Source organism: Anser anser, assembly GCF_964211835.1.
Source record: "Anser anser genome assembly, chromosome: 3".
Lineage (NCBI taxonomy): Eukaryota > Metazoa > Chordata > Aves > Anseriformes > Anatidae > Anser > Anser anser.
In genome coordinates this window covers 36,406,924-36,688,397 of record NC_139722.1, presented here as the reverse complement: position 1 = coordinate 36,688,397, position 281,474 = coordinate 36,406,924, and the positions used below count along the sequence as shown (strand labels likewise).

Below are 281,474 nucleotides of genomic sequence, written 5' to 3'. Positions count from 1 at the left end.
ACCATTGTAGGAATATTAGGCAAAAAAGACATATAAATTGGCACTTTTCTTAAAGATTTCTGCACATAACAGCACATTTTTTCACAGTTATATAAAAGGCAACTTTTCTTGAATATTTCTGAGAAAACTAACACTTTTCTTCAATATCTGGAAATGATTCCTACATAAAATAGTGCATGTCTTAAACTTCCAAAGTTTAAGAATATTAAAAACAATGTCCATATGGCATATTTCATAATACTAGCCTATTTTATTCATACCCTTACATCAGTCAGCATGTTGGTATCTAAATGCACCAAGAGAAAAAGGAAAAAATAAGAAACAACTTCTCAGAGATCGAAGAAAGTAACTCCAGATAATCAGCAAGAATTTGTTCTAGTCTTAGCATTAATCTCTATCTTTCAACATGAACTAATATATACATATATACATATAGGTGGTAAAATGACAAATGGGGGGGGGGGGGCAAAACAGTTAAACCAATTTGGATGAAAACACAATTTAATCCCACCAAATGCAAGGTGATCCACATAGGAAGAATGAACACAAATCACAGTAATAAAATGAGGTTTTTTTCCCTGAAAATCAGTGACAAGCAGGGTCTTAGGATATATGATGTAGTAGAACTAACCTGATGGTCACTGTTGTCCCTTGTTTTCGTAAAATTCTGTGAAGCTGCAAAATGTAGAACCAGTCTTGGGACCAAACAACCACAAAATCTGCTATGCTTTTTCAGGATTATGAAGAACTAAGATGCCCATTTTGGAACACCATGATACTTAGCAAGTTTTCCATTATATTACTAAGCAGTGCATTTGGGTAACACATATGCACAGACGGTGTGAAATATGCCACCTGCACTGCATTTACTGTACATGAACAATACATGACCTATGCATGCATTATGAGCCTAACTATAGTTTCTGTCTGTACAGCAGCCTAGCTGGAGCTACCCAATATTCACAATAGCATCCAACCTGCTAGAAGCTACCAAACTTCCAGAGGATCCTAGGCAAGAGTAAAGTATCCCCAAAATTTACTCAGAACTGAGTGGGGGAAATAAAACATGATTCAAGCTCCCCTTCTTCCCCTGCTTGTTGGAAAAACACTTTAATCAGGCTTTAGTTTAAATGTGGAAACAGCCCTGGTCAGAGATGCCCTGGTCCAGGTGATGGCCCTAGCTATTTACAGCTGTGCTCCGACCAGCTATCTTTTTCATAAAAGAGCACAACAGCTTAACTTGCACACCAAAATGAGCTGCCCTTCAGCAGCTCAGAAGAGACGATAACTGGAGGGGTACTATGAGAGAGATGAACAAGAAGTACCTGAGGCAACAAGGGAAATTACTGGATCCTGGGCAAGTTGCTGTCAGCTAAGTCTTGAGAAGAAAGGTATAGAAGAGGATGGCACTCCTCATGTGGGTAGCACTCCTAGGCAAGTGGAGGTACTTCCTTAGAGCATTGGTTTGGAAGCTCAGCTCTTTCATCAGCTTCAGATAGCTCTTCACTGGTTAGGAACACTGAATTGTAAACTCAGCCATGGTCATTCTCTTCATGACTTCTCTTCTTGTTTTTCCCCAAATACTGAACAAGGAGTCTAGATTCTTCACTGACAGTCTTGAATTTGACTCCAAGGATCCCATGAGTTTGGCAAAGAGAATACTGTCTGCTAAAAAAAGGCAAGTCTGCTAAAAAAGGGAAAGAGAGAAAGGGGAAGGGGAAGGGGAAGGGGAAGGGGAAAAAGGGAAAAGGGGAAAAAAGGGGAAGGAAAAAAATGAGAAAAAAAAAGGAGAAAAAGGGATAAAAAAGAAAAGGGGAAACAAAAAAAATAAATAAAAGAAAAAAGAAAAAGAAAAGATACCCTAGTTGTGCACCATAGAACAGATCTTCTCAGGATGGGTTAAAATTGATGATGACATTGCTCATTTAGAAGAACTGTTTCTCATTAGATCCCAGAGCATTCCTCCTACAAATTCTAATGCTGATTCAACTTGGTCACTTCACTCTCTGAAGAGAACCATCTGTTTCTGATAAAAATCCACAGTGGTCTTACTGTTTTTTTCACCACTTCTGCAGTACTCCAATCATTTGTTTGTGTTCTTATTTAGCTGGCTTCATTCTTCTAGGCCACTGAGTGTCATCATAACTTTTGTTGCATTTAAAATGTATTTGGAACACTTTCAACAGATGAAGAAACTGAGATGAGGCAGTCTGACCTGTCAATACTATGAAGTAAACTCTTTGGTCCCTCTTTTGGTTTTGTGTTTGTCTTCCATTTCTTCCAGCCTTTGAGTGGGATATTAATCACACACCACCTGACTGATCACCATCCAGTTTCAGCCCTTGTGGAAACTCAAGTTTTTATTAAATGACACCAGAAGATGAAGCTGGCCTAGTGTGCAGAGAATGTAGAATGACTGAAGCCAAGGAAAAATGGTAAAGAAATCTAATGTGATGTAAGACAAAAATCCTTTGTGTATATAACAACTTCTATAACTTCATTTCCTATTAGAACCATATACATACACATAGTACAGAAGGATGATTATTCATCATTTATCTTGACAGCAATTTTCATGTTACTTCATTAGCCGTAGCACCAGATGTTCTCACACGGTCCATCAGGAGGAAGAGCTAGGGAATGTGCACATATATGAGTCTGCAAAAGTAAACTAAAAGAGATAATTGTGCAGAAGTCTGTAGCCTAGATTCCTTATTAGAAATACTAGATTTAAATACTCTTCTGAAAAGGAAAGGTGATATTTTTTTCTTCCAAACCCAGAAGATTCCTAAAAACACATCTCATTCTTCAGAAGAAACCAGAAAGCTCCCACATGGGGCTTGCATTTCATCCACAGAATCTGATTTAAACTAAGGGAGTCGAAGACAAATATTTTTCTAATTTTATGTGTGCCTCTAAACCAAGCTTTAGATGGAAACAAAAAGAAAATGATCTTATATAAATAACTAAGATATTCAAATTTGTGGTGTATCATAGAATATTTTTTTAGGAATCATTGTCTCGTCACTTTCCAGTGATAGATTGTGGCAGGATATTTTGATTTCTAAGACAGGCAAATTCCTGGACCAAGGTAACCTACATTTGAGGTTTTAAGGGGGAAAGGAGTTGGTGTCTTCACCCATTATAAAGTTATTTAATTTGTATTAAGACCTGTAAACAATACTTTATGAAGTACTGCTGTTATTTAAAGTTTGTGGTGTTATTTTTTCATTTTATTTTAATGGAAATCCATCTATTAATTGGTTTTATTTTCTGCAGGGCGCAATGCCAATTGCTTGATACCACAAGAGAAATCTACTGTCATAGCCACACAAATTTCAAGCAGTTAGCTAAAAATTCCTTAAAACCATTTCAGAGGCTTGATTTCAAGTATGTCCTTTGGGACTCTCAACTACAGTTGTACATTTTGATAAATGAAACTAACAACTGGAACCCAGATCTTCCATCTCTGTTTATACACTTTAAAAAACAAGGGCAGCAAAATTTGAAAAGGATGGAAAAGGAAAGGGGAAATAACATAAATGAGACTGAAAAGAATAACAAAACAAAATCAAATAAATCAAAAAGAAAAAAGAGCAGCAGGCCAAGGTTATGTATCCAGCTTTGCAAAGTATTATTTCCTGATGCATATTTTCCCACAGAAGTGATTCTGTAAAGTAAGAATACCCAGGGCAGTCATTCAGTTCCTTAAAGAAATATCTGAAAGCCACCATGTATTGCTATCCTTGCAAGATAAACAGTTTTCTATTTGTTGAAGACACAAACCAAAAGATTTGAAACTCAGAAAAGACATTAAATATTCAGCTATTAAAGATGAAGTGCAGCCTTGTCAACTTCATCTTACTTAAATATATATATGCCTTATAATTTGGGATTGCACATTGTGATTGCACATGTTCATTGTGACCTCCCTTAGATAAAATTTTAGATAAAATCTTCAAAGGGGGCTCACTGAAGCCTGTCTTGTCTTGAGAAATCCATCACAGTATGTGTCCCAACTCTGCCTTTTCATCAAAACATCAGCATGTTAAATGATGTTCATACTTCCAAGCCAGATCACTATTTGAGGAAGGTGAAATATATGTCTTCAAGTCAAAAACCTGTAATTTTGACTGAAGCTGACAATATTCCAAAAAAATTATCTTTGGAAAGACATTATTTTCAAAGCCTTTCAGTTTTGCATCTGAACTTTCTTTGACTGTCTTGGGTATACACTCTCCCATTCCTGCTGCTGCCAGCCCTTCTCAGTCCCCTTTCTCCATCCCTTCTTTTCTCTTGAGCTGCCCTTTGTTCAGTTTTCATCTCCTTTCTTGGTCATTCTGTTTTCTGTTCTCCATCGGATTGCTTCTGCAGCTTCATCTCTGGTTTTTGTTCCTGCCTTTCTCTTCTCTTGCTTTCACAAAAACCCTCCATTCACGAGGGCTGAACTCATCTTCAACAGCCTGAGCCACTGGTTGCTTGTTGCTTTACCCTCTGCACTTCATTTGACCTACAGTCCCAGCTCATTCCAACTTAAAAATGAAGGTTTATTCCATTTGGCCAATTACAAAATGCACCTTTCCTGTCTGATCTCTTTGCTGCAATGTTTCCCTATTGTGACATCTCAAATCTGTTCTGCTTTCCTTTCAGTCTGATTTACCAACTTTTAGTTTATCAGCATTTAGTCTCCCAGCCTACCCACACCAACCATCTCCATTTCAGTTCTCCATAAGTAACACAGATTGTTCACAGAAGTGAAATGTGAGGTGTCCTCCCCCTTGTTTTCTTAAACTTCATCCTTTACATAGAATAATAGAATGGTTTGTGTTGGAATGGACCTTAAAGATCATCCATTTCCAACCCCCTGCCATATCTCCCATCAGACCAGGTTGCCCAAAGCCCCATCCAGCCTGTCCTTGAACACCTCCAGGGATAGGGCATCCACAGCATCTCTGGGCAACCTAATCCAGTGCCCCACTGCTGTCATAGTAAAGAATTTCTTCTTTATATCTAATCGAAATCTTCCTTGATGTTAGCTGCTCCATACCAACCACACTGCAACAGAAGCAAGACTTTTGGCTGGCAAGAGCAAGGAATATGAAGACAAGCTAAAATCTCCCTCCACTTGTTCATTGTCCCAGTGGTGCAGGCTCAGGCAGAATCACAGAAGAACATTGAGACCCCCCAGGTCTGTCAATCAGGAGGCAAATCAGCTTTGAGCAAAAGGCAAGACTGCTAATCCAGCAACACTGAGATTATAAAATTTCTTGTCATCAAGGAGAGAAGTTGTGTTCCTCCTATGCACTTATATTGTGCAGGACAAAGCTGTACTGACTCTGCTCTGGAGTGGTTTCTGTTCAGAATGAAAGCCCATGTAGCATCCAAACCAAGGCAATATCCACAGTCTCACAACTTCTCATTTCTTAAAAAATAATGTGCCTATAATATTTGCAGAAGTTAAAAATAAGTTTTCCTTCTTAAAAAATGAACTAATGGAATATCTGTATTCAACAGCTGTACAAATGTACCAGACATAGACCAGCAGTCTCGTATCTGTAGCATTGTGTCTGGTACCCAACAAGGTTTGTTGCAGGGCACTGTTACTGTTTCCATTAAATAGCCGAGGCACAATTAGTTTTGAAAAAGCTTGTTAGACTTAGTGATGTGGGATATTTAGGCAGGATTTGGAGTTTGCTTTTGGACGATTCATACTGTGGTGCTATTATTGGCATATTTGGTGTTTAGACATTTTTTTACTGTCTTCTGTAAACCCATAACTCTAAATAATCTAATTTTTCTGCTGTTTTTCTACTGGGATATTATTTCCAGCGAAACCGACCCATGTGCACTCCATTTGATTTAAAAAAAAAAAAAAATGAAGTGGAAAAACAAATCCTGGCAATTTTCCTGTTTTGAGATCTTGTCAAAGGCAAACGCCTTTTCTTCCCCAAGACTTTTGCCTTCCCCACCAAAAAAATAGATTTGGACTTAGATTTTTTTTCTTGGATTTCTTAATTTCAATTCTTAATCAAATTCTTAAAGAAAACTGGTGGTTAATCAATGGAAAACTATACTGAGAAATAGACTGCTTTATGTCCCTACTTAACCTTTCACAGCGCATAACTGAGCACACACTCAGTGTGTTCTTGGGAGACAGAGCAGAGCTTAGGGTCTAACCCCAATTCATTAGAATCAGCAAGCTTTGAGTCAGGTTGAAAAACGGATTACTACAGAATCAGTCATCAACTGCCTAAGCAAAAGAAAAAACAGTTTTTATCACAAACCTGCCTTCTCATGTCAGGAATCTCTCAGTTGAAACACCAAGTAGCTAAACACAATGTCTGGAATACATTCTCTGATTTTAGGAAAGCTCTGGACAAAACAAATATGTTTATCTTCCAGTCACCGGACAACCCAAACCACTAGAATGAAACAGTACTGTGGTTTCGTGTTGAATGCTTGTAATTAGAGCACAGATTGATAGTTACTTCCTTATCATCCTTCAAATTCTTCCTTAAGCTGTTTTTTGCTAACACAAAAAAGAAGTGGCAATGCTATTATGACTGCTTATAAAGCTAAGGTATATCATCTCCTTGTATTCCTGATCAGACTGTATCCATCTATTGTTTTATACATAGAAGTTCTTTATTCTATATTTATAAAGTGCCTATTAAAATGGGCTCCAGACCCATGACTGGGAGTTCAGAGCATCAGAACAAGATGAAGACAAGTCAACATCAGGCCTTCAGACTTCCCAAGTTCAGAAGGTGTACAATCTGAATGCATTGCAAGTTTAGCTTGAGACATAACCCACCTGAGCTTATAAAATAAGTGGTTTTACATTCTCATGGAATAAAGAAAAAAAATGCATGATCCTCTGGTTTTGATGTATTCAACAAACCATATAGTTTATCTCAAGTGCATGATATGCCATTATCATTCATGTTGTGGATGTCTCTGTTAACAGATCTTCCCATATGCAAGCACTCCCTTCCTCTTCTCTTGGCTACTACCACCACCCCACCCATGGTGAAAGGAGGTAGTTAGAGTACCTCAGGTGGCCACCAGCTGGGGATGAGATAATGGCATACTCAGTTGAACAAGAACTACAACCTTGGGCCTGCAACACGAGTAGCCAGCTCCAGATAGAGCACTACCATCTCTCTTTCAGCAGCATTTTACCCATATTGGGAGAAGGAGGAAGAACCTGAGCCTAGGTTTTGCCCAGATAATTATAGAAACAGTAAAAAAAAAAAAATAAAAAAAAAAAGACAACTTTCTAGTGAAGGATTTAACATTCAAGCAATGTGAAGGAAGCTTAGGGAATACACTTCTGTTACTTTTGTTAACAAGTAAAAGCTTATTGGTAGCACTATTAGGAATAGGAGAGACTACCCCAAGCTGCTGGTAGCCATCCTGAGTTTGTTCTTCACTCACTGGAGGGAAAAGACGATTCTCCAGACCCAATGCCGTTGATACATACTTACCAGTCCTTCCCAGGGGAAGCATATGACGATACAGCACTGTTAGCAATGGCTGACAATGGGAACACTCTGCTTTATTATATCGTTCTTCCCTAACAAAGATATGGCTCTCAGGAATCAATTTTCCTTAGTCTTCAGGACTTTCTTCTCCCTGGGAGGTGTGGGCTTGCAACTTGTCACAGGAGAAACTATCACAGTGGGTGGAATGCCATGTTCCCAATTTCTGCTCAAGTGCAACCCGGTGAAAAACAACACAGCATCTGGGAAGGGTCTTTCTCTCTCTTCCAGTGCTGGCTTTTCATTTCATTTGATTCTTTTTTGGAAACCACAGTCTCTCGTATATTTTTAAGTCCCAAGGAAAACCAGTCCAGCTTGTTCCTGAAATAGCTCCAGCTCTGTTATGACAAGGCAAGAAGTCAGGGATTTGTTTTTCTTTCTTTCCTGGTTTGGTGTTTAGTGCTTTTTATGAGACATGCAAGTGGCAAACATCAAATTAAAATACAATCAATCTTGCACTATATTGACAGTGAAGACAATGCTTTCCTTCATACTCATTTGAAAAGTGTTTATGTCTGTAACAATACATGTCTGTCAGCTCACTGCATGCAGAACTCAGTGCACCACCTTTTCAAATTTACAGGGAAAGGAATAAAACACTTTTAATAAAGTTTTATTTCCTCCAAAACTGAAAACCAACATTGGAATAGATATAACTACACGTAGCCAGATGCAGATGTATACAATTAAGCAGAAAAAGAATATTTTGATGAAAAAGCTGTAGATGAATCCAACAAGAAAGACTTGGAAAACACCAGAGGTCACTCATAATAGATGTGTTGGAAATGGTATCTATACTTGAATTACTCAGTGAAAATGTACTTCTGTGTTTAAAAGTCTTGCCTCCCATCTTTATATCAAAGGCATTAAAATTGGCAGAAAGGCTGTACTATATAATAAAATAGGAATGATATGCACAAGAAAATTTGCCCAAAACTGGCTACAGTTCTGAAAAATAAAAGGTAGATAGATAGATAGATAGATAGATAGATAGATAGATAGATAGATGAAAATCGAATACAAACACTTTTTAGTGTTTGGCAGCAAAATTATCCTAAATGTGTTTCACTTAGCATGTTCCATCTTGTATTGATAAGATTTAGTAAGTACTTTACACGTAATTGCTCTTACTCTTGCTAGAGCCCCCTGTAGGAGCAGACACAAGAAATGACAAGAGGCAGTTACTCCCTCCTGTTCTCTCTCCTGAATTTCCTACAGTCATCAGAGAGAACATAAAAACAGTTGTCTCAGAGGCAGAGGAAGGTGACCTAGATGGATAAGACTATAGCAGCAGCTATGAAGTGGACAAGAATCAGCAAAAAAAGGCTGCAGAAGGAATGTGGCCAAGGAGATGCCATGGGGAGAAGAACCAGAGTGAGTTATGGGGAGGGGAGACTCATGCATAAACTTCATGGTTATTTTGAAAAGTAAACACAGTTTGCTTCCAGAGCCTTGCAGGCATTGCACAATTTCTACCTTCCCTTTTCCAAAAGGAAAGATGAAGCCAGCTCTTTTGCCCAAAGTCACAACTGTGGTATTTAAACAGATGTAGGCTGGAGCTCTGAATTCAGGTTTTAGAAAAATTTGGCCAGCACACAGGGGTGTACCTATCAGTGTGGGAAAGACAGGCTTTCCACTATTCCCATCTCTGTTTGTCCCCTGGCTGTATCAAGGGCAGCAAAAATCAGCAGCATGCTCCAAAGCTCATTAGGTGGGATGAGGTGGCACGGTGGGGCTGGTGGGGTAGGCATTGGTGTGCTGCTCACCACGGGGCTCTGCGCTGTCATTGCCACTGATGTTCACCACCCCTCTCTTGCTGCCTCCATCTTCTGTGGTGTTTCTGCTTACAGCTCCTTTCTTCCAGCTTCTTTAATCTTCGTCTCTTATATTTGGCATTCTGGACACATATTTTTGTCCTTATCATGCCATTCAGATTTGCTCAGAAACATTAAAAATAATGAAATAACCCGAATCCTGCTCTAACCTACCAAAGCCTCAGCTTTCCAGTAAACAAAGGAAACTCCCATTTGGCCATATTCTGGTAGGAAAGCGGTTGCAAGTAAACTAACCTCAAATTACAGTGGATATTACCTCTACAGCACATCTTCAGACAGAAAATTTAATCACAGTAAAACCCTCCTGATTTACAAAAGACATTCCTGAAGTAAGTACATCATTTTGCTCTCCTTCAAACACAAAACACGGGTCTGAGGGAGCTTTTGGCAAGGTAGCAAAGGTTAAAAAATATTGTGGGATCAAATTCAAAATTCAACATCAAAGTCAAATATAAAATTTGACTTTGATATAGAAGACTGACAAGATGATTTGCACAAACTATTTTACCTTTAATCTAAATACTCTTTTAAAATGGGAAGGTGTTTTTGTCTTTTTATTTATTTGTTTATTTATTTTGGAAGAAGAACCATCTGATGCTAATTAATTAAAACTTTCACTGGGCAAACAAAAAGATACATATTTCTTTTACATCACAAAATAGCTGGGGGGGTATTTATTTTCTGAAGACAGCAGTTCAGCTGAGAAATGACATTTTCTCAGAGCTGACCTGAGCTGAACATCAGAACTCTGCTTCAGTCCAATTCAAGGAAGGCTGTAACTGGAATAGGGGCAAATGTGTCTGCAAGAGTTTTTTCAAGTTTTCTTAGTAAGAACAAGATCCTTTCATTTCAATTAACTATTCTAAAAGTTCTTTAATTTTTCAAAATTCTATAGCAATGTCAATTCACCCATGAAAACTGGAATATTATCAATAAGGGGATGAAGAAAAATGTATGTCAATGCAAAGAGCAGAAACTTACATGAGTAGCACTGGGTCACACTTCTTTTTAGTGACTAGATCAATAAAATTGCATGTCTTCCTAAAATTTTTCTGGTTCTACAAATAAATTACCGATAAACTGCTTGTCTAATGTACATCATGTGTGACAACCCAAAGGCAAATTCATTTTCTGCAATTAAGAGCTCAACAATTTCTAAAAGCAAGCCTCCTGTAACTAACTTCTCAACGTGTTTCCAAAACATCGCACCCCAAGCCTGTGGTCCTTTTTTCATGTTTTGAAATCTCCGTGTTAAGAAAAATAAGCCCAGGTTTGATGTATGAAAATGCAAGGTGCATTTCTGCACATCATTGTGGCCAAATTCCAGATAGGGGAAGAACTTTGCACTTGCAGGTCTACCTCTGCAACTGGTGTCCACAACTGGAAATTTCATCAGGGCTCCAGTCAGAAGAATGGCCAGAAGAAACATGAGGCCACATCAAGAAACATATCCCAGAACAAATCTCCATGGTCAACGGCTAGAAGTTAAAAACCGATGAATTCATATAAAAACAAAATCCATAGTCTAGCAATGAAAGCATAGTTGCAAGGGAGTGGGAAATTCTCCGTCTCTACAGAGCTCACAATGAGGCCGATGTTTCTGTAGAGAACTGTTTAGCTGAGCAAAAGTTACTGGGATCAATACTGCATTCATTCAATGAAAATTTATGCCCAGTGTAACAGACTCATCCCTTCCCATTTTATAGCACACATAGGAGATTGAAAGTGGCAAGTATAAGCCTATTTTCTAACAGACAGTAGACGTTACGGATATGCTGTCAAACTACCACAGGGAACAAGATGAGGTGCATGAGATGGTCCATACTTATTTTCCCCAGTAAAAAACAAGTCAGTTATTTTATATTAAAGGCAGAGCAAAAGTATGCAGAGGCGCTATAGAACAGGTGACATACAAAGTCCCATATTGTCACACTCTGGAGTAATACAAGAATGATGACAAAACGCCCATTTGTGTGACACCTCTTGAGCTGTGTGGATTGCTGCAGTTCAGGGAAAGCCCTTGGAAGAGCAGTAATTGACAAGGGACACGTTTCTGTCCCATCCTCTTCACTGTTACAGAACTTAGGAACCCACTTGCTTTCCTTGCCCCGGCACCTACATTTCCCTAAACTGGCTGCCCTTGATGACAGGCAGTACTCCAAATGGCAATGCTAAACAATAAGCATTCCCTCTACCAGCTGATGAAAACATATACATAGGAAGTTAAACCAGAGTAATAGAAGCACACTGTATTAAATCTGAAGTGCCCCCATCCTTGGATTTCTTAAGACACTGCCAAACACAGCAGGCCAGTATTTATTAGCTGATGACTAGACAGTGCAACTTCAGATGGCTTCTAAAGTGAAATTGGTTGTCTTAATTATTTATCTAACCAAACAGTACCTATCAATATTTATGAGTGGCAGGAAAGTAATGCAGATTTACTTTCAAATAAATTTGAGAAGCACTGAAGTAGCTATATAATAGAGAAATAACCACTGTAACCTTTACTTGCTTTTCCCAGACCACTTACCCAGAGTGAGTGGTCTGTGCAGAGAAAGGAAAGTAGGCAGTTCTGTAGAGGAACTTTGTACTACAAAAGACAGGATGCAGTTTTCCATTATACGTAAGTAATATAACATATCAGTTAAAGCTTAACAAAATTGTGTAGTCTATATGAACTCATGGTCATTTCACATCATAAATTAATTTCAGTCCAAAATGCAGTCTGCTTTGCTGTATTCTATATCTCTTCTGGAAACAGTGCATTTCAGCAGGTGATGTGATAAAGCAGGAGGAAGGAACCAAGTCACAGGCCAGCTTTCTGCTTTCAGGCCCCCAGCACACAGGAACATTAAGGTTCAATAGGCACTGACGCTAAGCCAAATAACCCAGATGTGTGTGCATGGTGGAAGAGTTTATGAGCATTTTAAAGATGTGTTCGTGCTTCTGGGAATGTTGCTGAAACAGATATTGTTATAAAAAATTTAGTAGAACTGAATGTTAACAACTCTTTTATGCTTAAAACTTCTGAACAGTTGCTGATTATTATTTCTACACTTGATGAAATTTTCACCATCTCTTCCAATAAGTGAACTGAGGAACATCGACTGAGACTAGGAAGGAACAGACTGAAAGTAAATAAAATAAAATATTTCTTTGCACAACAGGACATTCAGCTGCAGAAGGCCCCTCTGCAATATGTTGGACATGCTAAAGCATACCTGAGCTTGGCCATGGATCTGCATGCTGCAGCATCCTGTCTCCAGTAGGGTCTCTAGCCTAAAATAGGAGTCTCTCAATACACCTGTTCTTACCTTGTTTGGCAGCCCTTCCATGCAGACAAAAACAAATAAATCTATGCACAGTCTGAGTCCTTGTGCGTGGACACTTTCACTGAAAATATCTCCAGAAAAGACCTGAATTTGATTTGCTATATAGCCAGATCATCACAGGTCATCCAGGAACTTGAACACTTGAACTAATTAATTTCTGTCTTAAAGAAATTAAAAGCAAGGTACATGGATTGAAAGGGAAATAGATTGGAGGCACTGATACACAGGCCCTCTACATTGGCAAAAAAAAAAATATATATATATATATATATATATATCACAGAAAATCTCAGATCGTTCCACAAAATGAATTAAACCTCAAGCTACCAAGTAAGTGTGTGTGTGTATACATATATATATATATATATATATATCACATCAAAATCCCTGTTATTCTTCTGAAGATAAAGGCAGCAGAGAAGATGGCCTCTCAACTTCAGGTGATGAGAAAATGGAGACATCATTCAAGCAACAAAGCCAACAGGATTTGCCACACACACAGCCTCAAAGGGTTCATGAATCCTGTCCAGCAGCCAGCTGTTGGTGCTCTGGAGACACATAAAATAGAAATAATAATAATAATAAAACCAACAAAGAGAGAGCATGTCAACACAGATGGGGCTTCTTGGAGAACAGCTCTTCCTTAACCTGCTTAAGAAGACCTGCAACTTCTCCTTTGCTCCCCAGCACTGTTAAAGCTTGCCCCATGAGATAGTTATTGCTTGCCCACCAGAGATAAACGGTTGCAAACAATATGAAGGCAGGCATGTCAGATTTCTGAAACCACTAACAAACTCTCTCTCACCCTGGATTACATGCCCAAGGCTCATTATCATTCTCGAGCCACAGCCAGCACAACATACTTTTTTAATAACATTTGTCCGATTTAAACTTTGCACAGCATATGTTCAATCCTTCAGTCCAGAGAGGGGTAGGAGAGGAATATTCCAGATGGTTTAGCCCCTTTTCATTGAGAGAAAGCAATTTCTTATTTTTGGGGGGGGACCTGGCTTGAAACCTCATCTATGTTAAATCAAAGAAAACACTTCTCTTGGCTTGAGAGAGGTTACTGTCTATGAATATGCTATTCAAACGTGGGGTTGGAAAGAAAAGGCTGTAAAGCTCAGGCAGCAAGCAGCTCTGCAGTATAACTGGACCTGATCTTCCTAGAAGAAAGCACATGTTCCTCAGCCCCATAGGTTTGCCAAGGTGCCTTGACCTTCATACCACAGCCCAGAGCCCAACTGCCTCCATGGCATGCAGGATTAAGGGTACCAGAATGCATGCAGGGAATGAGGCAGGTATTATGGCATCTCTGGGTGTGGAACTGCTCTATCAGGTTAAGATACAATGACCCATCCACAACACAGCAACATGTGCCGCAACTTGCCGCAAGTTTGGGACATGCCTGGAGCCGGGCTCAGAGACTCCTCCAGGAGACAACAGGAATATCGGCTGCCACAAGGACCATAGTCTTGGATCAAACTTTTATTAACTACACATCAAAATCTGCTGCTGAGATTTAGAGATGCTGCTGCATGGATTCACCACTGGCTGACGGGAGCACAACACCCTCTGGTCCCGCAGCCACTCCTGGCTCGCGTGCCCGGTGGTGTTTTGGCAGGATTTGGGAGGCAGCTGGGGTCTGTGCAGATCTGGGCAGTTTTCACGCCTGCTATGCATGATAAATGATGGCTTCGCTCCATTTCACTTTTGAATTCACATCCAGAGTACTCTGTGTGTTTCACCTGACTGTCTTTTATGCTGGTATTTGCAGTATAAAAGAATTCAGGTGAAACAAAAAATGCAAAGCCTACTTGAGAGACTACACTATACATCTCCTGATGTATGTAGACTGCATAAAATGTCTGCCACTGAACCCTCTCAGTGTCCTGAGAAATTTAGTAAATGCCCCTTGCTGGCTCCAGACCTGAGTCAGAGGCTGAGACACCAGTTTGGGAGCCCACTTTCCCAGCAGTCCTGAGAGTGGTGAGGGTGTAAAGGACTCTGGAACACAACAACAGCCCCTCTTGGTCATGATTTGCTCAGATCAGCCAGGTGTGCTACCACATTTAGTGCACAAATGGCTCCTCGGTTGCAATCACTCGTGCCACCTGAGGTCTCAGATGCCACCAAGGCCCAGCTTGAGCACTTTGCTTTCCCCAGCTGTCCTCACCTCCCTCCCCCGGCTCTGGGTGCTGTAACTTGTCTTGTGGGGAGCAGGGAGCAGGGGTGGAGAGGGAGAGGAGCAGTGGGGCCCTGCAGCCACAGCCAGTGCTGGGAAGGCAGCTCAGCGAGCTCCACACCCAAAGGGACAAACCTGGCCTGAGAGGGGCAGAGAGGCACAGTTTGCTGTCATGCAAGAATGGGTGGTAGAGGCCACAAACGCTGCCCGGGAGTGTTTTAATTTTCTGTTGGAGAGCACCAGGCTGGCATGCGAGCTGTGGCTGGGGTTAGGACGTCAGCCGCTTGGAAAGATTGAGCGTGCGGCCTGGGCCGAGGTTTGGACACAAACCTGCGGTGCCGGAGCCGGCGCCAAGGCAGAGCCGGGGCCCAACGGGGCACAGGCACGTCCGCGTGGACGGAGCCACAGCGGGTGAAGCGGTGGCCGGAGCTGGTGTGGCAGTCCCCACGGCCCGGTGTTTTCCTAGCTAATATTTAGCTGAGAAGCCTCCAAGGAAAACCCATAGGGCTCTGGTGCTGGTGATTCAATAAGTGTCATTCTTCCCTCTGAGTCAGTGCACAGCCATTTCCCATAAACGGGGTTAACAAGTGCTCGACAGTCGGGGAGAGACGTCTTCTAGGCCAGACGCGAAAAACAGAAGTCCTGAACAGTAGTGTGAAAAGCATTTGTAACTACAGCAAAGCAAAGGGATTTTCCTAGTTCAGTATAAACAAATGGGTTCCCTTCTGCACATTTGGTTAGAGCAGTATCAGGCCCATTTTCCATGGAGAGCACGCCAGCTTTAGAGCGAAGCTAGCCCTGGTTTAGGGTGAAAATGACTTTTTTATTATGTATGAACAAGGTGATATTTTTGTCTGGGTTTTGTCCTGCTTTGAGGGATCCAAGGTCAGGCAGCAAAGGCGAGCATTTCCACCGCAGGCATGCAGGAGGCCATGGTGAGGGAGAGGCACCTCCACACGAAACACTGCAGCAGGGTGCAATCCCCTGCTTGAGAGGATGCCTCAGTAAATGCCACTGAGCCAGCATGCCAAGGTCCCCAGCATCCAGGGACAAGCATGGCCACCCTGAGCTCCCCATTTTACCCCCCTGCAGTTGGGCTGGGGAGGAAGGGTTGTGCTGGAGTTGCCAGCAGCTCCCTGGGAGAGGTTGATGAGCAAGAGTTATAGCACAGCCCTTGGTTGTAGATGTCCTTAGAGATTCCTCCCGATGGGAAAATTAGTAGTTTTAGGGCAAGGCTTAGGAAAGAAAAAAAAAAAAGTATAAATAATAATAGTGAAAAAATTTCATGCCGCACCCTGAGCTGGGGTGAACCCCTGGAAGGCTCCAGGCTGTTTGCAATTGGTGGCATTGGAAAAACAAGCCAAACAGCACTGCCTGTTACACCCAGAAGCCATAGGCTGGTTTTACAGGGTAAGGTTTCCTGAACTTTGTTCAGCTGGCTTAAAACAGTCCAAGCAGTCTTGAGCCCTTTGCTGCCAGATCACTCCACTCGTGCTTGGACAAGTCTTCTCCGTCCTCCCCTTGTCCAACCATCTGCAGGTTTTCGTTTGACCCATGTTCTCCCAGCTTGCCCTGTGCGTCCTTACAGTATCCTGACTGCCTGTTTCCAGACCGCTCCGTGGTGCTTCACACACCTCAGAGGCTTCCCCTACTCCCTCCAGGGTGCCCATGAAGGGGATGAACCACAGCAGGATGAACCTCTGCTCTCAGGAGGGGAGGGACAAGGAAACCTCCCACACCTGCTTATGCCACACCATAGCATTGGTTATACTCACTTCCAGCAGTCACCTATCAGGCTATTGAAAACATTACCATCAGCCATTATCTGCTGGACTTCACCTGGCATAGGATCAGCTGCCCTGAAGAGATTCAAACTCTCCAGCCACATATAGCTCAAGTCAAAATTAGCGCAGGTTCTCAGCCCCTCTGGAAATCAGGTACTTGGCTTTCTCCCTGCAGCCCAAATGCCACAGTTCCCTTCTTTTCATCTCACATTAAACAAAAGCTTAGAGACCCTCACTGGCATTTTTCAAAAAGTTTTAATGTTTACGGTTTGAAGGTTTAAATGTAATGAGAATTTCTGTTCTCGTTTCCTGCAAAGGGAGCCTTGGACAGCCCCCTTGCAGAGCTTGAAAGAAACTGGTTTGCTCAGAGAGCCTGATTGTTCAATTGCAGGCGGTCATTAGAACTCATTGTTCATCAGATTATTTCTTCCTGTTGGGCTTTATTAAATTGCTATTTGGTTTCACCCCTGGGTGTGCTTAAAGGAGTTTTTAAAAGAGCAGGAAAAAAAAAGTCTCAATTGCACGAAGCTGTTGTTTCTCCCAGCGGGAATGCTTCAGCCAGGATGCAGTTCAGGGTTAAAACTCCTAAATCGAAGTGCCTGCATGTGAAGTAGGTGCCTGAATTCCCATCAGAGCTGCAGCTCCGAGGCTGACTCAACTTACTGTAAACATCCTCGGGCTGCTCAGCCAAAGCACGACGCAAGCTCCGTTCACGCTGAGGGTAGGGTCCAGAGCAGGCATTTTCGGTGCTTTGGGGTATCCCCTTGCTGCAGCTGAGCATGGAGAGGATCGCCTGCCCTGTGCGCTGAGTGCAACTGGTGGGACCCTGCGGGGTGAGCAGGGGGACAGCCCCAGGCACCCACACCTCCCCCTGTTCCCGGCCCCACTGCCATAAAACTGCCTTCACTGTGCAACAGCAGTAGCACGCTTGGCACACTTGGGGTTTGGAGAGCTGAGTTCACCCTCTGACATTGTATGAGCAATCATCTGCCACTTTGATTTATTATTTTCAGATGTGATGCCTCTACCGTTTTGTCAAGAAAACTCGCCCTCTGACAAGTTTTGTTTCTCTTTCTTTCCCTGGTTGTGTTGTGACACAGCCGTCCCTTTTTTCTGTGATCTCTTTACATTGCACTGCAGTGCTGACAGGACAAGGTACTGGGGAACAACACATTTTTAATTTGCTTGCCACTTGCAAAAGGGAGCTCATTTCTTGTTTTAGTACACAGTATGGTTGTTGACCGTCACACACCTAGAAGGTTAAATTTAATTGGAGAGCTGCAGCCTTTTGCACCTATTTCACAGATATCTAAATGTCTCTTCTGTTTGCTCCCGCATCTGCCTGTGCTGTCAGCCATGGCCCATCCATTGCTGCAACACAATGCACACAAGAATGGGGTTGTAATCCACACACGTTTTGAGGAAAGGTGGAGTTTTGCTGAAGGCATGAGACCTTTATGGGGTAACACAAATTGCTTCTGGACAGAGAGGTACTAAGGAGGAGTTGCTGGTGGGTCTTGGTCTTCCCCTTCCACACTTCCAACAAAAAGAGAGCTATCAAAGGCAAATGCCTAATTACTGTGAAGAATTAAACAACTACCCACATCCAAACATTTACACTAATGAGAACATTCTCAGAATTTCTTGATTAAAACATCTTTTCCCCAATTACAAGCTCAAAATTCTCCAAGCTGCAATAGAAAATATAACATGGGTTCAGGTGAGAGAGGTGGGGGACTAAGGAGACACTTCAAAAAGAAACAGCTCTTGACGGAGAGGTGCTGAGAGCCATCCTCTGCCCACCCTTCCCTTTTGCTGAGTTCCACCTTTCCCATTACACCACAGAGAAGTGTCTTCTTTGAGGAGAAATTGCACACCCCTGCAGTGTGTGGCCCAGATGGCCCTGGGGATGTGGATGCAATCAGCATATCAGGTAATTGTCAGGGATTTGCTCATAAATGAGTATTCATACATACGAAACCATTTCATTTACCTTCAGGTTTTGCAGACCTAGAATTATAGCTTAGATATATCGGTTTGGTTTTGGGTGGGTTTTTTTTGGTTGCCATAGGTTTGACTAAGCAGCAACAGTACCTTTGGGAAGAGGTACAAGCAATCAGAAAATACTTGTGTAGTTAAAGACAGCTCATGAAATCAGAAGTGCTGGCAAGAAGCATAAGCACAGTGAGTTCACTGGGGGAAAGAAGGGACGTTTCTGGAGCATCCCTTTGACAGCAGTAAAATGGCCATTAATGCAACCAAAGTTTCATAACCTGTTGTTTCCAAGATCAATGCCACCAAAGCTTGCAGGCAGCAGCTAGGCATTGTATGCATCCCTCACGGCTGTGGCAGGACAGTGCCCCAGATGCTGACTTTCCATAAAGTAACTGCACAGACACTGCACTCTGGGGTCCCTTTCAGCCAGCCTCATGAACAGCAGGCAGAGGAACGTGTTTACGAGCAAAAAAGTGTTACAGGAGCTGAGTGTGTGTATATGAAACAGTGACACAAACAGGTAAATAGCCATTACCTTTAACATTTGGCTCCACAAAGACCTTTCTAAACAGCCCATAGCTCCATTTGAATAAAAATAAATAAATAAAATAATGAAATAAAATAAAATAAAATAAAATGAAATGAAATGAAATTAAAATAAAAAGAGCAAACGAGGCTGAGTGCTGATAATATCTGCCCTTTATAAAGGATATTTATTTAGTTCATGCCTCAGGTAAATTGCACAACATCCCTCATTGTCTTATAGTAAATAAGTCAGCATGGTTATGACATTTCCATTTTGCAACACCACAGAAGTGATCGTTTAATAGGAAGTAATGGGATATTTTACTTCCATTTTCAGCACAATGTGCCATCACTGATTTTACAACACACTGACTTCAGGTATACTTTCCTTGTTTAGAAGAGGGGAAAAAAAGGACTCAGCTTGGCTCAAAATTTACATTGGCTCCTTGATTTGGAAAAAATGCCTAAGAGGGACTTGGCTGAGATTACCAGTCCATTTCCATTTGTGACATTGCACAAACCTGGATCTTGATCCAGAGCTGAAATCCTCACAGTTATCAGCAACATGCCAAATGTCTCTGCTAGAGCCAGGCTTTCTGCCCCAGGTGATGGCGGTGGTACATGACCCTACAATGCTTTGTTGTGTTCTCTGTCATTCCTTTCTGTCCTGGAAATATTTGGTCTTGCAGCAGGTTCTCAGGGCACCAGCCCAGCAAGACTTGATTTAACCCTCAGTGCCTAAAACAACGCCAACTTCACAAAACATATACTAACAAGCTCCTTTCACTTAAAAATAATAATAATAATAATAATAATCAAACAGAAGTGATGGGGTCTTAATTACCTCCCAGAATTCCTTTAGCAAAATTAAACACAATGAAGAGTCCAGGGGAAGGGGAAGGAAATGAGCTCCGCTTCCATCATACTGGCAACATTTAGACCCACAGGAACATCTCCCACAGCAAACCTACCTTGTATTGATGCTGTATTTTATCAGGCAGTTCATCTCTGATGCTACACAAGGCAGCTTTTGCTTTTGTTCTTTTTAGCGGAAGTTACTGTTGTACATCTCCAGTCTCCATTTGGTTACCAGTGAGGAGGAATCTTTATGAGCAAATTGTCACAACTTCTTTTTATGACTCTAAGTTTTAGTACCATAAGGGAAGCCTTAAGCAAACTGTCCTAAGGATGGCCATGGGCACTTAGGTCCCTTTGCCCAGGTGGCGAAGCCACGCGAGCTGTACGATGCCACGCTGTCCCTGGGGATAACAGAGATGGAGCCAAGTGTCCTCTCCTAAGCCTAATCTGATACATAGGATTAGAAAAATCAGTGAGTATGTTAATAAGATGACAGATTTCCCTGATGGCAATGCATTAAGCATTAAGGCACTCATCTGAGCTTGTCTGACAGCTCAACATATATTGGAACCAGAGTAAACTTCATTAAACTATCACGCATCCAAGCTCTGGTGCTGTTGAGTTTCCTGTTGATGCAGAAGTCACAAGAGTTTCTCCTGCTGTTGTAATTGCAAATTTCTCCTTTAAACATGCAGAAAAGAGTCATAACTCCCTTGTGTAATCACCTATTACAATGCTTACACTGCCACTACAACCAGCAGCATAATTTATGTAACATCATCACTAGGTCTGACAAAGATAGATTGATAGATAGGGAATGACTTTGGAAAAGCAAAGGTAACAAGGATATGTGACATGTTTAAAACATACACTTGATATTTCTTCAACAACATGAGCCTGGGGCTAAAAATCATAAATGTGTCATATGAGACTTCAGCTCCGTATTATTTTCTGATGATATCTGTAAATGAGAGATAAACTATGTTTTATTACCATGTGAGTACAACCTTCTAAAATGCCCCAGTTCAATAATAAACTAGCAACTATTTTTGTAGGTGAAGAATTGCATGAACATGTAAAAGTCTCAGGAAAAAACATGTTTCCAGAATAAATATTGTTGTGCAACTCTTTATTTAGTTATAAGATGTTTTCCATTTTTTTAATTAAGATCTTATCTAAACTACATTTTTAGACAATAGTTATACACTGATGTTCCTACAGAATTTATTCTAAAATGCAGATTTTATGGATTTACCTGCATGAAATCTGCATGAAATAAAAATAGACCAAGTTTTTGATTGCATAGCCTTTTTGAGGGGTTTCAGCAGGTGAAAATGTACTTATAATATGAACAAAGTTATTAAGATATTTTTGTATTGGGAAAACACTTAAGACAAAGTTAGTGCATCATTAAAATCCCATGGAGGGAACTTCAAGCTATTTTACAAGCTACGTTGCAAAAGAAAAACTGAGTAAGATTTTCAGTGTAAGTTGCTTGAGACATATGCAATACCTTGTGTCCCCAGTTCTAAAGTCTTTTCCCGTACAAAATAATTTACTATATGTGTAAGACCCCTGAAATCTGGTCATTATGACCGAAGGGTGTTTCACCGCCTATGACTTTTCAGCAGCTTCATTTCCAGAGGGGATAGGTGGGCATGGTGGTGCATGGAAACATGGGTGGCTGCCCAGGGATGAAGGCCTGGGAATGGTGTTGTTTTGCTTTCAGCAGAACTGTTTGGGCCTCGTGACTCACCGAAGGACTATTTTATGGCTCGATGTCCGTCCACATTTCTTAAATACATTCTACATTCAGCACGAACTAAAATAGGCACAGAAGCAACTTACCATAGAAATGATGAGTGCTGCAAGCTGAAAGTAGAAGAAAAGTATTATTTTTAATCATGCCAAATCCTGCCTACAGCTCCAGAGTTTACCTAAGTTCAAGCTAAAATGAGGCTCTCAAACCCTTGCTGAGGAATATAATAACCTGCAGGAAAAAAGCCTTCCACAGGCACTTTTTTAACTAGCTAATTCAGGGCCTGGGAAGGGACAAGAGCAATAGCCCCTTGCAGATGACATCATGGGCAGGATTTTGATAGGTACCAAAAATTTTGGGGAAGGAGGTGGGAGTGCAGGAACCTTGGTGAGAAGATGTCCATGAGAAGAGGAAAGCGAGGAACAGCCAGTGGCAGGGGGAGGTGGGCTGTCTTCGCAAGTGAGGGCACTGTTGACTATCAAGTCAGATGGTGATTAAATGACATTTAATTAACAGTTGCTGGTTGCTGAACAGAGAACAATTACCCTAGAAATCTATAGTTTTACTTAAGTATGCATCAGGAGGTGAAGTTAATTCTTCTTATAGAGAAAATCAGTGAAGTTGTTTTTACACAGCTCAGGAAAAGCAAGATAGCATGGTGTCCAGAAATGTGACTGGGGACAGTCAATGAAGAACTAGCTCATTAAATGTGTTTGTTTTGTATACATACATACGTACTTATATATAGTTTTATTTTTACACCTTCTTGAAGCATTTCTTCACCACACTAATCAGCGTGTTGCAGTACCCTCTTTATTGCAAAAATGATCTCCACAAACATTACAAAAATGATCAACAACAACATTACAGTGACACAATAATCAGATTACAGAATATAGTTATAATTTGGCCTTGAGTTTTGTGACTAATTAAAAATAATTAATCAGGCACTACAGAATTAAAAAGCAAAAAAATGAAGTAATAATAATAGTAATAATAACAATGACAATAACAACAATAATAAATGTTATTCCTGCCATCCAGTTCAGGGGGGTCCCAAAAGCTTGGGAAGGGAATGAAGTAACCCCTACTAGTTGTCTGCCCAAGACATCAGCCCGCAGAGTCCTCAAAACAAAACCAAAAGGTCTCATGCTATTGAATGCCTTGAGAGAGAAGGAAGCTGGAGCTACCTGACAGCAGCTTGTACTGTCTGCAGAAGATCTGTAGCCACTCTGTGTGACTTTCTTTCTGGGTATTCATAAACTGCTTGTTTTATGGGGTCTTACTGAAATATGAGGCTGTAGTTCATTGAGGAAACCCGTTGTTTTGCTGTTTCTGAGGCTCTATCAGGAATGAAACCTGCCCACTGCTCTCCGTCACTCCAGACCACGTGTCCATGTAGCATCCCATGCAACTGCAGCAAAGCAACGCAGTGGAGTTGTAGGGCCTGAGTTAAGTCCTTGGGAGAGATGGGGAGAGAGGGGGCAGCTCTCGTATTTCCCAGCAGGTAACCAGGGTCTGTGGGGAAACATGGCGATACGTTCCTCTATTTGAAAGCCCTCAGCAGGGAGCAACTGTTTAGGGCTGACGGTGTGTGAACAAATACACAATTCACGCTGTTGTGAACTCAGAAAATGAAGGAAGGGGAGTTCTGCAGCTAATGCATCCTTTTCTCATGTCCAGGATAGAGTGAATGGGAATTTAATCTACAGGTGTTGACTCAGAAGTGATCACAGAAGTAATTGAATTAAGCAGACAAACAGCAATGACAGCCCCCAGAGCCCAAACATGTCTTGTTCAAAGAACAAGTACTGGCAATGCATGAGCTGTGATAAAACTGATTAGGCTGCTGTCTGGGAGAAAATTGGTCTTTTTTTGTTGATGTTATATTGACCAGATCCTCTGAGTCTATTAATTCCTTAGAGTTGTGCTTGGGTAACACTTAGAACACTGCAGGACATATTCTTTGAGGAATAACCTAAGTAAAGCCACAGATGCAACACATGCAGAGATAAATGAAACAGAAATTGGAGTCACACAGATAGGCTCTGTTCCTTTTATCAGAAGTCAGGTGAAAATCATTAACTAGTTCTCAGAGCAAAACAAAAGCAGAAAGCCCGAGGATGTGGGTAGGGGAAGAGGTGATCTTTGTAAGCTCTTTTGTTTTGCACCCTGGGGGCTGGGCAGGAGAGCTGCAGCATAGCGCTGCATGCTTTGGCTGGCAGAAGACTCTCTGCAGCTAGTTTGTTCCACTTTTCATTTGGGAACAATTAAGTTTCGATAATTTGCTTTCATTTCCTGAAAACTCCAAACAGCCACCAAAGACGAGTTATAACGAATGTAACCTCCAAATAGGTGTCTGAGAGAAACATACCAGGGACATCCTGAAGACAGTCACCAGTTTGAAGAAATCATGGTCCTCCTCCTGTCTGTCTGCGGTGTTTTTTGTAGTCCTCAGGAGCCCTACAAGCAGTATCCAAACTACACAAACAGTGTCACTTTTCCTTCCTGTTTACATGGAAGTATACATTTGTACAGATAAACTTAGAGCAGCTGATTATTGTTTTACTGACCTCCAGTGAGAGGGAGGGAACATCTGGACAACAATAACGTTAACCTTAGCTGCTGCTGCTGAGAAAGCAGAGAGGCTTTAAAGCAATCTTCTGAAAGCCAGAGGACAGAAACTGGCTTTGTCTTGCAGGCAGCAGCTTTCCGAGCAGTGTGTGCTGCAAGCAGCTCTGAGAGACCGCAAATGAAAAACTGAGCAGAGCTTGTTGCGTGCTAGAGGGCAGAGCGAGGCTCTGGAGTACGCAGCAGACGTGCACAGAGGTGTGGGAGAAGCACCCAGAGCACACCAGCCTCGGGTCAAGCAGTACATCCATCCCCTGCTCTCTTCTTCCCAGTAACCCTCCAGAGGAGCAGATGCAAGAAAACAAGATTTCTTTGCCATCAGAGCGAAGTCAGGTCTGGATTTTCAAACGCAGCTCAGTGATACAGGAGTAAAGGTGCCTCTGGTTTTCAACAGGGCTTGTTCAAAGTTACCTGGGGGCTTTGGGAATCCCAGCCCACTTGCCTCAACTACTCATACGGCCTTCATGACTGCACCACCTGAGCACAACACTGCTGTTACTGCATTAATCTTCCCAGCACTTCTGCTAAGAAGCACAGCTGTATCAGCTCTGCTTTATAGCAAGCAGTGGACAGCAACAGAGACCAAAGGCTAGTGCCACAAAAAGACTTAGGCATTTTGTTGCCCATATAAAATGTAACACAGATCTGGCAGCATGTACAGCATGAGTGTATATGCTCACCCCCTGCTTTTACAGTATGTGGGTTTGTATTTTTGTTCTCCTACTGACATTATCATTTCACCTGAATGATTCCTTTATTTCTCCCTATTATTTCACACAATTTATTTTTCCAGAAAGGTCTTGCTTTCTTCATTTTGTTAAGCTAAGCAAGTCACTTGCTCTCATTCCCCATGTGGATGATAGAGTTCCCATTCCCTTGATCACCCTTAGAGCCTTTCACCACATTTGTTCCAGTTTATCTTAAAAAAAAAAAAAAAAAAATCACAGCTGATCAGAGCTGGAAGCAATTTTCTAAACAAAATCGTACATAAAGCCTTGCACAGCAGTGTTAATGCTTCCCATCTCTACTGAGAAGATGTTGTCTGTCTCATCTTAAAGCCTGACTAGATCTTTTTAGTCCAAGTTTTGTCTGCAGCTGGAAGCTCTTCTGCAGCTGGGCTCAGCTGTTTTGACTGCTTGAGAGGCAAAAAGAGGCAAGCCTGCCTCGTGCCTCGCTTCTTGATTTACATGTAGCAGACCCATGATGAGTACTTACTTCATACTTACCTTCTGGGGCTTTGCCCACTGAGGTCTTTTGTGAAATGTGTCTGTGGGCACCATGGGAAGGAAAGGGAGGGCAAAGTGGCTGCTGTTGCCTTTTGCAGGACACTCCCCTCACCCCCAGATGTGATTATGACCTACTTCATTTTTGCTGTTGAATTCAGGCCAAAGAAACCTATCTTGCAAATCACCAGGAGCCCAAAATAGTGAAGAGGCTCAAAGATGGTTCCCCAAGCTTTTGCTTGTAGACATCCTTCTGTTCTGAAGGCACTGGAGATTTTCTGAAGGTGCAGAGACATCACAGTTCCTTTGCTGCTCTGTGAGACCCCATCCCCTCTCCTCTGTCCTCCATGTGCTCCAAGGAGAATGCCCCAGTGTGGTAGGAAACAGCTCCCTGGAGCTCCTTGTTCTCTTCTTCATCCATCTACCTAAGCGGTTAGTCTCTCTCTTTTTTTTTTTCTTTTTTTTTTTTTCTTTCATTAATACAATTCTCTTTGGTGAAATAATCCAGTTTTGAATAGGCCTCCCAGAATATGGACCCAAGTGCTTTATGAAACAAAACGCTAAGGACTGTATTACCTTAAGAAAATGACAGGAATACCAAAGCTGTTACGGTGTCTAATTCCAGCCTTCCTGTGCTTCTGAGGTTCAAAGAAAACAAACAAAAAAGGTAAACACAGCAGAGAGAGCACAAAATAAAAAGTAATGAACATACCAAGGTGCGGTTTGATAGAGGCATCAGATGAGCAAGCTGTAATTGTTCAGCTTAGTTCTTAATGTAAGAAACTTCTAACACCAAAAAGTGTCTTTGATCTTAACAAGGGAACAAGTGTCTTTGATATGGAGAAAAATAAGTGTGTTTGGAGAGAGATGTATCTCGCATAATTACAAAAATGTAATCAAAACAGAGCTCTTTGGTGAGCTACAGGCAGCATTGATGTGATTTGTGCAAGGACGTCATTAGACAGAATCTGGGAAGCTGTGGGCCTAGACTTCACTGCACTTGTGAAGAGATGTATTGTGGTCTTTAATCTGCCATCAGTGGTTTGGAAAAAAAAAAATCGAGGTCTAAGCAGAGATGATTATGCAGAAAGCAGATTTAGAACTTATTTTGAAGTTGGTCCAAATTTTATTTCATAGCATTTCTTGACCACATTCCTAGCATTGCGTTGGAATGATAATTAGAAAGGGAACTACCTTTTCTAGTGGAAAGCCAAGCTTGTGTTCAGCTGAACTATTTGAAATGATCTGGGGAGGAACCTGCCTTATACTTCTGGGACTGTGGTAAGCAAGAACATCCCATGGTTGATCACATCAAAATTTGGTTCAGGATAAAAAGTGTCAAAGCCCTGAGACTCGACCTCTTTGTATAAGTAAAAGATGTTTTGACAAGAATCATACAATCATTAAGGTTGGAAGAGATCTTCAGGAACGTCTGCTCCAACCATCCCCCTACCACCAATGTCACCCACTAAACCCTGTCCCTAAGCACCACGTCCAACCTTTCCTTGAACACCCCCAGAGACGGTGACTCCACCACCTCCCTGGGCAACCCGTCCCAATGCCTGACTGCTCTTTCTGAAAAATAATCTCCTGGAGAATGCAGGCATCGATCCTGCTACCTCTCGCATGCTAAGCAAGCGCTCTACCATTTGAGCTAATTCCCCAGTTGACCATTATTGTTTTTTCTCCCACTTTGTGTAACATAGTCTTACTGTTTTGTTACTGGCAGTGACAGTCACAAGTGCTATATGCTGCTATCTTCATAAACAAGGGGAAAACACTAGTACACCAGAGACCTCCCCCCTCAAGTCAATGAGCACAGAAGTGATGGAAAACATCAGATCCATCAGTCATGCTGATGTCCTCATCTGCCAGGCACCAGAAGTCTATTAGTGACTGAGAAACCATCGGTGTCACATACTTAAATTACTGTGTCGTGGTGGCCTGCAGTAACACCCCATAAAAGGCTCTCAGAAATCTTTCCCCAAACTCTCAGGAATGTGACATAACAGGCTTGTCCTCAGCCAGGCTCCAAGCAAGCCCAGCACGTCATAAAAAGCACAGTTCATAACTTGCTGCATCCCATTCTGTTACAGACACATGTGCAGCCATGCACACAGATCTGGCTGTGAATGTGTGGCAGCTGTCACCTCTCCAGCTATTATGGCACTGGGACGGAAAGCTCTGCTCCACAACATGCAGGGCTCAGGATGAACAGTGACTTCAGGGAAAGGAAAGTATCTGGAGCTGAAATGCAGTGGGATCCAGCAAAAGCAACCTGGCTTAGTAATGTTCCAGTGTCTCACCGTAAGTGTAGTAAATAGATTAAATGAAAGCAAAGGAACAGCCCGAGGTTCCCATGTACACTTAAAGTCACTGGCAATCAGATTCAAAAAAAAAAAAAAAAAAAAAGCAATGCAAGTGGTATGACTTAAGCTTCGAAGCATTACACTTCTTTCACTTCTTTTTCTGGGTGTAAAAAGACCTATTTTTCAATTCACAAATGGAGTGAATCAGCAATACAATACATGCACAATAAATTAGTGGTTCATCCCTGACCCAGCATGCCATAACCGTGACTGCCTGGTTCTTCCTATCTGGTTTTAGTCTCTATGACACATAAACCCAACAGATGATTTCTCCCAAACCGCAGCCTCTGGCCCTTTCATCTAAATCTTTGTAGCTGATCTTCAGCTCATTTAGGTCGTTGTTAATGTTTTGTTGACACAATGCTCTTGGTCATCCACAGTCTCTTCCCAGACATTTTCCGGACTCATGTTGGCTGTAGGACCTTGCCTGCTTTCCACCTCACTATGTGCCTGACCTAACCAGCTTTTCTACCATAGCTTACTGGCTCTTGTCCAGTTCTCTCAACCATTTCCAGACCCATAATCTAGCATGTTCCCTCAGCTTTTATCCTCTGTCAACATTTTGAGATGAAGTAAACAGCTTTAGCTCTCACCAACCATGTTTCCACCAGAAAGCACAGTGTTGGTATTTCACTGCTTTGCCTTGCTACTTGTTAAAGGGCTTCACCACCCTTTCTCCTAGACTTTTGCTCTGGCCTGTCTGTTGTTGCCATACCTGTACAGGGTCACCAAGGAAACAAAATTCCTCAGTGTTACTGACCTTTACTGCCTCTTGTTGAGCTGCATCTGCTGTTCTCCTCCGGCAAAAGCAAACAAGACTTATTTAGGTCTCTCTCCTGTGTCGGACACTGCTTGGCATCTTTGCCTGCATGCCAGGAGTAAGTGCCGTGAGGCATCTGCTCTCCTGCCAACCCAGCACCACCCCAGGGCTGCTGCCTGAGGCATCCCTTAGCCAGCCCAAAAAGCAGAGGCAATTGCCATCACCTTTGCCCAATTTCTGTCACTACCTTAAACCAATTTGTTAGTTTGGGGTTGGGGTTTTACACCACATCCACTGCTGGTGTAGAGTTGCAGTGTTGTTTCTCTATTTCTTCTGCTGTTTCCCAGGTGCTATAACCTTCCCTGGGCTCTCTCCATGTTCATGGATGGTCCTTGGCTCTCCAGCGCATTTCCTAGAACCCTTCCAGAATGTATATTTGCTCCATACATCCATCCCTGAAACCTGCCTGTCTATCCCTGACAGCAGCTGCTGTCCCTTTCTATAGACTAGCTTCTTCTGCTGCTTGGAGATCTTGCTGGGATTAAGTATGAAACCATGAGATTCCCAGTTATTATAATTACTGCAGTTAGCGTATGTGCCTCCGGCCTGGCCAAGCCACAGTGTTCTCCACTGTGGGATGCCCCCTGTGGACTGATTGTTGTTTTCTTGATAATTTGCACCACATTTTCAATAAAGTCATTGTGCTCAAAGGTGGTCTCAAGCAAAATTTGGTATTTTTTCTTACAGGACAGCTCACCTCTGCAAACATTTGTGGTGAGAATCATGCCTGAAGCATCTGTTTTACCTTTCATTTACGTAATGTCTAAATGCCTTTCTCAGTTTGTATCAAAATGTAAAGTGGGATTTGGGAGAACAAAATGAAAAATAATACTTCAAGAAATTACAATTTGAAAAGGTTGCTACAAGTTTCTGGCACAGAGATCTGAATTAGAAAACTTCAAGTATGTAAACATCCCCAAAACGCTACAAAAGATCAGTCTGATCATATCTACCACATGACTGACTTTGTTATAACCGGAAGCCATATAGGTACTGAACTAGGATTTTTTTTAATACTTGCAGATATTCTGTGAGCTTCAGAAGGAAATGCTCGGCGTAAATATTGCTTGCAAAAGGGCTTGTCAGCAAATTTATTAATCTTATGGGATGTGCCAAGGTGAAAAATACAGCTATCTTTCCATGGATTTCCTGTCTCTTTTGGCATGTTCATACAATAGGAAAGCTTTTAGCTTTTTTAATAATTATTATTATTTTGGAACATCAATAGAGCTCTCAGGACTTTGATCCTGGTAACTGTATTCCCTTGTTGCAGTGAAACCACTGACCTGTGTACTACTTGCAACCTAGGAAACCTACAAGGTACTTGATAAAAGTTATTTCTCTCTGCAAAGCCCTGAAGGCGCCAGGTAGGTCTGAGTCGTGGTGACCAGACCCAGCTTATACTTGAGGACATGGAAAACAAGGAATCAGCTCTTATTTTCACACTGAGCTTGCCTATAAAAGTTCACAGAGACTATAGCCTTCTCAGCCAGCCTTGCTGAATTCAGTTGAAATAACATGTTTGCTGCAGGATGTAAAAATAGAAATATACGGATATGATAATCCCTCCCTCAAAGCCCGGACAGTGTTGCTTAGGGAATGAGTAAACATGTAAGCTAACACCTATCACACTTTCTTGCATGCTTTTCATCGTTTTTAGCTGTACCTATGCTGCAAGCTGAGGGCAGCCAAGTCAGAGAGGCAGTGGCGAGAAAAAAAGTAAATCAAGGGCTTTGTTTAGACAGATTTTTCTGTTAAAGAAATTGTGTCAGTTTGGAAATTTTACATCTGCGTGAAAGTATTTTTAGCTACTATTGCTATGAGCCCTGCCGTAAGTCTCTGGAGCTAAAAATGGATCCCAGAAAACAACCTAAAATATAACCCCTTTCTTCCAATGCATTAACCTGGTTGAATTCCAGCTTCTGGCAGACTGGCAGAAACTTGGCACTTTTTTCTTGGATTTTTTTTTTCACAAGTTTTGCACATTTTTTCAAAGAAAGAGAACAACAAAAAATTACAAAAAAAATATTTGGTGAGGGATGCAGACTGATATTAACAGAACTTAAAACAATTTCATTCTTCTAAACACAGTCAAGTCAACATCAAAGACTTAGTTTAGTACTTTGCTGGCCAGATTTTTAGGTGTTCTCAATACAAATCACTGGAGAAACCTCATGGTCATTTTTTTTGTTTTCCAACAATGATACAATAAGAAAGGAAAGGGGAAGCAAGGAATTAAGCTGACCATTGGTAATATGTGCAGACTTCATCTCAATTAAAGAACAGTGGATCTGATAGTGTATACCTGAGTATACATAATACAACTATGTATCAGTATGCCATGTATACTGCTAGTACCATGACAAGCCTGAAGTAGAAATGGGAGTGAAGAGGTAGTTTTTAAAGGGATTTAGCTGACCCTGCTGAGGAAGAACCCCCTCAGCCGCTCCCAGGTCAGCCTGTACCTTCCCTTGTGATAGACTGGTCACTTTGGACATAGGCAAGGATCTCATCCACCTCATTCCATGTCCTGCAACATTTGCAGAACACCAACAGCATTGCACAGGTGACAGCAAGTAAACTGGCCAGATGACAGCCTTTTGTTTGCAGTTCCCTGGCAGTGCACGACTGCTGGTTGCTGTCAGCAGCTCTGTGAGGATCCCAACAAGAGCTGCTGCAGGCTCCTCCTGTGCAAGCAATGCTCCCAGCGAGCTGGTACTGCCTTGGTCACAGTCTTGGGTGTCTGTGGCCAGTCCCTCACCCTCCGATAGCCCCGAGGCACACTGACTGTGGGGCAGTTTGCATTATTTTGTGGCTGGCAGCTCTTGCCAGGAATAATTCAGGGCTGTGACTGGGGAAAAAAGGAGCAAAACAAGGAGGAAAAATGAGCAGTCTTGCAAATAGGAGTCCAGAAGGAAGACCTGGGAACTAGGTGGGTTTCAGCTTGTTCAAGGGTCTACCTGCACGCCCTTGCATCTGGTGTGCTGTGGGTGTTTCTCTGCCCAGGGCTGGCTCCAACTGCAAGCAAATGGGCAACTGCGGGAATCGTGACCGGCGTTTGGGAACAGGATAATTACAATCTGTGCTCTGCAAGGGTGGGTTGGCTTTCACTGAAATAAACGGCTCAAATCTATGATGAATATCAGCATTGTAGGCACAAGGGGCAAGGCAGTAAATTGTAGTCGGATGAAATACCTACATTTAATTATGTCAAATTATATAGAATTTGAGAGAGTTTTTCTGATGCCTGCTATTTAAAGTTATGCCTAAGTGCACTTCCTTGCCTGAATAAAGCAGCTTTTGTTGCAGGATGTGGGCCTGCTTTGTAGTTTATGATTTATAGCCTTCACCACATTTTGTCACTTTCTTGTGTCTTGACTGAGATCTTTCTGAACACCTAGTTTCAGACAATGGGGCACAGCTAGAGAGCATGACTATATACAGACTCTTAAACAAGCACGAGCAATGTTTTGTTGTTGGTTTTTTCCTCCATGATACTTAGGTGTCTTGAGCATGCTGTATGCCGAAATATATATATAGCACATGCACGTGCTGTCAGTAGTCGTTGTGCCACCCACCTAAAATTCATGCATTTCTACCTCAGCCAGATGGGGCCAATACCAAAAATCTTCATTTATGATCATTTTTGATCCAGCCCCTCGGGAGCACACAAAGAGCCCTGGCTGGTCCAGCTGTGCACCAATGTGGGAGGCCTCCTGGGGAACAGCCATGAGCCGTGGGCCGGGCTCGGCCTGCTCCTTCCTGGTGGAGCTGGCAAAAAAACAAGCCTCCAGCTCCGGGCAGGGGACACCTCAGCCCTTCCACCACGGGCAGAGGAGACAAAAGGCTGGTGAGGCTGAAGACTGGCCACCCACACAGCTCTGGAAAGGAGAGATGTGTGATGGGCTGACGAGAGCCTGAAATGCTCCTGGCTTGATGGGGTGGGTGTGCAGGGACTGTGTGGACAGTGAGCATGTTGGTGGTGGCCCAGGCCCGAACCACTTATTCCCAGGGAAAAACATGGGAGCATTTCCAAGCTGGACCTTCCTCAGCAGCCTGCCCCAGCCAGCGGGACACGTGGTGGGGTGGCAGGACCTACACCAGCCCAGCCAGCATCTCAGATGGCTGTCAGGCACGGCGACTGGGCTGGAAGCAATGAGGTTCTCCAGGCATACTGTGAGCAGTGCAGTACAGCCATCACTTTATTTACCAGATATTTAAGGTTTCTGTGCTCCCTGGTAATGCACCAGGAGCATCCACACCCACTGCTCACCTCACTGCAAGGGACTGTAGAGAGGCCTGGCTAGCAGATTGCTCAGCACGACACCGGTTAACAAAGGGACTCAAGAGCTCCATGAATAGGTAATAAAAGAACAATTTAATTTAACTGTTCCTGCTGGTTGAAAAATAAGCAAATAAATCCAAAGAACCCACTTAGGAAATGACCCCATATTTCATACCTTGATGAATGATTGTAAGGTTTCGTCTATGGACACAGACAGATGTTACAAACACAGCAGAAGGAAATGACTAAAACCTGAGGACTGTTTTTCCTTAAAAATAAAAATAACCAAACTTCTTTGGGAAAACACTTTGAACTTCAGCCTTGTGGAGCCAGATTCATTCAAGAGCAGTGTCATGTACTTCAGCGAGCATGTGTCGATATACACACACAACAGTTTGCTTTAGCACCTATGTTCCACTGAGATAATTTTAACCATATTAAGAGGCTGAGCAATCCCTTCCCCAAAACAGCAGGCTGAGCAAAAGTAATTCCTGCAATGATGTGATGAACCACCGGTTCTCAAGGGGCTGGGACCAGGACCAGCAGCCCCACTGTGGAGCAGCAAAGTTTTGCCTGTGCTGCAGGAAGCCATGGGTTGATCTTGGCATGGGACAAAGCCGGCGAGGAAAGGACCAAGGGACAGCTGAAGAAAGCAGTGGCTTCAGATCATCTCTGCTCTGCAGGGCTGGTCTCTGACATTCTGACATCCATGTGCCATTGCTGCAGCCACCTCTGACTCAAGCAGAGCAAACACCAAATGAAGAACAGCTCAGTAAGTGATGCAGAATCAAAGAATGGTTGAGGTTGGAAGGGACCTCTGGAGATCATTTAGACCAACCCCCCTGCAAAGCAGAGTCACCTGGAGCACATTGCATGGATGGCATCCAGGCAGGTTTTGAATATCTCCAGAGAAGGCAACACCACAACTTCTCTGGGCAACCTGTGCCAGTGCTCTGTCACCCTCACAGTAAAGAAGTTTTTCCTCCTAATCAGCTGGAACTTCCCATGTTTCAGTTTGTGCCCGTTGCCTCTTGTTCTGTCGCTGGGCACCACTGAAGAGTCCAGCCCCATCCTGTTGACACCCTCCCTTCGGATATTTATACACACTAATAAGATCCCCTCTCAGTCTTCTTTTCTCCAAGCTAAACAGACACAGCTCTCTCAGCCTTGTTGGTTTTCTTAGAAGAAAACGAGATAAAAGTCACCTTAAAGGCTTAAAAGTGTTGCAGTAGTAAAAGTAGCTAGGTTGTAGGCAAAAAGGGAGGGGAAAACCTAACTGAAGAGATGGGTGGATGGACAAGAAAAGATCTCTAGAAAGGAATAACAATTATGGTTACTCTAACCTCGTCCATATTGCTTTTGTTCTGCAGATATTAACACTTGAATGGCAACCTGCCCACTCTCTCCTTCCCAAGTTAAATTGTGTTTTGTGAATAAAGCACAGGAACGGAGGGTTACAACAAGAGATGCCATAAAGCCGTTCAAGGTGCACTTGAACAAAGTTGCGCTTTGTTCTTCCACCACCTCACTGCTCTCTCAAGAAGTATCTTTGGACACCCCTGAGGTCAAGAAGTAGGCTTTTGCGTCACAGCAGGCACAAGCTTGTTGCTTTTTTTATGGGATAAAAAAAAAAAAAATCTGAGCCAAAACCACACTAATATGACACATATCTCTCAAGTGTCTTCTGCTTTGACTTGAGGCACGGCCCTGCACCAGGCTGGGTGGGCAAGGAAAGCCTACAGTGCTGGGTTGCAGCCGTGGGTCCTCCTGGGGGCACCCTGCCCATCTTTTCTGCACAAGCCATTCAAAAAAAAAGCAAACAAAACTATTTTGCTGCAAACCCCTGGTTAGAAAATAGAGTGTATGAGCTAGCTGAGCTATCCGAGCACATGGAAAGTTGCGGTGCTGCACTGCAAATGCGTGCAGGTGCTGAGTAATTCAGTGCCCATTGCCACTGAACAGCAAACTCTCCCTAATGTCTCCTCTGTGCAATCGCATCACACCTGCCATTGAGACCCACCACCTGGATGTGCTGCTCAAGGCCAGCCAAGCGCCGTCTCCAAGCTTGCAGAGATGAGCTGGCTCCTCAATTCGTCTCCCGTCACGGCTTATTTCCTGCCTGCCGAGCACCAGGCTGCTCTGACTCAGCTGCAGGAGGAAGGCGTTGCCATAGCATGCCCTTGTGCAGATTGCTTCTGTCTCCCACTGAAGGTCACCGTCCCCACGTCACCACGCAGTATCACTGCTGCAGCACAGGTGGAGGAACAGTTTGTATGAGTGCTCCTTACCTGACCTGGGGTGAAACTAAAGGGACTTGGGATACTGATGTCACTCTGCAGACTGACGTCGTCCTTCACCAGTTGGATTTCAGCAAGCTCCGAGACACTGAGGAAGAGGACAATGGCTTTACTATCCATTTGGCTTACGCCAGAGCTCTGGCAAGCCAAACTGCCTTTGTATAGAGGAGGCTCCTGCTGACACCCATGGGCAGAAGCAGCAGACAGGACTGTTGTCCCCACCAGCTCCCTCAGGCAGAGCCCAGCGGCCTGGCCATGCTCCTCCACCACCACCCAGGTTCCCTGCTGGGAGAAACAGGGCCAGTCCCAGCCAAGCATGAGCTGCCTCTCCTGCTTCACAGCCCAAGTTAACCCAAGAGGTTCGGCCTGGAGGGGAACCCCCATGTTTGCCTGCACCGCCACATCACCTGGGCAAGTCAGGGGGCTGGTAAGGGCTGCAGTGGAACGGCTGGAAGGAAATCATCCATCCACAGCCCAGGTCACTTAGCTCAAAACTGCTTGGGACTGCACAAAACTGGAGCTAAGGTGGCTCAGATACCACAGAGCTGTTAAAAGCAGTGCAACCGCTGGCGTAATAAATTCAGACAATTTCTGTTTTCAGCAAGTACTCAGCTGCAAGCAAATGGAGTGAAAGTAAACAGGAATGATTTAATTATCATATAAAATTAATTAATTAGACACAGGAATCAACAGGGAATCCTTTTCAAACACCGGTGCCACATTACTGTCAGTTGTAGCATACTTATCTGCTGACCTACATGAGCAAGAACAGATTGAAGTTTCTGCCCTTAATATACTCTAATTATTTTGGCTTATTTTTCCCCCAAGACCGGCTAAAATAAAAAGGGTGACTGAAGAACATACAATCATTTCAAAGCAAGTAATGTAAACCCAAAGCTGGGTTGATTCAGTGTTGCACTGGCAATGTGAAAATAGACTAATGGCCAAATCCATTGGTTGTTCCTTCTGGTACAGGGCTGGGGACAACTAACAGAACATTACATACAGGTTAGGTCACCATGCTGGTAGCGGTAGACTGAGGGACAGGCAGTCTTCTCCCAGCTTCTTGCACCAGTTTCTGCGTGGCCCCAGTATCCACCTTCATGTGCTGCTTTTCTGCTCCCTTGTCCTTCTGCCAAAAGCATGGAATGGGAAATTTCGTTTGAAGTTAAACATGTAGCACCATCCACATTTGGGCTGTGACTCTATTACAGCCACTGAGAATTGTATCCTGTTGCCCACACGAGCATCTAACAATGATGGTTGAGATGTCTGAGACTCAAGAAGCCTCTGAGCTAGCAGGTGTGACTGAGGACCCATGGAAAATCTGAACCCTTCTAAAGTACCAGCTGAAGGCCAGGCAGAATGCCTTACAGCATCTCATTTGGCACTCATTTTGGCACGGACAACCTGAGGCAGTCAATACAATCATTTCAGCCTACAGAGTGAGTCAGACTGCCCTATAAACACTTACCGGCTAGCTCAACTGCTCCGCTCAGCCAAACACACATATATCTTGACACTTAAATATAGGTGGCTTAACGCTGAGCTGAATCCCACGCACAGCTCCAGCAGGAAGCAATGGGACTGCAGTGCCCTCAGCTCCCATTGAATCACCACTGTTGCTTGTGGCTTCGCTGAACTTGAACCAGGTCCGTCATGAATGCTATCTTTAGATATTCAGCAGAAGCTTGAAGAGCTGCAGCCACTAACTGCAGCCAGGGGACATTTGCAGGGCTGGAATTTTGCTCTAAACTATTCTCCTACAGGAACTAACTTCCCAGTTCAGCAACAGCCCATCACCCCGAGGACAATCCTTTCTTTCACATGCACAACGTCCCGTATCCCACCTTGTGTACTTGCTGGGGATTTGAGCAATTTATTTTGAAAATTGAGGCACGCACCAATCTCAGTGCTAGCATTTTATGCAAGCTCACAGAAAAATAGTCAGACATCAGCTATCCAAGCCCCAGAAAACAAAGGGCTCCATTTATATGCTTGAACACAGGCATCTAGTGCCATTTGAGATACCCTAAGGCACCCAAGATACACATGGGGTTGGCAGAAATCACATAAGACCTATGGAAGCAGCAGCTGGAGACCTGGAGACCCCACAGGATACCCTAGGGTGTCTCAAATAGTAATTGACGCCAAAGCATAAGCAACTAAATTAAGTTCTAAAAATCTTGTTTATACTGAAGTCAGATGTACGTCTCCTGTATCTAACACACACGTATCTTGCAGAGCTGCTAGGCAGCAAAAGAGCTACAAAAGAATTGCATCCTTATTTCGGGTCTACTGAAATCTGGCAGAGCTTACAGACTGTGTCAGCTTATTTTGTTATGAGCGTATAATGCTCACTGAACCCCATGAGTTGCTGTGATAACAATCTCTGCCAGCTTGCTGAATGGGTGCCTTTCAGTTGCTGCCTCTGAAGTTATGTGGCTAGAACAGAGCTTCAGCAATACACCAGAGCACTGTGAACACCATTTTTTAGGTGCGGAATCAGGAGAGCTGTCTGAAAAGATTCATGAGCTCGGAATTGATTATCAGACCATAGGAGGGGAAGGTCATTGTGTCAAGACCCATGGCTACCACAGTGAAAATATGCTACTGTGCAATCCTCTCCTAAAAAATGCACAGTTCCACAAGGGAGAACACCTCAAATGATTTATTTATTTATACTATTAACTGGTGCACTGTTTATTACTGCAAAGTTTTTATGGCAGAAAAGTCTGAGCTATATGAAAGGAGACAAGTATACAAGCCTTTACCACAGTTAATAAATCTGTGATCCCATGAAGGCTACGTATGTCTGCCTTGAATTTCAGACTGCTGTCTCAGGACCCAGCATTGAACTGCATTCATTAATTATTTCCAGCAATTTGCATTAAATGAGCATGACTAGATAGATTACTAATTTTCTGGACTAACAGCAAGGAGTGATGACACAATTTTTGCTTTAAAATGGATTACTAATAGCGAAACAACCACCGTCCAGGGTAAATCAGACAATATTCCCCGTCACATCTTTTGCATAATATAATTAAGCTCATTAGGAGACTTTAGTGATTAAAAAACAGAAAATATGACTTGCCTTTGGATTTTATTATTGAAGAATTTAATGAGATAGTTATTTGTATGTAACAGCACACACCTTCCTTTCCGATTAGAGTTACATATTATTTTTCCATAACACTCTTTCAACAGCCACCACCCCGGACAGGTTACGTGAGCGCATGCTGCCATCTAGGCAGGTTTGTGGGAACAACACGTCTTTTACAATATTGATCATCTTTGCGAGGGAAAAAAAAAAAATCTATTATCCAATGTGGAGGAGAAAGGAACAGTTTTTACACTATTAAAAAGTGACACATCACTACTCACCGAAAACACAAAAACTAGCCCCAAGCAGATTGTAGTAGTCTACTTAAGAGCAAATATTTTCTGTTTATTGAGAAATATATTATTTCTGTATTCCCATACACGCAACTTAAATTTAAACTCTGCAATAAATTAGAAAATGCTTGTATCTATGAAAACCACGAATACAAGTTCTATAGTATTAAGGCTATTAAGACAGCACTTTGTCAGTACTGTATCTACTTTAAATGCTTTGAAATATAGTAATTACACATTTTTAAAAGACAGTTAATAAAAAATCTCATGATTTTCTACAAAGAAAAATATTTTAAATCATTTTTCTTCATAAAAAGAAAATTTTTCCATCAAGCAGAAAAAGTATAAAATACATCATGCACTTATTGTATTTAAATCAATTAACAAACTCTATGCACAGCATTTACAGAAGACATATAGGCAGAAGACATTTACAGAAGACTTGACTGATAATGTCAATTTTACCAGAAACATTAATAAATAGCTTAATTTTCAGTTGTGTTATCACAAAATGTCTTCCTCCTCCTTTCATTCCAGCAGGATAATGTGGGATTCTGTAGGGAGCACATGAACTGTGAATGCAGAATCTTACACAACATGGCAGGAGAACTTCAAAAAATTGTAATTTAGCACTTTCCATCTCTACATGTCCTTTGAAGATGGATCTTTGAATCGAGTTCTGCTGGAAAGCAAGCTTTGCACCATCTTACAACAACAAACTACACTACAAGGATTGCTCCTGAGGTTTGGGAGAGTGAGATGAGAGTTGCCTAGTAGCCCTGAGAAGCCACTCAGAGATGTGGGCACATGCACTTTGGCACCCATAATCAAAAGTGTTGCCCCAAAGGTCCAGTTTCCCCTGGATTTGAGTGGATCTGCCTGATTAACAACCCTCAAATTCATCAGAACAGATGATGGACAAGAAAGGAAAGGGAATATCTACTGACAATCAGAGTGAAGTCACTCTCCTGAGTTTCCTCTCTGGGGTGTTTCATCGATCATCTTGGGAATTGTCCTGAACAGTTTTGTGTACGAAAGTGCTCTTCTTTCTCCCTGCAACATCCCCCTGAATAAGTGCAGAAATGTGCTTTTTTGGCTACTGGCATACTTCTTCCAATCCCATTCCTTCCCCCATAAAATAAGAAGCAACACATTATTAGACTGATTTATACCGAGAGAAAAAAAAATCTCAGTTTAGGTGGTGGACAAGTGAGCAAAGCTGATACCAAAAGTATTCAGTAACAGGCTTTGAAACTACTGTGCTAGAAGTTCTGTTGCCCTTTGAACAGTCCTTGAATGCAGGACAAGGGAGGACAACTTCCATAGCAAGCATCTTTCCTCTGTCCTTAACTTGCTATATGGAAAAGAAGGACATTATTAAAAATTAAGCAAACATCCATTGACTTCTGAAGCTCTCAGCCAGAAAGGCTGGAATTCTTTTTGCACTTCAGAGCATTCAGTGCCCTTTATATTAGCACAGGAAAAAACATTCATGTCTAATTTTATTGTAGAGTCTTTTTGACAATTTTGCATTCCTGTGTCCTCACCAACAGAAAATGCTACATGCGGTGCCTCTCCTCCCACCACCAGCATGAATTTGGTAGTGTACTGTTACCTTTCCTGGACAAGTTACCACATTTAAAAAAAACACTCATCTGCAGACACATTCCACACTGAGATGAAGAATAATAAAAACAGATATTGCATTAAGGTGGAGCAATGGAACTTCTCAACTATAACAACAAAGCAACAACATCTCTCCTCTCTTCTCAAGAAAAAATGGAGTTTTTATTTCCCTTTCAAAAAGAAAAATCAATATTTGGGACCGCTTTACATGAAGCCAACTCTACTGAAAAGCAACTAATGGCACAGGTTAAAGGAGGTCTCAGTCAGACCAAATGCACAAGTTGGTCTGGCTGTCCAATATTTATTTTGTTGAAAATACAATTGCATTCAAATAGCTTCTTTGGGTTTTCCCAAAACAATAAAAAAACCAAGAGACAACATGTGCATAATATGTTTTATTGAATAAAATCCCACTTCTAATATTTACACAATTAAGTTTTAACCTAGTGAAGTATTGCAATGTCTAACATTCATAGAACATCTGGAGTATCTTTAAACACATGACACCACTTATTATAGCAATCACCTGTCCATCACTGACTTCTTAATTAATGAGGATTTGAACTTACTGAAAATTAACCAAGATAAATATTAAGAACAGCTGAGTTCAGAAAAAACAGTTTTCTGTGTGAATTCCAAAACCGAAAGACGTTAGTGTCAAGAGTTATGAAGAAGACTTCAGTATTTTCCTGTTCTTCTTCTCATCTCTGCAGAAGAAGATAAAAGAAATTACAGATCTTAAGGCTGAATATAATATCCACGATTTAAACACCCAGCACTCTCCAAGGTAATCTTACTTTTAAAATTTATAATGTCCTCCCTGGTATATTTAAAATTAAAAAAAAAAAAAAAAAGTTTTCCTTTATCAGGCATATGTTTGGATTTAATCCATTTCTAACCAATAATGAAAAGAAAGTTCTTAAATCTAAGCCACTTGAGATGTTTTGCTCCAGTGTGGCTAACTATGCAGGTGTGATGTGAACACCATCTTTGTCCACTTAATTCAAGATAAAAATAAAAAGCTAATTTAACAAGATGTTTACTTATTATGTATTAAAAGTATTATCAAAAATTTGAAGCTGCCAAAGTAGATAGACAGAAATTAGAAATGCTGCAACTGATGTCTAGTGTCATGACAATACTAATTACTACCATTTATACAAAAACTTTATGATGAATTATCTTCCATCCTGCTCTAGTATAAGTAGAGTCATGTGTTGTTTTTTAAAGCTCTAAGAGATATTCTATCCATCTGCTATTACAGTCATGAGGGGTCTTGTAAAACAACTGTAGTCAACACCTTTCCTATTTTGTTGTTGTTGTTGCTTTAAAAAAAAAAAATGTTAATTACTCCTGATCTTGCATGGATTCTCAGGAAGGTTTGAATGAAAGACTAAAATCCCTACCTATAGTCTTGCAACAGCTATCTTAACTCATAGCACTAGTAAGACTGTTATCTTTTATTTGGATTGCTCCCTAGTTGTGAATAAGATATGATTTACTGGCCATTTTCATGTTTTTTGCCATCCAGCAGGAAAACATTATAAACCAGGAATGCTGTGTTCTATTCAAGCCTCTGGAGGTTGTTCATTCTATGGGTTGCAGATGGTGCAGCATGAAAGGCAAGCTGCCTAGCCTGCAACATTTAGGATTCTGTGCTGAAAAAAAAAAAAAAAAAAAAAAAAAAAAAACTGGTTGTTAGTCTCAGGTTAAAAAGAAGTTATCTTCCATAGTCTCTCATTTTATTCATCAAATGGGGAGGAGTTATATTTTTCCTGTGCCTCAAAGTTAACATTTATGAGGTACTGCCTAAAACAAGGACAATAGTAACTGCCTGCAAAGAATAGCTACTAACCTAAGTATCTAACTTAGGAAGTCCCTTCCTGATTCCCAGCACAACTTACTGGCTGAGAAAGGGCAAGCGTTGCTGTCATTTGCAAGCCTCTCCCAACTGGAGCACTGGTTCTAAGCAAAATATATTGGATGTTGACAATATAGGCTCCCCAGGGATGTAGTTACAGCACCAAGCCTGTCGGACTTTAAGAAGCGTTTGGACTGTGTACTTGGTCATATGGTCTGAATTTTTGAGTAGACCCGTGTGGTGCCAGGAGTTAGACTCAATGATCCTTATGGGTCCCTTCCAACTCAGGATATTCTGTGATTCTATGATTGACAACACCTCAAATACACGCTTGAAAATAAAAATAAATAAATTCAAATCTATCCCTTTCATTCCCTAACATCACTTAACCTTTAAGCACCATGCTTAAATTTTCCATAAAAAATAGTTCCACAATAAAGTTAACAGTGTGATAGTGATAATTTTAGAGGCTGAATTTGTAACAGCAATGTTGTCTCTACACACACCACACACACACAAACTCTTAGGCAGGTGAACTGTTAACAGCTTAAAAATTAATAATTTGACAATAAACCAGAATATGCAGATGTGGTTGAAAAAGCTGCAAAGGTAACAGAAAACCACTTGAGTATTGGCTACAGTCACCCCTCAATATATTTGTCTACCATGAGAGTGTATCTTATAACATTTGTTGGTTGCCTTCTTTCTGTTTCTTCTTTTTTTCTCTCTCTTTTTTTTTCCTCCCCAGATGAGCATAGACACCATTCCAGCTATCCAGGAAATGTGTATCCATCTTAACCTCACTGATTTTTTTCTCTTTATCTTTTCTTCCAACTACAAAGAGTTGTCTGGAACACAGCTGCCTACCTGGAAGCTATTTCTCTTATAGCTAACATAGCTATAAATTTTAATAACTAAGAAGCTGCTGAAAGATACAGATTTTGCTCTTGCCTGTCATTGGCAAGCTCTACGGTACATGCTGTCAAACTATCTTTGAGCAGGAAAATGATCTGTACTGTCAACCTCAAGACAAGCAACTATGTGTATGTGAAACATTGTCAACGCAGTTTGAATAAAACCAAGTATACATTAAGATAATAAGGCTATGTTCAAAAATGACTGACTGTAGCATCCAGCTTGAGACCCTGCATTAGCCCCAGACGCAGCATAGTGAGTGAGTTCTCTGTCATTTCAAACGAAACTTCACTATCAAACTAAAGAGATGTCAGGCCATCTTAGAAAGGACGATCTGATATGTGCCACAGATGTATTTGACAGTTTGTTTATCCCTTGCTTTTTTTTTCCCTTACATCCTGCCTGAAAGCAATGGATGAAGCAAGTTCTAGTAAAATGCCGATTAAGAGGAATAAACAAGAAAAGAGCCAGACATGCCACCACACTGTATTCACTGGAATGACTTGGAACATAAGCAAAGCAACAACTTTGCCAGCTTTGCCATTTCTGTAACTCAAAAGCCAATCCTGTATCTCTTTCCACCACAGGGAACTACCAGCTCCCCTTTCTCTCCAGCAGTAGGACAAGAAGGGGCCCAACTTCTCCAACATCCAGAAGGCTATGGTCATCTTCAAGTCCACAGAAACTGTAGCACCACTTCTGAGAAGAGATGCCCGTCTTTGTGTATATGACGTGGTTTGGAAAACACATTAACCTCATCAGTCCATAGTGACAGCAAGTAACCTCACTAATGAACGTTACACTGAGTACAAGAAGCAGCAAATGCTAGAACAATGCTTCCATTCCTCAGAGACGTAAAGGTACTCCCCTACATGCAAACTCTGAAGAGCAGATGGTGGAATGGAGATCAACTGAAACGCTGTGTTGGACAAGCACATAAGACCAAGTACATAGCAGAGCACACAGACAAATAATGCAGGTGACTTTTCCAAATTTTAGTCTATACTACCTTCACAGGAAAGTTTAGCATAAACTTCAAGTATAGAAATTGGACTGTGTGCAAATTCACTGCAATCACACTTCTTTATTCTCATACATCCCTCACTTTAGCATCCTGTGTAGGATGTAGGGGGTTAAATTAAGCCTCTGAACCACCCATTTTCCTTGGTTTGTCTCCCTCTGTTTGCAGAGCGGTAAGAATATTTGGTCTTTTGGGTTTGGTTTGGAAAGAAAAAATTAGAGGCTACCTAGCACGGTCCAGTAACTTGCCTGAAAGAGTACAGACATCCCATTCTCTTTAGGACAGCTTCACTGACTGCAGTACTGAGGTGTAAAATGAAAATAAAATAACTCTTTAATATGTTCAACTCAGATAAAAGGCAAGGAGAATTGTTGGGAAAAAGCCATCATTTACCTCTACAAAAGAATTTACAACATTCTTCAGTTTTAAGCCTGAAATGCTGCAGTATGTCAATACTGGGTGATTTTGGAGAAATATTCTAAGTGAAACTACTTTATTTTTTAGAGACGCTGCCTCATTGGTAGCTTTCCCATGTCACATACAAGAACTCAAGTTTCAGCTACCATGGGAAACAAAGATAGTGAAATGCAAAAAGTCATCCTGAAAGAAAATGTGTGTACAAATGGGATTAACATTAAGGTATTGACAACCTTCTCTACCGGGTTCTAATTAAATTCACAGCTTTACGTATAGATAAAGTGGACACAAGAGGGCGCCCCTAATATAGGGCCTACCTTGGACCGTGGTCTTCAGTGTCAGCAGCTACAAATCCCCTTTACGTATTACAGGATCTCCTTTTTCCAGAAACAAACTGGCCAGTTGTTTTTCGTGTGGTTTTGGTTTTGTTTCTCTTTTGGGTTTAGAAGTACAAGACCCATTGAGTCTTAATCTCAAAAACTATGCTACTTGATCTGCTTAATTAAAGGAAGTTCAGAAGACAACGGATTGATATATTTCCTGATGATTAAACTTTGGTCATTAAACACAAAGGTTTATGAGAACACCACCCAATACTTTCTGAAGTCATGGCTGGCCAATGTGCAGATGAATACTTCTTAGTATGATATTAGAATGAAATCAAAGACTAAGACAATACAGACTATGATTAATGAACACATAATATAAATAAACTACTTCACAGACTAGATGCCTGGAGGGCTCTGCAAATAGAAATATCTGTATATGATCAGATTACCTAAAAGTTATACAGAAGAATGTTTTTTAGAGTCAATATTAAATAGAAGCCTTATAACCATATTTGAATAGAACTGCAAAACATTGCAAATGCTTCACACATTTTCAGTGCTCTGTGTATGCTTGTAATGCAGTGCCTATATTCAGTGTAGATCGAGACTTACTAGTACCTCACAGGATTACAATACAACCCTGAAGAATGAAAAATCATACAGTTTAACAATATGCTTTGCCTACGAAATAACTGTCTTTAAATATACCTGATCTTACTTTTCAGGATATAAGACATTTTATTTTCTGATTGATTAAGGAAGGTAATTCATTTCAAACACTGAGTTCTGTGGCACTACTAAAAAATATTTAGACACTTTTCAGACTGAAGGCCCAAAGCCATGTCCCCCTCTGCTCTGCCCTCGTGAGGCGCCACTTCGAGCCCTACATCCAGGTCTGGGGCCCCCCAGCATAACAAGGATGTGGACCTGTTAGAGCAGGTTCAGAGTAGGGCAACGAGGATGATGAGGGTTGGAGCACCTCTCCTATGAAGACAGGCTGAGAGAGCTGGGGATGTTCAGTCTGGAGAAGAGAAGGGTCCAAGGAGACCTCATTGTGGCCTTTCACACCTTAAACAGGGCTTATAAAAAAGACGGAGAGCAACTTTTTACATGAGCAGATAGGAGTAGGACAAGGGGAAATGGTTTTAAACTACAAGAGGGGAGATTTAGATTAGATGGTAGGAGGAAATTCTTCACTCAGAGGTTGAAGCACTGGAACAGGCTGCCCAGAGAAGCTGTGGATGCCCCATCCACATACATGAAGTGTTCAAGGCCAGGTTGGATGGGGCCCTGGGCAACCTGGTCTGGTGGAAGGTGTCCCTGCCCATGGCAGGGGGGTTGGAAATAGATGATCTTTAAGGTCCCTTCCAACCCAAACTATTCTGTGATTATATGATTTGATACTTGTTAAAGAAAATAAAGGAGCAGTACCTTGCAATCACCCTGTTGGAATGTTTTACAGGCAAACTATCAAGTAAGACATCATTTCTCACCTAACTACTGATCAGTAGTTAATCATTTTTCGAAGAGCATCATAGCATTTCCATTTGTCTGGGATGTAGAAAGGCTCGAAGATGTGAGGGAAAGGAGTGTCATAGCCACAGACTCTTGAAATAGGAGCCTCCAAATTCAGAAAGCATTCCTCCTATTAACAGAAATATAGAATAAATGTTAGTGAGGCCATTATTTGCAGGAGTCTTGCATCACAAATTGAGGTCAAATGAACTCTGCCAGACTGACAGTCCTGGAAACTGAAACCTTCTATTTATATCACAGCATAAGTATTCCAGACCAGAACATTACTTCCTTTTGCCCACAGGTCCATATTAAAACAACAGTTTTCTATTAATGTTATTTTCATTTTCTACATGTGTGCTGCATTAAACTGTACGCAGGTTATATTTAGTACATCTGCTATACATCCAGAAAAATGCTGCCAAGAAAAAAAAATATTTTAGGAACAAAGGATTAAAGAGTTTCTTTCCTGTGCCACTTTTAAACAAACAGAAGAATTACGTAACCTAAGAGTGCACGTTATTTGTTGGATACAAAAGCATCATATTTAAACTTCTTTGAACCCTTAGGTAATTAAGGCTCTGTCTGAGAAGTGCTAAGCAGTCGCAGAAATTATGAATTTGAACTTGAATGGATTTCCACATCTCCAACACTTGAGTCAAATCTATGCTCTACACAAATACACACAACTTTTGTTCTGTTCAGAAATCAGATTTGGCAACTGAGAGAGTTTTTTTACTCGGCCTGCTAAGGCCGAGTAAAACTTTGCACCACATTAATCTGAAAATAACATATGGAAATATGTGTAAAGAGTTACCAGCTTTAATAACCAAATATACATTGGGGTCTCAAATAGGAGAGCGAAGACATGGACCATGACAACTGGCAAAAAGTGGATGCAGTAATACCTCTTTTCAGATCAAATCAATGTCAACGCTGATTATCATCTCATTTTTCCCCCACATCTTTAGCATATGTGTCCACTTTCCAGAGCAGACAAATGAAGAGACAAAACACATCTTTTCCTGGACTCTCCCTTACAGATCGTAGCAACTGAGACATCCTGGCCAACTTCCTCTGTATGTAGCTCAACAAAATAGAAGGTAACGTATTATCTACCAGTCCTTCTCTACCAGGTACACAAAGAAAACAGTCAAATAGCTATGCTGCTTTTCAGCAGCAAAGTGCTAAGTATGTTCTCAAACTGATGAACTGTTTTGAATGAATGTTGCCTTGCAATCAGTGGCAGCCTAACTCTAACATACTATGCTTTCTGTACATCGTGATACATGGCAGCATAGAAGGTACTCATAACACATCATGAATAGTTTTTCCTCCAGCTACCATTTCTGTGCAGTGTGAATGGACGTATTTATTTGAAGTTGATGGGAGCAAAATACTCAGGAGGCTGTGAGATTGCATACACCGTTGTCACATTTAATAGCAAACTAACCCACCTAGAAAGTTTCAGAGTCTGAATGGGTCTGAGGTAAAGATATATGCAACCAGTAACAAGATTTTTTGAGATCCATTTTCAGGCTCACCTTTGCTTTTACTTGTAAAGTGAAAGATCCATGTTAGTACAAAATACTGGGAAGCAGAGTGTATTAAATCCTTTACCTGTCCATGAGACTGATCATGATGTAGCACCCCAACCTGCTGGCAAGGGTGTTTTTGATAGTAATCATCCTTTACTTCCCATGCTGTGACTGCCAAATAAGACAAAGCAATAGCTTTGGGAAAACCCATAAAAATTTGCCAACCCAGACCACCCATGAGACTACAACAAACCACACAGGTGTATTCTAGACCCACAGCCTCCCAGTTCCACACCTGACTTTTAGACTTTCACTGCATCACTACACAGGACAGATCTTTGTTTAATGTCACAACCAGCTCTGCGGTAATGGCCCATCCCAAATAAAGTACAGAAAGTTCACTACAGTGCACTGAAAATATTCACTGCAATATTCCCCATACGTTGGGCATCCATGCAGAGACCAGCCCTGTACCTTCGGTAGCCCAACCAGTTAACAGAGAAACACTGTCTGCAACTGGCGAGGTGCTATACTCCCCTGAATCAACCCCCAGGCTTGGCTGTAAATATTAATCTCATCATGCAAAGCCAAGTCACGTAAAATATTTGCAAGTATTCCTTTTTATGGAAGTTATCTGTATTTTATTTAATACAGAATACCAATGAAGTCATAAGACTTTTCAGAACTACACTTGTGTTTTTTTTTTCTTTATGGAGAACCCATAACTGCTGTTACAAACAATCTCATGTGGTTTTAAAGCTCAGCAATTCCTTTCAGTTTGAATATATACAAAAGTTTTGAAACTTTTACAGCTTCCAGAGCTATGTGGATTGCCTTGCCTCTGCGAAGAAGTCAGAGAGAGAAGCTGAGATGAGCAGACTGATGTATTGTCAGATACCATCCAAAAACAAAGGTGGAAGAAATCTACAAGTCTGTCTGGGCTATTGTCTGTGTGTTGACATGTATGCACAACTCTCTTGTATTGTTTTTCTGGAGGTAATGGTGTGTGTAGAAGTTTATCTAAGGGATTCCACTGTATGAGTTAAGTATTTCAGAGGCAGAAAAAACAGGCCCAAACCCCCAGCCAAACCCATAAAGGAACGAACTTGCACCTCACCTGACAGACGTCAACACATTTTCAAGAAGCTTCACACCCAAGTGACTTTGATTATAACAGCGTCACACAAAGAATGTCACATTGTAATAAAATAATTTTCCTAGAAAAGTAATTTTCCTAGAAGATTGGTAAAATTTGCATTAACAATATCCTGAATAAACTGCTTACAGTTTTCAGAGTACCATCAGTCTTACAATGTATTTTTTCCTTACCTTGCATACCTAAAGTCATAACGTAAATCCTATAGACATGTTTATGTTATTTCACAGAGGATTGTTAGATTATTGATGCATATATTTTATGAATGCAGTGTCTGAGTCAGATGATGTGTTGGTTATGGAGCTTCCTGGAATAAATCCCACAAAGTCAATGATGAGAAACAGAAATGCTGCAGACCTAGCAAAAGGAAGATGATTCAATTGACATTACTTGATCTACAGATTTACTGACAATATTTGCAAGAATATTGGCAAGAGCAAATTGCAAAGAAATGCTTCTAAGTTTTTGTTTGTTTGTTTTTAAGACTGTAAATAAAATTGTAATCCATAAAGTGGAGCATAAAGTTATTAGAATAAGGTACCTGAAAACAACCAAGAAAATGCAGATTACAGCACTTTTACTTTACAATGCAGAAGTATTGTAAAGAGGCAAGAGTCTTGATCTTGCTAAGAGTTTGAAAAATACTTGACTTCAGCATCATGGTTCTCATTCAAAACATAATGAGGTTAATGTTTTTACAATTTTCAATGTGCTTATTGTAGGATAGCTGGATTTACATACAGAATCACAGATATTCCTGCCATGTGCTAAGTATTTGGTCCCCCTCCCCCCAAGAAAGTCACAAATCCACACATTTTGTATATGAACAGTCACAGAAAACAGGCTTAAGAAAATTTCATCATAAGTTGACTTAGAGGGAGACAGTATTATTTTTTTCCCCAAACATATAGGCTGCTTTGATAGAAGATACTACTTCTTTATCAGCAGTGCTTTAGATACATTTAGATACGCAGCAAGTCTTTTCTAGAACTGGGGCCTTTGATTATTTTGGTCTATAATTAGGTTTGGAGACAGTTTTGCTTAAAATATAACTATCATAATTTATCAGGTCATGGGGTGTTACCTCTGGAATCAGTTCTAATCTCTGGAACAATATATTCAGTCGAGTCCTTTAAATTTAAAGCAAAGGAAACTTTCTCACGTAGTTACAGAATATGAAACTGGCAGCTTGATGGCATTCATTTAACAACTGCAATCTAAACAAATGAGATGATGCTCTTCATTAGATGGCATTATATTCAGAAGAATCATAGGGTTAGCAAGAGCTAGATGCTAATACAAAAAATAGTCTGTGGACATATTTCTAACTCATCTTCCCTTTGATCAGCCCATCAAATAGCCTATTTTATATGGATTCTTGTTCACAGCTGCTGCTGAAAGTTAAACTGCATGAGAAACAGCAGGATGAGGATGAAGATCTGATGAAGAATACGATACTGCCTCATCTGCTGTACAGATTGTTGTGCCAGATTTTTTGCACCTGTGCAACCACACTGTAGAGAAATATAATTGAGTATATTAAATATAAAACATCCAGCTCTTTTTAAGGAGTAATTAGAAGACATCCATTATACAAGCCTACCAGCACAAGTACATTGTAGTGTTTAAAAGAATGATAGAAGATCAAAATTTTACATTTTAAACAGATTTACTCCATACCACTTGGGCATACAAGAGCTGGTACTGCCTGAAGTGTTCTTGCACTGTAAAGGAATGCAAGCTTAAAAGCTTCAATAAGGCTCTGCTTATTCAAGAAAGACTATTAAAAATCTTAAAGGTAAATGCTTTTGAAGTAAAGTAGGTATGGGGTTTCTGATTCAGTGTAAAATGCTTTAAAGTTCAATTTTTAAAAGCAGTATGAAAAAGTCACACTCGTTACTAGAACATCTATTAGATTCCAAACTTCAGCTGAATTATTTCAACCAGGGAACATCTATGGTTATTACAAGGATTAAAATTAGAATTTTTACACACATATTTATTATTTATATATATATATATTTTAATTCTACTATTCTGTAGAATATGCTCTAAGCTGGGAAAACTTTTGTTAAAAAATCAATTATTTCTGTAACATTTATGTTCCAGGAGTCTCTCCCATGCTATTCTTATTTTGTGACACTGCAGATACTCAGAAAAGATGAAGAGCTTAAACATTATCACATGGCTACAGAGCTGCTATATGACAACAATGATTTTACAACTCCTTTTTTCAGTACAGGAGTTCAGTTTCTGTAAGAAGACAAACAAAAAAAAATCAGTTTTAAACACTAACATGAATAGACCAAGTTGGATGGAGCTTTAATATTTCTTTTGGTGTTATAGCTGTTATAATAAAAATAAGACTCAACATAAGATTAAAGTCAATTATATAAGACAAACTGTAGGAAAATTCTGAGGCAAGACTATTTATTTTTCTGCAGACAATAACTGCAAAATTTAGACCCAAGAAATCAGTGACCAGCTGCAAAGGTTTAATTCAATTGTGAAATTTCTGTCAACAAGAATTTTGAATTTTGCCATCTGTAGAATATTCAGTGATTTATCTTTTTTAAGTATTTATTCAAATAATATTTCAGAAGGAAAATTCTACAAATTTTCAGCCATGTATTATCTACTACTGTAAGAATGAAACGAATCCTACTCTAGGCTAGTAATTAGCAAGATGAGCTCATATATTTATTTATTTACATTGAAACCTAGATAAAGATTTTCAAAGAGGCAGTTGATAAAAGCCAGCTCCATAAAAGGTGGATTTCATGCAACATCAGTGCTAAGTACAGATTAAGTCTTTCTTCGGTTTCTGCTTATGAAAATACACTAATTTGAACAGTTTACTTTCAAGATCAGAAAAGTCCCTCAGTTTTCATATGTCTCAATTATAACACCGGTACTTTCCCTGACAGCTGCAAGCACCAGATTCTGAAGGTTGTTAAACAGAATATGCTTTGACAACATATGTGTGTTACATACTTCTGAACAGTCACTTCTATGAGCTGTGTAAGTGCTATACACCCATGAGACATTTTGAAGTGAAGATATGTTTGTTTTGGTTTGGGTTTTAGAGAGCATTTTTTTTTCCAATGGCTTAGTCATATTCAACTAAAAATAACTATATAAATCTCCTCCTGTTAGTTGCAATAGTGATACATTTTTTTCCTCAAAGAACTCTGCAGTTATATTTTTTTAATGCTTAATTCTATCAAAAAGCTTTTTGCTTTTTATGAGATCATGTTAAAACAATTATTTTATAACTTAGCATGGCTTGTAATGTTTATTTCTTACCAGTTCTTTGAATTTACATAATTAATATCCTGTCAAATACAAATAAATAGTTTGCTGCTAAAATTATGTATTTCATGATTTCCAAATAGATAACATTTTTACTATGAAGTAGATCAACAGTTAAAACAGAAAGAAGCACTGGGGGGTGTGTGTGTGTCTGTTTCATATAACTCATTGGCTTGTTACCATAAAAACAAAAAACATCTAACGGTAAATATTGCCTTTGTGGAACTGAATCATACAAAACAATATTTATAGGTGAAGTCCAATATAAAAGATAAAGTATTATAATATCAAATGAATAAGCTTATTTCCAATTAATTCATATTCCTCTTAAATCCATCACGCTAAAATAAAGAATTCACTTCATCTATTTCTAATGAGCATTGAATCTACTTACAGTGAATATATTATTATTGACCACAGTACTTTTAGAATCCAGATAAATAAAACACAATGCAGCATTTTAACAGGAAAGCTTAATCCAGCCTGTTTTAAATCATCTATGAGATGTTGCATTATCATAGTCATCAAAAGATAAAATAAATAAAATTAAAAAGGAAGTTTGGTATATGACTTATTTGTATTAAGATATTTACCAGAAAGGAAAGGGACGGCATGCAGCATGTCTGCTTTAAATATCATCTTCATCAAAAGAAATACATACAGTGATTGTGGGGGGTACAGTGGACAGGGACATGGGTACTGAGTAATATCTAGTTCTTTTATTTATAACGCGCACACATTTAGAAAATAGATTTCTACCATATACCACATAGTTAAAAGTTTTCTCAATAAATGCTGAATGAATTTGAACAAAAAGATGTTTAAAAGATGTTTAAATTGCAAGCAATGTAAAATGAAGATGATATAAGTGGAAGTAACTCCGACAATATGAAATGTAGGAACAAAAACATCTGTATGTAGTAAATCAAGTATTTTCAAAACTGCTCCCTTCAGGCAGGATACAACATTTGGTGCCATGACCATAACTGCAATCCCGTAAGATGATGTTAGATCACTACAGCAACTATGGGGTGGCTCCATACCAACAAGCCAATGTTGTTAATACAGGCTTCTTTTTCTATCACGCAGAAGTAAAAATAAAATAAAATAAAATAAAAATAAAATAAAATAAATAAAATAAAAATAAAATATTAAATTAACATTTTCTGGAAAGGCACTATCCAAAAAGCATCCAATATTACTTTTCCGTAATCCTTGATACGTTGCAGATACATATTTCCATGTTTTGCTCTTGGCACATCATTAGCTGATGAAACTAATGACATTGAAAGGATGTTTTAATTCCTTTAAGTCACTGAAACATATTTATGTTGCATATTTTTCCAGACCATTTGCAATTGCTTTATATTAAAAAACAACCAATTTACTCTGTCAAGTTCATTACTTCCATTTCACAGAAAAGAATGTGCATAATTAGACAGGGAAAACAAATGAGGATAATGTTTTCTTCATTGTCACTTGTACCTCTGGGACTTGTAAATATTCTGAAAGAAGATTTGACCAGAAATTCAGGACACTGTCCTTCCTATGAGCTGAACTTAATTTTTGAAATCCATATGCATTATTTTTGTAAAGTCATACCTTTTGTAGCTCACACACTGAAATGAACTGCTCACAGGCAAAACAGCATTAAATTCACAGTGAATATTTCATAAGCAGTAAAGAGTTCTGTAATTTCAGAAAGGGATAACCAAAATTAACTTCTCTAGCTTCAATAGTTTATGGATGACAGGAGACAATAAATGGCAAGTTTGTCTACCTTAGATTTTACAGAGCGTCTCATCACTATTCATTTATGCAATATAGCCCTGTTACACATGGAGAAATTTTATATGAACTCAATAATATCTTATTTCTTATTTTACATCTTTTGGGGCTTCATTATTTGCGTTAAGACAACACCAGTTATCTTAGAAATGTCTGATGGAGCTGGGTTCTCATGCATACACTGTTTTGAAAATTACCTTCAAATTTAGTTTCAGCTAGCTTCACAAATGAACTGTAATAATCTTAACAAACAACACCAGTCTTGCATTGGGTTATTAAAGTTCTCTTTGTCAAGTTTACAACACAACCACTCCAACAAACACTCATGGCAGCAGTATTAACTTGAAGCTGCTGGGACTACACGCTTGGTCAGTGACTTAGTAGTCCTGGTAGCAGAGCTTCACAAAAACCTTACCTAAGGTCTCTCATACAAATTACGTACCCTATACTTCATATATCCCATATATAACCAAATTCTTCAAATAGAAGTTACTTATTCTGTAGAGTAGCAAACAACCTCACAGCATGTTCACTAGACATTACATTATTCTATAGTAAATCCCAAGATTACTTTGCAGTTTCTTCAGACCAGTGGCAATTATGACTATTTTGTACGAGGACCACATATTTTCTAAAAGCTTGCCCTAAGCCCCATGGACTGTTACAATGCCCCAAGAGTATCTGAAGATCCTTGCTTTATTTAATTAGTTGGCACTGCTAACTCATCTCTTCAGTCCATGATCCTGCAAACTACATACGTTAACATGGGTAAAAAAATCCAAGTGACATCAACGGAGCTAAAGTGCCTGCATAAAATTACGTATACGTAAAAACATTTGTAGATTGTCATTTTCCCTCATGAACAAGCAATATAATACACATTTGTTAAGATTTTTCAGTGAGGATCATCTGACTTCTACTTACATCCGACACCATTTAATCACAAAGCTTGAAATACCCTATCAATATAATCACATTTTGTACTTTTAGATCATCTATGATCTAAATCTAAATCATGATTCTAATCATGATTAAATACTTTGCAAGCGCATCTCTTAGTTAAGCTCAACATGCCAGAAGCGACTGGAAGGATTTACTATTAAGAGTTTTAACAATCAGTGAGTGGTATTTTTATTTTTATAGCTGTTTAGGCAGCTTGGAGATTCTTGCAAAGACAGCCTTGTCAATCTGCACATCTGGCCCAGTAAAATAGTAAAACAGAAGTACTTCACTCAACAAACTAATGAAATTATAAGGAAATGTAATTTCAGCTTCTGGTATTAAATAATTTAACATATTTTATACCAAAGCATTTGCAACTTTTTTGACAGCATAAAATAAAAAATACTGCCATTTTGACTGACCATCATTAAACTTTTCACTATTGCAAACCAAGTCAGCCAGGGAGAAGCAAGTACAAAGGAAATGATCCCTTCCGCGCATGCAGAGGTGGGACCCAGTGTTTTCCAAAGCATTATTTAACATACCGTCTTTGTAAAATGATCTCGGATACGGGGAGATGGACGGAGGGGGGGAAGGAAGGGAGGGGGAATATTATGTTACTTGAAACAGATGTATAAGGAATTTTATAGCATATTCTTCAAAGCAAGCTGGTGTTTTTAATTTAATTTATAGGTTTTATAGAACCTGCTTGATGATTCAAACCCACAGACAGAAGTATTCTACAGCAAAGTTTAAACTAGTATGTTAAATATCCTCTTATGTAATGGTAAAAATAAGTGACTCGTAAGTATAGAGAGGTGATTTTTATTTTACAGAAAAAAAAATATGGAGAGAAATGCAACAAGCTTTTACAAAACGTAAAAAAGGATTACTGTAGAAAAATACTCAAACACTGAACGAACTGCACTGGGGATTGAGCAAACTGTATACAGGCTGACTTAAAAAGCATGAAAGAATTATTTTATCAAAAAACTTCACATTTTTATATGAAATTATGCACAACTTTCTTACAATAATTAGCTTTTCTTCTTTCCCAAAGATATGTACTTGTTTGATAGCTTTAATTATTTTTCACTACATTGCCTAAATTGTCTTCACATAAACACACTACATAGCTATTGCACTGTAAAGAAAAATTGGTATTACTCTCCTTAGACAACAAAATAATAAAAAAAGCTTTAAGGAAACAAGAAAATAATACTTTATTAATTTTTCCATCTAGAAAAAGTAAATGCAACTGTTATAATAGAACAAGATATGTGCTGTAAATTAAATACTTTCATTTTAAGATATTTAATACAACTATAAAAAAGCTAACATTTCATCTCTTCATTTAAGAACTGCTCTAAAAATGAAGACCATGAATAATATATTTCAAAGGCTCTGAAAGTTTACTTTTATCCCAGAATTAAAAACTCAAACCTATTGACCCGATTGACCTGTCACCTGGCAATAAATGGACAGAAACTGTGAAGTACCCAGCAGTAACATTTAAGAACACAAATGCATTTAAGAACACAAATAGATGCAATAGAATTAATTACGTTTAAACACTAGAGAGACGTAAAGGTAGAAGTTAACAGTAGAGGTTAACTGTATATTCTGAGAGCCTCACTGGAGTTTTCATTGGATCAAGACCAAGTATTTAACTTGGTGCATGTTTTAGAACTGGCCTTTTTAAAAATACACACACACACGCACACATATATACATAAAATGACGACATGAACTTTACTTTTACATTAAATCAATTATGAAGTTCTAATTTTCACTCCAGTAATGAACTTCCTGCTGTACATCTAGAACTGTAAACCTTTTATGTAACTTAGCCTGTCTCTTCCACCAACTATGTTATCTATTGCATAGAGATTTCTTAATAAAGATACAAAGTAAAAAGTGAAATATCTAAACTGCTGCCTTAGTTAACCTGAAGAAACCGGTAGAATTTTCTTCTTTTCAGTTACACAAAGTGTCACTTAAACTACAGTTGCCATGAAAAAAATAAGCTACTAGTAATATTGCAAAAAAAGGAAATTGCAACCCGTCGCAGCTGAAATTTTCTCTTCCCCCATGTGACTGTTAAATAGAAAAAAATCAAAACATTTCCCTCATCTAAGTAAGTTAAGAAGTTATTTCTCTATTTATTCAGTAGGTAAATTTTTGCTGAGATTAATCTATCAACACAAACTGCATTCCAGAGGAGCAGAGACACAGACAAACGTCTTTTGATACCACAAATATAAAACATAACTATGGTATGAATTGGGATTTGTTTCAAAGTTTAGAAGGTCTGATTCTTAGAATTTAATCAGAAAACATCAGTCAATCTCCCTCCTCTGGAAAAAAAAAAAAATCCACCGTTATTAGATTAAAGCAGGATCCTTTAAGAATTAGGGTCTCTATGTCAATTGATTTTTTCAATATTTAAAATACTTTTGGAAAAAACATTGGGCTTCTTGTTTCACCTCATATCCAGTACTGTAATTACATGGTAGCATAAACTTCAGCTATTTGCAGTCACAGAGGCTGGGATATATGACATATAATAGGAAGCATAAAGAAGGAGAAACCAAAAAGCAGAGCTCTGTAGAAGTCTGAGTTTTCTTTAGGTTCTTTTCCTTTGCTGGTGGCCAAACCCACTGTTTGGCCAATTCCTGTCCCATAACATCACTTCTGGTGGCAGAAGTAAGGGATGAAGTGCACTGATATTTATGTTTTCTTCCAGCTGTGCAACCACGAGACCAAAACACATTTTTAAACACTGATTATCCATTCAGGGAAATTCCTGCTTCCACCATCCCATGTGTCTTAATTTCTTTTACTAAATCAGACCATCAGGCCACGTCCAACTGAGCAGCTTTTCTTTTCGGAACTTCTGAGAAAGCATAAGGACATAGGTCTTGACGAGGTCTCAGAACAGAAAGTTCAGTCTCTGCTACCACAGATGGCCACAGATGGTATCATAAACAGATCACATTTGACTGCATTGTACCATACTGCAGTGATACTGTAGTTACCGTTCTTTTAATTGCAGCTCCTGCTGTATGACAAGCAATCTTAAAACCCTTTTTCTAATTTCAAGCTTAAAGTCATTCATTTGTTCCCAGTATTCCAAGTAAAACAAACTGTGATGGTTACCTTTGGTCAATTCCCATTAAATTTATGAAGAGGACTTGCATTCTGGTAGCCTTCATTCTCATTTGGCACTGTGAAGGTGCTCATAAAGCAGGCTCTCCACACCACCCAGCTACCCTCACAGCTCACACAGTCTGGTTTCAATGTTTTTTTCTTAATAGTAGTCAACCACACTTCTATACAATGCTCTGCATGAAAATAGTACCTTCTACAACAAAATAAATACTATTTCTACTGTAAGCGTCTCTTCAAATGCACTTGCCCTTTTATCCAAGTGCATGGTGTTGGTGGCACGTAACTAAGCAAAATGGATTTTTTCTTTTGCTCAGCTAACAAGCTATATGGTTATGTCAAAAAAAAAAAAAAAGTTATCAGTCCCTAGCTATGTAAGCTTGTAGTTTACATTATTAGACTGCATCTTGTTTCTGCTTCTGAAAATCTCAACATCATTCAGGTTCATTACAAGATTTGAATTTTCACTCTGTTAACAGTAGACCACCCTTGTGATTGACAAATTCTATTTTTTGTAACTAAGAAACTAAATCAAATATTAAGATCTAACTAAGTATTTTAAATTCTGGTAGAAGCTTCTTACAAGTTAATAAATTCTTTTTTCAGACCTCTATCTACCACAATTTCATCCTAAAAGCACATTTCATCATATACCTTGCAGTTCTTGTACTGTCAAGATTTTATTATGTTAGGATCTGTTAGGTTGATTCTGGCACAACAGAGACTTTCTATATAGAAAGCCTTGCAAATTCAGTAACAAATTAAGTTTAAGAAAACATCAGCCTGACAAAAATTTGTATCAGAATGCAATAACTGAAGAAAACAAGTACTTTACGTGTTTAGGAGGAAATTTAGTATGATGAAGATGGAAAACCAATGTTGAAAAAAAAAAAAAAAACAGCAGGTACAAAAGATTTTCTCATTGTGCTTGGCACACCACGTACACCACGTATTTTGTTTTGCTTTTTTCCTTGTGTCAGCTGGTAGAAATATAGCCCACCAATTCTGCTAACAACTGTAAGAAGGATTCCTTCAGACACGGCGAGCATGAGTTTACATTACTGAAGATCCAGCTTTAAGTGCTTGACATTGTCCTTTGTCTTGATCAAGACAAGAAACGTGTTTTGAATATCTTTTTGGTGGTTGGTTAAAAAAAAAAAAAAGCCACAGAAGTAAAACTCACATGTAACACGTTATTTTCACGGTTTGTATCCTCTGTGAATCAAGAGATACTCCAGAAATTATGGGTTTTGTTGGGTGCATATTTTCCTATCCACAGTAAAAATTAATATTATATCATTTTGAATGCTTTACAATAATAAGAGGGTAAAGTAGCTTTCTCTGAACACTATATGATTTTTCAAAATATTTCAACTTGTTTTAGTGGTCACCACAAATTATGCACAGAAAGAAAATCTTAACTTTTAGTGGTTAATAAACAACTTCAGCCTAGAAGACCCTCTGACCAAGCAAAGCAATAGCGGAGGTTTGCTGCAGTGTGGTGAGCAAAGCATCCTGAAACTCAAGTTGCTGCTTTGCAGTTTTCTTATTGCATATAATGGTTTCCAATAACCAATTATCTTTTTTCTTTTTTATTTGCTATAACTTTTCTAAATAACTACTGTTTGCTGTCTTAAAAACGGACGTTTTCAAGGCTTCTTTTTTCCTGCTTTATTTCCCCCCAAAATAGGAATATGAAATATGTACTTGAAGTATTTGAATTTCTCATTTCTAATCAACCAGTCTCTAAATACTCCTCATTTACTGCTGTTCTGTGCCACATTTAGTCAGTTTCTTTGAAAAAAAAAAAAAGATAGGCTTTTTTCTTTTATTCTTGAATTTTCCTTTGGAATGGGCCACTTCAGACTGAGTGTTTCTAATTAAGGAAATTGTGGAATATTACTAAGGTAGTGAAAAACTAATAAATCCAAACAGGAGAAGAAAGCTATATATAACCTGTTTATAATGTAAAAGTAAATATTTGGGGGGCTCAAACAGATGTAAGCAAAAAAATTATTTCATACTAAAACAAAAGTAAATCAAAACTTTAATACTATTAAAAATTACGTAAAAGCTATGATGGTTCAGAACAGACTGCAGAATGGAATGGAATCTACCTAGCAGACAGCCTGCCAACACTGCAAAGCAGCTGAGCATCTTTAATTCTCAGTGATCATGTGTTGCCCTCTGAAGATGTTTACTCTTACTGACTTGACTGTGAAGCAGGCCTGGAGTGACTAAATTACATTAGATTAATCTCACCTGAGTAGCTATGTAGAAAATTCAAATCCATGTCATCTCCCTGCAGTGAGCATCTTTACACGAGATCAGAGATAAAACAGTTAAACTACATTATAGTGGAAGTCACCAACACCAAACTGGACTAACATCAAACCTACAGTACCTTGTGCGAGTGTCCACTGATAACAGTAAGAGGGACATTGTCACTTTAAAAATCCTTTGTATTTTTCGCTCTTTTCTGACCTTGTCAACTGGTAAAGGAGATAAATTTATATATGGACATGAAATAAATGACAACATTTTGATATGCTACCAGTATACAGATGGTGGAAGGTCTTTGGATCTTTCAAGTTTCTTGATTACGTGCTGGAATTCAAAGTTGGTGTAATATTCAGCTTCTGTAATGAACACGTATAAACTGGCAAGGAAAATGTCTAACAATACACTGTTCCATGCTCATAACACCGCGCACCTCTAAACTTGTAGGTAATGCAGCATTCAGAAACAGATGGTCTCCCTCCAGTAGCTCAATATCCCATACAAAAATGGGAGAAGTTCAACTCTTCCTACTCAACAATAAATCAGAGAACTTCTATCTTATAGAGAATGAGAGGAGATTCTTTGTAACTTTTGAAACTATAGAATTTAATAATTCTATAACATCCATATTTTCTTCACTTAGTGCTGTCACGCCTATTTATATGAGAAAGCCTTTTCTTAGTATTCTGAATATAGACAGTGATTAAATACATAAAGATTAGAGAATTTTGCCTCAAAGGAAATTAGGTTTCTCAATTTTAGTTTAACCAAGCAGAATTCCTCTAAAGGGAAGTTGTTAAAATGGTCTTTGAAATGCAACATTGATTAAGTAATCTTAGAATAAAACTGGATTGCTTATTCTGTATGAGTTACTAGGTTCTTTGCTCATCTGAAGCATTCTCAAAACATGCTCAAGATAAATTGCTTCTCTGAAGCATTCTGAATAAATGGGAACAATTTGCTTGCTCAACAAACAATAAATATATGGTGTTACAAATGGTATTTTCAAAGGCATCTTCTGTTCTTTCACTTCTGCCCTGTGGGATTGAACACAGCATAACTCCATCAATATATTTATTAGCATATAATTGCATAAATTCTACCAACATCAATGTGGTGCTTAGGGACATGGTTTAGTGGGTAATATTAATGGTAGGGGGATGGTTGGACCAGATGATCTGGGAGGTCTTTTCTAACCTTAATGATTCTATGATTCTAAAATTCCATGTATTGTGGTTGACTAGACATGTACTGCAGACTTGACACCTACCACATACATAAGAACATTTAATGTTAGTTTATATATATATTTGGTATTTTTCTCAGCAAACTAGTGTTCATAAATGTGTTTCTTAACTGCAAATAAGAGGAAGAAAATAGTTCATAACGACATGTAGCAGCTGCACAAAATGTACCTGGGCACATTTTTCAGGATTCTTGCCAAGATAACACTGAAATCATACACTGCTGTTTGCCAAGATTTTTGTTTATCTTTAACTCTTTGTTGGTAGTAATTTCACATACAGACTTGGTGACTTATACTACTGATTTTTTTTATATTTTTTTTTGTCAATCTGTTGCAAGGGAAAAAATCCATAATAAATATAATTTTTCAGATAATTCTGTTTTGCTGTGCAAGGGGTACTTCTCTCATTACAAAAACAAAAAGACAATTCACAGTTTTCTAGCCATTCATAAGGACCTAAACCTAGCATCGCCCACTTTGAAGCATACTTAGAAATGTTCATAACTCCAAGGTATAGCAGCTATGAAAACTATTTGCTACTACAAATGCTTTGTCAGATATATTTGCAGTGTGTTCTAACATAAATATATTTATTTCTTATTTCAATTACCATTTTTTTAAAGAATACAAAACTTTTAATGAAACTTGAGAAAAGTTGGAAAAGGGATCTTAAGCCCTGCAAAACTCTAAAAACACACCAAATGCCACTTTAGAATGACATTTTACAGAAATGGCAAGTCACCTTTATTTTAAAGGAGAAGCAAAACCAAAAGTAAAACATATTCACTATATTACCAGTCCCTTCTAGGCAGTTTGGTACATGCTGAGGAAAAACATCAAGCAAGTTGATACAAGTTTTATAATCTTTTCGGCCTTTGTAATATCTACACTGTAAACTCAAAGCCTTTTCACTTTCTCCCACAATAAATTTAATTCATTCTCTCTGTGACCACTTATTATTATTTTGACAGCCTCTTATGAGCTGATAGCTCAAAAAGGCCATAGCCAGATCAGCACGAAACGGCCCTATGCCAGGCAAATCTGTATTCTTGAGGACTGCTTTTATTACCAGCTTAGGGTAGACAGCCCTATGAGACTAATGCTGTAGCTGAGAACTAGCGAACCTTGCAGGCCCTAGCACCTGAAGCAACACCAGGGCTTGACCAGCATAAAAACTACCCAATATTTTCGGCAAACGGTGAAAAATAACTCAAAACAGACCTCACTCAGTTTTTCAAATGGTCACTCCTGATGTTGACACATCAAATAATAGTGCCTCAGCCACATATGGCTACATCTACACTTCTGTTTTCTAATCTGGTTCAGCTCAGGTATACCTCCATTTCAGCTCAATTTATTTTTCTCTCGAAGTTTTATCAATACACACCACAAGACCGTCTACTTGGAGTAGATCTACTTCACTGATAATTAGCTGCTGAAGAATTTGGCTGCACCTGACCATATGTGAAGGCATATACTCACGTCTGCTTTCCCAGAACTAACACTCCTTCTCCAGAAGGAATACACACACTCCAAATGACCTCCCTGCACTGTCATCCTCCTGATACTTTGGCAAGCTGTGTAATTTCCAATCCCCTCCCTATGCATCTTCTCTCACTCTCTGAGTAAATCAGAAAAAAAATCTGCCTCTAGGAATCCCTGCAGTTACAGTACACACACTTTATCAGGTGTTGCATCCTAAATATTATATTTATTTCTAGAGAATTATTCAGGCTCTTCACACATACCAAAAAAAAAAAAAACTTTCCTGTCTGCAGTTGTTTTAAAATGTTTTACAACTTTTTTTTTTCCCTGTAGATATTTTTGGGAAGTTACAATGGTTGCACCTTATGTAATATGACGCACCCTAAACTAATATAGGCTCTGCAGAAGCTTCTAAAAACCCTTTATGGATTTTGTCTAAATACACTGAATGAGATATTTTAAATGCAGAATAAAGTCACACTGAAAGGTATGCTAAAATCCTAATATATTTGGTACTTAAACCGTACTAAAAATCTAACTACATTCATCTGACAAATTAGCCTTTGGCAAAAGCAGACTTATCTACAAAGATGTAATTATGTCTATATTATAAAAATGTTGAATATATAAATTCATCAACTTCTTTGTATTACGTTGTCTATATGCTGCTACAGCAATAGGATAACCCATACAGAGCATTCACCCATTCTTGCTTCCAAACCGTAAGATAATTGCCTCAGAAATGAGTTTTGACATCTTATTAAAAAAATAAACAAACTAAGGTTATGCTTTAAACAGTCAATAGGCAGAGTGCAAAGCTTAATAACCAGCTTCACCTGGCTGCGCAGGAGAAAACTGCTCACTTTTTTCAGGCTTTGAACTAATTAACCACCCCCCTCCCCCACCAAAAAAAAAAAAAAAAAAAAGAACGATCCAACACACCAATATAAATCACAGGAGTCAAGAACTTATATGTACTTGTCCAACCTCATTTTTTTTTCTTGTCAGTTGGTCAAAAAATCTTGCTCCCTTTCACTAGTTTCTTAAGAGTTGAAGAAATGACCTGATCAGTCCTGATGATATGAAAATCAAGTGGAGTTCTCCCAACATTGCCCTTCCAAGAAATAGGTGGTGCTAGGAAAAAGAAGACCACCCCCTATGTGGTATGCAAAAAATAGAGCTTACATTTCGCACCCTAGCAGAAAAATGGGTATATGTTGGGGAGGGAAGTCAGTGGGATTCTGAAAGTGAATTTTCAAAATCTCAGGCAGAAGCCTATTTGCTACCTACATCCTGTACAGGCTGGTTAAATGACATGTCCCAAATCCTGACATGAATTTAAAAAAAAAAAAAAAAAAAAGCTAAAAAAGGAGTAATGTTGGAAAGAAGAGCATTCTCCCCAAGGCACCCCAAAAGAAGCAGTGCCACTGAACAAGGAAACAAGTGTGAGTACAGCACCTCTGCTCCATGGCTCATCATCAGGACCGGAGCTCCTGAACTCCTGTTCCTCCTCGTACATACATTTTATCCAATGGCTATGAATGCAAAATAGAGAAGCAGACCAGGAAAGAGATTCAGATTTTCAATCAAGAATGGCACTTTTGTCAGAAATTCCATCTGGAAAGACAGAACTGCTGCCTGACAGACTGCTAAAACTAAAAAAAGATCCGATGCCGGCATTTTCTGACACAACAACATTTTGTCAAAGAATCACAGAATCATATAGGTTGGAAGAGACCTCCAAGATCATCTAGCCCAACCTCTGACCTAACACTAACAAGTCCTCCACTAAACCATATCATTAAGGGCTACATCTAAATGTCTTTTAAAGACCTCCAGGGATGGTGACTCAACCACTTCCCTGGGCAGCCCATTCCAATGCCTAACAACCCTTTCAGTAAAGAAGTTCTTCCTAACATCCAACCTAAACCTCCCCTGGCGTGACTTTAGCCCATTCCCCCTCGTCCTGTCACCAGGCACGTGGGAGAATAGACCAGCCCCCACCTTGCTACATCCTCCTTTAAGGTACCCGTAGAATCTACAGCCAGTCCAAATATAGAGGCATTTTATCTTTTTTTTTTTGCTAAAGAATGAAAGGGTTGCATGTAATTCCTGCCTGACCGCAATAACAGGTTTGCAGGGACTATGTACGAGCAGACACAAAACAATAGAACAGGATGGTCATTCATCCTCCAGGTCCCAAGTAATTTTCATCTGTCATCTTCTTTCCCTACCATTATTTCCTTGGAAATAGTCACGACTTATAGATGCATTCAATTATAAGAGTCTGCACATCTGTCCCAGTTCATCTTAAAGAAAAATAATGAAACTATATTAGGCAAAGAGAAAGATACTTTATATTTCTACTTGAGTATTTCATAAACGAAATGTGATGCTTGTTTCACTTGAATAACACCAGTCAATGCTAGCCACCCAAGGGGCCTTCCAGGATTTAATTACAGAAACTTGGGCTTGCAGATAACTTATTTTCTGTGACAATGCTGCACAGTATAAGTTTAACTGTACTCAGAGCAGCAGCCAATCTTAAAATACTTTAGGATTCATCCATTTCAGCTGTCCAACAAAAGCATGGAGCTTTCACATTATAATGTGGGAGTTAAGCAGTGGGTTTTTGTTCTTTTTTTTTTTTTCCCCTTAAATTTTTACAGGAACACCACGTGAGTTGTCTTTGGACTCATAAACCCAAAAGCTGTTTCTTGTATGCTTTTTAGATTACACTGTTACTAGTATTTCTGCCTCCCTGATGGAATATCTTAGGTCTGAGGTTTCATGATTCAATGCAATTATATCATAAAAACTGAAAGTTAAAACAATTCATTTACACATACATTTATGTTACTCCAAAGATTTTGTAAGCTGAGATCAGATTATAAAGCACGTGGAACTAGACCTGTGTGTTTCAGCTTCAGCTGACAGATGATTCACATTCAGTAAACTGCTTCAAAATAAGATGACTGCACTCCATTTTAGAGTTTGAGTTTTTTTATAATCATAAGAGTATACCCTAATGTATTTTTTACACTTAATTAATTACATTTGGCAAAAGTACAAATGTAGCCCATGAAGTTTCTTTTGTATTATTCAAAACTGTTCTTGACTACAGAAACCTATGAGCAGCTATATAGAGGAAAATTTTTACTTTAATTTAAAAAAATAGCATACAGAGTTTCAAATACAATACTACAATTAATACCATAAGTTTTACATATGGAAAACTTAGGTTTCAGATTTACAATGTATCGCTCAGTATTTTTAAAAATTAAAAAAAAAAAATGCATTTCTGAACAGATAGTGTTCTTTCTAATATGTTCTTTTTTATCTATAGAATTATTTTTAACCGTAGAAAATGATAAATGATAAACAGGTCAATTTAGTGAAGAAAGACTATATTTTAGGTTACTGTTCTGTGTTTCAGTTCTGCATTTGTATTCTGTAATCTACCGTAAAAAGAAAATCTCATGCTATGAAATAGGCATGAGAATGGCTTTCAAAATTTAAAGCTGTAGTGCTACTGCACGCTACAGCACATGCAAGCAATTAGCTCAAATTGCAATCATCTTATGCTGTGTTTGTAGAAAATAAAGCTTTAAAAATACTGATTTGAAATGGTGATACTTTGCAAATATGCTTGTATACATAAAGATAATTAGAGGTAATTTATTATGTTTTACTATCAAACTATGTAACGAAAAGGAATATACTATGATGTAATAGCAAAAACATTTTTTCTGTTGAATATAATTTTGCAATTGTTACTAATATTTACTTAGAAAGACACCCTAAATTCTTTCATTCTAATATTCATTAATTACCATTCTGAATCCTTTATATTATGCAAACAAAAAGGTTGGCTCTAAAATGTCAGAAGAGGTTAATGTTGTGTAGAGATTAGAAATACCAGTACCCTGAGCTGTGAAATGCTTTCAACGTTTTCTTAAAACTCCCACACCTCAGCGAGAGATGACAGAAAGAAACACCACAAAGAATTGTATTTTCAAAGGTTACAGTGACTGGAAATTGCAGAAAGTCTATTAAAGGTTGGTACTTAAAATTTCATAAGGAATTGATCCCCTTTGGACTACAGCATAGATAATATTATTGGATACAACTTCTGTTAAAGTCTGAAACTGTAAACATAGGCAACAGGGTGATTTGTTTGGTTTGTTTTTTTTTGTATGAAAGAAACAGTACCACGCAAATTAAACAACAAGCTGAACTTCCTTAGTTGCATTTATTTTACTGATCAAACACCTTACAGTCCACTAAACTGTGGACCAGAGAACATTTCATTTGTAGAACACTTCCCCAGTTTGGTTTTGGGGAATTCAGCCCTACTGCACTAAGGCAGGACTCTATTTTAGCTCAACAGGCATTTTGGCCATTCAAAAAGACAAGCATCCACGTTATCAAATGTTACTGTTTCAGTGACATCAGGTCAAAAATTGTAAAAGACAACTGATTTTGCTTTATACTTACAGTAACTTAACTGGTTGTAATACAGTGACCAGTCCACTTAGACTGCTTATCTGGAAGGCAGCACCTAAAAAAGCAGTAACTTGCTCCATTCATCACAAGTTTGTTTTGATAAAATCAGTTTGGTGTGCACTCTTCCATATTTATTTTTAATTTCAAGTAGCAAACACATTCTACACACTCTCAACACAAGCATTTTCCAGACTTACAACTCCACTTTGTCCAGAATATATTTCAAGACAACGTGCACCTCAGTGGCTAGCAAAGCTCCTCAGTTTGGCTTCTAGATTTATGCTTGTGCTTTATTCCTACTTCACTGCTGTACAAACTAAGAAGAAAAACATCCAACTTGCAAAGTGACACATAGGAGCGTATGGGCAGCTTCTGAGGAGGCTCACTCAGTGTGCCACAGCTGTGGGTGCCTTACCTCTGATGACACTCTGATGACCACTTTTAAGGTAAGCAAGAGGCCAGATGGGCCCAATTTAACTTCAGGCTTCGGTGCTGGGGCTCAGGGAGGGCCTGTGCAAGCGCCTGGCCTGGCCTCGCTGAGGTGGTGTCACTGGGGACGGCGATGGTCCCCTCACCACCTGAGTGCCATACAGGGACCACCCGTCAACGTGGGTGGCACATACAAGGCCTTGAGGTCACAAAAAAAGAACTTCACCCCCCACTTTAGCAGTTTTAGAAACCTAAAAGCAGCTTCTGTTACTCAGAAGCCACTGTGTAAGCTTGCACTGCTGTGAACATTACCCAGAGGGGAATGGCAGCAGCTGAACGTTACCTGACAGAATTTCAAAACGCACTTTGGACAGTGAAATATTTCATTTAAAACTGTTTCAACAAAGCACCCCAGACCAGTCCATTGGGGTGGGCAGTCTGACTGTCAGCAACCAGTTTAAGCCACTTGTCGGAGATCTCCTCACGCCGCGTGGGAGCAGGGGCCCACCTGCACAGGCGACTCAGGCCCCTGGGACATGGCACCACCGAGATTTTTGCTTTTCAACTGGAGAGGGAGCTTAAAGCAGCAAAACTGCTTGGCTTCAGCAAAACTTCACTTAATCTGACCCAGGCAGTTGTCACGTCAAGAACTAATTAAATCAAAAATTCAGTGTTATTTAGAAAATACATACACACATATATATATATATATATATATATCAACTCCAAACTTCAGCTATTCAAGCCATAACGAATATTAGTAAGCTGGAAAATTAGGAGGGTTGTTTTTTCTTATCATTATTTTTTCCTATGTACAGCCCTAGCCATCCCGATGGCTCCTTACTTAATGAAGTGATATCTTTATTTTTCATACAGTGCGATAAATCAATACATGCTGGTAGATACCATTTCAGAGCACGTCCTAAATCGAAAGAGTCGCTTCGGAACAGGAAAAAAACTATCCGGCCAAAAGACTGCAAACCACCAGTACTAAAAATTCCCATATGCCTATAGTGTAAACAAAGTATAAAAATACTTATGCGGTATTGAAATGTTCACGAGTTTATACCACTGTCACATACTTGACTATCAGCATGCTTATCTGCACAGCCACATCTTTAACACATTTGATTTATATTGAAGATCACATTTTTTTCCCAGTTCTCTAGTGTCAGGCTCTGGCTCCAGCACTTTACCATTTCATGACCTTGCTCTGTGCCTGGATGAAATGAATCTATCTTGGATTAACAGCATCACTCAGTTTAAAACTAACTTAAATATCCAATTTTTACATCTGAAAATCCTAATTCCATAAATATGTAGCACTCCTGAGCTGACAAGAAATTTCCTTTCCTTAATATGCCAGGGTGAAGAATCGCACAAGAGACATGAGTAATTGGTAGCTCACCATTTCCCAGCTACAGAATGAAAACTTCAGTGGTTCCAACCAGCTCGGGTGTTTTGCTCTGCAAAGTCTGAATCAGCTTTTCGAAAAAATTGAGTCTTTAGAAGCTACAGTACACGAACAAATCAAACCACCAAAAGCAAATGCAGAGCAGATTATTTCACATACACTGATTTTCAAAAATTCAGACACAAAATATCATTCTCAAAAGTCTGCTGAATACTGCTCACACTTAGCAGTTTGGATTTTATGAGCAATGATTGCAAAGAAAAAAAACAGTAATGGCCTTTATATTTACCCCTATCTTATTTTCCAGAAGAATGTATTTTTACATTCAGGGAAAATATATATTAAAATATGATGGAGAATTCAGATTCCTAACACAGAAGAAAATTGAAAGTCCAGAAAAGTGTCCACATAATTAAAGAATTATAAGCACATTAAATAACTTTCTATAACAAACTATTTCTGAAAAAGTCCAACAGATGTGAAAGGGGGTCCTTAAAATCCTTAAAAACAGAATATATATTTTGCTGATGTAGTCCTGTTCCAATTTTAATCACAATCCATGAATATTTTTTTGCACACAATATACATAGTCTCTGTCTATGCAGTTAGCAAAGCTAGTAAATCAAGGGCAGAGACAGTTTTATATCATAGTTTCAATTGCATTTATTTATTTAACACCCTATTTTGTTGTTCTTTATATCCTTGTCACCCAGAATTAATGTCATCTGTCCTTTACAGTACTATCAATTTGATTCTGTTCCTTTTTTTTTTTTTAATGAATTCTGAGTGCAAACACTCCCGAGTTCTGCTGAACTCAGTTCTCCTGTTGGACTCCATTCTCAATTCCAATACTATTTTTTTCCAGTAATATCAGTGAGAGAATATTAAGCATTGAACTAACACCCTCTTTTCCCCCCTGAAGCTGACAGTCTACTTAAAAGTAATTGCATTGCACAGAAATTCAGATTTCTGAGTCATTGTTTCAAGATGTCTGAAAACTCAGGCAACTTCCAAATGTACCAGACTGATTGAGCTCACATTTTTAATGTATTCCTTACTGATGGGTAAAGAATTCAAGTAGTAGCTTCTTAATTTCATTTAGTAACGTGTCATTTCAGCTATAGCATTACACTAAACCACCATTTTTGACAGACCTATTTCAGCTGTCTCAGGAATTAAAACACAAGAAATTATCATTTAATTCATTTTCAGAACTTTTAATCCCTACATTTCCCAGTTGCATTGTGCAAAAAAATACCTATTCCTCCCGAGTGATTTCAAAGCCTGTCATTCATCAAGAGTAATGTTTAAAAAGGTATGCTACTGCTTCTCTGAGAATAATTTAAGGATTGGATTTGGAAGTTTAGTTTGTTTTAGTTTACATAAACTTCCCACTGAATATTTGCTATTAAAGAGTAAGGGGCTGCTTTTGCAGTCACCTTCAGAAAAAAAAAAAAAGTTTAATAGAAGCCTTTAATTTCTCCTTTCCCCTGACCGACTGACACCCTTGCAAGGTGCTCCTACAAGCCAGTGAGCAGTAAAACTAAGGCTTCTGGATACTAGGAATCTAGATCTTGCTTGATCAAGTAGAATGCAGCTTTTCTGAAGATGCTATGGTACGCTAAAAAATAAATAAACAAAAAACCTTGACTGGGTTTTGGTCTCATAAATACCTATTCACACACTAACATGTGAGAGCATTTTCCCCCACAGAGATTTATAGCTGTGAATCCCTATTTTATAACAATCTAGAGGTACACAGATATATTCTAAGGCGTGTGTGTGTATATATATATATATATATACTCAAAGGGAAGTTGCTCCTGTTTCATTTTCTCCAACATCTTATTAAAACTTTTCATATTACACTGCCATTAGTTATTGCCCTCAGTGCAAAATTCTTAATCACTTCCACAGTTTAAAACTGATTTTCTCCATATCTAGCCCTTCAGAGGTAGACATGTTAATCTCACTTCTAAATGCTTTCCTTACTTTATTCAAAATATTGATGGTATCCAAAGTATAAAACTGTCCTTTGGAATAACCCAATAGTCCTCCTTCATTTGGCACTTAATGCCTACTCTGAAAATGATTTGTTTGACTCTAAATTGACAAATGAGTGTTTCCAAAACGAGTGCTAATTACAAGGAGTTTACTACTCTCATGTTTCCTTTCACCAATAAAACTGAGAAAAATACTTCTGAAAACACTGTGCTGTCTTTTAAATGTCTGAGCCGATGATATTATCACTTCTTATGGAAAATAAGATTTTCAGCATGTAATTGTTACCAGGCACGGTATTTATAGGTCATCCTTTATGCATAATGTGACTTGTTTTGTGCTGCCTGTTACTCGTCATCTCTACAAGTGGAACTTCTCTCTTAACTTTAGTCTAAGTCAGGCATCTTCAGGAACCTAGCAAAAATTTTGGGGTAGGAAATAAGATACAGCAGAGATTATATACCCTCTGTGTGTGCCAGTCTACCTATTTTAGAAAAGGGTCGGCTATTCTTTGAAAAGCTTTGGTTTGTTTGTTTTACATATAATAGAGAAAATAAAATGAGACAAATCTTACCTTAATTGATTAAATCTCTGACAACGTGGTATGTATTAAGAAACTGTTCGCTGTACAACTTTAAACTATCATTTCCCTTTGGAGAACATTCATATTCAAGCACATATGTTGCATATGAATATTAAATGTTCACAAAAGTAATCGATTCAATATTGTTTTGAATGTTATTAAACAAACAATTTTATTTCCATTTTCTAAAGTAATGCACAATAAGCAAATACACCAATCCCATCCACACATCTCTGATCTGAACTATAAAGGTCACATGCCGTGATAAGTTGTAAGTGAAGTTAGTGAGCTTTGTACAACTTTGAAAGTTTAAAGAATTTATTTTCAATTGTTGACATTGTTATTGATTACATCGATGCAGAGTCAGTGGCAGCAGAGCTCAGTTATACAGTAATTCAATACAACTACACAGTCATTGTTGATGAGCACCCACCTAAAGCAGCAGTCTCAGCAAGATCAGTTATCTGCTTGCCGATACTGCCAAGGTTGGCAGACGTATTCTGCATTCTAAATCACAGCACCTTTGTGACTGGGAGAAACACTTTGTGCTGCATTTTGCAAAACCCCTTACAGACCGCACTTGCTTGCTCTGCAATTCGTCTGAAGACAATAGCAAGTTTACTTGCAATTTCACAACACTTCTCTAATTATTTTTATGGCTCCGAGTTAAAAACAAATCAGTTTACCATTAACAGTTTTCCTTAGACCACTTTAAATATTTTCTTTTAAATACAACCATATGATTGCTTTCCTTCCAAAGAACATTTGAAAAAGCTGCTGAAATTAGTGAATAGTGCAATAACAAAAATAAGCAAGGTATGTTCAAAACAAATAGTAAGAAAATGAAGTCAAGTAAATTTTTAATTCTGTAATATGACCATATAAAGTGATAACATGGAGATCTGAAAGGTTCTTCATCTAGTCCATTGTCCCATAAATGCTTATGAATTGTCTGAGCAGATAACACGTCCCATAAAGACTAAGCAGTAACGTTTCACCAAGGTGTCTTCCAGTAAACCCAAACATAAACGGATTCAAACACAAAAACCCTATAGAAACTATTCAAGTCAGAAAAGCAAGAGATGAAGTGAAAGCCACTTGTCAACAGCTGCCAAAGCTTATCCAGCAGCAGGGAAGTGATAAGGAGAGGTATGTACTAGTTATCCCCTATAACAGATGAACACCCAGGCTGCAACACTGCACTTCTGATGCTAATTATCCCCACATAAACACAACACAGGCTTCCAAACTTTCCAAACTTAAGTCCAGTTTTCTCTAAATCTGCCAACAATATACAAAACAGGAACCTAGGAGAGAAAATTTTCCAAATTTTCCTCAGCAAACTGTTCCATTTGTCCCTTTTCTCAGGCCAATTCTAGATGCTGCAAAGGAACACATCGCCAAAAACCTGCAGAGAAATCTGATGCTGAAGACGATGCACCCCTTTGGGATACAAAGCTTACCGGACTTCCGAAATAAATATCTTCCTTCTCTCAGAAACAATACATTGTTCACTTAGCTTATCTTTTCCAAATATCTCAAACTGTCATTGCTTGAACCTTAAAGATAAGTACATCAGGTGAATGTTCGAATAAAAACTCAATTGACCCGTTTGACAAGACCAGATTAGAAGAAATTTGGGCATTGAGAAGTGTTAACACTACTTGGAGCAAAACCATACCAGGCTCGAACAGTCACTGCAGCTTTTCAAGTTTACACAACTTTTTGCAGAAATCCTATTGTTAGTTTTCCTTTCTGTCCATTGTAAAATTCTAAATTAATTAGGAAAATTAATTATGTAAGAACAGACCTAAGCTACTACACTTGTGCCAGTCCAGTCCATTCAGGTCATTGGGTACTGCATAAACAAAATGCAGCCTGACCTTCAAGCTAAATCAGATGGCTGATACAAGGTTGATTTTTCTTTTTTTTCTTTTCTTAGATGGACTCTCTGGTAGCAGAGAAAGATTTATAATAACTGACTTCTTCCTCAAACCTAGTATGATTGAAAGAACAAGACACAATATGGACATGAGCTGTATACAACATATTTAATTCATGGTTTTAGGAAGAACAAGAAAGAGCATCCAACAAACCATAAAGCAGTCAGCATAATCTCAAATTCCCACACAGGCAATGGAGCAAGCCATCCTGGATGCCATACCCAAGAACATCATGGACCACAGGTTGGTTGGGAATGGTCAAGACAAATTAAATAAGGGCAAACCTTGCCTGAACAGCTTGCATGCCAGGCAGCAGCAGAGGCAGCTGATGGCAAACTGGGCTATATTTGCAAGTCCAAAAGCAGTCTGGTTTTAAAGACTTTGCTTCAATGTCTTTTGTGGTTTCACAAATCATATTCCTTACAGGACTTGAATGTAATACTTGTGGATTAGTTTTCAGCTGATGATTTTTCCTCAGTTCTCACTGTTCTTTCTTTCATACATTTAAACTTTACTTAGATTTTCATTAAAAAATAATTTAAAAAGCAGGAAAAGAAAATGTGTACACCAAAGCCTGACAGTTACATTTGTCTAATTATTTTATTTTTTGCTTTGAAAGAAGGTGTTAAAGAATCATAACAGATAAGCCCCATTCATACTATATTAGTTCAAAAGAATAAAAGCCAAAAATAATTAGCATCAGCAAAGATTTCAGATTTTAAAAGAGTGAGCACAATGCATTCCTTGTGTTATTCCTCTGTACTGTACTAGGAACTCTGTAATATTCCATCATTACAAAGTGTGCTTGTGAAAGAATATAAAAATAGGCAAACAAAATAAAGACCAAAACACTCAAGCTCAGAACACACAGTGCACAAAGTACATTCCCATTGTATTTACCCAGTCATTAGCTATCTGTTTGCATTGTATATGGGGAAGTGCAAAGTAAACTAGAAAGCTTGCTTGCGTAGTCACTGACATCAGTATTGTAGGGTTATTAGACACTGGACAGCCTTCTGCAAAAAGCTTTTACGATTTGAAACCTTTCGAAAATAACAGACCTGGATTTACTGTGAGAACTGAGACAGCTCAAGCCCACGTTGTCCCATTGTCCTGTTTTCCCTAATTAACACTGCTCGGCATGGCGGGCACAATCCCAGACACTACATGCCAGAGGGAACAAATGCTCACGCCTTCCGCTAACGAAACATTCTTGAATTTCAGTGTGTGATCATTTAAAACCCATAAACACGGAGCACAGGATGATATATTTTTGTGTTAATAAAGAGCCGTTACTTGCCTCCTCGGTCCATCCCCAAACCCTACAAAAATGAAAGAAAAAGTGGCCATGGCTGCAAAAATATCACCTAGATCTGTTAACGATCTTCTAGAGAGCCTCAGCTCATGTTGCAAGGTGCAGATGAGAAAGTAGGGAAAAAGGTTCAATAGGACCAGAAGAAACAGTAGCGTGAACACATCTCTTTTGGCCCCCAAAGAAGCCATGTAGGAATAATTCACTGTCATCCTTAGCACAGAACACAGACATGACTGTAGTAGAACGGCTACACTAAATCTTGCTTTTTGCAAGCATGGTAATAAGAGAATAGTGTGAAGGCAGCATGCTTACACACGTCTTCCAAAAATTAGTTTTTCCTATTATTTCTCATCTAAAAAATGTTCAAAGGGTATAGGAAAAAAATCACTTATATATGAAACTTAATGCAATGACTGTCGTGATTTTCCATGATCAAAGGATATAACTCACATAACTTAATCCAGCTTGAAATCTTGGGAAGAACAAAACCTCTTTCCCCCACCTTCAGAAAAAAAAAAAATCTTTTTAGAGTTTAAAAAAAAAAAAAAACTTTAATCTTGGAAGTACTTCAAAAAATATTTATTTCACTGCTTACTTTCAAACTTCAAAATTGCCAGTAAGATCAGCAGCCATGTTTCTCCATTGTTTTTCCTTCCGATTTATGTATCCTAAGGTTCCAGAAAGCACACGTTGCCACTTCATTCAGAGGAGGAAAAAAAGGCATGTTGCAATATGGTTGCTTTTAATCACTTCAGCTATAAAGCCAACATTAATAACAACTTTGAAAACTCTTTATATCGGCCATCTTCCTCAAATGTTTTGCCTTTTTAATAAACATGCTGCTAAAAATTCTGGCAAAATAAAACGTGAACACAGATTAGAAAACTTTGCAACTGTCTGGGGAAAGCGATGATGAATGTGTAAACTCCTAAGTGATAGGGCTGCCCAGAATGCAGCCAGGAATTTGCCTCTGTGCCTTTGCATAAACTGTCCGAGTTGTAAGGAATAAAGCTATTGCACAACACAGCTGTGTGCAAGCAAATTCTTAAGACTCCAGCATTTGAAAGTGGGTGTAAATGACAGTTCTTAAAGAAAACCAAGGGTTTTCCTTCTAGCACTCAATAGATATCAAAAGGGGGAAGGTGGGTGGATAGAGTCTTTAGTTTTTGTCCAAAATGCTGCCTGTGTTATGCTCTCTCTATTCAAGTTAATATATTGTAAGCTTAAAGTCCAAAATTACTCCATTCCAGTCAATTGATTTATACCAGAGGTGATTTTAGTTTTAACATAAAAAGGGGTTGGGTTGTTTTGTTGTTGTTCTGAGGGGAGTATCAAGTGTGCGTTTGATACTTTGAACAACCTTTCTTGTTCTGTCATATGCTGCTGGTAAAGCTGTACTTTCCTTCTCATGAAGCAGATGCTTCCTATCATTCTCTATGGACAGATTGCACTTGCACTGAATAAACTTTGAGCAATTTGAAAACGCTTTCTTCCCTTTGCTTGTGAGAAGTGTGAAAGTCAAGGAAATGTGTGTGCGTTTAATGCAGCCACCACAACTGAATGGCTTGCCACCAGCAAAACAATCTGCACGTCCAGCGCGCAGTGAAACAGCAGCCTTTCCTAAAGCTGCTCCCGAGCTTTTAGGGTTTTTCAGCTTTTTTTCCCTGATTGTTTCAGAGCTGAATTTTAAGTGCTTGCTTTCGCTGCACTCCTGGCTGTGATACTGGAGTCGTTATTCAAGTACAGAGCTAACCTAGACGTTGGCCCTTCCATACTTCACGGTTTCTTTCAGCCCTGTTTTGAAACACTTCAATCACTGGCACTAATATTTATATATTATATATATATATATCCGTGCTACTCAAAATCTGTGCTATAAATACCTGTCTGAGCTACTCAATTATTGCAGAACCACGACTGGATTAAGACTCACATTGTGCAAACCCTGAAAATGAGCACTTACCTCTGATTTCTCGGAGTGCCAAACAACTGGCAAGGCAGCGAGCACCAGGCTACCACCGACCAAGATCAGCACAATACCTATCAGCACGCAAACAGAGGACTGGGACCTCAGGCTTGCGATGAATTTTTAATACCACAAAAGGCTTTTCAAGTCTGATAAAACTGAATTACTTCTATGGGCGTAAGATTAAGATGTTCTTTGCCACGTTTTCAGCAGAACTAACTCCAGTCTAACGATTCAGAGTAGGATTAACAGTATGCAAAACCAAAGCCCGCAGTAAAACACTTGAACATTTGCAGAGAAGCAGCCTTTTTTTTCCAGAACATATTTTAAAATATCAGTGAGGACTTATTTTTAATAGTATGAAAGAGAGACATAATTATTAATATTTTAAATGCTAATAAAGCAAAGCTACCCAGTTATAATATTGTACAGCGTATAAACCTCAATAGGAAACCACAACTTGATTTTATGTAACACTAAAACTGTTTTAAGATATTCTGCAATTTTATTTAACTACTTGGCAGCAGTCAGATGAGTAAATGGACCTTCTTTTGCAATACATGCTTTGTGCAGTTAGAAATACACTTCACTCTGACTGTAGTGTCAGTTACTGACAGTGGCCTGCAAATTTCAATAGCAGCTTTTCCCTCCTCCTTTCATTCAGACAATAGCGTGTACAACCACAGCTCATACCAGAAATTCACTTTTGCTATCAAGCTATCTGTCTGTAAATGCTTCTACTGTTTTCATAATACAACTCTAGTACGTATCATTATAATTCTGGATGTGACGTTAAAACATACATGCACTATTTTCATTGAAATTATTAGCAGCTGATTTTATTAAGCCACCTGGAGTGCATTTAGCTGAAAAGAAGCAATAATGAGTAATTATCCCCACCTTGAGATCAGAGTGGAGCTTTAATTATTTCTGCTTGCATTAGACTGTTTTCATGCACTAAAGAGAAAATATTTTTATCAATTTCACAGAAAAACAAAATAAAAATTATTATACTATACAAAAGCATGATTTTATCACAGTGGTTATTCCACCATCCAACAAAGGTTATGTGCATGGTAGAGAATATCACATCTGCATCTTTTAACTAAATCAATTCCTGAAAAACTGATGTTTCTAAACACAGGAGGCCAACATTATGTACTCATATAATCACAGAAGTCAGATAACTTTCTACAAGTCATTAAAGGTGCACAACCCTGACATATGAAAAACTGAATTTAGTAGAAAGATGCCTGAAGCACAGTTTGGGCTAATTCACAGCTATCCTTTCTAGCAAGGCATCCCATCCATTAATAAGGCTTGCTCTGGGGCAAGTTCAGCCCACAGGAGGGGGAAAAAAATCAGAGGGAAGGAATAAAAAGTAATTTTTATTCCACATGTTAATTTTATTCTTATTTCAAAAGATAACCTCAATGTATTAAGTTAATGGATTTTTATACATATTCACATAATACACTTGCAAGCCAAGTATCAATCTCTGTCCCTGGAAAGTCAAATTTGGCCATTTAATTTGTAAGCCACAAAACACACCACAGTTAACCATGAAAACACTGCTACCACAGAAGAAATAAAATACTCTGAAAGTTACAATCCATATTAAGAGAACCTTTGAACAACTTTTTTTTTATTATTATTTCCACAGCACTCTAAATTTAAAAGATATTCTCAAGCCAATAAATAAAGGGACATACGTGCACACAAAAGCTAATTCATTTTCAGTCACACAGTTATGAGTGCAGGGCTGCTGAAGGACCTCTGCGTAAAAGCCTGCTCTCTCTCACTCTCAAAAGGTGCCTTGCAGATGCTTTCAGTTAGCCTGGGACAGCTTCTTTAAAAAGTTTGGAAATGCTCGTCCTGCCGAAGTTAACTAAATGGCTTGCTGCTCTCAGTGGTTCTATTGCCCTTGAGCAGGAAACTTCAATATAGATAAAAATCAGTTACTAATGTCACTGGCATTAAGCCATGATGCTTCTTTCCTTTTTCTTTCAACACTTTCCTGTGAAAAAGTATCACTGTGATTATGTACTTTCTCTCTTATTTCTTCAACAGATGATTTATTGAATAGGAACGCTAAAAGGAAAAACTGGAAGATGCTTTGATTACCTTTTTCAAGTACCTGATAATCACTGTTTTTCAGGAATGAAAAGTTTGAAGAGAAAGAAGCCAGCAGTAATATTTCAGTAAGTTTCATGACAGAAGAATATTTCTGTAATTCAGAACATATACTGAGGTAACCAAATACAGACCTCTTGCCATAACTACTTGTTCACGATAAATTAAAAACAACAACAACAAAAAAAACCAACACAGGCCCTTTTTTAAAGAAAGCTACATAAGAGAAGGACTGCAAAAAGGAAAACAGCATAGTTATAAAAATGACATTTAAGATCAAAGGTTAAAAAAAAATAAAATGACCTTTTCTATTCCTCTACCACAGACCCACCACAACTGCAGTATATTTTTCTGAGGGTTGTGTAATGTCTCTAAATGGGTTACCTTGTATAAATTCCACCAAGGCAACACACATACTAACTAATCTGCATTTTTGAAAGACTAATGGATAGTGAATATCCCACTTTCTGCCTGTAATTCAAAAAATAGGATTCCTTCTTTATGGACCTTTTATCTTTTGATGTGGTGTGGGTGCAACTTTGAAACGAATCATACTGAAGAAATCTGAGTCCTCTAAAAAAACATTACTACATTAGGACATTTATCTTGAGCTATATTAATCAAAGTTACACATTTACTCTAATAGCTGGCTGCTAAATAACTTCATTTATCTCTCCTATTATATAATAAGCTCTGGTTATTCTTGTAATATAAAATGCAAAGCCATACAAGATTCTGATATAACATTGCTGAAGTCAACGCAACTAGAGAAAGTATAAAATATATATAATATATAAAATGTTATATATAAATATATAATATAAATATATAACATATTATATATATAATATATATATAATTATATTATTATATATTATAATATATAAAATCACCATTCTAAAAGACCTAGCAACATTCCTTTCTTTTAATAACATTATTCATAATACCATACTAGTAGAGTACATTCTTGGCATTTTCTTTGCACAAAGCCATTCTACTTTTCAGGGATTTATTTATTGTATTGTTAGTTGTTGGTGTCCAGCACATCTGATGTTACTGCTTAAACAAAAGAAGGTGCAGGAAAACAAACCGCTTCAGGTTTTGCTGCAAAGACCTCTAGCTTTCCAATGCTACACACGTGCAATCATTTAAAGAAAAAAATGAACAGGTGACACCTAAGGCCAACCCTCCCCTTCATGCACTGACTTGTAAAACCAGTGAAATACTCAAAAGAGGCATTCAGAATTAAACCTTAATTCCGCTGACTTCACCGCCTGGGCCTAGGTTTTCACCCTGGGGGAACTGGAGCCAAGTGTGCAGTGCCAGAGACGCAACGGGGCGGGAGGGGATGCAGTGTCCACACGACGGCTCTGAAGTCTCGGCAGCCTGCATTTCCTACCACCTCCCTGCCTAAAAGCTAGGCATTTTTGAATGTTACCTCTCGTTGGGAGCCACATTTTATCTTTATTCCTTCCTCCCCTGCAATTCTCCTAATCTAGGACAGCCATTTCTACAAAAGGTAAGGGAGAAATGGTACTTTTTCCACCAAACGATGGGAGGGAGGGAAACACTTCTGCCCCCCTGCTTCTGACCAAGAAGATACTTACGCTCCTCAGACGTCAAAGTGACTGCACTGCCAGTCATTTGCTCATGCTTTGTGCTTCACCAGAAAGCAGTCGGGTGATCAGACCTCCACTTGCCGTAGCGTGGACAAAAGGCACTTACTCAGTGATCACAGTGAGCAAAGTACTATTTTCAAGCCAATGTATCTTGGGAACAATTCCAGTTGCACAGATCAACTTTTCCAGAGTCAGAAACTTCCATATATAAAGAAAAGATGTGCTTGGCTCTCTGCAGAGAATTTTTTTTTTCTTTTTAGTTTCGAAGGGTGTTTCACTTCATGTGTTTTATAAAATGCACACTTCAGTGTTTGGTACAGGGGAAGCAAACCTTCCTTCCTGACTCAGTCATGTCTAGCATTAAATCCCCATCGAGTTTTGCTCCTTGCGATAAAACCAGGTAAAATGACTCGTGGTGTACGTGCCTACCACCTCATTTCCCACTTAGTTGTCCCCTATTAAACGTGGTAACCAACAAACATTTCCAGCAGGCTGTGGACAGATGCCTGCACTGCTACTGCTCCTCCAGTAAAGCTGTCTTTCAAAATCCCATTTCCATAGCAAACAGAGCACAGCTACAGAAAGCATCGCAGGCACTGACTATACAGAGCCCATGAATCATGCTTACAGCTAGGACAGTAACTCCTGTTCATTCGTTTCTGCTGGTGTTACGGTACACAATGCACCTCTTGCCAGCAGCCTACAGCATTGCTGCAGGTAAGGTCAGAGAAGAGAGGGGCACGCCGGCCTCTTCCCCTGTGTTGTTGTTCTTCCCATGCAACTGGAATTGGCAAATTTATTTTTTCTCAGGAACTAATTCTTGGCTTACATCTGCTCCTCGCAAATTTTTAATTACTTTGGTAGCTTTTTTAATTGCCATGTCCATCACTGTAATGCAGGGCCACGTGCCCACTTAATTCAAAAAGCCTATTGGACAAAGAAATAGGATTCCTTAAGTTCTTCCGCTGGGCCTATTTAAGCTCTTATATGAAAACTGAGCACTGCCACAACTTATCCCACAATCGTACGTCCAGATCTGAGACTAGGGTAACTAATGGCGCTAACAACCGCTAACTAATTGGGCACTAATTCAAGCTGTGTCTGTGCACAGGACAGCAGGCGGTTGCCTTCTCAAGGATGCAGCAGAAGCTGCTAGCCTAGGTTTTAAAGGCAGTAAAACTGCAACCTTCATTTTCCTCTCTACCTTAAAGAACTTAAATGTAGCCAACAGCAACAGTATAAAATTTGCAGCACTCTGGAAGGGCACAGAAGTGCCAAAGAGTTCAAGAGGCTCTTTTTACATTGTCTCTTATGAATACATTCAGTACAGAATTGAAATAACTTGATCTTGTGCGTACATGAAGTGCCAATACATACATGCTGTTTTACAGGCCTGTTATGTATTAATTAGAGTAAGACCCTAGAAAACTAAAAATCAATGTTCTTTTGTTCCTTTAAATTTAAGTATTAAAAACCCTTCAGTGAGACATGAATGTGAAAGTATCGACTTCTCTTCATTTTGTAGTATATTTTTCCCTCTCTGTTCTGCACAGATTTTTATATGCCACTGACCACTCTGCTCCAGTCATGCTGCTCTGAACTACACCCGTTGCTATAAGCTCATCACCGTCTAACCAGGTCATTTCTAATGACCATATGAAAGGCCAAGAAAACAAAAACCAATGTGCTTCCATGAATCAACACTTTGCAACCCTAAACCTACCCACTAAAGTAAATTTTCTGACCAACAAAGACAAGCTGCTGAGTATTGGCACCAAAGTAAATCTGACATGCAACACAACTCCAAAACTTCACATTATTCTTTACCGTGGCTCACCCTTAGGACTTATGTTGTGGTACCTGTGGCCAGTAAAGAGTTCTAGCATCCATGAAAGTGTCTCAAGAAAGGATGCCAAAGACAAGCAGCTTCAAGCACCCCAGAAGTCTTGTATAACTGTAATGCACTGGAAATTGGAAGAGAGCTCACTGCTGTGCTGTTACTGGGACTGCTGGGCATGACATCATAAACTGCTGTTCGACAGCGACTCGTAACTCATTCTGAATAAAAGATAATGCCAAACAAAATAAAGCAAGTAAAACACAGTATTGCTAGATTTTCAAGCAGAGGTTAAATAACCTCTGAATTATTAATTACTTTGCAGGTTGGCCTCAATCCAGAGTCCTGCCACAGAATGTCTTTATCAGACTAGAGTCAGAGTTTCAAAGCACTGTAAAGCCATTAAAATGAATGGGTTTTGTTTGTTTCTTGTTTATTTGTTTTAAGTAATTTGCATTAAGCAACAAGTTGGTAATTTGACATGGTGTAATATAAATGTCTGCTCAGTAGCAGCTTTAACATTTACCTAAAATTACTACAGAATAGCTCAGCACTCTGATGTGCTCCTAAAACATCATTAGTTATGTTTACATACCAGTTAAAACTGCTGATGCTACTGAACTCTAATATGCTATTGGGGGGGGGGGGGGGAAGCCATGTAAAAATACCACCACATTACAGAGGAGAAAACACAAGACACACAGTCATGGAAAGGGTTTTTTTGTTGCTTTTTTGCCCCCCCTCACTGTCTGGAGGGAAACCTCATTTCTATCAGCTCCGTGGGTTATCTGAAACGTATGGTTAGCATCACAATATAGTTCTAATCAAAGCAGTTTGAATTAAAACTATATTTCTGCAAGTGCAAACTGTACATTAGAGTAAGTATAAATGCAAAATATTTCCTTTCCCTTGAAGAAAAATGTCTAACAGCTCAAGAGATTGACATGCTGAAAAGCAGGGAGTGCACAGCAAAGTGAATTTTCATTCTGCCTCAGTGGACAGAGTTTTGGCCCCTTTCAGTATTAGCATGTGGAAGGCCAAACACATTGTTTAAATTTATAAATCACACAGAGTGAACGCAGATCCATCAGCAAGATGATGCTGGAGTTCAGCCTCAGGCATATGGACATTTGCATGCCAAATTAAATAGCAGAACATGGGAAAAGTGTCCTCAATGAATACACTAAGAGGGTACTTAACATTATACACTCTACTGATTAAGGAGAATCCAGCACCGAACTTGTTCAGCAGTCAGAACTGAACTTTCAATTTAATTTCCCTGCACAGCCGCCACTCTCCATATATCCTGCCACTTTACCACTATGTATTGTCCTGAGATAAACTGCCTGTGCCTGTCCAAAAATTTGCATAAGAGATGGAGAAGTGTGCAGCTGCACACTTGCATATCCATCCAATGCAGGAAAACCAGCTCAGACAGAAGACATCAAATAGGTTTTTGATGCATCTGGAAGAAATGCTGCCCCCTGCCTAACAGCCAGCACAGCTGGAAACAGGACAGCAGCAACCATGTGTCAGGAGGGGGCTAATCGGCATCAGTGGCAAAAGCATTGATTTGAAAATAATTTGAAAATAATACCAAATTTTGAAAACATTCTTCTCTTAGTTTAATGCTTTCCTAAAAAGTGACTGATCTTGCTGGGTACTGCGTACAGTGAATGACTGCCTGGACAGACAGGCAGGAGGTCTAAATTAGCACACGCCTGTCATCGTTAGCCACTGCTTCACTCTGTGAACTGTGATCACATATCAGCAAAGTCATGTTCTCCCTGGAGAGTACTTCATTTAAAAATACAGGTACAGTAATGGTTTCTCTATGGATTTCCTGCAAAATGCTATGATGCTCAGACAAGCATCTTGAAAGCTTAGAAAAGGATGTTACTATTTTTACTCATGGTTAAATAAAAGCATCAGTGGAAAAAGATGAGATTTAAATAGCTATTAAAATAGCTCAAGTATTTTCAGCTATTTTAGTGTTAAGAACTGATTTAACAAGATTTCTCTATTATCTCTACAATACAAACTCAGACATAACTGCTAAACTTTAATTATTTTTTCTCTTTTCCAGAATTAAAAGCTGCTAACTGCCCAACTTTATTGATATTTACTAATGAATCCCATACTGCAACACACTTATTAAACTGTAATGATATTGAATAAAAATGCCTTAACAAGAAGTGCATACAGCACGCAGTGTTGGACTAGAGAAAAGTAAATGACAAAACTATCCTCACTTCTAAATCCGTACTTCAACTGGAAGCTGTGGAAACTTACGGATGGACATCTAACCTCACTAATAGACCAATATTTATCTGAAATTAGTTTCGCCTATAAAATACAGCATGCACATTTATGTATTTGATTAGCTTGTAATAACTGATAACACTCATACATTAATGTCAATGTGCTTTTATTTTTGGAGTGAAAAAACAACAGTAGGAAATGCAAAACACTTGCTGGTGTGTGTGCTCTACAAAGGCAGATAGATGTATTCACAGACACTGGGAAGAACCACCCAAAGCTTCACCGGTGGCTTTGCTCTCTCACTTGTTAAATACTCATAATGAGGCAGAGCTTATCATCTCTCTCAGCGCCTACGGAAACTTCCAAGCAACTGTCTCGTTCTTGCCTCCACCTCTCTAGAGAAAAAAAGGAACTGCTTTAACTCCCATTAGCAGCTGGGAAAAGCTTACTCCAAGCCATAGTTTTTAGACAGCAAGAACCCAAAAAACAGATAGGCAGTGAACGCTTTCCCTCAGTGGGAACCCTTGTCTGAACGAGCATGAGTGGGATTCAAGCTTGGGTTACTGATTTGCCAGCAGTGCACGTGAGTGGCGGGGTTGTTTTGTGTTTTCTCCTACAGTAAATGAAACTGTCCCCTAAAATACAAGAGGAGCATAAGAAAACCCAAAATCTTAGTACATGTGCTCACTCTTGCATGGATGTTTTTAGGAATTTTTTCACAGAAGTTTAAGAAACTTTGAGTCAAGATGCAGACAAATAAGAGATTATGATTATTATGATTTTTGTTGTGCCTACAGACAACTAACAGCACATACCAACCCTGCATTTACAACTATAAAGAGTGTGTTTGAGGATATATTTTATAAAAATCCCCCACAGTATTTGAGTACTTCATTCTGCATGTTATTTGAGGAGTTGGGGTTTGTCTGAGTTTATGTGCTTGGGAGTTTTACACAACACAAATAGATTACTGCATGTACAGTCCAATGTTTGGCAATATTCAATTAATTACACCACTATTCCCTCTTCATTACTGAATTTATTCCAACTTTGAACAGAACAGTCCATCGTAGCCTGAGCAGGTAACAGATGATACTGCTACTATGAGCTATTCTGCTTGCATTTTAGAAAAATTTGTCTTTCCCTATGTCTCCCAGAAATAAACACGTATGAAGTCTCATGAGCAAAATGTACATTAAGACATAATGTAGAATCACAGAACGGTTTGGGTTGGAAGGGACCTTAAAGATGATCTAATGCTAACCCCCCTGCCATGAGAAGGGACACCCCCCCACTAGGCCAGGTTGCCCAAAGCCCCATCCACTAGAACTTTTTAAGAAGTCCAATCATCTTGTGCTGCGTTTCTTACCAAGGAAGATTTAGTATAGATTTAAGGTATCAGAGCATGAAACCAGATGAAAATTGGGACAATCCTGCACTGTGAGTTAAACTGTCATGATAGACTTTGGAGAAAGATCCAGAACTCTAACCTCAAATTAGTGTGGAGAAAGTGCAGGCACTACCCTATGAACGTGCCTTCTTGTCAGATCATGGTTCCCTTTTGAGAGTGACCCAGGCTGAGAAAGCTACCACCCTGCCAGACAAACACAGCCAAACCCACACAGCTGGGCTGGTGAAGCACTGATCCCATGCAGGCACTGCATCAGGGGATCTCACATGCTGTGAGGGGGGAAGGTCCAGAATGGGGGACACGGTGGAGACCAAAACACACTAGTACTTCTGTTTGGAAAAGAAAATAGAACAGATCCAATGTTTACTGCTGTATTCGAGCTCTTTAAAACACAGAATAATTCTTACTTTCATAATTAGTATGAAAGATTCAAATTAAATTCATAAGTCAAATTCATGATATGAAAGGCCATTTTTTCATATTCATTTTACAGAGCTTTACAGTGAATCTCAACTTCTACTCTCTTTGTAGTATATCAGCTTCAACTTTTTTGATGAAAAGCAGTTTTGTTTCCTTTTATAAATCTTGGTTTTGTAACATTTCATCTCTTCACTTATTTTCTGTATTCCTTATCAAATGTGCTGTCATATAAGACTGAATGCTGAATAAGACAGTCAGTATTATCCACAAATTTAGACTTGCATAACCAAAATTGCTTCCAGTTCACGCTGCATCAGAAACTGGGAGTTCACTGAACTGTCTACATTCATGTTTTACAAACACGATGAGCATCTTCATGCACCTGCCACAAACACTTTTAACTCAAGCCAGTGAATGAGAATTTTATTTAGATGACATGATGACATTTCCCTTATTACTCCCAATTCCTTTCATAGGAAATAACATTTTTTTCCATTATTCTGGGTTAATTTCTGTATGGTCTGATTTTCTTTCCTTTCAATTCAGTTCTCTTTTTTCCACTGCATTATTAAATATTTTCTGCCCATCTTCAATTTACTTTGCTGTGTTCATTCTAGCTTTTATTTATATTTTATACCAACACTTCCTAGATCATTCTCCTAGTGACAGAACCTGACGTTGCAATCTATAAAACCAGGCTTTTATGGATTGTGATTCCTACTACAGTGACTAAAAGCATGAAAGTGGCAAAAAAAATTATGTAGGATAGTAAATGAAGCACTAGACTGCCTATTTCAGTTCTTTCAATTTTACTGCCTATTGTGATTGTGTCAAAGCAAAGTTAAAAAAGATTCAGATTTAATAATTTTTCTATGTGAACTGAATGACCATACTCCTGTACCCACATTTCAGCATGCTGTTTTATTAAGTGTCCATGCTATATTTAATCCAGAACCTCTCTATTTAGCTACTCCCTGAAATTGTTTTCAACAGTGAAAAAAGTCTGTGTCTTATGAAAAGCTGTCCAGGCTGACCTGTCCTGAATCATCTTTCTAGTCAACTTGGAAAAATGTGTTTGAGACTTTTATGATTCCTCAAACTGCATAGAGAATTCTTCCATAATTCCCTCATTTCTATAAGTAAGTAGGGCTAACACTTTGTATCTCAAATTCCTCCAAATTCTTAAGGATTACACATTCCATTTTAACTCAATGCTCAGTTTGAAAGTCAATTTGTTTCAACACATGTTATGAGAATGAAATGATTTAAATATAAATGAATTACAATTACACTATAAGAATTGCTTCCAGTAAAGACAGACTTTAAGAGAAGTTTGCACCCTGTTCATTTAAACTAATTTTAAGTGGCACTGGCACAAGATTTTATGTTATTCACCATAATTATAAAATAAATCCCACAGAGTGCTCCAAGTTATTATTTAGTTCCTACTGCGCTAAGTAAACCCCTAATGCAGACACAGATGCATGATTTGAAACTCAATCTGTCTCTCAAATATTTTGGAGTACTACATTGCAATCACCTGTTCTAAGAACCACAAAAAGCCATGGAAGATGTCACAGCTTCATTGGGAAAAGCCATCTCAACTTCAGCTTATGGGAAAAATGAAGTAATGGAACCGTATGGAGTATCTAAACCACCCAAATTCTGAAGACATATCATGAAGTCGTATGAAAATTGATTCAGTTCAAAGATTCTGGAAGTGTAATGTTGGGAAGCCAATTTATTTTCATTTTTATTTTTTGCTGATTAAGTTATTGAACTGTTCTTTGTTCTTGTTGTTCAAGCTTTTTTGTTTTTGCAAGTTCTTCCTATGGTAACTTGCTAGAATAAAATTGCTCTGAAGCTGTTACAGCTTTGAAAGGCATTCCTAGACATATTGACTTTTCTTTTTCCTGAAATACATCTCACAGAAATAGCTCATCTAATAGTTTCTCCTAATGTTACACAGTAGCAGGAAATTACCCCGCTTAGAGCAGATTAGGCCTTATTTTGCAACAGCAGAAGGAAATCTAAATCCCCACCAATCCAAACAGACAAAGATTATTCTATCCAATTTTACATACAGAACTGAAGAACTGAAAAAATAAGATCACATAACTCAATCCTCTGATACGGGTTATTTCATTGAATTTGCTGGGACCTTTCCCCTGATTAATGTTAATCTTTTGTAAGACAAAGCTTGGTGCAACTTTGAGAAGCTCATGATTTCTTCTGGAAGAAATCTGTGGTAGCTGATCTCCCATTCCTCAGATCCTCCCAAGGCATAATCAGATGCTCCATGTCAAAGTAGCTGCCAGGCAATAAGAAAAGAAACTGCACTACTAAGATAGAAACTCACCCTTAAACCAGCACTGCTCTGTTCTTGCAAGAATGAAGAAAATATGTGCCTTGTTACATCTGTGCAAAGCTTGTGCAAATGACAGTGTGCCATCCTCTTATTTCATAGACAGCAATGAGCTCACACCCTTCTCGAGCCATGTATGTTTTTGTAAGTCAGTAAGTAAGGCACATTTTTGTGGTGGATTCTGCTGTAATGTTACTAATGTGCACAATCCAATTTCATAAATTAAATTTCAAAAACCTTAAATTATTCAAAATTAGTAAAGCATCTTCTATTTTTCAGTAACTTAAATATTATTTGTGGATAGTGGGGGAGAAACCACCAAGACTGTTTTGTGACACAGATTTTCTATATTTGCAGGATCAATGCCAGATGGTTTGTGCATGTTTATTTACATTTATTTTCAGTCCTAAAAGAAAATAGTGACTACCGTATTGTTGTAACCATAACACAGCATTCCCACACCTAGTCCCATAGAAAGCAGGAAGCTACACATTTGATGTAGAAGCCCTAAAAGACAGGAAAAGAAAAATCAAGCTACTAGTCTGCACTCATGTCATGATCCTTTCCCAGGTACATTTCCTAAACTACTCTACCTATAAATTCCCCCAGCAATTTTAACTCTGTTCTCCTCAACTTTCCAATTTCTCAATACATTCTCTGTCAAATTACCATCACTTCTCAGAAGCGTAGTACAGTTTTTGTCAAAGAGTTTGCATAAAGAAGGAGAAGAAAGGTGACTAGAATAACAAAAAAGGAAATTACATGCTGTACTATGCCAATTCAAGTGCTGATGAAGTCCTGCAGTTAAGTAGTTCATATTTTTGGATCAAAATGCACCAGAAATTAAGCAGAATAGGCTCTAAGGTTCAAACTAGCAAGCACATTCCATCATACACAGAAGCTACATAAATATAGCAAATTGCAACAACTGCCTATTATACTAGTGTCAATTTAAAATCCAATTTTAAAAACAAAAGCTACTTGTTTCAGATTTACATTTCCCTCAAAACTGTATAATTCAAAATGTTTTTAAAGAAATATCAGACAGCTTCTTCAGATTGCCATGAAATTTTCAGCCACACCCAAGTTTCAAATAATCTCTTCTAATACATCATGAACTAACAAAAATAAGTGTTTGAGACTTCACAGTAAAAGGCCACCTGCTAATAGAGGTGGGAAAATATAAGTGTTCCACAGAATTCTCTTCAAATCTGATATGTTACATTGACCACAACAAGACTTATAAGACCTTTAACGTAAACTTAGCTTTCTAACGTATTACATTCTGAGTGAAAGATAATTTTGAAATAAAACAAAGAGATGATGTGTTATGCTGGGATAGAGTTAATTTTCTTTGTAGAGGCTCATCTGATTGCTGTGTTTGAACTTTTGATGAAAATAGTACTGATAACACACCGATGTTTAGTTGTTGCAGAGCAGTACTTACACAGAGCCAAGGCCTTTCCTGCTCTTCGTGCTGCCCTGCCAGCGAGGAGCTGGGGGTGCACCAGGAGCTGGGAGGGGACACAGCCAAGGGAGCTGGCCCAAGATGGCCAAAGGGATGGCCCACACCTGGTGGTGTCATGATCAGCAATAAAACTGGGATAAAGAAAGAGGAGAGGGGTACATTCGGAGTGATGGTGTTTTTCTCCCTGTCACTACCCGTGATGAGCCCTGCTGTCCTGGCAGTGGCTGAACTCCTTCCTGCTGATGGGAAGCAGCAAATGAATTCCTTGTTTTGCTTTGCTTGCACATGTGGTTTTTGCTTTACCTAGTAAACTGTTTGTATCTCAGCCCATGAGTTCTTGTGCTTTTACTTTTCTGATTCTCTCCCCCATCCCACCCGGGGAGAGTGAGCAAGCAGCTGGGTGGTGCTGAGCTGCCTGCTGGGGCTAAACCACAACATGACAATATCTAATAGAAAAAAGATCACCTTCGAGTTAGTTTTAGATGAACCTTTCAACGACTTCTCATTGCTGAAACCCAAACTTTTGGTATCTACAGCCCTCTGGGGTGACCAGTTACTGCAGGATTACTACTGCCATATATTTGGATTCCTTCCCCCTTTACACTGCACGCTCAGCAGAACTGCTCTGCTCATAAGGACCTCATCTTTCTACAAAGTGATCAATAAGCTGTGCTCAGAGGCTTATCCCAGTAAAAGCAACCTAGAATAATAATCCCTTCATTTGCAAGGAAAAGAAAAACAAAACAAATTGGAACACTGATGGCGGCTACAAATAAAGAGATTTGGTAAAAGGGTTATTAACCACCGAAATCATGAAAGACTTCTAAAATGAAGTATTGTTCTTTATCACAGTGTTCATCATAAAGTTCTTTATCACTTTATTCTTTATGTAACTGAGTTTATTTTCCCCTTGTACAATCCTTTGTTTATAGCCCCCTATTAAGTCTCCATTTCATTCTGAAAATACATCACACCATCATCTTTATTTTGTCAGTATGGCAGCAATGGCAAAAAGGAAGCAGGACTGCAAGCTGCTTCTCTGCAAGGCAGCTTTTTACCACAGACACCAATGAAAGGCAGTCTTCAGAAGGTTCCCTGATGGCTTTAATTAGAGAAACAACATGCTTTGAGGTTGGCCAACCTCACCTGTAAATAGCTCTGCACAGCAGACGCTTTAGAAGGTGAAACATTACAAGTCAATTAAAATAAAGCAAAGACAAGATTAGCAGAAATGAGTAGGCAAAATAGTACGGCATGCACATGACATAAATTCCTCCTCCTGTCAGTGTAACATGCTCAAAGGCTGCTAAGCCAGTAGCTGGCTTAGACCTCCTGGTCCCTCCAGTGGGCAGCTCCTCCAGTTGACACTCCCAGAGATACCCCCACGTACACCCGCCTCCAGAGTCGCTCAGCCTGCTGTCCAGCTTGACGTTGGCTTGTGACAGACACCGACACGCTCCTGGCACTCAGACCATACATACCCTCGAACACAGGACAGAACGCCCCACATGCGAAAAGAGTTAGAAATGGGGTGTGACGAGAAGACCGGACACATGGTGCTGATTGGGCACAGTGCACAGCCGGACAGTCTATCAACCAGCCCAAGGGCAAGCAACCAGTCCTTCTTCTTCCCCTTTTACCCAAAATCTGCCCTGTCGGTGGTTGCTGGCTGTCTCCCCTCAGCCCACGGGGACAGCCCTGGGAGGAGCCAGGTCAGGGGCTCCATCTCCCAGGATGGGCTATTGGGGTTCCCCTGCTGCAGCTGTGCCTTCTGCCCCTGCTCACAAGGGAGCCTCCCCCCGTCACCCCTCTTTGAAACCACCCTGTTCCTCTCATTTTCTTCTTCAACACAGGTGCAAACACTGGATTCACATTCTTTTACACTGCAAGTTAATAATGTGCTGATGATTTCCACACCCGATTTTGGAGATGACATCTCCGTGGGCCTTTCTCCAAGGCTCCTCCAAATATGCTCCAATGTGTCCCTTAAGGAAAAGAAGTTTAGGGCCCTCCCTGCTGAACGCTTCTGCAAGCTTTTATACACAATATAATCAACGAGCAGTATTAACAGTACCTATATTGAATTTATCCTATCATCTGTTACTCACTTCATAATACCCATTGAGAACATGTAAAAACGTCAGTACTAAGGGCAAAGTCTCATCACATGCAGTTTTAACTACACCACTTCATCCTTTTCTTAGTTTTATATGTTTAAGAAATCAGAGTGAATGACTACTTAATGCAATAATGTGCCCCCTTTTAAATATTCTGTGCTTGACACAGAAGAGTTCTGATTTAATATGCTCTCCTAACGCTTTTATCTTTCAAATAATGAAAAGGAAACCTTCCATATAGTTTTCTCATGAGTGAAAGCCATCATTTCCAATCACACTCATTTCCTTGAAATCTACATTACCATGAAATGTTTATGACAGTTAACTGTTTTGAAATAACCTATGTATTTTTATTCACCTTATTTCTATGACGAGAGACCTCATGGCAAGGATGGAATAACAATATGGAAACTAACCATCTAATCCAACTGGACACAATTGATTGAAGTCTTATTATTTCCATGTGTAAGAGGAAACTAAAGCCAACTGCAATCCACAGTTTTTGGCATTCTCAGTATGCTTCGCATCCAGTAAAAGTGAATTTCACTTTTCATTTTTATTTTTACTGCACACTGATATCAGACATATAGACTTTACTTGATTGTTTAAGAAACATGTTTAAATAAATTTAAAAAGCAAGGTCTTTATTATGCCTACTGCTCTTGAAAAAGCTGTTACGTTTTGTAAATGATGTTCTGCTCTCTTTTGCAGAATGGATATTCTTAAAAATAACTGGTATCGAAACTTTCGTACAGGATGCTGAAATCTTCAAGAACAGATATAAAGAGTAACAACAGTATAGTTATAAAACAGATTTGAGTCAGCCAAAAGAAACTCACGACGGATAAATTCAATGCCAAAGAGTTATATTTCAATGTATTCTGAAGTAGCATGTGTGATAAATTAACTAATATTTCCAAAGAAACAAATCCTCATTTCCTAAAAAATTTGAATACAAGATTATTAGTTACCATCATGAAACAAATATATGCTTTCAGCATGAACCAAAAGAAACAGCCCTTTATTAAAGGCTTTTAAAGTTCATTTGCTAAATATGTCGTATTTGTCAATATATATATCCCTGATACAAAAAACAAACCAAGATGGATCAACCACGTGAGTCCCTTTCTTAGTGGACGTCTGAGGAGATTAAAAACTCATTTTTTAGTTTCAGCAATATATTGATCATACCATGAAATGAATCTTCCAGTAATATTTACTGATAAGCTTTTTTCTTCAACTTTTTCTCTCCAACTAACATATTTTTTAATGCCACTAAATCTCACTAAATCATGAGATTGATGCCTGACTTTAAAAAAAGTTATCTCCTCAGGTGTTATTAATAGTAACACACAACACTAAAAGACAGGCACCACTGATTATTTTTTTCACATTTTCCTAAGAATTTAAGAAAAAGCATCACATTCAAGACTCAAGGTTGGCAGTGCCAAATGATTTTACTAGACCTATTTTAATCAGCAAGGTCACCTACAGAAGGGGAGAAATGGAAGAGGGATCAAACACTGCTTAGATGATAAATGCTTGCTTCTTCATAAAGACAATTTTCATACACAAAGTGAATTATCTTCACTGTAATATTAAAATTAATACAACTACTCTTAAAAAAATGTTTCACAAATACTAAGAAACTTAGTTTTCTGACTCCTTATGCATATTTAATTCAAAATTACATTCCCAGAACTAATTCACAAGTTTAACTGCTGTCTGTACAGCTTTTTGTGTGAACTTTAGAATCACCTTTGTTTATCTGTTCAGATAAAATAATGCAAGCATGCACAATTCTGAAATTAAACAAAAAAATCAAAAATATGAAAACCCCAATTTTTAATATAGTAATAAACATTATTTCTATACATAAACTCACTCAGACATGCAGAATGCTTAAATACAAACAATCTGTGTACCTGAACTGTAGAACTAATTTCAGATGCAAACCCTCCTGTCAAGGGAGCCTCGTGGCTGATCAGCAATCGCCCAGTCTTCACCACTGACTGAAAAGGAAAAACAAATACAAAAATGTAATCAATTACAGCTCTTGTGAATTTCTTACCTGTATTACTTACAGAATATATGAATTGTATGATATTATTAGCAGTACTTAAGTGTAGCTGCAATTTCCCTCTTGCATTTTCACTGAAATGAGGAATCATCCCATAAATCTGAGTAATTATTAGAATGTTTACATTTACTAGAGAAGTGCTTATATCTTCCATTCCATTTTAAGCAAATATGAAGAATAAAAATAGATTCTACTGAATTTGAATTTATCCTATCAATTCAAATTGTAACATTTCTGAAAGAGAATAAGATTTTTAAAAGTCATCAGCTTGGATCCTGTGAAAAATAAAAAGCACACATGCAAATAAATCCTTCACCGATAAATCTGCCTGACCAGACCCTAGGTAAAACTCATGAATAACAACCATTCAAAAAGTATACTTATTAATTTTTTTTTATTATTTTTTTTTTTAGCAAGAAGACAATTGTATGGATTAATGTTTCTTATTCAGGTTTTACACAGCAATTGCAAACATTTTCTAATTTTAAATCTCAAAGTTTGTGTAGTTTATATGGAATTCACTTCAGAAATAATTCCACAGCACAATACATACAGAATGTAACATAAGCTACTTTTAACCAAAAACTGTGTTTATGTTGAAAGACAATGATGAAAGCAAAATAGTTTAATCTGATGAGAGTACAAAGCTTCAATACAACCAAATATCTTGAGGTATATAGCAATTACATGCTAAATTGCTTAGATTTCACAAATATCAGATGCCTCTGGTTAGAAATATGGCAGCCAAGCTTTACTTTTCATAATAAACATTTTACCATTTCATAAGGTGCATAAAAAAGTTCCATGAACTTCTAGATTTACATATTAGGGGAAAGAAAAAAAAAACATCAAAAGGTTGTGTATAGTAATCTTTCAAGGACAGGACAGTTACAGTCGTATTTTAGACATAATTACACGGTGTACTGTTAGCATACCAGTAGTAATCAAGAAGGAAAGCCCAAGATACTGGTAGCTCTCAGCTCAACTTTTCTTAGAGATGTGAACTTCTCCAGTGGGGCAGCTCCAGGCTATCTACTTTATAGAATATATAAAGGCTATGTCTTAATAATTCCATTTTCATTATGAACCCAGTATTTTCCTAATCCTTTCAATTTTCTAAGGCAGCTCATTGGCTCTAAGTAGCTTGTCCACAGAGGTACTGGCAGGTCACAGGCCAATAAGCAATACGAACCATATACTTTACTATGGAGGAGCCTGAAAATATTCAGATCTAAGCAAGACAGGAAAAGGCAGTTGGAAAGTTATCCATTGTGAGGTCGGGTATTTCCTGTATTTCTTATGCCTGCACTGGAAACTCATAGCTAAAGAGCAGAGACATTAAATGCACTACAAATCTGTCAAATTCACCAAAACAACAGCTCAGAAAAATAAACACTCCAGTTTAAATTTGATATGATAAAACTGATATGATTAATCAATTTACAAGTTTGGTTTTTTTTTTATTGTTTGGTTTTTGTTTGTTTTGAGAATCCACTTATTTTAAATGAAGATATTTATTCTTTTGCATATATTTATTCTGAGAAGTACACACTTTGAAACATTACAAGCTATCATTACAATTAGCGTCTCAACTCAACTAAAAAGTACCTGTCAGGCAACCATGCTAGCAAGGCTTGGGGACGCTTGGTACCCAACCCAGCTTGTTCAGGGCTAGCGTGGATACCTGCAGCACATTGTGCCATATAGAAATACCTTTAAAATTCTTCTATATGTTAATACAGAATCAAAATGAGCAGATGTTAATCATTATACTGCATTGCAAATATCAACCTGGACTTTAAGGAAAGATCCAAGTACTGCAATTCCTGAATATTACAGGTTCTGCTGCATTAATTTTTGTTTGAAATTTCACACTTGTTCCTAAAACACTGTGCATCTCTCAGAAAGACATGCAATGTTAATTATGGCATTTCCAGTGTTTGCAAATGCATCACAGCTATTGCTAAGTTGTTCCAATGTTTAACTGCTTTCCCTGCTAAAATTTTGCATCTTATTTCTAAACTAGTTTGGCTAAGTTCAACTTCAAGCTGCTGGTTATTATTTTCCTTCTGTTTGCTATCTATCATCTTCTAGGAGAAGCTATCTATTATCACATTTCAGCTCCCCACATGAACATGTTAAGATTGTGATCAAATCATCTCCTACCCACACTTTTGCTAAACTAAGCAGACTGAGCTTTAAATCTTTCATCATATAGCACACTTCCAGTTCCTTCATCATTCTTACAGCCCTTCCCTGAATCATCTCCAGTTTTCAGTGTCCTACGCCCATCTCAAACCAGCATTCCAGCCTTTTACAGAGCAACACCAAACACAGAGGCAATGTAACCTCGGTACTGCGGTTCTTGGATACACAAGGCCTTTTGGCCAAAGCATAACCCCACGAGTCCAGTTTCAACTGATAACTGTGATTCCACATTTTTGGGAAACGATTTTTTTTTTGCCTTTAACAAATAATTTCTTTCTGGAATAAAGAGGGAATAATAGTCTGCATTCATTATTTCAAGATGCGAAATTATATTTGGATATGCTGAAAAACATAACATGAGCCTGAACCCAGCCCAGCCAATGAATCCAACTTCTCTTTATCAGTGATCGAGTGTCTATTTCTCCAACGGCTTCCTACCTCCAACATTTTTTTTTTAAATCAGTAATGGTTTTAAACGTTTTCCATATCTTCGATAAAAATACTAAACAGGTTAAAAAAAAATCATACTATGCAGGACCTCAGTGACTTTACTATGACCATTCATTAGCATTGCCCTTCCAAACCATATAATTTAAGTCAGGGTAGCCCTACTGCCTTACTTCTCAGCTATGTTAATTTGCTTTGTGAGCACCTACTAAAGTTCTCAACTTCTCGTTGTTGATCATGTATTTCTAAGTTATTTCTTCCTACTTGTTTTTTCTAAGCTATTCTTTTCATGCTTTTATAGATCATTCCTCCTAATTGTTTTGGTACACAGTTTGGAGGGTGGAGTTTTTTTGTGTTTTTTTTGTTTGTTTGTTTGTTTTAAAAGAAAAACAATTCTGTAATGCATGAGATAATTACTGAATTACTGGTCAAAAAATACTTCAGTTCAGCGAAGATAATGGGTCTTTGTATGCCCTCTTCATTTTAATTATATTGTTTTCTCTACCAAAGACAACAGTACCATACAGTAATAACTGCAAACAGTAGCAACAGATGTTATTATTTTTTTTTATATACAGCAAAAATTTTATATGCATATATATACTTTTTCTACATTGGCAGTGTTCTAGAATGGCCAAGTTATAAAATTCCCTATGAAGATGTAGAAATTAAAATCTTATTTCCTGGAAATAAAGTAGTTAATGAGTTAAAAGGGAAAATCTCACAAGTAACTGCTCTACAAGCTATAGAGCACAGAGGACATGAATTGTTAATGATTGTTTGCAGATATCAAAGCTCTTCTATAAAACATTAATTTCATTTTTAAATTAAGCTACAAAGCATTACTCCCTGTCAGATCAAATGAGTCAGGCACTCAACCTCCAGGGTAACCAAAACCCAACATTCAGAAGAGCATTTTGCAGTCCAAATATTTTATCAAACAACTTTGTCTACAGTGCGGTAGACATCAGCTAATGGGGTCCTCACCTTTCAACCTGAATTGGAAGTACCACTGGCATAAAAACTGAAGAAAGCAGTGGATAAATCAGCACGGTGTAACAAACTGGCCATCACAGAATTCTACTGGTTTGTCACCTTTTAAGAAGGCATTTAGATGGAGTGCTTTTTCCATTTGGATTAGCTAGAGAAACTGGTTGTCTTTCAAGGAATGAAGTATTTTGTCCCCTCACATCGATACCTTTTACATTTCTAGAAGGGCTTGGCTCTTCTTCATTTCCCCAACAGCTCTCTACCTTTCAAAACACCAGTTTTTACATTTAGTCCTACGTCAGTGAGGGATTCAAAGGTTTAAATGCACGCACACAGTGCAGCTCACACAGAGTACTTTACAAATGCATCTTCAAAGAATACAGTGTGGCTTAGGAGACTGGCACTGATATAAAACGTTTCTTCTTTATATCTGTAACCAGAAGTTGTTGCTAGCTGATCTTTAAATTCCAGAGAGACTTTTGAGGGTGTTAAGTGTAATTGTAGTTATCTCCTGTCTTAAATTAAATGAAAATGGAAGCTTTTGTTGATTAGCTTTAGGAACGGTCCACAGAGGAAAGCCGGAAGAAATATCCAGGGATTTAAGAGAGCAGAGGTCTCAGTCATTCTGTGTTTTCAGAGCTGAGTCCAGCTGATGTCACCCTGGTTGCTCCCAGAAGGGAGGGCTCCTGTCCTACCCAGCACCTCAAGTTCCCATCCTGGCATCTCCTCAAAGACTTATGGGGCTGCGGGGAAAGCCAGTTTCAGGAGATAACTTGGTTTGTCCTGCAGCATTGTACAGTTAGCAGCCAGCACCACCAGAGAGATGGGGCAGATCAGGGTCACCTCCTTCAGAAGCGGCCCGGCACACTTCAGCAGTGCTCCCTCCTGAGGGCCACTGAAGCCCAGCCAGCAACGCTCCAGGCGCAGGCCGTCACACCACTGTCACCTATGCTGCAGCTGGGCGTTGGAGAAAAGACGCTAGGGCTTTCAACTACTACATTAACCCTAAAACAAGAACAAACGCACATACTGAATATAGATTTTCACCTCAGATTCCTTGTCAGAACCGTTTTACATCAGTTTAACACACAACAGCAACAGTTTAGGTTTCTCCAGAGCACGAGGCTAGCGGCATGATCCCCCAACCACCCGCTAGTGCCTTTGCCAGACTGAGGCTTTCAGGTTGCACACTGAAGGTTTTCTGAACTGCCGCCCAATGTTTTTGCAGTGAAGCAGCTTAGCAAATTATTTTCAACCTCCCTCACCACACTCTTTATCCAAGAGTTTCCATAATCACTTTTCTATTCAATTCTCAGTTCGTCATCTTGGCTGCTTTCTCCTCTCCTACAGGCACTGATGACAGAATAAAATAATACACGCCTGGTGCTTCCAAGCGCTTTGAAATCTAAGTGCTGACATTACCAGTAACATACTGTGCCCTTACTCATGGGAAAGCTGACTTAAACCAAAATGAGGTTTGATGGTCAACTGTATTTTACACTATTACTGTATGTCCACGGTAACAGCACTATTTCCACTGTCACCAGCTGCTTCACTAACACAGCAATTGCCTTTAAAGAAATGATCAAAGCCAGTATTAGATTATATATGTCTGTTATTTTATCACACTGGCAAGCTGTCTATTTCTGTAAACTTGTTCTCGGAAAAAGATTTTCCATCTCTTATAGAAATTTTTTTGATGTTCACTCTCCCGTTTAAAGTCCTGCATACTTTTGATCTTGTTCTTTATAGACTGTAAAAATTTCCTGCATAATTTAAAAACTAGCTTTCCAAAATAATTTCAATGAAGCTGGCAAAAGCATTGAAATATTATATCTCATTTTCAATGAACACGTATGCAAACAATTATAAAATTACATATAAATCAACATTAGTAGATATGTGTCTTTACCGAAAACGAGCCAGAATATGGAAGCTTAAAAGAAAAAATACCCTTGGTAAAGTTTCAATAAATGCCTTGAAAAACTTTGTTCTTTTCACATTTTTAGATTAGCTTTAATAAATTTGTTCTTAGAAAAGGTAAAACCTGAGGGAGGCTACTTTTTTCCCCAGATCCCCTAATTCCTACTTTCCTTTCAATGTTTCAATAACAAATGAAATTGCATAGCTGTATTTGTCGTACTGAATATCATAAGCACAGGGATAGAAGTAAGATCTCAGATTTCTATTCAGAATTTCCCAGAGAGAAATGTGCAACATAACCTGCCAGATGAAACACTGAGGATTATGTTTACTATGCACGTGCAGATCAACAGCATGACACTAAGTCCAGTGCATCCCAGACACAAGGAACTATTATTGGTTCGTGTGATATATCAACAATCTTAACAAATGCAGTAATTATGTCCCCAATTTCCAGACACCCTAGAGCCATGCTGGAACTGTAGGATCTCTGGAAAGTCAAACAAATAGATCCTCAAGTACTCTTTTACCATAGCACAGAAATAACGAATGAAAGAGAATAGGAATAGGATGTGTCCCAAGATGCTTGGAGGTACAAAACCCTTGAGCTTACTAATGGTCAAGATCCAGTTTGCAAATTATGGCTATCAGTTGCACAGAACTACCTTCTCCAAGAAGTAGTTAAAGCAAAAAATTGTATGCACTCTTTAAAGCTTCAAAAATAATTCTTGAAGAAAAAATATGGAATTAATCCAAATTAAAAGAAAATATCATATAGTCTGATTTTCAACAGTACTAAATTCCCAGAGATGGAAAGTGAAAGCAAGCCTTCAGATCTACTGTATTATATCTACACTATGCTCCCAAGTTAACTGAAACTTATTCATCAGTAAAATCACAATGCAAAGATGAACAAATGACATGCAAAAAAACATTATTTCATCACATACAGCTCAACAGCCCAAAGCATGAATAAGATTTCTCAATTACTGGTAATCAGGGAATCATAGAATAGTTTGGGTTGGAAGGGAACTTAAAGATAATCTAATTCCAACCCCCGTGCCATGAGACAGTCTGGCTTACACACATTTTGTATAGATTCATAAGGCTAGTGTAAGTATAATAAACACACATGTCCGAGTAGAGTAATAATATAGCAGAGAATCCTAGCTGAACATTGGCAGCAATGTAGGTAGATCAAAGGATAAAACCACTTGGAAAAGAGAAAATGTCATTCTTATTCCATCATTCAGGAAGGCTATCAGAGAGAAATCTTTAACAAAGTCTTTCCAAACAATAAAATGAAAAAAACATGAAGCTCTAATAGGCGAGATTGCTGATTAACAAACAGCAGGGAACAAAAACGAAAATCCTATTTCTTTTTAACTTCACATCAATAGCTAAAACATTGCCAGTCATTTTAACCGATCTACATTAGCAGAGCGCAAATCCTTATCTACCTACTAGTAGTTAAACAAAACAGAGGCTTTTAATCCATTACTGCCTGCTCGTTGAGCTCACGCATCAGAGGGCTGTGCTTTCTGACCGAGAGGCCGGCATCCATGCACTGCAGGCGGCACAGCAGCTGCTGCTGGCACCGGCTGTGGTCTGGGCAGAGCTCAGAGCTACCACCAGCTGCTGCAACACAGAACAAGTTCCCCCAAAACAGAAGGAACTGCAGTAAGAAATTTATATGGCAAGGAAAACAGGTTCAATTTGCAATTTACACTGCGAGGACAATCCGGTCCATTAGCATCCCAGACTGCAAAGAGCATGAAGATGAATGGACAAGAATTCTGATTTCTAACAAAGAACCAGAACATGGTCCTTAAATGCACATGACATTTACAGGAAACAAGTGGGGGGTGTGAAGGAAGGAACTGAGAACAGCCCTGTAATACTATTAAACACAGCGGGCATCCTTATCACACTGGGACAAAGAGGCTGTCCTGCTGCACAGCCCTCCTGTGACATAATTACTATACCCTCACCTGCCTTGTGTGAAATGAAAGATGAAAATAAACCCCCAAAAAAATTTAAAACTAAAAAAAAAGTTTGTAGTCTAACCTCTTGCCAATTTGTTTCAAATCAGAGTAAAAGATCAGCTACTACAGAAAATAGACAAAGATCTAAAAGCATAATGCATTACAACTCCAAGTAGCATAATTATCTAAAACCAAATGATTAATGCTACATGGAAGAAATTATCAAAACATGTACTAGATTTTGTAGACAGCTGTCATACTGTCTGTTAAGGTCTTTCAGAAGTTATTACTGTGCATTCAAATATTGACTTCTAATAAGGAATAAAGCTCCCAGAATGAATTTAAATTAATTTTACAGGACCAATTTCAATCTGTTTTCCCTAACAAATCAGTCTTGCTGTACTTCAACCTGGCATCTACTTCCACCAACTCAGTGGTATCAGCACAATATACTCAGATTAAAATCCTAATGACAACTCAAAGGCAGGGAAAGGAACAAGCAGTTTGGATCACTGGAAAAGGTTGGAATGCATTTTTGACAACAGCAAAGGCAGAAGCAGGAGGAAGCGTTAGCAGCAAGATGGCAAAGAAAAACAACCTCAAACCTACTTTTATTTGTAGCCACCTGTCCTTCACATCTCTGATCTTTGACCTTCCCTTAGCACTACATTTAAGAATAAGCTTAAGTATCAAGAGAGACTTTATATTACAAATACTATTCTCTGGGAAAAAAAAAGTTCTGATGTTTCAGTAAAACAACATTACTAATATGGTTCGGTGTCCCAAGGAATATGGATTTTAAATGATTTCAAATGAAATCATACAGATATGCTAAACAAAGAAGAGACATAATAGTTAAAATAGGTCTGTAAGGCTTACCATTTGATAAAATTCCATACAAATAGAGAGGTACACACACTGTACGCACACACGTGAGCGTACACACGTGAGCACACACACACACAACACACCCTTATCCATAACTCAACTGCCCCAAAGAAAGTAAAACTTTTCTTTTTTCTTCAAATGTTGTTAAGCCCATACATTTATATCATTTGCTGGAGTTGTTGAGCCCTGTTTCCATTGTGAGGAAGGTTGTGAATAAAATCACTTCCAAGGTTTCCAGCTGGTGCTCAAGAAATCTAGCTGTACGTTCAGTACAGGAATTCTATATTATAGTCAACAAGCTGGAAGAAACAAGTTAATAGGCTTGCAATAATTCTTGGAACCTGTTTTCAAACAATTCTCTAAAACCTCTGACTCTGAGTAGAGAGAAAAAATGACCCTAATAGGTAGAATGCTGATATTTTGATTCTTTTTTCTACAGTGAACAATAAATGCAAACTGAATGAAAAGTGTTCCTGTTAATACAAATACTGCTAGATGGCCAACCAAGCTTTCAAAAAAAAAGTTACTTAAAGACTTCTCTGCACTTTGTCAGTTTCTATAAGCATATCTAGCTATCTGCATGCAGATGCATATGTCTATATGTTTTCTTTGTTCCCAACTGAAACGAAAATATTACATTGATCTCTGAGACAAGACTAAAAGAGGTAAAAATTTGTTTGAAGCCCAAGATGAATAGCTCAAATTCAGCATGTCAAAGCAACAACAACGTTTTGCTCAGGAGTCATCATTCACAATTTGTTCTGACATTCAGCATAAATAACTTCTGAGTTATCTAAAAATAAATGATGTCCAATGACTAATTCCCAGTTCTCTTACCAGCTTTATTTAAACAACTGTGCTCCTCTTGAAATCTACATAGCCTCTTATGGCAGAATAAAAACAATTCCCAGGAAGTATGATGCTATGAACCCCAGAATGTCCTTACCTCAAATAGCAGTGCATTAAGCTGTTGAAGTTTTTACTGCCTCTAACCTCAAGTGAGGTCCTTGCAGCAACTTAAATTGCTGTCCCAGCTTCCTCCTGTGTGAAAGTACATTTTCCAAGCAGTGGATCTGACTGTCTCCTTTTAATAAGAACAGTTACAAATGGAATCAGCATTGATATGAAAGTTTGACCCATTTAGTTACATAACCATTTATACCCTTTAAACTGTGCCCATTCACCTAAGACACAATGATTTTGTTACTTCTGACAAGCCATACAAATAAATAACAAATAGGAAAGCCAAAGTTGGTACTAAAGCTAAATTTATAAAAAAAAATGCCCTTATCTAACACAGAGGTGAGAGAAAAGCTGTGCTATGTGGAACACACTGCATCTCTGCTATGAGGAAAGGCTGTTCAGCCTGCAGAAGAGGAGGCTTGGGGAGATTTTATCAGTGTACAGAAACACCTGAAGGGAGGGCGCAAACAGGATGGAGCCAGGCTTTTTCAATGTCCCAGGGACAGGATTCAGTGTACCCAGGACTGCACAGTTCACAGTATTATGCTGATGCTGCAAAATGCCCTGGTTAAACCTCACCACTTTGAAATCCACATCAGGGTAGATCTTTTTCCCCAGTTTAAAATGTATGTATGCAGGAACAGTGCATAAAGAACTAATGTGACCACAGCTGAATGCACATAGGAAACATCTTGGAGAGAAATGTTAGTGCAACCATAGAGCTTACTGCCTCAGCACACCAGGACTTTATTGTTCCAATAGGTATCATTTTACACTATAAATGCCAAAAACAATTCTGAAAGACTAATGTGGCTTTTTCCTGCATAGCACTGAAAACATAACATTATAGTGTGAAGATAGTGATGTAGAGATAACACAGAATGGAAACAGGCACAGGAGTAATGCAAAGTAACCTGGAAAATTAAATGCCAACCAAAATCACAAGAGTTGGCTACAGAGCTAGGCTGAACATCCACAGAAGCAATGAAAAGGGTGGATAATAAAATAATTAAGATTACTTTATGACCTTTCTATCACACAGATATTGTCAGGGTGTGGCTGATCTGTTCAACATAAATATTCGTAAGCTTCGTGCAAAGCTAACAGCCAAGGACAGATTCCCAATGTGTTAGACACCACAAAAATACAGAGTAGCAGAGAATTCATATCCAAAACAACTTGCAATTTGAGTAGCTAAGACCATGAAAACAGAAAAAAAGATATGACACTCAGCATGGTGCACCTCAACATGGTTTGGGATGGTTATTTTTTTAACAGAAGAGTGCTAAATTAAATTAAAGACTCCATCGGTGACCTTCTAATGCCTTTCAGTAAATTTAGACAAATCTTGCAAAACAACCCTGATAGAAGCAATCTTGTAACACTTTCATACCACCACTCTACATGCTCTAAAGCAGTTAATGGTCATGGATGTGGAGACAATGGAGAAAAGTTGCATTTTGTGCACAGGTTCTTCTGCTTAATCAGATTCTTCTGCTTAAAAGATTCAGGAAGATATTAACCAAATTCAGTGTGAGCTAAGCAAAGAAAAATTACTTCTAGGATTTTGGTGTGACTTCTTGATATCCTTAAGATCAATTGCTACGTACACAGTGGAATCAATTAATTAGGAAAGAAAACTGATTTTGTATTTTCAAAGTTGCTTTTGACTTCTAACCTACCTCATCCCTGTCACTTTATATATGGTATGTTGATTTCACTCATTCTTGTCCTTCAGTTCTTCATATCTCTTTTTTTTTTTCTCATTCCTATATTTCTTATAGCTTTCCTTAATAGTGACAATTAGTAGTTTCATATAAATTAGGTGTAAAGAGCCCCTGATGAGTTTTGGGAACCCCGGACTGTTGTGGTTTAACCCGGCTGGCAGCTAAACACCACACAGCCGTTCGCTCACCCTCCCCCCTCCCTCTCTGGGATGGGGGAGAGAAACGGGAAAGTGAAGCCTGTGAGTTGAGATAAAGACAGTTTATTAAGACAGGAAAATAATAATAACAATAATAATAATAATAGTGATAATGGTAATAGTATTAACAATAATAATGTGTAAGAAAACAAGTGATGCACAATGCAATTGCTCACCACCCGCTGACCGATGCCCAGCCTATTCCCGAGCAGCCGGCCCCCCACCCCGGCCAGCCACCCCTATATATTGTTTAGCATGACGTCAGATGGTATGGAATACCCCTTTGGCCAGTTTGGGTCAGCTGTCCTGGGTCTGTCCCCTCCCAGCTCCTGCTGCACCCCCAGCCTGCTCGCTGGCAGGACAGAGCAAGAAGCCGAAAAGTCCTTGGCCTGGTGTAAACACTGCTCTGCAACAATTAAAACATCAGCATGTTATCAGCGCTCTTCTCATCCTAATCCAAAACATAGCACCCTACCAGCTACTATGAGCTACTTAACTCTGTCCTAACTGGAACCAGGACAGATATCCACCCCTTATTCCATACCATTTATGTCATGCTCAGGTTACACTCTGTCCAATACATTCTAATTAATCACCATTTTCATCTATGATATATAGCAATCATGGTAGTGATGACATACATTATTATATAATAATTAACATACTACAATTCAACTCATGGGCTATTCTCACCCAGTATCAAATCCCCTTGAGGTACACACCGGACCTCCCCATTCTTTTGCATTACCCACCAAGTGCATCCAGGTCCCTGAGCAAAAGCAATTCCACGAATGGGTTTGCCTTTTCCTGAGGCAGGAGTAGCCCAGACTGTTTTACCCAGCATGTTTCTTACGTGCACTACAGGAACTTTATCCCCTTCTACAGTGCGTAACAGGTTTGATTGGGCAGGTCCAGCTCGGTTGGCAGATCCCCTGGTATTGACTAACCAGGTGGCCTTTGCCAAATGTGTATCCCAATTTTTGAATGTCCCAGCACCCATTGCTTTCAGTGTAGTCTTCAACAGTCCATTGTATCGTTCAACTTTTCCAGAGGCTGGTGCATGATAGGGGATGTGATACACCCACTCAATACCATGTTCTTTGGCCCAAGTGTCTATAAGGTTGTTTCGGAAATGAGTCCCGTTGTCTGACTCAATTCTCTCTGGGGTGCCATGTCGCCATAAGACTTGCTTTTCAAGGCCCAGGATAGTGTTCCGGGCGGTGGCATGGGGCACAGGATATGTTTCCAGCCATCCGGTGGTTGCTTCCACCATTGTAAGTACGTGGCGCTTGCCGTTGCGGGTTTGAGGGAGTGTGATGTAATCAATCTGCCAGGCCTCTCCATATTTATATTTCAGCCATCGTCCTCCATACCAAAGAGGTTTTGACCGTTTGGCTTGCTTGATTGCAGCACATGTTTCACAGTCATGAATAACCTGTGCTATAGTGTCCATGGTCAGGTCCACCCCTCGATCACGAGCCCATCTGTAGGTTGCATCTCTACCTTGATGGCCTGAGGTGTCATGGGCCCATCGGGCTATAAATAATTCACCTTTATGTTGCCAGTCCAGGTCCACCTGAGCCACTTCAATCTTAGCAGCCTGATCCACCTGCTGGTTGTTTTGGTGTTCTTCAGTAGCCCGATTCTTGGGCACATGAGCATCTACATGGCGTACCTTTACAACCAGGTTCTCTACCCGGGCAGCAATATCTTGCCACAATGCCGCAGCCCAGATGGGCTTGCCCCTGCGCTGCCAGTTGTTCTGCTTCCATTGCTGTAACCACCCCCACAGGGCATTTGCTACCATCCATGAATCAGTATAGAGATAGAGAACTGGCCACTTTTCTCGTTCAGCAATATCTAAAGCCAGCTGAATGGCTTTTACTTCTGCAAACTGACTCGATTCACCTTCTCCCTCAGCAGCTTCTGCAACTCGTCGTGTAGGACTCCATACAGCAGCTTTCCATCTCCGATGCTTTCCCACAATACGACAGGACCCGTCAGTGAACAAGGCATATTTCTTCTCATTTTCCGGTAGCTTGTTGTACAGGGGGGCTTCTTCAGCACGAACCACCTCCTCCTCTGGTGATATCCCAAAGTATTTGCCTTCTGGCCAGTCCATAATCACCTCCAAGATTCCTGGGCGACTGGGGTTTCCTATTCGAGCCCGCTGAGTAATCAGTGCAACCCACTTGCTCCATGTAGCATCAGTTGCATGATGCGTAGAGGGGACCCTTCCTTTGAACATCCAGCCTAGTACCAGCAGTCGGGGTGCCAGGAGGAGCTGCGCTTCAGTACCGACCACTTCCGAAGCAGATCGAACTCCTTCATATGCTGCCAATATCTCCTTTTCAGTTGGAGTATAGCGGGCTTCAGATCCTCTGTATCCCCGACTCCAAAACCCCAGGGGTCGACCTCGAGTTTCCCCAGGTTCTTTCTGCCAGAGGCTCCAGGTGGGACCATTCTCTCCGGCTGCGGTGTAGAGCACATTCTTTACATCTGGTCCTGTTCGGACTGGCCCGAGGGCTACTGCATGAACTATTTCCTGCTTAATTTGTTCAAAGGCTTGTCGTTGCTCAGGGCCCCATTCAAAAGCATTCTTCTTACGGGTTACTTGGTAGAGCGGGTTTACAATCAGACTGTAATTTGGAATATGCATTCTCCAAAACCCCACGACACCTAGGAAAGTTTGTGTTTCTTTTTTGCTGGTTGGTGGAGACATAGCTGTTATTTTGTTGATCACATCCATTGGGATTTGACGGCGTCCATCTTGCCATTTTATTCCTAAAAACTGGATCTCTCGTGCAGGTCCTTTAACTTTATTCTGTTTTATGGCAAAACCAGCCTTCAGAAGGATTTGGACTATTTTCTTCCCTTTCTCGAAAACTTCTTCTGCAGTGTCACCCCACACAATGATGTCATCGATGTACTGCAGGTGTTCAGGAGCTTCCCCCTGCTCCAGCGCAGACTGGATCAGTCCATGGCAAATGGTAGGGCTGTGTTTCCACCCCTGGGGCAGCCGATTCCAAGTATATTGGACTCCCCTCCAAGTGAAAGCAAACTGTGGCCTGCACTGTGCTGCTAGAGGGATGGAGAAAAATGCATTAGCGATATCAATTGTGGCATACCACTTGGCTGCCTTTGATTCCAGTTCATACTGGAGTTCTAGCATGTCCGGCACTGCAGCACTCAGTGGTGGCGTGACTTCGTTCAGGCCACGATAGTCCACTGTTAGTCTCCACTCACCATTAGACTTTCGCACTGGCCATATGGGACTATTAAAAGGTGAATGAGTCTTGCTGATCACTCCTTGGCTCTCCAGTTGACGAATTAGCTTATGGATGGGACTCAGGGAGTCTCGGTTGGTGCGATATTGCCGCCGGTGCACAGTTGTGGTAGCGATCGGCACTTGCTGTTCTTCAACCCTCAGCAACCCCACAACAGAAGGGTCCTCTGAGAGACCAGGCAAGGTAGACAACTGTTTAATGTCCTCTGTCTCCAAAGCAGCTATGCCAAAAGCCCAGCGGAACCCTTTTGGGTCCTTGAAATATCCTCTTCTAAGATAGTCTATGCCAAGGATGCACGGAGCATCTGGGCCAGTCACAATACGGTGCTTTTGCCACTCATTACCGGTTAGACTCACTTCAGCCTCCAATACAGTTAACTGCTGGGATCCCCCCGTCACACCATAAATACAGATGGGCTCTGGCCCTTTATAGCTTGATGGCATTAGAGTACATTGTGCACCGGTGTCTACCAAAGCCTTATACTTCTGTGCGTCTGACGTGCCAGGCCATCGAATCCACACAGTCCAATAAACTCGATTGTCCCTTTCCTCCCCCTGGCTGGAGGCAGGGCCCCTCTAGTCCTGGTCAGAATCTTCATTTCTGTGTTTAAAGGACTGCCTGCTGGAAGTTGGAGCAGCAAACCTTTCAGAGAACTCCTTTTTCCCAATTGTTTTCCTTTGCAATTCACGTACCCGTGCCTCTAGGGTCGCAGTAGATTTTCCATCCCATTTTCTCATGTCCTCTCCATGGTCACGTAGGTAAAACCACAGGGTGGCGCGGTGTGTGTGCCCACCATATTGTCTTCCTTGCATAGATGAACGTTTACCCCTAATAGCTGAGACACTGGTTTGTACAGGTGGGGAGGAAAATAAACTCTCTTTAAGTTGGTGGATCTCTTCAGAAAGTTTCTCCAAGGTATTCTCTTTTAGCTGGTGGACACTGGTTCGTTCAGGTGAAGGGGAAGATAATCTTTCTTCAAGTTGGTGGATCTTTTCAGAAAGTTTCTCCAAAGCATTCTCTTTTAGCTGGTGGACACTGGTTCGTTCAGGTGAAGGGGAAGATAATCTTTCTTCAAGTTGGTGGATCTTTTCAGAAAGTTTCTCCAAAGCATTCTCTTTTAGCTGGTGGACACTGGTTCGTTCAGGTGAAGGGGAAGATAATCTTTCTTCAAGTTGGTGGATCTTTTCAGAAAGTTTCTCTAAAGCATTCTCTTTTAGCTGGTGGACACTGGTTCGTTCAGGTGGAGGGGAAGATAAATTCTCTTTAAGTTGGTGGACCTCTTCAGAGAGTTTCTCCACAGCTGAGACACAGGCCTTTAGGGAAGAGGAGAGATTTCCTTCGTACTGCCGGAGTATTTTAGTCACTTCATTCACTGTGGGATTCTCCTCCGTTTTCCAGGCTAGCATTGCCAATGAGCTGGCATATGATGATGGGGCACTCTGTACAAACTTCCGCCACATGGGTAGTGTACACCGGACTGCATCTGGATCTGCGGATGTTTGTGCGTCGTCTAGGTCCTTATAAATTACTTCCCGTACGGCCAATTCCCTCAGGTACTGAATTCCCTTCTCCATGGTGGTCCATTTGCTTGGTAAACATACAAGTTCTTCCTTGAAGAGATACCTTTCCTTCACAGCTGACAGGAGACGCCTCCAGAGGCTGCGAGATTGTGCTCCATCTCCAATTGCTTTGTCAATGCATGCGTCCCTAGCAAGGGATCCCAGCCGCCTGGCTTCCTTGCCCTCCAATTCCACATAATTGGCTCCCGTGTCCCAGCACCGGAGCAGCCAGGTGACAAGCTGCTCGCCTATACAGCGACCAAAATCTTTTCGCACATCTCGTAGCTCACGCTGGTATAGAGTCCGGGTAATTACTGTTGATTTTTCGACATCCTCATCCTCATCTTCAGTCTTCTGCACCTTTGATGGCCGGTGTAGAGTCCGGGTAGTTACTGTTGATTTTCCGACATCCTCATCCTCATCTTCAGTCTCCTGCACCTTTGATGGCTGGTATGGAGTCCGGGTAGTTACTGTTGATTTTTCGCCATCCTCATCCTCATCTTCAGTCTCCTGCACCTTTGATGGCCCAGCCTCGTCTTCACTACGCCCAGACTTAGCAGAAGACTGTCTGCGTTTTAAACGACCTGAGCCTCTATACCATTTTTTCACCTTGTCTACAGGGGCAACTTGCACTGCTACAGCTCGTTTCTCTGACCCAGCCACAGGGTCTGCCACAGGGGTTGGAATACCCTCTGCGGGGTCAACTTGCACTGCTACAGCTCGTTTCTCTGACCCAGACGCAGGGTCTGCCACAGGGGTTGGAATACCCTCTGCGGGGTCAACTTGCACTGCTACAGCTCGTTTCTCTGACCCAGCCACAGGAGTGGGAGCAGCTGCAGGAGCTGGAGCGGCTGCAGGAGCTGGAGCGGCTGCAGGAGCTGGAGCTGGAGCGGCTGCAGGAGCTGGAGCTGGAGCGGCTGCAGGAGCTGCAGCTGGAGCGGCTGCAGGAGCTGCAGCTGGAGTGGCTGCAGGAGCTGCAGCTGGAACGGCTACAGGAGCTGGAGCTAGGTTGCTAGTAGCATCAATTGCAGCTCGATAGGCACAAGCCAGACCCCAGCACGCTACAGTGATTTGTGTCACTTTGGAACTGCCAGAGTCATGACACCTTTTTTTCAAGCATTCTGCCAGCTTTTTAGGATTTTGCAGTTGTTCAGGGGTGAATGTCCAAAACACTGGAGGTGACCACTGCTCTAGAAACCTGCCCATATCCTCCCACACTCCCTGCCACTCGCAACTATCCCGCCTCAAGACAGATCTCCGGATGAGATTCCTAAGTAGTTGTTTAACCCTCCACAAAATCTGAAGCGCATTCAGGAGACATAACAACAAGAGCAGGCTGGTCTGAGTATCCCAAGGATATTCAACATCTCGGAGAACCACCGTAACTAGCTCGGGGGATAAGAGGGTGGTGGTGAAGGAGAAAGGGAGAGTGAACAGGTAGGGAAACATGTCTTCCCCTGTCCCCTTCACAGATTGGCTCCCTAACGAACACAGGCAATAGGTGTAATTGCTAATAGTTTCCGAGATATGGGTTCCAAAGTATAGAGTCGATGTCAGTGCTGAGTACAAATACCAGGTTAAAGTCATGACCAGATATCTCATCATTTCATAAGCCATTGCTACACCGCACAGTACCATAACAATCTTAAACCAGGGCCCGGAAAGGATAAACAGTGCAACAGGGAGCACATACAGAAAGTAACGCACCATAAAACTCAATTTGGAATACAGGTACAGCAGACTGGAGATTAAGGCAATCAACATCGTGACTAGCAACTATTAAGCAGGTCCAATACTTATACCAATTTTAGTTTAACACACTCTGGTCAGATTTGTCGATATCTCAACCCTTCGGGCCCCACGTTGGGCGCCAAAAAGACTGTTGTGGTTTAACCCGGCTGGCAGCTAAACACCACACAGCCGTTCGCTCACCCTCCCCCCTCCCTCTCTGGGATGGGGGAGAGAAACGGGAAAGTGAAGCCTGTGAGTTGAGATAAAGACAGTTTATTAAGACAGGAAAATAATAATAACAATAATAATAATAATAGTGATAATGGTAATAGTATTAACAATAATAATGTGTAAGAAAACAAGTGATGCACAATGCAATTGCTCACCACCCGCTGACCGATGCCCAGCCTATTCCCGAGCAGCCGGCCCCCCACCCCGGCCAGCCACCCCTATATATTGTTTAGCATGACGTCAGATGGTATGGAATACCCCTTTGGCCAGTTTGGGTCAGCTGTCCTGGGTCTGTCCCCTCCCAGCTCCTGCTGCACCCCCAGCCTGCTCGCTGGCAGGACAGAGCAAGAAGCCGAAAAGTCCTTGGCCTGGTGTAAACACTGCTCTGCAACAATTAAAACATCAGCATGTTATCAGCGCTCTTCTCATCCTAATCCAAAACATAGCACCCTACCAGCTACTATGAGCTACTTAACTCTGTCCTAACTGGAACCAGGACACCCACATTCCACCTGTGTAACACTACTGAAATAAGCAATGTGAATACAAAAAAAAAAAAAAAAGGCTTTTCTCAATCAAATGTCTCTAAATCACCCAGACATTGTCTTCTTGGTAATAAGTATGAACAGAATGCTTAAATAGTCTTTTTAAGTATAAAGTCAACTAAACTAATGGAAAGTATTCATGAATCCAGTGAACTGGTAGCTCACAATTCCTTAACACTTTGAGCTGTACTTGCCTTCTTAACCACAATTAGATACATCTATTCAAACAATCTTTCTGACTGTGTAACCTAAAACATAAGACTAATAGTAAAAGTTTCAAAAAACAAGGACTTCAGCAGCAGCCTCCAAACTTCACCAGTCCTTGACCAGTTGTTAATAACGCACTGTGGATAAATTTGTCCTTCCCTCCGTCCACTAGCCTACTTTTTACATCCTTTCGTGGAAGCAAAATTAGGAAGTCTCAGAAACAAATGCAGATAGAAAACGTTGCAATAAAGAGATCCTTTTCACTAAAGAGGTCCTGTTCATCCAAGAAATCTTCACGGGCTTGTTATAAAACTCCTTCAAGTTTGAGACATCACCACGTTTTGTCAAGGTTCCATAGACAGAAATCTTCCTCTGTTTTTTTTTCCTCCCTATCATTTTAAGCACACTGTTAAACATACAAAATAGTCTTCATAAATTAACTTGCTTCTTCGGTTTTTCTATCCTCATAACTAATATTTATTTTCAGAGTTAGAAGTAATAAGGCTATTAAAAATAATATTTAAATAGATTAGATAGCCCTTCTTCTGTCTTTCAGAAATGACATGAATATTATTTATTAACAATCTCGAGTTTTGAAAATTTCCACAATCTCCTGAAATAATCAGGCTGTACTATTATATATGCTTTTCACCACAATACATTAAAAAAAAAAAGTTTGAATCACACAGAAAAGTCAGGCAGCTAAGCTGCTAATTACGAGGATGACCAGTGGCTCAACTAGATCCCTGTGTGTAATTTTCAAGAATAAAATAATAAATCAGACGAAATCTTGGCCAGTTCTGAAAGAGCTCCTATGGACAAGCCAACTCTTTGCAAGATTCACCCATCTCCTGTTAGGACAAATCTCATGCTACAGCTTCTGTGCAGAACATCCGATAAACAACCTCTCAGAGTATTTCACTGGAACACAAGTGCATGGGCTGTTCCTTCCCTGAGAATATGATCATTATGAAGCAGCAATTGACGACTGTTGAACATCTCACTGAATTCCCTAATGAATTTTGATGCTATTTTGGAGGACCCAAGAATGATGCGACCAATTCACTGTTTTTCCCATGCGGGAAACACATACGGAGTCTTTTTGGAACAAATTTTGAGTGGTATTCCTTGAACAGCAAAAGTACTATACACATATTTTAAATAGAGTGCTGCTGGGAATGACCCACACAACAGGCCTCTTCAGAATATTTTTGTTGACATTAGCTAGATCTTTGGAGATCAAAAAAAAAAAAAAAGGCAAACAGTTGTTCTTTAAAGAGAAAGAGCATCAGGTTACCAAGAAAGTAAGTATAACAGACAAATTTTATTGCTGAGCCCATCATAACGGTTTCGTTCCCCTCCATCCCCCCCAAAAAATTACTCAGTAATTTCTAAACTGATTGAAATAACCATGCGTGACAAGCAATAGCGAGAGTATTCCCAGGAAAAATAAAGAGCTTTGACTTTACATTAGAAAAAGATTTTTAAAGTGCCAAAGCTGTCTGAACCAGCCTCTTTCATCTTTACAATTACATTAAAAATGTAATGAAAAACTTAACAAAATATATGGCAATTTACTTACAGCTCATAATACAAAAGCTATCAGTGATTAACAAGGTGCAGCATGTGAGTAAAAGCTACTAGGTAGAAGAAAATCAGATGCAAGATATCCTTTGATATTCATTAAGGCTCACTCTCTATTTTCCAGATAGAAAGATTAAAACAAAACTGATGTTTCTTACAGCTGCAGAGAAAGAGTGACGGAAGATGAATCAAAGAATGAGAACATCATCTGCCACTGATATCCTTGATATCCTTGTCTCTAAATGGGAGAGACATGGATTTGATGGATGAACCACTTGGTGGGTAAGGAATTGGCTGGATGGCTGCACTCAGAGTTGCTGTCAACAGCTCAATGTCCAGGTGGAGATCAGTAACGAGTGGTGTTCCTCAGGGGTCAGTATTGGGACCAGTACTGGTTAACATTGTTGGAACTAGGTGATCTTTAAGGACCCCTCCAATCCAAACCATTCTGTGATTCTATGACTCCATGAAAATTAACAAAGTAAAATACATCTGTAAGTTAATCACAGCACTCAGAACAACCGAGAGCCCAACCAATCGAGTGTGAAGTTTCAGAACTAGGCAAAGGGTTTTTGTTTTTCCACCACAACCAGAACAGGGAAGTACTACTCCACTTCTCACCAGGAACTCAGCATACCATGAAAATAAGTCTCCTTCATCAAGGAAGGCATTCTATGCTTGAAAAGACTTTTCTTCCAAGTCAGAAATCATTTAAAACTATTACCAGGAAAACACACTATGAAATTGATTCCCATCCCCAGAACCTATTTATCTAACCAAGGCTTCTAAAGTTCTCACAAATATCATCAACTACCCTTATGATGGAAATAAATAGCAACTGAAAGTTAAAATGAGATTTCTGAACCCAAGACTAAGGCTGTTTAAATATATATATATATATATATATATATTCTATGTCTTCAAATATTCAAAACATTCATGGATCCAGAGTTTGGCTTAAATAATGAGCCCAGCCCTAAGTCAGAGTTCTGTAGTTGCCGTATTTTCACAAAACATCTTAGATGCAGAAAAACAGATCGGTAAGTTTCTAGCCAGCAACAAACATCTGTGAAGATGTCTTTCAAGTGGGGAAAGAAGAAGAAAACACTGATGATATTCTTCAGATCAGCAACTGTGTCTTTCAAGTAATTCTGAAAGACTCACATCAAGGAAAAACAGAATATGTATGCTAAATCTGAAGGCTAGCGCCTTTTATAATCTGAACAGCCATTCTGGAAAGCTCCACCACACTTCTAAAAAACAATGTTTTACTAAAACTCCAAGAGAAGCAGAAGCTCCAGCATGTAGGAATCCAGAATCTGCCTCATCTCCAGTTCCTGAACTTAACCCCAATTCTGATAGTCTAAATTCACACAGCTCATCACAGAACAGATGCATTGGTTTCACTGCAGATGTCAAACCCATTCACAGCTAGGATTCACTGGGCTTAGCATCTGAATTACTAATGCAGGTTACATGGGAAACACGAGGTAATACAATGGAAAGACCCAAGCACAATACTCACAAAATAATTTACAAAAATATGAATTTGACCAAGATAGTCAAGGAGATGTCTGAAAATGCCACCTGCACCATCTTTGACGACTTTCAAAAATAATAGTTACCAATAGTAAAATGATACATGGTCTACGCAATGTTCTGCCAAATACCTTGCAAAATTGTTTTAAAAATTACTGTACCTTTGTTAACATTCTTCTGAATACCATTTTTTTCCTTTATTTCTTCCCCTTTATATTTATTTTTCTAAAGCAACCTGTTCCTCTATTTTCATTCTTGCAGTGCTGTTTTCTACTATTCTCTTTTCTATTCTTTGTGCCCTCTTAATCAAAACCATCTAACAATCTGTATTTCTTCTTCTATCTCCATTCTTTATCACTTACAAACTCTCTCTATCTGACCTAGTTCAACTAATGGCAAAATGAATAGTCATTTTCAAGGTACAGCTATATTCATTTTCAGCCTGTTAGCCAAGGAAATGAGGGTTCTATGACCTGGTCTTATTTTTCTGTCTATTTGTCAGTCTCCTGATAGCCACTTTGCAGCCAAATGCAAGTCTTAATGATTAAAGATAAAGTCTTAGAGTTCCTGCAAGTTTGGTAAAAATCAGTCTCTCTGGGTAAGGGAGATCACTACCGCTACTAAATTGGCACACCAATAAAAGAAAAGCTGCACTTAGCACCAACTTTCCCACTGATTTTTCAGCAACCAAAAGGCACCAACAAACTTTATTGCTGCTTTTTGTCTAGCCAGCCGTTAGAAAGGAGCTGAGCATCCTAATGTGGTAAGTGGAGAATAAGGAATGGAGAAGGTAGGAAATATGGAACATAAATCTGTAACAAAACAGGCATCATTACTTATGCAATAATTTCCATTCTTTACGATAATGTTATCCAAAGCAAAGAAGGAAATCCAGTTCTATACATTCACAGCATTGCATGGAAAGAGGACTGATGGTAAGGCCAAATCCAAAGTCCATTAAACGTATCTTAGAGAATTGATTTTTTTTTTCTTCAGGCTTCCACTTCATGGAACTTTTCTACTTTTTTTTCCTTAATTCATTAAGGCAATTACTGTTCAGTAATGTGAAGCAATTTTAAAATTCAAATTTCTATTAAAATACCATAACATGCAAAACAATACTTTCTATTTAAAAGAAACAACTCTGGTGCTTCTACTACAGCTTGATCTTTTTGATGCTTCTTGCTCAATCCAGTAACTTGGATTCAACCTATTTTTCCCAGAGGAGTGATTATAGCCACAATGTTTTGCAGAGAGGTAAAACATTACTTCTCAATACTATTTTTTTTATATATCTCCGAGCATATCACTGAAAGAAGCGTGGCTCTCAAATTTGTCAACTGAGCAAGACTACATAGGTTAAGACTATAAGAGCCTACATAAGACTATTGGCTCTTCCCTGCAAACGGTGGCATCCTCACTGAATTCTGCCAAGACCTTTGAGCCAAATGTCTCCAGGGAAGCAGGATTCATTCTTGGAGCAGAATAATTAGCAAAGCTGTAGGTGTTCTCTCCATATTGCTGCGTTGAACAACATTTGCATTTTCTTACAGAGTTAATAAGAAAACCACTGTAGCAAAGCCTTTCTTAAAGATGGCATAAATGTTCCCAAGTCCCTTTGACAGAAGTTCATGAACTACTGCTCCATAACAAAATCTGTGCTCTCTGATGCTGTTTTGGAAAAAAGCTTTTTATGTGCAAGTTTATCACAGTTTCTAGATTTCTCAGGTATGGCCTCTGCATAATATGCAATTGCTTAAGAGAGCTACTGTTGCTTAGACTTTGTGGAAAGGGAAATTGGTAAAGCAGGTATTGAACAGCTAGCATGGTGAATTGAGAAAAACAACACTAGTTTGATGGACCATATAGTTATATTGTAGTAACTTGAAGAAAATTAGACGATCTAAGTCTTTAAAAGCTACTTGAAGCCCACAGCTTGCATTTACATTAGATGACACAGGAAAAAGGTCATATTAGTACATATTTTATTAATAATAAGACCAGGACATGAAGAAATCTAGTAACTTGCCAAATCCTAAGTTTGTGTCAGAAAGGACTTGTGACTAAGGCACTTGACTAACGCAAATCAATCTCTTCCTCTATAGCCCTGCATTTTTAATGACGTTTAGTTACAAAAGCTTTGAGTCTCTCAACGTATATAATTTTAGATTGTTCAAAATGTTTTCTGTATTTAAAGATCATCATTTTGGCATCACCACTACATATTTCATTTCTTTAGAAGCTTGCAGATGTACACAAGATTCACAGTATTTTAAGAACGCACATTGTGAAACCTTCAACACTTCCACACAACCATTTCCTCACTCAGTACTTTGCTGAATAATCAGTTTACTCAGCCATATTGGTTCTGACATTAATTTAGGTGATAATGAAACAAAGATGAAAATAATAAGGAATACAGGAGAGAGACCCACAGGAATATGAGTCTTGACTTCTACTTTACAGTGAGCTTTACTTTGATTTTTCCCAAATACTAAACAAAAAAAATTTGGTATCTTATTATAGTGCATTACAAATACAGGTCAGAAAGCTACTTAACACTATGATGATTTAAGAAAAACAAAGTTACAGTCATTTAAAAGAATTAACAGTGGTTGAAGTAACAAAAAATAAAGTATGTACATAAATTTATCTTTTGCAATAAGCAAATCCCAACATGATACTAAGACAGTGTTGGAAATGACAGATTCCATATATTACCTGTTCAACTAATTTCCTGAAATAAATTTCAATTACCAAGTAATTACCCTTAGAAAATCTCTACATTTTACAGCATTTCATTAGTGCAAACAAATGTAATTAAATAATGAAGTTCTTTAAAGTTCAACTGCAAAAAACTAAACCAATCATGAGGATGCTCTTCAAATCTGGACTTACACATACCCTTTAACACATACATTAACCACTTTATGTCCATTTTTATTTTTCAGTAGAAAGAATAATTTACACATGACTAGATAGATTACTTTGATAGATTTATTTTCTTTCATTGGAAAATAAAATTAAGACTATACAAACACAAACTGCCAACAGTATTTTTAAGATCTCAAATCACATTTTCCTCTAGCCAATCCATTATTTAAAATACTATTAAGCTCTAAGCCAAAAAAAAAAAAAAAAAACCCAAAAGATAGTATAAAGAGATTTCTCTAGTGTCAACAAAACACTGTAGCTGGTAATTAGAAATTGTTTCCACAGGCTTTTTAAAGAGCAACACTTAGTGCCATTGTATTTCAAGCAGTTCAACACTAACAAACGGAAAGCTAAAAGACAAGTCTTCCCTGCTTATCAACCAAGCATATTAAAAAAAAAAAAAAAAAAAGTTGAAAAAATAATATCTCAGCTTCTGCTTTTAGTGTTAAAATAATAAACTGTCTTACTGGTAAATAGAAAGCCACTTACTCAGCCACTTACTCTTTAAATTCATAATGGATTCCCATTTGCAATAAAGCCACTTAAGCCCCTTTCCTCCCATTTGCAATAAAGTCCTTTTTCCTTAAGGAAGTTTGCAATCTTTCAAACACAGCACTCTTGTGAACTTTAGAGTCTAGGTGACATGTCAGTAAGTACACCACAGATGTCAGAGATGATAGTATAGCATAGATTAGCACTTTGCGGTAGCCTTTGACCACATGCCAAAAGAGTGGTTTTACAGTTTTGTCATTTGTAGACCAAATAACTTAAAAGGCTTTTTTTTTTTTTTTTTTTTAAACACGGGATGGAGTAATCATAGTGCACACTTCCAGCAAGAGTATTATATATGCTGTAACCAAGTGGTTACAAATTATTCTTTACTGTTTTTCTCAACCAGAAAGTTTAGCATTCTCTGTAAACAACGACTTTTAAACTACAAGACCTTAACCAATGTACTGTTGAAACTCATGGCATGCTGCATTGATGGTCTAAGCAACGTGACTGCCATTCAGACTGTGCATTGTTTAGGCAAGTGCCTCAAATATGGTTCATGTGGAACAACAACTCAATGACACAATCTCAAAATAACATCACTGTAAGTATTTTGTAACACCAGCACTTTTCTCTCTTGATGAATTTAGGCCAAATGAATGAATCCTCTACTTAACACCTGGTTTTAAAAAGCAATAAAGAGTATTCTAGTGCTTAACATGGCTATGCTTAGAGTGCATCAGATTAAGATGTTCCAGTACTTCACTAATTCAGTCTCCCACTGCTTTTTCTTCTTATACATTATCTTTCATATTCTATCATACTCAAAAAGTAGAGAAAGTGACCTGGAATAATTCCTCCTGAAGATTTTGTTGCAATTATATTTTATAAATAATAAAAAAATAATAATTCTTTTTAAACAAACTAAATTTGCAAAACAACCAGATAACGCTGGAACTGTGTGCTTTTTTTGTTCACAAGCTAGAATCTTGATTCATGGCAAAAGCATGTACAAAGGTAATCACACTGGTAAAGAGGTAGGGGAGGAAGAAGAGTCTCAATGAGGGAATGTAGGAAATTGTTTTTGGTAAATGTTAGTACAAAATATAAGGGCACCTGTTCTCTCCCTCCATGCCTAGCAGTGTGGTGACATTCACTAGGCAATAAGTAAAATCCCAACACTTCCAGAAGAACAGCTAGACAATTCTTGGTAAAGGCATAAGACTGCTATTCGTATCAGGGGTTACGAATCAAAACTGTGATGACATCCTAGCACTGCTTATTGAATGTCCTCCTTTTTCTCAGATGCCACCGGTCCGTCCTGCATATCCTACCACTACAGTCCTACTTCTTTCCTTCTCCTCAAATTAACAATGACAGATGCCATAGATCAGAATATTTCCTTTCATTTTGCTCCTTCTGGTCCAGCATTCATAGCTTTAGCTAGACAGTAATTCAAGTACAAGGGCTAGAAATTAATATAACACATCCTTGAAAATGGGTAAGTGAAAGAAAAGAGCAACAAGAGCAATAACAGATGTTGCAACGGTAATTCCTCCTGCTGTATGTGTTTGGAAGAGATGGAGAACCACAGGAATCAAAGACCATTATTCTCAATTGTTATATTTTTCAGTGCCTAGGAAAATTAAAAGGAACAAGAGCAAAGCTTTCCTCTTTTTAGGCCAAGAAATGAGAATACACCAGGTGCCAATAACGAACAGGTGCACAGATCTTCAGAGATATTAAATGGGTGTTGGTACAGTAGCACAGCATCTTCTGAAAGATGAAAATCTGATCTGGCAAACAACCATACAGAGAATGGTGATGGGACCACAGCATCACTAGTCAACATCACTGATCAGCTGCTTTATCCACTCTCTTCAATTTAAAGCAACAGCAACCTTATCCCAAAATATTTAAGACAGTCAATAGAAAAAGATGAAAATTATTAAGTATATATATGTTCAAGTACTCTTTAATATAAGAATAAAATACTATTTTAAACCTTACCCACCTTAAATCACAATTAACAATAAAGTAAATTATACCAAATCTTCTTGTTTCCAACAATATCACAGAAACTCATGGTCCATTTCAGAGAAGATTTCTCTGTTACCTGCCCAGGGAGTTGAAATCTAAGAACTAAATTTAAATAAACTAGTTGATCATCAAGTTTGCAAAGAATCATCAAGAGTGGTCCTCCAAGCAATTCATTTTTGCTCTTTGGACACAACTCATTATGACTGGAAGGGGCAAGACAACAAACAGCTCAGGCAGCAGATTCGACCATGCTTTGAGGTATGGATAAATAATTTTAGCAGATGTAAAGCCCCAAACAATCCCCTCAAAAAAAAGCAAACAAACAAAAAAAAACAGCCAAAGATTGACACCAAGCATGTGGAAACCTCAGCAATTCAAGCCTGGCCAATTTACATGAAACTACATTTTTTATAGGACTTTAGACAGTTTTAAGTACAGAGAGAGCTACTACATTCACTTTAATTAAAAACCATATATTCACTTTAATTAAAAATATATACGCAATTCAGCTGGGAGCAAAATTTCAAGCAGAAAAGATTAAGCCCTTAAGGCAAGAAGTGTCTTGAAATTCTGTCTGGTCTGTAAAAGGATATTCTGAACAAGAGGCACCTTCTTGGTTCTGTAGGGTTAGTTATATATCACAGCTGAATTCAAATCATACACAAGGGGAAAAAAATTTGCTCAGCTGCTCTGCTGGAATGTGATACCAAACACAGAAGGTATAATTCATGTTTCTGATTTATTTATGTATTTATTTTGCCATAAAAGCAGAAGTCTTCAGGAAGCTCTGAAATATACTTATCACTTTAAAGTAATTTAAAAAATACTCAAAAAACACACATCAAATGAAACAATTCCTGAACACTAGTAGCAACAAGTTTAAATATAAAAAAAAAAAATATATGTTCCAAACACAGAGCTAGAAAAAACTTCAGCCGGATTTATCTCAGCAAAAAAAGATATTTCTAGACCCATCTTTTCCATGTGTTAAACCACTACATACACTACATAGTCATGCAGTAACTGAAATTCATACACCTCATTCTACAACACTTTTCATGACCAGACAGTTTTTTTGTTTTTACAAATTCACATGCAAAATTCAATTGTACACCAAAGCCCATGCAAATTCTGTCCTACTCCAACATATTATTGGGTGAAATATTATAACATAGATTTCAGGACAATGAGGGTTACATGCAAAGGAAGAAGCAAACCACGAGGCTTTCAGATTAGTTCAGTCCCCATTTGTATAAAAGTAGCAACAAAAAATTTACTAACATACCCAAGAAGTCAAACATTTCAACATAGTAAAGGTCTTAATGTCTGTGAGAGCCTTCAAAAGATCCATAACAAGACAACAGGAAAACACAACAGACAGTGATTGTTTTCTGTCATAATGTGAAAGTTTGGTAGCCAAACATTCAGGATTTGATGCATTAATTCAGTTCACCAGATTTGCAGGGGACAATAGTCAAACAAGCTAAAAGAATTACAAAAGACTACAGAGATTTTAGTAATACTTCATAGCAGCTTAAAAGAAAAAGCTGCTGTGGAATATATTGAGACTGAGCATAGATTTTCTTGAGTATATATGACAACAGGTACATTAAATGGGCATTTTACAGAGACCTGAACTGCTCTTCCCTACCAACAAGCTGATTTACAATAGTGTGAAATGTTCATTAAAACATGCCTTCAGACTTGGGGAATTTTACTAGTAGTAGTGACTTAGTAGGAAAGTTAATGTAAAATAGATTTTATTTAGAATAAACCCTTTGATTTTGATGGGTGATGTTGAGCAGCACACCAAAATTGAAAGCAGTCCATAAGTGCAGGCTCTTCAGCACAAAACAAAGATAGGAGAGAAGGTAAAAGGTTTCTCCAGTCCCACATAAGCAGCAGTGGAAAATGGAATGGTGTAATGAAAACTAAGTGTAATCAATACATCTATCTGATCAGCATTTAGCCTGTCATCCTACCAGATACAACTCTAAGAGCTTTGTTAAATATCTTGATGATTAAATATCTTAATGAAAAACAAAGATCTTGTTATAAAATCAAAGACTATTTACATTTGGAAATCTCTGCAGTCTATCTAGTACAATTACAAACAGTTCAGATTGCCTTCACAGAAAGCTAATCAATACTGGCTGTTGAAAGAAAAATACTTAACAGTAAGCCAAATACAATGCATTATGCTATTACACAACAGTTTGGTAAAAAGCAGACTAAATCTTGATATCATAAACATCACAGTTAACTTAAAAGCTACAAAAGTGTTGTAGAAGTACTTAACACTAAAATCTCTGGGGTAAAACTTAATAACGCACACAGAGTAAGAACGCTTGAATCCTGAAAAAACTAGTTTAGAAAAAGTAGCTGGCTCAACTAAGTGATAATAACAGGATAAATAGCTACAGACATTTAAAGGAAGGCAATACTGTAGCGAAGTAATAATTATCTCCATGGAAGAATGATTCATATATTATTACCACTGTGGAACTTCATCCCAACTTCCATTAGAATTCAATCAGCAGCAGTTACAATGGAAAAAAAATAAAAAATAAAAACACACATTGGAGCTATAAAATACCTTCTAACTATAGACTAAGCACCACTACTCATTTACTTGCATAAGTGCCTTTAAGTTTGAAGCCCATAACATCGAATGTGGGCAAAAGGGAAAATATTTTATGAGGAATTCATAGACCATATTATTAACACAATGTTCAATGTTAACAGAAACAACATGCAAATGCCTCTTCCCTATTTAATGAAGGTGGTTTATTGTGGTTTGTTTGTTTTTAAACAATCCTTCTGTATTTATAATCTGTATATATATTCCTTCTGTATTACCACTTGTCAATACATATGTGAAAGTGAATTCAAAGGACTGAGAGCTACTTTTAAACTGGAAGGGAGAAAGGAGAAGGCATAATTATACATACAAATGCCTCAGCTTTGAGGTACCTGCCCAAAACAATGACGACAAGCTTTCCATTCAAAGTTTTCTTGAAATATAGAAGAGCAAAAGATGTGAATAATTACTTTATAAAATGGTTCTAGATATTCTCATAACTCAGAGATGACTACTTGCAAGCATGGTTCCAGAGCTCTGCTTCTTCAAGCCAACCAATAGCCCATGGCATGCTCTAAAAATCTGAAACTACAAGACCAAAAGAGCCAAGTTTCTCATGGAAACAGTGACAGAGTTAACTGTCATCATGTAAGTAGTATAATTTTAATCACTTTTTATAGGTATGAGCATCCACTTAGTAAGAAATCCAAAGAGCAACAAGTAAAATGGCAAGAGATCAAGAACAGACAGCCAAGAAACATAAATCTGATCCCAGGATACCTGCATTGCAATTGTACAGTTCAATGCCTGGAGCATGCAGTTAAAGAATAAAGAAAAACACATCAAGCTTGCTGATTTTGATTTTCCTTTATTCACAATCCAATTAGATGAAGTAAACTTAAAGGAATGGGAAGAACAAGCTGGTAGACCACTAGGTCTGCCAGAACATACTGCCTATTAAATATAGGACACCGAGTATCTACTGCTTATAATTATTCATTCACTTTGATGACAATGGCCAGCAAAAATGCTACCTGTGCATTAAGGAGAAGGCTCTAATGCACACTGTAGAAAACCGCTCTCATCAAATACTGTTGATGGAAAACATGCACATGATTTGCCCTAATCCACTCTGTGGTGCTGTTATCTGCTAGCTCCCACTCCTGCTCCTTTCTCTTCCACTCAGATTTGCTCTTGCCAGCGAGTGCAGACAGTTTGCAGACTGCTGAGCATTTATGTTGACCTGTTGGGAGGTCTGCAAAGCCTCTTCAAGAAAAGAGCAAAGCAACCCAAGTGCACAGATGAACATACGCCCCTTCACTTTTCTGTATTAGACTGTATTACGTTATATTGATTCTTTAAATCAAGTTCACAGTTGCTATCACTGATAACGTCAATCTATAAACTACATTTCTGCAAAGACACACATATTTTCCTGTAAAATGCACAAAGTCATATCCCAGTTATGCAAGCTCACACTAACCCACAGGCCTTTAAAACTGTAATTCAGTTTATAGAGCCTTCATTACTAAGTCATAAAGGAACAATTTGCAGCATTTCTTTGCATTACAGGAGGAACTGTTCAGAAACAGGATGACTAATTAAGTAATAAATGCAAATCTTCATCAATATACATGGCAAATACTTGCCTTCTAAATAATACATAAGAAAAAAAAAAAAGCCCATTTGTGAATTTTCTCTTACCAAAGTGAAATCTACTGAACAATTTGATTGTAATTAATTTAAAGTGTAAATAGCACGCTTGATTCAATATAGGATGAATAAAATAGAATAACATGTACAGTCCTTTAGGAGTACTTAATCCTGAGCTACATTTCCCACTTCCAATAGCACAGGCTTTTCAATACAAAATAATAATAATACAGCCACGAAATTTGACCCCCCAGTGTGACCAGGGAAGCACTGGGACGTGTGCTATGGGCTTTTTAATCAGTACTACACCATCCAACAGTTCAGAGACAGGAAAATCCACACAGTCTAATCTCTCCAACCCTTCAAAGTAAATCTGTTAAGCATAATGAAGGAGAAAAAAAAATCATCTGAAAGCATAATTTCTGGAAGGAAGGAAGAAAAGCATCTTTAAACAGTTTTGTAGGTTAAAAAGAAACAATTTTTAATAGATATTAGATATACAACTCATATTTCAGTTTCTGGAACAGCACCCTTCATGACAGATTGCTATGCCAATATGAATGCAGCTGATCAGTCAAGTAGTAGATCATTACCAATCTGTACTGTAATCAACATCTTTGCTGTGGCTGCACTAAACGTGGAAGTCTGCAGGCACCTGCACCAGCTGGGGAGTCACAGAGCATGGTCAAGGCAGAGGTTTGGTTATCTGCCTCCTATGTTGAGAAGCACTTTAGTTTTGTGTGTTTGCATTTCCAGTTGAATGTATAAAGGGGAGAGATCACTCCCGATCCCAGCTCCTCTGTACATGAAGTAAGACATCAAAATAAGATGCTGATGTTAGAATAAGCACAGGAAATGCATCCTTCTCTCTCTCTCAGAAAAAGCAACCCACTCGAAGGAGAACTAACTGTTCTCTTTCAATCATAACCACTGTATCACTCATATGCCAGCCTTGGGATATAAAGCAAGACCTTTAGTCAGAAATCAGTGAAGATTTTCAGAATAAACAGGAATCTTACCAAATTTTTCACTAAACCTTGAAATTACATAGTGTTTTGAGAACGTATATATAGACAAGGGGATCGGTAACTTAAAGACAGTTTTCACTGTTAACATTTCCTAAATAAGCAGCAAAGGCAGCACATACACTTTAAAGAAGCCTGTTTACAGTTGCAAGAGTTCAGAGAACGTTACAAGCATGCTTAAAATCTGCTGACACTGAACTCACAGCCCTGAGGACAAACACTTGTGAGCTACTCAGCTCTTCATCTAGAGATGGTGATAAAGGCACAAGTTCCAGAGGGGCAAGACCTGGATTCAATGCCTTATCAGTTCCCAACCTACCGTCTCCCTGAGGTGTGACCTTGTTAACAAACTATAACATAAAACAGGGGGATCAGCTTGCTCGTATTCCAGTGATGTTATTCCCCTAAATTGCACAGAATTAGCACACGGTCAGAGAAAGCAAGAGGGAATGTGACAATTCCTATAAGGAGGGCACCACAAAAACGAAAAGGTCCCAGGTTCTTGTCTTCATCTTCAGGATACTGTGCTTTATTAAAAGTCTCTACAGTGCAAAGACACCAAAATTTATCTGATAGACTCAACTACTGACACTTTCACCATGATCTGAATCTCCTGAGAAGCTAAATCCATGCGTATGGAATCATGACATCCACACTAGTTCAAACTTAATCATAAAACTAGAAATTAAAAGCAATATATTTAAAAACATTTTTTGTCATCACCAAAAGAAAATAAGAAGTCAGTATCTTCAAAAAATATTCTCTGAAAAAAAAAAAAAAGAAACACTTCATAAAATTCAGAAAAATATCACTTCAGAAATTAGTTTTCTAAGCACATGAACACCTAGATATGAAGTTCAGAAGAGATCTTACATCAACCTTTCACAGCACTGAGCAACATACAACTATCAAACAACATATCTACAGCAATCATTTCAACTGTTTGAAATTTGTTCAAAATGACAATTCCTGATTAAATATAGACAACTAAGGAATATACTATATTTTATGCAGTTTGATTTTTCTTTTTTACCTGTCTGAACTCCTGTAAAAAGCAACAGAGTAACTCAAGAGACTTAGAATTATTTCCTGCATCTTTTTTTTTAGTTTTCAACGTGCAAAATGAATTACTTCTCTTGATCCAGAGCAAGAATGCCATTTTTTAAGAATGCTAGGGAATCTTGGAACAGGTTTGATAAATTTTCAGGGGCAAGGAACTCCATCCTTTTCCTACAAGTAAAGAAGCACCTCACATTTTACAAGAAGCTTTCCCAAGTTAAACAGCAATGAAGCCTACATAAAGAAATTGAATCTATATGAATATATACATAGACACACACTCACACAGATTCTTTGTTTCTGTTCTAGCAAAGAGATTCCTGATAATTTTAAACAGGAAAACTCCCTGATTCCTTTGTCACCCAGCCAAACAATGACTGGGATTTATCTCAACTGACTTTACACTACACACATCAATCAGGACTCTCTTAATTTTTTTTATTTTTTTTTTTAACCCAAGACATTTCTAGAGGCCACTATTTCAACCTAAAATGGGCTGAAGAAACAGCTGAGATGAATGACCCTCAGGAGATACCCATCCTCTAGAATAACTCATGAGCTAGTGTCACTAGCTCAAACTTCAATATCCTTATCTCCTCCTCATGCAGATGACAAACGGTAACCTATTTCAAAGCTGAACATAATATCAGAATCTTGAAAAATTCTTCGCAAATTCTTATTTATGTTTCACCATATTATTATCCACATTTATTTTATTTACGTCTCACTCAGAGCCATACGCTCGTAAACACGCTGACAGGAGCAGTGCAAAGTCAAAGCAGCTGCTTAACTTGGCTAAAAAGAGGCCTCTGGTGGCAGTAGTTAAGTACAACTTCTCAAAGTTCTATGGAATATGTATTTTGATGACAACTTTATATATAAAAAAGTATCTATAGAAAGCAGACTAGGCAGTTATATTTGCAGTGAAAATTGACACATTACTGCTCATCTCCAAAGCAGTAACCGTGTCAGTCCATTCATCTTCATGCCTACACCACCCTTGTCAAATCAGTCTTAATGTTGCATATATTTTCAGTTAAGTAAAGTAGTTCATTTTTAAATACCTGCATTGAAAATTTCAGTGTTAAAGTTATCTTATTACTGCATATAGTAAAAATTAATAAGTTAAGGTTGAGGCCTGCTTATTCCCTGAGACCCACCATGAAGGCACCTGGATTTTTTTTTTAAAAAAATACACAGATAAGGAAAATTCAGTGAAATATTTCCTTGTGATTATAAAAATGTAACATTTCTTGAGTAAGTATAAGAATAAAATAAACCTGCAGATTAAAACATATCAGATAGGCAAATGCATACAACTTGATAAAATTCAGTTCCTTTATTACAGCTTAATGACTTTAACCCACAGGCAACACATGTCCTTTAAAAGTCTGTGCCAAACTTCTGGCACATGATTAGGAACAAGAAGATAGCCTACAAGAAGTTAGATAAGGCTTCCTGCCTTCTAGAAAGAGCCAACAGACAGAAGAATCGTGATAATGTAGAGAATTGGAACGGAAATGTTAAGGTCAGTATGAACGAAATGTGAGTGGAAGTGTATGTGCGCAGGAATTGAATGCAGCAGCAGAACAAGGACTAAAAACAGCCTGTACTGAGAACAAAGGACACCACTCCCAGCAGTAAAACAGAGGGATGTGTGAGTAAAACACAAAGTCCTTCCTGCTCTCTGATAAGACCATAGCACAGATCGCTCATCGACGGAAGACCCTGCATCCCAGCACCAGCAGAACGGCTGCAGCTTATTACATATACCACCCTTATCTCCTCCTGTCATATGCAAAGGAAAGACATATCTAACACACGTAATGTAATGAAAAACATAAAAAATGCTTAAGATTGCGGAGGCTGACATAAGTAAGACTCTGAGGCAAAGTGCTGCCCTGTCACAACAGATAAATTGCTTATTGTTTGGGACTGCTGTAAAACCAATCCCATTACCTATTAAAATCCCACACACAGACTCATGGACAGCCAAGGACTCTCTGATATGGTCACCTTTTCTATCACACTCTCTTGGTCCCTGATGATGGAATCTCAGGACGAGAATAAGTGAAGTACAGCAAGTCCTGTTGCTGGAATTGACTCTGAAAGCCACTGCCATTTTCATCAACTGCATCAAGAAGTTCCTCTTGGTTCCTCTTGGCCTCAGGTTACAGCAAGCAGCTACAACTATCATTTCCATCTTTCTACTTATGTTAGAAATTATAGAATCATAGAACCATTAAGGTTGGAAAAGACCTTCAAGATCATCTGGTCCAACCACCCACCTGCCACCAGTATCACCCACTAAACCCCGTCCCTAAGCACCACGTCCAACCTTTCCTTCAACACCCCCAGGGACGGTGACTCCACCACCTCCCTGAGCAACCCGTCCCAATGCCTGATTGCTCTTTCTGAGAAGAAATGTCTCCTCGTTTCCAACCTAAACCTCCCCAGCACAACTTGAGGGCATTTCCTCTTTTCTTATCACTAGTTACCTGCGAGAAGAGGCCAACCCCCATCTCCCCCCACCTTCCTTTCAGGTAGTTGTAGAGAGCAATAAGCCTCATCTTCTCCAGACTAAACAACCCCAGTGCCCTCAGCTGCTCCTCACAGGACATGTGTTCCAGGCCCTTCACCAGCTTCGTAGCCCTTCTCTGGACTCACTCCAGGGCCTCCATGTCCTTTTTGTAGTGAGGGGTCCAAAGCTGAACACAGCACTCGAGATGCGGCCTCACCAGAGCAGAGTACAGGGGGACAATCACCTCCCTGGTCCTGCTGGCTACACTATTCCTGATACAAGCCAGGATGCCGTTGGCCTCCTTGGCCACCTGCGCACACTGCTGGCTCATGTTCAGGTGAGCATCGACCAACACCCCCAGATCCTTTTCCTCTACACAGCTTTCGAGCCACTCTGCCCCAAGCCTGTAGCGCTGCATGGCGTTGTTGTGGCCAAAGTGCAAGTCCTGGCACTTAGCCATGTTGAACCTCATCCCATTGGCCTCTGCCCATCGACCCAACACAACCAGGTCCCTCTGCAGGGCCTTCCTACCCTCTGGCAGATTGACACTTCCCCCCAGCTTAGTGTCATCTACAAACTTCCTACTTAAGGTGCACTCAATTCCCTCATACAAATCATCAATAAAGATGTTAAAGAGGATGGGCCCCAACACCGACCCCTGGGGAACACCATTGGTGACCAGTCACCAGCTGGATTTCACTCCTTTCACCACTACTTTCTGGGCCCAGCCATCCAGCTAGTTTTTAACCCAGCAAAGAGTGTACCTGTCCAAGCCATGGGCTACCAGCTTCTCCAGGAGAATCCTGTGGAAGACTGTGTCAAAGGCATCACTGAAGTCTAGGTAGACTACGTCAACAGCCTTTCTCTCATTCACCAGGCGGGTCACCCAGTCATAGAAGGAGATGAGGTTGGTCAGGCAGGACTTGCCTTTCATGAACCCATGCTGACTGGGCCTGATCCCCAGGGTGTCCCACACATGCTGTGTGACTGCACTCAAGATGACCTGTTCCATCACCTTTCCTGGCACCAAGATCACGTTGATAGGCCTGTAGCTCTCCGGTTCCTCTTACGACTCTTCTTACAGATGAGCATCACATTAGCAAGTCTCCAGTCATCTGGGACCTCTCCAGATGACCATGACCACTGATAGGTAATGGAAAGTGGCCCAGCAATCACATCTGCCAGCTTCCTCAGCACCCTCAGGTAGATCACATCTGTCCCCATGGACTTGTGACAGTCCAGGTGGGGTAGCAGGTTTCTAACTGTTTCCACCTGAATCGTGGGGGGTTTCTTCTGCTCCCCATCCCAGACATCAAGGTAGGGAGGCTGAGTACCCCAAGGTGCTGATCCGACTATTAAAGACTGTTGTAAATAAGGCATTGAGAATCTCAGCCTTTTCCTTAACCATAGTAGTCATGTTCCCTACCGCATCCAGTAAAGGATGAAGATTCTCCTTGGCCCTTCTCTTTCTGTTAATATATTTGTAAAAACATTTTTGTCCTCTTTAACCTACCTTAAAAGCTGCTTAGAATACAAGTGTTGCATAGTACCAACTGCAAACTACTGATTATTTCCAGTTCAACAGAACAGACAAGATCTATAGAAAAAGATAATTTAACATTTCTCCCACCAGACTGGGCAGCCTGCATACATACTAATGTCAAAGCAACACTAAAAACATTTACTATTTGACATTTATTATAATAAATACATGAACTGCATAGCCAATGTTCACTATACTTCTCTAGAAATAATTCTCTTTTAATTCTTAATTTAAAAAAAAAAAACACAATTAATAGATCTAAAACAACAGGTCTATCTGTTCCATCTTTTTATTTATACCACAATTGCTTTCAAAGATGTTCAGGATTGAAAATATGCTCAAAATCTTCAGAGAATATCTATTTTTAAAGTTCATATATACAAAATATTGTACAAATACAGCTCCACATTTCCTGTGCACATCTGCATTTCTTTCCTCATTGCATTTCCATGCAGATCCAATCCAATGAAACAGACTTAACTGTTCTTTCAGATAGATACTTTGTCTTCATTGCATGACAGCTCTAATCTTTAAAGAAGAGGGAAAAAAAATACCTAAAATTGTGATTAATTTTAGTTGTCCAGAAACACTTATAAAGGATTTAGGAGAAATAATCGAAATAATGCAAAAAATTACCAGTTACTGCCAAAGTTCATATTGATTCATGTCTTCATATTGATGGCTACAGCTCAACGCATTTCATTTTTTACAGATAGAAAGTACATCCAAGTAACATAAAGTACATCAGAAACAAACAATGAAAACACTTCAACTGAAGATCAAACTTACATAAATCAATACAAAAATTTAGACCGTAAAAAAAAATTTACAAAGTCATAACTATTTGCATTTAAATTGTTGTTAACAGTAGGGTTTTTTTTGTTTCAAAATTAACATTCATCATTTTCTTACCTTGCAAACAGTCTCTGTATCCCAGGGTAAGATGGTCCTCAGATCAATAACTTCACAGGACACACCAAGCTTTTCTTGAGCCATTGCTGCCACTTCTTTGATCACATGTACCTGAAAAAGCAACTTATTATCACCAAGCTAACATTTAAGTTCTTTTTAAGATGTTCTAAATTAACACATACGGAACATATACAGTGATTTAACATATTACCTGCATGTTTAGCAGAAAACTTTTTATTTAGTAATGCAACAGGCACCCATCTACAAGAAGGGCCGGAAGGTTGACCTGGGAAACTATAGGCCTGTTAGTTTGACCTCAGTGCCAAGGAAGCTCATGGAGCAGATTATCTTGAGTGTCATCACGCGGCACTTGCAGGGCAACCAGGCGATCAGGCCCAGTCAGCATGGGTTTATGAAGGGCAGGTCCTGCTTGACAAACCTGATCTTCTATGACAAAGTGACGCACTTGGTGGATGAGGAAAAGGCTGTGGAGGTGCTCTACCTTGACTTTAGTAAGGCTTTTGACACCATTTCCCACAACATTCTCCTCAAAAAACTGGCTGCTCTTGGCTTGGACTGGCGTACGCTTCGTTGGGTTAGAAACTGGCTGGGTAGCTGGGCCCGAATAGTTGTGGTGAATGGAGTCAAATCCAGTTGGAGGCCGGTCACTAGTGGAGTCCCCCAGGGCTCAGTACTGGGGCCGGTCCTCTTTAATATCTTTATCGATGATCTGGATGAGGGGATCGAGTGCACCCTCAGTAAGTTTGCAGACAACACCAAGTTAGGCGCATGTGTCGATCTGCTCGAGGGCAGGAAGGCTCTGCAGGAGGATCTGGATAGACTGGACCGATGGGCTGAGGCCAACTGTACGAGGTTCAACAAGGCCAAGTGCCGGGTCCTGCACCTGGGGCACAACAACCCCAAGCAGCGCTACAGGATGGGAGATGAGTAGTTGCAAAGCTGCCTGGCAGAGAAGGACCTGGGAGTACTGGTTGATAGTTGGCTGAATATGAGCCAGCAGTGTGGTCAGGTGGCCAAGAAGGCCAACAGCATCCTGGCTTGCATAAGAAGCAGCGTCTAGGGAAGTGATTGTCCCCTTTACTCGGCTCTGGTGAGGCCGCACCTCGAGTACTGTGTTCAGTTTTGGGCCCCTCGCTACAAGAAGGACATAGAGGTGCTCGAGCGAGTCCAGAGAAGGGCAACGAAGCTGGTGAAGACTTCTTAACCAAAAGGGTTGTTAGGCATTGGAATGGGCTGCCCAGGGAAGTGGTTGAGTCACCATCCCTGGAGGTCTTTAAAAGACGTTTAGATGTAGAGCTTAGTGATACGGTTTAGTGGAGGACTTGTTAGTGTTAGGTCAGAGGTTGGACTAGATGATCTTGGAGGTCTCTTCCAACCTAGATGATTTTGTGATTCTGTGATACTCAGTTCAATATTCTAATTTACTACTTACATTATTTGCAGTATTTTAGCACTACTTCAAAAAAAAAAAAAAACTTCAATGAAGGATCACTGAAAACAAAATTGTTACTTTCTAGAAAAGTATTGCAGTTAACAGTATCAGACCTTACTATTTTATAGTTGTAGTCTGATTGGGTTTTAGGATAAGCTTTTCTGAGAACTACAACTAAAAAATCCAAATATCAGAATGATGTATTTTAACACAGCAGTCACATGAAATCCTGCAAAAAGCATTACATACAAAAATAGTCCTAGTAACTGCATTTACTACCACCTACTGGAAGTGCAATAGATTACCAAATGATCATCTCCTTTCAAAAGCATTATCTTATGAACAGTTAGGAAAGATAGCAAATAACACATAAATAAAAATTACCCATAAATATCTAGTCCTGACCCCCTATCGACAAAGCGTACCGGCACTAATATGACCATACGACCACTCATTGGTCTTCCAACACAATTTAATACCAACATTCCAAATGTCACATTATCTAATTATTATAATTAAAGTTTCACCACAACAAAAAATAATTCCCTTCTAAGCAGGAGGTTTGCACCGAATTAGAATACAAATCATTCACTATCCACCAGCCAAGGGGTCTATTTAGCAGCACATGTATGAGCTTCTTAAAATAGATGTAAAACAGCATCCTTTTCATAAAGTATGCTATAACATGAACAAAAAAGCAAGCAATACTGTATGCATTTAAAATTGTTATATATATGATGTTATACAACTTTTTTTTTAAAGCAAAATGCATTGTAAGCATTGAAACAAGCACAAGCGAGCAAATGCTCCAGCACTAAACATAAGCATCCTGATAACAGCTCAGATTATTCTCCAGAAATATCTAATTGAGAAGTATTTGCTTGTAAGAAGCTAAAACAGAGTTTCCTGATATGGCATTATCAATAGATTCTGATATTGTCCTTATTGTCAGAGGGTTGGAACGCTTCCTAACACAGGTTTGGACTGAGGTAGCTGAGCTCCCTCGAGCAACTGCTAGGCCCAGTTCAGTGGTGGGAAGCCAAGGACCATCCCCGACAAGCAGTTTGGATGAGGTCACCTTGGTCTGAAAGGCAACAGCATTTAACAATATGGGCATGGCGAGATGGTGTCAGCTGCCTGGGGATCAAAGGGCAGCATTAAATTTCACATGGAATAGAAATCTATGGTAAAACAAGCTGATTAAGGATTTGAACATGAATCTACATGACACAAATATGAACACCAAAGGACTATTTGGGGCACTTAGGGACATGGTTTAGTGGGTAATATTGGTGGTTGGGGGATGGTTGGACCAGATGATCTTGGAGGTCTTTTCTAACCTTAATGATTCTATGATTTTAAAGATAAATCACCATACAAGTATTATAACAGTAAAAAGAATTAGCCTGCAGTGCTTTGGTTTAGATTTGTAATACATCAGTGACTGTACAAGGTTTGCAATTTTTCAACCTGACCCATGGGAAGGATGTTTTTGCCGTTTCTACGATACATAAGCGAAAATGTTTACCTAGTTCACAGGGAATAAGGATTAGTTAATGACCATAAAACACAGGGCACAACTGGAGAGGAACTAAAAGCCTTTACTGCCCTCCATTAGTACCACTCAGGAAAGCAAGCATAAGGTAACCGCGCCAGAGCAGCAGCTGCCAAGCAACTACTTAGCATGCAAGAATCCTATAAGAAGTAACCACTGTGTGTGTGCAATCACTTTCTGCTTATTGAAAATGAGCTCTGTATTTGTTGGACCTACTGCATATGCGGCAATCAAGTTCCAAGTTTATGCACAGAGCCTACAAACACCCTCAGCACAAACTTACTGAACACATTTGACCTGCAGAAGTCTGACACGTCCAAAACATGCTGGATTTTCTGTTTATGGGATAAGCATCTGTATAGAGGTATGCTCAACAGTTGTGTAAACCAGCACAGTACACACCTTCCATGTGATGTACATGCTCATACTTCTGCCCAACAATTCCTGAATAGAGGCAGGAGCACTAAGTAGCACTCCCCCATGCTGCATCATTTGGCCACAGACATGGTTTGGTCAGATCCTAAATTTGGATTAGGGCTGCACATCTGTCCTACTACTATTCACATCAAACGAACTGCCTGTCTAAACACTTGGCTTATATTTTACAAGCTCCAAAGCACATCATATTTTGAAAGTACGTCATTCTGAGCCTTCTCCATTCTACTGGGTAAACTCAGGACATTAATATCTATAGATAGCTTTCAAGCCATTACTTAAGTGACCTTCAAAGCGTAACATCTTTATGGTTATTTATCATTACAGTTTTGGGGACTATGACAAACACTAAGATTTCATCCAAATGGAGCATGAAGTATCTAGGAAAAACGAGCATATACTTTCAAAAGAGAGCAAGGAAAAAAGTAGAAACTGGTTTCTGCTAGAGAAATAAATACAAGTAAAGATATTGAAGGAGTCTATAATTTAATACCAGTGCAAAGTATCAAAGATTAGTAGAAATAACCACAGATATAAAGGAGTTTCCCTGTCCTCTGACTACTTGATCCATCACAGAAAATCAATGAAGACTACAAATTTCAAAGAAAGAGCAAAAAACAAAAAGACAACCCCACAGATTAACGCTATTGTGATATATAGTGTTATAACACTCCCTCCTCTAACAGTTTCCCAGACATAAATAAGCCAGGAAAAAAGCCATTTTCTAAATTACAGGTTAAAGACAATAAAAAGATTTTTCTGGTAATTCCAATGTTGACTAAAATTTGTTTTCTACAGTCCTTGAACAAGAATGTGTATTTTGTTGTTTTATTGTTGTTTTATTTGTTGTTGTTTTTTTGTTGTTTTATTGTTTTCGTTGTTTGTTTTGATTTTTTGGTTTTCTCTCTTTTTTTAAACCTTTTTTTTTTCAATATTTGCACATCTTAATTGGAGCAGGGGGAGGTGAATCATATTCTTGAACAGCTTTGAAAATGAACTGTCAGAAGCAAAACTACCCCTATTAGCATTAAAAATTTGAAATTATCTATATATATTTTTTTTTAACTCTATGCATGAAGGCAACCCCAGACTGATTACACTACTTTTTAAATCTTGCAGTAAAAATCCATGTTTTTTTCCAGCATACTACTTTCAACTGTCCTTTCCTTTCCTCAGTCATATCCCACTGCCACATTCTTAAACATGTAACTTGCATAATTGTAGATAAATCATTAACCTGCAGTAGAGGTAACTCTTTCATATTTCCAGAGTCACCTTCAACCAAAAATGAGTAAAAACTCACTCATTAAAAAGCAGGTTTCATGTAAGTAGAAACAAAGGGAATCATTTATTCAAGCCTATAGCAATGGAAGATGCACATAGTTTATCATCTGGCACCTGAGTCCGAATACAATGCTGTTTAAACAGCCCCTAACCCTTAACCTAAGCTTTGGTGGATGACAAATAGCTCGGAGGAACCTTACTGACCTGAGTGCCCCAAGCAACCATTGTCACATCACTGCCCTGCTGTAGCACCTCAGCTTGAGACAGTGGAATGTTGTAGGGCTCGACGGGAACTTGTTCCACTGAATAAATAAAAGCAAAGGGAAAAAAATAAGCATTAGATTCCTTTACTATTCAGTATTATGCCATAGAAACATACACTATTTTTTAAATAGTAATACCATTTAAAACAGTAGACCAAAATCACATTATTATCTCTTATTTCAAATGTTTAGCTGTAATTAAAAATGTTTTTATTTATATTGTACACTCGAAAGCATTCAGTGTAATGTTTCACTTATCTTGTGTAGTACACCAAAAAGATACACAGATACTCTGCTGTAGTAATAAATCCAGCTGTTTCCCAAGTCAAAGATATTAGCATCAGATTTGCAGATGGACACTGCTATAATTGATTAAAATCCCAAGCACGGACTGCAATTGATGCAGTGAAACAAGCATCAGAGCCTTGAAATCATACCTTAATACTCAGACGAGAAAAAAAATTTGTCTGCTCTCCTGATATTACCAAGAATGAAGCTCCACAGTTTCATGTTAAAGTAGTAGAAAATACAATTTTCAGAACCTACACAAAGACTGCCACCGGGAACTTGTGATTATAGCAGTTTTAAGTGACTCAAATATTTTTGTTTTGAAGAAAATGTTATTAGTTGACCAAAAATATATCACAATTAGAGTAACTAGAAAACAACTAGGCATCATGCCTTTCCTGACCACTGCTGAAGGTGGTTCCACTCAACTTAAGATCCATTTAATAGTTGTCAGATGGAAATATCTTAGGTCAGTTTTTAGTATTTAGAATCAATGATGACCTAAGTTGCTTCTTGAAGTTATGATAAAGAATCCTACTGAGCGACTCCAGCAGGAAAAATTAAGCATCTTGTATTTTCCCTAATTGGTATAGCAGATCCAATACAAGTAAAATGACTTCAGTTCTTTCCTGGCTTACATATTAGGACAAAAGTTTTTAATAAATCAAGTGGTGAATAGTTTTCTAAATTACAATTACAGCTTTTATTATTTTTTCTCCAGAGATGGCAAACAAGCACTACAAATGTCACAGAATCACAGGATGGTTGAGGTAGGAAGCAAGTTCTGGGGTTCACTTAGTCCAAGCTCTCTGCTCACAGCAAGGTCACTGAGAACCAGTTGCTCATGGCCATGGTGAGTCAGGTTTTCAGTATTTCCATGGCTAGAAGACTCCACAACCTCTCTGGGCAACCTGTTCCTATGTTTTAACCTGAGTAAAATGTTTTTTTTTCTTATGTTTACATTAGGGATATCTCACTTTACCTGAACAGGCACGGAGCAGGCATAGATATGAATTAGACCATTATTACTAATAACAGAATAGGAACCTTCTTCCATGTAATTCATAATGTTTCCATTCAGCCAAGAAAAAAAATCAGTTTTAAACAGTGGTTTTTAACATAGCACAAAAATCACACGTATTTGCTGACAATTATTCTGAATGTATTAAATGATCTGTGCCTTCCTATAACAATTCCTTTGAATAACAAATGGGGAGAATAATCTGTAGTGGGGAAAGACAGATGGGAAAGGCACAGCCAGCCCTTGCTCACTGCACATCACTGGTCGACAGCAAAGCAGACCAGGCTGCTCCAGATTTTGCACAGCATAAAACCCTCAGGCAAAAAACAGGCAAGATTTTGAAATATAATGAAACCAATTTGCATAACATAACTGTCTTTTTCATGGGATTGTCACAAAACCTGGAGAACAAGAACCCTACAAAGATACCACAGGACCTTCACATGGAAACCCAACTGACACGAATATGAAGGTCTGGAGGGGAGTTGGATTCACCAGTGGAAGACCTAGAATGTGCAAGTCATACAAAAAGAGCTCCTTCTCTGTGTAATGGTTTTATCCATTTAGGGAAATTAAATGTAACATACAATTACAAAAATTAACTAATTTCTTACTATAGCTAAACCATTCTGAAAAAAAAAAAATCCTTTCAATGAGCTCAGCTCGTGCCTTTACAAAACTCCTCCCTCCACTAACAGTGATGAAAAATAGCACTGAAATTATTCTGTGCATTTTCTTCCCTACCAATTAACCAAAACACAATGATGTCTGTATACAAAGCAGCCTACTCATCTATTATTGAACATAAAAATATTTTAAATCAAATATTTAAAAAGCAGATTTCAAATAAAGCAAATAACAAAGTCGTAATCAGAGAAAGAGGGCCATCACTAGTTAATTTTAAGAGGCTGCACCATCTGTTGCTCCCTCTAAAAGAGCAGCCTGAACAGCAGAAGGAAAACATGTGTTCTCTCATCTTACCTGTCTTGTCTCTATAACAACCACCGATGCAAGTCATATTTATTTCTACACCACCAATGTCACATATAGTACAATTAAATGAAACTGAAAAGGTCAAAAAACATCAGAGTAGGTTCTCCACAAGATGTCTAAACCTGATAATGTCAAGGTGACTCATCTTCTTCTTTGGTTCGTAATGATTATGTGCTCTTGACACTGCACAGGTTGTTAACTACTTTTTATAAATCAAAGCCTCCTTTTCCTTTTTTTAATCCAGGTATTTTCTTCGCATCTCTGACATTTAGGGGGATGTCACCATGGCACTTCCAGTAACATTATAATCTCATAATTTAACCAGCAACAGAATTCTCTCAGTATGTGTACTTTTGTATTTAACTCTGGACTTTTTCTCAGAAAGGCTCGCATCTCCTTGCTGCTTTCTAAATTTATACAAGACACATGAATATACGCAAAAGCTTCTGATGACTGCTGTAAGGATACGTGGAAGGACACCCTTAAAGGGTGTCTGGATAAGGACCTTTGCATTGCAAAAGGACGTGGCTTCCCCTTTTTTCTTGTTCTATGCATGAATACCCACAGACATAAATCTGGCCAACGAAGGATAAGGGAGGCAGCCACAGGAACCAAGGCTGCCCAGCCATTTACTGATAAGGCTATGGGGAATGGGGCAATGTTTATTTCTGTAAGTGTATCTGATGGAGGACCTTGTTCAATAGGATGATATAGAAATGGGGGAAGCCATAAGCAAAATACACAGAGACTCAAACTTTAACAGATCAGAAACTAAGCTGGTCAGCCACACCAACTCATGGGCTACCAAGAAACTACAAACAAACTGGAAGCTTGCAAGCCTGAAGGCCCAGGACATTGGAGCAGGGTGGGTGGAACTCTGCCAGCCGGGGAGGGAATGTGCACAGGAAGGGGACTGGGGAGGAACAAGATGGGACTAAACAGAAAGGAATATAACAGGGGCCAGATACGCGTAAAACAGGTGAGCGGGCAAGACACTGGGCCAGGGACAGAAGCCAGACAGGGGCTGCAGGTGCCCCTGCTCCACAGGGTCTGCTGCTGGAGAGAGTGGGGGTCTTGGCCCCAGCCACTGGGGTGGGAATGGTGTGTCCCCCCAAAATCAGCTACTGGCAGCGGGACAGCAGCGAGGGAGCAAGCAAGGTGCTCAGTGCCAGGACTGGCACTAACAGGTCTTTTACAGGGCCCAGGGTGAATAAAACAAACCTGCAAGTATACAGAAGCTCCTAAGTAGGCATTTACAAAATGGCTTCTGAGATTTTCTTAGAGGGATTTTCAATTTCAGACCTAAGCTTGCTTAAACTTAGGACCAACATTTAGCCTTCAGCTCGTGGTACTGCTGCTTCTCAGATGCTGGGAACATCAAGATGTTCCAGGGCTGATTAAGTTGAAGACTTCAGGCCTATTCTTGTATCTTCTGTGGGCAAAGCCATGTTTGGATAGCAAATACTCATATAGAAATGAATGATTATTTTGTAAACATGATTAGTTTTACCTCATGTCTGAATAAGCACACAAAATATAAGAACAAACAAATCTGTGTTCATTGAGGAAGACATCCAGCTAAGTCCATTATTCCAAAAAATATTTTGAAGTGTCTTTGATAATATTCATTCACAACGTCAATGTGATAGTCACAGTGAAATATTTTGTGCTACAACTCTGCTTTACCTTGGAGATGAGACATATGTTTCATAACACTTAAAGAGTATTTATTTTTGTAGAATGTCTTTACTGTTATAAAAATATACACTTGAATCTTGGGGAAAAAAAAAAAAAAAAGCTTTGTTATCAGCAACCCCCAAACTGCACATTGTAAGTGGACCTGAAAACAGAGTTTGACAGCAATTGGTGGGCTGTTATAGCTCACTGGATAAAGTATGCATCAAATGCAAACTCACAAGCTTGGTTCTGCACAAGAACTTCTGTAAGAAGCCAAATGACCTGGCACACTGCTCAGAAAGCAACTTCATTTTACACATCCTAAGCTAGATATGTATTCTTATATTCCAGCACTAGCATCCAACAGCAAATTTCAACAACAGCAACAATACTTGGGGGCAGAAGCAAATAGTATAATTTTGCTTTGTTGATTTATTTTTAAACAAACCATTAGTAACTTCCACAGATGTGAACAAGAATAGGTACCTTGTGTTTTAAAGACTACCCAACCTTACAGCCTATTTTCAGCTGAAATGTCAAAGATATTAAGCAAAATATCATCTATAGCTATTTAGAGGCCTCATAGGGAGAGAAAAAATCCATTAGACTAGAATGGTAAAGCTTAAATATCTACATTAATTGTACAGGTAGCAAATACTACTTCATGTTATCCCCTGACACCTTATTTTTTTCTAACGAAACCCCTACAAACCCAATGTAACATTGGTCATGAAGTCCTCTGCAGCAAGTATGTCTACTCACAGGACGCTAGAAAAAATTATTCATTATTCAATATCTTAACCATCATTATGGAAATAAAATGATTTTTCTCTGTATATGATAATCTCTAGTCACTGAAACAATGAAGTCCCAGTCTTGAGTGGGGCATATTATAATATTTATACCCTTTCTGCTGAAAGCATATCAATAAAGTGGAAGTTTCCTGTAAAAGTCAATAACTTAAAAAAAAAAAAAAAAGATTAATAAAGCAACAGAGCACATCTAATATATTTTTGTCTTCCTTGTTTTGGAATGTTTGTATGTTCCCAGCTTTGGGAAGACCCTGTAGTATTTCGAGACAATAATAGAAAGAGACAAGAAATACACAGGTAGATAAAGCTAACTCTGTGAACACGATTCTGAATTCGTTTTCTCTAACTAGAAAGAACACAGTGACATGGAATATCAATAAAAAAATCTACTCAAAACAGAAGACAGTTGCATTTTTAAAATCCTTCCTTCCACCATTATCCTGTTCTTGTTTATCAGGCTTGTGTTTTACTGCTGCTGCATCTGGACCAAATCAAGAAAACCCTGGTCCATTTCGAATTAATCAAGCCAATTCATTTCTGTAGTGGAATTAAAAGAAACCCTGACCATGGCCAGCAGAACAGGAAGGAATACTATAAGAAGTTAATTTTCTAGGACAAACTCCCAGACACTACTGTTTTCGTCTGGTTCATGCTGATCCAACCTACAACAACAGCTCAACCACCAGGACAATGAGTTGATGATGCCAGAAGGAAAGGTTTGGGGGCAGGGGTAGAAGGGGCAGGAGGGAAGGAACACAATATCAAAACCCTTCCACATAATAAAATAGTCCTGCTTTATGTCGTACAAATACAAAAACTATCACAAATTGTCTTAAAGTGAAAGAATAGAAGCTAGTCACAATTGTAACTGTCACATGGTAGCACAAAAGTACTATAAATTTCAGCCTAGATCATTAAACTGAAGTTCTTAGAAATCTTAAGACAAAAATATAGGTAATGTCTCTGAAAAACAGGCCATGAGAATACAGAGGAAAATCAACACCTTCCAGATATTACTAAGATCATCTTGCAGCAATGCTATAGTTGGTTATTGACCAGCATATAAACCACACTAACTGCTAGTCTAGCACATCTTCACTCAAGATTTCAATCACTTAAGTCATTTATGTTCACTAGAAGACCCAGCAACTGTTTTATAGGTCAACCCTTCATACATAAAAACCTCAATATATTCTCAATAGCTGTGTGATATTTTTGATGCAATTCATTCATTTCACTATGAAAGCAAGTATTTTATTAACTCTGCAGTCTGTGATTGTGACTTCTAAATACCAAAACCAAAGAACAGCAGGGATGTTTGAAGATGAATTCTTTTTTGTTTGTTTGTTTGTTTAACTGGACTCTAATACTTGAGTTCATTGTACAAACAACTTCATCTAAACAAAGAGTCAGAGACATTTATTGCTGAATTACTCTAAGCTTTCAAAACACACTGATCTTAATGTGACACCCTTCGGGCTCATCACGTCACTCTAAAAATAGTCACACTTTTAAAAATACATTGCTAACTGGAATCCAAGTTCTGTTTCGAAAGCATAAAAGCAAAGCAGCAGTCTCCCCAGCAAATATTGTATTTGCTCCCAAGTTACTCTGCTCTTTTTCTGTGGCTTTAATGCCTGTTTTTTAACTCCTTCCCTTCTTTTTCTTTGGTTTTCTTCTTTAGAAAGAGGATAAACTTCCTAAAAAATTGAATGCACTAATGGAAAAGTCTTGTTAGAAGGTCCAAAGAAAAGTATGAACATTTGGTCTTTCACCCAACTTCAGTCCACTCAGAGACTTAATTTATAAATTGTACTGAAAGATTTAAGAACAGTTGATATACAAAACTATATGACATTAGGAAGGATGAAAGTAAATGAAGGCTTGGGTTCTATTTCATTAGTTGCTCACGCAGACACTGCCTATCTCCACTTGCAAATTTATTTTTTTTTTTAACTCTACACTCTGTTGTCAGTACAGCTTCTCCAGTCCCAAGGAAATAACAAGTGTACCGTTACAATAAACGTATGCACTATTATCTTCAAATTGTTCTTATATGTTATGCATAATGATACGTATAATGAATAAAACCTCATTCAACCAAAAAGATCGCATGACTGAAACAAAGGAAAAAAGTAACAGCAATCACACTTCCTTCCAAATAACATAAGAAGTTAAGGGGCAGATTTTCTAGACGTTTAGAAATGAAGCACTTCAAAGAAGTTCTAACTTTGTAATAATGGTGATGATGTTTAGATATTTTGGAAAAATAAACACAAATCTGGCCATTTATTTTAATATCTAGAGTCACGAAAACAAAAGCAGCTTAACTTTTGTGAAACGTATATTGTCCTGTTCCATTAAAAAAAGCCTTCAAGCAAATCCATAAATCAACATGCTAACAACATTAAGTTTGCCCTTGGAAGAATTATGGTTTAGTTTCTTTAACTATTAAATGCTCACTGTTCAATGCCTACTCATCTCCCATACTTAAATGTACTTGGTCTTGTTTATATTTCCACAACTCAATTTGATATGGGATAATGCCTTTTAGTTCTATTTCTCCCTTTTTTTAAACACAAGACTGTACAAAGCATTCTACTTCCAAAGTTCACTAAATATAAATCAGACTAAATATTCATCCTTGTATTCAAACTTAGAAATCTTACTCGATTTTCATACTTCCTCTCAAAACACAACCCCCCAAACACAGCTAAAGGCAAAACAAGTGCAAATAAAGATTTTTGCTACATTATCAATTTAGCTGTGACTATGGAAATACATGTGCAAAATATAAGTGTTGCTTTAGTGGAAATCACAGCAATATAAATCTTTACCTGCAGCTCTGTAAAGTATTTTAGGTTCAAAGAATATGCATGGATTTTTGTCCTCTATGCATGAAAGCAGTAGTCCTTTGGCCTGAAGAGGACTCCTTGGAATAACAACCTGCAAAAATATTTTTAAAAGAGTTTATTTAAAGTACAAGTCTCCTACAAGCTTCCTCAGTATTACACTGAATGTCAAAAAAAAAAAAAGTAATTACTTGCTTTAAATAAAATTATGCAACTATTGCACAGTTGTTACAAAGTACATTAACATCAGTACTACCTTACTAACACAACACTGCAAGTTTTCAATTTTATTTCATTTATTAATGAGGCTTGAATAGTTCCCCTCTACACAATGATTTAAATACTAATTTATTCCCCTCAGATAAGGTAGAACTAACATATCAACAATAGCATTTTGAGGTTGAAGGAACAGAAGAAAGATTCAAAAAAACTATTATTTTTACAGAACTAGTATTTTAATGTGGGTGGATGACAAGAAAAAAATCAGCTGAGTGATCTGAAGTTGTTTAGGTAAAGGTTCCTTGGAACGGTCTGGGAAGGTCTTCAGACTTGGTCCAGTAAATTTTGAAGACTTGAAAAAGAGTTAGCATTTTAAAGTTGATTTCCTTTACTTATGGTGGAAGCCTGAAATTTGATCTTTCTGGAGGCCCCTCCAAAAATAAATAAATAAATAAACACTGAAACTACTGTCAAACAAACAAAACTGTAAGCAAGTCCTCTAGATGTAATCTGAATACTTGAAAGGAAAAAACGTAATTGTTTTTCCAGCAGAAGAGTTAATTATGAATGATCTAAGAAAATGTTGATTATAATAACGATCAGAAAATCACCAAAATGTCAGTTTAAATGAAAATAAAAGCCAAGAGAGCTCAACTCCCTCGAATCAGAAGGGCCAGCTAAACTACATCTCAGATCTCTAAAAGCTGGTGCAGGCAGGGTCAAGACTACTAGTGAACGTTTTATAGCTGTGAAGTAAGAAGTGGCAACCTCTGACTGAAAGCATTAGAAAAAAAACAACACGCACACACAACACGTAACTACAGTTATGTTAACTTAGCACCTAACAAAGAGTTTGCAAGGCTTTAAAAAACTTTGAGAGTAAGAACATTTAATGATATAAATATAACACAGAAGAGTCAAAACACAACCCAAATCAGCTATCGCCTCAAATTAAGTTGATAAGTGATTTTTCTAAGCAAGGGAGAAGCAATCTTTTTATACTCCAAAAAAAACATATGATGTGGAAAATTGTCAGACTTACGGATGTCACCAGCACAGCTCCTTCAGGATCATTTTTAGGAGGGACTTTATTTACTGTATTCATTTGTGAAATTAAGTCAGAGCGTGGAAATGAAATCTATTTGAAAGCTCAGTCACCACCAATACAGACAATGATGTCAAAAGCACCAGTTCACATAGTAATAAGACACACATCTATGGACTAAATTTTTATTATAAATTTAGAACTCGGCAGTAGAAATTCAGAGAAGGATCTGAAAGTATTATTTGCTCAAAGGATAACTAGGACACTGTGCAGTACAGCTGTAAAAGACAATCTTGTAGTCAAGGAAGTGTTAGTACTATTGCAAAAATTGCTGCTAGAAAGTCAGTTGGAATACTTCATGACTACATCAACAGTTTTGAAAGAAAATGAATCAAAACAGATGCCAAAAAAGCTTCGGAAATTGTTTAACATCTCTTTGATAGTTTGATTTGTTTAGACTAAAAAGAAACAATGACTAAAGAGAAAACAATTGCTCTTAGCACATGAAAGAGAAGATGAAGGACAGATAAGTTAAAGATACAAGTTAAGAAGAAATTTAGGCTGGAACCAAAAAGAAAGCTTCTAGCTGTGATGGTAAAAATCCTGGTGCAGTCTTCCAATGGAATAAAGAGTCATTACAATAATTTAAGACAGTTGTATCCATTAAGACATACCTCCTTACAACAGTAGACAAGACACAATGATCTAACAATGTCCTCCTCACTTCAACAAGCCCTGTCTTAAGCACTAATGATTACAGTCCTTTCCTTGAACAGCCCAAGTCATACAAACCCTCTTTTGCTTAGGAAAACTAAACCTCAGTTTCACTTAAGAAAAACAGAGTATAAAAATCTTCAGTCAGTAATCAACCACTGAGCTTAGTAAGTGGGTAGTTTTGGAAACCATCCTCCCCATGGGTATCTCCTACCCTCCCAGGTTTGTAATACATGGCCTTTCTTCCCGTGATTTTAACAAAATATGCACAGACACAGGACTCTGCAAGTACATCTGGACCAAAGTTTCATTTGCATTGCTGGATTTATACATTAAGGGATGGATTTTTGTTCTTTTAAAAAAGTTTCCTGCAACTTTGATGCCAAAAGTTTTCACTGAGTAATATTTATGTTCTACTACTAGCACATTTATATGAAATAGAGATACGTTTCAATTTCAGCAAAGAAGCTATAACTGTTTCAAACATTAACTGCATTAATGAAAAGCTTTGCAAAAAACATTAAAGGAGCTTTGTTTTCACAAAGATACAAAATTCAAGAGTCTAATATACTTCTGTGTGCATTCAAAATTAGTATATTGTTCCACCAATTCCACATAATTTAGTATGCCCTTTAACTGAGATGGCCGCAATGTATTTTAGCACATTACCCAAGGAACTTCTGCCCTGGGTTCCTTCAAGCTCTTCAGCAACTCTGAATTCCTCTCATTCCCTGTAGCTACTTCCCAACCTCACTTCCCATCACTTCTCCTCAGTAGTATTTGCAAGCCACACACCAGCATATTTATATTAATTCACCTCATCCTTGGTATAGCTATGATATACAGTTTATGATGTTGATCTGGAAGGGTATTTTCCTTACATACATTTACACTGAAAGAAGAAAATGAAGAAAAGAAAAAGAAGAATTAAAGATGAGAGAAAAGAATGAAATTATCAGGAGTGATAAAATGAAATTCTGACTTACTAACTTATTCAGAAGACTGAACACAGTAGTATTAGGTTGCACTGAACTTGAAAGGGGTTTTAATCAGCAGAGTGGACTACAAAACCTCAGCACTTTGTTCAATATGAAGATTTGAGATTGACCAACAAAGACCAGCATATATTAGACACTTTCTAAGATTAAGATACTGATGCCAGGTCTACCTTGTTCTTCTATGCCATAATAAACAACTCTAGTTTTTGAACAAGCTCGAAAAACCCTTTGATTCAATTACCTGGCAAGAGACTTTGTAGTTTACTTTTGTCTGTATAGGGAAATATTTTCAAGTTTAGTATACAAACACCTCAAAGAAAAAAAGATGTATTCTCTTTCCCAAATATCACAAAATAAAACGTGAATAACATGCAATAAAATGTGAATAATCCAAGCTCTTATTTAATTAAAGAGAAGCAAGTAGAAATGGCCTACCTATAAAAAAAAAAAAAAGTCATATCTGACATTTTAGAACACTGAAATAATATTAAGGCAAAAGTTTAAACAAAATATAAACAATGAACATGTGTCTCCAGCATACAAATACTGCTTTTGCTTAAGACCTTCACATTAATCACGCTATGAGTCATTTCTTAATGGACTGGATGGCAGTTAATCCAAAAGTACAAGTCCATAGACACCAAATTTACTCAGAAAAAAACTGAGAACTGGCAAACAGTGCTTGATTTATCAGAGATTAACAGATCTGTCCCCTCTATCTTCACCAGGAAACTTATCTATCAAAACGCTAGGAAACTCAACTTTCAAGATATGCCACTTTCTCATGTTGAAAGCTTGCCCCAGTTTATCATCCACAGAGTCAGAGAATGGCGGAGGTGACAGGGCCCTCTGGAGGCCATCTGCTCCCACCCCTGCTTCAGCAGGGCCACCCAGAGCAGGCTGCCCAGGACCACGTCCAACTGGCTTTTGAATGTCCCTAGGCAGGGAGACTCTACCACCTCTCTGGGCAACCTGTGCCAGCGCTCAGTCACCCACCCGCACAGTGAAGTGTTTCCTGGCACTCAGAGGGAACCTCCTGTGTTTCAGCTTGCACCCAGTATCTCTTGTCCTGTCACTGTCATTCATTTGAATCAATTTTATAATGCACTTAATATGACAGATACAGAGAGGAGAAAAAAAAAAAAAAAAGGAAAGCACTATTCGTTAGTTTTTAATTTCTATACAATGCTAGACACCAAACAAATGTAGAATGTACGCTTTCAGTGCAAAAAGCACACAAACACAAAATGCTACATCTGCTGAAGTTTGTTTCAATAATGGCTACAAATTCTCAAACTCTTAATACAGTTTAAGTTTTATAAATAGTAAACTTCTAACAGTACTTAATTAGCATATTCACATTTTTTGCTGTGTACTCTGATTACCATCCTCCTTTCCCTGCCTGCACTCAGACTCATCAGTCTGGTTACTCTGATTCACTCAAAATCAGTCTTCGTCAAATGTGAATTACTGTACCTTTATTCCTGGACAATGAGCGAAAAAAGCTTCTGGACTCTGAGAGTGATACAGTGCACCATGACCCACACAACCCCAGGGGGCTCTGATGGTGAGGCTTCCACAATTAAACAGATCTCCCGAGCGGTAACGGTATTTTGCTGCTTCGTTAACAATCTGGAAAGGAAAACAAAACAAAATCCTTTCCATATACAAAAGTAGCATCCAATACCCTTAGTTACATATCATTAAACATCTACAACGCATGAGATGTAAATACATCATCTACTCCATGCTTGGAATTCACAGAACCAAATTAGAAGCAAAAGATTCCTGTAAGTCAGTAGAAAAGCAAACATTTTCCAAGGCAAGTGATTCAGTAATTTAGCGTGTTCAAGTTAAATGCCCAGGCCTCAAGGGTAGCCATATAGCCCAGTTGTTTTCCCATTCCCAGACAATCTATCAGCCCCATTTAAACTTGTGGTTTATCATGTGGCCACGTGGTTGGCTGCAATCGCACAAAGAAGTGAGAGATGGTGTGGGGAAGACACAGCTGGGGAATTTAAAGCTGCTTAAGCCAACGTGGCCACGAAACCCATAATAAAATCAAAGACAGACATTTGCTTCAAACCACATCTTTAATTTACATTAGTTAATCAGGACTTCAACCTGGCCCTAGTATCTTCCTGTTTATTTAAAGTATGCATAAATATTAGTAATACATTTGTGGATATTTTTGCAAAATATATATATATATTTAAACCAATATTAATGTGAACAGAAGAATAATTTAAACATAAAGCCATAACATTTCATTTTACTTCATTCAAATTTCTAAGTACTAACCTGATCAAATGCTGGAAAAATATAATCTGCAAACTGAATTTCTGCGATGGCCGTAGCACCTGCAACGGCAACTCCAATACCAAATCCAACAATTCCTTGCTCACACAAGGGTGTATTGAAAACTCTATCTTTACCTATAAAAGAAGAAAAATTTCTTTAATACACTGGTTCTAAGTGGAAAACCTAGCCCCAGAAATACTCAAGTTATAAACAAATCCTCTTCAATTAAGCACATGGCTCTTTAGATGGGCTTTCTAGGTTTAGCAATCATACACATCCATTACAGATAAGGATATTTTCACTTTAATTTGTAACCACTCAGAGGAAGACAAGGAGAAACGAAATGCAAGATAAAAACAGTTTCAGTAATTTACAACACTCTTATTAGCACTTCAAGGAAAATAATTTGTTCTGATGTAGATATAGATAAACATGCATCACCATGTTTATACAGGAGGTATAAAAAATACTTACAAGCATTAAGAAAGCTTACAACACAGAACAGTAGTGTTCCTTCAACTGTTTGGTTTTTAATCCAGACAGTCAAAATGATCTGTCCATACTCAAATGTACATGGCTCTACAAAGGCATTTATCAAGAGTATACTCCCGACAATCCCCATAAGCAGAGCCCAGTCTAACCAGCCTTTTGTAAGTTAAGACTTCATTTCCTAAATAATTTGGTTCATCTCCAAGGCAAGAGGGGAAGGAGAAAAAAAAAAAAAAAAACTGTTTCTGCTGTTGGAGGCACAAGACGAAATCAAATATTCTGTTTTGTATCTGCCCTGTGAGAGTGTAAAAGGTCATTTTAACTCTGACATATTTCTGTGCTACACCAGCTTCAGATTCCAAATATGCATCAATCTAATAGGTAAATATAAAATTGGTCAGTGCGTGAAATTAAAGACAAGGAGGGGGAGGGAGGCAAAACACCATTAAAATTTCTTCTATAAGATATACGTAAAGTATTTGCTACAAGTACCATACTCCCTCAGCAGACCAACAAGAGAACCTAGTGATGCTATTAAATTTTCCTTTTAGAGCACTGGGAGATGGACAGCAGGTTTTCACAAGAGTGCATCGTGCATGAATATGCCAAGACTTCAAACTGGGTGGGGAAAAAAAATTGAGCATGGAGCACATCAGTGGCTATAGAGTAAATTAATAGCTTGCTAACCACTAAATAAATAACTAATAAAAGAAAGATTAATGAATTAATAGTTAGGAAAAATTATTACTCTGAAAACTCCTAGTCTCAATAGCTGCAAGTTAATAAACTGGAGAAAGGGAAGCTAACAGGAGGTTTCAGAAATGGATGATAGAAGCAGAACCACTACCCACAGCTGTATTTATGATACAGGAAGGCATGTGTAGCAAATCTTTCACGTACATGTCTTTCGTCTTCCCACATCACCCAGCATAGCACTGTCACTGCTCGTGCATTGTCCGTGTGCCCTCCACGGTGTTTTGAGTTTCATACTTCAAGGGTTAATTTGTTTTGGTGTTTGACAGATCAGGAATTAGTTTTTGGCCCTCCTTCTGCATTTCTCCCTCTCTCACCCCAACAGGAACATTACAAGGTAATTAAGGTAAGTTAAAAAAAAAAAAAAAAAAAAAAAAGCCATCCAATGATATTAGAACATTGGTAGCGTCAGTGAGGCTATGCAAGTCATCACATGTCCAAAGGGCTACCACAATTTCAGGACACTCCACAATTTTGTAAACAAGACAGAAGAAACTTTGAAGCACCTTAAAAATTGTCTATTTTGAGGGAAAGCACTTTTTCTGAAATTAGTGATTTTGAACTTCCATGACTTTGACTCATTTCTCATAAATCTGTGTTTGAAATACAGATCCCTATGATCTACAGTACTTTTAAGACATGTGCACACTGGGCTGCTTCTTGTTTATAAATTAATATACAAGATACTTCTAGCTTTCATTTCTTAGGACTTGGATGGACTTTCTCAGTATGGCCATTCCTACAGAAGACAGAAAGAATGTTACCACAACTAGCTCAGCAATTAAAATTTAATTCCAAATATTTCAAAAGCTATGCTATAATTTTGTTAAAGTTATTTTTGCTGTCTGGATGCCAAACACCCATCAAATATTATCCCAATCAACTCTGAGTCAGAACAGAGCGCCCTGCAGATCTCAGAACATTTCACAAGTGGGAAGACCAACTAGCTCTCATATCCAAGATTTATGAGCAAGCTGATCTAAGTAATTTCCAGATGTGGGTCAGCTGTACTTCATTTCACAGCTCCTGGAAAAAACAGTAATAAATAAACTCTGCAGGTATTGTCCTCAAAAGTTGTTCAGCCTGAAAATAGCACAGGAAGTCTGAATGGCAGTACCTTCATAGCACTGCCATTTATTGTTGCCGGGCATTATTTTACCAGTGTGCCTCAGTAACATGACTAGCCTCCCTATTTTTATTCTTCCTTTACTAGAACTACCAATTTGTCTGGCAATGTCACTACATAAAAACTTCCCCGGCCCCAAAATGTTCCCAGAGAAAAAGAGAATACTCTGGGAAATCCAGAAGTGGGGAAGATCCGCATAGAAGATGTAGCTTGTTTTTATTGTCTTTAATTATAGTAATTTCCCATAGACGTCAATCATTCCTTGGCTTTACTGCTGAGAAATTTAACAAAATGAAAAAAAAAGTTCAAAAAGCATCAAACAGGAATTGTGTCTTCCTTTAAAAGCTGACAAAAGGGGAAGGTTTCAGTCACGTCAGGCCTTTCCTCCTCCCATGCAGAGTAAGGAATTCTGGCTTCCAGGGCTATTTCTGCAGAATCCGTAGATCAGGAAACTAATCCATAGGGCACAGAAGGAAAATAGTGCCATGAAAAGAAATTCTGCAATTAGAACATAATACGATTTTTGAAACTAGAGTGACTACACACTGTACAAGTTGTCCTCGATTCCTCCCCTGACAGGCATCGCGGCCTTCGCCTTGCTCCCCAGGCCATTCCCCCACATGCAACAGGCCTTGGCCACAGATATCAGCACCACCTGTAGTGGCCTGGGCAATCCAGGCCTCCGTTTAACATCGACATTTTTATTTTTCAGGACCTGTAGAATCCAATGATCAGCCAACCTTCTTCAGCCTAAGTAATTTTTAGCCAGGAAAAAGGAACATGAAGCACCTATACAAATGTGTATTTGCCCCCAGGCCTCACCACTGCGAGGAAGCCCTGCTTCACACGCAGCCTCCAGAGCTGTCCCCAGACCCACATCCGTCTGCAACAGCTGACAAACATCTCTTCCCCTCTTCCATATTCAGTCTAGCATGCCTTGAATTTGACATTTTATTTCCCTTCTTTCACTGATGCGTTTAATGGCGTTTTGCTTGTTTAATTTAAAACAACTCATATTTTACCAAGCTAGGAATGCATTAACATTACCAAGACATAATTATACTTCCCTCCTCATAGAAGTCTATTGGCAGCTCAATGCATTTCACTTTTATTCACTCACATGGCATTTTGATCATATACATGCAAACGGAAACTCCAAAATGTTGTAGGTTTTGCTGTTTTATTTTTGTTTTAATTCACTACATTTCATGGGAGCCTGAAAACCAGTATAACAGTAAGTAGCTGGGGAAGGGATGGTTAGGACATAGTTTGCATTTCAACTTCTTGTTCCTCCGGGGTATACTATTCCATTTTGTCACGATTCCTCTCTCTCAAACACCATGCTGGAAGACAAGTCATGGACACAGCACAGATAGGAGGATAAAACAGGCTGGCAATGCGTACAGTCACATAAGAAAGTAAACAGATTGCTGAGAATTGCCCAAGAAAAGTCAAATCATGCAAAGCTTACCTAACCTTATTATTTAAGAATGGATTTTTCAAAGTACACTGAAATAGCCTCATGTGTTGGTACTATAAATAATTTTATATCGCCCTGATATTTAAATGGATTTGAACAATCTTGTAAAATTAGTTTTCAAGTAGTACTTTAGAAGAACTTCAAAAATAATTGTTTAATATCAATTTTGGGTAGATGAATGAATTTAAAAGCATTTTAGATCTACCACACTATTATTCCTTTCTGTGATTCTGAATATAAAAGACATCCCAATAAAATTGCTGAAAATAGTTTGAGATACTAAATTAGAGGCAGTGTGCTGCAATCAATGGAGTACAATAAATCAAGTGAGAATCAGTGAATGCAAATATGAAATATACCATGACAGTTATAACACGGGCAGTCTGAAGCACCTCGTTTGGGCTTTCAGAACTAAAGGTGTAATCCTGAAGTACTATAGCTTAAAGCAGTAAAGACAGAATCAGGTAATTCTCAATGAATAAGATTCATTACTCAGTAACGTTTTCTATTTAAGATGTAAAACAATAATACTGACCCCTTCTTACAAGCAAAGCCTAAAAAACTCCTTTTCTTTTCATTAGATGGGAAAACAAGCGTTGGATAGGGCTTCAGTAAGTATTTGTTTTATATAAAAGCTAGCCTTTTAAGATTAAAGATATACACATTGTTAGGATAAAACAAATTTACCAATTTCCCTGAACGCTAAAACTTTTAAAGTATGGCTTTAGCCTCCTGTTTGTATATATGCAGTAAGGAAATCATTAATAAAAGTAATACAAAATATTTAAACACTGAAAATTTAAACCCTATGTATTTTTAACTATTTTTCAAATGTGAAAAGGACATCATTTTGATTAAGTCATTCTTATCAACCTTGGCAAACCATTCACTCAGCTGAAATCTAACTTAAACAACTAAGCCAGAGATACTGTGTCATTCCATATTTCATTTCTATATCTATGAAGAAACATTTCCTAAAATGTACCCTTCCCCTATTACTTGCGTCAGCCAAGCAGCTCAAAACAAATGAGCGCAGACTCAGCAAGCTGGCTTTTCACTACAGGTGGCAGTAACACCTCTGCGTTATCTGAACTCACGTGCGTCAGCCTCTGAAGACAGACGTTATGCCTTTGTCCACTTCAGTCAGTCTGCCCGACTTTATCAGCATCCCGACTTTCAGCCATCCAAACATATTGGTGCCCTTATCCATGCAGCTAGTTAAACAAGATGGCACACGAGGCTATGTGAAAAATAGATGCTTCTCCTCATGTCTCCATCCCAACAACTCAGAAAGAGCAGATGCATGTTAGGAATGTGAACAAATACACAGTAGGTAAATCTGAAAAGATTAAATACTGAAGTAAAAACGCGGTAGCTGACTAAAAGCCATTTTTTTAAAAACAATTCCTTCATCCCCCTCTGAACTATTTTTATTTGAATAAAACAAGCTTGGTCTGTGTGATTTTTGGAACAAAGAGTTAAGCACCTCACAAATGTTCAAATTACCACTGATCCTCTGCCTAAGGGGCAACAGCTTTAACTCGGTTTTACAGTCATTTTCTCCTCCAAGAGGGAAGTTTCATAGCAACCTAACAGAACACATGTTTACAGGCATATGTAGTCGATTATTATGCATTAATGTTTTGGCCTGCTTCTTCTTTATTTATTCCAAGCTGTCAGGAAAAAAGTATTTCAGCTTTCAGTATCTGCAATGAAACATGTTCCGGTCTTAATTTATCTCCAAAAATGAGTTGTTCAAACAGTATAAAATCTTCTATATACTAACACATCACTCAAGGCTCCAGCTCTCTGGAGCCTTTTGCTCTGTAAGAGCTTATGTTGGAAGATTTGGGTGGGTTGGGTAGCACTGTTGATTTACTTAAAGGCATTTGTTTATTAAGATACTTGTACATCACTTTTGTTTAAAGAAAAGCATCTTAAAATAAATAAATAAATCAGCAATCTATACAGGCACCATTTCATTTGTCCCTGTGATCTCAATAACTTCCATTAAAAATACCCATTAGAAGTCAAATAAAGGAATCCAACAAGCTAAATGTATTATGTCTTTAAGTGCAATGATCGTGGGTGCACAAGGAAAAATAAAGGGCTGGAAAGACAAGGAAATCCCAGCAGACTAGCTCCTTGCTAATTATTCACTGGGGAGTTTGTGTAGAAAATTCAGGTAGAAAGAATTGACTTTAAATCAATTGTGCCTTTAGAGAACTGTTCTAATCCTGGAATATCTAGGACTCTTTGTAGACGTACATCTACTAAATCTATTATTTAGCATAATTTAACACAATCTATCCAACCTTCAGACTTCCCTAATCCCACAACTCAGGTAGAAGAAAAATTAATTTGAATTTTGACTAATTAGCAGCTAATTCCATGGCAGTTTTCCATCCCTTTCCTTAAGGAATCTAAGAAGTCATTTTTTGGCAATCAGACACAGCTAAGAAAAAAAAAAAAAAAAAAGACATTTCACAAAACTGTGAGTGACAGAAAAATGGGTCAGAAAGGAAATTCGCACACAGTAAAATACATTATCTGCTCCCTCCTCTGGCGTTGCAAAATCTGCTATAGCATTCTACTTTGCAATGTCAGAGCCCAACTTCCTCCATACAAAAGTTTTACTATTTACTACTGCCAAATGAGAAATAAGTCTTCAAACACGGTTTCACTTTTACAGGAATTTCAGTTAAGCTTCACTTTGGAAAAAAAATTTAAAAAATCACTTAGTTAAAAAAAAAAAAAAGTCTCTTTCTGAACCAGTAATGACCACAGTGCTGCCCAAAGAAAAGGACACCCATCTTCACAGGTAGCTGTGAAGAACAAGAACTAAGGGATTCCTGTTCCAGGTCAATCCAGATTTGTTTTGCCCCACTGAATAACCAACACCTCTGAAGAGTAGTTCAAGTAAAATGGAAATTATAAGCAGCTGAAGGGTAAGATTTTCCTTTCAAGTCCTCTCTGATTACTATTTCCAAGGCATTCGTACATGTGACTAGACCTGCATATTGGAAGTAGCAGCTCTAGTTCCAGTTGTTCTCAACATGACATTCTCTCGCTCAAGATGGTACATTTTTCTTCCAAGTGCTCCATACACCTAACCTGTATTTTCCTCTCCTCTCCCCAAGACTCCCTTACGAGAAAAGCATGTTTATTGTATTTTCTTTTAATCTTCAAAGATCCTAAACAATATCAGATTTGGGAGAACTACTGGAGCATAAAGAAAATATTACTATGGATGGGGAACAGCCTCCTCAGTCATCTTATCATAATCTTACACAACTAACTAAACTGAAAGCTTGGAATGAAAATAAACTTACTTTCTAGTAAAACTTCATAAATTCTTAAAGTTGTTCCTAGCATGAACATAACATTAACCACTAAGTTACTGTCAGGTTTATGGCTCTCTGGATGAGGGAAGACCCAGGAAAATTTATTTATTAACAGCCCTACCTACCTAATGCACATAGGGTAAACTTGCTTTCTGTCCCTCTCCCCCACATCAGATTTCCTGTCATTTGTGACAAACTAGCATCCCACCGACAGCTAACGAGTATAGCAAAAATGACAAAACATATTATCTAATTATCAGCAGGCAAGTGGGAAAAGGAGAGGTCATGGAGGTTAATGCAAAGCTTTTGCACCAACTTCAAACGGCCAGTAAATTTGTATGCCACTTAATCCTTCCATAATAGAAAAGCAGCCAAGCAGTAATACAGAAGGGGGGGCAAGATCGGATTCTTTTCAGGTACACAGTGATAGGTGATACAAAGATGCAAAAAGGGAAAATGATTATATATGTGGAAAAAAATCACTCTGATAGTAGCCAAATGCTGGAACAGGCTGCCCAGAGTGATTGTGTAAGCTCCTTCCTTGGACATATCCAAATCACACCTGGACAAGACCACCAGCAACCTAAACTGACTCTACTTTGATTATCTGTTTGGAGCAGATGACCTTCAAGGACTCTTCCTTCCAGCCCTTATTATTCTATGGTTCATTAATGGCTCCAAGCAGGGCTACATGCTGACTGCCCAAACTTCTTACGTCTGCACCTGTCCTGCTGATGGAAGCACTTCATGACGCTGATAAAATAGCACTGATTCAGCTCCACACTGTTCGAAAAATGTTTTATCAGCAGCTCACATCAAGGCAGCAGATTTACTCATCAGAATTGATTTTTGTTGATGACTGTGCAGGTAGCCCACTCCTGATCCCACAGTCTGCTCGTCTGGCTCATACACCACGTTATACCAGCCTAAAGAAAAAAGCACTGTGCCTAACCACACCACGGCATTTGTGTGCTCCTCCAGCAATAACAATCCTTGCTCACCCACCAAAAACTTTTGCTGTGAGAAGCACGCTTGCAGAAAAGCATAACTGACTAGAGAGACTTGCAAACCTATATCAGATGACAGAATACTCACTTGGAAAAACAAGCTCTAAAATCAACATCTACCAAACATTTATATATAGGTATAACCACGGGATAGTATATCAGCTTTATTTAAGAGGCTTTGATAAGTCCCATGCATTTTCAGAGGACCTGCAACATTACCTGACAAGTTATCCAACAGGAAAAGGCTAAGAATTAAAACATGCTAATGAAAACTCTGCTATAACAAGCTGGGTAAGCTATCTAGATGACAAACCGAGGAAGAAGCAAAGTTGTGATATATACAAGGCAGCCTCTCCCACACTCATTAGTATCAATACTGTAGAAATGTTTTATGAAAGTTTGAAAGCATGCTGCCTCTACCCTAAGTTGTGATGCAACTATTCTCAACCCAACAGCAGAGATTTAATGCTGATAAATAGTAATCAGAAGTACTGAATGACCAGTAATCTGCAGTAATGAAAAACTGGCATCTCACAGGTAATACAAAGCATGTGCATGAGAAAAATCAATAAACTGATCTATACCTGGTGCTTCCATATGAGAGTGAAAAGTCCTTGCCAGACAAGGATTCGATGTTTCTACAAATTAACAGAAAGATTTTTCTAGATTTTCTATAATGAATTGGCAGTGTGTTATGTCAGTCTAGTCACTAGAAGATGACATTGAATCAAGTTAAATTAAGTTTAACCTGCTCCTCAAAGTGCTTCTGTCACAAAGCTGCTTAGACATTTGACTGGACTCACAGGCAGTGGTCGTGAGCAGTTTGACCCTTCCAGGCTTCTAACAAATTACATCCAAGAAAACTCAAAAATGTTGCACCCCCTGTAATAAAGACTGCAGCACCTTCTTAAACTGAAGTGGTGATAATTACCACACTCTCATCACTAACCAGAGAGGCAGAAAAAACAGTAAATTAGTCCCACGTGATGCATACAAATGAAACAGAAGTCGGACTGATCATAGGACCAACCAAGGAAACTGAGAATCACGTAAATTCACTTTAGGAATAGTAAAGGCATCAAGACTGACATCTGAGACACGGCCAAAAAAATTATGCAGGAAGAGCTGGTATCGATACAGACTGCAAATACTAGTTACATCCATAAAATCCATCTTGCACTGTTAATGAGTGGAGTTTCATCCTCCTTGACACGGTATTGCTCCAATATTATTTTTAAATGTTTCAGTGCAAGTTTTCTATGAAGTGGAAAATTCCATCCTGATGGAGTTCAGCAGCAGCACATACTTTTTGCCCAGAAATGTATCCTGAAATATCTTTAAAATGTGTTAGAACAGCTTTCTTAGAACTTGATACTCAGCCCAGAGCTCATATTAAAAAGTATATCCTTATCTCTCCCTCGGATTTACAACATATAAAGCGAATCACAATAAAAATTAGCGAGTCTCTGACAAAACATTCATTGTTTTCACAACCTGCACACTATCAGAACAATTAGAAAAATTAAAAGCAAAGCTAAAACCAAAATATTTAGCTCTGACATTTATTTCTTTATATCAATATTCCATCAACATACAGTGTAAAAGGACATACTACACCATATCAAATTCTCAAATAGCTTTATAACTTTTCTTTTCCTAGCTATAAATCTTAAGAAAAGAATTGGCTATTTAAGATGAAAATGAACAAAATGTACTATTGTGTAATGAGTCTGGAACACATTCTCCAGATGTTACTGTTCAAAGACATTCATATAAATCAGCACAAAATCCCAATCTTGCCAAACTGCTCTGGAAGAACCAGGCAAAAAAAAAAAAAAAAAAAAAAAAAAAAAAAAAAAAAAGGCTGCATAATTATCTGCTTAAATCTATCTACAATGATATAAGGATAACCAAACTCCAGATTTCTTAGATTTTACTCACTCTCTATATACCAACCAGTCATTTTTAACTCTGAATAAAATTTTCCACCCTCAGCTTAAGTCTGACACATCAAAAATACCCAACTGCTTCATTCAACCACATGCAATATGTCAGTAAGGACAAGAACTAACATAAAAGAGGTAGCAGGGTGCTTCTTCAATAACCTTGCAGTCTGCTTCTGAGGCAAAAAAAAAAAAATAGCATTTAATATCCATCTCTTTATGCAATAACCCCCAATCACATTTCTCATGCTACTTTGAGTTTTTCTTTTCACTGTAAAGCTTATTGCTATGTTCTTACAGGATGCAGAAGACCCCATGATTATTGATTAAAAGAAACTCATGGAAAAACCCCAGAGCATCTCCCCACCAGCTACAACAATACCCAACTAGTAGCAGCTTGTGGGAGGCATTAATGCACTGCATTACTTGCCCCAACCAGCCTATTCCTGCTGTTTTCAGCTACTTCCTGACCTTGCAGTGCAGCGCCTGGCACCATGAGCACAGACCCAGAACCTCCCCTGACAGATCTCCACTCCCCAGGCAGTAACATGCTGTGATGTCTCCACAATAACCAACTGCCTGAAATGACTAACAAAAAATCAGTCACACCATACAAACATTGTAAGGTATTTTATGGATTTTGGAGGCAAACTATTAGAATTTTTAAAAAATAAATTTATGTCTACCTCTATTTGCTCAGCTTCAGTAGCATGAAATAGCGGAAGAACCTTCTAAAAGCTGTCAGGACATTAAACAATTTCTAAAGCATATCCTATCCTTAGCCAAGAAACTTCAGCAAATACTGTAGCAACCTGGGGTCAGCTTTATCTTCTCATCCAGATTTTCCCCATAGGCATTTCATTTAAACACAGAGCTTGCCTTCAGTGTTGTTTTTTTTGTTTTGTTATGTTTTTGCATCTCATAAGTTCATAAAAATATTTTGTGTCTAAGTAAACACTTTTCTTCAAAGAATGACTACCAGAATTTTAGAAATGCTGGCATGTCTTGGGCATGGTGAGGTACAGCCATCTCCTGGGCCAGATAAACAGAACGTCCTGAATTATTTTGATGGACTATAAACAAACCATTCATTTACTGAGAATGAAATATTCCCTGAAAACTCACACAGGAGCTTACACCCTAGACACAAGATCTGCAAAATAACATCCAGGGATTACAGTGGGTCAGACATTGGAAACAAACATCAGTGCTGCAGGACAAGCTAGCATTATCATGAGACGTATCAACAGAAAGCTGTAAGCAATCCTGTTTTTTCTCAGTAAGACCCAAGCAGAGTAATGTATTCAGTTTTGGATGGTCCGTATCCTTCAGTTGCAGCAACCAGAATCCAGAGATCTATCAACAAAAAAAAAGCTTTGAACTAGAAGAATAATCCTGCACTGGGACAACGTGTGTAGGGAAGCCACAGAATCTCCATCACTGAAGGCTAAGACCAGCCTTGGCACTTATCTGTCCCAAAACATACCCTGTCCTTTAGAGATCCAATTCTGTAAGGCAGGCAGAAAGTAGAGGAAAACAAATATGGAAGTGATAAATAAAATCATTTTTAAAGCATCCAGCCGATTACGAATGATGTGGCTAGGTCATCCTCACATAAGGATGTTATTTTCTTTCTATAACTGTGGTTTCATATGCAGTTAAGTCACTTGTTGTTTGATGTGTTTGAAATTTTCCACAGGGGAAATCTTTGATTCAACTCCCCCTGCGCCCACAGGATTCAATACGAGTACTATTTCTTTTCTTGATTTTATTTTTCTTCTGCAATTTTCCAATTTGAAAGAAAATACCCTGGACAAATTAAAAAGACACAAATCACTGTTTACAATCTTTTTCCTATTCACTTCACGCTATTTTATTTTTTAAGCCTGGTTTGGATGAAAAAATTCTACAAACTTTATTTGCACTTACAGATGCATCAGTATAATAAAACATAAAAGGATTATTTATAAAACAAGTCTATATGCTCGAATAGGTCAATGAAATAATTACATTTCAACACTATACTTCCTCTGGTTACATGAACTTTCCAAAACCTTCATTTTGGGCCACATTAGGCTAAGTGGACCTTTCTTTGGAGTTTCCATTTAGACTGCTCTGGCGTTCTTATGAGTAGCATGTCTTGCCAATCTCTATTTCTGCTATTCTTGCTTATCAGTCTTTACTTCTGTCCACTTTCTCCATTTTTTCCTTTCATTTCTTCACCTCTGATCTTTTCTGTATTTTTGTAATGTGGAATGAACAAGGGAAAGAGTTAATATACTGATCTTTACATGCTGCAATTCTATTTCACACTTCAAACAGAGCAACCAGACATGATGTATTTACAGTCCAAGAATCGTTATTTCAAATCCATCTGCAGACTCAAAGACAAATGTACAGCTATTTCGTTCAGATAACATTTTATTCAAAAGAACAAATGTACATCCCTTTAAAGAAAACAATTTTAAAAGTTTGCACACATTACTGAGGCTACAAAAATACAGTAGGCAAGGGAACCAGCTATGAATCATATAGCTTACATCTTTCCTCTAGAGACAGGAAACATCTCCAGACAGCAGGAATATGGAGCAGCAGACATTTGTTACTTTTTCAATAAAGCTATTCTGCAGGTTAGAGTGTGCAACCTCTGCAAAATGCTGACAATCAAAAACCTGGCAGGAGGTGATGGGGAAGGAAAGAAGAAATCAGAGCATGCCATCCAGTGCGAAAGAACTAAGGGAAGGGCCAAAGAAAAACTGTACAAGACTATTTCTTTTCCCTTTTTTAAAATGAACTTTCCACATTAAAAAATAAATAAATAAATAAATCAGATGTCTACTCGTTTTCAGGAAAGAGGATTACACAGCACCTGACTTCTAAGCATTCGGTTCATGTAAAACATACTGAAATCCATAGAAGAATGATGAGTTGCAAACGATGCCAGAGATCTGTAATCAGCCTATTTCAGATGTTGGCATAAGATGTACAGGAAGAAACACAGTATCCTAGGTTACAGCTATTGCAGAGAAGAAACTCCTGCATGCTGACTTGTTTGCATATGATTCCTCACTTAAACCATTTCAAACAAAATTCCTCGTAGCATGTCAAAAATTCATCAGATCAAAAACTAGGATTTACTTCCTTACAAAGTCAATGAGCTGCACTTCTTATGCTTGTTAGCACAGACCTCTAGCCGTGTTTGTATTAGCGCTATACTCAGAGCTTAAATGGCTTTTCTGGAAAAAAAAAAAAAAAGTTTTAGATTTGATGATAATTTATTCTAAAAGCAATTTTTTCTTCTTCTTTACCTGTCCAGAGAGACTTGCGTAACAGTCTGGATAGGAAGCACCACCTGTATAGTACTACAACTGAGTATTAATACACTAAATTCTCCCTACTGTAATATTAGATGATAATTAGACATTTATGTCTATAATATGCTTTAAAAGGAACTATTAATTTGTATCAAAGTCTGAGTATTTATAGGCATAGACTGCCACCTAGTGATTTGGATTATCTACAAAAATGCAAAAAACACTCTGAAAAAGAAAAGAACATTAATTCCATCGTATTTTATATCAACATAAAGAGACAACCTCATGTTATGCCACTTGCATCTCCTATTATTATGTTGATGGTACATGCACGAGGTAGGTGGTGAAAGAAAAGCCAGTAAGTATGTAAACTGCATTGTACAGGCAAGATCCATGAGGTTGCTTGTTCATCAATTGTCTGGAATTCCTCCTTATTTTACTCAGACTAGCTTCTGCATAAAATAAGCACTGCATCCGGAACTTATTTCATCTCCAAGACAAAGCTGACAGACAGCCACACTCCTGCTGAAGTTTTGGATTCCTTCAATTTTTGTGCTTTCAGTCTTTCCTGGCTCTCCTAAGCACAGTAACTAGATTTTCAGTATGTCCTGTAGTTCATCTTTGCCATTTCCTCTCCAGCCACTGCCTGTTTTCCAGAGGATTTCATTATTAGAGAAGAAGCCAAAAGTTCTTGTGTCATCTTACCTGCCTTACAAAAAGTTGAATTATCATTACGCGGACAATTCTTAAGTTCACCTCTTATCTTCAGACTTCTCTCTCTATCCAAATTTGTAGTTCAGATACTGCCACCATGTACTTATGGGTACCTCATCAGAAGAATTATAAAGAACTCATTTATTTCTCCTGTCATGCCTTCTCCACTACCTTCTGTCTCAATCACTATCGACATCTTCAGTTCATTTCTCAGCAAGACCTAAATCTTAGAATCTGCAAGACAGAAAGGGATCTTAAGATCTTTATATAATGTGTAAGAGAAACGTTTTTTTTTTAAGATAGGAACACGTCAAAAAGCTTTTAAAATTTCTCTCTTTTAGCAAAGACACCTTTCCTGTAGCAATACAATCTTCGCAACAGTCTGAATGAATTTGAAGAGGCAGCTTCTCAACTTGTCAATTTGATTTCACCAACACTTTATATACCCACCCATTTTATTATACAGTGACATGGAACATAAGCTTAGTTCTTCCACATCTAATCTATCATCTTTTTCACTATGAAGAGATCAGCACCTTTTCTGATCAAACATCAATATTAGCTTTCATTGGCCCTTTCTGAATGCTGATATAAGTACTTCTACAATTTCTCATGTTGTCTCCCATGCTTTAAAGGAGTTCCATTCAAAAATCCCCAAAGTATCAAATATCTTTCACAAAAATTTCACTAAAAATCCTCGCTTCACGCCCACAGAACAAATTTGATTCTACCTAGGCTGCTGATGTGCTGAGACTATTGTAATACCCTTTATAAAGGGTTCTCTGCAGCACCCACCTCAACAGCACCCCTGCACTCTGGGGCAGGGGCTGTCAGTCTGTGAACAGCACTGGCACATCTGAACACATGGTGTTAAAACACTGCTACAGGAATGAAGTAATGCCTTTCCTTCATTCCAATATTACAAGACTTTCTTACATCAAAGAAAACCAAAAAATCACCCTCAAAGCAACACCCTGGTAATATAAAGTTTATTCCTTTGTGACTTTAAACTGGGGATGTTCACTAAAAAACTAGAATGTTGCTTATGAAGCCATCTGCTCCTGTTACTTACTTCCCAAACAAAGTTTTCTGTTGCTTGTTTTTACAGAAACCAACTGCTGTCTCAGGAACTTCATTTTCACATGAAGTCTGGTCAGCAGAGTAAACATATCCCACCAGAGTTACAGAACTAACTTAACCCCAACATGAAACTCTAAACATCTTTAGTAATAAAAGTATGATTGAAACTATATGAACATTTTAATATACAAGCATAGAGTGAGAAAATATCGACATAGTACTTGAAGCAGAGAAACAAAAAGACAGAATAGGGCTATGTTTCTAAAATTTCTCAAAAGCATAGTATTCCTCCTCTCCCTTCTTCAGTCTGCTGCTTTCTTGTGATCTCCAAGATAGCAGTAATTCATCTTCAGCAGATGAAAAAACTAAAATAGATGTAATCACTTGCTGCAAGTCATTTTTGTGCCTCAAAGAAGCTATACTGCCAAACCTTAACATTTTTATAACATCCTTCAAACTGTTTGAAGGCCCAGGGGAAGACAATTCCCATATAAAAAGCCAGCAGGTTACTGTAGCCGCAACCAGTTTCCAAGACCTGTAAATCACTGTGTGTCACCTCGCATGCCTTACGTGGAACACTGGTTCTTTTTTGGGGCAGTAACAGTTCTTCTTGTAGAGAAATAAGTACTTAGAAACCACACGAAAGGGAAGAACAGTACTTTGAAAATTCCTCCAGATTGTGGACTAGGTGGCTAACTCTATCCAAAAAGAACTGTGCACTTATTTTTTTTCAGACCATATATTGTAACAGAAGCATACCTTTTTTTTCCCCCCACATCTTTCTTATGAACCACTGATACTCTTCTGTAGGAGAGTGTCCCCCAGAAACAGCAGAAATAAAGTTTCTTCCAAAATGAACACAATATAAGGATTAATTTACATCACAGATCATGCAAGCAATTATTGAAAACTCCTGCAAGTTTTTAAAATGCAGTTGGACTAGATGATCTCTGAAGGTCCTTTCCAACTGAACTACTCTATTCTAAGAAGTTTCGTAATTAAAACTTCTTTAGAAAATAACCTTTTTTTAAAAAAATATAAAGTTTTTGCAAGTAACTACTCTTTTTCTTCCACTGAACTCACCTCACCTGTTTGTGGTCTGAGATAATTAAGTATCATTTAATTTTCATGTACTTTTGCAAATCTGTTTTTCCCTACCTAGTGGACAGACAAAGGTTACTTCTAAGATTACTTTGAGGCAAAGGCTGTAATATTTCTCTGAATGCCTTCTCACAGGTTCCCAAATATGTAAACCAATCGCATTCTAGATGAAGAACAAGCATAGAACACGTTTCTATACTGTGTTGTATTTCTGCATTTCCAAGGCATATTAGACAACGCTATATTTAACAAAGTGTCTAAATCAATTTTAAGGTAATCCCTTCCTGGTTCTTGACTGATAGGACTGAAAAGCACCACCGTGTATTGCTGTTAAGAGGCTTTCATTTGATGACAGTAATTAAGCGGAGCCAAAATGATGAATATTTAAAAATTTGAAGTTATACTGATGAAGTTATTTGAAGAAATTGAAAACAAATTAATTTACATCAGCAAGTTCAGTAACTTTGAAAGCTTACATAAATGATAACACAAATGATAACACATTCTAAACATATTTTCAAGGGCAAATAGACACAAAAGTTCACTGACAAGACTTTTCTCCCACATATTCATCTTTTATCCCATAAACCATACAGGGCAGAAAAGAACAGAGATGTTAGTATGAAAATAATGTCAGATTTAAATGCTAGCTTACCATACTTGTCTCGCAAGCCAACCGTACACCTGAAGACTCCACCAAAGGCCACATCTTCACCAAATATTACTGAAAAATAAGAACAGTAGAGGAAGGTTAATGTGACTCCAATGCATCTTATTTTTAATGAACGTGTTTCAAAGGCTTTTATGTGAAATACCCAACACTCCATTCTACTTCAAGATTTTATGTTGACATCTCAGTTCTTCTCATGTACAGCCTAACCGTAACAAAAAGAGAACAAAGGCTAATGAGGAATTAGTAAAGCAACACAGCTATGTCTCAAAACAGAATTAACATGATTGATTCAACTAAGGTTTCATTTAAACCATCTATTTATTTTTCTGAAATATTCTATAATATCACATCATCTAAATTAATACAAGCAATTCCAAGAAGCATTCAGCCACGAAAAAGTGTCCAAAGTTATGTGATCTGCTTCAACTGGCAAACACACACATTCTTCATCCACAGATTTCAGTAAATACAGTGTGTCAAGTTTTGAAAAATGTCAAATTGAAGTGTTCTTCAAAATACAAATCAAGCCAGCTGGTACTAAAAAAAAAAAAAAAAGAAATACCATTTCATGTAGCTATCAGCATACTTCCATGGACTTACTCATTCTCTTCATCCACTGAAATACTTTTCTGGACAGATTACACGAGCACAAGGATTTCCACTGCTTAGACAACAGTTGCTCAATTCCCATACAACTAAAACCATATGAAGGACATGCTTTCTACTGCAAGAAGCACTGATTAATTTAGTAAGTAGGATAATACTTGACAGCTCATAGATCTGGACTGCAGAATTCCAGTATGGTTTGGCAAAAGGGCTTTACACAGATCCAACCCCGCAACGCTGAGTAGCAAGACTGGGGCCTTAAAGCAACTAAAAGGCTGAAGGTTAGGTTCCTGCTGGAGTAACTTTCTACTCATTTTTACATAGTTGATACTACAGAAATGGCACTAAAATCTGTTCCTGGCACCAATTTACCTACAGTTGTCTAAGTCCAATTTAATAAAGCTGACGTATATAATACAGCTCTAGACTGAGAAGGAATGTATACAGGCACAGACTGGATACAAAAGATGGAATTTGTCCTAACAGATTAGACAATTAATCAGACTTCAAAGCGAACAGTGGTTTAAGCAGTGCCAAAAAGTGTTACTAATGCACTGGAGGAAAAAACAAACCGACACAACAAGATCGTACAGATTTTGCAGCTGGGTTTGTGGCATTAAAAATCTCTTTTAAATATCTGGCCATCATCACACCTTTGTTGATGACAACAGAAGCAACAGACCTCCCGTTACCTGTAAGAATTAAGAGTAAATAGTTTCGCATAAAAAATAAAAAGACGAGGGGTTTAGAATAACCCTTTTTAATCAGACCACGATGAGCTACCTTCTTTAAAATTATAGGTTACCCAGACTGTCAAAGACTGGAAAATATTACATCGCTTATGTGCAATGATGAACCGAAATCAGTAAAGCTGGAAAGGAATTTTGGAGGGCAGGAAAGGAGAGAAGGGAGAATGGACAGAGCAAGAATATGTGGTCTTTCAAGAGCACCACTTTTTGAGCATGGACAGTAGAAGGAACTAAAAAATGAAGACTTATATAAGAAAAACCTCCTTTACTTACTGCTGCAGCTAAAGCTGCCCTTAAACACCAGAAGTGTGTTAGGAAACATAGCTTTCTGTCCCAGCTTTCAACCAAAATACAACCAGCTGATAGAGAATACACAGCTACAGCTTAGATCACATAATCCATTAATAATGCGTTAATATTTCATTTATGTATTTTCAACCCTAACAACACATGTTGAAGTTTTGTTTGAGATCAAAGTGTAGAAATAACTTATTAAAAAGCTCTAAAGGTTAGGAGAAATGTATTTAATTGTGTGCACAAACAAGCAAAACAAAATGCAATCTATACAAAGCAAAACACACTAACGAGTACAACATACCTGCAGTCGGATCTTTGGCTAAAGCATTATCCAAGGCACTTGTTATGGACTGGAAGAGGTTCATCTTTTGAGTTTGCCCTGTGTGAAAGGAATTATTTAGATATGTAATTGGTTCAAAGCACAAAATGTGTTAGAAGACACTGGTACAAAACTTTACTAAAAATTTAGTCAAGAGTCATAAACAAGATCCCTGTCAGGAGAACCTCAAAGGCTCATTGGCTGAGTAAACTTAAATTATGGGATAGATGGGATTGAGCACTGCATACTTTACAATCCCAAGGACTAAAATTCTACTCAGCCTGTTTTCAAACACCATATTCATAGCTGCAGATGCAGCTTTGCAATGCTTATTCAAACACAGAATCACTAAGGTTGGAAGAGACCTCCAAGATCATCTGGTCCAACCATCCCCCTACCACCAATGTCACCCACTAAACCATGTCCCTAAGCACCACGTCCAGCCTTTCCTTAAACACCCCCAGGGACGGTGACTCCACCACCTCCCTGGGCAACCCGTCCCAGTGCCTGACTGCTCTTTCTGAGAAGAAATCTCTCCTCATTTCCAACCTGAACCTCCCCTGGTGCAACTTGAGGCCATTCCCTCTAGTCCTATCACTAGTAATCTGCGAGAAGAGGCCGACCCCCAGCTCCCCCCACCTTCCTTTCAGGCAGCTGTAGAGAGCAATAAGGTCTCCCCTTAGCCTCCTCTCCTCCAGACTAAGCACTACAAAGAAATATTAATACAACGATTTTTCAAAAGGAAAAAAAAATAGTAAGGCATTGTTTTGAGGATAGGCATACTTTCTCCTGAGGTTCACCAGATCTCATCGAACTTTCTTTATCACTCTTAGATGCATTTGTTTTTAAGCTCCAGCCTTTACTGTTGATACCTACTACTATTGTAAGTTTTCTACACCTCCTGCCTCTCTGGCCTGCAGATAGAAAGTGTCAGATCAAACTCCACGTAAGGAGGAAAACTGGATGCTGAACAGCTATACTTAAAAAGGGTAAAAGGAAAGCACTTGTCCACTGTATTGAGATCTACTGCACGTCCCCTTCTCCACTGCAATGCTGCAAGGAAAGAAAGGGCCTTAAAACAAAGATGGAACAAAGCGATAGCCCAGTCCCTGCTACTGCGACCAACTCAGATTCTCCAATAAAACAAAATGATGCCTTATCAGAAACTGAGTGAAGAAGGAAATCCCTTGCTGATGTTTGGTAGCTCTTTCACTCACAAAACCTCTGTCTAGCTCACGATTACGAGCCACAGCCCAGGAGAGGATTGCCTACCAGCACACACAGCATGCCAAACAGAAAAAAAAAAAGGTGGTGGTGGTGCTAAGGTGAGGAAAGAGTAAAAACCCCGAAGAAATGTAAAACCAGGAGTAAGAAGTCACAAAGAAGAACGAACTACAGTCTGTTTCCAGTAGGTACAGTATCTCTCGGTCATCACTCAGTTTCCCCTGCTCTTAAATTGTTAAGTAACATTCAGGTTTTTTGTTTGTTTAAGAGCTGGGTCATGGCACAGCAGAGCTGGGGAGCTGCTTTCCCATGTTTGATAGCTTCACTTGTTACACATGGCCCTTTAAGAGGAGGAAACTGTAAAAATTATTATGGGAACCATTCAAATCATGAGGTAGCTACAAGTGATCATCATTTACAAATTCAGCAGAGGGAGAGCTGTGAACAGCAATTGTTCCTCTCTTTTCCCCATCATCCACACAAGCGCTGAGGTTGTCCTTTTACCAAGGTACAATCATTCCAGCATTTGATGCAAGTAAACGCCTATTACTCCAACCACTGTCAGAACCTGCTGGCACTGACTGCTGTGACCTGCTGTTCTTGTTTACAATAAAGAGTTTTGTTTCAGCCCGTGTGGGGACAGAGACAGTAATTGCGCCCTGCAGGTGTGAACGGTGGAGCTGGAGAAGCATTAATGTCCAGACAAGTATTGGCATTTCTTTATTTCCCTTTCAGCGTTTTTCACAGGATTTCAAAGCATGTTTTCAGGCACAGTTTTGCTCTCCGCAAACGGCACTAGCACCAGGCCTGCCCACAAGGGCTTCTCCACCGGGACCTCGGCAGAAGCTGGCAGCGCGCAGGCACTGCTGTGACATCTGGCACGCCTCTGCCTAACGAGGAACGGCTGAGAGCTTTCTTGGAATTAATCGCTGAGTGGCGACACCGAGGTACCACAGAATATCCCGAGCTGGAAGGGACCCACAAGGATCAGCGGGTCCAACCCCTGCCTCCACACAGGACCACCCAAAAATCAGACCACACGACTGAGGGCGTTGTGCAAGCGCTTCTTGAACTCCGGCAGGCTCGGTGCCGTGACCACTGCCCTGGGGAGCCTGTCCCAGTGCCCGACCACCCTCTGGGTGCAGACCCTTTCCCTAACCCCCAGCCTGACCCTCCCCTGTCCCAGCCCCATGCCGTTCCCTCGGGTCCTGTCGCTGTCCCCAGAGAGCAGAGCTCAGCGCCTGCCCCTCCGCTCCCCTCGTGAGGGAGCCAAGGCCGCCATGAGGCCTCCCCTCAGCCTCCTCCTCCCGGGGCCGACCCAGCCCCGCGCCCCAGCCGCTCCCCCTCCAGCCGCGGCGGCGGGGCGGGCCGTGCTGCGGAGTCCTGCCCGCGGGGAGGACCCGGGCCCGGCCCCGCTCTCACCGTAGGCGCTGGGCGCCGGGTCCGGCTGGAAGGCGAAGTGCGCGGCGGGCCGGCGGGGCGCGGCCGGCAGCGGGAGGCTCCAGGGCCGGCCTCGAACCCGCGGCCCCGCCGCCGCCGCCGCCGCCGCCCCGGCCCCGCGCAGCGCCCGCGCCAGCCCCGCCGCCGCCATCGCCGCCGCTGCCGGGGGCCGCCGCCGGCGCCGCGCGTTCTAAAGAGGCGGGGTCCCCGGCGGGCGTCCCGATTGGCCAGAAGCGGCGAGGGGAGGGCCAATCAGAGCCCGCTCTGCGGTGGGTGGGGAGGGGGGAGTGACGGGCTCCTGCGCCTGCGCAGGAGGCCAGCCGGGAGGGGGCGGGGCCGTGCGGGAGGGGCGGGGCTGGGGGCGGTAACGGTCGGGCGCGGCCGTTGGGCGGGGCGGTTGCGGTGACCGTTGAGGGGGCCGCTCAGGGCCGCTGTGTCACCGCCGGGGAGCCCCTCACGGATGGCGGAAAGGGATCCGGGCAGACCCCGGGGGGTAGCCCATGAGGAGAAGGGGAACAAACGGGGAGAGTTAAGCGTCCAGCCGCTGGCCGTGGGGCAGCTGCATGCCCAGCCACTCCCTCTGCCCGTACTAATTGGGGTTAATTCTTCATCGTGTCCCAGAGCTGCCTTTTCCAGAGTCCCTTGGGTCATAACCTTCGTTATATATACACACATTCCAATATATACATATATGCATATATATAAATTTCAAGTGCTAAACATACATATATAATTAATATACATATAGAAACACAGAATCATTACGGTTGGGAAAGACCTCCAAGATCAGCTGGTCCAACCATCCCCCTACCACCAATGTCACCCACTAAACCATGTCCCTAGGCACCACGTCCAACCTTTCCTTGAACACCCCCAGGGACGGTGACTCCACCACCTCCCTGGGCAACCCGTCCCAATGCCTGACTGCTCCTTCTGAGAAGAAATGTCTCCTCATTTCCAACCTGAACCTCCCCTGGCACAACTTGAGGCCATTCCCTCTAGTCCTATCACTAGTTATCTGTGAGAAGAGGCTGACCCCCAGCTCCCCACACCTTCCTTTCAGGCAGTTGTAGAGAGCAACGAGGTCTCCCCTGAGCCTCCTCCAGACTAAACAACCCCAGTTCCCTCAGCCGCTCCTCACAGGACTTGCGCTCCAGGCCCTTCACCAGCTTCGTAGCCCTGCTCTGGACACATTCTAGCACCTCAATGTCCTTGTAGGCCCAAAGCTGAACACAGTACTCAAGACAATTTATTTAGCAATTGAAGTTAATTTATCTTTGGTCTTTCCTACACATACATTTTTCTTGCCAGGTTTTGTAAAGCATTCTTCCTGATTTTTCCTTACCAAAGCGACCACCCCTCATTCCCACTCACGGTGAGGTTTACCACCTGCTATAACATGTTTCACTTGGCTTTAGATAGTGGCTTTTTCCAGCTCACTTCCAACCCATTGCCAACTCTGGACCATTTGTGAAGACCTTTGTTGCACTAGGCGCTGTGTGAAAAAAATATTTCTGTTTATCCTCAATTTCTTAATAGCTGGGGTTTATGCAAGATGAAAGGCTAAATCTTACTCCTAATTGAGGAGCCCAGTGGTTTGCTCTTTAACATGCCCTTTATCCTTGGAGACAGTTGACAAAGCCCTTGAGATCATGGGGTCAAACAAGTTCTAACATATCCCAGTATATCCCACGGAGGCATAATACTGATGAAAGCTTAATGAGAATTTTAAAAGACAATAGAAAAAAAATCCAATAAAAGCAGAGTAAATGTCAGATGTTGCAATTGCTTCTCACTCCATGGGGAGGCAAAAGTTAAATACCTGAAAAAGTTTAATACATGAAAAGCGTAATAGCTGTCAAATGTTATATAACCATTTATTTGTATGGCTGATAATAGAATAGGAAATTATGAATAGCCCAGTTTATTATTCAAAGAATTGCGTATGTTTCTTTCAGTAAGCAATGTATTCTAATAGGAGGAATTTAGCTGTATTTACACATTGTTGTGGCCAGAACTGCAAAAACTTCCAAATGGAGAACAAACAGTACAGAAAAACACCCTACTTGTAAATCATCATCTATTATTATGTCAGTCACTAGATCAGTGAATTGCTACATTCAAACTATAAAGTATGAGGTTTATTAGGTGTATGTACAATGAGTGTTTCTCATGATGATTATGATTATTTATAAAACATACCAATAACCTTGGTCAGATATTCCAGGAGATGCCTCAGTTTTCACCACAGGCAGATAAAGGATACTCCTTGCTGCCTTAGTTCAGTGTCCCACAACAGGTGGTACGTGGAACTTGGAAAGAAAAGAAATGGTTTTGCAGCCCAGTGGAAATTCTACCATGTACAATGGAAGGATGGAAAAAGAAACACTCACCTCCAGTAAGACCTGTTTACCTGCTGTTCAGAGCTAGATGAAAGAGAAAAAAGTGTCCAGAGATGACACTCTGAATTACGACACTCTGAGATGAGTGCTACCTGAATTATTACTGCCTTTTGAGTACAAAAGGTAGTTAGTCCACACATGGCCTTAGGAAGCTGCACTGGTACTGGAAATGGAAATGGACAATCAAAGGGTTCTATCCCAATGTACTTTGGCTGACTGGTATGTTAGTAGAGATGAGTCCTAGCATTCACGACTTTCCAGCTCTGATAGAGTGATAACAATATCCACATTGTTTCTGATATATTCCAGCAACCTGAATTACATTTTGAAGAGAGCTCTCTCATTTGGAAGTTGTTCACTCAATTAGGGCCACTTCGGTTAAATCTATACAAAGGACTTTAAGAGCTGAAATCAACTGCCTTCCCCATCTGCGCATATTAGTCATTATGTGTATCCTTCATGTTGTTGACAGCCATTGAAAAACCCCTGGCAGCCATTACTATTATTTCTGGATAATCACGTAAAGCAATTAATGAGGATCTGATGGGGATTGCAGACCCTACTGACATGGACCAGATTATGCCCATGTTTATGCCAGCATTATCCAGAGGTAATGTCTTTGAAATCCATGGTGATATTTAGGATTGACATGGATCTAATTGTGAACTAATTTCAAGTATTGGACTCTGACGTGAGCATATGGCCCCATGTCTATCATTCTACTACAAAATCTCACCAGATTTGAAAATAGCTGGTAGCTGAATCTTAGACTCCTTCTGAGCTTCTTACATTTCCCAGTGTGTATTGTTTTACTTACATTACTTACATCTGCAGATGATGTAGATGAAATCCAGGTGATTTCTCCTGCATTACTTTGGGTACAGTTTCACTGTTTTTGCCTTGTAAATTCTAACAGTCATGCTATAGTCTTGCTGTCAGTTCTCCTCACTGCTTTGTGGTTCATCAAAGTCTCACATGGCTACCCCAACAGTCAATGAGCTGATCCACCTCCTCCTGTAGGAGGTGATAGTGACCAGTTTTGTCTCACTGATGCTGTGTCTTGGCACAACTCCTGTTTTGTCCTTTGCTGTTTTCTCTCTTCCTCCTACCCTAATTATAATCAGCTTCATCATTCCTTTTCTGTAATTTATTGGTCCTTTGGAGCTGTTTTCTTCCCTCGCCCTGGTCCCTCACTCACAGAAAGAGGGTATTTTGCTGATTAGGGAGTCCTCTCTTGGGTACATACAACAGGAACTGTTTTCTAAAGTATACCATGGAAAGGACCAACTGAAGATTTTGGCCTGTCTGTTTTTGTTATTAGGCCTGTACAGAACCCCAGTTGCTTTTAGATTTTTATAATTCACCAGAATAGTCACACCTGAGTTAAAGACAATTTCACTTTTAAATGATATCAGTAATTCCTAATGCTAAGTGAAGCAATGCTAGAAAAAGCAGGGACTATCTGCAGAGACATCATTCAACATTATTTATAAAGTATTTTGGTGTTCATAATTATGAGAAGAGAATTCCACTCTCCCCTGCTTAATTAAATCAGTTTTAATTGTTTTGAAATCACAAAGCATATTTGGCTCTTTGTGCTCCTGCAGCTCAATCTAGAAATATCTGTATAGGGAAATTGTTTTTAATAGTTGACACTTCATAATTCTAGCACAGAAAACAGCATAAAATCCATTTTGCCTGAAAAATAAGGAGCACATTTTTATCTTGAGGATAATTAAAAGTAGGAACAATTTACCTGAGAGCATGCTGGATTGTCATCACTTCTGTTCTCCAAATAAAATCCAGATTTCTTTGTAGAAGGCACAGTAGATCTCACAGAACATATGCAAAACGTGCTAGAATGCCTGTTTGATATTTGTGACAAGATGCTACTGTATACTGGCCAGTTTTGGCACCGGCTTGTTATAGTATGGTCATGTTCAGTGGAAGTTAAAAAAGGGAGAATAAAAGTACAACGGAGCAACTTGTGCAGGAAACCACTGAGCCAAAGCCCCCCTGTTTCTCCATCATCATTTCCCTAGAGCACGGTGCAGTTCCCATGTCTGTATAAATGTCCTGCCTTTATGAAGCATTTCTCCTCTATAGAGAAGTCTTAAACATAATTCCGTAGTTTTGCTGCTATTGTTTTTATTAGAGGACTAATTGCTTATTTCATTCAGACTGATAATGTTAGTTCTGGTTTGAATAATAATAATTAATAGTAAGCCCTATCTCATCACGTGTAAAGATAAAAGTGTGCTACAAAAGGAAATCAAAAGGAAAATCCACAGCCCTTTTTTCAGAAGATATGGTTTTATTCAGTTTAGTTGGCTTTAAATAACGGTCACGTGGTCTAAAGTCACGTTGGGATCACATGGGTTTCCTACAGTTTTCCCCTGTATTGCTGTCTGCCACCAGCAGATACCGCGCTGGAGATAACAGCGTACAAAGCAACACATTCCACAAGGCTTAAATACGCGTTTGAGGTTTGGTTCACCTTGCCACAGACTGACCTTGCACTGTTCATAGTAACTTCTGCAAACTGAACGTACAGAATTTGTACTCTGTCAGCAACCAAACAAGTAAAAGTCTTACTCCTGCCATACAGTTGTACAATTTCGACTTTTAAGTGCAGAGACATCCATTTCCATGTATCAGTTATCCACTCGTTGAACCAGTATCAATAGCCAGATAGGCTATATTGTGTGAGTCAGTGCAGCATCCAGGCCCACATTTCATTGCTCTCAAACACGAGGTGATGGAACAGAACTGTGTTCGGAGTGTGAGGAATCAAAGCTACCCAAGAACAACAGATCCTACTCCAGGGACACCTGCGCTACTGACTTTATGAAAGCAAAATCCCATACTGAGCTGTCAGTTCTCCTACATTCAGCCTAAGTGGATTTTTTTTCCGATCTGTGTCCTTATCCCTTCTTGCTTCACCAGCTTTGCAGTTCCATGACAATCTAGGCATTTTCTTTCTAGGTTAATTTACAAAGGTTTGTGGTGTTGAATAGCATTCAGATTCTACTCTTGCAATCAGTGTTGCACTGGAGTCTGCACCAATGCAGTCACCTGCATGCAGCCAGGAAGTTAGTAGTGGTACTAAATCTTTCCCTTTGCCCTCAATCTATTTTCTTCATCCCAGCAAAAATGTCTAGATGCACTTTTATTTTTAACATTAAAAGCGTATATCTTCATATATGCTTTTTTGACTTGTGCAATTCATGTGGTTCTGGTTAAATCTAAGTTTGGTTCAACATTTTTGTGCCTCGTTCAAAATAAATAAATAAATACATTAATTATTTTTAACTTTTAAATACAGGCTTGCTTAAGTAGGTATATGTTTTGCTTAAGTTTTGTTTTGCCTAAGCTTGTGTTAGATTAATAGAATCTCTCTTAGCAGGCACCCTGGCCTCCGTCCATGAACCCACAGGCAGTGTAGGAATCTAATTTAGAAGCACAACTTCACTGACACACAGAATTTAGACTATATTAGAAAGCCTGGACCTCCCTGAAGGACTGTAGTAGTTCACATTTTTATCCACAACCTTGGTCTTTCTTCAAATAAATTTACTAAAGTCTATTAGGAATAGCACAACTTGAGAGTTGTCTTACTGATTTGTAATTTTTCACAAACACCATTAGGTGGCAGAGAACAATAAAGTTTTACTTGATGGAATTTAATACATATGTTGAAATGCAGTTCTGTCAGACCGTTCTCTCCACCCTTTTTGAATCAGAATTACTCCCTGCTATGAACTGTCAAGAGCTCTGTCTAGTTAATTATTAAATTACTTACAAACAGGGCTCACTGCTTTCACCGAGACTGTTTCATATTTAATTTCTCTGCCTTTTGTCAAGTGAGAAAAACCAAGACATGTTCACCCTAATGGGAGTTCTCTACAAGCAGTATCTCATCATAGCTTTATCTCTATTTCCAATCTCCACTTCCACATCTAGTTAGGCTAAATGTGAGTGCTGAAGGTAGCCCCTAGGCCAGGATAATTCCAGCAGCAGCCATTAGTGAGAGGCAAGAAACTTAATTTCGTTTTTGGGAGCCGCGATTCTAAACTGTTGAAAAGGAATAGGATTTTGTGGGGGTCCAGGTAGAAATAAAGGATTTTCACATAGTGTAGATAGAGCAGGGTTGGAGTGATGGGGTTTAGATACCCAGGCTGACAGACAGATGGGCGGATGTAAGAAGACGGGAATTCATACTGCCAGCGGCTTCTGTTTCTCTAACTCTAGATGGCTGCTGATTTTATAATCCCTGTGTGAGAATTCCAAGTGGATTCCAGTTTAGATTTCAAAGGTGAGAGGGTAGGTAGCAGGAATCACTGAGCAGAGCTTCGCTGCTTAATTTCTCACTTGCTCACTGATGTAGAGGAGGCCAATTCTGCTCTTAGCGGTATCATGGAAGTCAGGGATGTCTGTGGTCAGCATTTCCCAAAGATGCAGATTTAACCCGCTGGCAGGAGCAGTCCCTAAGAGATTTATCTTATTCCCTAAAACTCTGCTTGTGCTCTTGGTAGAAACTGTGCCACAGACTGTCACATGTGCTTAACTGAAAAGTCCCAGCGTAGGTTTTTCCATAAGTTCATGTTTCAAATTGATTGCCAAAGTAAGAAGTAACAATTCCAGAAAATACTACACAGATGTAGGTTGCTATACCTGCTTGTTAAGCTTACACTGGAAAAGAGGAAAAGCACACGAGAGACATTTTGTTGACTTGCTATTGACTTGTTTGATCTGCAGAGGAATTCAGATCAATGCAGTTTTAACCGAAGTGAGTGACAGTACAGACTGAAACCCTTTATTCACAGAAGAATGTGTGGTGGCAATGCAGAGCTCCTGCGGGTGTCTCTTCTGACCCCAGCAACCACGTTGGGAAGCCAGGAGTTCTTTGTTGCTTCAGTTCAGCCCCAGAGTTGCCTACAAAAACTGACAGTAAGCACACAAGCTGTAATCTCAGCATTTGTGAGGTCTACAATGTGTCTGCTTCAATTTGTGTTTAGTATTTTTCATCTTAGTGCCTGAGTATTTCGGTAAGAGGAGTTTCAGGCACTATGCATCTGCCCAGGCCAGACACAGGCAGTCCTGTGGGAAACTGCGTATCTGAACAGAAATCTTCGGTAGTTAAAAACCCCCAGCCCAGTAATAATGCTGATACTCTGAGATGACTCAGGCAACAGGTTGTATTAATGTGCAGTGCAGAAAATCAGCTTCCCCTCAAGCAGAAATACTTACTGCCTGTGCACATCGCAGTCACCACGCCACCGTGGCTGTCAGCATGAGAAGTGGGTCATCTTCAACAACCAGTCCTTTGCTTCTCAAGTAGCTCTCACAGATACAGACTTCAGAAAGCTGTCAAACAGGATTCAACCTAATTCAGCATGCTATCAGCCTGAGCATCTGGCAGCAGTCTTGGTACTCAACAGGATTAGGTTTACAGTCAATCCATAGATCACCCTGTTCTCTAGACCATGGGTATCCCAGGAAAAATGCAGCTTTTCCTGTAGATAGTTCACTAGGCCAAAAAAATCACCATCTTTGGAAAAATGAAAATGGGGAGACTAAGCAAACGTATTTCTCTGAGGAGGTCGTGTTCAGTGGGGTTATCCAGGCTCTGGAGAACAGATGGGTCACGCAGTTCAATGTACAGTGCGAGCTGCGAGCACATCACAATTTGCCCCTGGAGTCAGCATCACGCTGTGACCCCTGACTTGGATTTCGCATGGAGTGATCTGTGCTTGGAAGCACTGACGATGCCGTCGTGCTCTCACTAGCTCGGTGTCTAACAATGCACTGGGTAAGGCCATGGACCGGGGCTGGGGCAGAGTGGATTGACTTCTCTGCGTGGAAAAGGGAAAGGAGGAGCAACCATAAAAATCACGCTGATCACTTATCGCGCCGTATGATTTTAAAACTGCAGAATAAGTACTGCCAAATACTTGGATCTCCAGACAGTCTTTTCAATCTGCACAATCCACAGTGGGTTACCACATGCCTGAAGCTAGGAAGACTGTTTATCTCTTACCAGCCTGTTTTCCTTATGATACTCTTCACAATCGTATCAGAAATGTCAAGAGCTGCTTACTCAGCTGGATCCAAATCTTGAAGATCTTCGGGTTGTGCCTTTGCTCCTTTCATTGTTTTACAATCAGATGTGAAAGCCTGCCCCAGGAGAGGATAAATACGTTCTGAGATACTGTCATATTTTGATATGTAACAACCTGAGCAACATTCAGTCTCACTGAATTCTCCTTTTAAGTTATAGTTGTTTGCAAGAGTTGTCACAAACATTTTTTTGATTTCTCCTGAGCTGTGTCCAAGAGGGCAAAGTACAGCAACCTTTGTGTGATTTTGTATCTTCCATCTACTCTCTGAGGGGGATGCAGTAAAGGCAAGAACATGACAAATTATCTGCTTCAAACACAAAGAACCTAGCATTATTTTTTTATTGCTATTCTGCCTCATCTCCTTTTACAGACAATGTCAAACATTTTTTTTGTTATTGTTGTTTGCTTGTTTTTCCTGAACTGTCCAGGCAATAAACTATAAATATGTACTTTGTAGTAGTATCTTTATGAAGCCTTCAGGTCTTTCTTTTGAGCAGCCTCCAGTCAACTTAAAATATATTTCAGAATGCAAAGAAGGGATAATGTTTCACTGTAAGGTAGAAGGAGAACCCTTGGCCTGAAATGAGTCAAATCAGTGAAAAAAAAAAAAAAAAGTCTTTTGGGGACTCATGGGGACCTCAGGCATGACAGTAGAGGCAGGCTTTCTGCTGAGGTCAAAAAAAATCAGGAGAGCAGCGAGACCAAAGTGTATTTCCCAGGCATATGATAGTTCCACAAAGTCTCATGGTATATATGATATTGCCCTGTCTCCTCTGCTGAGCTTCTCGCATCACCCAGAAATGAGATTAGCTGGAAGAAAAATGCATGCTATTTTAATATGCTTTTTCTTAGCATGCTGAGAAGATGATGACAACAAGCAGGATGAGATAGAAAATGGGAGGAGCAGTTTTGTTCAGTATTGCCAGGTCTGCAAGATCCTGGGATGATTTACTTTACAGTAGGTGAATGCTTAGGGTTGTTTTCCTTCAGGTGTGCCAGGAGGTGGTACAAGACCTACTGATGGTTTCATAGGTACCATCAAAGCTACTGCTTAACGACTGCATACATTCAGCTTCTTGTGAAAGACTGTTACAGGCAAGACCAAGGGAAAAACTACTCTTGCAAGCAATACTGTACCTGCCCAAAACAAACAACAGACAGGGTGGTTGTGTAGCAATTTGCAGGAGGAGGTCTAAGGATTTACGTCCTTTCTATAAAGCTGGGATCTAGGAAAAGAAGCTGAAGGGAAAGAGAGGGAAAAGGAGGAAGAAGGATGAAGTTACAAAAAAAGAAAAGAAAAAAAAAAGGACTAACTATTTGAGAAGAATAAAATTGAGAAACTAACTTGCAGTAGTGGAAGGAGATGTGGAAAAGCGGATGGATGCTGGAATGGCAAAAAATATAAATAAAAATAAAAATTATGGAAGCCAGTCACAATAGAGGAGAGGAAGATGTGACTGAGATGATAGCTAAGAGGTGGAGTCTAAGACAGAGCAATGATGCTCTACGTAAGGCTATGACATAGAAAAGGAAACAAAATGACCTCCAGGTGAAGGAAACAACAGATGGGAGAAAATCTGAGAACTGGAAAGTTCCTAACCATCAGATCAGAAGGCTCTGGATGCTGTCCCATTAGGAACAGAGCATGCAAATAGATCCTAGACATTTTCATGTGGAGTTTGATAAATTTGAGGAAGTAATCACATATAAAATTGATATCCACAATAAGAGAAACCTGGACTGGATATTGTAGGAGGACCTTCCTAATCCCTGCCCTAATCTTATTTTCCTAATAATGATGCTGTTGACTCTCATATATTGACCAGGACAGGTGCAGACAGACATGTATTTGCCTCACTTGCTATCCAAGCCAACTGGATGCCACCCACCTCTGGAATCTGTGTAGCTGGAGTGGCCCAGGGCTGTGCCCAAGCTGCTAAATCTGTGCAAATGCATGACTTTCAGATCTGAACCGGCCTGCTTTTGCCTAACGTGGGGTGTGGGCGAGGGAATCCACACCTATCCATACTGCTGTGCCCTCGGAGGGCTGTGCAGGGCTCACATGTTTGGTGCCTTAGAGGAGTGTGAAAAATACTTAAACGGAGAGTGCAGGGACTGTACAAGCTGCATGTAGCAGAGAAGACTGTACAAGCTGGATATGAAGGGACTGGAGATCCAAGAAGTGTAGTAGCAATGTTCACTAATCCAGAGTATCGTAGCTTCATGGTCAGGAGCAAGGTGCAACGCCTCTCTGGTCACTTCTGCATGCAGGTGTGAAGCTCCATGGCATATTCTATCAGTCTGATCCACCAACATTATCTATGACACACCAGTAAAAAATGACTTAAATCTCTGAGAGCTCTCCCAGTTGTGCTGCGTTCCTAGACAACGTTGTACAATGGAGATAATGCCACTGTTCCTCCTCGGCAGAGCATCCCTTCCTTGTCTGTCATCATACTTCACATCACGCTCCCAGAAGTTACATTTCTCCTCCACAAAAGTACAATCCCTGTTCATAACTGCAGTGACCACAACCATCTACCACATCAAGTTTTGTTGCAGCGCGTTGACTGATATTTGTATATTTGGAAGCAAATATTTGTATAGTATCAGCAAGTGACGGATTATTTCTAATTGTTAGGAAGATCCTGGTGGGAAAAGATTGTTAGGTCCTTCACTGCATAAGAAAAAACTTTCTTTTGGAAATTCCCCTTCTGCTATCCTGGCTGCTGTTTCAGCCACACTGAATTTCTGATCTGCCCTCCCAGTAAACATCTATCTTTGTGTGAGCGTGCATGGCTCGCACCATTTCCTCTGTGACTGAAACGGGACCTTTCCCACGCTACGTGAAACCTTGTGTTTTCTTGGCTCCCCAAGATTACCTGCTAGCAGATAGCTGTGACCGTGCCTCCCTTTAGTGGAGAAGCTCTTATCTTATCTGAGATGAGGCGTGCTTCATCTTGCAACATTTCTGCTACTGCCCCAGGCAACGTGTGTGTATGTTTGTGGAAGGGGGGCAAGCAGGAAGGGTGACAACTTGTACTTTCAAAATCACAACCTCACCTGGGACAACAGCTGATAACAAGCCCAAGCAAAACTGCACTACTGCCTCACCCTCGCCTGTCCTGGCCCACTGGAAGAGAGTGAGGATTTCTGAACTAGTAACGCTGTCTTCAGTGAGATCCTTTTTGTCATTACAAGAGTAGAGGTTTCTTTACCCTATACCATTATTATAGAAACTTATGTCCTTATGTCCAAGTTTTTTCTCCAAGTTAGGCTATCTTATCAGTAGATCTATGATGGAAATATACAGCAGATGCTTCCTTGTGTGACATTAATAAGTACAGCACCACGTTTGTCACATAGCCATACCCTACCACAGTTGGCTCAGGTGCAAATAAAATGATATTTAAGACTGAGATTGAGTATGACTCATAACTGCTTTCTAGCAAACGTGAAATTTTAGTTTTTGAATGAAGTACTTTCATTCCTGCTAAAGAGGATCTGACGGCATTCCACAGAAAAATAAATAAATAAATAAATAAATAAAAATATTGATAGAAATAAGGATAGAGATAAGTGAGTGAGATATCCCATGTGATTCAAAGTCTGGCATTACTTAAAATAAATGACTTTTCTTAGAGAATAGTGTGTCTCCTTAGTCCTGTCTGGTCAGGTGAAGAAAATCACTGAATTATCTTTGTCTCCAAGCCCATATCAGATATCTGTTCTTTATTACAAATACACCTTTAGCTGGAAACATAAATCTAAAATCTACTATTTAAAGAAGATCAGGACCGCAGAACCAAGCATGCTAACAACGGAAGTCTTTAAAGTTAATATTGTGTATGCAAACTGAATCCAGATCACTTCTGCATTTATCATAAAGGTGGGATTAATCTCACTTTTGCCATCTGAAAGTTAAGCAGTGAAGCCCAGATGGCCAGGTAGGCTCCACAGCCGTATCAATAGGCAGAGGTAAAGCACTTCAGAGTGTGATTCACCCTAACCTAAGACAGCTGTCTCAGACAGGTGATGCACAACTCCCTCTGATCACGCTCGTCTTTCTTTCCATGCTCCAGAGAGAGTGCAAGGGACTCATTTGTAAGGTAGATCCCACTGTAATAAATGGCTTGTTATTTTTGTCACAGAATCACTGCCTCTCTCAGTACTTCCTAAACCGTTCTCTTTAGTATCTTCTCTTTTCATCCTCTCCCTGTAACATGTAGGCCTCTGCTTTGCTTTACTGTGCACTGTGGAGTATGCCACAGATTGTTCACTTTCTGTGGGACTTTCTAAGGTGCTCAGGTGTAGCATTCACTACTTCATCACAGACATTGATTAATACCTTTAAAGACCTGTCACAAAAGGGAGCAATATGCAATTGCACCTGCTTTACAAAGGAGTAATAAAAGCAGTAAGACGAGAGCCGTTGAAAGCTTCCTTGCATTTTGGCTGCGTGGGGACTGACTTTTCAGTGCTTGCAACACTATGTGGCATTTTATAAGTAAACCTGAAAGAAACCAGTTTGTTTTGACCACTCTTGCAGCTGTAAGAGCTCACTGACTCCTGTAAATCACACCTCTAGGTCTTTTATTTGCCCCTGTGAGAAACAAAAACCTTTCTTTCCACATAGCACTGTCAGTAGCAGCTTTAAGCTGGGACACTCACCACGCTGAAGTCACTGGAATAAAGCCACCTGAGCTCATGTGGTTGCCCCCGCTCTGTTAGATGTCATTCATCCCATTTCGCTGTCAGACCCCTGCTTGGCACTGCAGACCCGTTTTAACCCAGGTTCTGCAATGTCGGTTCTGCAACAAAAGCAGCTGAGGCTTAGCAGACGGCAGGCTCCCCCGTTGCACAGTCAAAACTCATTCCCACAACACAGGCCATTCTTTGCCCCAAATAAGGCAGGCAGCCCCGAGGGGGAACCATACAAGGCTGTAATCATGTCATTAAAAGAGCTTATGATAATATTCAGAAGGAGGCTGGAGTAAGGTTTCACAAGCAAATTTAATTTACTTTTTCATTCCTGATTTTGCAAATGTGGGTTTCTTCTAACAAGTTAAAAATATCACCATACAATGTTTTGAAAAAGTCACCAACGGGAAGAGGAGAGGTGTCTCCGAGTGAAAGCTCCACCTGGGTCATAGGCAATGCTGACTGCGTACTTTATTTGGCAGGTCTCTAGCAGTCAGCTCACACACCAAGTGGTGGCAATATTGTCACCTCCTGGGCGCTAGAGGGAGATGGATGCACACACTGCTGGTGGATGGCAGGGCCGCATAACCTGTGCTTCTGCTTCTTGTATCAATTCCAGAAAGTAAAGGAAGTGGTGGCAAACCTTTTTCTCCTCATCATCTTTTTCTCTTTTCTTGAGGAATTCATGGTGAGGGAATTGCCCTTTATCTTCCCACTGACATTTGTTCATTTCTGTCTCTGGTTCTCCATTCCAGTGCATTATTTCCCTTGACTTCCAAAGCCTTGTGCTGTGCCTTCCCTTCTTCAAGAGAGCTCCTGCTTTTCCTCATAGCCTCTGCTCATGATCCTTAACCACCTGCTCCTGCCTGCCTTCACGTCTTCACAGCTTCCACCTTCATGTGCAGCAATTAAGTAGAATATGTGCAGGTCCATACTCTGTCCTCGGCAAGGCAAAGGTATCTCAGCCCCTTTGAACAGGATGTCAGTCAAATGATCGTTAACATTCGTGCTCTCTGTTGTCAGGCCTGTGAGCAGGGGAATGTCTGGGTATATGGAGCTTTAGCTCAAAGTTGTTGTGTTTTTTAATTGCGTAGGTACTAAAGAAGACGTGTTTTATGTTAAAGACCTATTGAAGGACTGAATCTTGTATTCAGAGCAGAACAAGGTGAGGTCCATAAGTATCAGATTTTGTGGGAGTCCCCACAGTGTTTGAGGCCTAGCCTTTGTGGCATGGTGGATCATCATCCACACCATCTTGAAAGCCAGCGCTGCTCCCGTGGAGCACGAGGCGTTCCTCTCAGGCAGCTGGATGCACGGAGACCAGCCAGCCAGCACGGTGTCGCCTTCCAGGTGAGCCATGCCATGGGAAGCTGTTGGCACCGTGTCCTCCTATTCAACACAAGTTGAATTGAAGCCATGGCATACCTTGAGGATAAAGTCAAAGACCTTGAAGCTGATTTCGATAAGAAGTAAAGTTAAAGCAGAGACTGTCCGATATGCTCCCAATAGCCTGAAATACTGGCTCCTGAATATTGAACCCTGTCCTGGATTCAGGCTGTTAGTGAGTCCTTGAACAGGCCTTTGGCTTATAAAGGTAAGCTGGACAATACACAGAAATTGTCTTGATTAATAAGCTTCTTCTGTCCCACATCCTGCTTTTTTGCTCCTGCCTCTAACTACCCATGACTATTTCTCCTTTTACATGTTCTCTATACTTTTCTCCACTATCCAAAGTTCCTTACTGTTCCCACTGATCTGAGGTTGTTTCTTCCCCTCTCTGCTTTCTCCCCACGAGCAATGGAATTACTGAGATCAGAGCAGGGATCTTCTTCCCATTCTCATTCTTCCCACACCTGCAGCCCTGCCCTGCGCTTCACAGTCACATATAGACATGGACCGTTTGTGGTAGCCAGAAGGTAGAAGCTGTTAGGACTTGGGAGGTTTTTGAGAGAGTCACTCTTCTGGTACTTCAACTACCACATGATATTGTTGATACCAAAAGTACCAATACAGTTTCTGGAGATACATTGCTTGGGTGAACATTTTTAAAATAATAGGCAAAAAGCAAATCTCTGGAACTAATGTTTCTATTCGCTAGCATAAGCAACTAACCATGGAATACCCAGTTACCACCTACCACTTGATCTGTGGAAAGTACTGCTGAACCATTATAACAAAAACTACTGAAAACTTCTAGACTGAAGGTTTCATACAGAACATCAGCCCCCAAACCTTAATTTCCAAAATGTTTGGTTAGCCTGTAACATAAGATGGCAAGTTGTGTTTACTCCAGATATTATCACTTCTGTTATCACTAGTACCCATGGGTTTAGTTGGTTTGTCTTGTTTGGGGTTTGCTTTTTTTCATTATTTTTTTTTTTTACAATTTATTCTTCAGTTACCAAAGTGGGGAAAAAATGTGCAGTATATAGTCAAAACTGCCAGGTAGCAAGCTCTTCTTTTAATTTCATCTTCTTCTCTTTTTGATTGGTCTTCTTTTAGTCCTTTGAACATCCATCTCTGCAAATATTTGTTGATATTGTGGATATATATACCTGTGAGATTTTCTTACAATTTTAGCTTTCTAAGGAAGCATGGATTAAGCTATCATACTGTTTATCCTCCTGTCTGTCTACCTGCCTGTCATTTGGTGAACTTGAGCCCTCTTGCCAAACAAAGCTTTATTTGACCCTCTACTGAAAAACTCAGAGAGAAACAAATTCCTCTAAGTTTCATGAAATCCATTGGAAGACGAATGGGAGAGGAAAGATACAAAATGCTTCCCTTTCTGCAGCTGAATTATAAGCTCAACAGTTGTTTTTATCCTGATGGACGACCAGTCACACTGCTTGATGCCAACCCCAACACGTGCTGCCTCTCCTTCAGCCAGATAGATAGGAGACGTGGAGCCTGTGCAACGAGAGATGGAGGAACAGATTGTACACATCTGTAGGAAACCACGTTTCATCGTTTCTGCTGTCCAAGGAACATCTGCCATCTGTTTGGAGGGAAGCCATGGTAATTATAGAAGGGTGCCGGGAGGGCTAAACGGGAAAGGTCTTAAATGTGTAGGAAACCAGGCTACATTAGTTCTGCAGCTCATGGCATGATACAGTAGCTGTCAGTCTTTGTTAGTCCCATCCTGGAAGCAATTCTGAACAATGGCTTTTGTCTGCTCATCAGATTTATGAATCATATGGTTCATTTTTTTAGTCAGGGAAGGACTTTGTGAATAATGTAAGAGGGATTTTATGCCCACAGTTGAGTGCAAGACTTACTTAGAAAAATAACTTACAGGAAAGGAGTTAGTAAGGGGAAGCTCCAACAAGTAACGACAGACAATGACTAGCGTTTTCAGTGAAACAGAAAAGTAGGGTAGGGGGAGATCAGGGAATAACATCCCAGGAAAAGGAAGGTTTTATTCTGATTTTACCATTGCTGAGCCTTTTATGTATCTATCCGTCTTCGATGGGTAATGTATTGAATACAGTTTACTGCTGCTGCTTTTCCTGAAAGCAAAAACTTCTGGAAAGCCAAAAACATATAGGATATGTTAACTAGTTGTAAAAATCCTTACTGGAAATAATATGGCTGGACCTAACACAACTGCAGAATTTGCTTGGAAAGACAGTCTTTGGATAAGTTAGACTAAAGATTTTTGAATACACACAGAATCACGAAATGTTTATATTTCTCTGATTTTAGTTCTAAAATGTTACAAGATGACTTCATCATACAAAAAATAAATATGGCTTACAAAAATGCATCAATGATTTGTTTGAAATGTGTTTAACATTCAGATTGTTCTCATACCTTCAAAATTAGGTATTGTAGAGCACAGAGGTCATCTGTTTTCAAAGCCAGTCTGGCTTGATACATAGGGTTACTAGAAGCAATTAATTTAGGGTGGCCTCTCCTAGGATGGACCTGAAGAAGAGCTCTTCAATAGCATCTGCATCAATGTCATGAAGAGAGGTGATTAGCTGAAGTATCCAAGCAAACCTGCTTAGGTTTCTGTTGAACATCATTGAGATAAGCTCCATCAAAGCTTGCTGAGCTTCCTGCTGCAGTTTTGTACATAGGGGAGACATTTTAGGACATGACGTCCTGCCAAAACAAAAAGTAAAACAACTAATCTTGAGTAAACATTTTAGTTCTGTACCCTTCATAATTATTGTCTGGCTCTATAGTGCTACTCTCTCTAGAAAAGAACAAGAACTTTCTAAATGTACTTTTTGGAAAAAGAATATATGTGTAGTTCAATAATTTGAATAAACATCTAGCAGCATTGTAAGAACATTGGAATACAGCATTCCCTTACACTAAATTCAGCTTTGAAATTGCAACACGAGGTAACTTTGACATGGAACAGATTGAGAAGCTTTACAGCACTATTTATCCACCAAGTTATTCTGAGACTTTAGTCTGGATAGGTAGAAATACTCCAGCTCTAACCTAAAATGAGTAGACAACATCAGCAAGGTGGAGGTGGTGGTTTGGAGTAGCAGGGAGGCTGGCAGTCCAAAGTCATAGGTTTCCATCTACCCAACCCAATCTTCCTTCTGTTGTTGCCTCTAGACTAAGCTGGGGCCTTGCAGTTCTCCATGCTACCTAGATGCCTTCATACACAGCCTAAAAAGAGCACAAAGGCTCTCTGTGAGATGTAGCATGACCCACAAGAGTAGGAGAGAGAATTATATTCCCTGGTTTTGTACTCCCTTTCCTCAGCCATTTCTGAAGTGGGAAAGGTCTGAAGTGTTGCTCAGAGATCCCTGTAGTCTCTGAAGACTTTTCTGCAGTGGCCCTTGGTGTGCTTCCAACCCACCTCCAGCACCAAATCACACCGTGTCCTGTGCTTGCTTGTCAGAGGGCACCATCATAGCTGTGTTTGATACTGCTGGACTCAGAGTACACACAGAGACAGATAAAACAGCTCGTCTAGTACCTTTGTATTCTGCTCTCCATCTGTATATACTCTAAAGGGGTGAGGGAAAGAGGAAATATCTGAGCCATGCTTTTGCTTAACTTAGTCATTTGGTCCCGAACCATTTTTACGTATCCCATTGATTCTTGACTGAGTAAAATCTGGAACATGCTTTCTCTTTAGATATCATCCATCACTTTCAGTCATACCTGTTTTCTTTGCTGGATCAAGGCTACATCACAGACAATGACAATTTTAAAACACAGCAAGTAAGAAGAGATACTGTCTCTATACAGAGGCATAACATTTGATGCTGTCGTTGAATTTAGTAATTTCAAGTACTAACTATTTTTACCATTTGTGTAGATAGTATGTATGCTTAACAACTTAAATTAGTGCACAGACAGACTGAAGAGCCCCCTTGGCCCAGTCTATGCATTATGCTGATGCACAGGCTTAACTTTAAACACTCAATAAATTAGGATTCAGCAAGTGATGGTGCCTGTTGCCTTACAGAGTCGTGGCCTTGAGCCTTGAATCCCCAAGTGCTGACTTCTGCCTCCCCTGCCTCCCACCTCTTTTTTTGTCCTATCCTCAGGGCCATGTAGCATCTCATACAGTGAGTGACTCCACACCTGCCTGGGATGGGGTCTCAATGGCTTAGACTGGGACATGCAGGATCGTTCAGTTGTGTGGGAGGTTCTGCCTTCCTGCCCTGCAGTAGGGCAAAAACAACCTGGTTGTTTTTTTCAGTCTGTAGCTGGCTGCCCTTTTTCAGCAATTCTCTTTTCCCTAGACATCACTGCCAGAGGAGAAGAAGCTTCCACAAAGCCTGCAAGCAGGCTAGCCAGAAATAAAGGGTTTGGAAAAGTCCCCCAGGAGTACCACTAGCTGCAGACTGTGAGAAGGGTGCCAAGTGCTGGAGTTTGCATGGAAAGGAAGTTGTCAGGATTTTGTGTATTCAGGATGAAATTCCAATTGGTATATCCCTTCAAATCTGCTCAATTTTCCCATTTGGACTTCTTTTATATGTAATCAAACACTTTTTTAACTTCCAGGTAATGAGAAACTTGTTCTGAGATCTGTTGTAATAATATTCAGTCAAGCGTGTTCCCAGCTGACCTGCAACCCTCTGAGGAGCATCTTTTATAACAAAAGTCCTCTTGCAGCCCCGATGGAGTTACACAGCAGCAATATTTTTCACAGTTCCCATCTCCTCACAGTGCAGTTGCTTTTCAGACAGTTGTCAGAAGCAAGAAGAGCACTTTCACCTCGTGCCGTGCCGTTGATCCCGGTGGGACAGGACTACCTGCTCCTTCCTCTTCCTCTTACCTGCATCCTAGAGGAGACCTCGCAGCTGGGCCCTTCACCTGAGCACACGCTGACCTTTCTGAAGGTACCGAGCTAAGGAAGAGCAATATCTTATTTCCTGGATCGTTCCTCGCCACTCTCTCCAAGGGTCTGAGTTATTGCTACCTCTGTCTTGAAAGAGAAGGCGGGCTGGGATTATCTTTACAGCCTAGTGTTTCTGCTGCCTAATCATCCCGAGGAAACTGTGCTGTAGCATGAGGGCCCACCCCCCATGCTGCCTGCTACCACCCTTTCTCCAAAGGGATTTTTTGTGACAGTAAGCACAATCTCTATGCCCCAAGAGATTGCATAGGCACAGAGAAAGCCCCGCTGTGCTTGTTTTTCATGTTTCTTGTCCAAACACTGGCCTTGCTGTGCTGCTACAGCCACACTTCTGGGCACCTTGTTGAACTCTAACTCATAACCCAGCTCTGGACTGCTCCATGCCTGGTCCTTTCCCTTTGCCCTGTCCAGTTTCAGTGGTCCTAGAAGGAAATAAACCACACTGAGCAGGAGTACACAAGGTACTCCGTGATCCAGGAAGGATTTAGCATTGTCGTTGCTATCGACTGCCTGAAATCCTCTTGGAACTGAGGCCTGCAAAATATTAAGATTTGGCCAAATATCAAGCCAAAACTAAGAGGCCTGCTGAAAATGTGCTGCATGTATGCAGAAGACATTTTCTGAGCCTGGTGGAAAGTGTTCAAAAAACATTAAGAATAACTGTGAAACAACAGCTGTCCAAATTTGTTTGCAGCAAAGCAGGTAGGAGAAGGGCAGTTTGGGCTGTGGAAAAGCCCCAGGCAGCTGCTTCAGCCCAGAGTCACCCACTTGAGAGCCAGGGCTTCTTCCTGAAGCTCTCGGCTGTCTCTGCAGACAGCATGAAGGACTGCTGGGCCTCCAGGGAATCAGCAGTCGGCAGAAGGCACGGATCCAGAGTGTAACACTGCTGCTGCCACTGCTTTCTCCTTCATTAAGTGAAAATTAAATTTTATCCACAGAGATAATAAAAATGTCTGCTCATTAAACTGCGTAAGCCTCTGCAGATGAGGGATTTATCCTCTTCTCATCACACTGGATAAAGCGGCCTGATTTTATTGTGAAAATTTGAGAAAACAACTTGCGCTGAAACGAATTCCACTGGTTTGCTGCTGCAGCACAGGCGCTCAAACCATCTGGTTGACATTACACACGAAGCATCAGAACCTGAACCCTATTGGAAATAAATACAAAGCCACTACAGCCTTTGAGCGGCCTATAAGCCGTTCACCGCAAGAAATACCGTGGAACAACTGAAGCCTTCAAGCATCCTTTTGGTGTAGCCCCAAGTACAGCACGCCACTGACAGTGCAGCCAGCAGCAGGGATGGCTGTGGAGAGAGTCAGGGACCCGAGCCAGGGCAGGCTGGAGGCAATAAGACTTTCCATTTACTTTAGAAGACTCGGAGCTCAGTTTGAATGAGTCACCGCCTCAGTGGTGCTGACCTGGGCAACCTTCCTTCCTAAAAGAGGCTCAGCTTGGCACCAGAAGCAAAAGGATGCAAGCGCTGGTCTGAGCCTGCTCCCTGACTGCTGTCCCAGGCTTTGCGGGCAGACATACCCAAAGGATAAATAAATGAACAACCCAAAGCCCTGCGACCTCAGCACTATGTATTTTTGCCTCATTAATGATGCTCAGATGATGTCGGTTGGTTTATCTTCCCCAGTGCTCTTGCTACAAAGGGGGTCTCGATCACACAAGTGTGACATTCACGACACACACCCAGGTACCATCCCTCCTTCCCTGCACCAGGGATGAGGCTGATGTATTACTTATGAACTGAAAATCAGCCTGAAATGGCACAGTTAACTTCTTACGACTTAATAAAATCTGTTTTAGCTTACAGTGGGTGACCTGCTGCCCACATCTAAGAAACCTAAATAAACTGCTTCAGGAAGAAAATCGTTAACTTGCGGGATGTAGATTTTGAGAACATTTAGCTATATTCATAGAAAAAAGAGTAAAACTAAACATTTGTCTATACACAAATGAAAATGCCAAATGTCCTCCTAGGCATATAACCAGCTGTGTAATTTCCAGGAGAACTTAACAGAATGGAAAAGAATAATTCCTCTGAGATAGGCGTATTCTCTTGCGCTTATGTCCAGGTCCCAAAATTTCCACAATAAATTCTTAATCTTCTGAACTTCTGCTAAGGACGTTCCCAGGGATGCGCTGCCCGGTTCATTGCTAGCTGTTGTGATTGAGGAGGATTTTTTTCAATAAACTGGGGCCCAAAACCTCTCGCAGGTCAAAATCCATCCTTTCTTGTGCCAGGCCCAGGACAAAAAGAGGGGCCCAGTTCTGCTGTATGAGGACAAACCGATCCTCCCACGGCACATGATAAAAAGAAGGCAAGCTCCTAACAAAAGTTAACATCTTCAGGAGCACTCCAGAAGCTGTGCTGCACATGGCTCCTGGCTTTTTCAGGACAACTCTTCTTTCATCCACACAAGCGCAATGGCTTCTTGCTGTGAAGTGGGGAGGTCCATGACACTGCTGGTGCCGTTTGGCCTCATTTTGATGCTCTTCCTTACAGATCTGGTACAGGATGCTCTCGGCATGGCTCGTCTCGCACTGACACCCCCCAGATTTCTCAGCTGGGCTCTCCCCAACCTTAGAGCCGGCCACGGGCTGCAGGTGCACCCCCCGTGGCAGCAAACAGCAGGCACAGGGCTACGCTCCCACAGCCCAGGAAAGCATTTCTGCCCAACAGCGAGGCTTTGTGCTCTTTTTATACACAGAAGCAATGTGACCCGGTCTGTAAAGCTCCCTTGAACTTGTTTGCCCCTGGCCTCTCCTGCCCGCAGCCCAGCCAGGCGTGGCTGCACGCTGCCGGCAGCATCGCGCGGGCTGCCACAACCCCGCAGCAGCACTGGGTTTTCCCCTCCATGCACTCAAAGTGGATGTTTTTATTTTTTTTCTTAAAAGGACCTACCTGAAGATGCTGTGGATGCGTACAATTATTTTTCATCGGGCACTTAGCAGGCTCAGTACTTCATGCTGTAGCTTACAGGATGCGATCCAATGTCAAGGAGCTCACAGATGAAAGCCCCAGGGATGTAAATCTCATGTATACGAATTACTTCATGTTCCTGGAGGTTTGAGAGGGACTTCAGAGAATGTCAGGTGCTGTAGGTCATTGTATAAGATAGCTCCAAACACTGAACGTGCAGACTTCTCCCTGACTTGCCGAGCAATTAAGTATTTTTCATACACGCTGTGGAAATAAAGCTGATGAAGAAAGAGAGCAAAATGGCAATTCATACTCTTGCATGTCTGAGCTTTTCTAGCAAAGGACAAGCTGAACGCTAGCATTGCACAGACTATTCAGCCTACATCAGGGACCATTAAATGGCAGGAACTCAGACTTAATAAGAAGAAATTCGTCCCTCAAGTTTTTGCTACTTTGCACACTCTTGGCTGCTCTGATATGGGGAGGAGGTACCAAGGTTTTCCACCAAGCGCAATGTTTGTGTATTGCTGCCATCTAGGCTCTTAGTGTGCCTCCCAGGAAAGCAAACATGAAAAGCCACAGCTCCAAGAGCTTGTCCAGCTCTCCATCTGTTCGGTAGCTCTCTTCTGTTGGCCGCTGGTGTCCTATCAAAGAGCTCATTAACTCTTAGTTTAAATGGCATGGCAACAGAGGTCCCCAGGCTGTCCCGTTCTTGTCCTCACTACAAAACTCCAGCCGGGCTGAGGTTTAGTTCAATGAACTCTAGTTGCAGGGTTAATGCAATCTTGGGCTCTGCATGAGTTAAAGATTGGCTAGCAGCTGTACTAGAAACAGGGAATGAGCTTGCTAAAACCATTCTTACACAGAGTTTGTTTGTGAAAAGTTCTCTCCGCTAATTGCCTGTGAGTATTGTATTGCGCTGTGTAAGTAATCAAGGTAGGAAAGCAAGCTCTGATAAACCCCATTCCTTCTCTGATTCCAAAGGGAAAAAAAATTGACTCCATTTGAAAAGAGCATCATTTCACAGTTCACCCTCCTTTCATCATCATGGTTCACTTCATCATTTCACAGTTCCTATTAATTGTCCTTATTAAAATTCTACCCCAGATTAAATTAGATCCTTTCCTACTTTTTTTTTTTTCTTCTAAGATCTGCATCAGTTATATTCAGAGCCCTGATATCCAGTAACATGCGGCATTGGATACCTTTTCTATATATCAATTTATCATAGTTGATTTCCTTTGATAGCATTTAGTTCTAAGAGGCAGAAGCAAACAGGGTCTTTCTAACAGGAATTCCTGGTACATTTTAATAGCTTTATGATCGTTTACCAAAAAAATACAGAGTAAAGGTTACTGCCACAGTACGACTGCTAAAGACACATCTTCAGCTTTTTATATGAGAACAATTACTGAGAGTTTTGAACTACTCCTGGGTTGTAGTTGAAGGCAATTGTAGCGGTCCCACTTCAAAACTGAATTAAATGAAGCATCTGTGTGATCTGATTTTCTCAAATGTAGAGGACCAGCAGATACATTTATCTTGATGCTCATAAATTAGACAACAGTTATTCTCTTATAAACCTTACCAACAGAACAGTCTGGAAGACACATGCACCTAGATTTCAAGCATATACAGTCTTCCTGTAGCAATAATTTCTGATATCAGAAATCCCCATGTTTTTTTGTCTTTTAGCTGTTTCTAGCATGATAGTTTGAGAACAGCTCATGCCAGTGTTATTTTTTCTGTTTTGCATTTATCAATCTGTTTTTCAGACAGTGAGATACACACAATTATGTGCTTCCACCAGATTCTCTCTGCAAACATCAGAATTGCTACTCGGGCACAAGTGCTGCTGTTTGGACAAGAAAAAAAATGTTCCCTAACAACTCCACACACAAAATTGCTGCAGACAGCTTGTGGATATTCACACCATCACTGGGAACTGTCCTGCTCCGAGCCAGGCTGCCTTCTCCACCTGCCCCGTGATGAATGTTGCTTTGCTCATCTCTACTCTGCTGTAGACAGGAGTGAGTTTAATATAGCTCTTCCTCTTCGTTGTTTGGGTGGTTCACGGGCAATGCAAGGTTTTTCCTAAAATCCCTGGATTTCTCAGGTTTGTAGTAATTGCCTGCTGAGCCTGGCTTCCCACGGCGAGCAGGCTTTATGCTCTCTGAGCAGCACTGTCAGCAGGAGCTGAGGGATGTTTGTTGCTACTAAATATCCAGGGACTTAATCACATTCTTAAAGATGTTGTTGGGACCAAAAGTATAAGGCATGTAGTGATTTTGGCCCTTAGCCCCTAGTTTTAATTTGCCTAATAGAATATCTAGAAGGCTGAAAAGACTTTTTCAGATAATACAGGAGCTTAAGGACTACATCGTCTGGTATTTTTACCCTGGCAGCTGCCAAACATGAGTGCTTCAGGAAGAAAGTAAGACATGCACCACACCTCTCAGTACTTTCCTTGCCTTCGGTCTTTTGCAGCTGAACCAGAGTGCTTCTCATGCAGTCTGCCCTTGAATCACAGAATCGTCTAGGTTGGAAGATACCTCCAAGATCACCGAGTCCAACCTCTGACCTAACACTAACAAGTCCTCCACTAAACCGTATCACTAAGCTCTACATCTAAACGTCTTTTAAAGACCTCCAGGGATGGTGACTCAACCACTTCCCTAGGCAGCCCATTCCAATGCCTAACGACCCTTTCAGTAAAGAAGTTCTTCCTAATATCCAACCTAAAGCCACGTGAACATCAGCCTGGGCAGGCAGCAAGCGGCTCTGTGGATGCTGAACGTGAGACAAAACCTGATCAAATGACAGTCACTGGGTTTGGTGTCTTCTTGCTCTTGTACATCTTAAAAAAAAATAATATCGTCATGGCTCTGGCCCTACGCATGCCACAGTGCACTTGCTGCTATTGAGGCATTTCTCCCCAGTTTAAAGGCAAGGTGTTGTTTGAAGCAGCTCACGGAGAAGGGCATGAATCTGGAGACGTGATAGGCCTTAAGCTGTCCAACATAAATCCTTTGCTTTTTGCATGCTAGAAAAATTGGTTAACCTTTATAGGGGCACGCCTGGCAGGGGTGGGGGAGGGAGATTATAAAATACACGAGAAATGACCTCACACCAGACAGTGCCAGACATTTTACTGCAGCTCCCCCAGCGAGGAGACAGAGTTTGTACAGTCACCCTTATCAGCACCGGGGCAGGCACCACCTGTCATTTTAAATATAAGTAGATAGACCGCTTGTTATGGCTCAGCAAATGCAAAATGAGGGAAAGCAAAGTAGAGCATGGGCACAGATTTGAAAAAGCAAAGTTAGGAAGTGCTCCTGGCTGGCAATGCCATCTTCAGAGGGACACTGAAAAGGTGACTTATCCCAGCAGCCCTCTCCTCTGCTGAACAGCAGGCTTGAAAGCTAGAAACAGTGGTAGAGAAAAACTTTTTTAACACAGTATGGAGCCCACTATCATATTAAACTGAAATCTATCTTATATCATTGGAGATAAATGCCTAGCCCAGTGATTAGCATCGCCACAAACACTACCTATTAGCTAGAAAAGGTGAGAGGGCAGATTAGATATATGGTGTAAATATTCAGACTTGTCTTTACACATTTTATTTATCTCATGACAAAATGAACAAGGTTTTAACAAGTAATCTGTGGTCCAACAAAATAAATCCTAAGTACTTTAATTTTATTTTGAAATAAACAAGGTGAGAGTAACTTCTACTGGGGTATAGGACTGATGCATTGAGTTTTCCCTCCGATAAAAGAAAAAAAAAAAACATGCCCAAACTTCCCAGACTGTTTGCTATAGGATAATTTCTGCATCAATAACTCTTACATGAAATATCTATCTATTAATAGAGAAGGGAAAAAAAAAAAGCATCTCTGTCTCAAAACTGGGATTTTCTGATCAGTAGCTCAGGCTCCTTAAGCTGATAGAAAATTCTACATTGTTTGGGTTGGATTCTTCGTAATCAGTTACTGATTATCTCACAGAGCCTGCACGTACAAATCTCCAGCCCCAAAGAGATTCTCCATCAGACATTTCCTCACCACAGTTTCCCCAGCAGAGCCCCGTTTATTCTCTGTCTTTGATCTCCCCGCCTTGCTTGCTGTGACTGTCTTCCACCACACCCCTGCCAAGGAGATACCTGCTCCTTTCTCTCACAGCTGGTTTCCCGTCTGATGTGAAACAAGTCTGGGAGCAGCTCTGATGCTGCAGTGGAAGGCTCTTGTTGCAGATCTATTCCCTCACGATTTCCCAAAGGGGCAGGGACAGACCCACCACATCAGGGGACCAGCGCATCTGGGGAATCCCTGCAACTGAGAGGAGTACCAAAACCCAATCCACTTTTGGAGCTTAAACATCTTTGCAAAAGCTATACATCCAAGTCTAAGCACATCTTCAACGGTACGAGCTTGAATTACTTCAGATTTTAGAGATTCTCTGATACTACACACAACCAATACTCAACCAGTTACACTTGTACCTAACTGGCACCACTGAAGACCAATAAGGGTCTGCCAACTTTTTTTCTGGTCCTTTGGGAATAGGTTGCCCTGACAAAAATGTGAAGGAAGATGTGATGTGGCTCCATACATGAGCCTCTACAGTCAGCCTTCTGATAACCAGAATACTAAGACTAGGAAAACAAATTTCAAGTACTGAAATCCAGAGTAAGATTGTCACAGCAAAGAACATCTGCAGCAAAAGTACAGTTACGGCAGTAGTAATGATTTCTGTTGCATGTTAACTTGACTAATAACACCCTGCGTTACTTTTACATGTGCCAGAACCTGTGGAGGGAGGCTGGGGGGTAAGATCCTGCTCCAGCTCCCCCGCCTGCTCCATCTCACAGGCAGGTGACAGCAGCACTTCCCGACACGGGGCAGCTGCCGGTGATTTTGTTCACCCTGAAGTTACGCTGAGCATTGAAACCAGAGACTGCAACTCACTCAGTAGCAAAAGCAATGTTTGGAAGGACGGCATTCGCATCTTCTCTGCTTGCTATCATGCACGCTGATGTTACTTTACCAATAAGCTACAAACTATGGCAAAGCATGGATTGCTTTCTCAGTATAGGAATAAAACACCTAGTAGAAAACAAACCTGTGAAAAATTTCATTTCACACACATTTTCCTCTTCAGGAATGATCAGCGCAAGACGTCCAGTTTATTGTGACTTCAAATGTCAACTTTAATCTCCCAAAATCTGGAGCAAATAATTTGAGTCAAAACAAATGATTTAAAAAAAAAATGTTTTTACTCAAAATGTGAAAACAAGAAGTTTTCACTTTAATATCTACTAAAGTTACAGCAAGTAATTTAGAAAATATAAAGAGTGCCATGGGCATCAGCATTTATATATTTTTGAAATATGTAAATATTTTTGAAAGATCTTTATTTCTAAATTCATGTATCCACAGCAAACTGTGGTTTGAAGAACACCAAGCAGAGGCTCAGCTGTTTCATTAGCCAGCCTTTCTCAGCTGCTGCTTGAATTTGTGTTTCAGTGTGTATGGAGGATTAGAAAATTGCTAATATAACATCAAAACTGTTCACAAACAAAAAGTTGTTTCCAGGACAAATAGAACAGAAAAAAAACAAGTAGAAGACAGGAAATAGCACCCCACTAAATAATCATAATAACGGGAGAGGAAGAGGTCTTTGGAAGATCAGACTCGGTTCTCAGAAATATTACCAAGGGTGTTTTGACAGAAGAGTATGTGCACAAGTACTGATGTGATCAAAGTAAATGATTTCCACGGTGCAGTAGCAATGTAGTGTTACAGTTCCCTTTTAATTGCACTTCTGGCATTTGCAGTAAACACGTGAAAATGATTCAGATGCCACATGGTCACACAGCCACTTTGGTAGCAAAAAGGATAACAGCAAGAGATTAAGAGTGATGTCTTCATGCACTCTGTTACACATTAAATCCCAACACCAAAATCTAAACACATGGAGAAGATAGAAAAAAAATGAGGGAGTAAAACGAACAAACAAACAAAGGAAAATTCTTAGAAAAAGATACCAATACTGATTATTGTTGTTCATTATTAGAAATTACCACTTCACTGTCTGAGCTAAGAGTTAACTAAGAAAGTTTTAATCTGAAGGCCAAAAAAGTTAAGAGCATGGGGGGATCCTTGTTTGTTTTGTGTGTGTGTGTGTGTTTTGTTTGGTTGTGTTTTTTTTTCTTGCTTTTCTTTTATTTTCCTTTCTAACAGAAAAATAATTCATCTCTTCTAATAAAGCTTTTTCTAACACCGATGTCCACAGAAAACCACGCTATGAACAGTTTGTTTTGGATGTGCCTTTGCTGAAGATAGCTGATATTATCATTCAGAATGCTGAAACAAACAATGACATATGAAGATATCAAAATTTGTACAACATTCCTTTATAATCAAATGTCCTCTACTGCCCTTTCTATTCTGTCTTCACTTTTGTGTGCCTTTCTGTTGCTGGGTGTTTTTAAAATGTGTAAAACAGCTGGACTCTGAGCTTCTTTGGAGCTACCACAAAACAAATGAATACAAAAAGTAAACATGCTCTACCAACTTACAGGTACATTCTATCTCCTTTCTCCCCTGAATACAGAACATCTAGATGTGAAATTAAAAAATGGAAAACAGATTAATGCTGATTACCATATCATCATTTCCAATATACTTGCTAGGATATACCTTCATGTCCATGTAACACCCGCTATTTCTTGCAATACAAATATCTAGCAAGTACAGTACTGATGGAAAAATATTCCCCTGTTTACAGGGTGCTATGAAGCCTTGCTCAATCCTTGTAATTTTGACACTTTTTTTCTGCATCCACCATTTGACAGATCCCAGTACACTTTTGAGTCCCTACATGTGCAAACGGATTAGCTATCAGTAGGATGTTGACTTGACTGGTACTTGCATGAATGAACCCAGTGACTCTTGATCTGACAATGATTTCCAGAAGTCTATTGTTTGTTTTCACTCTGACCATCAAAAGTTAAACCAAACTACCCAGATGTAATAGCAAAATCCAAGGACAGAGAATTATATGCAGGTTGACTTCACAGACAGAAAACAACTGATAAGAGACAATATGACATCTGACTGTAGTTAACCTTTAATTGGGATCCAACACAATTTAGCATGTGTGTGCTAAACATGCTGTTTCAAACACAAACACACAAGTAATTCCATCTTGTTTATGCAACAAGTAAAATTAATGTAAAACATTAATCTTTGATCTAATTTGATGATGTTTATATTATAAAACTACTCTGCAGTCGGTACCATTTCATACCAAACCTCAAGTAGGATTGCTTTGATTTTGTCTTTACTTCACCCTCCGTGAAACCAGGCCCTTAATAATCCCCTTTGCGAAGACGACAAAGTTTAAAAAGCGAAAAGCCATGATTTACACATACCTGTATTTAAGCACAAGCAGTCCTCTTTGATCAGGTTATAGCATATGCTTTGCTGTGTTTTAGGCAAGTCTTGAGAGAAAGCCCAGGGGCAGCTTTCTCCAGCTATCATCACCTATGGGTGATCCCTTGCTGCATCTCTCTCCAGTGGTGTAATTCTGATTTCCCTGCTTATATTCACAACAGACAGAGACAGAGGAAAAAAGGAGGAAAAAAGAAAAAAAAAAAGAAAGCAATCCATTTATCTCCACCTAAATTTATTGACAAAGTCCTTCACACCTTCATCCCTATCTTCCACACTATGGAGAGATTTCAGTCAGGTTGAATAAGCCTACAGGTGGGTAGAAATATTGCTCTCCACCCCCCCACCCAAAAAAAAAAAAAAAATCATTTTTGAACTGTTAAATAGTCTTCTCTTATATCCTGATGGATGGGAACCACTTTCATTTGATAAATATGACAATCTGTATTAAAATGGTGTCCCATAAATGGTCCTGAAGTATGTAGTCACAGTTCTTAATTCTGAACTCTCTGCAGAACAACAGTTGATTATCTGGGATGGGATAATGACAACAACCTGCAGAGCTTGCAAACCATGTGCTGATTTGAACTACATGAAGCCAGAGACAGTGCAGGTACCACAGAGCAAACAGGATGCTGGAGGTCCCTGTACAGCCTCCTCCCACTGAGACCAGGCATGGGAACACAGAGGGTGAGACACCTTTGTTCTCTCCGCAGAAAGCTACGTAATTATTTCTACCAGTATTCCTTCCCCAAACAGCTAATGAAAGTCAGCTGCCACCCCACGTATTTTCAGGGGCCGTAGAGGCAGTGAGTTGCTCTTCACCCTGACTCACACAACTGAGACCATTTCAGGCTGCTGCTGCAGCACTCATCAGCATGACCGGCAGCACCAAACCTCAAAACCTGGTCACCAGCCTCACTCAGTAAAGCTAAGGTCTCAGAGGATCTATGCAAAACAGAAAATATTTAGGGAGCAAGCAACTGATCCAATGACAACAGGCATTCATTTTCCCCATCCTGTTAGATTCACGTCACTCAGCCAAACTGACAAAAATCATTAAAAAATTTCCTTTGCATATCATTGAATTTAAGCATGAGCAGTCCTGTTGACTCAGGCTGGCTCTACTGAATTAACTAAAGCCTTTTATCCATCTGAAATTTCATCTGCTGCAGAGGAGCGCTGGAAGAGAAGAGTCACTGAGAAAAATAAGGCCCTCAATGAGGACACAAATAATAATAGCAAACATAAAAGCAACGTCACCCTTGCATTTTAGACAGCTGAATTTGTGTACAATTAAGCATAGCACACAGAAAGTGAAGCAGAGGCTCCGAGAGCCCCTGCAGCTTGTCATAGGGGCAGTGGTAGGTTTGAGACTCAAAATCGTTTCTCCTCATGCTTCGCCTCATGGCCTGCCAGCTGGGGCCCTTAGGGGTGAGCCCAGCACTGATTCTGTTCGCCTTCTCCCTTCCCGCGCTGCAGAGGGGATCCTGGTATTGCAGCTTTATGCCTTTGGGAGCCTGTTCCTGTGCTGACGAGCCTGAAGCGGCCCAGCCTCTGAAATACAGACAGAAATGCTTCCAGGGCACTACCCTAAGGCCTGCAGCACTTGCCAGAGAAGCACACACCTCCTCTACGTTCATCCAAAGTAACAGGCTGAAACGTAAGTGCCCCTCAGGAATTTTCCCTGGGCAGCGCTCCCACTGTGCTTTCAGGCCTCGCTTCCTGGTCAGCAGTGTCCACAGCAGGAGCCGACTCTTCCTTAGGCCTCTCCAGTTCAGTCAGACACTAGGTCAACCCGTTGTCAAAAAGCAGATTCCCCCCCCCCCAAAAAAGCAGCACACAGCCATCCATCGGCATTATCCAGCCCACCCTCCCTCGAGTGACAAAGCCCAGAAGCCTCCTCTCTGAGCAACGCCGGGGCAACCCAAGGCCGCTTTGACCACAGGACCTGCTCAGGGGCTCTGCTGCTTTTGGGAGCTGTGTGACACCAGGCAGGCTCGCTCAGCCACACAAAGGTGTCTTTCTCTTGTAGGAGACTGCCCTTGTGCTCAAACCTGGACCTTCCACTGCCTGAAGTGATGTTATGGAGGGCTGTAAAGGGAGGGCAGCTTGGGCACGAATCTGTGGCACAGCAGCTGCCTTCGGCTTTCAGGCCCAGTAGCTGGCAGCCGGTCCCTCCTCAGATAAATATCTCCTGTTGTTGTCACAGCACTGGCTCTCCAAGAAAAGTTTGTACCTCACAAGAGCTCAGAGCTAAAGCACTCCTTATTTTCTCTCTGTTTGCGTCTGTCGATTCACAAAGCTCATCACACTACCAGGAGTAACTGGAAGGACTGGTGATATAAGTACTGTATAGATGGTCTTGTGCACTAAGGCACAATGTCCGTAATCCAGGGGAAGATAAAAGAGGTCAGAAATAGGTGATCTCACAAGATGGTTGGTTGTGTTTGCTTGTTTGTTTTTAAATAAATTTCTTTAAAAAAAAAAAAAAAAAGCAGGAAACAGTCCACCTACTTAGCAAAAACTCTGCTATCAGCAATACTATGGTGCCCTCAAGTGGCTGCAGACACTGTGATGTGTGCTATATAAACCATAGTCTCCTCGTGACCATGGTACTGCGTGGCCTACAACCAGGGCCTGTGAGCACACCTCCTGCCTGCCCGCCCTAAGAGCCCTTTGCGAGGCCAGAGGAATAAATGCACTTCAGCATTCAAAGAGTGCCAGACCAAAAGTCTAATCAAATCTCTAATTTACGGTTTAAAGTAGTAGAGGCATGTTTGGAAAAAGTACAGCAAAAATGTTTTCTTCTATCAAACGGCATTTCTTTTCTCACTTTAATAGATGTTCCTTCACTCTCCCCTTAACTTCCCAGCACTGGTCAGCTAGAGCTTGCTATATTAAAGCTTTTCAAAGGAATTACTGGATTTATGGGGAAAAAAAAATAATAAAAAAAAATGCAGCATTACCTTTCTGATGTTTCCAAGGGGTAAAGGAAAATCAAGGGGCTTCTGAGCCCAACCCCACACCAACTACCATGGAACTTGATTCCCTTTCCAGATGCAGTATCGTTTTCCTTCCTCTGGAAATCAGCAGTTGATGCCAAATTGTCTGACATCGGTCCTTGCTGATGTGCTGTAGCCAGCTTGCTCTGCCGGCTGTTGTGCAATACTTGTTTTGTTCCCCCACCAGAAGACCTCTCAGTCATGACTCCAGCAGACAGGGATCACAAACACTTCTCCACCCAACCCTGGTGTTCTGCAAGAGCCTGTCCTTTCCTGCCCACCAAACCTGGAAAACCACCAGGGAACTGCTGAAACACAGGGTCACAGAGGTGCCACCACAGGTTACAAACTCGCGTCCCCTTCTTCCAGTCCTCCAGAGATCAGGACAAGGACAAGATGGTTCAAGACTGGTCTTGCAAAGACCTTCATACTAGCAAGTCAGGCCAGTGACATGACTGGTGAGCTGGTTCTCTACCAGTTGTGCTACTTCACTGATGGCAAGCTGCCTACCAGATATTTTGCCAGACAGCAGACACAGCCACTGAGCCAGAGGAGCATCTCTCCGTACCCTTTGTGAGGTCCATCTCATGTAAGGGGGAATGAAGGGGTAATGAAGGTAACCTAGGCACTGTGTGAAGCAGATCTGTGAAACCAGTTACATGAGTATCGCAGCAGAACATAGAACAGAAAACAGCAGGAGTTTAAAGGTAGTTAACGATGAACTAGACACAGAGGTTAACAACACACTAGAAAAGACACAGACCCCATTTATGGCTTCCTCCTTCCCATTTTCAGTTTAGGAACGTACCATGCTCTTTGCCGTATCAGAAAGTTACAGGGGCAGCATGAGCTCTAGCAAACACCCCTGAAGAAAACAGGGAAGATCTCAGGAGGGTGGAATAGAAATACAAAGACTCTAACACTCAGTTCACATAATTTTAAAACAAATCCCTCATTTTTAACTCAAAGATCACACGATGAGCCTTACTGAGCTTCCCTCTCAGAGGTCATAGGGCAAGTAACACCACCAATAGAGAGGACTTGAATCATGGTGGGCACTGTAGAATTTAAATTAGCTTATCATAGCAGCTAAGTTACCTCAATTATATACTGCACAGGCAGAGAGAGGTCTGTTAGAGCAACACCTGTGTGGATGCACATTCACACACATGCTCAGCTCGCTGCCCATCACAGCCCTTTCTGCAGAGCTGCTCCCAGGCAGGCAGCCCCAGCCTGTCCTGGCAGCCAGGGCTCTTTCTCCCCAGGGGCAGGGCTTAGCATTAGTCCTTGCTGGATTTCACGAGGTTCCTGTTGGCCCATTCCTCCAGCCTGCCTAGGAAAGGCAGCCCTGCCCTTAAGCAGCTGTCATCTCCGAACTTAATGAGGGTGCCTTGCATTGCCTCCTCCTCCTCCAGGCCATTGATGAAGATGCTGAATGGGACACACCCCAGCACCTGGAGGCCAGCACCAGTGGAGAACTGCAGGGGGCTGTGAAGAAAATACAGCAACCCTCTGTGAGTCCACTCATCAAACCCGTGTTTCACCTATCTGGAGGTCCATCCACCCAGTCCCTCATTTCCTACTTTAGACTGTGGGAAGCAGTGTCAAAAGCCTTGCTAAAATCAAGATAAATGTTGCTCCCCTCTTGTTCACAGATCCAGTCATTTCATCATAGAAGGCAATCAGGTTAGTGTAACATGACTTAATCTCCTGAGCAGCTTTGGAAAGAATTGGCAATATAAGACTAGAGCTACAGCAAACTGTATTTATTAGAAGGAACATTCCTAGGTACACAGAGAAATCGTGGTAAGTAGGAGTCAATCAAAACCACAGCTGTCTATCTAAGCAGGAAGAAATAGAGAACTCCTTATGACAGTAAATTAGAAATGGGCACCTAATTTAGCTCTGAATTATCTGCTTCGGAGCATTCTTATGCAAAAGCACCCAGTGCACTGATACAAGTATTAGTAAAGATAGTGGGAAACTTGAAGGAGTTAAACTTTATTGCAGCAAATATGAGGTCTTGGAGTGCACAGGTACTGTACTCTTAAAACACCAGGACATACGATCAGCCCCTTGTGCCAAGCTACGTGGACCATGCACAACCAGCCCCCAGTGTGTTTGAGCAGAAATAGCAAGTTTGTTCTCAGTACAGTCAGAACAGATTTAAAATATCGTTTTAGGGGAGACCAGCATTGTCCAACTCTGGACAAAAATCTATTTGCAGTCAATGGCCTCAAGAAGCATGCCTCTCAGATACTGCTGAAACACTGTTTGCTTGAAGTCAACACATAATTTGCAAATCAAATGCCAACCTGGGGGAGATGTGGTGGGTGCAGAATTTTTTCCTATGATATCTGTCATAATAGAGCTAAAAAGTAGTCCAGAGCCAGTGGTGTGTAGGGTAAGGTATTCCACAGCTCAGACAACAATTACTGGGGCTGTAACTCAAAACAAAACCATACCAAGAAAAAAAAAAAGGATTTTTTTTAATCCTGAAGGATTAAGGTCAACCTCTTACTGGTATATGAGAGAACTGCCAGTACAAGTGGAAACCTGCTTAAAAGAACCTAGACTCAGAGTAACAAAACTAATTCTAGATATAAGGTATTTAAAGGAAGGCTAAAAGACATTTCATGAAAAGATGGATGGAGTAAATTGCCAAGTCCTGCTAGTCACGTACCAGAACACAGGCCCATCCAAAAAGGAGAGTGGACTGGTGACACAGCTTATACAAGCTTACTTAGCAAGCAAATTGCCAGCAAGCATCCATCCCAGCCCCACCTGAAACAACCTCCCCAGGGCAGATCTGTGGCCATGCCACACCATCAGTGCAAGGAGGGCACTGATTTATGGTCTTTCCTCAGACTGAGCTCCTCAGGTTTCCTCTTCCTTTCCAAGGAGCAGGTGACATTCAAGCCTGCCACCCCAGGGTCTGATTTCATTCCATCAAGGAACTGAAGAGATTTATCAGGACCTCAGTGCCAAAATCATTTTGGAGACCGGTGATCAGAGTGGTTTTACTACGGTAGTAAAACTGACCATGAGGGAATATGTGGACAGAACCTAAATATATAGCACCAGGGTGCTATACCATTATTGGAGGTTAGCATCCTAGAAAAGAAATCAGAAGAAACAATGTTGTAGTGACAAGCTGGAAGTGACATTTCTCTTTACCAAATCACCCCCAAAAATCTGTAAAATCAGCAGCCAGTTGGGTTTCCTTATAGAAAAGGACAGAAGGGTTCCAAAATTTTATTTGAGAACTAACAAGTGATCACAGGTCAAAATAAAGTGGCAGGACAAAAAACAGAAGTAGGTATAACAATAAGTCTTCTGATTTTTAAAACCTGAAAGAACATGAACTCCAACCATAAAAAATGAAAGCCTTTTAAAAAGGTACATTTTTCAAAAAATTATTCCTCATCTAAAAGGTAAGGTGAGATTGACTTTGCAAATACTATTAAAACAAATAGCATGTTCTGTCATACATAAAAGACAGAAAGATAAAGATTACTGAATTTTTACATGTAACTTCAGAAGAAACTGATTCTTGGCCTTGGTTTTCAGTGAGGACCATATCCTCTTCATGGATGGTTACTGAAACTGGGCCTGGTATTACAGAACTCCATCCCTTTGGACTTGGAAGGGCAACTTCATATGAACTGAAGTGAAGGTGCCGATCCCAGTCTCAGAAGCATCACTGCACACTTGCCCCAGGCTGCTCTTTCCTTAGCATCCACTATGGGTCAGAGAACAGATTTAGGCTACAAGTACCTTGGTTCTGACCTCATGGGCTTAAGGAGTTGTGAAAGGACCGGCCTATGAAATCCCAGACAAGGTACTTTCATCTTAAAGTGAAAGTGTTTGAAGATTTAAAGAAGTGCTGATCTATGCAAGACTTATCTCAGAAGTACATCCAGACACATTTATTAAAATATGTAGTGATAATGATGTATGTAGAAAATGACACAAAACACAGCTTAGGTGTATTTAATTCAGACTTACCAAACAATTTATTTCCTCCTGACAGTCAGGAGACCAGATTATACTTCATGCATCTTGATGCACAGCTTCTGGCACACCAGCCTCTTCTGGTTGAAATAGGAAAAAGTGAGGGCAGGCATGTGAACCATTGAGACAGATGACAACATGCAGTACTAGCACTAGCACTAGTCAGGTATATTTGGATATCATCCTGCTGCTCTGGAAGAAATCAGAACTCTGAGGAGCGCTGTGAAAAGCTAGAACAGTTTCAGTAGGCTGAAAAAGGCTCTTCAAAGGTGAATGACAGCTAGCACTTTCATTAATTACAAAACCAGCATCCTAATGAAGTTTATTGCTACCTCTGCTTTATATCATCCTTGATTCAAGGGCAATAATTCAGGTCTAGGTGGTTATCTTCACAGATGGGACTAAAATGAGTTGCCATACTCAAAACTCAAGAGCACAAAGAGTATGTCAAGCACCTAAAACCTGTCAAGCACCTGGAAACAAAGCCAAAATCTCACCTGCATGCTGAGCGCTTAGCAGTAGACAGTGAGAAGAAAAGTTCTGTCATTTTTGGTTAGTTGTCAATGACAACTACTTAAGTCAACAAAAGGGAAATGGCCTAGGGATTTGTGCTGTGAAAAGCATTCCTTGAAAACAAAACAGTATTAGTACTTCCTTCTGAAAGGTTCCGGTTCTGACCTCTGGAACGCAGTTCCATTTTCCATTTATCTTTCCTGAGTGGAAAAACAGAATGTGCAAAAGGGCAAAGACAGGTTATTGGGTGGTTATTAAGCTACTACTCTAAGTAGAAAATTAAGAGGAAGATGAGATATTTTGGTTAAGGCAAGTGAGCAAGACTCCACTTATAATTCCGGTATACTGCAAGCATGAAGATAAGCTGTTACAGAAGGCATGCTTTGGATTGTACCTTTGGGTGCACAACGCACTCATGCGTTAGCAATGTTTATGGATTAACACATTACACAACCAGTCTTTATGCACATCCCTCCTGGGAAAACATAGGTTTCCAGACATAGTCAAAAGCAGGATGTCCAGAATCCATGAAAAGTTATTTTTCCATAGTCTTACATGAATCAGAACCTCCCTCAACATAATATCTTTGACCAGTAGCTGAAGGGACAAGGGAACACCTAATGCCCCCCAAATAATGAGGCCGCAAAGGGCACTACAAATGCTGTAGGACAAGCTCCAGGACATGTCATCCTCATGCTAGGAGCTAAGGCAGGAGCCCATCCAAATTACATCAAGCACCCATCAGAAAGCAAAACCAAGGAGAATTTGAAAGGAACACTCTGAACTCCTTGAACTGGTGTTTCCCCATGAAACCATGGCTGGAAAGCTTCCAGCTATTGCCCTATAGGAGTGAATAAGTACATGCATATAGCAAAGCGTGAGGCAACGTGCTGTGGGAAGGCTGAGCACATGGGGAACCGTGAAAGGGAACCATGAAAGGAAGGGCTGGGCAAACGAGTTTTGCGGGACTGGTTGTAGACCTGCCCATGCAGGAAAAAATAAGTGTGCCAAACTGCTTATTGGAACAGGGCCACCTGTAGCGACCGAAGCTGCTGGCAGGAGTTGCTGCCAGCATTGCTAACAGGGCATGTGCAAAACATTACCTGGTGCCAACTATGTCAGTATGTGGTTACAAGCAGAGTCAGGAGAGGTGTAGTGCATACACAGGACCTACAGGTGAACTTTTATTCACCACACCAAACCTGTCAGAAGAACTGAGCCCTGCCACAAATATGGTACTTAATTTCCTTCAGCCTTGCTCCCATCTCACATCAGAGCAAAAAAGATCTCTGTCCTGTTCCTAGCTTCCAGGTGCCCTTCTAGAAGCATGGTTTTAAAAGTATGGTTTATGATCTCAGCAGGGAAGTGATCAAACTGGCACGACGACTTGAGGCACTAACTCAGAAGATGAAGGTGGGATGTAAGATAACATTGTACAGATATGGCCAAGCCATTGCTGGTATACAAAACACCTGCTAAAACATGATTGCTTTTCAGATGACGCTAATGCACCTGATCACACACATTTGAATATTGCTTATGAAAATTGTCATGTTGACAGGCATGGAGATTGAAATCAAGTATCTAGTACCCCAAAAGCCCCAACTACGGGGCTCCATTTAGGAACCCAAATGTTGCTGAAGTAGGTCAGAGCAAGAGCCCATGGTCTGATAGGCTCTTTCCATCAGTGAAGCCCTACAGCAAGGCAAGCGATTCCATCTCTGGCAAGGCATCCCAGGTGCTTTGGAACAGAGGTTTAAAGGGAAATCCCAAGGCAAAGATTGCATCTACACAATTTTATTCAGTGCCAAGGATCATCCTAACCTCCTTGAATGTGTCTAATCTTTTAAGCATGCTTATACATTGGGCTTCCACAATAGACTCATTTCAAATGTAATTGTATTTTGCATATTAAATCCCAGTATTTTCCATTTTTCCTTTTATCTGTTTAAAAATTGACTGATCATTTCATTAAGTGCCTCCTAGTATACCCTTAGCCTACACAATGCTCATCTTTCTGCTCCACCATCCTGTCAATCAATCAATCTGCTCTTTAATACTAAAATCACTTGAGTATATGGATTACCACAGCTCCTTGACCCACTTTATTGCAATCTTTAGGTAAGAATGACTCACCACTCATTTGATGGTTTTGTCCTACATGTTCATCTCTTGGATGGGACTAAGCAACCTGATCTGCTGGGAGGCATCACTGCCCATGCCAGGGGGTTGGACCAGATGATCTTTAGAGGTCCCTTCCAACCCAGAATCAAGGAACGGTTTATCTATGATCCATGAGTAGACCTTTCTCCTTCTTGGCGTATTAGCTTCTTTGAGACATTGAAGGACCTTGCTTTTGGAAAATCCAAATACATTGTACCTGAGTATCACATACTAAGACTCATTGCATGGAAGAAAAATGCTTACAGATCTTAGTTCTTCCCAAAACGTTCCTCAGCATTCACCCATGGATCCCCCAATTCTGCTCTGTAATTTTCTCCCCTCAGTTTATTTATTACTGAAATCTTACTTGTTGGTCTAATTCTCAGTCTCCACCTTTTTGAAGATCATTATCATATTTATTGCCTTCTATTTCTGCAGTCCTAGGCCTAATTTAAGAAACTCACATAGTACATTTTCTAGCATAGACATTGCAAACTCCTTTATAACTCCTTCAGTCAACATGGCCAGGAACTGGAGATGCTAGGGCCTTGAAAAACTGCTCTTGACACATCAACTCCAAGTGGATCCTTGTAGTAACCTCTTAAAAAGAAGTGTTCTGACATGAAAGCTTCTGAGTTCCTCTGCACTGAATACCAAAACAGAGAATTTACTTTTCTATCAGCCTTTTCTTCCTGGAAAAGGGTCAGCAACAGAGACATTCTCAAACTCAGCAACAATGTGCCAAAACCCAACATGTCTTTGAACTATGGAGACCTCTGGAGATCATCTGGTCTGACCCCCCTGCTCAGGATCACATCCAGGTGGGTTTTGAACATCTCCAGAAGAGGCTCCACAACCTCTGGGCAACCTGTTCCAGAGCTCTGTCACCCTCACAGTAAACAAGTTTTTCATATTCAGATGGAACTTTCTCTTTCAGTTTGTGCCCATCACTTCTCATCTGATCACTGGGCACCACTGAAAAGAGTCCAGCCCCATCCTCTTGGCACCCTCCATTCAGATATTTATAAACATTCATAAGATGCCCTCTCAGCCTTCTCTTCTCAAGGCTAAACAGGCCGAGCTCTCTCAGCGTTTCCTCATAAGAGAGATGTTTCAGTCCCCTAATCATCTTCATCTCTCTCTGCTGGACTCACTCCAGGAGATTTGTCTCTCTCCTGTACTGGGGAGCCCACAACTGGACACAGTAGGTTTTCAGCTGCTCTCTCTAAAACCAATTCTTTATTAATAGTTGCATGTTGTGTTGCCTAATACACATCAGTGCAGTTGGGACATGTCTTCACAGCGCTAGACCTCTGCTAAGAACTCCAAATCAGATTAGAAGGGATTTAGGCAGACATTCACTTTTGAGTCAGGTACCCAAGTTCTACTCCTCTCATTCCTGAAGTCCTGTAGTATCTGTGAGGACCTTTATCCATAAAATTCACTGGCACGCTATGGTACCACCACAGCATGTGCAGGCATCAAAGAAGGCAGCAGCTGCCTGCCTTTTACACAAACCACAGGGAATTTGGAAGTCCCATCTCAGCAGCCAGGTTCATTGAAGTGTCCAGGCAAAGTCACATGGAGCAGAGGGCAGCCACAGCAGTTTTGTTTTGCCTTACAGCACAGCAACTAGCGCATTCATCAAAGCAAACACGTAGGTTGCAGGCCTTCCCTTCCTCTGCCTGAGGGGTAGATTTTGGTCAGTGCTTCCTATTGGATGGCTTTGGAGTCCTTCCAGGGCACGGCTGCTCCTGCAGTGCCCAGTGCTCTTCTTCTGCCATGGGAGGAACATCCCTGCCTTCTGCTGCACGGAGCTATGCATCCAGAAAGTGGAGACCTATTATATGAATATCCAAACACACCACGTGGATAACCAACTTCATTCCCTGTTACGAATGCTTCCAAGCACGATGCTATTCTGCAATAGCAGCATTAAGAGCTCGGTCCTTCCCACACAGGAAACCAAACACAACAAGCATGGTACAAACCCGTGGTAACAAACACTTCGCTGCCAAACCATACGCAGATAAAACAAAAAGCATAAAGAGCAAAGACTCATAATTTGTCGAAGACCACACAGGAATGAAGTGTTAATGCCAAGAATCCAAACCATTATTTCCTTAAATACACTGACTACTTAATTGGTTTTCAACAACTACATTAAGGGGAAAAAACTTGACAAAGCAGGTATTCAGAGTTTCCTTGCACTTACCACATAACATTCACATCTTTACAATGCAGTAAGAGTCAAGACCAATAGGCTGATGCTGTTTAAGCATTGAACTTTTCCTTGCATTTGTTAAGGGTTCAGAACAGTAGCACCACTATTCCTCCTCAAACCAGTCATCTCTTCCATTGCAAAAGCTGCCCGATTTTAGCAATTCATCTGATTAGAGCTGGCGTCTTAGAGTTGCGTCACTGTTTAGCTGTGAATATTTCACCTGCTAAGGCAAGGAATCGAGGTGAAGAGTCAGATTTTTATCTTGGGTTTCATTTCAGCAACTCCCATGAAAGTGTATGGGCAGGCTGTATAAAGCCCTCTGTTTCAGTACAGGCATACAGTTCTACATCCTGCAAGTAATCACACTACACTGTTTGTTCCATTCTTTATACCCCTTATCTTGCAAGAAGATTTATCTCTTAATTGCTTTATGTGGAGCAAGTGAGCAAACAAGGGCATACTACACAAGCTTACTGACAAACAGACTGATCTTGGCAGGTGGGCACAGGTAACTGAGCTTGGAAGTGATACATGCATTCAGCAGGAAGGGAATTTGTGTGTTAACCATTTATATTTAGCTGGAGCAGGACCTCTTAGCCATTAGCGTCTAAGATATGAACATAAGACATAGCATTTCTTTTTATCCTTGCTGCTGAGAACCCATGCAAACCAAGGGAACAGCAAGGCCACGAGAGCACAGACAATAGGAAGAAAGCAGCAGTTAGTTTTTAGCACTTACTGTATTGCTGGTGACATGACTGATACCTGTAAGGATCATCCTTCCATCCTCGAAGAGGTGACCAGGACAAAGCTAGGTTCCACAGTTGAAATACATTCAAATAAACTTAACTGTTTGATTTTCAATTTGGTACTGAGCTCAAGGTTAGTTATTTACTTAGCATGAAACTACTATCAGGTGCTTAAAGAAAGAACAGAAACCCGTAAGACAGACCACAATCTAAGAGCCATTTGCATTTGACCACTTACCCTCAAATCAAGTCACATCCCTATCTGTACTCTCTACCATTAAGGATTTAGCCATTGCCTTCCCTCCCAGCTACACATTCAGTAGCACGAGCAGCGTGCCCTTGCCAAAGGCAGAAGATAAACAGAAGCCTGAGCCATCCAGGGCCACAGGGACAGATGCAGCTCATTCCTTGGAGAGGTGTTCTGAGAGCAGAGTTATGCAGAACAGCCTTTTTCTCCTCAATACTTTAGAAGGACTCCATTTTGTGTACTGGCACTCCAGGAAAGTCTAACACATTAGAGCCTTCAGAATTTACACATGAACCTGTTTAAATATAGTTAAAACTCCAAGTCTAAAGAGAAGCTGTCCCAGCTGTTCAGGCTGAGCAATTGTATGTGCATTCATAAATATCCAGAGGGCACATTTCTGTAGTTAGGCATTTCTCAGTGTTAGCTGCTGGATAAAGGTGGTTTTTTTGACCATAGTATTAGATTTAAAGGTTACAAGTACCCAAACCCAATTGAACAAAATTACAGAAGGGAACTTAAGTGCTATCAGTTACCTTTTTACTCTTTATGAAGCTACAGTATCTCAATATTAGCTGATAGAGCATTGTTATACACATATCCAGAAACACTGACTACAGACAAACATACTCTGATCTGGTTTAGCCAATTCTCTCTCCTCATTCTGTACGCACACACACACTGTCATGGAACTGTGGCCTTGAGACTAGGTGACAGTAATGCATAATGGGCTTTGTAATCTTGAGAAGCTCCAGGCAGCGACTTCTGTTAAACATTTAAGATGTTTTTTGCCCTTTAAAATTATTCATGCATAGCTATTCTGTACTTCGCACACTTTAAGATCCCAACAGAATCAAAGAGAATCTGAAAAAAATCTTTAGCAGTCATGGAATGAGACAAAAGATTGCAAAAGTATGCACTACAAAAGAAAAGATAGGGCACAGCTTCTCTGTATATTCAACATTAATCAGCAGACAAGCAAAACAGTGAAAAGTCTAACAAGTAGAACAGTTATACAGAAACGTCTCAAGGTCTGTAATCTAGGAGACATTTTAGTAACAACTCCTCACACAAAAGTATTCTACAGAGTAAGTTTTCCCCAATGAGGCTGATACAAATTTTTCCCTTCTACAGAAAAAGGCAGAGATAAAGTTTCAGTTCCCATGCTACAAGTAGCTTCCCAAACTGCCTAGAATATGAAAGGTGTAGAATATTGACTTTTTTCTTCAGTAGCTTCAAGCTTTGTAACTCTGAACTTTTTATATAAGATGAGCAGATTACAATTAACAGATGTACTCATGCTTGAAATAATGCACTGAACTTCCACGAGTACAAAAATCTGGGATAAAAAACAGAACAGGACCATTACAAGGAACAAACCTAACGTTTTTTCCCCTGGAAACATGGGATAGCTGCCCCCTCCAGCAGAAGGCTAGTTGAGACTACATTAATCTGTTTCACACCCTGACAATTAGATCAAGAAACTTAGGTTTATCGTTCCAAATTTACCCTTATAAGAAATGAGGGATTCCTTTGAGATGTGCTGTTCCTACGTGATCATCCCAGTGACAGGATGTGTTCTCTGCCCTGTGCTTCAGCCCTCCTCCCAGACCAGGCTGATGTCAGAAGGGCCACTCTCAGGAGTGGTTCCAAATTATTCTCCCCATGTAACCCAAAGAATCCCTACTGAACTGAAACAAAGGAGGGCAGATGCTGAACAGCCCCAGGAACACCACAACCCAGAATAATTAATGCTCTTTTACAAGTACTTGCTCTGTCACAGCAGGATGGCCTTAACTGGCATAGGAAGCTGGTAAAGACTTGGTTTTGAAACAGACTTTAAACAGAAGCCTGAAAGTTACAGAAACCCTATTCTTCATTGGGGATTTTTTAAATTACAGAATTATTTTGCTGCCACTTAGTTCTTGTTCCTCTAAATCTGGAGTCATAAAAGTGAAAGCTGTGGAAATCAGCTAGTAAGGTATCAGTAGAACCTAATGTTCCAGAATCCGAAAGAAAACAATCAGGTCCCACGTGTCCAGACAATCTGGAGAAAAATACTCCGAAGGGTGTGAGCAAGCATTTAAATGCATGCTTATGAGACAACCTCCCTCCCTCCCCTCAACTTAGGCCTTTGTAAAGCATTATATCAAGACATCTTTTCCCCAGTGACTTACACGAAGTTAAACACTGAATACAAAAGCTAACAGATTTTTTTCAAATGTTTTAATTCTCATCTAAAGTCAAGTAAACATTAATTCAGTAATTAACATGCAGAAATCAAGGAAAGCTTCCCTAGTACCAACCTTCCACTTTTCACAGTACTGTTCAAAGGGTATGATTCTTGATTCACAAAATTTAGCACAGAGAACCACTCCAATAATAAAGCCAGGACCTCCATATGCAGAACTCACAAAAGAAAAGGCAAGAACTACTCTTGGATGTGCCTGATCAAGAACAGAACCTGACAAACTCCATCTTTTAAAGGCATCCAAGGAGATCATGGCAGCTGTCGTGAAAATGAAGCCCATAACCCCAATTTGAAGCTATTAAATATTATCTTACTGTCTTTCAATTAGTTAAAATTCACTCTTGCACCAGAAAAGCAACTCACAGTTGCAGTGACAGTCACTCAGTGACAGTAGTCTGATCAAGCTGCTAATAACCATGTGCAAAAACCAGTCCAGCTATATTCAGTATACTTCAGTGCTTAGTATTAATACCTCCAAAATTCAAAGTGATTTCTGACCATTGTGAATCCTGACACAGATTTTGAAATTTGAAAGCATACTGGATTTGCAACGCAGTAATATTTTTAACAAAACTTATTTTATTCATATTTTTCTTTAGTACAGTACTGATGCTTCCACCGTGCCATTTATCAACCAGAGGAACAGCTCAAGAACTGGGTGACATTTACCTACCAGATTTGTAACTGATTGTTCATATAAACAGTGCTTATTTCCTTAGTTATGGTCAAACCTGGACACGAGGTATTTATTTAGTGGCAAATGACAGAACAGCACAAAACCCTGCGTTTACATCATAGGAGATACTTTAAGGCAGTTGCAGGTTTTACACGTCCACCAACTGGTGTTTTAGGAAGTGTTTTTTTTCTTAATTTACTTTCAGGGGGATGAGAAGCTTGAAGAGTCTTGTACAAGTTTGTTATCCAAACGCTGTAGTGCGTTGTTAGTAACAAAGACCATAATCACCAACTAGGAATTTTCATTGTTCCATCCAAGTGGCATACAGATTTACATTTTTGTACATACATTTTTACATTTACATTTTAAAATGTGAACTTATGCTGAGTGTCCTTTTAAAAAAGCTAGCAGCACAAAATATTCTTTTGAACAGACCAGATATCCGTTGTGTCCTGAACATCAGTACATCACTTTGTTGTCCATGATTTTTGACTCCCAGGTTTTGCAAACGCTGATACATCAAGACTTTTACCACTGTTGCATTGTTCATATAAAGTCTGAAAGTTAATGAAAACACAGGTATTCAGGTAAGCATAGCTATTTCACAAATGGACAAACTAAATCTTTTTAACAAATATCACTTGAAGTAACTTACCGCACTTGAAATATTATGAACTCTGTACTAGAACTTGTTAGAAATCAGCCAACAAAGATACACTTAAGATAAACAGCTTCATCATACCAGTTGTAATGCAATGTAGTGCCTAAAACACATGCTGACTTAGCAGCATAAGCAAAGGTACAGAGCTTCTGAGATGTATAGAAAATAAAGATTTTAAATAAAGTTTACTCCATTAACTGTCTCTGATGTAGAAACAGCAGCATGGAAGAAGAGGTATTTGCATAGTTGGTGTGAGCAAGCAGGTTTTATATCAGGAAATCAAGAAAACTAGTGGCCACAAACATAGCCACAACACAATAGTGTTAGAAGGATAATCTGTTTACACCCATGAAAAACTCAGGTCTGACTAGCAGTGATCAGATCCATGAATGGAAGAACCATCTATAGTTACAAAAGACCAAACTTCTATAAGGCATATGGGATATTTTTGTATATGAAATTCTTTTAGGATCAGTTATGGCTGCTGCAGAGAAGCTTGATAGTAAGTGACTGAAGTGCTGTCAGCGAAAAAACACATGGTGCTAGAAATAGAAATACCCAAGGACTTGAAATAACACTCCTCATTCCTGTCCTTACTTCTTGCCTGTCTTTCAAAGATCAAAAGTTTGTGGACATCTTTGACAAAGGAACAGGGAATTTAGGTAGGACAAGTGAAAGATTCTACACCCCTACTACCTGCATAAAGGAAGATTAAATGTAAACCATCTAGAATTACCCAAGTGATCTTCCAGAGGAAAAAGGATCCTTGCTTCAGTTTTTCTAATTAAGACAGTTTTCCTTAAATACAAGAAGTATTTACACTTTAGATTCATTTTACACATGCTGCACTTTCTTTATGAATACTGGACTTGCTTTCCTATCCATGAAAGCAGCTTTGCATTCCATCTCAACTTAGAATAAGTTTGACCAACACCACCTCTTCTGATCCCAAGTCCAGGGGCTGAAATCATAATACCTCAACAGAGAGGCTAATTTATGCATAGAGATGTAACAACAGTTCAACTCCCAGCAATCACGCTGGGGTCCAAAAGCTTGCACACCAGACAGATCAATTTAAGTCATTTCTCCACAATGTGACTCTCAAGTTCATAGAACTACTGCAGTTTCTGACTTTGCTAGCTTAAAGGCAAAGCAGCACAGTAAGAACTGTTTTGGAGAGGGCCAGAGTGGTGGATGCTAGAAATGGAGATGTACAGATATACTGGAAGATAAAGGGAAGGAGAGTTAACAGCCAAGACTGCCATCACCTTTTCAACCAACCCCTTCTAATCAGGAAGAGAAGGAGAGATCCTGCACACTTGCAAACAAGAGTACTACTCTGTGCTGTTTTTATAGCAGTGGTTAAAGGTCCAGCATATTTATCCCTTCTGCTGTCACTACCAAACATTTCACTTTTTTGCATCAACATGTATGACCATACAAAATAGAAAAGCAAATTTACTCACCCTAGCAGCTCTGGAAATAGAGTTCGGAGAATTTAAGCCAACAAGTTGGCCAAGGATACGCTTTACTTCTTCTGTTCCTTTCGCACTTGGAACACCTACAGTTAATTGGAAGTTATGTTAAAAGTTGTATACAGTTACATAAAATTACCAGCAAAATTTCTAAGAAGCATGCAGGTCAGTTTTGAAATTAACAGTTTAAAGATGAAAATGTTTAAATGTAATTTAAACCAAGTCTTTTCTACATTATACATGGGTACTAAAATATATTGCAATTCCAGCAAATGGAAGGTAAATATATAAGAAAGTATTATTTTCTTAAACAATGTTATTTCATAAAAAATAAAGATGTACCTGTTTGATTGTGGGTTTGAATTTGGACATAGGGATGTGTCAGCAACTCTGAAACTGATATTCTTTGTTTAGGATTTCTTATTAAACAGCACTGCAAATGAAAGAAGAGGAAGAACTTGGTTTCGTCTACCAACAGCTTTTTAAAATTGTGGATAATTAAAGACAGTGAATGTATATCAGAACTTCTTACTACCAAACCACTGATTTGGAAAGACTAATAACCTTAAGTACTGTAACTGATGACCCCAATTGCCTTCATTAGCAATTATATTCACAGAGTAAAGTTTAGAATCCTGTTTTACTTTAGCAAAAATGTTTTAAGAGGTAAAGATCAGAACCTACAATATTTTTCTTCTGAAAAGTCAGAGGATGAATGTTTCTGGATTTCAGTTTGCTCCCTCCTGAGCAACACAATCAAGGCTCTTGAGTAGAGGGGAAAAAAAGGCCAAGTTTCAAAGGCAGGTAAACATGCAGGGTGAGGGAAGGGGATTGAGAGTACAAACACTACTTTATTACTTGGGGTGGTTCAGCCAAAGGAGTTAAGCCAGACTGCTTTCAGTGTTCACTTATTTGCTACTGAGCTGAAAATAGACATTTACTACAGAAACCACGAGGTAGCTCTAGTTTTCGTAAGTCTTTTGTAACAAGGCCTGTTACTACAATCAGCCGTGAACATTTATTTGCAAGACAAGTTCCTCAAGCACAACTCATTTATTCAATTTAAGAAAATATCCTTTAAGTAAAGTTGCCATTTTATGAATCAAAATTAATCTTCAGGGACAATTACCTTTAGCACATCTTGAAGATCTTTCTCAGCAATATCTGGGAATTCTATTTCATAATGAGGATCAACAATAGCATACAGTTTTTTACGTGTATTCGTTATATGTTGAAATGGAGTCTTTCCATATGTCATACAATACAAAATGCATCCCAATGACCACACGTCACTTTTTGGACTTATCTAATAAAAAAGCAAAACAAAATTTCTTCCTCACTTATGGAACAGTCATTCCATCATGCAACTATTCAGTCATTTTACTTAACAGCATAGCTCTTTTACACTGAATAATAAATCTTAGCAACTACCACACAATTGCCAGCAGTACACCACTAATACCGTGCTGTAACATGGCTTCTTTCAGTTATATTCAATTTAAAAAGCTATATTTCAACTTACTTCAACTTAAAACAAAAGCCCTTAAGCTGATTATCAGGATTCTATTTGGATTTACCCACAAAGCCAGAATCAAAGTATACGGAATTCATTCAATTCACAAACTAGTAAGACATCATAGGTATGCATGTCCTGTTCTTCTAGGCTTAAGGGATTCAGTCCATATTTCAACCACCACACCCGGGCTGTTCTTTACAGGAGGATTTCCACTACTCTTACTAAAACTGAAGCACTCCTAAGAGAAGAACATAAGGTTGGGGGGGGTAGGTAGAAGAGAAGGGATGTGGGGAAGAAGATAGCCTGATTTAGCAGCACAAAGGTTGGATTTTTGCTTAAATGAGCTGAGCTCCAGAACAACCCTGAACTTCACGTACAAATTTCTAAAAATTTACAGGTAGAAGTTTTAAAAGGCAAAGAGTATCAACCTTAATAAAACAAGTTGTTTCATGAACTTTCATTTATAAAACATTGTTTTATATGAAAGATGAGATTGTGTTTCACTACATATTTCTATTCAACTGTACTACATAAGAATACTTGCTCTCTTGCTCTAGCTGTTTAAAAGTCACAACCTGAGATTGTATGTATGCATGTACATGATTGTTCTTATTTTTTTTATGTTTCCACAAAATCCATGTACTCTTTAATTGAAATTTGACTGTCAGTGTGGAATTGCTTTCCTCAAGTATTCTAAGCATTCACATTCCATTGCCCTGAAGTTAAATATGACGTACTAAAATACACAGTACTCTAGTACAGACAAGTCAACCGGATATACAGAACTGAACAATAGGTCCCCCAAAATACTAGACTGTCATCTTTTAAAATGCCTCATTAGGCATCACTCATTTCCTGCAAAACTGCCTCTCACTCACAGGTATTACCACATCTTGAATCCTGTATCACTGTCATAACTTCTTGTTTAAGCAAACATACTAAGGGTGCTTTATAGCACAAAAGTTTCCTTGCTTTCATGAAGAGATTTCAAAGAGTTATTTATGGAGAATGCTAAAACGCAGCTGTGGAGAAGCTAGCAATAGCATATTGAGCTCCACCAACTTTTGGCTATTTTCAGAATAAAGCCAAAACTGAAGGCTATGAGCAGCACAAAAGGCAGTGTGACTGAGGAATGATAGTCTCAATTGACCTTGTAGGACACCTTGCCAGAAACATCTCCCTAAAAGCTTTAGCCTGGAGTTATTTGAGGAAATAATTTGTCAGAGGTATAAAACATGTTTCAAACACGTTTATAACACCTGCTGCATCAAGACAGCTAAATATCAATATTCAGATAAAATGCTAAAATCTTTAACTACGTACTGCACTGCTTGTCCTTTCAGGAACACCAGTGCTCACGTTAGCCTTCTGACACAGCAGGATATGGAATAGCTGAGGTTTCTAATTTAGCACACACAGGAGCAAAAGTAGAGACATCTCCACAGGCAGATTGCAATAAAGGAAGCTGTGTTAGAGACAAGCGGTTCTCTAACAGGATTTTTTTAGGCTGCAAAGCAGGAGAGGGAAAGAAGCCTCAGGCATTTTTATCGGTGTTCTTTCAAGGTTAGGTACAAAGAATCATTCCAAAACAAATCAATAAAAGCACTGAGCACATCACTAAGGGCAAGATAAAGTATATGGAAACCTAGGTGCAAAAAAAATCCACAGCCAAAAATATGAAGAATTGACAGAATAAATTAGAATAGCCATTTTAAAAAAGCTTTTCCACTTTAAATGGCTTTAGTAACTGTCAGAAAACAAAGCCATCAATAAATTGAACTCAGACCTCAGAACACAGAGCAACATACTCCACAAAGTTTGATTCAGATCCATTATTACCACTGAATGGCATTCACATCAATAACATAGGAAGACTGGGTGGTCCTATGTGGAGCCAGGAGTTGGACTCAATGGTCTTTGTGGGTGCCTTCCAATTCAGGATATTCTGTGAATCTATGCAGTCTATCTGTCCTGTTTTCAGTTTCACTCAATTCAGCACTTTTCTAAACATTATCTGTAAAATGCTTCTAGGTAGTTGAGAATAAATACCTAGCCTTCAACCTCTGCCCACCATCATGCTGATGAAACAGGTTTCTTTGTGCTCTAGTTTCAGCAGAAAATTTTGAAAAAAGTCTTAAGACATATGCCTGAATTACTTCTTAACATAAGGATAGCAAGAGGAAAAAAGACCATATGTTACCTTAGACTGAGATTTCCCATTTTCTCCATAGGAAGACGACATATCTTGTATTGCTTCAGGTGGCATGTAATTCATCGTTCCAACCTAGTCAAAGTGGAAAAATATTCCTTATTTTAAATGAAGCATGCACTTAATTTTCTTACTTGATAAGAAGTTAGATTTTGGTCTTAAAGTACTGAAAAGCATCCTGAAAGTTTGTCTGTGAAGGCCATTGCTACTCTGTTCAGCTAAAACACTGAAAACCTCATATATTCACTGAAGTTAGTAAAGTATTAATTGAAGCTGCTATATTAACATAATCAACAAGTACTATAGCACTTTACAGAGAGATGCACATCAATTTTCCATAAGTATTTTACCTGAGAGTCTTTAACGATGCTCGTCACATCTGGCTGCATTTGGTTTGCAATGCCAAAGTCAATCAGTTTTAACATTCCATCAACTATCAGAAAGTTTGCTGGTTTCAGATCACTGTGAATAATACCTGTAAAGCAGAGTTTAAAGTCAATCCAAGTTGCTCCTAGTATGGTTTTTATTAATTACCCACACCCTTGTGCACAGAGAATAACCTCTACCTGGCTAAAACTGAATTGTTCTTTGCAGATTTCATTTAATAACAAGTTTGGGTATTTTTTATCAATGGTTAGACTTGCATAAGTTCATAGTTTAAAGTATTACTTATCCAAGTCTGCGGTAATCCTGAAATAACTCCATGAAACTCAAGTTGCACAGTTTCTCTCAGTTAGGGATAGGCCCTCTAGCTGTATGCTGTTTGCGCATAGCCACACATGTAGATGTGGAAGACAGTGTTTTAGCTTCAGATTCTTGAAACTTTTTTTTTTGCTGTGACATGGACAGTAGCTGTCTTGCAACCTTCATTTCTCCCACTAAGAAATGGAAATAGTACACTGTACTTGTTTTAAAGTAATAGCTTGAATCCAGATGTAAAATACATACAAAAGTCGGGAAAGTAGACTGAAAAAATCTAAAGAAACGGCCAAAAAGTAGTGAAAGCAGAAATCCAAGAAGCCAAGACCAAAACCAGGAACAGAACCAAAACTGATGAAAAAGAATATGATGCAGGCTGTAGGACTGAAACCTATCTACACACAAAAAAGTAGATGGGAAAAAAAGATTTCTTTGTAGTTGTGTTGTTGCTCATTAGGCACACTGACATACTGAACTGTTGTGGATCAGTTCAAAGGCCTGTCTACTTCATTTTTTTCTTAAATAATTAGTTAAGCAGGCACTTGAAGGAAAATAATGAGAAAAGGAGATTGCTTAAGTCTGATGTTCTCTGCTTCCTTGATCTCAAAGGTACCATTCATTGAGGATTATCTATGACACATCTCTCACAAACCCTGATGACATCATAAATTTTGATCATTCTCATCCATAAAGTCAACTTACCCCTCTTTATATTTTGTGAAGTCTCCACTATGTTACACAAACAGAATACAGATGCATACACTTCAGTTACGTGGTTAAGGATGAAAGGAAGCATCAAGACATACACAAGAGATGAAAAAGCTGAGACACATAGGAAGTGAAAAATAAGAGGTGAAAAAGCTGAAACATGTTTAAGTAAAGATGACAAATCTGTGCAGAAGCTGTCATTAGTGTCAAAGCTTCTTTGGAGAGGATAAGTAGTCTGAATTTCAGTTTAATGAAGAAAAACAGTGTCAGGAGCATACAATGTAGTGCAATATAGAATAGGCAATTTTCTGGCTGTTGCAAGGAAATAGAAAGTTTTTAGTAACCTTTTTAGTAACAGCAATACTCAAAGATCCCTTTGATTTACCTAAAGTGAATCTACCCTGATATTGAGACATTCATCTTTTGTTTCATTATCACAATACAGTAAATACCATCTTCAAAGATCACTAGGCTTACACCAAAACTGAGAGCAGTATCACCTCCAAAATTCAAACACGTTATCTCTGCCATATAACCTATAAAAATACCTAGAATTATTTAAGAGTACCGTGTTCATGAATTGTGTGAACAGCTTCCAACATATTTTTCCAATAGCTCTTCCTTTCCAATGGATCAATGTTTTTTTTCTTTTTCAGCCAGCTATTGAGATCAATATTTCCACACTCCATTACCATGTAGATATGGTGATCAGTAATCTCACTAAAACAAAATAAATGTTAAAATTCAAGGCAGCTTTTTTATATCAAGCAGTATTGATTTAAAAAAATGTGAATTTACTCACTAGCTGTAAAGACGAATTATCTTATCACTATGCTGCTGTAGTTTACTCAAATGAGCAATTTCATTCTTATAGCTGTCAATAGTCTGTTGATCAGCTTCTTCTAGATTCACATATTTGACCGCATACAGCTGCTTCTTCTCATTCAGTACTTGAAACACCTGCAAAACAGTTAAATCAGTGTTAGGATTGAATGAAGTTACTTTATGGTCCTTCATTTCAACATAGCCAGAGTTCCAAAGGAAAAGAAAAGCACATCTTTTCAAAAGGAAGAAGCAACACAGCAAACTTGAAAAGAAATTCCTACCTGTTTACTGAAATTGAGGCTTTTGAAATCAGCCATAACTTTTCTTCATGATGATTTGAAGTAAGAAGCCATCAGTTACAACAGAAAACCACCAAACCATCTTGGTACCACACTATTTTAGTAGGTATATTTGATTACAAATCTAAAGTGTACCTAGGATAAAGGATGCGGAATAACACCTCTCAGTGATAAGGGTTTAACCTGCCACTGCACATTCATTTCAACACACCAAGATGATTTGGAGGTTAGACCACATAGCACACAAGAAGAGGCTGAGAGCATTGGTCCATGCAGTCTTAAAGGGAATCTCACTGCTGTCTTCAGCTACTTAAAAGGAAGGTAAGAGAAAGACTCCTCTTGAACAATCCAAGTACGGGAGGCAATAAGCACTGCTAACTTCAGTGAAAATTCCAATTAGATACCAGGAGACCTTTTCACCATACTTTTCAACATACATGTAACTACTAGTGCATAAGTGAGTGACTAGGTCTAAAAGGATAATACATCTTACCTTACTTGAGCCTCCACTACCTATTTGCTTTAATATCGTATAAACTCTTCCTTTGATGGCAATGCATTCATGTGCAGGTATAGAAGCTGAAACCTGTGCACATACAGAAAAGTTAAAAAGAAAGTAATTATTGGTGCAGCAGAACTTGGTAGAGCTCTACTTTTATCGAGTTACTATTATTTAAGTTGTCTTGGTCTTCTTGATCAATGCAAGGTGTACAAAAGCCAAACCTTAAATATATTTGTCTATTAAGAGCTGAAGATCACCACAGCAAAAATATTTGTATAATGGTCACCACAAGGTTATAAAGAAGCATGATTTCACAAGCTTGCCTATCAACATACTGAGTATAGGCCTTGAAAAGACCTTACAAAACTTTTTAGACTGCAGAACGTAATACTAAGATGACTGTACTCCTGAAAACAGATGCAATTATCCATGCTCAAGAGTAATTCTAACAAAATTTACTATTTAAGCCCACCACACTTGCAGAAGTATTGCCTTTTATTTTGTTTCACATTTTCATTTTAGACCACTCACCTAACTGGGATTACCAGATATATTAAGAAACACACCTGCAGGAAAAACACATGCTATACCCATGCACTACAGTAATTTCCAGGGAAGTGGAACTTAAACTCTGTCTCTTAAGCACTCACATGATCCAAATTAGGAAACACCTGTTTGCCCAGTACTAGAATAAAACATGGTTATGATCACCACAGGAAGTCACAGTGGTAATGTTGATACTGTGTGTGCTTTTATTGAGCACAGTAAGACTCTTAAGACTGAAGACACTTACTGTACCAGGACAGATAGGAAAACCTGAGGCCAGAGTTCCTATTCCCAAGAGCAGCCTAACCAGGCTACGCAGTCTGGAATGACACCGTACCTCCCTCTTCGTGCACAAGAGAGACTGGCCTGAAAGCAACTGAGAGACTTGCAGGGACAGAGCTAGCCTGATTATGGCCCACAGTTAGGGTCCAGGCTGACATCTTCTCTAGATACAACTTATTCATTCTAGATTGAGAGGTCAGTGGCTGAAATGTACACAACAACTGCACTGAAGATCCAGAACCAAGTACTTTACCCAAGGTTGGAGACTGTCCTCAGTGTCCTGCAGTTTTCATTCCCCTTTTGGACACAAACATCCTGCCTTCCTTTATAAATTCACAAGGACAGAAAGTGATCGCAATCTAGATCTGATCACAATCTAGATCACCCAGAGCACTGGTGGTCGAGGCCATTTCTGGGAAATGGGTTCAAAATCCCTGCAGGTAAGAAGGGCTTACAACCTACTCTCACTGGATGGACTGTAAATACTCAATTATTTCGAACAGAAAAAATAGCCATTTTTCCCACATAGATCCATCATTTTTATGCCAGCTATAGGAGGCATCTGTTTTACCCCTGCTGTAGCTACACCAAGCTGTAAAAACAGCCACAAAATTAAATATTAATCCTCTGGTAGGAAGTTTAAGCCTAGTCCCCAGTTCTGCCTACCAATTCTGCCTACAACTGGGAAGATTCCTATCAGGACATGCAACCCATCTAAGGTACTCCATTTTGATACTATTTCAGGCCAGTATAAATGCAGAGTTTGAAATCCAGCACAACGAAAAATAATGTAGTTCTTCACTGTCTCTCCTCCCACAAACATCTATGGTTTCTAACACATGCTACTTTTGGGGTACTCCACTCTAGTGGGCAGTACCACTATAAGAGCACAGCAGAACAAAACTAGTGATTCTAGCTCTTACCCTGTCATGAAGTCAGATCTGCAATATAAGATTTGTATTTGAGATAAGTACTTCAGGATTTTGACACAAGTGAATTGATTTTTCAAGAGCTGACTTATTTTACTGCAATTCAGACATATATGAAGACACTCATTTGCAGAATAAGCTAGAGACACTACTTTCCAATACTCATCTGCAAATATGAGTATCGATTTTAAATGTAAAAAATATATATAGACACATTTACCCTAAAAGAAGCTTCCAATAAAAATATATGCTGAACAATGGCAGAATAGTTTAGGTGCATAAGACAGCCTAAAATTGTTACCTGCAAACCCATCTGATTTTGAAATGTAGTTGCTGGAGTATGTGGTAGGAAATATGGGAGCTGGCTGTAGGGAGTAGAAATTTGGTATCCTGGTGAAAAGTTGTTCTTTACAACTGGCGTTCTGAAACTGAAAAGAAATCATTGTAAAAAAGTACAACTACATGCAGTTATTCTTAAGTGAAATTATCTAACACTAAGCTGAAATCTTCATTGCTTCTTGAAAGTTAAACCCAATCTACCAGCAAATTCCCAAGCCTCTGCTATATTTGCCAATTAGCATTAAGACCTCTTCAACTTTTACTTAGAAGTCCTTATAACTATAACAGGGAATATAGGTGGCTCTCCCTATAAGCTTGACAATGAAAGCACCATACAACTGGAAGGACTGCCCATAGAACAGGATAAGCCACAATTAGCATTCTTTAGCTTACTGTTCTTTGTTCAAAACATTTTTGGATGAAACTTTAAGCCAAAGTGAGCATATTGAGACAAAACTTCAACAGTCATGAGAATTTGAGAGGTTTATCTGTGCTGTCCTATAAGCATAAAGTAGAACTTATATTTGAGAAAACTAAAGATTGCAAGAAAACCTTGACACCTTTTGATTTGTTCCCTTAGTGTGTCTACCAAATATTTAGTTATATTACAAGATATACTTTTCCCCATTGTTTCACTCATTAAAGGCACAGGATGAGTCATGCCTCACAAATAAGTATTTAAAGAAAAACATTGTACAGATGGTGGCAGGTCTGTTTGAACCTTGAATGCAAAGCCATTAATTTCTCAAACACTTGGGAGGTTTTTACAATATTAATTTAGGAATTCAGCAATGTGAATTAGTTTATCTGAAGTAACCTAAGCCAAAACACCACTCCAGTATTTACAGACTCAAAATTGACACAACCAAAATTGACACAAGTTCGGATCAGAACTGGAAAAGAACTTGATGTACCTAGCAGTTATTACATAGGGAATAAAATGACAAGTTTCATTTTTCAGTACTTCATTACAGCTAAAGCACAGCTCTTACTGAAAACAAAAGTACTCAATTCCACATACTTGCTATCGTCTATACACACTGTGTATAATGAGTTTGATTTCCAAAAGTTTCCACATTATCCAAGTGTGAAAGAACAAACAATCTGAGGATTACTTTTTACCAAGCTACATCATGAGATGATGTGCTTCGCTTGCTACAAACATTCCAGCTTGACATCAAGAGTTGGAAGCAGCCACGAATCTGTTTGCTATCTGAATGGGAAACTTCAAGAAACTGTTAAAAAAACTGCTGAAGTAGTTCCAGAGGTAAAACTACTGGCTACAGCTACGAAGCTCCAAGTAGCAACTTACCACTCCATATAATCATATGTGGTGCTTGGTGTTCCACAAACATACAATGGATTGTTTTTCTTAGAAACAGCATCTGGTGGCGACAGTCTTCTTGAAATGGGATGACCAGATTGTTCAAGACTTGACTGTTTTCCCTAAAAAAATAAAGCAAGATATTCCACACAAGGAGCCACAATGAAAAAGATTTTTTCCCCATATGTGAAGTCTGCTGCAACTAGAAAACCACTACATATTCTTGTTACTTTACCTCTCTATAACAGTTTTTCTGCATCACTTCTTGACTTGGCCATTTGTTTCTGGAGTTAACACAGTTTAGTTTTATCTGATCCAACTGCTTTCTGTAGCTTTCAGCAGAACTGGATTCTTGCTGTTGACTCTCTATGCTCATTGGCTCTGGTTTCTTCAATTCTTGATTCTGGACTTTACTTTCTGAATAAATCAGATAATTAAAAAGACAATATTCAGTACTTGAAATTATTTCTGGCAGATTTATCTCAGTTTCTGGAGAAGTTTCACTTCATTTTTCTACATCAAAATAAATGAGTACCACTGACTTACCAGAAGCTGATACCTTCCACAGCAATGGTTACTTAAGGTATTAGTGCAGCCTTCAGGGTTTATAAATTCAACTCAATGTAGTAACATGGTAACTTTAAAATCTTAGGTACTACTACAACAGTAACACAGATAGAACTGTTTTCATCACCAATACACAGAGGAAGACCATATATATCAGTTGCACTACAACATCCTGGGACATCCTGAGCAGGTTTATAAAGTATTTAAGATAAGCTTGTTGCAAATACTTCAAATTAGAAGTTTGTTGCCTGTGACAACAGGCAATCTATAAGCCAGTGTAATTACTGAAGCCAAAGGCACAAAGGGACAAGGCACGCTCAGTTTCAGATCCTTTTGCAGAGATAACAGGACACTGAACTGCAGCAAAGCAGGCTGCAAATAGCACAACTTAAGAGTTTTCTTCACCTGCTTGTGCAACTGAATTTAAAAAAAAACACTGCAGGTGATAGAAAGCAGTTCTTAACATGGGATACAAGCTGAATGTAGTTGAACTACTGCAAGACTGAGCTACAAAAAGCAGCATCTCATCTGGAAGCCTAAGTGAAACACAAACAGGCAAAGTATGACCTGAAACCTAAACTGTTCTCATGCAAATCAGCAGGAAGTTGAAAAGCATCATTTTTCAAATTGAATCTTCTTTCCTACAACAGGTCCTACACCTACCCCTTAAACCCTTCCAAGATCTGACATTTTCACCTACCTCCTTCAAAGTCATTATTAGTATCCTTCCAAGTTTTACAAGTCCTAAAATACTTGCTGTATTTTAGGTGGGGAAAACGCTATTACAATTAAAGAAATGCCCCAAAGTAACAAATTTAACACTTAGAGGTCAATATGTATAGGGCATTTAAGTTGACCAAATACAATAGAAATACAAATACAACCTAACAGGTGAAATCAAAAGGAAGGCAAAAGGAGCCTGACCAAAGCATAAGTAATTCAGCCAGAACAATCTTGATAGAGAAATTGTCTTATGTATAAAGAACAGCAGATAAAAACACCTGGAGTTTCACATACTAATTGGTAAACAGGATAGAAAGCAGAAAGTGCTGAAAGCAACAGATGACACGGACATTCTACATTCACAGGGAATGGTGGAGGGTGCTCTGGACTCCCCCCTGCCCCCCCCCCTACTAAATGACTGACACCGTCTCTTTTAAGCTTACTTCAGACAAAACAGTTTCAACAAACTTCAGCAAAAGAAATTAGAGCTATATCATCTCGAGGGTAAGCTACGAGCACATACTAAGAAAGTCACAGGAGAAGCAAGAAGTGAACTACTATAATTTGAGTGTCCCAAAAAATCTAAACAGATCACGCTCAAAGAACATTAATCCTTAGTTTGAATTGCTCTCAGCCAACATACAATTTTCCTGTATAAGCAATCATTAACCGATATGCTGGCAAGCCTTCTTCTACACTCAGGTAGGCAAGTCTTAATTCGAAACTTTGCATTGGTGAAATTTCAGTACCAATTTATATTACATATATCATAAGGGCTAAGGACATCGTGAATTAGCACTAACCACCAGCATTTTACTTCAGACCCAGCCCTCCACACACAGGATGGCTACATTTGACTTTTGAAGTTATTGCAAGTTTTTTTTTTTTTAATTACTTCCACAGGCACCCAAAAGCCAAATTTTAATTAAATGATTAAATGCTCCTGAATTCCAGGCTGAACATTTTTCACTTCTGAAGAATATTTTCTTTATCAATGCATTTTTAAAATACAGAACAGTGAATTTTCAATACTTATTCTATTTCAAAACATTATACATTAATAGTTACCTTCTCTTTTTATCACAGGATTTGTATCCATTTTGTTTCTGAGAGTTACAGTTGAATTGGTAACAATTTCTAAGCTGTTCTCATCCAACATCTGCAACTGTACAGAATTTCTCTTGTAAGGACTTAGAAAGGAAGCACCTTGAAGACAGTCACAGTATCCCAAGCATAGTGCCCAAACAACATTCTTATAATTAATGACTAGCATACCACAGAACAAATACATTTCAGAAAACAGTGCATGGTACACAGATAATTATTACTGACCCTATTTTAAAATCCATTAATACACTGGATTTCCATCACAGGTTTTATTAGAAAACATTTAGGTCTTTGTTCTCTTAAGTTTCCTTTCTGAAGGGACAGGACATGAAAATGCAAGGCAGAGCTCAAAATTAGTCTTTATTAAAAGCCGTGATTTACAGACCACTTAATGGACTTCATGGAATGAACTTCATGAAAATAGAATACTTCTGATGACAAAACTCATGACTAAAGCTGACAAGTCCTCTAGTAGAAAGGCAGTCTTATTCCTTTCTTTATAAATTATCTGACAGGTTTTTAACCCCCCCCCCATTATTTTTCCCATCAGATTTATTGTGCAGAGAAAGCTTTTTTAATGCCTGATTATGCATAATAATTTTCCAATCTGAAAGCCACAATGATTCTGTTCACAACGGACTGATTAACAGAGCAATTTTATCTTATTACTTTAATAAACAGACAAAAGCATTATTGTTGTCCCTTCTAATATCATAGGACATCCATGTAGGTTTCCTTATATCTAATTCAAGGAATACTTCAGTTACCTTTAAGTCTCCGAAGTCATATGAATCACCCCCACTAGATTTTGATTCAGACAGTGGAAAAGGTGGAATCAGGGCTGTACATCTGGAGCTGGATAATTGCCTATTGAAATAACATTGTTAGTTACATTACAGGTCAACATATAATGATTGCCTTTAAGCCACATAAAAAATGCAGTTGTGGGAAGACTTAGGGCTACAAGTTAAAAACACATAGGATTAGCAGTTCTACTCTGATAGGGAAGTGACAAACAAGCCAAAAAGTCTGTAACAATGCTACTATTATCCCATGAAGTCACATTTTTGTTGTCATCCACTGAAAACAGTAATAAGCAGCAGCTAGGATTCTAAATCCTAACAGTTCATTTCAAATTAAGTTTTGAAATATTTACAGAACAATATCATGTGAAGTATCTTACCCACTGCTTTCACAGTTTCAGAATAATGTGCTTTAATTTACTTTTGAGAGGTTGAACAAGCAGTTTACTCTTTGGTTACATATTTCTCTCAACATAAGTTCCACTTCTATGTGAATTTAATCACACTAAGAGGATGTTAGCGTAACAGACTTGATTAGAGGGGGAAAAGCAATTTCTCCCCTTTTACTTTTCAGAGAGCATGTAGCAAAGTGCTGTTTAAGTTGGTAGATCCTTCCACTGCTGAACAGCTATTCACATTAAAATCAGCATAACTACCTTTCTTTAATCTCCATTGCTATGAAAGACTGTTTCCAACATTGGTTATAAATGAGGATTTACAAATATTTCAGAAGCTAAGAATGTCTTCTATTTAAGGAACTGAATACACAATTGTAACGTTATTTTCAAGAAAAAATATTTTTGCCTTAGTCTCCACCTTTTTGAGGCTATTCATTTGCTAGAACAAAGTTGATCTCTCTATATTCTTACACAGATAATCTCAGTAGTAAGGTAGGAAGGTTAATGCAATACCTCTTGCAGTTATGACCACTTGTCAGTCATCCTTAGACTAATTTTAACATTAACACCTGATATTTACATTGTCCAATAAAAACCATTCTACTGAAAAGAAGAATTAAAACCTGCTGTGCTGCAGTAAAACCCAACAATCATACCTCTTCATAACGCTAGCTGTAAGTGGGACATCTGTCTTCTTCACAGCATCATCAGTATCAGTTACTAGTTTAACAGGAACCCTCCCAAAAGGGCAGGCCTAAGAGGAAATTGGAAGTTATCAGATGTGTAAAGAACGAAAAGCTTAAGATTTAAGCAAATTGTTGCATGTTCTACCTGGTTAGATTTGTTCAGCGGTCTTAATGGATTGTGGAAGTTAACTGTACCATCAAGTTCTTGTGATTTCTCTTCCCTGAAGGCAACAAAAAAATAACAGTAGTATGTGTGGTTTTCTTTTTTAAATGACATTTGAAGAAATTAAAGAAATCAAGCCATTACCCAAGCAGAGTTCTAGTAACACTAGAAGAATTTTCAGCAGAATCATTTCTTCTTATAATTCTGTGATTTCCAGGTATGCTCTGAAGTCCAAACTCCTGTAAACTTGATACTGTAGGTAAATTAGTTAGATTTATTCAGATAGTACTTGAGATTACATTTATTTTTTTTAAAGCATTCTTTCATAGTAACTGAAATTTAGAAATACATACATTTGCAGTAACCACAGTAACCTAGTATCAATATGACATCACTTTTACTGAATATATTTTATAGAAATTCATAAAATATATTTTTTTGATTTAGCATTACAACATGCATAAACTTGATCAAAATTTTAAAAGTTTGCAATTACCTGCAAAGTTCTCTTTCTCCTCATCTGAAAGCAACTGCTTTTTTTGCGAATTCAAGTTTTGTATAGCCACTTCCAACATTTCTAGTGGAACAGCAGAGCACTCCACAGCTTTTTGAAGGAGCTGCTTACACTTCTTCACATGCCCTGTGTAGTAAGGGCCAGAGAATTAAAATTCAAGCAAATAAAAGCAATTATACTGTGGTAACACTTTTTTTGAAGACATGATCATGCTCATGCTGCTTTATATTCACTATCCGTCATTCTCTGAAGCCGCTGTTCATTAAGCTCTTTCCCCCTTAGATATCTACTTTTAGGATACTGCCTGGAAGTAGTTACAAACAGATCATGTAAGCCAGTTTTTCCACATGAAATTGAGCATCAGGTCACAAAATGTTTTGTCTTCATATAACTACCTTCTTAGCAGTTATTTAGTGTTATGAGAACCACAAGGAAATAACACATCAGTAGGATGTTTTTTTCCTGTAGCATAAGCAAGGAAAGAAGAGGTTTACAGGTTTGCATTTAGATCTGACCAGATACCAAATTTATAATGTATTATAAAACACCATTAGTGCACTTTATAGGAATCAAGGTTAAAAACAGCTGTTAAACCAAACATTGCCACTCTAGAACGCACTACAATTAAGAAAGTGTGAAAAAAGAATAGTGAGTTTGCCTGCTTTTGTTTTGCTTTTGACTGGGGGTGTTAACAAGAGTTTTGTACATTACTACTTGCCATAAGCAGAGATGGGAGAACTGGTGGGGCTATGGTTTAACAAAACACTCGAAGCATTCAGTTCACCAGTTTGCATATACAAGCATATACACACAGCTATGAAAAAGTAACAGAGTCAAACAAGGGAAAAAATATACTGTGACCAAAATCTTTCCCTTGATTTTTGTTCAGAGTATCAAAATGATGCAAAACTGTTGCAGCTATTAACATTCAGCTGTACATTGAAGTTCCAGAAATCCTTCCTCCTCATTTCCAGAGCAGCAAAATGTGAAGTTCTTACAGGTGCCACATATGTCTAGTTAAATATTATATATTTGAGATTTCCATGTTTCTAGCACTCAAAACCCCACTGAAAACTGAAGGTGGATGTCAATCTTGCCTGCAAGACTGGGGGGAAACAATTATTTAAGCATAAGTTCCTAATATATTTTTAGAACGATCTGTAATGTTGGACACAGAAGTAAGGAAATGCCAAAATGAACTTGGTTATGATTTCATTTATACTTATGCATACTCATCATTTCTTGGTTTTTAAACACAATCAAAAACCATCTATCCCTGAAATTCTTAACAAGTGATAGGACTTTTCACAGAAGCAAAGCCTGGTGTATCTGAGTCTACTTCACATAAAGCCTGGATGATCCACCTAGGCATAACAGCAAAGCTTGCTTCAAGTAAGACTACACAAGGCACATAAGGAAAAGAGTTCCTCATCTGACCTATTTAAATGAGGCTTTTACTCATTTAAACAAAAACAGAATGCCACCCTTTTGTCACTCCTGCAGGTTATGAGTTATGCGCAAATCAATATTACTTCTTCAACCATAATTTCAGGATTGTCACCAGAGCTTTCACTCACAATTTTGCTCAAAACAGGGAAGCAAATGTGTAATTTTTCATCCTAATGCAAAAGGAAAGGACAGATCAATCCAGAAGCAATTGGCACACTTGCCAATACACTGCTGAAACAACTTTGTTGAGGAGGCAGAGCACTACACTTTTTTTTTCCTTTAGCCATAGCTGGGCAAGCTCTATGAAAAAAGGAACTACACTCTTAAAAAACACACCATTCACATTTTGCAGCAGTCCTCCTTGAAGCAGGGAAACTAACACTCCATTCACATTACCAAATGCCAAATTGACCAGCTCAAAGATAAAAATCAGAGGCCACATGGGAGATAAAACAAAGCCAATCATAAATGGTTTATTCCTTTGGGATTAAGGATTGCACTTCAGGTTTTTATACTTTGACAGCAAGTAGCCAACTACAGTATGAGCATGCTATGGAGTAATTAAATTACCAAGTGATTGTGATAGGATTTAGTCATTGTAATCACTAATAACATTTCTACATTTTAAATTACACAATGGGCTTTATGTTAAATAAATGCAGTAAACAATCTTTATTATTGCAGTTTACCTTTATTAATATACAATGCTCATAAGACAAATCATTAGTGTTTAAGTATTGTTTATAAAGTTCAACATAAGCTGATATTAGAGCAATAGATGGTCAGATAACTGACTCATCCAAAAAACTGGAATTTCAAGTCAGAGATATGCAAATTTGTCACCTCTCCATCTTCTGGAGCCCCTGGCACAAGGCAGCAAGAAGGACATGGACCTGTTAGAGCAGGTCCAGAATAGGGCCACAAAGATGATCAAGGAGATGGAGCACCTCTCCTGTGAAGGAAGGCTGAGAGAGCTGGGAATGTTCAGCCTGGAGAAGTGAAGGCTTGGGGCTGACCTCACAGCAGGCTTTCAATACTTTAAGGGGTCTTATAAAAAGGGTGGAAGAGACTTTACTCAGGTAGATATTGATAGGGCAAGGAGGAATGGTTTTAAACTAAGAGAGGGGAGATTTAGATTAGAGGTTCTGAGAAGTTTTTCCACTCAAAAGGTGGTAAAGCACTGGCACAGGTTGCCCAGGGAGGTTGTGGATGCTCCATCCCTGGAGGTGTTCAAGGCCAGGTTTGGATGGGGTCCTGAGCAGCATGACCTAGTGGGCTGTGTCCCTGCCCATGGCAGGGGGGTTGGAACTAGATGATCTTTGAGGTCCCTTCCAACCCAGACCATTCAATGATTCTAGTGGAGGAGTAATGTTTAGTGTTCTTCCTCTATTAGTTATGTGGTATGAATTTGAGGGAAATTTATACAGCCTTCCTGTAACATTACAGGTGTACATACTAGTTAAGAAAACACAAGACACGAAATTTACTTATTGATTTTAATAACATGGGACACATTTTGAACAGCTAAAATGCATCCTAAAATACTGTAAAACAAGAAAGTACTGCACCAAAACATTCTCCATGGACAGTTGTCCTGTTTAAACAAGAAACAAGCATAAAAAGGAACATCTAGTGAGAGGGATTCAGGATCCAGAATATAGAACAGACAGTTTAAGCTCCCTTATTTATTGCAGTTAATTTGGGGGATAATTCTTCATACTAGGCAGTATACAACAGTTTATATGATACTGACAAAAGCCATGAATAAAAACAAAATTAAAACTTAAAGTGTATCCACCAAGGCTTCTTCTTTCAAAGGAAAGAAAGGAAAGAAAGAACACAGCTCTAACAGAATAGACCTGTTCTCCTGGATGGAGCAAGACATTAGAGGGAGAATACCAACAAGGTGGCAGAGATCACTTTACCCAATTCACCCACACAAAGATTTTAAAAACCCCCACACAAATACAAGACTGACTGTAGGTAGCACAACCCTGCCACCTCCCAGATAGACAAGTCAACAAGAGCTTTGTGGACTCATTTTTCTGCAGTACCGAGGACCTGTTGTTCTAAATGTATTAAAACAACTTAAGTTGACTAGAATAGTCTAGTCTTCCATCATCTAGAAACTGAGATGGTATAGATCCTGAAATCATCTGAAACATCAAGTTTTTTTTTCCAAGTGTGATTGCTTGATCCTGACCAACAACCAGGCATTCACTCACTCCTCACTCCCAAACGGATGGGGAAAAATGGGAGAGCAAAAGCAAGAGAGAAATCATTGGTCAGGATAAAGAGTTTAATGAGTGAAAGAAAAAGGGATGAACAAAAATTAAGTCATGCAAAGCAATCATCACCTCCTACAAGCAGGCTGGTGCCCAGCCAGTTTCCAAGCAACTGCTACCATGGAAGAGCTAGCCACCAGCTTTTTACTGCTGGCCATGATGTTGTCTGGCACAGCATACCACTGAGTTCAGGTCAGCTGTCCTCTTGTCCACCCTCAGCATACTCATTATGGTGAGGTGGGAGGCACAGCCGGAGAGAGAAAGCTTTGGAAACATGCAGTGGTAAGCTAAAACAGTGGTGTTATCAACACATAAGCAATCAGAAATGGAAAATGTAGCACTTAAGAGACAAGTAATTCCACCCAAGCCAGATCCAGTACACCAAGGAATGGGATGAATGAATTCATCTCAAATGTCTCATATCTCAGGGACAGACAGTTCACACATACCTTGAAGAAGTGGACCAGATTTTTTTTTCCAAATGATGTTACTCTCATATCAGAATGGCTTGCCTAAAACATGGCAGTACAAGTGACAAAGACTATCATTGTGTTTTGAACACTGACAAATCTGTACCACATCTGCCCACCCACCCGACTGGTGCTCAGCATCTGTGACACTGTCAAAGAAGTTAGTCTACTGCAATTATGAACCAACATCATTCATCTCTGCTGTCCCTGCATGAAAGGTCAACAGTGGAACAGGAAACAATTAAAACCCAATTGCCAGCTACTTAAGAACCTGAGTGGCAGAAAGGAAATTTAATTTGACCAGATGGCATTTATAGTTTAGTTTATTATAATTTTAAAAAGAATCAGTTGTCTCCAAAAAGCAATCTCTTCCACAAGCAAATGGAAGATATCTAAAGGGGAAAGTACCATCCAGATTTGACCATAATTTTTCACCCCACCAAGGGACTCACTCACACCTGCCAATAACATCTATGCTTTAAAATCACTGCCAGTTTTCATCTTGTTCGGAAGTTATTTCTCAAAAGGGAAAAAACTAAGAACTATGCACATTTTCGTTAAAAGTGAAGACATTCTAATTAAATCTCAATCATAAAAGAAAATCCAGGTTTTTCATTTTATGATTTATTACTCAATTTCCTCGCAGAACATGTAACACAAACATTTAAAAAACACAACTTAAAACCAAAGAACAGCAACATCAAAGTTTTTCTACACACCTTGTGATAGCTCAAACTGCGCAAAAGCCACATGCACAAAAGCAAATTTCTTGCAATTCAGTCTGGCCAGATGAAATTGGTCTCGTGCCTCCTCTGGATCTTGAAGGCTGTAAAGACAGCACAAGGCTAGTTACAGAGTGAAGAACCTGACTAACAAAGATCAAGTTCCATGTGCTTGGAGATTGCTTCAGGTAATTCTGGGAAAGCAATCCATATATAGCCAGAGTTTTTTTCTTCCTCAGAACCAGCAATAAGTGCAGATCAGTAAACAATCTTTAGAAAGCTAATAACTGAAAAATAAAACTGAACTTTTCCAAAAACTAGAATGTGCTCAAATCTGAAAAGAAAGGCTGTGGACTCATTTTGAGAAACAATATCAGCAGTGACAAAGAATACATAGCTATTTTCCCCTCAAAGCACTCCCTAACACCTTCCAAGCCACATGGTGATGCTATCCAGATAACCATCTCTGGATTTTGTTAGTCCATTAGCATTGTTCTAGCTACATCCACTCCCACTAAGTAGGCTGCAGAAGGAGGTGAGGGGTGTATTTGCTTGAGAATTTGTGTGGAAAAGTCTGCCATGAAAAACACAAGATAGGTAATCTTGAATACTTCATTATCCAAATGATTCCACATTACATTAGTTAGTAAACCCTACAATCAAGAAATATAGACATTTCTTCCAAAATTTCACCCTGGTTCAAAGTAAAGGAGTATGAAAGTATGGATGGAGAAAGAAACAAATGAAATGGCTTAAAAAACAAGTACAAAAACACATCACAAAGCTAAAGAGAAGGCACTTTGAGTAGAAGTCCATGGAATGGCAGTTATATTAAAGATTAGCAAAGTCTCCATCAGAGTTTAAGGCATGTTACTACTGCCCAGTATGTTTAATACATTCAGCTTTAATGATCCAGAGCAATGGGACAGGTACAGAACCACCCACTCACAGGCAAAGTCGGAGGTAACACAAATCAGCCTTGAACACATTAATTCACTTTCACAAACCCATGTCAAAGGTCGCTTCTGTGGGAAGCAGCACAGACTTGAAGGGCAGTAAGCAGAACAGGACCTACTGTTAGCAACGGGGACCAAGTGCCACACACTTGGTGGCACTGTATTACAGCCAGAAGGCAGGCCTGCCGTGGTTAATGCCACATACAACCAGTTCAGATGCACCTGGTTTCACCTTTGCCTGTTTCCCAGTACATACAATGTTTTTTCAAACAACCTCAGCATTATAATAGGTAAAAAGGTTTTAACATGGTCAGGCTACAGCAAGAGAAGAGTCCATGCAAAGCCAGGCCCAGTGCCAAGGACAGAACCCAATTTTGATGAGAAGAACCCAGCATTGGAGCAAATAGACACTGAGGTCTTAAATTGTTGGTCACTGTCTGTTCCTAAAGTTTGATGTTCTTGTCTGGCTTTTGCTGTTAGGTGGAATATTTGTAAGAACAGCAATTAGAACACCACCAAGGGGCACCTTTCTTCTCCCAAAGGCACCACCAGACCACCCGTGCATCAGAGTTACTTTACTTGGAGTAGCTAAAAAAAATCAAAAAAACTTTAGGAAGTCATAAGGTTCTTTAACAGGAAATAGAACTGATCAGAGAAAATAAACAGTACTAGACAAACTGACAGCCAGGAACAGGGGAATCTGAAACACCAGGGAAATCTCAGACACGAAGCAAACTGCAAGCACTGAGTAAACATTGACATCCTATACTCAAATAACCACTCATCGAGTAACTCCATCACCAGGAATTGTAGACAAGCAACACTGGCTGCAGGGTCAGGTTTTTGTCTGTGTTTTTAAATCTGATCAGTCAAAAGCAATTTCATGTTCTGGTGAGATTACACATGTAGTTCATACACAGCTTCATAAATTTATAATTCAAAATAAAATTTACTCTTAATATATGCCAATCTCAGTTATTATAAGCTAATGCTTTCTCATTAAGTAAGAATTGGGTAATCTATGGAAGTAATTTTCAAGTGGGGAAACAATCATTTAGGGAGACTTCTAGCAAGATTGCTTTGGGATTGATGCCAGATTTTAGCAGGTACTTTTTTTTTTTTTTAAGAGGGAGAGGGGTTGTTCACCTTTTTAGAAAAATACATTAACAAGTCAGGAAACATGACTAATTCACCAACTGAGAGATGAAGCAGAAAAAACTGAGAGTAGACCTGAACTCCTCATCACTCTAGGTAGATGCCATAGTAACACTGGTTATCAAAGCAGAGGGTATTTTAGTATAGCTATTGACAGGGCATTTTAGGAGCAAAATAAGACACTCCAGCTACTCCCAAGAAGGCATCCCCGAATACTGTAGCAGTAAGGCAGCTAGCACATTCCAGCGGGATGCTGAAACTAAAACTGTTAACAAGCATTCTAGCCTAACAGGCTACTTACTGCCTGTGCCTTCAGCTTTGCTTTTTGCAATACACAGAACACTGAACAAAGTTCCACTATCCATACCTTCAAAGTCACTTTTTAAATATGAAGTGGAAAGAGGTCCAAGAGTTTAAGTAATTAGGAAGGTAGTGAAATCATCTTTCTGAAGTTAAACTCCTGCCGTACATGAGACATGTTGCTTGGTAATAGGATCCAATCAACATTTTGGAAATGAAGTTACAGAAACTGAGCCCAAAGCCTCTATCATACACCTTCTGCTCTGATAAACTAACCATCAAAAAAAGAACACCATCTCTCCATATCTTTAAAAACAGGAGGTCTTTCCCAAATACATGCTTTACTCCCAACATTTAGACAAAGAACACCATTTTCAAAAAAACATGGATTCACAGGTCATTATTTACTCCTGACTTTTTCCCCAACAGTAGGTTCAGCAGATTACTAAAACTGTTCAAGGGAACAAAACACTAATGCATTAAAACCCATGCAGATGACAGTACAAAGAAGTAGACCTTACTATACTGCAAGTTCAAGCCACCTGCCAAAAAGGACCAAATAGGAGAGTATACAATAAACAAGAACTGCTAGCTATATAGCAAGTGACAGAAGAACTCCTTACCAAGAAAGGTCTATCCAGATGTAACAATCCTGCCCCAAATTACATCTGAAAACATCTGAACAACCATACTGCTTAAATTTGAACCAGATAAAGCAATAAACTACAATCAGAACTTCATAAATCATGAAAGTACTGAATGATATTCTAAGACAGGTGTTTAATGTAGCTGGGATATGATTTTCCTAGTTAGAGATAAAGAAGCCTAGACAAGGAGAAACTGCTGGAGTTTGGCTAGATGAATTAGACTACAGCAAGTTGTCTACCTTACAGCCACAGCAAGACAGTTACAAGAGTCTAGGGAAATAATCCTAGCTTAAAATGTACAGTTTAATACACAGATTATAGTTAAAGATTGAAGTCATATCAGATTTCATCCATACAATTTCTTTTGAGCTGAAGTAAGGAGAAAGCATGAGATGGCTCTATGTTCCCTTTTACCTTACACATACAGCCCAGAAGTGTCAACAACCCTGAAATTGTTCTTCAGAGCTATCTGATTTTCATCAAGTATAAATGCAAGTACTATGGAGACTAAGGAAGCTGAGCAGCCAAAGCTGGTCAGTTTCAAGTAGCTGATAAAAATCTGTTGCAGAAACCACTAACACAAAACCTGTTACCATCATTAAAATTCAGAAGTCATTGTTCAGAGTACTTATATTGAAAATTGAAAATTCACACTTACGCTTTCAACTCAGCAAATCTCACGAGGATGCGAGCATACTTCTCATCTTCACTATGCTTTTCTGCAGGTAACGCAGTTACTGCTTGACTGTAGCGACCAATGAGTCTGTTCAGTACACCAACATCCATATGAGGAATACCCTTTTTCTCCAGCTTAAGCAAAAAAGACAGCCAGTCTTCTGGGTTATTTGTCATCATTATTTGATTAACTGTTCCAGAGTTATCTGAAAGAAAAATAGCAAGAGATATTGATTAAAACTGCAACCAACATGAATTAAAAACACTTCAAAAGCTTTCAGTCAGGACAAAGATCAACCAAAACACATACCTGTTGTATCAGCTGATATTTTAGTACAGTTAAATTCATCTGTGATATTGTCTTCATTTCTGTATTTGTTTTTCAGGTCTCTAACTCTACTCATGATTGAAGCAATTCGTGGCAATCCCCTTTCACTTAGATCCTCCTCCTCCTCCATCTAGAGGACAGAGAAACCAGTGAAATTTTAGAAGAACTGTTGCAGTTGACCTTAATTGGTATTTCCATGGGAGAGCCCCTCATGTATGTTTCGCAGATTGAGACTCAACCACATTAAATAGCAAATATTAAGACTTTGTCAGTTTAGTTATACAAATAAACTTGTAATGTGCATGTCTTTAACACAGTATCTTTGCAGAAAAGCAAGAAAAAGCATAGAGTTCTAAAATGAACCCTTCCTTTCTTTATAAAAAGAAGTGTTTTCAGTGGTCAAAGAACAAAAGCAAGCATCCCCCAGAGATGCAAGCAAGACATATATAGAAAGAACTATGAAAGCTGGAGACAGCATGCTAAAATCAGTGCTATCTGAAAAATCAAATTTTCACTGAGCTGAGACTAAGAGAACCCTCCCCTCCTTTTTCTTCAGCAGTAAAAGTACATTGAACAGAAATCTAACTTCAGGGTTCATTTGCAACTTCCTTTAATACCTATTCCTCTCCACACTGCATAGAGAAGAATTATCTTTAGCTGTTCTGAGACCACCCCTGTAAACTATCACATCTTTGGGGGATTACATTGCTAAAAATGACATAGGTGATTACTGTAGCAAAGAGTGTTTACATGCTGCTCCAAAGATATTATTTACTTCACAGGGAGAACGATCATCTCTCTTCATAAGGAAGATTTTGGTACCTATTGCAGTTTTGCCCCTGATTAATACAGGGGAGGGGGCTACAGAAACTCAGATCTCCTCTTTAGAGGTGAGAATATCTTTGAAAGGTCGGTCCTTGAACTGTACCCCGTCCCTCTAAGCATGGATGAAGTCATCTTTTTGAAGCCAAACCTTAAGTAACTTTAAACACCAAGAAATTTGAAATTTACTTCATATGGTAATACTATGAGGTCTCATTGCTACTGTAATTGACAACAATTCCCTAGTAATTTTTTTTTATTAGAAAAGACAGTACTTATGTTTTCCTCACCAATATAAAGGTGTTATTTTTCTGGTGACAAGTTGCCAAATGTAGCTGACAAGAAATCATTTTCTACATAAATATGATCTTAAATCTCGACAACATGTCAAACTTACATTTCTGGTATGTGGCTTCTCAACTGAAGAAGGTTCAGTGTGTACAATACAGAGTAATCTTCTCTTGAAGAGATATGCTTTCTCATAAAGTTAATTTTGATAAGGGTGAGATTACTTCAGATGATCCCAAAAATCCAGCAAAGGCAAGAAACATAGCTCTCCATCCTGAAGAAGTTCCTAAGTAACCAAAATATAAGTGATTAGACATCAAGAAGTAAATTAGTATCAGTATATACTGCAAGCTTGCTTTATCTTCGCAACTTCTCAGAAATATTACTTTTCATTAAAAGAAATCCATTAGTAACAAGACTACTAAACAGCAGAAATTCAAAAGTTACTCTTGTACTAAGAGCAAGTACTTCCAGATGTGCCTGCTATATAGGACATTTACAGATGGAAGATACACTAAAATCATAATCATCTGAGTATTGTCATGATTTGCAACTGATCTTTCCACTCACACCCAAGTTCAATCATGAGCCAGTATTCAGAGTCTTGTTTTGGCTTAATTTGCTACATAATTACTTTTTAAGAAAGCATTTGCCATGAATTTGTGCAAAGTGTGTTCAAAATTTGACAAGACAATGAAGACCTAAAATAGCAACATGCAGTTATAAGCATGCTCAATAGGAACTGAGCTTCTAACTGCAATGCCTGCATGGCAGCACATCCGAGATCTAGAAAAGCCATGCAGGAAAGAAGGTTAGGGGCAGGGAAGCAAGGAAGAGGGAGAACATGTATGCAGAGATCAGGAAAATACAGAAACTACCTCTAAAAGAGCATAGCAGTAATTTTAACACCTCATACAGACTCAGTAAGAAGTTAAGGGACAAACTAGAAAAGCAGCATGCGCTGTAAGTGGGTGAAGTGGCAGTGTGGGTTAGTCACAGGATGCCATGTGCAATATACCCAGTCGTGTTTATTGATACTCAAGAGAAATAATAGCATCCAGCCCTGAAATAGTGGATTTACTCTGGTATACTACTCCTGAACAGAAACAGGTGCTGTTTTTACTGAAAGTCCTTCTTAATCACTGAATGACAAGGTATACTCTTCCTGCTCCTGGAAGCTATCAAAATACTGCATCTGCCTATATCCAAGGAGTTGCCAAGAACAGCCAGGATTTTAAGGAAATGCCCAGGAGCATGCCTGGCTTTTTCCTGCAAGTGAATCAGTCAGCCTAGAAAAAGGCATCCTTGTCATCCCATTACCTACATGGTTCTGTGCTGCCAGATCATTGTGGCTGCAGCTATTGTCTAGCTCTGTTCCTATGGCCTGATTTTTTTTGCTAATAAACTATGAGATGAATAACTGAGTCAAGTCCTCTGTGCAAAAGAGGAAAAATGCCACCTTCCCCACTATATCAAGAACTTCACTAGCTTGGGTGTTTTCTGACACCTTTTTCCCCCCTTATGTTTAAGCTGTTTTGCCCTTCCTACATGCAGAAAGATCCCACACAAACAGGCAGGGGAAGCTCGCAGTAGCCTTAATCTTCTACAGCACTTGCATTATTTTATTCACATATTCAGGCCAGTATTTCAATACTGCTCACTGTTTAAGCACATACTTGCTGGTAGTACAGAAAACAGTGTCAGTTACAGAAAGCAGAGCTATCCCCATAATCCTTTCCAAGTGCAGTTATATCAACATTGCCTAAACACTACAGCATTGCTCTAAACCCTTCCTGTTAAAAACTATTACACATACAATTTAGTGCAAAAGAGTTCCTGCCCTCGAGATCTTGCCAGCTGTTCAATGCACAGAAGAACAGAAGCATGAGATAACACATGGCCAACCTTCAGAAAGGCGTGACATTATCTGTTATTTACCCATTTATTCTGCAGACTTCAAAGCAGAGCCTACTCTTTACTGTAACTCTGAAGAAACAGATACAAGCTTACAAGATGCTGAGGTTTCTTAAAACACATGGGGAGTCATGAAAGCAGATGTTCCATCTAAAAGATAGATGTTTTGGGGTTGAGGTCAGAAGAGAAATTTGTAATGGTAGGAATATGAAAGAAATTCTGTGACTTTTGTTACTCTGGGCGGATATTAAGAAACTCTGCTCCTAGGAAGGGCTGAGCTAACTGCTTGTGGAACAAAGTCTGGAAGCAGGTGAGGGGCCTAAACCCTTCCAATCCTCCCCGGCCCTGGTTGCAAGGCTGGGTTCCGCGGTTACCGGTCGGTTACCGACTAGTCAGGCCCGGTAACTCCCTCCTACCCTGCTCCCCAACACAGCCGGCCTGAGCCTTTCCCTTACCCTGCCTCTACGCTCCCCAAACCACACAGAAACTCGCCATTTTCTGAAGCTTCTCCCCAGTCCTAGCAAAAAAAGTATATTTAAAATTAAATAAATAAACAAAGCCTCGAGCTCCGAGGCCTCACGGGCACGGACCAGCCGTGAGGGCCCCCTCCCCTCACCGAGCTCCGGGGCCCCCAACGGCCGCCCCCCGCCCCCCCGCACTCACCTCAGCCGCCGCCGCCGCCCGCTCCCGGCCGGGCCTGGGCCGTGCCCGCCGTTCCCCGTTTGAATCTCCCCGCGGCCGCTGATTGGCCGGCGGAGGGGAAAAACAACGGAAGCGCGGCTTTCTATTGGAGGGGGAGAGCTGAGGCCCCGCCCACAGCGGTCGCGGCTCCGCCCCGCTCCCCTCCCTTCGCGCCGCGCGGCGGGGCCGTTAGGCGCCGTTACCCGCCGGGGCGCTGAGGGGGCGCTCGGGGCGCTGTCATGGCGCCGGTCGCTATTGTAATCCCTAATGCCCGCAAAGAGAGTGCGAGCTGCCCGCACTGAGGCCATGTATACAAAGTTCAAAGCACAGAAATGAGATAACGCAAAAATACATCTGAAAGTAGTTTCAAGCAATAAATACTCTGTGCAGCCTCACTCACCTCCTACACAGCGCTGCGTGTCCTGACCGTCTCCTTAAGATCACGCCTTCCCTTTACCTTTTTCTCAGGCGGATTCCCCATAAGCTGATTCATAAGCGCGCCTCATTATCTGCAGCATGCCTAAGGCTGCTAAAGGCAGCGCTTCCTTTGAGCTGTCCCCTTTTTCTTGCAGTTGGATTACAGCGATGCAAAAGCACTAACTAGAACAGTTCGGCCTCTCCGAGTTTATATTCTACCTGGACTTGTTATTTACTGTCTTCTTTTTAGCCAGTGTGGCTCTTGCGATGCTCACAATATTTTCAAGATTGTTTACACACTTCATAAAAAGCACTGAGACATATTCACTCTCTGTATACCTGTGCCATATTAATTTAATACCTTACTACTTACCATTAGCTTTCCATGCAGTTCCCATGTGACTTTAACATTATAATACCTAAACTGGCATTTAATTGAAGTTAATCTCGCTTGTTTTGTATTCATCTAAAACATAAACATCTTGTCTAATGTAGTGATAAAAGTTCACTCAGCAGAGAAAGGGAAGAGGCATTTCAAGAGAGAAATTGAGTCCAAACATCTATTTTGGACTCTGATGGATCATCCTGTGGAGATGTCTGTTTTCTCCAAGCACAGAGGAGTTACAACTTTTAGCTAAGATGTGAGGTGATTTTTTTTTTCCCATATTGCCGATTGTTCTAGTGAATAATGCTGTAAAGGGTGGTCATCTGAGTTCTGTAGCTGTGACAAGCAACCAGGATACTATGTCGAAAGAATCCTAGCACAACTGAAACGAATGGGAGAAAGAAGACAGAGCAGCCCCCTGAAGAAAAATAAATAAATAAATAAATAAAAATAAAGGCAGCCAAGAGGCGAAGGGGTCAGAGAAAGAAAGGCCGTAATACCAACAGAAAAAAATAAAGAAGCCTACATATAGTACTCTTCAGGGAAATACATAATGTGTGGTGTTTGGTTTGATGGTAGAACCATTGCTTGCTTGTTTATAAATGTTTATGCGTGTTATTCATTATAATGTCATGGATGTACAGGGAATCTAAGAACTGCAGCACCTGACATCTTCACCTAAAGCTGATACCAGTCTGAATGACAACAGGCACATGCGAATCAGAAAAACAAGGATGTGATGAAGAAAAAAGATGGATGACGAACAAAAGGAGATGTCAGTCTTTTATAAAGTTACATCAGGCAAATCCTGTTTCATTGTTTTAAATACTCAATCATATGGTAAGATTTTGTATCTGTTTGGATAATCGTATTGCAAACCCAAGTGTGGCAAATGCAAGTGAATTGCAAAAGATTTTTCAAATGTCGAGGAAATCTTTATAACACACTATGGAATTTTCTGAAATGCATCTAAGAGAAAGGCCATCCTCTTCTAGCTGAAAATTTGGCAGCAACCAACCCATCTTCCTGAGCTGATATATGAAATTCTGTGTCTCTGGTATGAAGTGCTGAGCTAAAGAAAAGATGGTGGCTTATTGATTACAACTGCTGGCAGACATTCAGTGTAGCTCTTTTGGTTAAAAGTGCATTTGGAGAGAACTCTGCTGAGTATTTGATGAAATCTTTATTTACTGGGAGCACGCGGACTTGTCCTGGCTGTTGATGCATTGCTCCAAACTACAGATGTCCACAAGAAGAAGCAAACAAATATTTTAGATGGTAGAGTCACCTCAACAACTGAGAAATTGATCTGAAAATAAGTGGTTAATTAACAAAGCATTAACATTTTCAGCAGCAAGAATAACAGATATTCCCATTCCTCCTAGCTGTTTTGTTTCCGTGACACACTACTTGTCATTATTGACTACTTCAAGCTTTATGTGTAATTAATTGGTTTTGTTTGTTTTTTAATGAATAAGGAAAAGAGAACAATAATTATTTACATCAGTGGATCTTGTTCCATAGTGCTTGTTCATTTACAGATCTGATACATGCTTTGTGACTGGACTTTTACAATATACTTTTTTCCTTACTTGCGGACATGTTCAATCACTAAAACAATGAGAACCATTGACCTGCCTTCTGTGTGTTGTGTGATAGGTACCATTTGGGCTGAAAGTCAGTAAAATGCACAGACGTGTACACACAAGAAATACTAATTTAGAAACTGACTCAATCAACAGATCTGCAAAAGGACGTGTCAATAAGAAATGTTTGTGCTGTTTATTTCAGAAGGATGCTTCAGGGACTGGTTCTAACTGTGGTGTATTTTAAGTATTATATTGGTGATATGGAAATGAATATGAAATGGCTGCCAGTAAACTTGATACCAAGATGGTGTTAATGCTGCATGCAAATGACTTGGCCCTGACCTGAGGTTAAGCTAACTGCAGGACATAGGAATCCAGTGAATGTGACATGAGAAATTGCTGAACATGAATAACTTTGTGATAAGATGGTGAAAGCTACAAACATTGCTGTGAAAGGTGGCTGGATCTCGCATGTGTTTATGGGGGAGTTATGTGAAAAATAGACAAATTTCATAGATATTTGAAGGGGAATATTTTGGAAAGAGCATCTTCTGTGAAGTGCGATCTTACAAGCTCAAAAGCAGCTCTGTAACCATATCAGGACACCCCCACATATGAGATCACTTGGGTAATGGTACCAGATATACCAGATGTGAATACATATTTACCAAAACTGGACCCACTTGAGAAAAAGGAATTAGAGGCAGGTTTTGTATTTTGGAAGACACTGGAACAGAGAAAAGGAGTCACAAGGGCAGCAAGAAAGACAACTGGGAAATGGGAAAAGAGTTGGAAAAGCTCTGGAAAGGGATGTATACATTTTTCTGCTTTTGACATCTTCAAGATAAAGCTTGTTGTAAAATATGTTATATTTAAGCATAACTTATTCTGATCAATATTCTGGGCTACTACATGAAAATTCCTAAGCTGTGCTAAGAAGAGATCAGGCTGGATAATCCAATGGTCCTTTCCACCTTGAACAGTGTGAATCCACAAGTCTCAGGAGAGGCATCCGTGGTGTTCAAGAATCGGTCGGCATTCTTTATTGCTTGGAAAACACAGGTCTTATCTTACAAAACTTCTTTCTTTCAGGTTTGTTTCTTCACAGCATCTACTTCCTGTGGAATCAGAAAAATAATTTCCAATGAGTCTTCTTACCCCTTACATAAGTTTATACATTTCTTCTTCTCTCACTTTCTGCTCTTTTTCTTTCTTTGTTCTTCTCTTTCCATTTTGCTCCTTAAATGCTAAGTCTCAAATAATACTCAAAATGTATCAAACAAGTTGCTTAATCTGGATGTAAACCTCTGCTACTTGCCAAGAAACAGCTAGGAGTTGCACAAGAGAGAGCTATGTAAAAGATCGGGTTAATTATACTGCTTTTATAATAAAGAAATTTGAAACACATCTTTACTCATGTGGTGGTGCAATGTCTGCTTGTTCATTATTGCACTTTGAAACAACTGCTAGCATTAAGCTTTTGGCTACTGTTAAAAACATAACAACCAGAAGGGCAGTGTTAATTCTCCTCCTTTGAGCTATCTAAAAGGCGGATAGCTAGTCAAAGCTAATGGTACGTATTCTCTTTGCAGCCAGAGCAGGGGAGCCTGCCTAATCCTACATCCTTCCAATCCGCAGACAGGTAAGGCATTCTCAGGAGGTATCTTTCTTCCTCTCTGCTGATGGTTGAGAGAATGTCTGCATTTGTGTTAGTCTAAACATGTAACTCACAGTCAATTAAATAAATTATTTCTAAACTGCTTGCTTCCACAAGCAATGCCATTTCTCCTCATCCTGTCCTCTGCTGTATCCCCTAACCTAGTTTGTTACTAGCCTTCTGCCTACATGGATATGCTTTTGCACTGGAGGGTCTGTATTTCATTTTAGGCTAAAAATGGAATGGCTTTAATTCAGCTGATTACCCACTTTACATATTTTAACTTGCTCCCCTTGGAAATAACAAGGCAGCCTATGTATCTCAACGATGACTTGCTACACAGTCCAAACATGCATTCTCATCCTCTCAGTGACTGTTTTCAGATGCTTTTCTGTGCATTGCCATTCCAAGAGAATACCATGGAAATCTCTGAAAACTTTGTTTTCAACACCTATATTAAGCTGAGAATTATTCACATTTTATACTGGAAAATTAAGACATGGGAAAGTAGACAGCATACCTTATGTGTACAGGATGCATGGAACAGATCGAGGCATCAGTCCCAGAGATCCTGATAACAATTCCAGCACTTTAAGAACTTTCTCGTTTGAGGATTTCTTTGGAACTCCTTTGGCTGCAGTAACCTCTGAGGAAAAGTGTGTTATTATACATACCCACTTCAAATAGTGATAATTGTAGACCTATTATGATGTCATCTTCTACAGCTTGGCACTGACTACAACAAATATTAGGTGACTGCTCATCTACATGCTGGATAATTACTAATCCGCCTTGGATGACTTTTCAAGTGGAGTTCTCCGATGTTTTGTTCTGTTATGTGTGAAATACAATGTATGTATGAGGCCACACAGGAAATCACTGTTGATATGTGAGTTGTGGTACCTTCAGTGGGAGGATAATACCCAGCTGCACGTATCTATTTCATCAGATCCAGCTGGTGCTGTTGAGCAGCTTTCTTCATATTTGACCAGACTGAGTTACAGATTCATGTGGGCTGGAAATAAATGCAAAAGAACAGAGTTGAGAAATGACGTGAACAATTGTTGTGCAGGTTCAGAACTTTGGGTCATGCTGGATCCATAGGTTCTGTCGGATATTCATATAAAAAGAAGAGAAGAAAATGTGTTTATATATATGTATATATGTATGTTGCAAATTTTCAGGAAAGGACACTGCTTGTGAGTGTCCATCTTATAGCTGCTAAAGATGGTATAGCTGTCATGTTTACTGCATAAGTGCCTTCTTGAATATTTCTAAAGGTTCCAGATATTATATATTGACAGCAATAAAACCTACCAAAATTGTTTGGCTGCTAATCAGTGGAATATGAAATGTGAGTTTTGACCTATATAACTAGATAATACTGACTGCCTGATAACTAATTCTGTGATTAAAGGCTTGGCAGAAGGGGCCAGTTAGGGAGCATTAGTCAGATAACAAGCTACAATCTTCTCTGCCCACATTTGGGTCCAGCTGGACATGGACTGGGTCCATTTGAGAAAAGACATGATTGTAATAGAATGGTCTTCCAAAACCTGCCTGAGAAGCAGCACATTCTAGCTTGCACATGGCATTCTTCTGTACAGCCATTGGACTGCATTGGGTTTGTGTGACTAGCTTAAACTGGGTTAAAGAAATTTTTACTATTTTTCATCACTTGCTTAGAAAGTCCCAAGAGTCTGGAATTTAGTTTTGTAACGAAAGTAAGAGGTGGGGTCAGAGAAGCATGACCTGTGAATGCCTTCCAGTAGAGTTAATCTGAAATGTCAGTTTGCTGAAGACCTATTCTTCACATATTTCTTCACAATTGACTGACTTGAGACTTTGCTACTGTTAGGTTTTGGAGAACATACTTGGAATATCAGAAAGAACTGAGTACAATGAGTTTTACTTGGGCAATTCAAAGTAGTAAATTTAGGAACGTGCATGAGTAAAAGATGCACTTGATGATGCCAGATCAAGACCTAAAGTTATTACGTTACCATCATTCACTGCATTATTAGAGTATCTGAAAGAGTAGGTGGCCATAACGCAATAATGTTCATCAGTCATTTTAACATATACCTTTCAAAAGAGGTGTAAGAGACATCTAAACAGCAATCACCATTATAGCTGTAATATGACTTATGGCTCTGGTATCAAACACTTCTTCTTTCAGTGTCTAAAACAAAAATATCAATACCAAACCACGTGTTTACTGTTAGATCAGATGACCCTGTGGAGAAAATAAGCTACAAACTTGTTTCTGTTAATTCACCACTTCATGTGACTGCTATTAACTCCAGCTCGCAATTTAAAAATTGATTGAGCTTCATCCCATGAAGATGCATCTCCATAACACGAGCTTTTTCTTTTTTCTTCATTGCCTCAGTTACATTATGCACTGGATAGGCCCCCGTGTGGGGTCTTAAGAAGGCTGGGAGATCTACTGCTATGGTGGTTTTACACTGGTAGGTAGCTCAGCACCACCACGCTGCTCTCTCACTCCTCCTCCTCCACACAGCAGGGTGAGAAAATACAATGAAAAAAACCTCAAAGGCTGAGGCAAGGACAGGGAGATCACTCAACAATTACCATCACAGGCAAAACAGACTCAGCATAGGGAGATTAATGTAATTTATTCTTTATTGATAACAAACTAGGGCAGTAAGAACTAAAAGCAAACTAAAGCCACCTTCCGCCCATCCACCCTCTTCCACCTCCTCCCCCCGAGCAGAGCAGGGGAACAGGGAATGGGGGCTGTGGTCAGTCCCTGACGCTTCATCTTCACCGCTCCCTCACGGTCCCTCCCTGCCCCTGCTCCCCATGGGGTCCCTCCCACGGGATGCCGTCCTGCCCGAACTGAGCCTGCGGGGGCTGCCCACAGGCAGCAGCTCTTCAACAACTGCTCCCACACGGCTCCGTACCACGGGGTCCATCCCCCAGGAGCAAACTGCTCCAGCACGGGCCCCCCACGGGCGGCAGCTCCCCCCAGACCCCCTGCTCCTGCGTGGGCTCCTCTCCACGGGCTGCAGCTCCGGCCCGGGGCCTGCTCCTGCGGGGGCTCTCCGTGGGCCGCAGCCTCCTCCAGGCCACATCCACCTGCTCCACCGGGGGCTCCTCCACGGGCTGCAGCGTGGAGATCTGCTCCGTGTGGGACCCATGGGCTGCAGGGGGACAGCCTGCTCCACCAGGGGCCTCTCCACAGGCCGCAGGGGAACCACTGCTGCCTGCCTGGAGCACCTCCTGCCCTCCTGCTGCACTCACCTGGGTGCCTGCAGGGCTGGTTCTCACTCCTCACTCTCCCAGCTGCTGTTTCACAGCAGGTTTTATTTCCCTTCCTCAAATCTACTGTCCCAGAGGCCCACCCAGCATCTGTCCCTGGCTCAGCTCTGGCCAGCAGCAGGTCCCTTTTGGAGCCGGCTGGAGCTGTCCCTTATCTAACATGGGGCAGCTGCTGGGCTCTGCTCACAGAGGCCACCCCTGCAGTCCCCTGCTACCAAACTCTTGCCATGTAAACCTAATACATTGCACCCCTTATGTCTCTGAAAAACATATTTAAGTATTATCATTAAAATATACATTCATCAACATTCATCACACAATCTTCACAAATGCTAACAGCAACAAAAGAATTCCCCTCACCAAAATTAACGTAATATCACAACACCGACAAAGGTGGACAATTTGCTCCCGTTCCACACCTCATCCCCTCACCACATTACAACAACAAAACGTCTCAACAATTATTACTCTTTGGCAATGTGTAGTCCATGTTTTGCCTGTTACATCTTCCAATTACTGTCCTTAGCTCAACCCACAAGCTTTCTTTCATCATATTGTCTCCTCCTGTTCTGCTGAGGAGGGGGAGTGAGAGGGTGGCGTGGTGGAGCTCAGCTACCTGCTGGTATTAAACCACCATGTCTACAGACTGTACAGCTGAGACAATTGTAATTGACTCATTTGATGACTGCTTTACCACAAGCAGTGAAAACAAAAAGACATACCACACGTAGTTTTGACCTGTCCTGAAAAAGTGATGGGAAATTCTAGATTTAGATAATCTAAAATGTTACTTGTAACTGAAAGGACGTGAAGTGACTTTAAATTTTTTGAACACAAAGTCAATTCCTATGCAAAGACTTGCATAGCAAGTCTTGCATAGCAAGTCTTTCTGGGCATCATCAAGACAGTACAGTCAAGGTCCAACAAACCTAGAAAGGATCAGGCCTTCAGACAGTAAATCCAGCAGATCAGAACACTTTCTCTGCCCCTTGGGAGTAAGTACCTCCCCACATCTATGCCAGCTGTGACTTGGCAGCCACCTCTTTTCCCAGCATCCCTTTTCAACATCTTTATAAAAACCTAGCTGATGAAAATCCGCTTTTTTTTTCTTGCCTTTTCTCTATAAGTCTTCTACCATCTTACTGGTGTTTAGTGAGGTCCCAGGGCTTTGCTTTCTTTCTTCTTCCTTATCTATGAAAAGTGATGATAATAACGTACTTGTAATTACTGTAGTTCCTCATGTGGAAGATACTATTATAAGCATGCAAATGCAGTTATTGTCATTATTGCATAAATAATAATATATTTGTACTGGAATGAAGTGTCCCCTCATGACTGGAAGAAATAGGGTTCAAAATTTACTTAAGTAGTCGATCATTAGTAATACTCCACCCTCTGAATTATCAATACATTCAAACAATGTATTATTATGCCACAGAGATTGTACTTCTCACCAAACTTCACCTTTAGTGATGGCCTTAAGAAGAAAGTAAATAAAATATTAGTTTAAGGGTAAGTGAATGAAAGGAATTGGAACAGAAGTAAGATATAATGACCTTAGGTGAACACAAAATAGAACTAGAACAGAAAAGAAAATGATGAGAAAAAGGCAGAAGCATTCAAAAAGAAGAGCTAAGTGGGCAGTCAGTAAAATTGCAAGGGTAGTATAGATGATGTTATACAAGGACATAAGTATTTCATAACAGCAACCCAAAAGCAACTACAGTTTTAAACATTTAAGGTCTCTGACAGACAAGCTGTATTGCCTTTTAAAGGAAATGTATTCTCTGGCAGTGGGATGAAGGGAATCTCTCAGATTGGTTCACCTCTTGTCTCAATAATGTGGTCAAAACATTCAGGCCAGTTACTATCAAATCATCTCCTATCCCTGGCAATGGATAAATTCATTCCTATATTGAAAGTTCTCATTCTTTTTACCAATAACCATGTGAAAACAGCTCAAATGCAGCATTTAGCATTTGTCTGACACTTAGCATGAGTGGAAGACTCCAACTAGGCTAAGCATTCATTCATGTGCTCATTTCAACAGGATTTTGATGTGGTAGATGAACTGTGAGCATACACAAACCAAAAGTCTACAACAAATTTCTGATCTACTGACAGAGAAGCCTGTAATTTCATCCAGGATGTCAGGGACACAAATTCAAACACATTTGCTGCCAGAACTAGCAGAGAGATCAGATTCAGACTTGCCTATTTTCTTCTTAAAAGCACTGGACAGACTGCATCAAAAGTGTTACTGAGGCTACTGATTACCAGGTTACAAAAAAAAAAAAATTGCTTGCAAATTGAAAAGAGTTTGGAAAAAAATTAAAAAATTCAGGTAGTTGGTAAAAAATAAATAAAAATTAAATGGGGAGAAAATTGAAAGAATTTTATTTATGAAGCTGAACAAGAAATAACAATGTAATCATACCATAATATTCATTTAGAGATATTATTAAAATTGCATGCAGAAACAACAGATTCTAGTACCACAGAGACAAGTCAGGTTCATGTTGCATCACCTTGATAATAACGTCGTGAGTGCTCTTCGGAGGTACATTGTAATTACTGTTCATTAGTATTGTTGAGAAAATGGACCCTGTTATTTCTAATCGTATATAGAATAGGAATTAATCAGACCTTGGCAGAGGGGAAGATACCCTGATATATAAAATCTTTGTGCCTGTCTCAGAAAAATACCTGCTTGTGGATACTGCTGAAACTGAAGTTACCTAGATTGGATTTTAATTACCAATACAACCAAATAATCTCATCCACATTTCATTCCACAACATGCACAGTGTAGAAAACTTTGTCTTTGATTTTCTCTGCTGTGCAATTATTTTTCTAGGTTTATTTTCTTCAAAATAGTAGTTCCCTTGAGTTGAAATTTGTAGTTTGGTTGTAGTTGATAAGAACATTAATAAATAGTTTCTCTCTGAGTTTTAAACTGTGATAGATTTTAAATTAAGGCTTATTTTCCTACTTCTTTTTAAGGAAAAAGGAAAACCTTGATCAACTGAAGAGTAAGCGTTTAAGGGAACTGGATGTTTCTTTGGCTGTTTCTGGAATATCTTTCAGTAAATGGAAGTGAAGAGCTTTTCTGTTTTCATAATATGAGCTCATGTGAACAGGGAAGAATGGTAAGATTTGAAATATCAACAATTGTTTACACAGCTGGAACAGAAAAAAATGTTTTAAACTTCAGCAAAACAGAAGGAAACTGAAGATGCAAAATTGCTTCAATGCTGCTTCTAAAAAACATTAAAATTCAAGCTCAAGTTCAAAGTCTGTTCCCCAGTAATAAGTTATTTAAAAGGGCTGAAATAATGATATTGGATGATGTTTTCCCACAAAAAGACCTAATCTTTTTAAATGTGGTTCAAGCTGACACAATGAAAGAAAGATAGTGGAAGCTTCTTCTAGGCAGATTGCCCAGAACTGAGCCTCAAGAGATACTTAAAAGAAAATAAATAAATAAATAAATAACCTAAATTTGCTAAAAGTGAGGTGTACTTTAAGACCTTATTACTAGGAATAAATATGTAATTGATTTTTATCGCAGCTGTAAATAGCAGCAAGAGAGCCAAAACATCTACCTCAGGACACCATTGTTAGAGCTCTTAATTTTAACCTGGTTATTGAAAGCAGTCCAAGGGCAGTAACAGAGAGCAACGTGGACTCCCACACTCTGCCCAGAAATGCTGAGCTATGAAGCTGTACATTATCTTGCATGGTCCTCCATGCTCTCACTGTTGTTTTTTGAACCCAAATAGCATTTTTAAGGAATACCTACAATATACGGCACTGTACAGGCTAAACAGGCTGTCTGATAAAAACTATTGCTTGCTTCTCAAGGATCTGACTAACTTAAGATATGATTCTGATTTTGCACAGAGTCAGTTCCTCTGTTCTGTCCTGACAGGTCTGCAGAAGGCAGACAATGAAAAATCAGGTTGCTTCCTTGGGAACCAGATCTTGTGTGCCAACCTGCACAATTCTCTAATTGGTGGAGTATGAATGCAGCAGAAAATTAGGAAAGGAACCATTGCTTGGGTAGCAAAGCGTGCTGGTGTTAACTCACTGAAGCAACACCTCCTCCCAAGGTTTCTCAAGAAAGGAGGTTACTCAAAAAGCAACCAGAGCTTAATAGCACAAAGGAACTAACCACCAAGAATGATATAATGAAAGGTATGAGAGCTGAAATTAACAATTAGCAAATGTCCAGACACATGGTACTGATAAAAAGAGATGAGCATTTTGTCCATCCTGCTTTCAATGGGAGTGTGAGCAGCGTGAACAGACATGCACAACCTAGCTTTAATTTAATAAGCAGAGGTAAAATTAGCAATGGAAACATGGCAGCACAATGTGGGCCAGTAATCAACGTATTCTGCTGTCATTGTATAACCCCTGCTACTGCTGATTTTACTGTTATCAATGTTAGGGTTACCTGAGCTAGCCAGATTTTACTTTTACTTGCCAGTGTTGCTGCCGTGCATCCCATTTGTGGGCAGACACATGGAGGAGCAACTGAGACACTAGGAATGCAACCTGGGGTCTAAACTTGCCAGGGCAACTCCAAGATCTTGCTGTGGTCTTGCAGTAACACCTGTTTTCACTGGGCATGAATTAGTTATCCAGAGGTAAGACAAAACTAAACAGTTTTTTTAAAAGCAAAGAGAATAACCAGTTATTCAGTACTTACAGGATTGCATCACAAGAGGATTTCTCCCAAGGGAGAAAAATATGGGAACAAAAGAAGAGGAATCATTGTGGCAGTGCAGCAGTATACATTTCTGATGTCATCAAGGAGAGAAAGCATTTCACTGTCTTTTTTTTTTTTTTTTGTACCTTATATCCTTGCAAAGTGTAAATTCAAAGATTATGAGATCTTAGGGGACCTTAAGTGAGCAAATGATCTTAAAACTGCTAATAACAAAGCCTTCAAAGCTGAAGTAGTCTCAGGTATGTATGTAAAGTTGTTGACATTTTGACACTACATATGCCAGCCCATTCATACACACTAGGTGAATTTGATTATTAGCTACAGTAATCACTTAGCAGGACATTAGCACTTGGCTTCATTTTCAGTGAATTATTTTCTATGCTGATGTAGCCAAATGAAGCTGTAGTGTATGCTTATGTAGACTGCATAAAAAATAGCATGAAATGCTTGTGCTTGTTGGCAGTAGGAAGGGAATTTATTTATGACCAAACAAAATATCTTGATTGTCAAAAAGGAAGATGCTTTATGATCAAGAAAACACCGCAAGGACTGCCTTCTAAATAAAGACAGCTCTCAGAAACCCTTCAAGCTTAATATTATATTATGACTTATGTTGAAAAATGTAAACCATTAATATCTGAAACTCCAGTAGATGTTCAGAAAATACTGAACCCTCTAAAGATGGCCTGAGCATTGAATAGGTAGCAGCAAAGACTGAGAACTGATCTAGCAGAGGGAAAACCTGTGGGCAGAGGACAAGACTGGGATATGTTTGAATTAGCAGTTAATCTGACCTAGCAATGCATGATGTAACAGAAAACTACCCCACAGATGTAGAAAGTGGTTTCAGCAGATGATCTCTGTCATTTTTGTAAAGAAAAGAGAAATAAAGCATAAATTCTTAGTGTTTATAGGTACTCCTACTTATACAGCCACTAAACAATATAGGCATGTCTCATACCTTTGTACCAACTCCTTCATATAAAACTGTAAAACAATACTTTCAAGAAGCCTTAGAAAAACAGATTACAAGTGAAATTTGTCTTACTCACCAATGTTATTCATACTAAAAATAAATGATAACTTAAGACCATAGAAGTTAAATTAAAAAAAAAAAATCTTATCAGAGTAGGAATAGTAAATTATTCACTGTAGTCTTCAAATCCAACATATTCTAAGTGGTTAAGGAGGTAAATCTTTATTCTTTGTCTTAAACTGAAAGAATCAAACATTCCTGGTTGAAAATATCCAATGTCTTATATAAGACTGTGAGCTCTCTATGAAACATTCGTATTTCCTATTTTATCAAAAATAAAATAAAATGTCTGGTTTTGTACTGAATGCGTGGTATCTGAATACTTGATTTATGGCACTTCTTCCCCAAAACTACAAAGTACCTTAAAAAAATCTGCTCTGAGTTCTAACCCAAATTTAGACAGATCTAGTAAAATTTTCTCACATACTAAACCAATACACCCCCTGTTGACTGTTACATTGGAATCTGAATTACCATGCCTAAAAATCCCGCAGTGTTTCAAACTGGCAGAGGAACCAGTATCACATCTGGTTTTGCCTTAGTCTTTATCTTACATGTTTTCTAAGAAGAAACCAAGTGTGGTCTCATATTATTACCAGGCAGGTTGATTGCAGATATAAACATATCAGACAGTTACTGTGGGCTAAGGTAGGGTATGAATTCACAATGCATCAGCTGTCCCTAATTGCCTGTGTTACCATGCACTATTGTCTGGTTTGATCTCTGAAGAACATCGCAAAATATGTCACCCCTCAGCAAGCTCCCTCTTACCACAGGGATAGGCCAGGCACATAGGCAGATACCGATGAGTAGTTGGCATATAGGGAGTTCAAATCCCTAGATTACTGCCTGGCAATCTGTCCACATGCTGTTATCCTAAGTTTGATTGCTTATGGGTCAGGGACAGTAATTGCATTTGGGAAGAGCAATTATTTTCATTCAGGAAACCCAGAGTACCTACCTTGAAGTAGGGTGTGATTGGTGTATTCAAGACTCATCCACCAAACAAAAGCCTTCTTTGTTTATTTACAGAGATAGTATATTAACCTGTGATTTTATGAATGTCACTATGTATTGAAGATTAAAAGATCAAATGACTTTAAGTGAAATGCTTTCTAATACTATCCATGGAAAGATTTTCAGGTTGATGTTTTATATAAAGTGCCCCTTTATATGAGAAAATGTGGTAAGAGAATACCCTGAAAAAGTCAGCAAAAACATTTTCTTAGACTGCTTGGACATATGAAGAGATAACCGGTTCATTTTTATTTTTTAAATGGCAATACAAAACTTCTTTAACATGCTAGATCATGAAATCTACCAGAGAGACTGTTCTATAAGTAGTTTTGCAACTTGGAAGCATGGTCCAGATTTTGCTGAACGTTTTCACTGCCAGTCTAGGGACATAAATGCAAAAATGAAGAGAATACTGGAATATTTCTTAAGATTTCTGTCCTGACATGAACAAGTTATTGATTAGATCTGTATAAATAATAATAATAATAATAAAATTAGGTTACAGTATATGGAGAAAATCCAAAAGCAAGTATGTAAAACTACTAAAGGTAATGGCATGCCTAAGAAGAGAGGAAAAGAAATAGATTCATGAGATACTAGTTTCACTAAACTCCATGAAGTGCTGCTTTAATCCGCTCTAGTAAGTCAATCCAGTTACAGAGAATGGCTTTAACAGTTGGTGATGTTAGGTTGTGATTAAGTTAGCTTACCACCAGCAAGTTCAGCAAGTATGAAACAGATAGGATTGGTCACATTTTTATTTTATAATCCGGTTCTTTGCAAATTTTCAATATAACAAAGGTGTGCAGTTGTCATCTGATGACATATTGGTTGTCTGATGACATATTGGTATTTTTAGAAAAGAGAAATTTGACATAGCATTTAAAAGACAAGAATGCAGTTCACCATATGAGATATAAGCAGTTGTAGAAATGAGGATGATGAGGGACTGGAACAGGCTTCCCAGAGAAGCTGTGAATGCCCCATCCCTGGAAGTGTTCAAGGCCAGGCTGGATGGGGTTTTGAGCAACCTGGTCTGGTGGAAGGTGTGACATTGTATGATTCGATGATTCTGTACAACTCTCTGCGTCTTCTTACCTTGAATATGATTCAGTTACATAAATTGCAGAGGATGTCAAAGGGGCAAAAGACCCAATAAGTAATGCAGATTGCTTTTGTTGTCCAAGGAGATAGCTCTAGCTCTGAGGACAGTAATAAAGACCAGTTATTTAAAAGGCCAGTAAATTACAAGGCCAGTAATGAAGGTAAATAAATATACATTCGTGTAGGGAGGAGCTGACCCTATTCCTTTAAGTAGGAGGTGGGGCCACAGACCTCCAACTTGAATTATTCTGTGATCCTATGGTACAGGCGAAATGGTAGGTGCCTAGATGTAATAAAAGACCAAGACTATAAACTGAGAATGCATTAAAGGAAAACATTTTAAATAGATTCTTCTACTCAGTAAAGAAGAATTATATATCCATATTCACGTATTCAAGCTGAATCATATTCATATATATATATATATATATATAGGTAAAAAAGGAGAACATTAAAAAGCACTTAGGTAAAATAACTATTTTAAAATCAGTAAACTCAAATAATTTGTATCTGGAAGTTGTAAAACAGGTGATCCTGTTCTGTTGAGGATTTCTAGGAAATTCTGGAGAAACTAAGTAATACTAACATTATTTTGTCAGTGTTCAAAAAGCAACCAGAATGAAGTAATTACAGAATGGTCAACCAGGTCAACCATAAGAAAAATAAAGTAAAATGTGGTATTGTTCAATGGATAATGAATAGAAATATAAAAAGTATCAGTTATTTTGTCTTTATAACATACTTAAGTGTAAATACTTAAGCAAGCTTGATGCCATTTGATGGAGGATATTTTAATAGAAATAAGCACACAGATAAACTGTATGTAGGCCTTATAATTTCATTGACTAATGCATGACGTTAAAAAAATTGCACTGAACAATAACAGTAAGGAATCATTATTATTTCTAGTAGGTTTCTTTGTGAATCAATGTTAAGGCATATAAACTGTTAAGATCAGTTTTGTTGATTATCTTTTTACCACAGATTAATGAGGGGATGATACAAAGATCAGCAAAGTGGTAATGGTGAATACAGTTTAGGGTAGGGCATTCATATGTGCAGTAATCTGGATCACATAGTAGACCAAATTAGACCTTTAGACATGAGGAAGACAAGCTATATCCTGTCTTGTAGCTTCAAATTTTGGCTCTAACCTGGAAAACTCTGAGATTTGTATGGATTTTAAGGACAGAAAACTCAAAGAAGTGATATTACTGCCAAAGGAAATTATTCAAGACTCGTGTAAAAGTCAGGTGATTAGGGAGTTGGAGTCAAGAGGCAATTTTATTTTCATGTACAGTGCTGGTAAGTCTCAGACAACAGCAAAGAATCCTCATTAAAAAAATGAGTCATGAAAATGCATAAAAGAGTCACAGAAATACTTCAGAGCTGAACAAAATGTTTACTTAGTTATTTAAAGAGAAAAAAAAAAGTGAGGCCTGAGGGATAACAGTTATTTTACGTATATATCTTCACTGGGAGCAAAATGTAGGTACTGCTGTGGTCTTTAATGTCTTGGAGAAAAAGTTCAAAGGAACTAATGTCTGGAAGATAAAACTGGACATATCTGAAATGGAAACAAGACATATGTCCTGGTTCCAGTTAGGACAGAGTTAATTTTTCCTCCTAGTAGCTGGTAGGGTGCTATGTTTTGGATTAGGATGAGAAGAGCGCTGATAACATGCTGATGTTTTAATTGTTGCAGAGCAGTGCTTACACCAGGCCAAGGACTTTTCGGCTTCTCGCTCTGTCCTGCCAGCGAGCAGGCTGGGGGTGCAGCAGGAGCTGGGAGGGGACAGACCCAGGACAGCTGACCCAAACTGGCCAAAGGGGTATTCCATACCATCTGACGTCATGCTAAACAATATATAGGGGTGGCTGGCCGGGGTGGGGGGCCGGCTGCTCGGGGATAGGCTGGGCATCAGTCAGCGGGTGGTGAGCAATTGCATTGTGCATCACTTGTTTCTTGCACATTATTATTATTAATACTATTATCATTATCACTATTATTACTATTATTGTTATTATTATATTCCTGTCTTAATAAACTGTCTTTATCTCAACTCACTGGCTTCACTTTCCCGTTTCTCTCCCCCATCCCAGAGAGGGAGGGGGGAGGGTGAGCAAACGGCTGTGTGGTGTTTAGCTGCCAGCCGGGTTAAACCACAACAACATAACACTGAGCATTACCACTGAAAAATAAAACCTTCAAGAGAAGTGGTGAATAATCATCTTTGAATCAAATTTATTTCTTCCGAAAGTATGTTTTAGTCAAAAAATATATTTGGCTACATACGAGGGTAATACAATGCAATGCAATGAGTCATCACAAACGTTCATTTCACAGTCCTGTATGACTTAAAATTATGTGAAATAATTAATTTCAGATGTCCTGACAGTGAGTTTGAAGGCCAAAAGCAATGTGAGATGGCAAAAAGTACTGTCTGTACAGGTCAGCATGCTTGGTGCTGTTCACCTAAAGAATACCGATCAGGCTGAGGTAGCTCTGGTCTCTGTTGAGGCATGAATATCAAAATTACACTGGAATTGAAAACCCATAGCCCATGAAGGATAGGTCAGAAAAACCATCTAGCAAAACACCATTCCATTTTACCAGAAGGAGAAGAGGTTTCACTAAACACTGAGCATTTTGGAACTCCTACTCAACAGTATTTGAATCTACTTTTTGTTCTAATGAAGTTACCATGGAATTATGTCCATTTTTGTCACTGACAACTCATTTTTTTGTGTATGTACCTTACTCTGATTTCTTCACAGTGCGGCTTCTACTATGGAGTGGATTTTGTTCTAAATAAATTTCTCTGAAGCTATAAAATGCATTGCCATGTTTATTTTATTTTTTTGTTTCCGAATGTCTTGGCATATGCTGAGTGACCAGATTTTACAGTTATATAACAGGTATAAATCATTTGACATGAATATTTTTCTCTTTTGCATCACAATCCATTTCCCACCAGTAGGCAACTTAGTCCCATCTCTAGTCAATCTGTTAAAATGGTAAAATGTGAACTTGCTAAAGATTACTTTAAAATGACATTTCTGAAAGGTAGGTTTCTTGGAAGTGTCCATTTTGCTGAACAATGTTGAACTATTGCAAGACTTATGCATTGTATTTGCTGAATAATTAATCAAAATTTTTTATCATAAGGCACAAACATAAAGAAGAAAGTAAGCTATGTTACAGAATTACTCAGGGAGCTTGAAGAACTCAAGAATAGTTCCAGAGAAACAAATTGAATATTCTTTTGCAGTGTCTTTTAAACATACATCTATTAAAGGTGTATTGGACTCAGAAGCTACAGTTGGATTTACCTGTGCCTTACCTGTTTGATGACTGAATAGCTCACCAGGGCACAGCTCTGGTGACAGGTGAATAACTCTGAGGAGACTCAACATCGGTGACACTTAGCTTATGCAAATGCTTTTGGCTGTTTAGCAAGATTCTGCAAGTCACTGAAATGGGAGTGTTAATAGGACAACTTTTGCCTTGCTTCAGGAATACAACATGTACATGTCTATAAAAAAGCTTGTGATCCTGGAGCCTGGTCCAGTTCCTTAACCATTAGTTCACCTGTTCTCCCTTGTCCACTCTGAATTCTCATCAGCCTTCCAATGCACATAATCTTTCCCAGAGAGGTCCACACATTTCCTCCTCTATATCAGCCTTCTTGTTTGCATCAATAACTAGCTCTACGGCCATATTTTTTTTGCTCCTATCCCTTTTTCTAATTCATTTGTTAACATAACACCATATTGAGTCAGTAAAATGTCATTGAAATGACACCTCTAGATAATAAGACAATTCTTCAAATATATCTGAAATAGCAGCTGTCTGAAACTGGACTTCCCAAGCATTACTAAGATCATCAGGGGCACTCACATGCATGTTAGTTGCCCATCAGAAGAACCTATAAAAAACAAATTACTGAGGCAGCTGTTCTATCATTCTCAAGTTATATTCAACATGCATATGTGTGTGTATGCATATGCATATGTTTATATAGAAGTATTGGCACAGGTATATATTTTCACATTGTTGAAGAAATCTGATGTTTGCCTTTTGGGACAACCGAGACTTTACTCTCCTACTGACAAGGTAGTCAATAAAGCAAGTGATTTCACCATTGCTGTAAGGAATCCCATTGACCTGCTCTGACCGTGATGCCTGGTGATTGCTGTATGATGGAAGAATGTGAAGGCTGTTGCTTTGTAGGGAAACACCTGGATGCTGTCCTGGCCGTATCATTGCAGTATGCTGCAGCTGACATACCGAACACCTACCTACTCCTTATGTTACCATCTCATTAGCTGAGAAGATAATGCCAGGCTCTGTTCACATGCATTATCCCAAGAAACTCTCAGCTTGAAGATCTGGCACAGACAGAAATCATGTCTCTTCTCTCCGAGGCTAAGGGGAGGCAACTGGGGAAAATGAGGGATGCCTCCTGCTCCCACATCCTTTATTGCAGGTTGACGTGGCTTAGGAATGAAGGAATGCCAGGCGACCGTGGGTCATGTAGTGTGTGTGCACTGCTGCGTTATGCAGATCCACTTTCCTGTTATGGACCGATTTGCTTTGGTGCATCAGATACTTTTGGTTTTACAGAGTTTTAAGAGCCTCTTACTACGATGTAAGTTTTGGGTGCAACAACCTGCTTCTCCTTCATTTTCCAAGCTTGTAATCCCCATTTTTAGCGTACTCAGCCAACGTATTAATAAAATCAAAAGTATGTGCAAAACCAGAAGTAAGTGCAGAACAACTGAAAATATTTTTAACAGAAAAGTGATGAAATGTCATCCTCTTATCTAAGCAAAAGCAAAAGCTTTTTAGGACTTTTTTGTCAACATGACATGCATTTATTCCCACCTGAAATAATATGCATTTAGAAGTCTTTCAAGCAAAAGCTGTCAAGGCCAAAATAAAAAAAGACAAAATAAACAAACAAAACTACCTTAATTTATTATTATTATTATTATTCATTTTTTATTAACTACTAAAAACTTCTAGTAACTGAGAAAACAAAGGAGGAATTGCTTGGTAGAATAATAATACAACATAGTAAGGCATCATGGTCTCGTTACCGGAGTTGGTTTCACTATTGCTTCATACTCATTAAGTCCTGTAGTATAATATTATTGAAGACTGAAGAAAAAGACAAAGTATGGAAAAGATAACGTGTAATTCCACCTGTTAATGCAAAGGAGATTTCTTTATTACCTGGTGACTCAATGTATTGTGGACTGTAATACGTTAGTTGTGGAGGTTGCCATTGGAAACATGCACTCACTAGCATCTCATTGACTACCTCCAATCCCACCCAAATGAAACGTTCTGAAGTGTCACTTGCCAGCTAAAGGGAAAATTAATGCAAGCCCAAGAAGAAGCCAAACTATGAGGGGAATTTCAAAAGGCAAAGTGTTTCGTGCACCTTTTCCCGTCCATTTCAATCAGAAATGCTTGCTAAAAAATGACACAAGCCAAAGAATGTAACTGTATTAGGATCCACAGTCTATGAATTTGGGACAATTTTTCAGTGTTAGTTAATCTACTGTTGGGATAGAGCTACAAAAACAAACAAACAAACAAACAAACAAAAAAACACTGTGAGAGAGAGAGAAAAAAAAAAAAAAAAGATGGGTACTCTCACTTACCAGACCTATAACCCATATATTTCTGCTAATTGCAAAGATATAAGTCCCCAGATGTGTGTTTAAATCACTTCCTTGTCATTCTCTATAGATTACTTGATATAGGAAAAAAGAAGTGGTGCAAGAGAAATACTGTTCCTCCCATCTTTACAGAAACCAAATATAATCCATAGCTGTAGAATGGATTATTTATTTATTTATAGTTTATTACTATAAACCCAGCGTGGAAAACTGGATACTGCAGCAAAATTTGGGAACATCTTCCTGTTCTGTTACAATTCACCCATAGTAAAGAAGATCAGTATACCTTTGTCTGCCTGTAGACCATAGTCTAAGATGTGTCCATAGCTTTTTTGCTTATTCCAGTGCTTGTAAAATTAATTAGAAAATCTTCCATAGCACCCATGTCCCCATCCATGTGGCCCATGGTCATTGTGGTCTCTTCTTCTTCCTCTTTGCCATTACCATACAACCTCTCTGTTACTTTCTCCTGTATCCTCCAGGAAAAGGATGAGAGAGACTGTGTTCAAAGTTACATCATCGCAGGCAATGGTGTCTGAAGGAGCTGGCTGCTGGTTGCTCACACCACCAGTTAACCCAAACCGTACCGTGACCCAGATCGTGTCGGGAAAGGTGACTTGCCATTTTGTTGGCAGGCATAGCTGAGATGAACTGGGTAGCAATGGAAAGGGCCATATGGAAATGGAGACTTAAACATTGTACAAATGTCTATGTATCGGGAAGTTATCTGGTACATAGGAGACTGACATTAAAAAAAAAAAAAGTCGGGAGAGCATAAACATGAATGGAATTGTGTGAATAATACTGTGAGACTGTTTCAACAGCATTTGAAGTATCCGTGTCTTTGCTGCTTTCATATGGCAAAACAAGAAGGTAATCTCAGTGCACAATTTGTCCTGCAGCTCCAGAGAAGCTTGCCAGCACACACTGATGATAGGTTTAGACATGCACTTAAGAGGCGTTGGGCAAGAACGGCAGTAAGGGGCAAAGCCAGGAGTGGGGAGGGGTGAGGGGTGATTTGGGCAAAAATATGCAGCAAATCCATATTTAAGATCCCTCAGAAGTCGTGATGTGAAGCCTGCTGAAGGTGTGAACAAAGGCTGGCATCAGTGGGTGCCTGTGCAATTATTAATGAATTTATGGCTGGGAACGTTCCACAATCCGGAACTGAAATCACCTACACCAACCAGCTGCTAAAATGCTCCCTGACACACTTTTAGCCTTCTACGCAGTGGTTCCCAGTGTGTGTCCAGGGGCTAGGACTCTCCTGGGACCATTCCCAAGAGGCAGCCCGCATGTAGCCCCTCTTCTCTGCAGGCCACCAGGGCACGTGCCTGCCAGTTGGCCTCAGTACATGGAAACCTTTCTGGGCTCGTGCCATTTACCAATACACAATTTCGTCAGCGTTGTCTATAGACTTGAAATCATCCAGTATGACTTAATGCTCTGTATTCTTTTAAAAGGAAAATTAAAAGAGGGATACATTGCGTTTCTTTGGTGAAAGCTGGGTCCTGCAGAATCCAGTTAAGTGATTTGTATGGATACACAAACGTCTCGAGCATGTGGAACAGGTATTTGACCCTTGCCCTGCTCTTCTGTCCTTAGTCAGTCTGGCTAGATGTACACCGAGCTTAATGTACGACTGATGTGAACACATCGGGAACTACCCTGCGCACACCACACCTCAACCTATTTACTGTGAATAGGGTGGAAGCGAGCACCGTATTACACTGTTTGTATTGATTCGGGAGCCACACCTTGTTATTAGCTTATCTTTGGGCTATGATTGTGAGGCATCCTCTGGTATTTACACTTATGCCCCTGGTTTTCTGGTTTTATTTAAACATGTTATGGATGCATTTCTTCATCGCTAAATTGGGGGCAATTCTTTCTGCATGAGATTGTTATGAAGCCACATTAATTAATGTTTATAAGGCAGACAGAGGATATCCCAGGGTGAATGAGATAGGTTAGTGGAAAGTATTTTTCTTATTCATAATAGGACAGCACATTCTCCTTGAATGCATACAAAAAGAGAATATACACACTGGCTTAGAATGGGTAAAGTTTACCTAAAATACAGATAAAGGTGGGATTCATTTTCATTAGCCGTCTAAAAGTTCGGTATCTCAGCTTGGTCATCCTTCTAGGCTCTTTACATTGTTGGTAGAGGCAGAAAACCTCAGGCAATGACTTGTTTTACCTAAGGGTAACAGGATGCCTCTTCCTTTCAAAGAATCTATTTCTCCCCTTTGGCTGTGGAGCCTAAACTAGTTCTTACAAGATATCCGGTTCCCATGTGCACAAAATGAGATTAATCACAGACTTACTGTTTTGTGCTATCAACTACTGTTAGGTATTATTTATTCATAAGAATGATATGGCTGATTTATCAGCTATTAAAAAAACGTTACGCATCCTAACCACCATAATTCTCCATATCCTTTAAGTCAAGCTGGACAGCCACCTTACAAAAACTGTACAGACGTACACCCAGCTCTAGCATTGCACACGTGGGTTATTATTACGCTGTGCTGTTAGTGTACAGACCCGACACAGGAGAATCTACATGGAAACTCTACATCCTGGAGGCATGAGCTCAGGTTTCTTCGCTGAATGCATGACAAGCCCTAACCACAGAAATTGAATACGTTGCAGGAATCTATTTAGACTTGACATCAAAGTGAGCTCATGTTTGGAAGAAGAAAAGGAGGAGTAGAAATAGGTGAAGGAGGAGGAAACACCTTGGGTACAGGTGTAAGATCAGTGAATCATTATTGTAGGTCACTATAATATTCCTATTCAGGAATATTTTCTTGGCAGTCGCTACCCTGCCATATTCCCCAGTCTCCCTTCCTATGGTCAAAATATTTTTCCTGCAAGAAACTCAGAGTATTTTGAAACTGTCAATATCAGATTAGTGAATAAGATATTTTTACCCAAACCTGTGTTCCAAGTTCTTTATAGCAAGGGCTGTGCCCTTGCCATAGGTGTGATATCTAGCATACAAGTTCCAGAGTTTCTGGTTGCTATGGCATTATAGATAAACTATTATTATTTGGAATTAATAAAATATTTTTAAACCTCCTATAATCCATAGTTGTAATATATTGGATATAGTCCACTCAGGAATCAAATTCTATTCATACATGTACTCAACATACTGACTACTCATATTTTAGGAAATACTGAATGAAACTCTGTAATTTCATATCGTCGTGCAAGGAAAAAAAAAAAACAAACTATACATTCATGGGGAATCTGAACTAAAGTGGCAATAAGAGTTGCTTTATATGCTATATATGGTCCAGTGTTTGATTCTCTGAGTGATGCAGTCTTGCAGACATTCTGCTGTGATCATGAGGAATATCCTGGCTGTATTTTTACTACTGCTATTATTACTTTCAGTACTGTAATTCCCACGATATTAGTGTATTTGTGATTATTATCACACCTGAACAATCAGATTTATTCCTTCACTGTAGGAAGCTGTAGAATTCAAAAACGTGAGCAAATGTGGAGTTATTAATATTAAGAGATCATAAATACTGCGTGAGATACTATGAGATAGCATATATGTCATATACTGGGAGTACATCTCAGGACATTGTAACCTGTATTCTAGGATATTTTTCTCCTACCAGAAAAAAAAATAATAAATATATATATATATGTAGTTAATACAACTATGAATGGATTTCAATTTTACTTACTATACAAAATCTTTACTGTCATTTCTGACACATTAAATGCAATACACATGGAACAGAATGCAACTTGCATCCTGTCTGGCCACACTTCACAAGCTGATAAGTGAAGCTCTCACACTTGAAACACTGGAAGTAATATTATAATTAACTGTGCAAAGATCTTTAATTATATTGGTAATATTAAAAAAGCGAATAAACATAGGAATGGAGTAACACTCTCGAAGAGCATTAAAGTATTAAAATAGTTGGTCAAAGAACTCTCTGAAAAATAGAAGTTGATTTTTCTCCAATCTTGAAAAGCTCATAAATTTCAAGTTCTTTAGAAAAAAAAATGTCAAATGTTACACTGGTTGATTTCAGAAATTTGTAATTCATTAACATGACACATATTCAAGACTCAGTTAAAAAGGCAGACAAAGGATGCTATCAGAAAGAAAATACAATACATAAGCAATTAACGTCCATCAGCCTAGTATTATGAAATACAGATTTCCTCAGATAGGTTTCTTATTTGAAGATCAGAAGTTTGACTGACAAAGGTAGTGGCACTAATGTATAATATAAAGCTACTGTAGATGTTTGAATTGCAAAAGTTTATGAAAGAAATAGAGATTTAAAAAGTACTTAAATTAAAGTATATGGATTAACAACTAGTTGTGACAGAGGTGAAGGGGTAACTGCAAATGGAGAGCCATTTGGGTGTAAGTATTAAGACTATTTCTAAAGCACTGTGGCCAGATTTGACAATCACATTTCTAAAAAAAAAAAAAGTACTGAAAACATGCAAAAAAATTGGCGAGTGATAAAACATCCGGAATATATGCCTGACAATAACAGTTTAACCAAGATTAATTCTTTTTTTAATTGAAAAAAGTGAAGACATTACAAAATGAAAACATGAATACCTGCATAGAGAAGAGGTTACTGACAGTAAAGTGATCTGTAGCATAACAGGTAGTTAAAAGTTGTCACTAGGCATTCAGACAAGAAAAAATACGATGAGTAACAGTGCCAGTAATTATTGACAGAGCTCATAAGTACTTCATTCAAAATATTAAAGAAATGAAGATGGTCATATGACACAGAGATAAAAGATATCACTCTTTCCTTTTGCTTTGCTGCAGAAAGTTAAATAGAAGTTATTTGTTTTTTTTTTTTTTTTAATTTGTATTCAGAAACATTCAGAAGTATGATTTTCTTATGTAGTTAAATAGCCTCTGTGAACTTTGAATACATCCCTGGGCCCTCTACCTAAAGATACCCTTGCTAGAGCATGCTGGTACCATACACCTTATGTACTTCTATTAACTTTTGGCTATATGGTGGCTATTTTCATGGGCAGAGTTAACTGTTCATTATTTTTTTTTCTCACTCAGTGTCTGATGCATGTTATTATTTCACATTACAGCAACATTTTTTTTTTTCTTCTTTAACAACCGATCTCTTCAAAGGCTTTTGGAAAATAGAGACGGATTGAGTCATCCATAGCTCCCCTGACATGCTAAAAGATTTCTTAAAATACCAAAGAAATTTTCCTTCCCCAGAAGGTTGTGCTACCAAGTAGCTATAGCCTTGACATATTCTGTGCTTATTTTTTATTTTATTTTTTAAATTTCTTCAGACAGTTTCAGACAGGGCTCTTTGGTGCTGAAATAAGGCTTATTGACCTGTTGTTGTTCAAGGATACCCATAAAACTCATTTCAAAGATGGATCAAATAGTCACCAATTGCTAGCAGCTGGGAAATTCTAATGCAGAATTACTGTTGATTAGCTTCTTCTGTTGTTACCTTCTATTCTGCTGCTTGTTTCCACCAGACACAGCCTACCTTTGCTTTAATGCTTTTACATTCTTACAAGAAGTACAACATTTACGATTGTTCTAGGAGTTACAGCTTCCAATCCATTTTGTTAGCTGTTGACTTAAATGGCATGTACAGACAGTTTGTTATCAAATTCCTTCTGAACCATCCAGCATGAACAGTCCCATGCTTGTGACTGTATCAGATGCTGCCATGTGGAAACTCAGAAATTTAAAGTGAAATAAATGAGGTACAGATAAAAAGAATAAAATGAAGCTATCATGTGCTGGCAAGGGTACACTTACATTTACTTCAGAGCAGCATTGTCATACATTACCTAGCACTTCCTTAGGCTATATTCTTAAAAACAAGTTTAAAAGTATTAACAATACATACAGAAAGTTGTACAAATGTACACAAGGGATGATGTGAGAAATAGTAACAACCCTCGCTCGCCCTTGGTCTGCTCAGATTGGAGCATTGAAGTTTACTAAACTTGATTAAAATTAGCATCTGGAGTTAAAGAAGAGAAGATGTAACTTGTGGAGTTGAAGGTGAATCACAGAAGAATTTATGTTGGAAGGGATGCCGTAAGACTGTTTAGTCCAAACTTCTGCTCAAAGCTGGGATGACTTTGACACAGATTGCTCAGGCTCTGGTTGGGCTGCTCAGGTTGGGTTCACAATATCTTTTTTCCCAGCTGCAACTTCTGCCCATTGCCTTTAATGTTTTTTCTGTGCATCTCTGAAGGGACTCCGGCTCTGACTTCTTTGCACTTTCCCAGGAGGTACCTGTAGACAGCGATAAGTTCTTCCCAAAGCTGTCTCTTCTCTGGGACAAGCAAACACAGCTCCTTCTGTCCTTCTACATCACATGCTCCAGTCCCTGGCCATCTTGGTGGTCCTCCTACGGTGGTCACACCAGTATGTCCACATGTTTCTTGTATGGGGAGCCCAACACTGGACACCGCGCTGCAGGTGCTGTGTCACAAGAGTCAGACAGAGGAAAGAAGAACCTCCCTTGTCCTGCTGGCTTCACTCTCGCTATTGCAGCCCAGGATGCGGCTGACCTTCTTCACTGCAGACTCATGTTCAGCTTGCTGTCCAGAAGGACCCACAGGTCTGTTTCTGCAGAGGTGCTTTCTGGCCCAGTGCCCAACCTGTGCTGTTGCAAGGCATTATTCCATCCCAGATGCAGGACTGCCTTTTCCCTTGTTGAATTTCATACAGGTTTTGCCAGCCCATTTCTCCAGCATGTCAAGGTACCTCTAACAGCCCTAACATCCAGTACAATGACTGCTCCTCCCAGCTGGATATCCTCTGTGAAACTGTGAAGGTTGCACGTTGCTCCACTGTCAAAGCCATTAATGTAGATGTTAAACAGTGCTGTCCCAATATTAGTGCCCAAGGAGTACCACCCATAAACAGCCACCGTGACATTTTCAGCCTGTTGTTCCACAGTTTTTTAAAACTTTCTTCATAATTCACCCAGCCAGTCCATATTGCTGCGATTTAGCTACAAAGATGCTGCCGGAGACCAAAAGCTTGCCAAATTGACGGCAAATGAAATCCACAGTTCTGCATTCAGCCACAAATCCAGTCATTGTAGAGAGCAATTAGGTTGGTCATACACAATTTGTACTTGGCAAATCCGTGCTGGTTTTTCCCAGTTACCTTCTCCTTCCTCATGTGCCTGGACTTGGCTTACAGAAGGATTTGCTCCATAATCTTCCCAAGGAATGAAGTAGAGCCAGCTGGCCTGTATTTCCCCAGCTTTTACTCCTTGGCTTTCTGGGTGTGACATGAGGGGTGTAACTAGATGATCTTTAAGGCTCCTTCCAACCCAAACTATTCTATGATTTTGCGATTTGCTTCTGTGGCCACAGGAACTTCGGATCATTGCAAGCGTCTGAAGAGACAAAGAAAAGCCTTGCATTTGTGGCGATAAAGTTATCAATATTTAAGATTTGAGAGGTCCATCTAAAACGTGTATCCTAATTAAAAGAACGTTCCTTTCAACTAAAAGCTGGCAGTCTGTGATTGTTTCCAATCCCCCACTTCTGGGCTAAGATAATGGTGGGAGTGCTGCTCCTACAGGCTCCACCAGGAGCCATCTCTCCCTATTGTCACACATTCACTGGTTGGTTCCTTCTCAGAAACGTGGCATTTAACAAGCTACTTAAGGAGTCCAGCCCTCCCAGGGATGGGTGCCTGGCTTTGTTAACCTCAGAATGATTGCATTTCCTCACCACTTCCTCTTCTCTGAAACGTCTCTGCAGTCACTTGGCAGAGGATGGAGGAGCAGGAGAGGGCGATGCTGTCTGAAAGGTTCTCTCACCACGATCACAGTTAGATGACATGTCTTAAATTGTGCTTGTGTTATTACACAGGAGTCCCTGTATTCTCTGGCACAGTGCTGTGTCATGGTGCAGGATATCAGCCGTGCATCCTGCTTGGCTTTGTGTTCAGGTTGCTTAAGGGATACCCAGCTCGCTCTTCCTCAAATATTGGTTGTACTCCACCAAACACATGGGAAGCGTGGGAACAGACTGCCGGTAAAGGCTGGGTCACCTGTCTAGCCTCAGTCTTCCTCTGCTTCTTCCAAATGAGCATCCAGACCAGTGGATGTTTCCTGAGCTTTGAGGAGGTTGCCTGTGAATATCAAGCAGCTCTCCTGGGCTCCTGTGTCTTTCAGAGCACCAGCCCCTGGGAACTAACCCACCAGAAATTATTACAGAGTTATTATTCTGCTACTTGCCTCTTTTGCTTCCCATCTCCACATCCTATGACTTACTTAGGAATAGACCAGGCAAGCCCAATTCTCTCACTATTAGAATCAGCCAGGAAGAAATAACAAATTTATATTATTCAACAAGTTTATTTATTTATTTTGACATGTATTAATAAACTGCTCCTCAGAGTATGTTAATACAATTATAACCATTTTATTGTGCTCTTTACTGCAGCATCTTTGGCTTCCCTCACATGTTCACTTGCCACTTTCTTAATGAAAAGGCAAGTATTTTATTTCTGTTGGTGCTTCTGTCTGCATATGACATAAAATACGTATCCACAAACACTCTACCAAAGTCCACACAGTCATATTCGTGTATACAAGCTGAGCATCTGGTACACGTGTTGCTTTGTGAATTCTTGAGGTAGTTGTCCCTCCCTAGAGATCTCCAAAAGCCACCTGGACATGGCCCTGGGCAGCCTGCTCTGGGTGGCCCTGCTTGAGCAGGGGTTGGAGCAGGTGGCCTCCAGTGGGCCCGGTCAACCTCAAATAATCTGTGATTTTGTGGTTCTGTGAATACGAATTCAGATGTATTCTTCTGTGTCCACAATCGCATCTGTTCTATTTTTGGGCAGTTATCTGGTTGATCTTTGTCATTTGGGCATACTTTAATATTAGATCCTCTTCCAGTGTAAGACTTTCCAGGTTTTATTTTTAAGTATCCTGCTCTGGTACACAGATACAACCTAAAACTTTGAGACAAGACTTAAGGCAAAATAAAGGTTTGTGACTAGACAGAGGGTTGACTGGAGATCACCACAGTCCACAGCAGATAAAGTAAATATATCATGTGCCTCTGTCCATGTGTAATAGCTGCCTTTTTGTAATCCCAACAGTTTAGGGTGTTACCTTCCCTTCTGGAAGTCTATTTAGCTACCAGGTAGAGCCGTGACTCCTACCTCGCAGACAAGTGACTTCATTCCCACCAGGGCTTTACAACCTTCGTAAAATCTTCCTGGATATTAATTGCCTCTTGCAGTGAGAATGGATGGCTCACAGGCTAGCACCAAGCCCAGCACCGCAACACCCTGGGACGGGCACTACAAACCCAAGCAAGGAAGCACGGCACACTTGCACAGCAGCCTTTGCTGGGGATTTCCCTGCCTGTCCCCAGGCCAGAGAGATGGCTCTGTGGCAACTTGGGCTTGGCATGGAGAGGGAGCTGTAGAAGATAATTTCAAGCTCTTTTACAAGATAACAGCTGTTTTTTTTCTGTTTTCTTTCCAATATACAACAACTGAATATTCTCCTGTTTTTAGTATTAGCTTTTTCAGCTTGTTTCATACAAAAATGTTTCTTTTTTTTTTTTTTACAAAAATGTTCCCAATGTTGTTATGCACACATCCATCTACTACAAACATTTTCTGATCAGAACCCTGCCAACTAAAATGCTTTAATGCAGAGCTGCCACTGCTTGAAAAATGTTCAAGAAAACTCTTGAACTTTTATGGGAAATTTGTGATTTCACTATACAGTGGAGGAAATGTAATATTTTACATGTGTCTGGCTTGCCTAGAACTACCTCGTGGGTCTTCAGGTTCTTTTGAAATAGGGTACTGGGACTGAAGCCGCAGCTGATCGTACCTGAATAAGGCACTGGAAAGGCCCGTGAGTTTATATGAGTGACCGAACAGCATTGAGCTAACATCAGGGAGATCCCAACATATTTTTTTTTTAATTCCATTCCAAAGAGCTGGCATTGCTTTTCTCGAGGCTTGATTGCACTATACATAAACTGAAGTTAATAATAATCCCCACTTATCTCACTAGGGTGTTATATGACTAAACTATTGTTTATAAAATTTATAACCCTGTGGCGAATACTTCCGCATGATCTTCTGGGGATAGGGCACAGCAAGCCTCTAATGAGGACTGGCAGTCGGGCTCTCCATCAAGATCATACGGATCTGCAGAATATCCCAGTGGCAGAGTGAAAGGTTGAATGTGCGCCAGGTTGCACAGGTTCAGAGGCCCAGAGGCTGACACATCCCTTATGTAACTCCTTTACCACAGCTTTGTTCCCCTCGCATCACACAGATAAAGGTATGCCCAGCACCCTCGCTGCCACCTATGCTCACATAGTTACAGCAGAGACCGTGAAATAGCGCACAGCTTGAGCAACCAGCACCCCTCCACCTAACGACATCGCTGTAAGCGGCTTCTGCAGGGGACTATGCCCTACATTTCAGGCCACTACTAGCACAGAAGCAAAGATGCAAAATCATCCCTACAAACAGCCACCCGCCTTCAGGTGGCTGACACACCCAGTGAAGTGGGTGCAGCAGCAGTGACACACACCTATGGAAAAGGTTGGATTTGGTAGTTAGCAAGGTGCTGCAGATCTGACTATACATGTTGGTGTCGTTTCAACACCGTGCCCTCAAAACATCAGCTGATAGTTTGGCATTGCCACTCTCCGGCATGTACACATACGAATCCCTCATTGCAAAAGCGTGCTTGCCACACCTCGCAAATGATAGAAGCTGTGACAGATATCACTGCAGATAAAAATCTTAGCTGTGTAAAAGTATGAGAAACCATGTATGAAAAATATCAGTAGGGTGAATAGGAGATGGTACGCATACAGGTTTTTATCATCCTTGTGCCCGTGGAACACTTATTTTTAAAAGGAAGCTGAAATGCAGATAAAGCTATGAACTTGCACCTGCCAAGTATACAGCAAATCTGATACACTGTGCATTACAAATTAGCTTTGGTTAGGGTGAAATCTCCCACAAAGGAAATCATTATAAATAAATCTTTTGGAATGGGAAACACCGGGCTAATGGCTCCTTTTTGGGACCAGTAGGCACAGCAGCAGCTGGGGTAGAATGCAGCTCAGCACTGCG

General features: G+C 39.5%; 3 protein-coding genes across 5 annotated transcripts; all 3 read right to left on the bottom strand.

Moving 5' to 3' along the window:
- Nucleotides 1–40,847: 40,847 nt before the first annotated feature.
- On the bottom strand, nucleotides 40,848–173,801 carry BCKDHB (branched chain keto acid dehydrogenase E1 subunit beta). 3 transcript variants are annotated; one of them, XM_083829948.1, is made up of 11 exons: nucleotides 173,632–173,801; nucleotides 170,968–171,045; nucleotides 168,997–169,065; nucleotides 151,991–152,124; nucleotides 151,166–151,321; nucleotides 146,699–146,807; nucleotides 139,012–139,109; nucleotides 134,081–134,191; nucleotides 95,155–95,241; nucleotides 46,504–46,655; nucleotides 40,848–41,174 (listed from the first exon to the last, which is right to left on the bottom strand). In XM_083829948.1, exons 1-10 carry the CDS (start codon nucleotides 173,798–173,800, stop codon nucleotides 46,515–46,517), a joined length of 1,152 nt encoding a protein of 383 aa, XP_083686074.1. In that variant the 5' UTR covers nucleotide 173,801; the 3' UTR covers nucleotides 40,848–41,174; nucleotides 46,504–46,514. The 3 variants fall into 3 exon arrangements, with proteins under 3 accessions (XP_083686074.1, XP_083686075.1, XP_083686076.1); XM_083829949.1 differs by having other exon boundaries at nucleotides 40,848–41,177; nucleotides 46,506–46,655; XM_083829950.1 differs by lacking the exon at nucleotides 46,504–46,655.
- A 20,786-nt stretch (nucleotides 173,802–194,587) lies between these two features.
- Nucleotides 194,588–196,161, bottom strand: LOC310897483 (nuclear receptor subfamily 0 group B member 2-like; the record flags this gene model as incomplete). Its single annotated transcript, XM_083831133.1, is given in 3 exon segments — nucleotides 194,588–195,389; nucleotides 195,391–195,863; nucleotides 196,126–196,161. Coding segments are annotated over 3 exon segments (702 nt in total). The 3' UTR covers nucleotides 194,588–195,196.
- A 23,161-nt stretch (nucleotides 196,162–219,322) lies between these two features.
- TTK (TTK protein kinase) lies at nucleotides 219,323–249,530 on the bottom strand. The gene is made up of 23 exons (XM_083831365.1): nucleotides 249,389–249,530; nucleotides 246,921–247,097; nucleotides 245,684–245,831; nucleotides 245,357–245,579; nucleotides 241,638–241,744; nucleotides 236,697–236,840; nucleotides 236,345–236,453; nucleotides 236,183–236,258; nucleotides 236,008–236,105; nucleotides 234,918–235,017; nucleotides 234,112–234,208; nucleotides 231,989–232,170; nucleotides 231,742–231,875; nucleotides 230,392–230,518; nucleotides 228,325–228,417; nucleotides 227,510–227,667; nucleotides 227,276–227,427; nucleotides 225,651–225,775; nucleotides 225,292–225,375; nucleotides 222,705–222,881; nucleotides 221,918–222,008; nucleotides 221,567–221,661; nucleotides 219,323–219,996 (listed from the first exon to the last, which is right to left on the bottom strand). Exons 3-23 carry the CDS (start codon nucleotides 245,829–245,831, stop codon nucleotides 219,907–219,909), a joined length of 2,610 nt encoding a protein of 869 aa, XP_083687491.1. The 5' UTR covers nucleotides 246,921–247,097; nucleotides 249,389–249,530; the 3' UTR covers nucleotides 219,323–219,906.
- Between the last annotated feature and the right edge of the window lie 31,944 nt (nucleotides 249,531–281,474).

What these genes read in the sequence shown, in the direction of transcription:
- BCKDHB (XM_083829948.1), bottom strand. Translation starts at nt 173,800, where the DNA reads ATGGCGGCGGCGGGGCTGGCGCGGGCGCTGCGCGGGGCCGGGGCGGCG. An exon ending in TTTTTCCAGCATTTGATCAG is followed by an intron (nt 151,322 to 151,990) that starts GTTAGTACTTAG and finishes TTTCCTTTCCAG; the next exon opens with ATTGTTAACGAAGCAGCAAA. An exon ending in ATACAGAGACTGTTTGCAAG is followed by an intron (nt 95,242 to 134,080) that starts GTAAGAAAATGA and finishes TTTCCTTTTCAG; the next exon opens with TCAGTGGTGAAGACTGGGCG.
- TTK (XM_083831365.1), bottom strand. Translation starts at nt 245,831, where the DNA reads ATGGAGGAGGAGGAGGATCTAAGTGAAAGGGGATTGCCACGAATTGCT. An exon ending in TCCTGTGATAAAAAGAGAAG is followed by an intron (nt 232,171 to 234,111) that starts GTAACTATTAAT and finishes TGATTTATTCAG; the next exon opens with AAAGTAAAGTCCAGAATCAA. An exon ending in AAAATCAGATGGGTTTGCAG is followed by an intron (nt 228,418 to 230,391) that starts GTAACAATTTTA and finishes GTATGTGCACAG; the next exon opens with GTTTCAGCTTCTATACCTGC.